General features: G+C 44.4%; 1 protein-coding gene and 2 long non-coding RNA genes across 5 annotated transcripts; 1 reads left to right on the top strand and 2 right to left on the bottom strand.

Moving 5' to 3' along the window:
* Window positions 1–14428: 14428 nt before the first annotated feature.
* On the bottom strand, window positions 14429–24490 carry LOC125413973 (uncharacterized). Of its 2 annotated transcripts, none has more exons than XR_015736180.1 (3): window positions 24212–24490; window positions 22697–23333; window positions 14429–17635 (listed from the first exon to the last, which is right to left on the bottom strand). It is a non-coding gene; the product is annotated as an uncharacterized LOC125413973 (long non-coding RNA). The 2 variants fall into 2 exon arrangements; XR_015736181.1 differs by lacking the exon at window positions 14429–17635 and adding an exon at window positions 22205–22406.
* Window positions 24491–136587: 112097 nt separating this feature from the next.
* Window positions 136588–139824, bottom strand: LOC148118321 (uncharacterized). The gene is made up of 2 exons (XR_015736192.1): window positions 138818–139824; window positions 136588–137612 (listed from the first exon to the last, which is right to left on the bottom strand). It is a non-coding gene; the product is annotated as an uncharacterized LOC148118321 (long non-coding RNA).
* Window positions 139825–141664: 1840 nt separating this feature from the next.
* Enpp6 (ectonucleotide pyrophosphatase/phosphodiesterase 6) lies at window positions 141665–244532 on the top strand. 2 transcript variants are annotated; one of them, XM_048455807.3, is made up of 8 exons: window positions 141666–141995; window positions 182895–183074; window positions 209815–209926; window positions 220831–220972; window positions 221563–221742; window positions 224672–224809; window positions 238991–239114; window positions 244133–244532. In XM_048455807.3, the coding sequence occupies exons 1-8, from the start codon at window positions 141755–141757 to the stop codon at window positions 244336–244338; spliced, it is 1323 nt and encodes a 440-aa protein (XP_048311764.2). In that variant the 5' UTR covers window positions 141666–141754; the 3' UTR covers window positions 244339–244532. The 2 variants fall into 2 exon arrangements, with proteins under 2 accessions (XP_048311765.2, XP_048311764.2); XM_048455808.3 differs by lacking the exon at window positions 238991–239114 and having other exon boundaries at window positions 141665–141995.
* The last annotated feature ends 27948 nt before the right edge of the window (window positions 244533–272480 follow it).

Here is a 272480-nt window from a genome sequence, read left to right as displayed (position 1 = left end):
CCTCTGTGGACTTGGACACACAACTCAGGTTTGTGCTGTGTTACTTATCTGGGCACAGATCAAACACTTTCAGTAATAAGAAACAGTTGTGGTGTTCGAACTTTCTGCTCCTCTGTCTTCTAAGGCCTGGGGGATTTTGCATGAAGGTCCCGTCCTTAAAACGTTTCATTTCGAGAGCCCCAGTCTATCACCTAGTTGGAATTTGTTCCCTTTCCTGCTGAATTATCCTTATGGCCCTCACATACACACCTTGGTATTTCAAGGTACAGCCCCGACCTTGAGAAGGTCGCCTCCCTTACCTCCCAAGCTTCCTCAGAATACTTAAACGTAGTTGCCTTCCTGCCACCTTTGGGGGTTATGAAAAGATCACTGAGTTAATGTTTGAACAGTCCTTTGAATTTATGAAAGGACAAAGGGCTCTTTTTAAGTCTATCTCCATGTGCGGCTGCAGATACAACCAGTGACCATAAAATTATCGTCCCTGAACACAAGTCAACGGAAACCCGTTACTGTTTGGTGTATGTGAAATATCTCACACAGGTAGCCAGTTGTTTCTCTTCAGAGCTCCTTTGTAGGGCGTATTTATGTGGATTCCTCAGGACAAGTCATAAGGTTCTTGGTACATGAGCCCTCCCCTTTGGTAATTCAGATTTTAAAATCTCATTGATCACCCTGTTTTGTTTGTTTGCAAAACAGCAAAAACCCTCGCATAGAAGTTGGCCCTGACTCACGGTGATCAATGGGTCTAGGATAGTTCTGACCTTCCTTCTGCTCTCCCCTCTGCACCCAGAATGAGCCCTGCAGGTCCTCAAATGTCATGCCACCGTGTTACTCCGTTCCTGTGGTGGGAACCAGACTAACAACCAAATTCAGGATCCAGAGACAGACCATTCAGGTGCTCAAGGTAATACTCTGTTGCCAGTAAGACCACAAAAACAGAAGAGTGCTTAAAATATCCCCACAGGAGGGCTGAGTTATTTCTAAGTCCCACTTGCTAGGAGTAAAGGAAAACAAGGGGATTACACAAGACCTGGGTAGACGTGAGGGAGCTGAACAAACCAGATGGACGGCTCAGGAACAGGAGCCCAGACCTTGTTGTCACTTGGAGGAAGTGCTGGGGACACGTGATTTATTTAGTTGGCCTCTGTGTGTGCTGATATGGTTTTTATGATGGGTTTTGCTGTGGGTGTGTTTAAGTAGCAATGTAACTGCTTTTCGGACAATAGTTTCCATTCTCTGCCAGTCACACCCATAACAAAGTTCCTCATCCATCTTTGATCTGGGAATTTAGTAACAGCCGTAAGGCAGGGCTAACCAAGCACCTTGATGTGATTGGCTTCCATCATGTTGTTTGGGTGCCTTAAGTAAGTTCATCTTCAACCGTAGCCTTTCTTTCCCTATTTGGATGTCAAAGGCAGTGTGCCATTTATTTGAATGTATTGGATGTACGCGGCTAAGAAATACAAGTCCTGTGGACATCAAAGCCCTAAAACGATACCCTTTTTGGGTCGTTGTTGTTGCCTCAGATGCAAAAGGGCACTATCATGTAACCTGTTCCCGAGGTAAAAATTGTAGGAATGAGGAAAATCAATGGTTTGGTTTCAGGATTCTGAGTTTTCAAGTTGATGCTTTTAAAAGTATTTTCTATGTGAGTGAAAAAAAAAAAGTGTTAAGCCCCACATGGCCTCTTGCCCCTGGTTCTAAGAGGTGAAACATTAGACCTCCATTTGCTAAAGGCTGTCCTTTGAGTGTTGGATTAGGCTTTAAGAGCCCCTTGTCATTTTAGCTTTGGACAAACAGACCCAGATAAAAGGAGGAAATCAAAACCCAAATCGTTCCTGATGACAGACCAAAAAAAAAAAAAAAAAAAAAAAAAAATCCTAGGAAAAGGCTGGCAAACGTAGCTGGGTCTGTGGCATGCAGGGCTAGACTATCGGATACCTTTACTAGTTAGGGGTTTGCAAAGCGTCTGGAGGCAGAAGCTGGTTTTAACTAGTTATAGCCGGCCATTTCATCCTGAAACTCCATCTCTTGGTATATAACCTAGGGCCTGGATGAATGATCAGAGGCACAGGGACCGGAACCTGACCAGCCAGGGAGCCTGGGCACATCACCCCCACCGTGTCCCGGCTGCAGCGAACCGCTCCTCAGCGTTAGCACACGTTCTTTTCTGTCTAGCAAAGCCTCCGCATGCCCATTCTCATGAATGGCACAAGGCAGGTATCTGTAGATAACCACACCAGCTTCTCCTACTCCAACCCCCGCCATTCCTAGTGTTAAGGAGACAGTGTCAGTCCCCAGCTGTGTCCTTCAGCAAGGACTGGGATACCAGCTGCAGACCTGGAGAAGGGGGTCTTGCCATGGGCGGGGGGTGGAGTTTTGGGTGAGGAGATACCAAGAAGTATGTGCGGTGGGAGGGAGGGATTGTTCCGGAAGCTAGCGCCCCTACCAGCCCTAGTGGACGCAGAAGTAAGTCTCTGCAGTAGCTTGGGCATTGCTGGCTCTGCTGTGGTCATAAATGAGGGTTCTAAAGAGATTTGCTTCTGGGGCCATTCTAACAACAGGTGCCGAGGTCCTGCCGCCTGAAAATAGAGCCTGGGAGGAAGGAAGTGGTCAGGCCTGAGGGCCGATTTTAGCAAAAAATGTTAAGTCTGTCCAAGAACTTTGGTCAGGCTGTGAAAGGATTGGGAGGAGGGACATTTTTGAGTTTACATAGCCTAGGGGTGTCACTCAGGGGTAGACCTATGCAGAACCCTGGGCAATCCCCAGCACCTTGAAAATAACTAAGTAAACAAATAGGTAAAAAATAAAAATAAAGTTAAGAGCTTCTATGGTCTGGCAAGCCCATGTTCTAGGATCCTTTGGCGTGTGCCTTCGGAAAGAAAGCAGAGCATGCGTCCTAGCCTCTAAATAAGCTTTGGTCCCGTTCTTCAGGTCTCCTCTATGACCATCTTCAAAGAGGACTGGCTCTGTGGGAACACTGTGCCAGGTTCCACGCGTGTTGTTGGTTATACTTCTACTAACGCTCAAGAGTCACTGCTGTCACACTCACCCATCTGAGTCACACACCCACTGGGTCTGAGTCACACAACCTTTTGTGCAGGTCTGAGAACAAAGTCCAGGCCACGAATATCTCTCAATTCCAGGGTTTTTTTTTTTTTTCTGAGAAGACGATATTAAAATTGGAACCCCTACCGCGCAACCACACAAACTGTCAAAGGGAAAGACTCCAGATATGTTCCGTCTGATTAAAGCTTAGATCTTCCATCTGGGATTGTGCCTGTGGCCCCCAAGCTCCCCAATATACTATTTCCAAGACAATTTAAATCCACATATTGAACTGGGGATGTGTCAGGACAATGTAAACAGCTAGTTGGGAGTGATTCCTATGGTTAGTGGGGAGCCAGGCTTTATCCCTTCCAAGCGAGCACGGACACTGACAAATATTCTCTGTAGAGAATTGTCTGCCAACGATTCCCCTCCAGGGCTGTAAATCCAGCCCTTATCTTCATCGGCAGCAGCATCTTTGCTCTGGGAAGTCCATACATCATGTTTTTAATGTGACTGAGATGCAGAAGAGGGTTCACAGCCGCGGCTCCATGACATGCCTATAGGGAAATTAGAATTTTAGGGAAAATGCGAAATACAGACAAAAACTATCGCTCAGATTCTAACTAGTGACTTTAGGGGATCACTTGGTAACCAGGCTGTGACAGGGAAGGAAGCCACTGGATGGTCCAGCCTGTTTTTAAGTTTCTATTTGCAGGGTCGATTTTAAGTGGTATATTTTTTAGCAGCTCATTGACTTTAATTTGGTAACTAATGATCTCAGTCTGCCCAGAATAGAGAGGTTCTATAGGATGGAGAATTTTTGCTGTTGCAACTGGGAATGTTTCAGGTAAACCACAGGTTGCCCTGAATATTATGTTAAAATTGGCATATATATGTGCTATGCTCTTTTGAGGATGTTAAAAACATATTTAAGCTTCACAAGAAGGTATTAATATATGTTTATTGTTGATGAGTCTATTGCCAATCCATTCGTTTAGGCGTGGCATGTTTTATGAAGAGACATAGATTTCATTCATTCAACACTCTCAAGTAGTTCCCAGTGTGTGCTGGTCTTAGGTGTTAAAGCCACTAGGAGGTGAATGGAGCATCTAAGAGAACTTTTATTCCAGGGGTGAGTGGGTGGGAGCCATTCAACCAATGAGTAGCAACCTTTGGGTGACAGTAAAGGTTACAGAGGACCGTAAAGCAGGGCAAGGGAGACAGGGAGCAGTGGGGATACCCAGAGCCATCATCTTAGAGTTCACAGGATCCGTTGCAGGGCTGGCAGTTGCAAAGCCCAGCAGTTAGAGGAAAAGAAGGAAAAGGGTTGGTATCAGCAGTGTTCTCTTGCAGGAAGCAAAAACCACAGCAGCTATTTTAAGCCCAAAGGCATTGACGAGAGAGAAGCAGGTGCTCATGTGGGCAGGCTGGACAAGCCTCTGAAGGGCTGGTCCCACCTCCATCACCACTGTGGAGGTGGGACACGAGGAGACATCAACTGTGTGAACACATTGCATTGGCTTCAATCTCATCAGAGAGTCCCTGTCACAGTCAGCTCCACTATCTCTTGATACTCATGACTTTAGTAGCAGAACCCTGAGTCACTGCTTTAGAAAGTCCCAAGGCTCCATGTCATGTATGGGACTGGTTACAGCTGAATCAGGAAAATGGCTTTGACCTCACTACTGACTTCCCGTTCTTGTGCAGACAAATCGAGCCTAATTTTGCAGTTAGGATCTCAGCTGTAAGACTGGGAAATGGGGTTCTAGATTTCCAGCCATGGCAGCAGAAACGGGCACACCACGGACAAGGAAAAGTGGATGTTACAGACCTCTAGTCCCCCTCAAAAAACCATTGCAAGAATGCTAAAGGCGGTGAGACTAGCCAGAGAGAGGCAGCTTCACCCTGCACACTTCAGCAAAGGTGGAGAGGCAACTCAACACAGTGGCCGGAACAAGGCTTTCGGTTTGACTAGTTTTTTTTTTCTTTAATTTTAAAATATTTTCATTATTTTATGTATATAGGTACTTTGTCTGCATGTATACATCTGTATTGTTATCATCAGAAACAAAGAGAGGGCCTGGGATCCCCTGGAACTGGAGTTACACACAGGCGTAAGCTATCCCGTGGGTGCTGGGAATTGAACCCATGTCCCCTGGAAGAGCAGCCAGTGCTCTAACTTCTGAGTCTTCTCTCCATCCTTGATGATGCTTGCTTTTTCTTAAGATTAGATCCCACTCTATAACGCAGGCCGGCTCCATCCTTCTGCTATGCTGCTGAGGCCGCCCTGGCACCTGCAGTCCTGCCTCTGCCTCCAAGTACTGCCACATGCCACGACATCAAGTGCAGGCTTCACGTGTGAAGTCCGATCAGCCCGTGTTCAATTCTTACTTCCTTGTTCACGACTCTAGGCAACTGTCTTTGACATTTTGAAAGAACTTTCTAAAAATGGGGCTGCTAACACCTTCCTTGTAAGGCTGTTATCTAATTAGACACGATAATGCTGGTTAGAGAGAGAACATAATGTAGACACTCACTGGCAGCCTCTCTCGCTGTGAACTGTGGTTTGGAGAACTGGTACCAAATTATCCATAGTTTCCTGGACGCGTATGAATTCAAGAGCTTATCAGCGAGGAACGCAGATCTCTCAAACTTGTGACTGCAACACACACACACACACACACACACACACACACACACACACACACAGTGGTGGTTTGAATGAAAATGACCCCCGGCCTGCGAATGGCACTATTATGAAGAGCGGTCTTATGGTAGGAAGCATATCACTAGGGGTGAGCTTTGAGGTTTTGGAAGCTCAAGCCAGGGCTAGTGGCTCACTGTCTCTTCCTGCTGTTTGCTGATGTGAATGTAGAACTCTCAGCTGCTTCTCCAGCACCATGTCTGCCTGCACACTGCCATGCTTCCCACGATAACAATAATGGACTAAATCTGAAATGGAAGCTACCCCCAGTTAATTGTTTTCTTTTATAAGGATTGTCATAGTCATGGTGTCTCTTCACAACAATAAAACCCTAAGGCGTGTGTGTGTGTGTGTGTGTGTGTACACATACATATATAAAACCTCCCCCTCCAGCCTCATGTCTTGGACTTTATTGAAAGAGCCTAATTCCACTGATATAAAAGGATCAGAGAGAAAGTTCCTCTCTGATAAACACCGAAGAGACAAAACTTTCTGGTGGTTTAAATTTTAAACTAATAGATGTTTTTCTTCTTTTTATGAAGGTTTGTTTTATTTTAATTATGTGTGTGTGTGCATGGGTGCTTGGGGGTATGTACATGTGGGTGCAGGTGCCCGTAGTGGCCAGAAGAGGGTATGAGGTCCCCAGGAGCTAGAATTAGAGCCCATCGTGACTCTTCTTATAGGAGAGCTTGGAACCAAACTGTGATTCTTTATGAGGTCAGTGTGTTCTATTAGCTGCTGAGCCATTTCTCCAGCCTGGGGCAGCTGCTTTTTGAGAATGTGAACATGTGCCAGAGGTGAGGCTAGGACACACCTTTCTACCGTCTCTGCTTAGATGAACTGATTGACATAAATGCCGTGGAGCTTCATGGGAAAGGAGCTGTCCCCGTATGTCAGGGACTGGATTCCAGCGAAAGAATGTAGGGATGGGACCAGCTGGAGGCAGCTATGCCCTGAAGGTAGAAGAAGATGCTGCTGGTACCAAGTTAAAACTACTACTGAACCCCATAATGGCATCTGTTGTGAAAGGCTTACATACCTTGAAGAGAAAATGGGTCAAAGTGATGGCTAATGTTCTGGCCATTCCTCTTCAGGTGTCTGTGGTCCCAGCCTGGGTGACAGTGAAGTAGAGAGAGAAGACCATCCTTGAGGGTAGTAGTGGGGCATACTCTATAGAAATCCCCAGCCATTATGTGATAGCATTGTTTTCATTGTCAGCTTGATGCAGCCTGGAGTCACCTGGAACCAGGACCTCAGTGAAGACGTCAAACTGCCTAAATCCGTTTGACCTGAGGGCACGCCTGTGAGGAGCCCCCCACCCCCAATCATGTTATTTGAGGTGGGGAGACCACCCCAGGAAGTGCCCTTCAGTGGGTTTGAATCTTGCCCTATGGAAGAGTAGAGGAAGCTAGTTTAGTAAGTACGAGGTACGCATGCGTTTATCCTTGCTCTGTTCTTGGATGCAATGCAGCTGTTGCTTCAGGTGCCTGTCCTGACTTTCTTGCTATGGTATCGTAACTGGGAACTCTAAGCCAGATAATCCCATTCTCTTGGAAGCTGCTTTTGTTTTTGCCATAGTAATTTTTTAATCACAGCATCATAAACGACAGTAGAGGAGACTACATAACCAGGTGACATGGCGTGGATGCTGTATTCCCTCCACAGTCCATGTGATTGATGAACGCTAATTCCTAGAGCGGTGGTCGTCAGCCTTTCTAATGCTGCATCCCTTTAGCACAGTTCCTCGCGTCGTAGTACAATTATTTTTGTTGCTTCTTCATAACTGTAATTTTACTACTGCTATGAATTGTAATGTAAATATCTGTGTTTTCTGATGGTCCTTGGCAACCCCTGTGAAAGGGTCCTTTGACCCCAGGTTGGGAACTATTGTCCTAGTACAACAGGATTAAAATGAAGGTAACTAGGTTCTGAAGACAGATAGATGGCTAAGGGTTATCATTAGCATCCTTCTAAAAGAGGCACAAAAGTTGTGTTTGCCGCTCCACCAGGCGGGGACACGTAGAAGGTACAAATTTCTGGTGCCTGAGTCTTAGGACTTGTATACTCCCAAAACGTCCACAACAAATTTCCCTTTGTAAGTTACAGAGGATGCAATACGTCGTTATATTTTCCTCAACTGACTCCAACAGAAGGGTAAGCAGAAGCCTTAGGTAAGGGATAAAAAGTTGATTAAAAGCAAGACAAGGAGCTGGGTCGGCGCAGTAGCAGCTCTGAGGCTGGCGCAGGAGAAACGGATCCATACACCACAGGAGGGAACAGAAGATGTGGAAGAAGACGCATCCGGCAAGTGGGGGTTACTGGGGGCACAGGGGCACTGCTGCCATAGCAGACGCTGGGCTCAAGCTTAAGACAGCTGCCGTAATGTATGGATCGTGTGCACATACACTCGAGGAACCCTTGAACATTCCAGTTATAACTGGATAATTGATGTGGGAGAATTGTCTGTATTCTGTCAATCATATTTTAATAAAACGCTGATTGGCCAGGCAGGCAGTATAGGCCGGAAAGCCAGACAGGAAGTAGGGGTGGAGCAAAGAGACTGGGAGTATTCTGGAAGCAGAAACTTCCTCAGCCACTCCCGCACAGATCACCGAAGAGGCAACACGTAACTTGCCCCGCTGGAAAAGGTACCAAGTCATATGGCTAACGTAGATAAGGATAGTGGCGTAATATGTGTCATAAGAACTAATAAGTAGCCTGACCTAATGGGCCAATCAGCTTTATAATCTTATGGAGTCCTGTGTGTGATTTTCATTGAGGTTTGCTGGTTGTGGGGTACCGGGCGGGACAGAAACCCCAACAAGCCGGCCCATCATGCTACAGATAATAAAGATGAAGGCTTTCGTTGTGAGGCGGCTACAGTGCTGTGGAAAATTATCTCTCGTTTCTCCCCCTGCCATCTTTTTCTTTGCCGGTTCTTCAAGGAATACCACTCACTTCCATACATTGGTCAAGTAAGACCTAAGGTAGGCATAATGACAGTCCTAGAGAGAAGAGAGGCCGTCAGTGGAACAGAACTGAAATCCATAAACCTTCTATAAATAACAGAAAATGTAAATTTATACATTGAAAGGACCCACTGTATATTTAGGAGAGCTGACCTAGAAAGAGCAGTTTTGAGGCATTTTCTAGAAAAAATTGGAATTCCTGAAATTCCAATTCTCCCCCCCCCCCCCCGCTCCTTCTCTGTGTATCTTTCTACCCACTCCCCTCTTCCCTCCCTCCTGTGATTCCCCCAGGGGTCTGTATGAATTTCTTAATGTTGCTCTACACGTGAGCATACATCTGATATTTAAAATAACATACATGTACATACATGTATGCTCTCACAGCTATGTCATCAGAGCCATGATCCCTTGAGGGCTCAGGAGAGGCCCTTCCTGATCTCTCCCAAGCTCTGGTGACTTCTGGTGTTCTCCGGCTTGTGACTGTCTCCATCCCAGTCTCTGCCTGTCTCCACTCAGCATTCTTCCCATTCAGCTCCATGCCCTCGCTCTATTTCTCTCTCTCTCTGAGATCTACACTACGTGCCTCCCTTTTATGGGAAGATTTTTCATTGAATGTTAGGGCCACCTGGATAATCTAGGACAATCTCATCTCGATCTTTTAATGACATCTACAAAGATTGTTTTCCAATTAAGAGAACAGTCACGTGTGCCAGGGATTTGGGACTGGATATATCCTTCTGGGGCCATTTTTTTTTTCAGCTCATTTCAGACCCTCTAGGTGAAAGATCAAATCGTTTACGACCTTCAGGCTTCTCATGAAGGACATGAAAAGGAAGCCAGGGGTAGGAACAACTTTTAAGTGACGTAAGGGCAAAGAGTGCAAGCTGGCACTTTTGTATCCAGCTAAACTGCCCTTCAGGATTCCAAGAGAAACGGCTGGGAAATCGCCCGAGGAAATACTGTGTGGGTGTCAGCTGACTTTTAGAAGATGAGTTTCACACAAACAAGAGACAACTGGGAAAAAAACATCAGCAAAAGCACTGGCAGCACACGCGTGCTTTCTCGTGTAATTTTATCGCATGGTAAAAAACCACTGTTTAGTTGGCTAGCTCAGACCGTGGATTGAAGAGTAATATGTAAATGCTGTATATTCTATAAAAGTATCAGGCATGGCCCAAAGGGATGGGAGGAAAAGGAAGGGAGCATGGTATGATGGACAGTTCCACAGACAGTGGGCACAAGGAGCCTATCCTAAAATATTCAGCAGGAAGGGGAGGGGTTGACCTGTACTGCAGTAAAATACAAAAATAACCACATCCAAAATATGCAAATATCCTGAAACGCTGAAAGAAACGAAAGACAAGTAGCAAACAAAACAAGCCAGTTAAAGTCTAATATAAAGGGTAACACATGCAGTAATTATAAATTAGTATGACATGGCTAAATATAGCAGTCATGCTAATTAATAGAATGGGCTTTTGCCCTCTTGTTTAAGTGACAAATAGGTCAGTTTTCAATTTGGTACTTCACACAAAAGATAAACCCATAGTATATATAATGAACACACGTCAGATATGGTTACTCAGGGGCCCCTAACCAAAACCCAGAATTAGCAGAGGAATACTATCAAAAGAGAAACCTGAAGGGTGGGATGCTGAATCTAAGCCGACAAGTGAACGCAGCCCCGAATTCTCCGTGAGGTGGGCCTTGAGACATACGTGGATTACATGTGAAAGATACAATGAGTTGTAGAAGAGTGTGGTTCACACAATGAAGACAGAGCAGATAGAAATAGCTATGGGGCCATGTACCACAGCAATCACCATATGAAAGCATAAATTTCATGAACTAGAAACACATTAATAATAGGTGATTTTAGCACCCCATATCCAGTACAGAGAGTGCATTCATTAAAGAAAAAAGATCTAAGCATAAATAATTCCGTTAATAATAGATCAGTTGTGTTTACACACACACACACACCACACTCACACACATATACAACATATACACTAAAGATGCTAATGATGAAGACTGTCTTCCCATACGGATCACATCTGTGGATGCATAAAATGACCCTAGATGGATGTGATACCGTTGCTTATATTTTATATTTTATCCTGTCTTTTGCCAAGATCTTAGTAATGTGAGACACACATGCAGGCAAACCCGTTCTCACTGTCACACGTGACTGGACCTGAAACTCGGCCAGCGGTACCGCTTCTTTCGCGACCTTTTCCCAGACACTGCACACTATTATCTCCCTCCAAAGCGCAGCGTGTGCGGTGACTATAACTGAAATGTACGTTTAGACAGGCGCTTGGGGGATACACAGCTCCCTCAGCCCCCCGGGGCCTGGTTCTAGGAGTATTTGATGCTTCTACGGTGCACTAATGCTCCGTGTTGTGGTCTGTGGCACGCACAGAGTTGTCATGTTCCATTTGCAGGGTCGGCGGGAAGCATGAACAATGTGGGTCAGAGGCATATAAAATATTTATGAAAGATAAAAGCGCGGATGCCCTTCCTTAGCACACCTACCAAGTACAGAATACTTGAACACTAGTGGTTTGAGTTCTAGTTAAGATACATCTCTTAACTATTTATATGGCTATTTAGTAATTCCTTTTCTTTTTTCTTTTGCAGTAAGTAATTTTAGCGGTGTGATTTTTTTTTTTTCAGTGCATAGTTGGAGCTGGAGAGGGCTCCGCAGTTAAAATCATGCTGCCCATGCAGAGGCCCAGAGTTTGGTTTCTACCAAACAGGGTGGGTGGCTCACAACCCCCTGCAATTCTAGACCCAGGGACTCTGACGCCCTCTTCTGGCCTCTGTTGATACTTGAAAACATGAGGCATATATTTACACAGACCAGACACATAAAAATTATTAAAAATAAAACATATCTTTAGAAATTAAAAAAAAATTAAAAGTACACACTAAGTGAAAAAAAGCTTCATGGTCTTGATTTCTCAAAAAATTTGATAAATAAGTGTATATTTAATGGAAAAATTATTATTGTCTTTTGATTTCTCAAAGAGACTGGGGACAAATCCGTAATTTGCAGAAATTACCTGTATACTCTGCCATCCCCTGGGAGCCTATGATGATATCATTGACCATAAGAAAACTTGAGGCCAAAATCTTCTGAAGAGATATGAGCATCTATCTCAAGAGCTGGTAATTCTTTTAAGAAGCCTGTGCTGAACATGGTTAGCATAAGCAGATGCAGAAGGTGAATTTCCATATCCCTGTGAGGCAGTCATGCTTTTTTATTTAGATCAAACATCTGCTCTTCTCAGGGCTCCACCCCGCCCCCTTTTCCAGCACTGCCTCCCCAGCGAAAAGCCATTGATGTTGATAGGACTGACTGACAACTGGTAGAGAAACCCAAGCCCTCGCTGGGCCACACAGACACAACCAACAATGTGAAAACCACACTTCTGGAGGTCTGGGAAGACAGTTCAGTCAGTGTGTGGAGATAATTCAGTCTTGCTGGGTAAGTGTGAGGCCCTGAGCTTGTAACTCTTGCTCCCATGTCTCAGAAAATAATCCAGGGACTTGGTAGCACATGCCTGCAATCCCATGAGTGAGGATTCCGAGACAGAAGGATCCCCGGAACTTGTTGGTCAGTCCCCCTAACCCAATTGGTGAGCTCCAGGATCCATGAGACCTTTTGTGTTAAGAAATCATGGCGGAAGGAGGCCGAAGAGAGGGTTTCGCCGTTACTGGTTTCTCATCAAGAGGACCTGAGTTCACTTTCTCCCCGACATAGCTTCACACAACTATGACTCCAACTCCAGGTGACCCGTCATCCTCTTGTGGCTTCCAAGGGCTCTGCATGCGTGTGGCAGACAGACATAATACTCACATACTTAAAATCAGAAAATAAAAAAAAAACCTAAAAGAAATAAGAGGGTAGGGGAAGAGATTGAGAAAAATTTTAAATGTTGACCTGGCCACCTTATATATGTGCTTGTATACATATACACAGAGAGAGACAGAGAGACAGAGAGACAGAGACAGGGGTGCACATGTGAAGACACACAGACAGACACACACAGGAGTGCACATATGTAAGTGCACATACACACATATACACAGAGGTGTGCATATGTAAACATATACACACACAGAGGCATACATATATAGACACATATAGACACACTCACAGAGTGAGGCTTTGTGTTCGTAAAAAACCGACTTGAATATACAAATATATGAGCTATATCTGAATGTCTGTTGTGATGAGCGAGGGGCGTAAATGTGGAGCCTGTGGCCAGGAGGAAAAAAAATCAAGGTTTCTAGCTTCCCCAGATGTGCTGCTGTGCAGGGCAGTGTGGCCCAGGTGAGAAACAGCAACCTCTGAGGCGCTGCTTGCTTGTCAAGTGGTCCACATTTGTTGACAGAGCTACCAAGGCCAAGACAAATCATGTTCATTCCTCCCCCAGGCTGACCGGAGAAGAGAGTGCTGAGCTTCCCAGTGCAGTTCTTCCAGGGCTTTGTAAATTCCTTCCAGAGACTGCTGAACCCCGGCCTGCCTTGGTCTGGCCTTCTTCCTCTGTAGATTCTTATCACGGGCTTCCAGCCTGCAGAATTTACCCTTCCCCCTTTTCCAGAACTGGCTGGGAATTGTTTCAGAATCTGCGAAGCAAAGTGGTTGCTGGTGAATCAGGAAGGGAGGGGTTTTACGTGTGAACTTTCCACCGCTGTAAGAAGAGTTGTTCGGAGAAGGTGGAAGAAAAGAAATCATACTCGCACTAAGCAAAAATAGCCACCCGCAGGAACACACAAACTGCAGAATTCTTTCCCGGGATTAATTCCTAATTCCTCTATGAGATTCAGGTGGGTGTTTCACACCACCATATGTCAATATCAATTCAGAGGTTTAAAAACCGAGACCAGGAGCCTTCTTTTCTTAGCAAGCCACAAAAATATATATTTACCCATGAGCCTTCAGGCAATGAAGTCTGATCTACGAGAAATTACTCTGCTGGTCGTTTAGGCAGGAGAGTCAAACAAGCTTAATTACTGTTTTTTTCCAGAAAGCTCTCCCTCCAGGCTGAGATTTGATCTCTTGTCGCTAGTGTTGGAGCTGGAGGGGAGCTGTGAAAACAGAAAATGAAGACGAGGCAAGTCTCCAGCTCAGGGATCACACTCCAGCTCTGCAGGCCAAAGGGGATGCTCAGAGCTTCAACATCTTTGAAAACTGCCCTCTTTTGGCTAGTGGATATCATTTCATTGGTTCACATGTTAACTTTTTAATTTTGAATGGGGATATGCAAAGAAAAAATTGCCAGTCGCTGAGCCTCGGAGGGACGGTTGGCACTGCCTTAGGGCACAGGTCTTCGCTGGCATCGTAGAACTAGCTGTTCGTGTAACTTCCATCTTGCTGTGCGCATCTGCGGCAGCCCGGCATTTGCTTAGATTCATGATCCTAAGTGTCGTGGAAAATGCCTTCACGAAGTTGTCATGACTTTCCTCTACTGAAGGGAAGTCACCATGTGTGCATTGGCTTGCCTGGCGCGTGTCAGTTGGGGCACAGCGGCGTGGCACCGTGCCTCATTGCGACTGAATAAATGATACTCCTTGTTAAAGCTGTAGGAAGTTGGCCTGACAACTGCAGGCCTCTGCCCCGCGCTTCCTCTCGCCTGCAAGAACCATGCGGGACACAGGATCCTACTGCAGAAATAGCTTTAATGCCCCTTGGGAGAGCGAGCATCAGCCAACATGGCGGAGACCCAGATATGATGGAACCCATCCCTTATATAGGAAACAGACCCTGCTTTGGACGTGTCACTCTTGAATTGGTCCGCTGCTCCCGGTCCCAGGTGATACCTTGGGAGTAGTGGAAAAATACCAACACGTGTGAGCTTTCTAGCTCACCTGGCGGTGCAGCGCCATCTATGGTGGAGAGTGTGGTTGCGGCCTTCTACAGGCATCATCGAAACAATTATCCAGGCTCCAAAGCCTACCAAAGGCTTCTAGTGATTTCCAAAGAAGCCACTTGGTGTTTAGTTTTAAGAAAAGGCAAGCACAATGAGAAATACATTAACTGTCTTGATTAACTTTGTGTTGCTGGGATGAAATACTGACCTAACGCAATCTGAGGGAGAAAGGAGTTTATCTGGCTGATAGGTGACAGTTCATCATCAAGGGAAGCCAAGGCAGGAAATCAAAGCCAAAGTGTGACACAGAAAACATGGAGGAACACTGTTTATTATTGCGTATTATTGTTCATCTTGTCTAGGACCGATAGCTTACACAGCCCGAGCTCTCTTGACCAGTGACAGTACCACCTACTGGGCAACCCTACATCAATTATCAATCAAGACAATGTATCCAAAGACATGCCCAAAGGCCAATTTGATGGGATCAGTTCCACAGTTGAGAGCCTCTCTTCCCTGATATGTCTTGGTTTGTGTCAAATGGACAAAAATGGAGCAAGACACCACCATGCTGCCAGGACTCCCCACGATGCTATCAATCTTTAGGGTGTGAAAGAAGAACAAGCTCACCAACACAGCAGGCCTGAGAGAGATTCTGGGTGTTCTAAATGATTTAGAAGAAGACCGAAGTGTCTGACTACAAAATGGAGTGCAGCGTACATCTGCAGCGTTATGGTTTGAACTCCTACAGGTTCTTGGTTTAAAAACTTGTTCCCCCCATCTGGTGGTGTTACTTTGGGAACTGTGGAAGTTTTAGGATACGTGGCTTTGTTGGAAGAAGCAGCTCACTAGTGGTGGGCTTTTAATGTTACCTGTCAGCCTTCCTGGGTGCCCATCTCCCTCTCTGCTTCTAGGTTTTCCAAGTGACCACGAATAGGAGCTACTGCTCCTGTTGCTTTGACTAAAGCTGTTTCACCAGCCTTTTCTTCCATGATGGACTGAAATCATGAGCCAGAGTAGGGAGTTTATGTCAGGTAACATGGTTGCTGTGGTACGGGAGTAGCTCGTGTGTACAGATGAATGAATCAAGGCTGTTCAAGACTCTTCACAGTGTGCGTAGTCTTCTTGCCTCCTACTTTGCTCTCTCTGCTCCCTCTTCTATGTCTTCTCTTTTCGGTTTTCTCTCTTTCTTCCTCCTCCCGCACCCCTCAAAGGTCACACTGTTAAATTGAGAGAGCCTTAAACAAGTGATGGAATCTTAGGCTGGGGACGTAGAGCATTTTCCAGGTTACTTGAGTTAGCCATTGGTGGTTGTAATGGTGGCGGAGAGATGGAAGATGAAGATGATTTCAAATAAACACATGTCTTAGTTAGGGTTTGCCATACGGTGCAAAAACACCATGGAACTTGGGGAGGAAAGGGTTTAATTCAGCTCACAACTCTCTGGTCACACTCTACCACTGAGGAAAGCTGGAGCAGGAACTCAAGTTAGGACCTGAAGCAGAGGCTGTGGAAGAACACTCCCCCCTGTTTGATCTCGTGGCTTGCACCTCAAGCCTGGCTGAGCCTGATTTCTTATGTAACTAAGGATCGCCTGCTAATGGGTAGAGCCACCTACCGCAGTGAGCTGGGCCCTCCCACATCCATCATTTTGCTGGTATTTTTATGTCAACTGGACACAAGCTAAAGCCACCTGAAAGGAGACTTAAGAAAATGTCTCCATCAGATCTGGCTATAGACAAGTCTGTAAGACCTTTTCTTAGTGATTGATGTGGAAGGGACTAGTTCATTGTGAGGAGTGCCACCCTGGGCAGTTGGTCCTGGGTTCTATAAGACAACAGATTGAGCATGGTGGTGGCACATGCCTTTAATCCCAGCATTCGGGAGGCAGATCGAGGCAGATAGCTGTGAGTTCAAGGCCAGCCTAGTCTACACAGCAAGTTCCAGGACAGGCTTCAAAGCTACAGAGAAACCCTGTCTCAAAAAACCAAAATAAATAAATAAAAAGAAAGAAAACATGTTGAGCAAGTCACAAGGAGCAAGTCAGTAAGCAGCACCCCTCCATGACCTCTGCATGAGTTCCTGCCTCCAGGTTCCTGCTCTGACTTCCTTCATTGATGGGTCATGATGTGGAAGACTAAGCCAAACAAACCCTTTCCTCCCCAGCTTGCTTTTGGCCATTGTGTTTCATCACAGCCGTAGTTAACATGAACCAGAACAATCATTAAACAGCAGAATGGCTCACAGGTTTGTTGGCAAATCATTCAGTGGCAACATTTTCTCAGATGAGGTTCCCACTCCTCAAGTGACTCTGGTTTGTGCCAAGTTGACAAAAACCACAGCAGGACAAGAAGGTTGCTAAGCCTCATTAGAGAAGACACTGGTGAAATAAATCACCCGAGCACAGAGAAAGGCAGATGAAGAACATCAGCAAAGGACAGGTCCCTCCAACCCATTTGGGAAGAACAGAGGAAAAAAATTGAGTCTTGAGCGTTGGAAAATGGCAAGTGGATTCTGTTGAGGCAAAAAAGAAAAAAAAAAAAAAGCAAAGGGCAGTCTCAGAAGGAAACGAGGAGTAGAGTTTGAACACTTGGAGTCTAGATTCTAGATGGAGGAAATCATGGCCACCCGTTGCTGAATGCCTTCATTCCATAGGTGGAGAAAATGCTGCACCCGGGCTACAGGTCCTTAGAACCGAAGGGAAATCCCAGGGGTCCAGTAACATCTTCTGAAGCGCCCTTAGCCCCCAGAGCTTCAGTCCTGCTGCACCAGAATTCCCGTTCTTGCCACTCCCGCACCTTCTTCCCTTTGCTCCCTCACGTTTTTGCCAAACTTTCCATTTCTCACTGGGATTTTTCTCCGAGGAAGTCAGAAATGGCCTGCTAGAAATGCGGCTGCGGGGCTTTAGGATATACCAGTCTGAAGAAGTCTCCTTGACCGTAGGGTTGATTTAAGTCGATTATTTGCGCCACTGTTGAAGGACAGACTTCGCTGCGCTCTGCCGCTGTCAATCATCAACTTGATTGGATCTGGAATCAGGGGAGAGAAGTGGCTCTGGGCGGGTCTGTGACAATACTTTCTGGAAGGACTACCAGAGAGGGGGAAACCCTTCCGTACAGTCGGTAGCTTCCCGCGGCCCAGATGTAAAGAGCCCCGGGAGACAACCCATGATGCACTTTGTCTGCTTGCTCCACCCCTCCCTGTTGAGTATATCCACCCTGCCTTCAGCACCACTCCCCGCTCTCTGCTTTGCTGACTTCAAACCCAACTTTTTCAGCCCTCCAGCCCAGACTGAAGGCCATATCTAGGAATCCCTAGGCCTTCGGAGCTGTTTATGTGATGTAGAAAAGGGGACTAATCTCTTGAGTTCAAAAAGCCTTTATTTCTGCTTTGGGTGGTCTTTTAACTCTGATGCCAGATGCTCACGGTCGCACTAAACATCCAGCGAGTCAAATGGACTCGGGATTCTTGTCTTGTGAAACCCAAGAATAAAATCCATAGTATAGACAGTGGTTTCTAGAAAGAAGGCTCTTACAGTTTGGTAGGCAGAAACTTGTGCAAAAGAGAAGGCTAGACTCTTCATAGTATCAGTGGGCCCCAGAAAATGGGGGTACCGCTGTACTCCTGGTCTGGGACCTTTTCGAGGGCAAATGGCAGAACTAGAGGTACGCATTGGGGCGGTGGACAGGCCAGTTGTCCCCACCCCGAGGTACCCAGATGTCTCATCTCAGTTTCGTTCACATTCTCAGGCAGAGCTTCCCCGCAAGGGCAGAGAGACGCAAAACTTTGTTTTGGCATCCCTAATGCCTCCAGCCAGAACTTCACTGAACAGTTTTGAGGTCTCTGCCCTACCTATTTTGAGCCTCTACATCCCTGAAACAACTTTAGAGGTAGACGCTGACTGGGTTCGCGCTTTCATTACCAGGGCAGTTCTTGGATATGGAGCCAGTGGCCGCTGAAATTGGGCCTATTTCACCCAGTAAGCAAGTGGAGCAGGGACTTTACTATCTTTGAGGGTTGTGCTTGAGGGTGTTGACTCGGCCAAGAGAAAAGATCTTGGGTTGTCGACCTGGCCTGAAGTTTATGCAGTGTCTAAAAATATTTAAATGTATTTGAAAATGACGCAGAAACAAAATTCTGAACAAAAAATAAAAGAAAGAAGGCAGAGAGTCTCTTCTGACTACTTTTCAATTTGAATCTGCTCTTTTGTGTTCCCAGCAGCTAGAACAAGGTGTTTGTGGACACTCACTGTTGGTAGGATGAATGAATGAATGGTGGACCTGGTGTGTGATTATGTATACAAGAGTTTGATCTGACTTCAAGCCCTGTTTGCAAACTGGTCCATGTAAAAATTATTGCACAAGACATGAGCAGGTGTTTTGCTTCCATTTTGCTCGTTGACCATCTATTCTCTCTGTGGTTCTCTTTTGCTTAGCCTTTTTTTTCCTTTAAAGATTGCTTTTTAATTAATATGGAATAAAATTGATCTTCTCAAAAAATATCATGTTCAATGAGTTTTGGCAAAGCGTGTCTATGTAATGTGGCTTGTTCTGATGTGAAAACTTTCTCCTCGTGGCAGAGAAGAGGGACCAGGGAAAGTTACATATGAAAGAAGTCAGCGTGTAGGGTAAGACTGAAAACCCTTTCCCACCCGGCCACATAAATCAAATAGAGCATGCTCGGGAAGAACTCAGCGACACAGAGTTGTGGGAACGGATGCTGTGTAACTGACCGGATTAAGGTAGCCCAGTTCTTTTGAGTGATTCCCCTCTGATCACTAGGCCTCTCCTGTTCTCAAGACAGCCTTTGCTGTCTTAATAAATGACCTTTACTTCTTCCTCTGACTGTGTGTTCAGCCAGTTCTTTGCCACGGAACACAAAAGCCTGGAAGCTTCGGTGGGTCCCTTGGAACGCAGATTCATGCTATAACACCCCCTGCAGAGGAGTCCCTCAGGGTCTTTGGTCTCTTTCCTCGCCCACTCCCAGATCTGTTAACCCTGTGCCAGTTTTCTCTGCTTGGAAGTTCGGTCTGTTCTAAGACACAACGTGAACGAGGTGATACTGCATGTCGTCACTTAGCCCGCCTTCTTTTGCTTCTCAAAATATATGTAGCATCCGTGCAGTTTGTTGTATGTATTAGCAGTTCAGTTTTATTGCTAAGTAGTACTACATTGGATAGACATATCACTACTTGTTGATCCAGTTATTCATTGAAGGACGTCTGAACTGGAGCGATAATGAATAAAGTATTTCTGACATTTGTATTCTAGCTTTGTGTAAGTGTAAGTTTTTGTTTCATTTGGCAAAAACATCTGTGGATGAGCTTCTATATATCAGGTATGTGCGTGTTATAGATCGGTGATTCCCAATATGTGGGGTGTGGTCCCTTTGGGCAAGTCGAATGACCCTTTCACAGGGATTACGTAAGATCATAGGAAAACAGATATTTTAATGTTTAATGTTATGAAGCATTACACTTCATAACAGTAGCACAATTGCAGTGATAAAGTAGCAATGAAAATAATTTCATGATTGAGAATCACCACAACATGAGGAACTGTATTAAAGGACCACAGAGTAGCATCAGGAAGGTAAAGAAACATTATTGTAGATTGAAAATAATGGAATAGGAAGAAGGGGGCCATCTTGAAAGCCAGTAATGAAGCCCTCACCAGAAAGCAACTGTGCTGGTAACTGAATTCTAGCTTCTAAAATTGTAAGGGATGCCTGTTCTTTAAGCTATTAATTCTATGGTATTCTACTATAGCAGCTCCAAGTGGCTAAGGTAATACACACTTAATTTTATCTGAAGAAGCTTCCAGGCTGTTTCCCAAAGTTAGGGTACCATTTTACACCCTAACCAGCAGTGTACAGATGTTCCAAGTGCAGAGCTGGAGAGATGGCTCAGCAGCAAAGAGTACCTACTGCTCTGGAAGAGGCCCGAAGTTCTGTTCCCCACACCCCAAGGCTTGCCACCATCCGGAACTCCAGTTCTCATGAGTGTGATGTCCTCACCGCTTCCATGGGTATCTGCCTGCACATGTTCATACATACATGAGCCCATGCACCCCTGGGGACATTAAATATTGTGAAAATATCTCTTATAGTCTAAGAGCCTAGAGTGGTGCTTTTGCTGGACCTCAGAGCCAGAGTTACTAATACAACTTGGGCTCACTGAAGATGCAGGACTGCTAGCTTATTGTGTCTGCAGCCTGTGTGCTTAACCTGCTTCTAAAGGACAGCCTTGCTTGTAACAGCCTTGCTTGCCTGATATTTCTCATGTAATCAACTTTGCAACCTAAGCTGATATATAGCTGTAATCTTAAGTTATAGATTCCTCATGCAGAACTATGCATGTGTATCATTTGACAAAAGCAGCAAATACAGATGCTGAAAGCAACCTTCTAAAATTTATACCCACTGTAAATGTTGAATGTAATATTTGGATATTGGTTAATAAACAGTGACATTTACAGTACTGTTGGTTGTCTGGGTCAGTTGGGATTGGTTGGGGCCCAGTGACTTAATTCCTAGTTAAAGATGTCTGTAAAGTCTCCCACCCCTTCCCCATGTGATGATTCCCATACTGATCAATAGCCCAGTACTACAGTATAGTATAGTATAGTACTGTACTACTGAGTGACAGAGCAAAGCCTTTATTAAAGGCAAACAGAGGCAGACAAAGGCAGACACAGGGATACACATGGGTAGGCATGGACAGACACACAGAGAGCACACAGTCACAGACACAGGGACAGATTCAAAGACAGCCTCTCGGCAGGCACAGACTCACCCAACATATAAACAGAGGACAGAAGACACAGGGGTAGAAAGTAGAGAATTCAGACCTGGACTCGCTCTTGGTTAGATGACTCCAGGGGAAAGTGCTTTTCTTTCTTTCCTTAATGTGAGACTGATGCGGTTTTGGTGACTCAGAGTTAATCACTAGTGTGTTTAAACCATGCATACCCCTAAGTAAATTATTTCTTCCAATCTTAAAAAACCTCCTTAAAGGAAAAAAAAAGCCAGTTGCTTAAAATTCTCATTAACACCTGGTATTACCTTTCTCATTTTCCTCTGAATGCAAAGCATTCTAATGGGTCTGTTGTTCTTTTAATCTGGATATCTCTAGTTACTAATGATGCTGATCTTTTCATGCTTAATAGAGCTTGACACTCTCCTAAGCAGGCCCACTCGGTCTTTACTATATATAATGTGCGATGTGCAGCTCAGAGGCACAGAAAGCTGGGAAATGTTTATCCCAGTCAAGGATACAAGACTAGGGTACCAGTGAAGATAACCAGAAAATACTGGCCTCTATTATTGAAGGGATCCAGAATATGCTGGTCTAAAATATGCCTCTTTGTCACGAGCAGTGTTGAAAGCAACTGAAGATCAGGAGAGGCAGGAAAACTTAGACTCTCTTTATCCTGCCTGAAAACCACAGTAAAACTCCCCGTGGTGGGGTTTCTCCCAGAGTTCTCTGCTGACATAAACCCCACCCACCATTACTTCCTCTCCTGTTTCCTAATCACTTTATCAACCCCACTCTCTTTTGTTACAAAGACATAATGGGACCCCAAGTGTCACAGCACTGGTTATTGAGATGCTGTCTTTATTGTCTTGCAATGGATAAATAAAATACGCAAAGCTTTTTGAGTTCTCCCCCCACTCCAAGTACCACGCTCTGTGTCCTTGTCTTTCCAGATGGAAGAATAAACACATTGAGCTGCTTTGGCACTCTTCCTGCATTTCAGCTGCCGTCAGGACAAATTTCACAGATGAATTAGCCTTCTAGAGCTGTTGCAAGAGATTACCATAAACGTGGTAGCTTAAAACAAAGATTATTCAACTCCGGATTGTCATCGGGGAAACCTGCATAGGCCCAAACTAGACCCTCTGAATGTGGGTAACTTGGGCAGTCTGTGGGGTCACTGGCACCAGGATTTATCCCTACTGCTTATTCTGGCTTTTTGGAGATCATTCCCTTTGGAGGGATACCTTGCTCAGCCTAGATATAGTGGGGAGGGCCTTGTTCCTGCCTCAGAGCGATATGCTAGACTTTGTTGACACCCCATGGGAAGCCTTACCTTCTCTGAGAAGCGGATGGTAAATTTTCTTAGTGTGTTGTATCTTCAGAGCAAGAAGTTGGGACATGTGGAGTAACAAGACACCGAGTCTTAGGGACTTTGGTCCTGGGTTTCTTATCTTCTTTGTTTAAGGGCTTTCTGACAGCATATTGACAGACATCATCTTCTGTAGAGATCAGAAAGTTTTGGGATTCTGCTAGTCCTTTTGGGCCCCCACCTCCGAAGCATCCTAGTATCTGCCAGTCCAGGAAGAGCCACCCCAAACTCTTTTCTTCTTTACAATAACCAAGTTGAGAATACACAGATTGGACTCCACAAGGCATCCCTAAAAAGACCCGCACTTCTCAACAGTCCTCCTTGGTGTAGATAGCAAGAATGCTCCTTACTTAACAGCAGGTACACTCTGCTGTGGGTCAACTCCCCTTCCTTACTTCCTGGGAGAACCTTGTCTGGCATTCCTACAATTGATTCGTATCACATAAGCCTTCCACAGTCACCCAGAGTATCGGCAGCTGCTCCTGTGGTCATAGCTTCTCACAGAAGGTGTGGAGCTTGCACTCAGCATCCACTTCAACTAGTTTCTGACAGAGGGTGGCTGCAAAGGAGCTATTCAGCTTCCTCATAATACAGCTGTTGCCTAGGAGGGAAAAAAACCATAAATTTTCTTGTTGTTGTATTATGATTGTACCTGAAAGTGTCCGATTTCCAAATAGGTTCCAATTCTCATGATGCTTTAGTCAGATTTCCACTGGAGAGACAAAATGCCAGAGACAGATCAAATCAAAGGGAGAATGGGTCCAGAAGTTTCAGGCCGTGGCTATCTGGCCACCAGTGAGGTCTGTGAGAAGTAGAAAATCATTGTGGGGAGCAGGCTCGTGCAGTAAGGCAATGCTGTTCAAAGAGAGGAGAGAGGAGAAAGTATAGGATAGAAGAGAGACAGAGAGAGACAGAGAGAGAGAGAGAGAGAGGGAGGGAGGGAGGGAGGGAGGGAGGGAGAGAGAGAGAGAGAGAGAGAGAGAGAGAGAGAGAGAGAGAGAGAATTGGTCTTTCCCCAGGAGGCGGCCTCTAATTGATTATCCAATATCCAATATCTAGTAGTCAGTCCTAGAAACATATACATACAAGAACAATAAACAGACCCAATGGGTATTTTTTTTAATTAAATAAAAAGAAGACATGAATTTGAGAGGAAATGGGATGTGAGAGCATGAGAGAGCTGGAGGAAGGAGGAAATGATAAAACATTTTGATTAGAAATAAAATAAATCAAAGTTGCATACTCCCAATACACAATGGCTCAAATACTGTCTTTTAGAAGGGGGAGGCAGAGTCATCAAGAGAAAGGATCAGATCAAAAGCAAGATGGTGACTCAGTTAAGCAAATATTAAAAGCTGTGCTTCCGTGACTAACAGCTGTACTCATGATACTGAGATGTAGGCTCAGAAGACTTGCAGCAGCCCCTCCCCCTTTTCTGAAGGAGCCCACAGATTTCTTTCTTCAGCTGGCTCCACTTACTGCCTGCAGAATTCTTGGGTAGACAGTCCAGGTTCCCGATCTTTCCTGGGGTTTCCAATGCAGGCTCAGCTTCGATCTCGTACATCGCCGACTCCTAGAGGCTTCTGGGAGACTCTGGTTCTGCCACGGGCCGCCGAAGCGCCCAGAGTCTCTTTCAAAACTTCATTGGAAACCTCTGTGAACCCATGACTCATGCGTTCTGCATCCAGGCGAAACCAGAATCAAATGGGGCAATGCAATTTCTGGGGCGGATTTCAGCAGTAGCCGGCTCTACTTGGAGCTGACTACAGCACCCTCCAAGTGCCCAGACAGCTAAACATGGGGAAAAAAAAAACAGGGAAATAATTTGCTGGGTGGCTCAGAGTGAGAACGGTATACCACAGGGCTCTCTTTTCAGCAAAACCTTAAACCTGAGAACCTGGGTGGGTCTTGCTGATTCCCGAAATGCCCTGGGGCATCTTTTCTAACATTATGCTGCAAAGAAAAAAATCTCCTTTGTGTTTGGCACTCATGTACAAAATGTATATTGGTTATATTCATCCCCGTTAGCCCCTCCTAACCCCCTCCTACCCTCCCAGACCCCCCCCCATTCCTCATGTCTTTCCATTTTCATGTCCTGTTTTGATCAGTGCCACTAGCCTGAGCATGCTGGCTTTTATAACTGTTGTCAAATGCCGCTAATTTCTTAAGCAGGCAAACATTCCTGGGCTACAACTTTAAAACTAGTATGATCTAATTATCAGCTATTTCCCACGGGCCCATGCGTTACCAGTTTGGTCTCCAGCGAGTTACTGAAAACTTCATGAGGTAGACTCTCCTGGAGAAGGCTAAACGCTTCTGCAGATCCTGGGAATCTTGTCTCTGGCCCTTCCTGTCCCTTGCTTTGCTTCCTGTCCCCTATGAAGTGAAGAATTCCTCTACCACACCCTTTTACCACCTCTGTGTTCTGTGCAGTTGCAGGGAGCCAAGCACCCATGGAAACTCTAAGACCATGCATGAGCTGTCAGTCTCCCTATAAGTCAGCTGATCTCAACCTGTGGTCACAATCTGATCCTTTCACGGGGTGGGTGGGGGGAGTCTCATATTATATATTTAGGGTATGATTCATAACCGTAGAAAAACTGTGATTTTGAGGTAGCAACAAAAATAATTTTATGGTTGAAGGTCACCACATGAGGAACTATGTTAAAGGGTCACAGCATTAGGAAGGTTAGAACCACTGCTTGAAACTATTGGCTCGGCCCCCAACGACCTTGTTTCTAGTTGAAACCGTGTCAGCCAGTCTCTGCCTGCGTTCCTGTCTGCGTTCTGGGCTTGAGATCCCACCTCACCTGCCTGTTAAATAGCCCTCCCAGCAGTCGGGGCTTCCTCTAGTTCCTCCAAAACTTCCCTAGTTCATCCCATTGATTCCGGCTGACCTCACTTATTGGTACCAGGTTTTCTCTGTCAGTCAGGTTTCTGCCAGTGCCTCAAAGCAATGGCGCTAGGTCCATGTAAAGAGATCAAGCCCATTTTGGTCCTTGGTTCCCGGGGTTTCAGCCCACAGTTTCTTGGACATGTTACTATGATAAGGTAGAATCATGTTGGGGAGAATGTGGTAGATGAAAGGCGCTAACTTCTTGGTGGGAAGGCGTCCCAGAGAGTGAGGAAGGGGCTTGAGTACTGATAGTCTGCCCCTTTAAAGGCACACCCCCAGAGATGCACCTTACTTCCTCGCTCAGCTCTGCCTCCCAAGGTTTTCACTGCTTTCCAAGGGGAGGATCAACTTGGGAATCAAGTTTCCAATAAATGAGCTTTCCAAGGTATTTAAGACCCAAATTGTAATGCATGAAGTTCAGGGGATGTTTCAACTTCTCCCAGAAAGATACAATCCTCAAGACAAAAGTAGCTAGCTCCTTTTTCTCTGTAACAGTTCCTGGGTTCTCCATTCACCGAACTATGCATTAGAGGTTTAAGCTTAATCTCTTAGGGGTTTTCTCACACTATTTATTTATTTATTTATTTATTTATTTATTTATTTTCTTTCAAAGTTTATTAAATTATAAAAGTTTCCATTTCCGCCCCTCCTCCCAACACCCTCCCACTCCCCCCACTCCCTCTCCTCCTCCCTCTCCATCCCTAAGAGCAGTCAGGGTTTCCTGCCCTGTGGGAAGTTCAAGTTCCTCCCCCCTCCCTCCAGGTCCAGGAAGGTGAGTATCCAGACAGACTGGATCCCCAAAATCCAGTATATGCAGAGGAAACAAGTCCCAGTGTCATTGTCAATGACTTTTCAGAAAGATTCCGGGCCAGCCACATTCAGAGAATCTGGTTGGATCACGTGCTCGTTTAGTCCCAGTCCAACTGACCTTGGTGAACTCTCATTAGATCAGTCCCCTTATATCAGTGGGTGATCGCACCCCTCGCGGTCCTGATTTCCTTTTTCATGTTCTTCCTCCTTCTGCTCCTCATTTGGACCTTGGGGGGCTCAGTCCGGTGCTCCAATGTGGGTCTCCGTCTGTATCGCCATCCATCGTCAGATGAAGGTTCCCTCTGATCTTGCCTTCTTTGCTTACGTTCTCTTTCCTTCTGCTTCTCGTTTGGACCTAGGGAGTTAAGTCCAGTGTTCCAATGTGGGTCTCTGTCTCTATCTCCATCCATCGCCTATTTATTTATTTTTATTTTGTGTTTATAAGTCTTTCCTTCCTTCCTTCCTGTCTCCCTCCCTCCCTCCTTTCTTTTCTTCCTTTCTTTTTTTCCCCCTACATCCATGGAGGCCAGAAGAGGGAACTGGAGCTACAGGTGTCACATGACTGCTGGGAATCCAACCAGGGTCCTCTGGAAAAGCAACCAGTTCTCTTAAGAGCTGAGTCCTTTCAAGCACGTTTTCTGTGCTCTGTAAAATGGTGATGAGCCAGGGAAATGGCATGAGGCTAATGGCAGTTACTCTACAGGATCTGAGACTTGGGCTGCTTCTTATCCATGGTCTCTCTCTCTCTCTCTCTCTCTCTCTCTCTCTCTCTCTCTCTCTCTCTCTGTGTGTGTGTGTGTGTGTGTGTGTGTGAATGTCTTCAAATGGTCATGCGTTCATGAAATTCGCAATAGCACGATATTTGACAAGTTAAAAGGAGTGACTCTTTTCATCTTGGCCTCCTTTCTGTTTCTGTTTCCCTTGTGTTCGCATTGGGAGTGGCCCTGAGTAGCTTTGTACTTGGCTTAATGACATTTGTGTAGGGAATGCATTTAGTTTGGGTTAAATGGGGTATATTTATGTGGTTTCTGTCAGGCAATTTCACATATGGTTGAGTTATGAATAGCCACCATGCTGAGGGATGACTTCCAGGAATTTTCCCGAGCCCACAGGGTTGATGTGCCTGATGTCAAGACAAAAATGTGTAGAGCCAGAGAAAGCATGGGCAATTTGTACCAGCATTGGGACTATGTGGGGAGCAGAGGAAACACAGGGCTGGAAACACATAAAGCCAGAGGCTAGTCTGTGGGAAATTCTTCCACTCATCAAAGTAAAGGACTGGGTTTCAATGATGCCTGTTCCAAAGTGCATTTCTTCCTAGTTAGGGCCAACTCTGGCAATGCAGTATATATGATGAGTTCACCCTATTTATGCTCTGGGTTTTCATAGTATTTGCATTAATTAAGATCTGTAGGGTGGTGATGTAACTCGGTTATCCTTAGGGTTTCTATGGTGAAGAGACACCATGACCAAGGCAACTCTTACAAAGGAAAGCGTTTAATTGCTGTGGCTCGCTTACAGTTTCAGAATCAGTCCATTATCACCATGACAGGGAGCATGGCTCTGTGTAGGCACATGCGGTGCTTGAGTTGAAAGTGCTACATCTTACAGGCAACAGGAAGTGAACTGACACACTGGGTGGTATCGTGAGCCTCAAAGCCTGCCCCCCACAGTGACACACTTCCTCCAACAAGGCCATACCCACTCCAACAAAGCCACACCTCCTAATGGTGTCACTCCCTATGAGATTATGGGGGACAATTACATTCAAACTGCCACAATGATGCTAAACTATAGGAAGTATTTTGAAAGTCCTAGGAAATTGGACTGGATTGATGTTGGCTTACTTTAGCCCAGGCTACAGTAAGGCTGGGTGAGCAAGGAAGAGGTCAAGAAGCTTCGACATCTAATCTGGCAGAGATTTTCCTGTGATTCTTGTTGTATAGGCATGTTATTTACTAGAAGAGTGAAGGCCTATGGGTGTCACTGAGAAGCAAAGAAAACTAAAAGTTTAGTGTCAGCCATTATGTATGGCAGGTACCCTTAGAGGAACTCCATTTTAACGCACCGTCACAGGGGCCTTTGTGTCAGCTAAAAGTTTACGATGAAAGCCAAGCATACCCTCCCAGCTCACCATGCTTATTGGTGCAAGTTGATCAGGCCCATAACTGTTACTGTCTGTCGTTTTAAGCTTTTGAACATATGTTCCATGACCTTGATGTCCACGCTATCTTTCTTAATTACAAATGAGCATGGTCAAGAATATACTTACTTACTGAGCATGCTCAAAAATGCTCTTTCCCTTTAATGTGATTTTTTGAATGAATATGTGTTGACGTTCCCAACAAAACCCTCATGCGCTCACTGTTAGAAATGTTTATAACTCTGGACATAACTCCTGTACTTTTCTTGTCCATCTTTTATTTCCTGGGCATGCTTGATTTGACTTTGTAGTCACAAAGAGGGGAAGCCATTACATGATGTGGGATTCCCCTCTGTATGCCATGAAAACCATTGGCTAATATAGAAACTGCTTTGAGCTTATAGCAGAGCAAGGCAGAACAGAGATAGGTGGGGAAAACTAAATTGAATGTTGGGAGAAAGAGGGTAGAGTTGAGAGAGAAGCCATGGAACTTCCGCCAGAGCCAGACATATTAGAACCTTGCTGTTAGGCCATGCTGTCATGGTAAAATATAAAATACTAGAAACGAGTTAATACTAGATGTAAGAGCTAGCTAACAATACACTTAAGTGCTTTGCCAAGCAGTGATTTAAATAATATAGTTTCCGTGTGATTATTTTAGAAGTCTGGGCAGCCAGGAAATGCACAAACAGCCTCTTACAACAAATTGGCACTCCTACATGGTTGATTTTTTTCCACATAAAACCCAAGAAAACTTGGAAAGGAATTCTAGACACTAAAAAACAAAATTTAGCTGTATTTGGTGGGGGGTAGGCTCTTTTACTGGCAGCATGCTGCAGCTCCCTCAAGAGAGGTTTCCCTTAATCATCGGTAGCAGAAAAAAAAGTCATGTGGTTTTGAAGTGGTGGTGGCATCCTGGGCAGCACTGCCAACATGAATTCTGGCTCTTTCAGGAGGCCAAGCATTTAAATAGGATTTGTGAGCAACGTGCTATAACCTGCTTAATGGCAACACAGACCGGCTGTGTGTCTAAAATTGGGGAAATGCACATGGCTTTCAGAGCCAGTGAATGGCTCTGCCATGCTGGACTGGGTGAGGCAAGCAGCTAGTGCTATATTTCCCCTAGCAATGCTACAGCTTAGGTTCTTAAGAAGCATTTAGCATTTAAGAAGCTGTCCTGGTCAGAAAAGGATTACAGAAATGCAATACGGACAGATTCAGACATGAAAGACCTCTAAATGAGACACAGTGTGTTTAAAAGATGTACATAGGCTTGAGAGAGAGAAGAAAAAAGGTATAGAGAGTTAGAAAAAGAAATAAATCATTAAAAATAAAGCAAAGACTTTAAAGAGACAGAGTACAGACAGTAATAGATTAAAGGAGTAAAGATAATAAAATAAATATTAAAAGTAATAGAGTAAAAAAGTAATAAGCCATGCCAAGATGGAAAATACATAGAGAGTCTGGAATATGTATATTATCATGTTTTCTTTGAATTTTTTGACTGCAGAGAGACTTTTGATTCTGGGGATTGCTAAACTAAACCAACATAAATATTTTAAAGGTATCTTGTTTCAAAATTTGGGTTTAAGGAAAAGAGGTTCTTCTTTTGTTTCCACAGAAGATGAGAACCTATAGAATCCTTCTAGATTAATGTGGTTTGATGGACCAAGACTCCCTGAAAAGTCAACATGAATACCCCCCAAAATACTTTGGTCAATAAAAACCAGGAAGCAGCTTGGAGAGAACTATGTCTATATTCCCAAATATTAGTTATAAATGAATTTTTACATTTAAAGGAAGATATGCTATAGAGATTTGTATTGGTATGGATTTTGGCCTATTGATACAAACTTAAAATCAATTTTTTCATATGTATATATCTGCTCTTGATTAAGGTATTGTGTTTGTGCAGTTCATTTAAAAATGTAATGTGTAATTAAGAAATATAGGTTAATAGATAATCATCTATAAATGATCAAGCTTATAGTCATGTTAGTTAGGTTTTCTAGATATATAGAGATATATTTCAGATAGGTATTCTTTAGATCTTTCAAAGACTACAGAATATGAAATTTACAATGTTTGAATAACTTAGACTTTTCATGACAATGAAATACATCTGCTCCTGGCAGCACCAATCTACTTCAAGAGGAAGATGGGCATAGAAGAGGCTCCTTATAGAGTTTTCTAGCCATTTGGGCAAGAAACTGCTCTTGCCTGGGCTGCTTGATGAACTGGACATGCAGGACCCACAGAGAAATGACTGCTGAACTTGCCTAAAGGTGAGACTGTCCCTCAGGATTCCTGCTTCATGAAAGAGTCTGCCAGATATTCTGCAGGACACAGAAGAAAATTATTGACAAACTGCCAATATAGGTGGAACTGTCTTTGAAATTTCCTGCTTTGTGGAAAAGTCTGCTGGATACTATGGCCCTGTAGGCTAAAGATGGGTGCCTACAACATTACAGAAAAACTTTGGGTGACTGTCCAGGCAGCAAGATGTCTCTGTCAATTCTAGAGTTTTGGAAATTGCTTATAATGCACTTCCTGCTTACTTAGGAAATATTTTATCCTTCTGGAGTCTTTGATGGAGTTGAAGAATATAGAGTTATAGCTTTCCTTAGTTATGACAAAAGATAATATATATATATAAGTATTGTAACTGTAATTCCTTCTGTCATATGCAATTTTACTATGTTAAAGTTAAAACTTTCCTTTTTATTTAAACAGAAAAGGGGAGGTGATGTGGGATTCCTCTCTATATGCTGTGAATACCATTGGCTAATAAATAAACTGCTTTGAGCCTATAATAGAGCATGGCAGAACAGAGCTAGGCGGGGAAAACTGAACTAAATACTTGGAGAAAGAGGAGAGAGTCAAGAGAGAAGTCGTGGAGCTGCCACTGGAGACAGACATGCCAGAACTTTGCTGGTAGGCCATGACCTCATGGTGATGCATAGATTAATAGAAATGGGTTAAATTAAGATGTAAGAAAATAAGAAGCTAGAGCTAATGGGCCAAGCAGTGATTTAATTAAAGTAGTTTCTGTGTGATTATTTCAGGACTGAACAGCCGGGAACTAACTAGTGGCCTCCATACAGCAGTTACATTCAGCTGCACCAACATTGCTCCACACAACATCAACAACATACAGCATCTCGATTTTAGAGACACTCTTGGCTCGCCGCCCCCCCCAATTCTTTTAGAGGAGCAGAGGAAGAGTTGATGTGATTCAGGGGATGGAGGAGCCTCAAATGAGGCACAGGTGTTTTCACAGTTTTATGAAAGTGCTTTATGCCTGAGCATTCTCTTTGATCAAAAAGGGAATGAAGGGATTCAAGAATAAAAGCTATTGAGGGGCACCTAGGCTGTTTCCAGGTTCTGGCTATTACAAATAGTACTGCTATGAACATAGTTGAACAAACACTTTTGTAGTATGTTAGGGAATCTCTAGGGTATATTCCCAAGAGAGGAATTGCTGGGTCCTGAGGGAGGTTGACTCCCAGTTTCCTGAGAAACCGCCACACTGATTTCCAAAGTGGCTGCACAAGTTTGCATTCCCACCAACAATGGATGAGTGTTCCCCTCATTCCACATCCTCTCCAGCATAGGCTATCATTGGTGTTTTTAACTTTAGCTATTCTGACAGGTGTAAGATGGTATCTCAAAGTGGTTTTGATTTGCATTTCCCTGATCACTAAGGAGGTTGAGCATGACCTTAAGTGTCTTCTGGCCATTCGAAGTTCATCTGTTGTGAATTCTCTGTTCAGATCAGTACCCCATTTTTTAATTGGGTTAATTAGAGTTTTAGTGTCTAGTTTCTTGAGTTCTTTGTATATTCTGGAGATCAGACCTAGGTGCCCCTCAATAGAAGAATGGTTAAAAAAGGTGTGGAACATATACACATTAGAGTTTTACTCAGCGGTAAAAAATAATGACATCTTGAATTTTGCATGCAAATGGATGGACATAGAAAACGCTTTACTGAGTGAGGTAAGCCAGACCCAAAAAGAGGAACACGGTATGTATTCACTCATAAGTGGATTCTAACCATAATTTAAGGTCTTTGAGCCTATTATTCGTGATCCTAGAGAAGCTAAATAAGAAGATGAACCTGATGAAGATTATTTAGCTATCCGCCAGGAGGTAGGAAATAGTCAAGAGTCCCAGGTAACCTTGGGTGCATGGCGGGGGGGTGAGAGGGTTGTTGGAAGGGGAGAGGGTTAGAGAGAAGGGAGTAGGGGAGGAATGGAGAAAGCTCGGTTGACCGAGATGGGGGGAAGGGAGGAAGGATGAATGTGGGATCAGGGAAGAATATATTTCAACTAAGGGAGTCATTTTAGAGTTTACAGGAAACTTGATTATATATGGGATCCCAGGTCCAAGGAGAGATCCCCAGATTGTTCTCTGGACAGAGGAGGGGGTGCCTGAACCGGCCTTGGCCCGTGACCATACTGATAAATATTTTGCTTATCACCATAGATCCTTCATCTGGCGTTGGATGGCGATACAGATGGAGGCCCGCGTTGGAGCATCGAACTGAGCCCCCCAAGATCCAAATGAGGAGCAGAAGGAGGAAGAAAATGACGAAGGACTGCGAGGGATACTATCACCCACTGATACAAGGGGTCGGATCTAATGAGAGTTTACCAAGGCCAGATGGACCGTGACTGAACGAGCATGTGATCCAACCAGATTCTCTGAATGTGGCCGGATTTTCTGAATGTGGCTGGCCTGCAGTCTTTCTGAGAAGCCATTGACAATGACACTGGGACTGGTTTCCTCTGCATATACTGGATTTTTGGGATCCAGTCTGTTTGGATGCTCACCTTCCTGGACCTGGAGGGAGGGTGGAGGAACTTGGACTTCCCACAGGGCAGGAGATCCTGACTGCCCCTTGGGACAAAGAGGGAGGAGGAGAGGGAGGGGGGGAGTGTGAGGGCGTTGGGAGGAGGGGCGTAAATGGAAACTTTTTATAATTTAATAAAATTACTTTCAAAAAAAAAAAAAGAATAAAAGCTAAGAATCCAATGATGTGAGGCTCTGAAAGAAGGTGGCTTTAGAATCTCCGATGTTATGTGACACTTCCCAAAGCATAGAGCAGGCTCTGGTGGTTTTGGCATGTGTGTAATATGGGCTATATGTGTAAATTAGCAACCTGTACATGGACAGGAGCCCTTTCGCCCCATTCCCAAGGCTTTTCTAGATGCTTCAGAGGAATAGAAACTTCAGCGATGCTGGAGTCTGCTGCTTCTCAGGTAGGCAGGTGAACAACTGGGGATCCAAAAGGTCAGGTTTGCTACTAGGAAACATAAAAGTGAGCCTTCTTTGGAAGCAGAGTGACCTTAATGCAGGCGAGATGGCTCAGTGGGTAAAGGCGCTTGCTGCTAAGCCCAGGGACCTAAGTTCAAGCTGAAGGACCCGTGTGGTAGAAGGAGAGAACCATTCCCACACTCTGTCCTCTGACTTCCATGTGTACAGTGTGGCAGCAGTGTCTATGTGAGAACACACACACTCGCACACATTCACATACACTCACAAGCTCACACACACACTCACACACTCACACTCAATCATACTCACACTCACACACATTCGCACACTCACACACATGCTCACACTCACACAATCACATGCACTTGTACTCACACTCACATGCTCACACTCACACTCACACACATTCACATACATTCACATACACACACTCACACACTCACACACTCATACTCACACTCACATGCTCAACTCACTCATACTCACTCACACTCATACACATTCAATCACACTCACTCACATACACATTCAATCACACTGACATACACACACACACACTCCCATGCACTCACTCCCATGCACTCACACACACGCTCACACACACACACGCTCACACAGTCACACAATAAACAAACAAACAAACAACAAATGAATGTATTGAAGTAGGCTGACCTGGGCTTAAGTCTGAGTTCAGCTACACACTATTCCTGTAGACTTACCCTCTCTGAACTTCAGTTTCTAAAAAAACTTTTTTGTTTTAGTTATGTATATGTATGTCTCTGAGTGAGTACATGTACTTGTGTGTACAAGCCCATGGAGGATGGAAGAGGGTGTGTGGCCCCTTGGAGCTCAAGTTTCAAGCAGTTTTAAGCCACCCAAAGTGGGTGCTGGGAATTGAACTCAGGTGCTCTGCTAAATTTCAGTTTATCTGTGTTGTAATAACAGAATATATTTTTGTTACAAACTCAGAAGTTGTCAAGATTATATGCAGGATTAGACAAGCTGGAAACTCTCAGTGACACATCACGTGGATTCATTCGTACCTGTAAGTTCTTAAAACCATGTCTACTGGGCTACCCAGGCTGCCCAACTTCTGAGGTTTTTTAATATATATTTTATATATATTTATATATTTTTCATATATTTTTGTTTCCATATATATTTTACATTTTTTGTTTTCATATATTTTTCACTTAAAGCTTATGAATCACTTCTAATGGGTTTCTGACCATTACTTACTTGTTTGTTTGTTTGTTTGAAGAGACAGTTTGGTGGGGGTCCTTTATTTACATCTCCCTACTGTCCCCCATAAATGGCTGTGAATCTCAAATGGACAGCATTAGGTCCATGTGTGAGGGCAAAGGCAGTTTTGACAAACTTTAAAAATTCCTTCTATCAACAAATACTGGTTGTGGAATCTGCCTTATAAGAGCTCATCCCCAGCGTCTTTGGGATTCTTAAATTTTAAATTCTTAAAAGTCTTTAGGACCTGCTAGAAGTAATGACACCACTGGTTAAGAAAGAAGCAAACTGTCTAAAATGTGCCCACTCACAGCACAGGCATGGCAGCCACCGTTCTCAGTTCTCTGAGGGCTGTGTCACTCAGTCAAGCAGTACATAAAAGCAGCCTTCTGGGGTTACAGTTCAGCAAGGGATCAGTTAGCACCATGTCCGATGGATTCCATTTGTTTTGTTTACAGTTCTTGTGAAATTTCAGGACTCTGTGTTCCCTTTCTGATAACTGTGCAACAGCAGCCCTGCTGGGTAGAACCAGAAGTGACTTCCCGCTCTGCGCCAGCCTTTTATCTTGGCTGACATCTTTTGCTAGCGGCAGTGAGATCTGTAGGTAGACTGCAGAGGAAGAAAGAAGTGGTCACGCAGATCCGGGTTAGAGAGTCTCCTGTTGCCATTTACTTTGTGCTTGTTTAATCTGACTCTTAATTCACTTTGTTTTCTTCTGGAAAGTCAAAATGATTTAGTCTTTGTAGGATCGTTGCAAAGGTTGAACAAGACCATGTGTGTTAACACTCATCACAATGCGTAGTGATATTAATCCTCTAACAAGTGGAGTTATTATTCTAGGAGCCAGAAGAGAATAAGCAGCATGCTTCCTTGGTATCTCTAATCCCCAAATGTCCTGCTTCCCTTTACAGTCTCCAAACACATCACACAAATATTTCCACTAGGGAGTAGAACAAAGGATGTTATGGATTCTTTGCTACAGTGACCACTTTAGTGACTGGTTGGACACTCTCTGAGTCAGCGATGCTGTTATGACATGTCTGGATACAGACAAGAGAGTTTATTGACTGTGGAGAAGCAGCAATGTGGAATGAGGAGGAGTGGGCCTCGCGGCATTGGAGGCGACATGAACACTTGGCATTGGCCAGTCTTTTCATTGCTGTACCAAATACCTAAGAATCAAGTTAAAGGAGAAACATCTTATTTTGTCTGGCAGTTTCACAAATTTTAGCCTGTGACCCTATTGGCTCTGTTGTTGTCTTAATCATAATGCAGAAAACCATAGCAGGGAACATGCATTAGGGCAAAGTAGCCAACTTAAGGAGACTAGGAGGCAGATGATAGCTTAGCTTTCCAGAACATGCTTCTAGTGACTTACTTAAAGTTTCTAGCACCTCCCAAAATTATACTGTGAGCTGGCGACCAAGACTTCCACAAGCGATAGAGGGTAATTCATATTCAAACCATAAAACACCCATAAGCATCCAAAACATCTGTTATGCTTTCATCCTAAGTGAGACTGAAGAGGGGCGGGGGTGGCCACAGACTACACATTTTATATACATAATTGTATATGATGAATACAAACTTTTGAGCAAGTGAAAGGTTTTTGCACGTGGGGGCTGTTCTACAAGGTACATTTTGGTCCTGAGCATTCTGAAGAAAACTCACGAGGTAGAGTCCTGCCAGGAAGGGATGTATGGGCTGGTGATTGCCTTATGTGTTTTGCCAACTGTGTTTTCCTTCATAGGACAAGAAAGAAGAACACTTTAGAGACACTGAGGTCTGAACTCAAGATCTCAGCTCACCCTCCCACCATTAACGTTGCTCTTCTTACCCTTCCTTAACACATCATTTTTAAAATAAAAATGGTGGATACCTTATAGAATTATTGTTATGATTATAATTTTGGAAAGTACCGTCCTTATACAGACAATACAGTAAGATAACAATAAATGGAGATTTCTTTTGTCATCTCTTAACTGAAGGGAAATGAGGGGACCCCAAAGCTCATCAACTCATTACATAGACAAACAGGTCTCTAAGCAAACTTGTCTTTTCTTCACATAGAGTGCAGCCTTTACAGCATTAGTGGCTTGTCACTGGGGGAAAAAGACCTCTAAAATTTATTACTAAATGAAACCATGGCTGAGATCTAGTCTCAGCAAATCTTCTGGATGCTCTGAGCTGACCTCCCAAAGTTGCCCTGCGAGCAATGAACACAGTAATGTGTCCGTTTATCACTGAGAACAGAACACACTTTCCATCATCAAACCATCTCCCATTGGTTAGATTTCCTTAGGTGAATAGCAATGGAAGCAGGAAGGAGCAAACACTGCTGTGCTGTAAGTGTGAGCTAGGCGGGCATAGCCTCATCCATCTTCAGCACATTCCCGTGGGAAAGGCTATCTCACCTCCATAGTTCTAATCCTCTAAACTGAATCTAATACAAACCAAGACTGTGAAGCGCAGCCTTCTGGATCTGTTGGGACTGAGCCTGACTTGATAACTTCCGGCACTACCCCAGCCAAGGCTTGAAGGATGGGTGGTATTCACAGTGTAAATGATATGTGGCCAAGCTGCTGGTTACTCATCAGAGATCTCTGCTGGCGCCCAGCTGGAGATGTCGCTATCCAGAAATATTTGTATTAAGTTTGGATGTTATGATTGTAATTGGAAGGTGACAGAAGTGGTGTGCAATGCTTCTAGGCTTTTCCCGTTTAAAAAAAAAATCCAGTACACTCTTTTGCTTTCAGTATCCTGTCTGCTGACTGGCTATCAATGCCTTGGCATCCATGAGAGTCTGTTAAATATGATTTAAAAAGTGAACATCAATAGTTGGCACAGAGAGGAATCTGACACGTAACTCCTTTAATGAGGTTTATTAGAATGGCTTGAGGCCATGATAGAGCCTTGAGGTGAAAGGGAGGATATTAGACAGAAATAATATAAGGTGTGGAGATCTAAAAATGGCAGGGTCTCAATGGGTAGTAAATTCCCTTTAAATCTTGGGGAGGGGTATCACCAAGAATGATGATGGTGGCGGCAATGACAATGACGATGGCGTTGATGATGATGGTGAAGACAATGACGATAGTGATGATGGTGATGATGATGATGATGACTATGATGATGGTGATGATGATGATAATGTAGATAATGACTGTGATGATGGTGATGATGATGGTGATGATGATGATAATGATGTAGATAATGACTATGATGATGGTGATGACAATGACGATAGTGATGATGGTGATGATGATGATAATGATGTAGATAATGACTGTGATGATGGTGATGGTGATGATGATGATGTAGATAATGACTGTGATGATGGTGATGGTGATGATGATGATAATGATTATGATGATGGTGATGGTGATGATGATGATAATGACTATGATGATGGTGATGATGATGATGATGATGTAGATAATGACTGTGATGATGGTGATGGTGATGATAATGACTGTGATGATGGTGATGATGATGATAATGATGTAGATAATGACTATGATGATGGTGATGATGATGATGATGACTATGATGATGGTGATGATGGTGATGATGATGTAGATAATGACTGTGATGATGGTGATAGTGATGATGATGATAATGACTATGATGATGGTGATGATGATGATGATGATGATGACTATGATGATGGTGATGATGGTGATGATGATGTAGATAATGACTGTGATGATGGTGATAGTGATGATGATGATAATGACTATGATGATGGTGATGATGATGATGACTATGATGATGGTGATGATGGTGATGATGATGTAGATAATGACTGTGATGATGGTGATAGTGATGATGATGATAATGACTATGATGATGGTGATGGTGATGATGATGATGATGAGAAGGAGAATAGCGATGATGGTGATGACGATGATGGTGGTTAATGATGATAATGATGGTGATGACAGTGATGACAATGACAATGATGATGGGGAGGATGATGATGATGGAGATGACAATGACGATGGTGATGATGATGATGACAGTAGAGAGAGAAGACAGAGAGAGAAGAGAGACCTGCTATGAGAGGGATGGTTTGGGGTACCATTCTGAGCAATATTCTCCAGAGGATTCTTCAGACAAATTTGCAGAATGAAGAGAACAAAGGAGCTGTCTGGCTTTTTCTGACCTTTTAGAGGTGGTGGGAGATTTCACATAGTGTGATTTACTTCAGCATAGCATACAAGACAAGGAACATGGAAGAACTAGACACCATAAATTGAGTAATGTCAAGCCACAGCTCAGATGGCTTTTGAACTCTGTCCTAGAGAAAGCTGCATAAAGGCATGGCCTGATTCAGGCCATGGATGTAAAGATGCAGGCCCATGTACTAAGAGTCATATCTCTAACAAGGCTTTGTGTCTCTCAGATGGAGCCTCCACGGGAGTGTGTGAAGTAGAGATGTCATTGTCTTCATCTCATTGGACACAACCTGAATGGGAAATAAGTCTTAATAATGTTTTACACTAGAATTTTGGGAGTTTACATGCACTAATAACTGAAGCCATCTTAACACTGGATGATTTTCAGCCCCTTCACAGTGTCAGGTCATACGCTAAGATCCTGGATCCGTTTGGAAGTGAATTTTGTGCAGGTTGAGAAACAACGGTCTTGCTTCATTTTTCTGCATGTTGAGATCCAGGATTGCAGGTGCCATTTGTAAAAGATGTTGTCATTTCTCCAATGTGTACTTCTGTGCATATTTTTCAAAAGTTGGGTAGCTGTAGTTGTGAAGGCTTATATATGGGTCCTTTGTTTTAATCCATTGTCAGTGAGTCTGTTTATGAACCAGTACCATACTGTTTTTATTACTACAGCTCAGTAGTACAATTTGAGATCAGATAAGGACTATTTCATGCAGTAGTCTGTTCATTAAAGAATCTTTAGTTATCTTTGTTGTGTGTGTGTGTGTTGCTATATACATTTTGAGATAATTATTTTTTCTATGTCTGAGGATAATGGCCCATCAATTGTGACAAATCTACAGATTTGCTTTTGGTAGGATGCCCATTGCCACAAAATAAATTCTTCTAACTCATGAGCATAAAAATTCTTCTTATCTTCTGATGTCTTTATCAATTTCCTTCTTCAGTGTCCCGAAGCTTTCAGTGTAGAGGCCTCTCATCTTAAGTTTATTTCTGAGTGTTGTATTTATTTATTTGCAGCTATTTTTGAATGTGGTTATTTCCCTGATTTCAACTTGCTACAGTGAAGCCACTATGTAATAGTTCATGAAGAGGCTCAAAATGGGTCAAATACAAGTATACATATCCATGGGTGCTCAGCTTTGGAAGAATCATCTCTATTAACCCTCCCCCATCCAAGGTTCACAGAAGAGTGATTTCCATGCTTTCTTTTAGAAGAGTTGCCATGGTCATGGTGTCTCCTCACAGCAATAGCAACCCTAACTAGGACAAGAGCAAAAACCAAACCAAAAACAATAGTAATAACAAAACAACAACAACAAAACTCAGAGGACATAAAACTGGGAAGGAGGTGGGGTGGGAGCCACTAGAGGGACGTTATGATGGGTGGTCATAAATATACATTACATAACACAGTAAGTAAAACCTATTACTAAATGTGAGAGGGGAGAAATGCTGCAATCAAAGTATAACCTAAAAAATATACTCATACCTCCATATCCCAAAAGTGAATTATGTAGCAGTACCTACAACCAAGATGATTTCAATTAACTTTTGCTAGCATAAAGGCTCTTTTCATACCAGTTTGAGCATGCCAGAACTATGCCTATATAGTGACCAAGTAATCAAGAGTATGTGTTAAGTAAATACACTGAGAAGATCAAGACGCCTTTCAGGGCACACTCACGTGTTTTGGGATAAGAAAATGGAAGCCCGATATTTGTATTTTAAATATACATTATTTAAATATAAGTAGATAAGTAGATTCTGAATGCAGAATGAAAGAGATACATTCATTGCAGATTTAAAATGTCATTTATTGAAATTTCTATGTCTAAATAAACATCTGGAGTTAACTGCTCAGTAACTATTGATGGATGAATTAAAATGTAAGTGGTTAGATATCTTCAACAAAGGGAAAAATCAAAATGAGTATCACTTGGGTACCCAAATATCTTAAACAATATCTATGTACGACTTTACTGTCCAGGTACTATGGAAGTGTCAGTGCCTTTCTTTCTCATGCTAACCTTTTTCTAGGTAAGGAAGGGTCCCTGAGTGAGGACTGCTCACTTTCACTTCACGGGTCTGGCGGGGATTTACTCTTCCCTATAATTACAGCATGTACTCTAGACTTCTTGAGAAGTTTGCCAAGTTCCTCACATTTTTGCCACAGAAGGCAAAAATTCACCAGAAGCATGTACTTCCCTTTTCTTAGGAGCAATTACTTTCCTCAGTCACCAGGAAGTCCCGCCCACTGCCAGCTGCTCGGAGCCTGTATGCACGTATACGTGTGCGGCTGTGTGTGCCCCACGGTGACATCAAAGGGCAAGTGTGTGAAGCAACGGAGAAGGCTTTTTGCACCATTGCCTGGAACTCTCGCTAAACGTTTCCCCTAAGCTCCTTGGTGACGTTCCTCCTGCCGAGCTCAAGCTAGTCCCTGTGGCACAGTGATAATCCCGCATCCGTGGGCAGTACACTGTGGGGAACGCAGCTGGGAAGGAAGGCAAGCCTATTCGCACTGATCTCTGGGAATTCAAATGTTGCTCTTGGGGAACAGTCTCTTTTTCTTGGTTATACTGTGCCGTTGCTCTCAGAAATGGCCCTTTTCTTATTTCCTCGTTGCCTGTCACTTCCTCGGAGATTACAGAGAGGCCGTTCATGCTCCTCTAGCCGTCCTGGTGTTGGTTTGTCTATCACTATAGCGGCTGTGATCATAGCTCTGACTCGGGAAACCTTACTAAACAATAAACTCAGTGAAAATATGTGTACTGCTGTTCAGTATAAACTACAGAAGCCCCTTGTTTGCCCTGAGCCCTTGTAGGGGAGCCCAGCAGACCAGGTTAAAAATCAAAATGGAGGTACCCACTAAACTTCCTCCTCACCAACTTAAGCAAAGCTGTTTATTCGACCTTCCCAGCACTAGAGATACAGAGATAGCAGGCTAGCTTTCCCAATAGGCTAGTTTTGTTTGGCAGGATCATAAAGTTCCCTCTCCCTTAGTCCTTACCAGAAATTAACCTTAAGTAACCTGATGTTAGCCAATCAATTATTTATTGTTTTATCTCCCGGTTCTCACTTTAAGGAGAAAGTAACTTTGAAATTACTAATCTTAGCCCATAAAATGGGCAATTATAATGAGTCTTTTAAAAAACAAATTGCAATTAAAAAATGCCCCCCCCATGAAACCAACATCCTTTGCTTTGCTGGTTGGAACACTTTTTCTTCCATGTAGGTTTTGAGATGGGGGAGCTTTTCACAGTGCAAGTGAGCATGACCCAGGGACCTAAGATGTCAGATCTTTACCATCATCAAAGACAAACCTGGGGACACAGCTCCAGAGTTCGTTGTCTCATGCTCTCCATGGGAGTAAGCAGAGCGGAAATACGTTTTATTAAGGGTTACTGTAGAAAAACAAGAAATCGAATAGCCGTGAGAAACGAAGGAAAAGCGAGGGAAATTCCCAAGACCTGGGAGGGGTTTCCTAGAGAGGGAAAGGCTATTGGATGCCTTTGATAGTTTTTACCGGGTGATGACAGAAACTGCGCAAAGCTGAAGTAATCTCTACTGAGACGATTGGTGGATTCTCTGGGTTGTTATGGGCTGAGCCATGTCTGTCTCCCTGGTCCACACAGGCGGCTGAACATGTGCTGCTCCGTCTCTACCCACCCAGCTGAGGGCAGCTGAAGCCTCTGTCTCCCTCTGTCTGACGGGTGCTTTGGTAGCCCTTGACCTCAACTGTTAGCAAGCTGTTTGTCACTTCTTCCCTGCTAATGCTCTGACCCTGCAGGTGTTCCAAGTGCTGTTAATTATGCTGAGATAAGTCTGTTCTCTAGGTAACCAGGAAGTAGATGCAATGCTGGGTTACGTTTTGTCTACAACAGGATGGCTCGGGGTCTCTGTCCTGAAAGGGAGCAGGCTTCCTAGACATTTCTCACACAACGGAGTCTGTTATATCTAGCTGCATTAGAAGCTGTAAATTGGGAATATATACTAAACAATGGACCTAGCTTGTGTTTTCCAAAGGGGAAAGGTCACACGGAAGCTATCCAGTCATCCTTCTATAAGTGGCCTTGCTTCTTAGAGCCTGTTTGTCTCTTAGCAGGTTCACTTGCCTATCTCATATTAGCTGTGAGCATCTCCATCTCTACCCCCTTCAGTGCTCCTGGTACACTGTTTTAACCCTTCCCTTTACATCTCAACTCCATTCCTACGTTAGTATAAGTAGGCAGCTTGTAGTTTTCACCACAGCCCCTTTCTCTTACTGCCTACGATGAACTAACTCCCACCTCGCCATTTTATGGAATGGAGTGTTACTAGAGTATAGAGTAAAAGATAAAAATGTTATTATGTCCTTTGACCCTGTTCATATCTAGGGTACCAGTTGCTTGTTTCACGTATGAAATAACCGCCACATTTAGTAGTTTAAAACGCTCGTCTTGTCTGATATGAGGGGTGCATGCCCATAATTCTAGCTCTCAGGGGGCAGAGAAAGGAGGACTCACTCAAAATCCATGCCAGTCTGGGACACGTAGCATACCTGGAGGAGCTGGAGGGCATCAGATGGCCTGGGACTAGAGTTAATGATGGTTGTGAGTCACCATGTGGGTGCTGGGAAGGGAACCTGGTCCCTTAGAAGAGAAGCCAGAGGTCTTACCATGAAGCCATCTTTCCAGCCCTCTTTGCTGTCTTTGAATTTCTCATTATTATTCTACTATTACATCTTCACATGCTTCATTTTAACCTCTCTCTACTGCTCTGACTTTTCCCCATGGCATTATTAAAAGTTTAAGGAAAATACATCCTTTGGTCCCCTTTCTACCTTGTTCTCTTTTCTCTTTTCTCATTCTTCCCTTTTCGGCCTCCAGAACTGCACAGTCTCTAACAGATATTTTTATATTGAGTTGTGTGTACTAAGCATGCATCAAAAGTCTACATTCAGAATACTGGTCAATCATTTGGAACATCTTCCAAGACAAATTTATTGGAAACTGAGGGCAATAATGAATCATCTGTGCATCCCTATGGCTAACAAAAAAAGTAAAAAAAACATCATGGTTGGCATAGCATAGCGCACACTTTAAAATCGATTTTGTGTGATTCAAATCAACTCAGGAGGAAAAGTTAATTGAAAATACCCTGACTCTTCACTGTCAGGCATAGCAAGAAAAATAGAGATCTGATTTGCTTGGGATTCCAAAGTACAATACACAGAAGAGTAAAAAACAACAACCTGGCAAGGAGAATAGTGGGCCCCCCAATACCCACATCTTAATCCTGGAATCTGTGGACTTCATTGAAAATCCAAGAAGAGGAGATGCGCTTAGGTTATGGAGGTGCCCTTAGTGTATCCCGAGGGTCTCAATACACGGAAAGGGTGGGGGGAGGGAGTCAGAGTTATGCACTGTGAATAAGGCTAGACCGGCCTTTGCTGGAGCCTAAAGCAGGAAGCAGATTGTTCGTCTGAATACGACGTGTTCCCCTATGTTCACGTATTGAATGTTTAGTTCCAGACTGTAAGACGTTATGAGATGGCTGTGGTTGGAGGAAGGTTAGCAGGATGGGCCTTTGAAGGGTACACCTGGTCCAAAATTCCTTCCTCTGGCCACCATGAGGTGAACACTCACTTCCACACGCTCCTCCCACCGCGTGGAGGAGCACTTGACCCAGGCAAGTGGGGATCAAGAGACCATGGGCTGAACCTTCTATAACCACGAACTGGAACAATCCTTCCTCCCTTCCATAGATGTTAGCTCACAGCAAGAATAAGCTAGTCCATGGATGAAGGGATGAACGTATTCTCTAGAACTGGAAGAGGAGGAGGAAAGAGGTCTTGCTTCCAAATCCCTAGTCCAATATGACCCTCGGTAGATGTCTGCCTTCAGACAGTAAGCCGGCCAGTATCTGTTGCCTCAAGCCTCTAAGTCCCTGGTACGTTGTTATGGCAGCATTAGGAAAACAACTCAAATGGCCAAGTTAAAAGAAACAAGAAGTGAGGGAGGAAGCATCAGAGGTCAGTAAGGCACAAATTGCCAAATATCACATTTTCTACGATCACAGCATATATTCACACACCCCACCTCTTCTTGCGGTTTCACTTCTGCAAAACCAAGTATGAAAAAGAAATTGGACTTTTGGGAAAATTAGGGTTGGTGCGGTCTTCTCAAAACATGTAGCATTTATAATTGGAGCACTAACAAGAGCGAGGCGGATGGAGATAGCAACATTAGTTTAGTGGCCTCAGTGCTGGCTTTTCATCTCCAGACAACAGTCTTTGATTCACTCTTTCCACTCTTGCAACCGAGGTGTATCATTTCTCCAGGAGAATAAAGTGCTTTCAAAAGCAGTTGTTTCTAGAGAAAGGCTCTATTCAAACTAAGAACCCAACCCTAGGGGCTGGAGAGATGGCCGTTAGTAACTGCTTGGTGTGTAAGCATGAAGATCTATGCTTGGATCTCCAGCACCCACATAAAACCCAGTCACACAGAACATGTTGGAAACCCCAGCGTTGAAGAGGTGCCTCCTGCCACAACCAACGTGCCCTCCCCACAGTGAACTAATAGAAGGCCTCATCCACATAGCAGCCATGGTACACGTGGGTTTCAAGTCTACAGCCTGGTCCTGGAGAGATTAAGGCTTCCCATATATTAATACATGTCCTTATATTAATAAGAACTAATACTAATTTCTTTCATGTGTGCATGTGGGTTTTTTTTGGGGGGGCAGGATTTTATTATGCAATAGCCCAGATTAGCCTTGAACTCTGGCTCTTACTGGCTTAGTTCCCAAAGAGCTAGAGTTACAAGTTTGAACCACCATGCCACGCCTCTTAGGGCAGTTTATATATTTTACGATTTTACTTTTATTCATGTGCATGTGTCTCTGTGAGTAGATGCCACATGTGTTTGGGTGCCTGAAGAGGTCAGGAGAGGGTGTCAGATCCCCTGGAGCCAGAGTGACAGGCCATTGTGATCTGCCTAGTGTGGATGCTGGGATCTGAACGCATGTCCTTTTAAGACCAGCAAGTGTCCATAACTGCTAAGCCATCTTTCCGAACCCTTAACTTACTTTTGATCAGGGCATGTTAATTGTACAAAATAATGGGTTCCCTTGTGCCGTTACCCATAAGCATACAAACTGCCTTGATCATATTCTCCTACGGACATAGTTCTTTCTTCTCTTTGTCCCCTCTCCTTTTCTCTCCCCCTCCCCCTCCCTGTTTCGGAGTCTCTTTTTACACATCTTACTTTCGGTCTACTGTCTGTCTTGAGGATGACACTCCTGACTGAGTGGACCAATTTATGTGCTCCTGCCAAGCCCTGTGCTGCCACTGGGCTCCCCCTCACTGTGATACACAGAAGTACCACACCCCAGCACTGTGGTCCCAGACTTTATTCTACTGCCTGTTCAATGATCACTGGTGTTCAGGCTAGCCAACATCTCGCACAGCCAGCCACGATGGTTGGAGGAACAAATTCTCCAGAGCACAAAGGAGTGCCGTGGATGGGTGATCGGTGGACCCGAGGTCATGCAACCTAGGAAGAGAAGCTGCAGCTCTGGGGGACTTCTTTTCCAACACAGAATGGGAAGGCCCTTTCACATTTGCACAACAAGCAAGAAATTCGTTGAAATTTCCCTCCAAGAAAAGGACTGCGGGAGTGCAGGAGTATAAAGGAAATAAAATCTGGCGCCCACTCTAGTATCATGGCCAAAGTTTTGGAAGGAGATCAGGGAGTCAGGGATGCACATGTGATTTCTTCACTCACTATGTAAGAAATAATCTTGAAAAACAAGCTCCGTGTTAGGGATTGGTACGTGCTGGTCAGATTTGAAGATGTAAGCAAACTGGATTTAAATGGCCCATGAAGGACCTTGTCCAAGGGTAATTATGAGTTCTTTGGGAGGTTTGAAAAGGAGAACCAATTAAACTTGGTTTAAATGGGGGGCATTTGTTAATTGCAAGAGGAATGAAGAACTAGGAAGGGATTGTTTTTCTTTGTGCTTTCAGCTCCTGCTCTGTGAGCAGTGCTTGCTGGTGCAAACACTTGCTTACTCGATGGTTTAGCAGATCATTGTAGACTACACCCACCTTGCTTCCCAGGTGTCAAACAGGAAACCGGTGTGTGAAAATGATATCCTCCTGCCTTTGTGTTCTAAAGGAGGGGCATGAAGTACAGTTGACCTTAGTTGACACCACAATCTCCATGACCCCACGAACCCCAATCATGCCACCAGATTAGCAAGCCTACCACATTGTATTTTCCCGTGAGCCTTACGGTGCCCTGCAGAGTAGCCTGGGAAGTTGGCACAAGGCAGCACGGTATAGTGAGCCAGCACTGAAGAGAAAGGGAAGGGGTTTAGGCGTTTGCTTTTTGAAAATTGCAGCCAAAAGATAAGGTTGTTTATACAGCTTCTAATACCAGGAGAGGGAGGAATATGAAATCAGAAGTGAAAGAATTACAGCCAGCAAATAAATATACAGTTCACTGTAGCCAGGGGTGGGGGAACCAGCAGGGAAGGACCGGGTGCACAGATGCACATGAAGGAGCGATGTGGGAACCTTGCTTCTTGGGGGGCTAATGTCAGAACTCATTTTTCTTGTGTGGAGGGATTGTTTGTTGTCTGCTTTCAGAAAAGGTGTTGATCCAGTGACTGGCAGAACAGCAAACAGAGAATGCTTACAGATCCCTCTTGTGTTAGCTACCAAATAGCTCTACCACTGAGCTGGGTCACAGAGCCTTGTCTTTAGGGAGAAGGCTTTGGAAAGTATTGAGGGGCAGTAGGAAATGATAAAGGATGTACGTTAGAGATTCCTGATATTTTCAGAAAATGTCCTAAAGCGGTAAAGAAATATCCATATCAGAAGTTGGAAACAAAGCCTTCGCTCAAGTGAAACTCGGAGAATTTATCACAAATTGTAGTAGGAGGCCACTTATTTGTTCCTGCCTTCCCAGACTCAAAATAACTCAAAATACACACAGAAACTGTATTAATTAAATCACTGCTTGGTCATTCACTTAAGTGTATTGCTAGCTAGATCTTACATCTAGAATTAACCCATTTCCATTATTTTATATTTTACCATGAGGCCTGTGGACTACCACCAAAGTTCCAGCTGGCAGCTTGTGTCTTTTCCTTCTGGCAGCTGCACGATGTCTATTGACTCCGCCTTCTTTCTCCCAGCATTCAGTTTATTCCCCCTCCCAGTCCTCCCCGCCCCCCGCCTAGCTCTACTCTGCCCTAGCACAGGCCAAACCAACTTCTTTATTCATTAACCAGTAAAAGCAACACATATACAGAAGACTTCCCACACCATTTCCCTTTTTCTATTTAAATAAAAAGGAAGGTTTTTAACTTTAACATAGTAAAATTACATATAACAAAACAGTTACCAAGCAAGAATTATAGTTATAATATTTATATCTACTTTATCTCTTATCATAACTAAGGAAAATTGTAATTATAACTATTCTTCAACTCCATCAAAGTCTCCATAAGGATATGATATTATCTAAGTAAACAGGAAGTACATTGTAGGTATCCATCTTCAGCCTATAGGCCCATTGCCTTCGGCAGACTTTTTCATGAAGCAGGAAATTTCAAAGACAATTCCACCTATATTGGCAGTTTGTCAGTCACTTTCTTCCATGTCCTGAATAATGTCTGGCAGACTCTTTCATGAAGCAGGAACCCTGAAAGATAGTCTCACCTTTAGGCAAGTCAGCAGTCATTTCTCTGTGGGTCTTGCACGTCCAATTCACACAGTATAATGTCAAACAGTCCAGGCAAGAGCAGCTTCTTGCCCAAATGGCTAACCAACACCATAAGGAGCCTCATCAATGCCCATAGTCCTCTTGAAGTAGATTGGTGCTGCCAGGAGCAGATGTGTTTCATTGTCATGAAAAGTCTAAGTTATTAAAGTATTTTAAATGCCATATTTCATAGGTCTCTGAAAGATTTGAAGAATACTGAACTGAAATATATCTCTATATATCTAGAAAACCTAACTAATATGACTACAAGGTTGACTATTATAGATGATTATCTATTAATCTATATTTCTTAATTACACATTACATTTTTGAATGAGCTGCACAAACACAAGAACAGAAATATATATATATATATAACAAAATTGATCTTAAATTTGTGTCAATAAACCAAGATCCATACCAATGCAAATCTTTACAGCATATCTCCTTTAAATGTAAACAAACATTTATAAAAAATATTTGGGAATTTGGGTGTAGTTTTTTCCAAACTGCTTCCTACTTTTTGTTGGGTGAAGTAATTTTTGGGGGTGTTCATGGCAACCTTTGTTGTTTCAGGGGGTCTTAGTCCTTCAAACCACATTAGTTTGGGGGAATCCACAGGTTCTCATCTTCTGTGGAAACAAAAGAAGAACCTCTTTTCCAAAATAACATCTCCTTAGACCCAAATTCTGAAGTCATTTTACCTTTAAAATATCTATGCTGGCTTAACTTAGCAGCCCATACAATGAACTGTTTCTCTATACTTAGCTCCTTCACAGTCAAAAAAGTCAAAAAAACCACAATGATATACATAATTCAGACTCTCTGTGTACATTCTGTCTTTACATGGCTTATTTTTCTTACTCTATTACTTTTCCTACAAGTTTAATATTTATTTTATTATCTTTACTCCTTTAATCTACGATTATCTACACTCTTTTATATTATGTTTACTGTCTCTTTAGTCTTTTTCTTCTCTCTCCCAAGTCTACGTGCATTTTTTTAAACACACTGTGTCTCATTTAGAGTTTTTCTAAAGTCTGAATCTTATTGTGTATCTGAAATACTTTTCTGTCCAGGAGTGCTTCTTAGAAGGCTAAGTAGTGGCATGACTAGGGCCGAGACTGCCTTGCGTTTTGGTTCTGCCCAGTTCAACATGCTAGAGGCTTGTTTGCTGCCTCCACAAGCTACACCCACCACCTCAATTCCAAGTATGCAACATGTCTATGTCATGCCATTAAGCAGTTTGAAACACGTTGCTCATGAAACCCATTTAAATATTTGGTCTCCTGAAAGAGTCAGAGTTTGTGTTGGCAGCAAGGCCCAGGAAGCTTCTGTTTCAAAACCGAATGTTTTTTTTTGTTGTTATTATTGTTGTTGTTGTTGTTATTGTTTTTGTTTTTTCTGCTACCACTGAATCAGAAAGTCCTCTCTTAAGGGAGTTGAGGCATGCTGCCAGCCCTCCCCGCAAAATGTGGTTAAACTTTGTTTTTGTGTGTGCTTCTAGAATTCCTTCCCAAGCTTTCTCAAACCCATGTCGGTATGCCAATCTGTTGTTGGAGGCTGCTTGTTTATTTCCCATCAAGACTCCTGAAATCATCACAAGAAACAATATTATCTGCTATACTGTTTGGCCAATAGCTTAAGCATATTTTTAGCTAGCTCGTATCTTAAATTAATCCATTTCTATTACTTTATACTTTGCCATGAGGCTCGTGGACTACCAGCAAGGTTCCAGCTGACAGCTCACGTCTTTCCCCTCTAGTGGCTCCATGGCGTCTCTTCACTCTCTCTGCCTTCTTTCTCCCAGCATTCAGTTTAGTTTCTACCCCCAACCCTGCCTAGCTCTATTCTACCCTATTACAGGCCGAGCCAGCTTCTTCATTCATTAACCAATAAAAGCAACACATATACAGAAGGACTTCCTACATCAACTGATAGTGTTAAAATACTTCCCTCCATGAAGGGATTGCAGTGTCTTCTGACTGCTCCAAGATGTTACTAGATCATGCCCTGCATGGTCTTTTATCAGGTATGGCAGGGACCAGGGACCTTTGCTTCGTTGATGGGTGGAAACAGAGGTTGTGTGATGGAGGAGGGTCATCTGTCTATCTGTTACTTTCATTGGTTAATAAAGAGACTGCCTTGGCCTTTTTGGTAGGCCAGCCCTTAGGTGGGTGGAGTAGACAGAACAGAATTGTGGGAGAAAGAAAGCAGATGCAAGCAGACACCATGGCTCTCCTCTCCAAGATGGACGTGGTTAGAATCTTCCCGGTAAGCCACGACCTCGTGGTGCTACACACATTATTATAAATGGGTTGAGGCAGTGTTTAAAAGAATACAGTTTTTGTGTAATTATTTGGGGTAAAACTAGCCGACCCTTTTGCAACAGTTGTGTGTTTGTGGGTGTTTGTGTGTGCATATGTGCATGTGTGTGTGCATGGGTGTGTGCGTGTATGCATGTATGTGTGTGTGAGTGTGTGCGCGTGCATGTGTGGTCGGGCAGAGGACAACCTTGGGCATCATTCTTTAGGCACCATCCATCTCTCTTCTTTTCTCCTAATTCCACCTCTAACCCCTGCTCTTAGGCAAGGTCTCTAATGTTGCCAGGTAGGCCGGGCCAGGTAGCAAGCCCTAGGGATACACTTGTCTTCACTTCGTCAGTGCTGGGATTACAAATGCACAACTTTTCAAATTTAGGTTCTGTGGTTAGAACTCAGGTCCCTGTGCTTGCCAGTAAAGTGGTCCCATGGAGGAGAAAATGTAGGCATGGCTTGCTAGTCAGCCTACCTGGAACACTTTGCTTCTAAATAAGAAGCCATAGCCCACTGTGCTCCTAAATCAGAACACTGAATTCTGAGGTAGCATGAGTAGCCAGTAGCCAGCCTCTCCATGCTTCCTCACGTGCTCCTTCCTCACAGAGACTCTGGTGGTATGAGCACCATCCAGGCCAATGTGCTAACCAGTCACAGTCGATCAGCTCCACTATAGAAGTGGTTGTTCATGTGCCACACAGCAGGTGTTGCTCCCTAAAGCTGTCTCCATGCCCCTTTCCAACCCATGGGCATTGCTGTCTTGGCCAGGGATGCCCCTGTCATGATGGCAGTCCCCAGGCCCAAATCAGAGGCTTCGATGGAAATTTTTATTTTTTTATTTATTCATTTTTAGCTGGTGATCATCGGTGATCAAAGTCCAGGAGGAAGTGAAACTTGAGATCAGCACGGTGGCCATTCCATTGGGCTGCCTTTCCTCCGAGGAGTCTAGCATTGGCCACATGAACACAGTGACAACATGTGAGTGTAGGACTCAAATCCAGAGGAAGTTTTTTTTTGACTTTGCTGAGTCAACAATCCTAGCTATGTGAAGATTCCAGCTCACGTGGCCTCCGGAGTCTTAATGGTGGTGTCGTCATGTGCGGTTTCTTATTACAAAATTTTCCATGCTGGTCTGCTGCCTATGTGTGAGTTTTATTTTTAAATTACGACTTCCCCCCATCCTATATATCACATAAAAAGCGTTAGCTTTCCAGGTTTCTTGGTACAGTCTTCCACCACAGATAACACAGACTCCAGGGCTCAGAGGGAGGGGTCAAACACGGTCAGCCCATGCAGGCCACTTGGATCTGAAGACTCTGCGAGAGTAAGAAAGGTTACTCGTGTGGCAGCCCTTCCTGTTGCACATGTGAAAGCGGAACTCGGACACAAGGCAGGCAAGCAACATTTTAGAGCATCTGCAGACTCCGCTGGGAGTTATGAGGCAGTCTGTCGCCGGACTCTCCTACAAATCACAAGGGGGCGCGTCTTTCAAATGTCTCCAACCATCTGCGTGCATGTTCCAAAATTGAGGAACGGCAAGAGCACCGCTATTGCTTCTTTGGAGCCCGGTTTGGAAAGACAGTGGATGCAAAATCTGAAGACAGCGTGACAGGGGAGGTCCTGCTCTTTTGGTCCCCGGAAGGTGCTGCTTCCCATGGACGCTTTTCACGAAGTCATGTGAACCAACAAAAGCACTTTCTGTAGGTGATGCTCTCTGATGGTGGCTTGGTTTAGTTATGACCTTAAACTAAAGCCAGCATCCTCCCCTCTCTCCCTCTCCTCCCTGCCCTTCTCCCCTCTTTCCGTTTCTGAGCTGTTAGGCATAAACGTGTCTCATGTGGACCAGTGAGTGGATCTAGGTTAAGAGGGCAAAACACTGAGCTAGAAGAAATTTCTAGTTGGCAGTTTCCCAATAGTACAAGTTATTTTTTGTCTTTGCCAAAGGACAGCAGGGTATAGAAGGGTAAGGACATGACTTCAAGCCCCGGGGAGAAAACGTCTCTGGATGCCAAAATTTTTAAAATGCTGATGTATCTGTTTTCTCATCCTTTATTTCATTTAATGACAATGACTCTCGGTGCTCTGAGACCGCTCACAGGGTGGCTTGCAAAGCACAGCGTGTTCCTGTGACATTAGCTGCGGGGCTACACTTTTCCTAAGATGCTGGGGATTTAAAAAAAAAAAGGTGCTTTTGCAGATACCCAAGAGATGTTTATTAACCATCTTCTGGGTGCAAAGCAATGCGGTGAATCTCTGGGGATTTCACTGGGTCCTGCCTGGCTACACCCGAGAGGATGGACGTCCTCGTATCTGCCATGAAAGGAACTTGTTCTGGGGAGCCAGTCCCTCAAATCAGGGTGTAGGTGGTGAGGAGAACAGCTGTGAAAGCTGTTGTGGGGGAAAGCATTGTGGGGGATCAGTAGAATCACATGGCTGGGCTCAAATATTCAGGTTTCTTCTCGGTGCTGGGAGAAATGAACAAGAAGTCTCTGGACGCCTTGGAGACCCAGAGGCCACAAAATGTCAAATAACTTTGCAAGTGTATCATCATCCCAGTCCCCAACTTTCTCCTCTCTGTTACTACACGCTGTCACTGGTTAGTTGTGTGGCTCTTGTCCTATCCGCAATCTTCCTGGATTTTAGATGCTTACACCCTAAACTCCAAGATCGATTAACAGCTGTTATGGAAGGATGATCTAAGAGAAAGGCAAGCTGGTATTTAAGTCCTCTGTTTCTACACATTTGTGACATTAGACTTTATATTTCTACTTTATAAAGCAGAAGACCACTCAGGGTACTTAGGAAGAATAGAGTAGGCGATATATCCTAACGGGTTGCATAGTGCCTGGTGCATGGAAGTTAACCAGGGGCATGAGTAGTCGCTATTTCTTGCTGCAGGAGAAACAGGTCGCATGTGGCAGCCAGTACTAGCATGTGGATATAGTAGACGGACCTTGAATTCCACTCTGCTACTTACCAGATGTGGGCTCTCCTGTTCCCTGTTTCCAAAAAGGTGATTTATCCATCAGAATCAAAATGAGAAAGATGACAACGTACGACTATAGCATATCTCTGTGATGAAGTCAATCAATGGGATGCCCTCACATGTGGCTACACCTACTGACCACACACCTACCCCTGTCTCTGATTCCTACGTTGCTTGTGACCTTAGGAGGAGCGAGGTATGAGGGCTGAGGCTCCACAGCAAGTGAGTGGGACTGCCACTTTCAAAAGAAGCCTCACTTCCCTCTCCATCTCTGCAGCTACTTGTGCTGTGCAACCTAATTTGCTTTTCCCTGGGAAATGAACTGTGGGTAAGGATAGCTTTCTCCAAGCTCCGACTAACGCGTTAGGGTGGCTGAGCCATCACATTCACCCGTGTTCCACCTCTTTGAAACTCTCCTTCCAGACATCAGCATGGCTCGGACCCATAAAGAAAATCCTGTTTTAATAAACCTACGAGAAAGTCCAAGAAGACTCTGCCGATCTTAGAGCCCACATCTCCAGATCCAAGTCGGCTGTTTCAAAAGACACAGTCATTGCTAGACTTCTTTTTGCTACATATCTCCCTACCTTCTGGCTCTTCTCCCTACCTTTCTGCCCACTCTTCCGCGATGCTCCCTGAACCTTGGAGAGGTGACACGGCTGTGTGATTCAGGGCTGAGCGCTTCCCCCATCACTTATTCTCAGCACAGAGGCCAGTTTTGGGTTTCTTCATTAACTGGTATCCACTGTTACAGAAAGGGATGGAAGTGTATGGGTATACAAAGGCACTTTGACAATATGACCATCTAGCAAAAGAATAGGTTCTCTGCTGTCTTGGCTACTTTTCTATTGCTGTGAAGAGATGTGACAACCAAGGCACCTTATAAAAGAAAGCATTAGACTGAAGATATGTTTACAGTTTCAGAGGGTAAGTCCATGGCCATCATGGGGAGCATGGCAGCAGGCAGGTAGGTATGGCACTGGAACAGTAGCTGAGAGCTTAGAGCTGCTGTGGGACAATGATCTTCTACCCTGGAAGGATTTGTCACTTGTATTGCTTTAATAAAACGCTGATTAGCCAGTAGCCAGGCAGGGAGTATAGGTGTGGTGACCAGAACAGGAGAATTCTGGGAAGAGGAAAGGCTGAGTTTGCAGTCATTATCCAGACTCAGAGGAAGCAAAAGGAGAATGCCTTGCTGATAAAAGGTACCAAGCCACACGGCTAACACAGATAAGAATTATAGGTTAATGTAAGTTATAAGAGTTATAAGAAGCCTGAGCTACTAGGCCAACCAGTTGATAATTAATATAGACCTCTGTGTGTTTCTTTGGGACTGAACAGCTGTGGGACTGGGTGGGACAGAAATCTCTGTCAACATACATCTTATCCAAAAGTTGGACACTGAGAGAAAGAGACTAAGCCTATAGTGGGTTTTTGAAACCTCAGAGCCCACCTCCAGTGGCACACCTTCTTCAACAAGGCCACACCTCCTTGCTGTGTGATGTTTTACTCTTTTGGTTTTTTGAGGGGTCCACTACCCAGCTCCCAAATATATCACACACAATGGCTTGTTCTTAGTTATGAATGTCAGTCTTAGCTTGACTTGTTTCTTGCCAGCTTTTCTTAAATTATCCTGATTACCTTTTGTCTCTAGACTTTTTCCTTTTCTTACTTCTGTATACCTTACTTCCACTCTTACTCCATGGCTGGCAGGGTAGCTGGGTGGCTGGGTGACGGGGTGACTGACCCCTAATGTCCTCCTCTGCTTGTTCTCCTATTGCTTCTCTTTTTTCCTCATTTTTCCTAGTTATCCTCTCTACCTGCCTGCCTCGCCAGTCCTTGCTCCTACCTCACTACTGGCTGGTCAGCTCTTTATTAGGGCCGTCAGGTGTTTTAGACTGGCAAAATATCCCAGCTTCACAGAGTTAAGCAAATGCAGTGTAAACACAAACAACATATCTTAAAATAATACACCGCTTCCTCATCTTGCCCAAAACATCTCCACCAACTAGGGACCAAGCATTCAAATACATAACCCTATTAGGACCATTTTCTCTCCAACCACCACACTCCCATAGGTTCGTGAGCAAGTTTAGAGTAGAAATGATGGATAATTTTGTGGAAAAAATGAGGAGCCTCTTTTGGGGTCATTTAATGAAAGAAAGCCAAAGTTGTTCCACACAGCACATATATTGCTCCTGGCATTTCATAAAGCACGGTCAACTGGACAAGGGTCAGGAGAGAAGAATGACTTCCTTAGGATTCTGGAACACAGAGTATGATGCGCAAGTGGCATTTGGTTTGTTTTGCCAGAACTTACCTGACCTGTCTCCCCACCCCAAACCCAGTGTGGACACGAGCCGGTGGCCAGAAGGAAGAGAAGTTTGATCGGTAGATGGTTAAATGTGATGCGATAGTGCTCTATTAGAAGTTTTGAAACATTCAGCAGATGTTCAGTTTACTTCAAAAGAACCAAATAGAAAACATCTGGAGCCACAGAGCAGCGCTATGGGAAACATCTGTGTTTAAGTCACACATTGTACTGGCTATTTGTGTGTCAGCTCTCAGCTCCACCCTCCCTCTCCTCGTCTTCTCTATGGGGGTCTGGGAGGCTGCAAATTACCTTGCCCACTCTTGCCAGCTGGCTGCCTTCCAAAGAGCTTCTACCAACAGGAGAAACTGCTGGAAGCCTGGGAGGGAGGTAGAAGGCAGAAGCCTGTTTTGTGTCTTCACTGGTCCATGTCCTTGGCAGTGGCAGCGGTAGTGGCAGCGTAGGTAGATGAGCCTGAGCTTCTGCCCCGATAGCAGAATTCCATTGCTCAGGATGCAAGGATGCTCCTACCGCCTCCGAGGGTGCTCCTACCGCCTCCGAGGGTGCTCCTACCGCCTCCGAGGATGCTCCTACCGCCTCCGAGAATGCTCCTACCGCCTCCGAGGATGCTCCTACCGCCTCCGAGGATGCTCCTACCGCCTCCGAGGATGCTCCTACCGCCTCCGAGAATGCTCCTACCGCCTCCGAGGATGCTCCTACCAAATCCGAGAATGCTCCTACGGACTCCGAGGATGCTCCTACCGCCTCGGAGGATGCTCCTACCGACTCCGAGGATGCTCCTACTGCCTCCGAGGGTGCTCCTACCGCCTCCGAGGGTGCTCCTACCGCCTCCGAGGATGCTCCTACCAAATCCGAGAATGCTCCTACCGCCTCCGAGGGTGCTCCTACCGCCTCGGAGGATGCTCCTACCGACTCCGAGGATGCTCCTATTGCCTCCGAGACACTGTGTTCCCTAGCCCGGAGCAGCACTTATGTTGAATCTATGACAGTTCCCCCCCCGTAGGAATTTAGTTTCTCAGCTTCCTGAGAGTCTCTGCCCCAGCAGTGTGACAGTGGGTTGCTGTGTAATGTTTTACTCTTTGGCTCTTACTCTTTTTGGCACTTTGGTCTTTTGGGGCCCTGCCACCCAGCTCCCAAATAAATCACTTGTGTGGAAGCTTACTCTTAGTTATGGATGCCAGGCCTTTGCTTGACTTGTTTCTTGCCAACTTTTCTTAATTTAAAATTTCCTGTTACCTTTTGCCTCTGGGCTTTTTCCTTTTCTTACTTCTGTGTGTCTTCCCTTCACTCTTCCTCCATGGCTGGCTGGGTAGCTGGGTGGCTGACCCCTGCCAGTCTCCTCTCCTTGTTCTCTCTTGTTCCCTCCTTCTCTTCCTGATTTCTCCTTCTTTTGAAACTCTCTGCCTGCCAGCCCCACCTGTCTTTGCTCCTGTCTCTCTATTGTCCATTTAGCTCTGTATTAGACCATCAGGTGTTTTAGACAGGCAAAGAAACACTGCTTCACAGAGTTAAACAAATGCAGCATAAACAAAACCACACACCTTAAAGTAGTATCCCCAACAGTGGGTAGCCACAGTAACAGAGACTCATGGATCCAGGAGAGCATCTCTTTCCTTTCATTGTGCAGCCTAAGGATGGCTGCAGCTTGCAGCACTTACAAATCTGTGGCCTCAGCCTTGCCCCTTGGCTTCTCCAGCCCTCCAACACAATTTTAATCAGTCTCCTATGTGAATTTTCCGATGCTAATTTTCATCCACAGAAACTCCTAGAGTTTCTGCATGGTTGACGGTGACACTGGCCAGTGCACACACACATAAACTGATACAAAAAGTGAAGGAAAATCAAATTAAAATTTCGAGTGTTCAATCTCTTACTCTATTTTTATTTAGGGGCTTAAAAATGGAGTGGGGATAAGGAACTTTTACCCCAAACATTTGCTCACAAAATCCAGTTGTCATGAACCTTGTAGTCTCCCTTAAGAAAAAAGGCCTATATAGTGTTCTAGTCGATAGACTTTCCTTTTGAGGGACAGAGGTCCATGACCTTGTTCATAATGATACCAATAAAAAGCAACTTCTACCAAGTATCCTTTTATATATTATAAATTTAAATTATATTTTTCATTTAATTATCTCAATAACCCTAGAATTAAGGTTTTTATCTTTTCCATTTTCATCTACTGGGAAAATAAAATGCTTTTTACTAACACTGTACATTGTTCAGTGGTATCAAAGAGCAAAATTTCCAGAAAAATGAGTCTTGGTGGTCTAGCTGGAGTGTGTAAGTGATTCATCAACCTGGTGATCTAGACCACTAAAGGGCACGAAGTCAGGGGTGGACATCAGTAGCTTGAGCAGGAACAAATAAGCAGGATTGTACACTGATAAGTGATCAGAAGTTTACTTTGCGTCATTTCCCCATCTTGCTTGGGTGGTGTGGGATTCCCCTCTGTATGCTGTGAATACCATTGGTTAATAAAGAAACTGCTTTGGGCTTATAGCAGAGCTATAGAGGAACAGAGCTAGGCAGAGAAAACTAAACTGAATGCTGGGAGAAAGAGGGAGGAGTTTTGAGAAGCCATGGAGCCGCTACCTAAGACAGAAATGCTGAAACTTTGCTGGTAGACCACAACCTCGTGGTGATGTACAGATTAATGGAGATGGGCTAAATTAAGATGTAAGAGTTAGCAAATAAGAAAGCTAGAGCTAATGGGCCAAGCAGTGATTTAAATAATATAGTTCTGTGTGATTATTTCAGGACTGAGTGAATGGGAACCAACAAGCGGCCTCTTTACACACTTAGGCTAATGTAGAAGGAACTTTCTCACCACGCCAGTTCAAATGGACCCCTTTTGGACTGGCTACTGTTAATCTCTGGTCACGTTGGACAACTGGCTTGTGTGAAGGGTTGTCTTACTTTTCTGTTGCTGTTGTATTGTTTTTAGTTTCAGTTTGATTACATGGTGCTGAATGCAAGTAACTACAGTTTGATTTGCTCTATTATAGGCTCATTCAGGAACATAGTCCAAAATAGTCCTCTCTCACCCTCAAATTTTATTTAGCAGTGGTCATAATAAAAGGGAAGAATCTCTTTTTTCATATGTGTACGATTTTTTTAACGATACATCTCACTATGTAGCCCTGGCTGGCCTGGAACTCTCTATATAAGTCAGGCTGGCCTTTAACATAAAGAGATCCCCCCCCTCTGCTGCCTCTGCCTTCCAGAGTACTGATACTAAAGGCCTACATACCTAGGCCTGGCCTTAGCATAAATATTTTTTGACTTAGCCATTTATTATATCCATTGGTTCAATCTATTTCTTCAACCCCTAAAATTTAAAGTAATTTTATAGCTACTCTAGCCTATAGAATATTCTAGGATGTGATTGCTACAGGTGCAAGAGGTTTGGTAGGTCCTGCCTTGCTTAACCCATGTGCGACATTGTCCTGTAATGTCCATGGATGTCCCGTCTATAGAAGAATGAAAGGACCATGTGGAAAAGACACACACGGCCCAGTCAGCAGGCAATTACCAACCTCTCGAGATGTGAGTGTGGCCATCTTCAAATGTTTAGCCCAGTCTTACAGTAAAGACAACCATGTTAGCTGATGGGGAAACCTTGGAAAAGAATAAAGTTGATGAGATGACCCGACTTACAGAGTTATGAAACGATGCTGAGCTCAGCTACCAAGCATAGACTGGTACAACCAACGAGGTGATAGTTTGTTGGGGTTTATTTTGGCATTAATATCCATTCTGCCTTTGTTTATTTCTAACCTTTAAAATCCCTTTTGTTATACTTGCTACTAAGATGTTCATCTCCTGGAGTTGAAGGCAAGCATGGGAATCAAGATGATCCAATCGGATGCTCTATGACCTATGTAGAGGAAGGACATTGGCTTAAGAATAGATAAATGCAAATTTGGGGGTGAGTTTAAAAGTTGACTACTTCTTTAACCAAAATGCTTGGGACCAGGAGTGTTTTAGATGTTGGATTATTTAAGATTTTGGAATGTTTTCATATATATTTAAAATCACTTGAAATCAAAGACTTTGAGTGTGAAGTTTATTTATGTATCATATATACTCTGTGTGTGTGTGTGTGCGCGCGCACATTTCCTGCAAGGAATTTCACAGACTATTTGTAATAAATTGCGCACAAAACAAAATTTTATGACTGTCTTAACTCGGGTTTCTATTGCTGTGAAGAGACACCATGACCGTGGTAACTCTTATAAATGAGGAAACTCATTTAATTGGGTTTGGTTTACAGTCTGGAGGATTAGTCAATTATCATCATGGTGGGACACAGCAGCATGTAGGCAGACATGGAGCTGGAGAGGTACCTGAGAGTTCTATATGTACTCAGGCCACAGGAAGTGGTCTGTCTCACTGGGCGTGGCTTGAGCATATAGGAGACTTCAAAGCCCGCGTCCAAGGTGGCACACTTCCTCCAACAAGGCCACACCTACTCCAACAAGGCCACACCTACTCCAACAAGGCCACACCTACTCCAACAAGGCCACACCTACTCCAATAAGGCCACACCTCCTAATAGTGACACTCCCTTTGGGGGCCATTTTCTTTCAAGCCACCATAATGACTGACTTTTTTACTTAGGACACCATGTCAACGTACCTTCAGGTTTTGCAGCATTTTGGACTTTTATTTTTCAAAATAGAAGCTCAGACCTGGTTTCTACTATCAAGATGCCCCGGAGAGTCTCACTCCCATGTCTTCCTTATAGTGTATCTCGTGGCACTCTTTTTGCTCTCATGAGTTTTTGTATTTCTGCAAGTTGCCTTTGGCTCAAAGCAAGGTCAAGTTAGTTTCTGATTCTGGTATCCGAACACCCCTGTATAACAGACGCTGAGAGACGATGCCTGCTCCACACACAGCCTCTGACAGCAGCATGGCAGCTTGACCAGTTTGTCCCTATCACTTTTCATCTGCCCAGGTTGTGTCCTGGTTCCGTGCAATTTGGTTTCTGCATCAATTTTATGATCTTGAAGATGTCTTACTTTTGTTAATAGTTATTCAGAAGAGCTAGAATCAAGGTATGAACTCTAATGTGGTATCAGGCAGGACTGGATGGATCTCTTATTCACAGTCACAAGAGAAGGATGTAGTGTGTGTGTGTGTGTTGTATGCATGTGAGTGTACAGGTTCATGTGTACACATGGAGACCAGAGGAAGATGTCAGTGTCTTCCTCTATTGCTCTTGGTCCCATTGCTTCAGGACAGGGCTTATCCCTGAGCAAGAAGTTTCCTGTTTCAGCTAGATTGAACACGAGTTCCCAGGATCCACCTCTCTCTGCCCCTAGTGCTGTGGTTACAGCATGCACGGCCATCTCTGACTTTCTCTTCTTTGTGTGGGTAGCAGAAGATAAACTCAAGTTCTTCTTCATGCTCATACAACAAGCACTCTTGCCGGATGAGCCATCACACCAGATCGAGATGAAATTTTCAAACTACAGAAACACTACATTGAATACCAAATAATGATTCTGAAGGTGAGTCAATGTAAGTGGTATATCATATAATGTAATCAAGGGAACTACTTCAGAGACATAATTTAACCACTCTTGCTGAAGTCATCCCAGCCAGGGCAGTCAGTCCATCTACTGTCCTAGGGTTTACTTTCTAGAATGCACTTTATTGTGTGCTCTCTGAGCTCACTGAGAAGCTCCCTCTGGGAGTGGGGTTCCTTGACTCCCCATTTCAGACCCAACAAAGTTCATCTAAAAGTGTCTTCCAAGGTCTGGGGGTGAGCTGGCCTCCCTGACTCTAACCAGGAGGGAAGAGAGCAACCCCAGAGTAAAATCTCTGTGTCTTCATTTATCCCCCCCCAACAAACCTCAAGCTCAATATCCTGAAGACAAGGATGAATCTGGCCACTGGATCTCTATCTGTACCTTTTCCCCCTGTGCACTGATTAAATTCTCCCTTCTGTGTTTTTCATACTTCCTTTTCACTTTGGTTGGTGTACTGGGATGGGTAGTCAAGCCTAGTCATCAGGATCTCTAAAGCAAGAGGGTTCCCCCGCCAAAAACACTCTGGTTATAGTCAATCTATGTAGCCCAGACTAGCCTTGAACTCACAATCCTCCCGCCTCGGTGCCCCAAGTGCTGGGACTGTAGGTGAGTATCAGCATACTCAGTGCTTTCCTTAAATCTGTGAGACACGTAGAGGGTAGCATTACTTCAGGAGATCTCTTCAGAGGTTCAGGGTCTCTGAAGGTCTGGTGCCGTCCGTTCCTATTAAATGTCCCTTGAGATTCAGGGGTTAATGGAGTACTTTTAAAAACAGCAAGATCTATCTATCGCTCATGATTGATGATGATTTTTCAGACACTATCCCACTTCCTTATCCAATGACTCTGCCACTGCACCACCATGTCTATCCATAACCCTTATGGACCCAAGCTGGCTCCTTGGGTCTGACAGGCTCCAGGAGTACCGAGGCTATTATTTCATCCTTGGTCACACTTGGCGGCTGATAGAACTTGAGGTCAGGTGGAAGCCCCTCCCTCCAGCAATACTTACCTGCAGGAGAGAAATATACATAATATACTCCAGGGGTGGGGGGCGGGGCATTTCTCAGCCCAGGGACGGGCTTTATCTTTTCCATCTGTACTGCTTTATTGCCATGTGCATACCTTGCTGCTCTTTGTCCGTGGGGCTTCTGGGAATTACCATGGATGAAGGGCCCACTCAGTCCCAACTATCCACTTAAGCTTAGCTATTCTTCTCCTTGAGAAAGGAACCAACCCTTCTTCAATTTAGTGCAATTCAGGTTGTCTCATTTGACCCTCACTTGCTCGGCAACCTTGACACCATCAGAGGCATAGCCAGGATGCTGCGTAACCAAGGAGACGCCCTTCCTCTGTAACTGGAGCTGCAAGGAGGATCATCTGTACATCTTTCTTCTTACTTGTGTTCATCCCTTTAGTGAACAAGTTTAATACTTTCCAAAGGTTCACAAGTACAGCATTTGGCTTGCCTCAGTTTCTTCCCTAGGAACTCCAGCTCGCCACACATCTTGCCAGATCTGCCGACAAGTGGCTTTTTGTTTGTTTTCTCCTTTCCCCATAACTTCACAGTTGCTTTAACACTTCACAAACATGAGTCACACGCCAGCCTCCATCATTCAGACTAGTCAACGTCCCTGTCTCGTAAAGATTGTGCCCACCGTGGAGTAGAGCAAAGCCACTAAAGCCTTCTCTAAATCCCAAGGGCTCTGCTGGTTTAATTCTTTTCTTATGTCTTCAGTGGGTACCACCTTATCTATTCCAATGAACTGAGCACTAACTTCTATGTGTCTTAGACCCAGATTCTTCATTCACACCAGCCTCTCCTCTGTTGTCCTGAGCCCCGATGTCCATGGAGACCTTGGCTGGCAACAGTAAAGTATCCCAAATGGATCCTATGAACCCATAGAGCAGGGATTGGTTCCCCTCGTGCCTTCTCACATTATGAAGCACTGGTGAAAAAGAAATGCCCCAAACATGTGGATTCATTGCCCTTTTAAGAACTGGGTTTCTCATCTAGAAAGTGAAGCGTGATTAACAAAAGCTCAGAGACTGATATTGGGGTTCAACCTGAAGACCAGAAAAGCAAAGCAGCCAGTCACTGGCTCTTATTTCAACCTTGGTCCAAAATGGCGATCCTGCCTCCAGGTATCTCTGAATGAGACTGTGTCTGAGAGCTGTCTCCTCCTGTTTTATAATCCTCTCTGGGGATGGGATTAAAGGCCTGCATCACCCGGTTTCTATGGCAAACTAGTGTGGCTACTGGGATTAAAGGTGTGAGTTACCATTGCCTGGTCTGTAAGGCTGGCCAGTGGGGCTGTTTTACTTTCTGATCGTCAGGCAAGCTCTATTTATTAAAATACAAATGAAATATCACTACAAGGAAGCCTGAATGGTAATTCCGGAGGCTGCCCCTTGTTTAGAATTTAAAGTAGAACCTGCCATGGGAGATTTTTGCACTCAACTGTGACTAATGGTTAGCAAACTAGTGCTGACAGAATATCGGCTTTAACTGAATCCTTTGTGCAAAGCATTTGTAAAAGTGCCAATAGTAGGAAGAGCAGTCCTTTGCGGAGTTGACAGAACTGGTCAGACTGCTTTTTGGTCTGTGCTCACTAGCTTCTAAATGTTGGTCTGAGGGCCCAGTTCAGTCTAAGAATTGCTTTCACTGTAACACACCACCCAGCCTGAAAGTCAAGGAGAGGAGGCCTTGTGGCCTTCACCATCTCTAATGCAGGCAGGCAGGCTGTGTGGGAGTGTTTGTGTCTCTCAATTTAGGGAGTGCGGTGGCTTGGATTGTAACGTCCCCCACAGGTCATACTTTAAATGCTTGTTCTGCAGCTGGTGGAGCTATTCTGTGAGGCCGTGGAACCTTCTGGAAGTGTATTGCTGGATGTGGGCCTTTGAAAGGGTCCTAGTTCAGGCCCTGGTTTTGGTCTTTCTCTTTCTGCTTGCTGGTCTGCTGTGCTTTGAGAAGCATCCACGGCAAGACCTCGCTGGCTTTCTCAGCACCGGAAAGCTCTCTGAAGCTCTCTGAAGTTGTGAGCCCAAATGACTCTTTTCCCAGGACTTGTCATTTTGCCACAGTGGTGCAGAAGTCATTAACACAGAGAGAGATTCAAGAGCTTCAAGATCTTAATGACCCACAAATCTACTGCCAGGAGTCCTGGCTGAAGCAGAACTGTTCAACACTGAGTTTCTCTAACCTCTTGAATTTTTTTTTTCATGGTAATATGCTACTTCCATTCTTTTTTTTAGAAGGTAATTGAGAAAATTTAATGAGACGATAATTAACTCTCTACCAATTGAAGTAGAGGGTTAGAAAAAATACTCTGTCAAAGTAAGCGCTGCCTTTAAGATCTGCTTGCATCTCTAAGTTAATAGATGTGTGTTGGAGTACGTCTTAGCATTTGAATGGCACTTAAAACAGGACTGAATGAAGGAAGAGGAGAGAGGCTTCAGAGGTAGGGCAAACCCAGACTGCAGGGATAAGTGTGCTTTAGGGCAGCATCAGAAAGAAAAAGAAATGGAAAAGAGGAAAAGGAAAAGTCTGTTTTTTTTTTTTATTAGAACTCAGAAAAGGGGGCAGGCTTATCAGAACTACACAACAGATCTATAAGCAACTCTGTAGGAATATTCTTTTGATCGGCGACAGTAGCTTTCCATTAGTGGGCACCAAAAAAAGCCCTGAAACCTCCCTTTTCTCATAAATGCTAAGAAGGAGGAGTTGCTTTATTATTTTCATCCAGGTCTTCCTTCTCTTTACTTATTTTTCTAATCCCATGCCCCTACCCTGGTAAGTGATATCCTTGCCAAAGTTGGTCTCCAACATGTCTGGATATAGTTATGGTATTTCTTATCCAAAGACCCTATGGCCTTTGAAGAAAAGGTTTAAGCTTCTTCCTGGGCTTCGTGACACACTTCAATTTCATGGCTCATGCTCTCTCAAATACCTTCACTGTGAAATATTAGGTAGGCCGAGGGGGTCTCTCTTGGCACAGTGTGTCTCAACCTCCTTAACTACTTAGCTAGTGCTAAGCTTGTCCCTGGAACATGTTCAACAAGTGCTGCTTCTCCCAATCATTTTTGTTTTGTTCTGAGACGGGGTCTTTCTATGTAGCCCTGGCCGTCCTAGGACTTGTCCTGCAGACCGGGCTGGCCACAGAGTCACAGAGATCTGCCTGCCTCTGCCTCCCATGTGCCGGGACTTAAAGGTGTGCACCACCATTCCCAGCTACTTCTCTCAATTGCATTTTAAAATAAAAAATATATATATACGTGTACTACATATTTATCTCTTATTCAACTTTCATCCTTGATTCTTCGAGCAGGCTGTGAAATTCTTGAGAGACGTTGTTACCAGAGTTATTTAGAGCCTGAGCCCAGGCCCTGACATTCCAATAAACCAGATTTGACCATTCATCCTTAATAATCCAATTAAATAGAAAAGCAATAATAAAACGAAGAAAAAGGTGATTTCCTCTATGTGGCCCCTGAGAAGAGAAACAAAAACTGTGCACACACATCCCCACCCCCGCACCCAGCACCCAGCCCATCCTCTCTGTCCTACCAGGAGGGTAAGGCTGAAAAAGCAGACCTTAAAAACTTAAGTGGGCTCGGTGCGGCTCCAATCCTGTTGACCAACCATTATCTTCTCTCTCATCTCTCCTGCAAGGCGGGTCCGACAAGTTTCCGCAAACAGGTTCCTCTCTGGCTCCTGCCGGCCTTCATCCTTCTCCTGAGGGAGAGGGGAGAAGGGAGAAGAGTCCTGAGGGAAATTCCAGTCTCCTCCCAAGGCGCCTTGGTTCGGTGGCCCAGATAGGTGGAATGTGGGGCACACGTCACGTTAGGACAGCATCAGTCCTCCTAGTCGTGCCTACAGAAGGACTTTATAAGGACTTTATACTATCTTTTGCTTTTGAAGAGTCAACAGCAAATATAAAGAGTCCGTGCTGAAGACTTTTTGCGGGGGGAGTGTCAATTTCTGCTGCTTCCTAAAAGTACTTTAGAAAAAAAAAGAGAGAGAATTTTAATATTACATTTTTTTTCTTTAAACCTCTGGAGACAGCAAGCAGATTGCCCTTCTGGTCCAGTTAAGGTCTCCCTGGGTACTGAGGACAGGAAAGGTGAGCTGAGCGAGGCGGTCAGAGAGGGCTGGAGAAAACGCCCTTGACAACGGGGTTTGTAGCGCTCTCTGGATCTGAGACTCAGTGTTCCAGCTGACCACACCGCAGGCTACACCTTTGCTTCTATTCCTAACACCCGTGCAGGGAAAGAGGCACGCATTAGTCGGGCTCTCATTCTTCATGGGATCCTTAGAGCAAAGTGGGGGCTCAAGCCTGGAAACGCCCTGTGGCTCTACGCGCATGCGCATGAATAACTTCCTTGGGTACTAGTTGGGACAGCAAACAACAGGCCATGTATTATCTGAGGACGATGCTGAAGGCCAGTGTCAGCAAGGCCTTGACATAAGGAGTGTCCATTCGACTTTTCCTTGATTATATTAATTCCAGTTGATGGACACGTGTTTTTCTTTTTTTTAAATAGCTTTTATTTAACCTCCTTTCCTTGCAAAACAAGAGATAGGGAAAACGTAGAGGCTTAAACACTCCCAAAACACCAAGCCCTCAAAATGACGAAGGCCTCAATGTATCTGAAGTCCTTTCCTCATTCGTTGAATACACTATGCTGCGGAGTCAATCCCCTGTCTGCACTCACGTGCGGCCCAGCTAAACCACAACGTTCTGTCTACTCTACTGGGTTTGTTTTGAATCCAGTGAGCCTGGGTTTGGTCAACAATGCTTAATCCTAGGACTGCCAGCCTTTCATTTGTCCCCTTGTTTAGAGCCTCCAGTGTCTGCTGGGCTGCTGTTATGTGCCAATAACAGAACGCTATAGATGAGCACACTGAAGTCCAAAGAATAAATAACTTCTCGAAAGCCATTATCTGCTTGCAGGAGTTCTCAACCTGTGGGTCACGACCCCTGGGGAGGGGGTTGAAGGACCCTTTCACGGGGGTCACTTAAGACCGTCGGAAAACCCAGATGTTTACGTTACGATTCTTAACAGTAGCAAAAAGACAGTTATGAAGTAGCAATAAATAGACTTCTGTGCATGGGGTCACTCTGTGAGGAACTGTCTTAAAGGGTCACAGCCTTAGCAAGGCTGAGAACCACTGAGAAGGAGGAAAACTGAGCTTTGCTAAGGCACCTTCCAGCTTACACCCCCACACCCCCTTCTACTAACACAAAGCATTCACTTTCAGCCCCTAGCAACATCAGTAGAGCAGTTATGTTTCATATCCCTCTGCAAGGGACTTTTCCAGTTATTCTACTAACTGGGTGCCACTGTCACCTTCCCAAACGTGTTTGTCTTTACCTTTTTAAGGTGAGTCCACTGCAAACTGAAGTTCTCTGAGGAGGCCACGGCTGTTATTAGGGCTTTCGCGCTTCAGTCAACGGGAGCCTTGTGGACGCGGAGAGAAAGAACATTGTAGGTCTAAGTTTTCTTGGGCTGTCTCATTCATTACCATTTGCCGTTCAGTTGTGTACCCAGGCTCACGGACTAAAACTCCTCAAATGGATTCCTACTCTGGACCAAACTCTAACCTCCACCAACCCTAAAGCTGAGAACACAACAAGGTCACACTGGCTTGCTCTAGAGTCCCCTGCCTGGTGCTAGCCTGCGTTCCTGATGACCCTACTGACATACTTTGTAAATTTAGGAAATTTGTGTGGTTTGGACTTTTTCTGTGACTATAAAATTTATATAACCTCTTCTGGAAAGAATTGAACCTAGACGCCTGGGCCATGGTCATCCATAGTTTTGTTTGGAAGGCTTTATTTCTCCTGACTTTTAAGATAATTGTGCTGGAGTTGTCTTGATTGGCAATGACTCTCTGGATTTGAGGTATATTGTTCCACACTTTCCCAGCACTTAGGGCTTCTGCCGCGGGGATTTGATGCTATTTTGACAACTTTGTCTTTGGGAGTTGGAATTTTTTTCTCTTGCAGGTGTTAATGTTCGTGTTTTATTTTTCTCCATAGCCTTAACATTTTAACTATAGTGATACTTAGATAAGTTCCTTTCTGGTCATGTCTATTGTGGGTTTTAAATGTTACTGGTCCTTGGAAGGCTATATATGTCCCCAGGTTTGGAGAATTACCTAGTGTAATGTTGTTAAATGAGTTTTCTATTGATTTAGTTTAATTTGTACCTTAGGTATGGTCTCTTGTTCTTCCCCCCGAATACTTGAACACTGTGGTAGTATTTATTTCTTGTCATTGTTTATTGATGTCTCAGTGTAATGGTTCCTTGGTTTTGTCTTCAAACCTTGATAGTCTTTCTTCTGCTTCATCTCTTTTTAAATTTGATTTATTGAATTTTTATTTCCACAACTTCTAATCAAGTCATCAATTTCTTTAATTTTATTTATTCATTTGTGTGTAGTTATGTATGTGTTTGTGTGCATTCATGCACATGCATGTGCATGTGTGTGCATCTCTCTGTGTGTAAATGTGTACATGTGTGTGTGTGTTTGTGTGTGTGAAAGCTAGAGGTTAACTTAATGTACCTTACTTGATTATGCTCGACCATATTTTTTGAGACCAACTGTCTGACTGCACCAGGAACTCAATGATTTGCCTGGTTGGCCAGCCAGTGAGTTCCAGAACCTACTTCCCAGAGCTGGGATTAAACATGTGTGCCTCCACTCCTAGCTCTTCATGTAGGGACTGGGGATTTGAACTCAGGTCCTTACACTTGGATGGCCAATACTTTTCCAGCTCAGCTACTCCCCACCCCAGATTGCAGCCTTATTATCTGGGAACTGAAGTGACTCCTTTACTTCACCTATGTGCTTGTTTTAACGTTCTCAGATCATTATCTTTTAAAAGTGGATTTTGGAATTTTTTCTGGGGCTTTTCAGTGTCTCTGGCATTAGTTATTAAGTGTCAAGCCAGCGGTTCTCAACAGCAGGTCAAAACCCCTATAGGAGCCAAATGACCTTTTCACAGGGTTCGCCTAAGACCATTGGAAAACACAGATATTTATGTTATGATCCATAACAGTAGCAAAATTTCAGTTATAAAGTAACAACAAAACTAATGTCACGGTTGGAGGTCACCACAACATGAGGAACCGTGTTCAAGGATCACAACATTAGGAGGGTTGAGGAACACTGGGTTAAGCTCTTTGGAGGAATCCTTCTGCCATGCTTCTCATGCATCTGTTAGGATGGAGATGTCTCCATTTTTATGGGCGGGGGAGTCTTCTTAAGGAGCAACTTTATCCTGAGGATTTGATACAGAGTTACAACTGAAGTATTGGGAACTGACTCCTCTATCTTTAGTGACCTCAGAAAAGAAAATGGCAAATCCTAGTGGATGCAGAAGCCAAAGGTGAAGGGTCCTCCTGAAGCAGGTGGTACAGATGATTGTGAATCACCTCGGTGGGCACTGGGAAGCAAACCTGCGCTCTCTACAAGAGCAGCACAGGCTTTTAACCCTTCAGCCATTTCTCCAGCCCCTGGTCAGCTGCAGAATACGGTTTAAATCATGAGAGGAAGTAGGACAGAAGGCGACGCTAAGCTTTTATATTTTAGCAAAGCCACTGTAGTCTTCCCTTTCCGCAGTGACAGAAAAGCAAGGTAAATTAGACTGACCACATAAGAAATAATAAAAGTTGTGTGCCAATAAAGTTCACCTAAAGTTGGTATCTGAGGCTGCTTTGAACCGTAGTTTTACCTGTAAGGTGTGAGAGTGTTTTAAGGTGTGTTCTCATGTTTAATCATGTATAGTTGGAGGGGGGTAGTAAGCACATGGGAGAGCAGGTGGCCGTGGAGTAGAAATGAGGGATCGGGATTCTCTGGAGCTGGAGTTCCAGGCAGTCATCAGGTGCGATGTGGGTGCTGGGAACTGAACTCAGGTCCTCTGCAAGAACAAGGGCTCTTAACTGCTGAGCCCTTTCCCCAGCCCCAAGATATCTAAACATGCCAGTTAAAGAAAATCTTAAGGTTTTAAGAAAACTTATTTCTCAGAATGTGCTTTTGAGTGATGGGTTGATTTTTGATTTTTGATTTATTTATTTATTTATTGGTGAGCTTAAAGAAGAAGCAGAGGGAAAGAGCGGGCTGGGAGGACAGTCCACTACAGATGACTCTTCCAGCTCTCCGGACTGCAAAGCACTGGAAACATGGCGTTGCCTAGTCATTCATGGGTGGGACACTGTGGCCCAGTGCTCGCCTGTTGTAATTTGTGCATGTTTTTAATTACAGTAAAATAGACATCAAATTTACCACTGGCATCATTTTGGGGGTATCCAAAATTATGTTTGCAATGACATGCAGCCACCATCACCAGGTATTTCCGTGTATTTCAGCATCCCAGAGAGAACTCTGTCCATTAAGCACTAACTCCCATCCCCGTAGCCCCAGCCTCTGGTTACCTCCCTACCAGTTTTCATCGCTCTCAGTTTTCAGTTCCTAGGTATCTTCAAGTAGAAACAGACAGCATTTGGCCTTATTCGTGCCGGAGTGTTCTCTCACCCAGAGAGGTTTATCGGTCACAGTCTGATTCCTTTTTATCGATCGACAATGTTCCATTATATGGAAATAACATATTCTGGTTTTGCATTCATTTCTTGACCTTAATTTGAGAAAATTGCTCCTGAGATTTAAAAAAAAACCCAAAAACAACAACAATAAAAAACAAACAAACAACCACTTTCAGTCAGTGATTAGTTGGCATCTGTGCTGAACCAGACGTGATTGGCAGGTATCAGACAGCATCCCCTTGACTAGCACAAAGCCCAACCCATCATTCTCTACCCTGAATTTACAGAAGGAGCGAATGTCCCTGAGGGCCAGGGGTTGAACTGTTCCCCCTTTGTCCTAAATTTTGTGTGGGAAGAAAAGTGGCGAAATGTTTGCAACTGTGCTTTTGAGGAATGCCAGACTATTTTATCTTTAAATCAAAAATCTTGGTGAAATTTATTGTTTGGAAATTGGGAGGAAGAATTTAAAGTTTTACCACACTTGAGTGATAGCAAAAGCAAAAGGAAATGTGTTTTCTTTTCCAGTTCCTGATTACACGTTACAGATCTCTGTAAGCTCAGTATTTTTCCTACATAATCTTATTCTTTTCCTATTTCTTCTCTCTATTCATTTTGTCATTCATGCATTCATCAATTCAGTAATGTCAAATAGTTACTAATTACATCTAGTAAATTAATAATTATATTTCAAATAATTATCTAAGAACAAAATCACTATTATCGACAATAATTCATTCCTTTATCATATGTAGTTAATACTCAATAATAAAATAAGACGGACTAAATTTAGTCATATTTGCAATTCTCTGAAAGGCCTCCCATCAGCTTTTAGTGACTCATCATATTCACGGTTCTCTAAAAGGCTTCTCTCAGCTCGTAGTGACTCATATACTGGCTTGATTCCCCTGAGGCATCCTGAAAAGCCAGCCATTTAGTCCTGGCAACGTCAGAGCCCCGAGTGTGCCACAGAGGGAGAGACTGAACGTTGTGGGAGAACATATGTATAAATTTGCACATACAAAATTTATGTTAAATTACCACACAGAAGTTTCGTGCATCCTGGGTGCGAGTGAACAGCTAGCTTCACGTGAGGATTTGTAGCGCATTGCTTCCCCCCACTGTTAGGCGCACTAACTCCTTCCACAGATTAGGCAGCTTGAACAAACAGTTGTAGCGAATTCAAGTTACACAGAACGAGCCTGACCCCAAATCTTCCCCATAGATCTCGCCTCTGTCCTTCTCCTGGGAGTAACCCAAGCTGGGAGTAACCAAAGCAGGAAGAGGCACACGGATGTTTGCGAAGTTTAGCTGAACTGGCCGAAGTTGGGTAGTTTAGAACCTAGTATCCAGTTTAGGGCTCCATTCACAGGGAAGTCCACTGGTGTGGGCCGAAATTGTACTGCTAGTTGAACATGGCAGATCCGACATTACACCCATGCACCCCTGGGACACACAGGGGAGCAATGTGATTAGAGGTAGTGATCTTGCAGACTGAATTAAGGCCAGGACACGGGCACATAAAGGAGTGGCTCTGTAGGAGGAACAAAGGGAAGCTTGGTCACTGGGAGTGGAGAAAATCTGCTTGATGGTTTTGGCAGAAAGCTTCGAGGCCCCTGTGGTCTTAATGGAGGCTCCCTCGCACTCTGAAGGGCAAGTTAAACCGTGAGAGTCCAAACACGCCGTTTAGTTGCCCAGGTTTACAACGCAGTGTGTCCAGTAAGTGCTCTTGTAGGAGTAGTTACCCTCTGAGCGGCTCAGCCCTCTAGCTGTGATGGTGCATATCAGGGGGAGTCCGTGCGTGAGAACCCTCCTTTCATATGGCTTCCTGGGCTCCATTTGGTCCAATCTGACAGCGGCGAGTCCATTTGGGTTCTGGTAACCGCCACATCTGAGAGTGAACATCCAGGATTCTGGGCTTGTTTTGATTTCCTGTAAAGTTAGGAACAGCTTAACGAAGAGGTCTGTCTGAGGAACGTCTGCTGTGTAGATAGAGCGAGAAGGTGGGCTGATGAGGAGGCAGGCGAGCAGGGTAATAGAGAGAGTCACGTGCTCACCTTTGACCTAGGATGTTAAATGAGAGAGGAGTGTCTTATCCTGTAAGCCAAGCAAGGGGAAAAGACCTCGGGGCTCAGGCCCTGAGATGAAGCCACCTTCCTTCCCAGCATTGGAAGAAATATGGCCTCCACCAGCGGTGCCCATCTTTCTTCTCTTTCCCCGAAGCCAGTGTGTCAGAAGTCCTAGTCTTAGGGAAATCCCCATAACATCTAACTTTCTAGAACTTCTAGAAAATTGACTCCTCAAATATTGTAAGATGTCTGCTAGGCATAATCCCAGCACTTGGGAGGCAAGGCAGGTAGATCTCTGAGTTCAAGGCCAGCCTGGTCCACAGAGTTAGTTCCAGGACAGCCAGAGTTACAGAGAGAAACCCTGTCTCAAAATCCAAACAAAGAGGTCACCACCACAACAAATTGCAAGTTGCCATTTCCTGAAATTTTTTAAATTTAATTTTGTAATGGTTTAGATAAAAGCTACGCGGTTCCCCGAGGGGCAGCAGTGGGCCACGAAGGACTGTGGGTCCCAGGCTGGAGAAGGCTGGTCCCATGTGGAGCCATGGCGGGTGACCCGAGGCTGAGATGCAACGGCCCTCTGTGGGTGGGAGACCCATAGACACTCCATGCAGAGAGAAAGTTTGGCTATAGTTTATTCAGTGGGTTATGGAAGGGAAGGAAAGGGGGAGAGGAAGAGGGAGAGAGAGAGAAACAGAGAGAGAGACAGAGAGAGAGAGCGAGATAGAGAGAGAGAGTAATTGTTTGAGTAACTTGGTTATCTCATTCTCACCTTGAGAGGGGGGACATGTGACCTCTTCTCCACTCTGCCCTACTGCATCCCCTCCACCCACTACTAAAATTTGGCTAAAACAGCGAAAAAGATCTTGAGAAAATTTGAGAAAGGGAACTGCAGGGTACTTTATAGACTTCGTCCTTGGGCTTCACGGACTGCAGATTCCGGCTTCCAACTTGGTTCCCTGGAATCAGCAGCCAGGCTTAACCCATGAGGGTCTGAGCAAGGTAAAGCAGGCTTCTGACAGAACATGCCCCATGCTTCCTTCAGGCCGGTTCTCTAGAGGCCCTGCCTATTTCTTCCTAAGTTCCTGTCCCCAGAACTGGCCCTTTCCTAGAAGTGTTGACAACAGAAACATCCAGCACATTCAGAGAAATCCCTGCTATTTACCCGCTAGTTTCTGGCCTTGCTTCCTAACCCCATGCCATCTACTTCTCCTCACACATAGTAGTTCCCAGTCTAAAACTCAGCCACACAGGCATGGTTCATCTGGGCCATGCCGTTTTCAAAACCGTGAATTACTGAGCTGCGGAGATGGCTCCACTGGTAGGGTTCTTGCAAGCCCCAGGGGGCATCTGAGCTGGACCCCCTTTAAAAAGAATAAATAAATAGAAAATAAAAAACCAAAAGCAAAAAATAGTGATACGTGTTGTAATCTAAGCTCTGGAGGAATGGGGACAGGTGGGTTTCCTGAGGGCCACTGGCCAACCAGCTTAATCTAGTCAGCAAGCTCCAGGCCAGTGTGAGATACTGCATCCGCGTTGGTGGGAATGAGTGTCCTGTAATTGTCCATTATAGCCAGGGTCCACAACCCAGGAGCTGCAACAACAGACAGGTTCTCTGTCCCAGGCCCAGGGAACTAAAACAGGTGCTCAAAAGGTATACAGCACCTGAGGAACACAAACACACACACACACACACACACACACACACACACACACACACACACACACGAGTTCTGTCTTTTCTTGAAAATTAGAAAAACAAACCAACAGGACATTCAGCCCCATATCTGCTCACGACCATCAGTTCATCGAAAGTAGCTCCCCCTAAATGGAGCCATGTTCCATTGCCTTATTTATGTTATTTGCCAGATCCCTAAAGCCATCTGAGTTTGTGGGCTCACACAGTGAGTAACAATGGACCCCCATAAGTTCAACGGACACAGAGCCAGACCAAAGCTCATTCTGTAGCTATTAGAAACCAGAGTTAGGAAATGTCGTTCTCTGGAGGACCTGGGGAGACAACAGCACTGCCTTCACTCCAATTTCAGATCGACACAGCCCGAGACTGGACGAGAATACCTGTTTGCTGTCGTGGACTCCTCGTGTGTGACTCTTGGTTATAGCAGCCATAGGAGATTATGTCCCATCAATACAGACGCAGCCTCAAGGGGACAGGTTTTCAGAAGGCTGTGTGAAGTGGGGTCTAGCTTTAGCCTTCAACTTTTCTTTTTCTTCTGCTGCCTTTCTTTGCAGTGACTGACAAACGAAGGTGTGTGTGTGTGTGTGTGTGTGTGTGTGTGTGTGTGTGAGAGAGAGAGAGAGAGAGAGAGAGAGAGAGAGAAGGCAGCCCAGTTCTCTATCTTTCTCTCCCTTCTAAATCTCCTGGGGCTCTGAATGTATGAATCCTCCCTAATGTCCTGGGGTCAGTCAGAGGAAGGAATGGCTGACACTGCCCACACACTACCTGCCTTTGCTCCTAATGGGCACCCTTCTAGGAAGAGGCAAACTCCACTTCCCGCTGTCAGCATCTCCTGGAGTGGGCCCAGGATGGTTGATTTTTATTGGGTCGGTAGCAGTACCACCCAAAGGTTTGGGAGAGGAAGCAGAAAATAAGCCCATCAAAGCCCACCCAGAACAGCGGGGAAATTCCACGCACTCAGTTTCTAGTTCTTTCCACACCGGTGGTAGGTGGTGGCTCGCTCTGTGGTGAGCCACCAGCTCAGTAGCTGTCCTGCGGGGCCTTTGAAGGATGACCCAGGGAGGCATGTGCCAGAGCTGTTGCAAATGTCACCACCAGCCCCTGCCATCAGCTAAAGGTCAGCAAGCGAGTCCCGTGACATTTGGGGTCCACGGGTGCAAATGAGTTCTGTAAGCACCTGTAGAGCTAACTCATACCCATCTAATTGGGCCAGGTGTTTCCAGATGCTGACGCTCCACTGATGAATTTGGGGGTAGCCTGGGGTTTCACTGCCTGATGAGTGTACCCTTGTACTCAGTGGACAGAGCCGGTAATAGTTGCTTGCCCTTCCTGATAAGTTATATCACCTGGCTTTTCTTTTTTGAGGAGAGCGTTCAAGACAGTTATCCATTCTTGGAGCTGCGATGAAGAATAATGTCGCTAAGAGGTCCCAAGCCAAACAGATGATGCTGTTTATAGGCAGGACCCTGCATTTCATTTAGCTATGGAACAGAGCTTCTGGGGTGGGGGAGCCCTGATTCCATCTCCTGTCCCTCATGGAAGGGCTGTGCTGCAGTGGATCATGTCCTCTGGGGTCCCACCTGTCCTCAGAGTCTCCATGGTGACTTCAGGGCTTCGCACTGCTTCGCTTTAACAAAGCAGAGATGTGTAAATGGGAACAGAAACATCATGCAGATGTGCTTGGCTTTACCCCCAGTGCTGCAGAACTGTGTGCTTTCAGCTTGTGGCTTTGAGGAATGAAAATAGACACATGGTTTGCGCCAGCTTCCAAGAATTAAGGGTCGGTTCTAGGAGGGAATGAGATAGCCAGGATTTAAAATAAAGTGGCGCTTCACGTCTGCTGGAGGGACAAAAGGGGGAACGGAAAGGGCAATGCAGGAGTTGGGCTGTGGGCATTTCTCTATGCTGTACCACTAGGTTTTGTCCTGCAAAGTCGGTTTCTGGGACTTCTGCCACCTCTTGATAAAGATTGTGGCTTGATAAAGATTCCCTCCAGCAGGGCAGTGGTGGCTCATGCCTTTAATCCCTGCACACGGTAGGCAGAGGCAGGTGAGTTCAAGGCCAGCCTGGTCTACAGAGCGAGTTACAGGACAGACAGGCTACACATAAAAAAGTCTTGTCTCAAAAAAAAAAAAAACCAAAACCAAAACAACAACAAGAGATTTCTTCCAACTTCTAATGTCCTCAAACAGGGAACATGGTCACATGTTCACGTTGCCTGGGAGAACGTTCTAACGCTGAGTGCTGACCATCCACCTCTCTCGACTATAAATCCATCATTGGCGTCCCGACCCAGCGTGCTCACGTACGTCCTCTCCTGATTGGTTCCCACTCATCTCTTCAGCCAATCACTCAGCTCCACCATCAGTTCCCTCTGCTCCAGTTCTCTTTTCTGCTTGACCTAACGTGTGTTGCAAGATTCAGGCCTCGGAGTTCTGGGAGGTGAAGAAGAAGAGGTTGGAACGCATGACCCCCACTGCCTCCCACGAGGCTGTGTGCAAAGGTCAGAAGGAGCCAGCAAACTACAGGTATCAAACCACAATGCTTTTAAAGAGCTGGTACAAACAAAAGAGCACAGTTGAACACATCCCAACAGTACCTTCTTACATGTAATATGGTTATAGTCGTTGCTAATGTTCTCATCTATTGTTTTTATCATTTATATTTTGCAATTGATGTCCCCCCTCATTATTGCAAGGCATATTTTTCTGCTTGTTTAACAACTGGTAATTTAAAAGTTTTAAATATTTGTTTGGTAGCTTTTCATAAGAATAGAATGTATTTCTATCGCATCCACCCTCACAACTGCTCTGGGATATCCCTCCATCCCCTCCACGACCTCATGTTTTCTTCTTTTGTAATTAAGAAAATATTTATGACCTGATAAGTCCAATTAGCGCGGCCCGTATGTGTGTGTGGGAGTGGTCGGTACCAACCTACCCAGGGCCACAGCACTGAGGAAAAAGGCCCTCCTTTATCCAGCAGTCATCAACCGCCCTGACTCCTCAGCTAGGGGTGGGGTCTTGTGAATCCTTCTCCAAACAAAGCTGTGCTGTCTTCTGCAGGATGTTGTGCAGGTCTGTGCGGGCAGCAGGGGCGGTAAGCTCATGGAGGCAGAGGAGCTACCATAAGGCTTTGCTTTACATCAATATCCTCCAAACTCTGGCTCTTCCAACCTTTTTGCTCCCTTTTTTATGAGATTCTCTGAGCCAACCAGGATATGGTGGCACGTGCCTTTAATCCCAGCACTCGGGAGGCAGAGGCAGGCGGATCTCTGTGAGCTCAAGACCAGCCTGATCTACAAGTGCTAGTGGCAGGACAGCTAGGACTGCTACACAGAGAAACCCTGTCTTCGATAGATAGATAGATAGATAGATAGATAGATAGATAGATAGATAGATAGATAGAGAGATAGAGAGATAGAGAGATGATAGATAGATAGATAGATAGAGAGATAGAGAGATAGAGAGATAGAGAGATGATAGATAGATAGATAGATAGATAGATAGATAGATAGATAGATAGATAGATATTCCCTGAGTCATAGAGGGAAAGACCGCGAGATCGCTTAGGGCTGAGCACTCCCAATTATGCCTTCTCTGTTCTTTGACCAGCAACTGTTAGCTTTTCATCTGATGTCAGACATCCTGAATTTTACTCAAGTGCTGGAAACATTCATATTTGCCTCATTATTCTTGAGCTTGGTTCTAGCAACGAAGTTGTTTGGAGCAGATTGATTGATTGGTGGGTGGATTTTTCTGAAGCTTGATTTTATGCTTTCTCCGGTAGAGGGGAGTGTTAGTCCAGGGCTAATTCTTCCCAATACTAAGGCCAAACTCTCCTGATATTTTTATGAATCATAGTGTTTTCCAGGACTGGGTTGGTGGAATCCTCGTTCCAGCGGGATGTGGATGTGATCCTCAGAACTCATTATTTACCCCGCAGGCACACCTTCCTCCTCCTGTGATGGTTTCCCTGGAGATGTGCCCTGGTCAGTATTCAGCTGTAATCTCAAGGGTGGCATTCTCTAGACCTTTGTCACTCTTTCTGTGTGTGGCACTCTTCCTCTCCTGTCCTCTGTCCTTCAAGGTCTCGCTACCACCAATTCCCATCATTGACCACTCCGAGGAGTCTGCTGGGCGCAGGTAGACACTCCCCTGTTACTCTAGGGACAGTCAGCTGGCTCAACCACGTGACTCACCTTCTCAGAAAGCTGTAGCTTGATAGCATCAGAAAAGCCTTGCATATATTTTGTGCTGCTTCTTAGGTGTATCGGACAGAAGGCTGGGTCTGGTTCCTGTTAGTTCATCGTGTTCATAAGGGGACATCAACTCGCTTTCCCGTTATAGCCCCATCTTTCTGTGCTCAAACCTCTGAGTCCTTGCATATCTGCAAGTACCTTTCGCTGTCACAAAGGAGGTCTTGGCTGTACGTACAACTCTTTGGTTACAATCTGTACTGGCTGTGGTTTGACAGAAAATGGTCCCCAGAGGGAGTTGGCACTACTAGAAGGAGTGGGTGTGGCCTTATTTGAGGAAGTGGGTCACTGTAGGGGGCAGGCTTTGAGGTCTCCTATGCTCAGGATACCACCCAGTGTCTCAGTTGACTTTCTGGCGCCTGCAAGATGTAGGACCATCAGTTACTTCTCCAGCACCGTGTCTGCCTACACACCGCCATGCGCCTTGCCATGGTGATAGTGGGCTGAATCTCTTGATCTATTAGTAGCCACCTCAAGCCAATGTTTTCCTTTATGAGAGTTGCCGTGGTCATGGTGTCTCTTTGTAGCAATAGAAGCCCTAATTAAGACAAAGCCACCTATGGGTCTTCCCAGGTGCCTGCGCATTCATGCTAACATACCTGCAAGCACACATCTGTACGTACATTCGCTTTGAGTGCACGGGCACACACACACACTCAAAATCACTCTAGGATGGCACCTTCCACATCTGCTGCTGTGATGAAGCATCCTCACAACAGCAACTTAGGAAGGAAGGGTATGTTTGGGCTCATAAGATGATGTGGTCCATCAGGTGGAGAGGTCAAGGCAGCGGGTGACGAAGCAGATGGCCGAAGGGTATCAACAGGAAGAAGAGAGTAATGAAAGCTTTTGCTCAGTCAGCTTCTAGCATTTTGTGTTTTCTAGATCCTAAACCCAGGGGCTGGGAATCCCTTGGGGTAGATTTTCCCCACCTCCACCAAACCAGTCCCCTACAGGCATGCTCAGAAGCTAAACCAATCTAAATAACCCTCATCGTGTACCCGGAGGCTCGTCTCCTGGTTAAAATACACACAGGGTGGAGAAACTCAGTGGAACTTCTCTGAAGCCTTTTGTCATAAAAATGTGGTGAATGGTCACATTCTTGAAAAACTGATGTGTTTGAATTTAGAGTGTTTGCTGAATCTGCACGGTAGTGCCGTTTACCAGACACCACGTGCAATGCACAGCAGATCCAGAACCATTTCTGTAAGCTGAAGGAAAAATCTCAGCGGTGAAACTCCCACGGCTTGCTCGGTCTCATGGGACTAGGGGTCTGTATGTGTTGATTTCCCAAATGTACGCTCAAGGCTGATGTTTCCCTTGGTGTAACTCTGTCTGGAAATGATTGTGCCTTCGAATTTCCACGTGCTTTCACACTTACCTTTCCAGCTACCAAATGCAGGCTGAGTTACTATCATCATGGACTTTTCAGAAACATTCCCTCCTTCAGAATGTCACTGTAGTGGGTGCTTAAAATAACCATGATTTGGGGCTGGAGTGATGGCTCAGCAGTTAAGGGAACTTGTTCTTGTACAGCACCTGAGTTCCCTTCCCAGCACTGACATTGGGGCGCACAACCATCTCTAACTCCAGTTTTAAGGAATCCAATATCTTCTTCTGACCTCCACAGGCACCAAAGACATGCATGAGGTGCACACACACACACACACACACACACACACACACACACATACACAAACACACACACACACAGGCAAAATACTCACAATATAAAACAAGTAAATCTAAAGCTTCTTTTTAAAAAAAGAAAATAACTGTGATTTGTAGATAGCCGCCATATTTTTCTACCACTTCTATAAAAAAGTACCATAAACAGAGTGACTCTAAACAACCTAGATTTATTATATCATATTTGTGGAGGTCAGAGGGTAAGAAATGCATCTCACAGTGCTAAAGGTACTGGCGGTGTTGGTTGCTTCTGGAAGTTCCAGAGGACAATGCATTCTTTCCTGCTTCTTCAAGAATCTAGGGACTGTCAGCATTCCTTGACTTTTGACCGGTCCCCCCCAGTCCCCTCTTGCATGCCATGCTTTTCTGATTCTCAAACAGCTCTGCCTCCTTCTGACAAAGACCCTTGGAACCCTTTCAAGACAATACAAGCTTGTCTCATTTCGAGATTTGTGACGTCCTCATATCTGAAAGCTACTGATGGAGCTCAGAGATCTCGGAGATTATAATATATATTGAAATGTCGACACCGTGGATTGTTTCCTTCTCTAGCTCCGCGTTGCTCTCCATGTATGATGTAATTAGGAAGGAGATCTTTTGCAAGCTAATTCAGGCGTGAGGTTGGAGCTCTGGTTAGTGGGATTAATGCCCTTATAAAATGAGGGAACTGTCCAGAAGCGTTCAGTCATGTAAGGACGCTATAAAAGGAAGTGCCAGTGAACCAAGAAATAGAGGTAATTCCTGCAGCTAATTCAGAAAACAGAGCCGGTGTGAGTGTAAGGACGGACTCCAGTGAAACCTATGACAAGATCGCCTGTGTGCTGTTGTATCTGTCTGTGTTGGGTTGACACTGGAGGACTTACAGTGTGATGAGGTACACTGTGATTTCCTTGGGAAGGACATGGCTGTGATTTTGGACCCACTTTTCTGGCATTCCTGTCTATTAGTTGACAGGCAGTTAATAACAACCACTGTTGACCTCAGTCACTGTTAACCTAGAGACTAATGGCACTTCCTTCAGTGATAAATACTGCTAGGGGCCTTGTTTTTTACTTGTTCTTAGCAGCCATAGTGACTGTTGTTGGCTAGTCTCTGCTAGGAAGGCTTCTAAATGGGAGTGAGATTTAAACACACACACACAGCACAAAACCAGTCAAAGAACAGATTGTCATGTCCAGGGAAGAGAAAACAAGTCTTCTGAGCTTTACTGGACTCTTTTGGAGGTAAAATGTTTCAGAAAAAATTATCTGATCTAATGTGCCCTATCTGACTGCTTTGAAAAGTGTAAAGCACACACAGAGATCTGTTACGGTCCTGAAAATACAAAGAGAAATGCTGCTTAGAGTATTTAGACAAACACTGGCTGAGCCGGAATCTGTAGGTGGATTGACTCAGTTCATTCTCTTAACTGTCTTACATGTCGTTGATAACATAATTCTTGCTGTCAATGGATTTGAATCACCTAGGAGGAGACCGACCTCAGGGTGTGCCTGTAAGAGAATTCTTCAAGAGGTGTAATTGAAGTGGGAAGACCTCACTCCGAATGGGCAGGATCATTCCATGGCCTGGGATCCCAGACTGAAGAATAGGAGGAAGTGAGTGGAGCCCTAGGGTTCATCTCGCTCTGCCTTCTGTTTGTGCCAGTGATGGGTCCAGCCGCCTCCCTCTCCTGACCCAAAATCAACCTGTCTGTGGCCGTTTGAAAGAAAAAGGCCCCCAAAGGGAATGGCACTATTAGGAGGTGTGGCCTTGTTAGGCTAGGTATGGTCTTGTTAGAGGGAGTGTGTCACTGTGGGGGTGGGGGTTGAGTTCTCCTATGCTTAAGCTGTTTCCATTGTCACAGGTTACTTCCTGCTGCCTGCAAATCCACATGTAGCAGCTCCTTCTCCAGCACCTTGTCTGCCTCCATGCCGCCATGCTCCCTACCATGATGATAACGGACTAAACCTCTGAACTGTAAGCCAGACCCAATTAAATCTTTTCCTTTATAAGAGTTGTCATGGTCGTGGTGTCTCCTCACAGCAATACAGCACTGAGATACCTTCCTTCCCTAAGCTGCCTTCGTCACAACAAGAAAAATAACATGCCATTTTTTCAGATGAAAAAGTTAAAGTTTACCAGGTTGAGCCTATTTCAAAGCTGGCTCGCAATAAGGACGAAATGAAGCCTGCACCTACCATGACTGACTGTCGGCTAGATGCATATAAGACCAGTTCACCTGGAATTTCCCTAGTGTGTATACTCAGTCCACTCCAAACTAGCTTTTTTTTTTTTTTTTTTTTTTTTTTTTTTTTTTTTTTTTTTTTTTTTTTTTTTTTTGTCCTAGAGCTGAACCATGAATAAGTTATTTTCTTTCTCAAGGGCCGTGCATATTCCTGGAAAATTCAGACTCCCAAGAAATTGGCAAAACCAAGACCACTTTTCTCTAATGAGAAAAAGAAGGGAGGCTCCATGGCTGCAGATTTAAAAGGCTGTGGCCACCTTTCCAGGGAAATACTCTACTCACCACTTCCATTCCAGCTAGCGGGACAACGGAGCTGTGCAACATTGTGACAACATTGTGCAACAGTGTGACAGAGGCTGGGGAAAGTCTTTGGGATTGGAATTTCTCCCCGTTCCTCAGCCTGGCGACAGCCTGAAGCCCTGGCCGGGAGAGCTGCATCCCCCTCAGTCTCAGGAAGACACCAGTTCTGAAGATGACCCAGCTCGAAGCTGAAGGTCCATATTTCCTGGCTTTTGCTTTGGCCGTGTGTACTTTTTGCGCTTCGCCACAAGTCTCCCTATTTTTAAACCTAAAGCTCATGTGTCCGCATGAAGAAGGGCCTGAGAGGTGGGCTGTGGGAGCCCCCTGTTGGTCTTCTCAGTGTGATACATTCATTCCACCTTCTTTCTGCGCTTCAGGGCTCCTCTTCAGTCATTATATTGGGATAGGCTGGGATGGGGTAGGGTGGGTGGATGGTGTGGGATGGAGTGGAATAGAATGTAATGGGATATGACAGGTAGCTGCACCTAGTTGTGTTGGGTTCCCCATGCTGGAGCAAGAGCTTTGCCCTAAAACTTCCTCAACTGTCCAGGCCTTTGCTGGACCTCTAAGTTCTGTTGTTTCTCACAAGCTCACCAACACAGAGTCTAAAGAGTCTTTGTATAAAGTTGTGTTTGTTTGAGGGACTCTAATATCCTGAGTGGATCACACTATGAGGGATTGTTCAGTGATCTCTCCAGCTCTAATGAAATCCTTAGATGTGGGAAATGCAAACAAAGATACTATTTCTTATCAGGATGGGGGGGGAAAAAGCCTGATCATCCAAAGTGTGAGTGAGGTTTTACACACACACACACACACACACACACTCACTCACTCACATATCCACTGATTTCTGGTGGATGTGTTTTTTTGGTGAGCAACTGCCAAGTATAAATTAAAACAAAATATATGTCTCCCCTGTGACCTGAGTCCACTTCTCTGATTCTTCCCAGAGAAATGTTTACACAAGTGCTGGAGGAAGTGAACCAACCCAGCCTCGTCTATGTTCGCAGAACAAAACATCAGCCCAATGACTCAGAAAAGGAAAATATGTCAACAATTTGTGCTTATGGGGTCCCATTCAGCAATTGCAGAGAATCATGCAGCTCTCCACTGCATCCTTGGCGAGTTCTCCTGCAGGTCCTGACTCACCAACACCTCTCACGTTAGCATGTGTGCACCTCTCCCTGCTTCACAAATAAAACTATCAGCGTATGCATTTTGCTCAACCACCAGAGGATACATCTCTTTAAATGGAGGCACAGCAATTAACAGCAATATTTACATTTATGACAGTGTCAGAACCTAGACTGAAGAGGGCTGTGCTGGATAGTTTTCTGTTAACTTGACACAAACTAGAATAATTTTGGCAGAGGCAACTTCAACTGAGAAAATGCCTGTGGTGCATTTTCTTGATTGTTTATTGATGCCGAATAGTCCAGATTACTGTGAATGGTGCCACCGCCAGGCTGAGATCCTGGGTTCTACAAGAAAGCAGGCTGAGCAAGCCATGGAGAGTAAGCCAGTGAGTAGCACTCTTCCACGGTATCTGCATCAGTTCCTGCCTCCAGGTTCCTGCCGTTGAATTCCTGCCCTGACTTCTGTCCATGACAAACTCTGATGTCTTTCTGTATGCTAAAATAAACCCCATCTTCCTTAAGTTGCTTTTAGTTATGGTGTTTTATCTTATTAATAAAAATCTTAACTAATACAAGGACTATTGGAGACATTAGTGCTATCTATTTTAAATGTGTTTTCAGTGAAAACTATAGGATAAATTATAACACATAATTTGAAAGAATGTAAAAGAATGATTACAAAGAATGTGCTATACTAATGTGTTGACAGAGGCTTCTGTCCCTCCTGGTCCCGCAGTCATTCAGTTCCAAAGAAACACACAGAGGTCTACATTAATTATAAACTGGTTGACCTATTAGCTCAGGCTTCTTATTAACTCTTACATATTGAATTGACCCATAATTCTTTTCTGTGTTAGCCACATGGCTTGGTACCTTTTATCAGTGGGACATTCTCACCTTGTGTCCTCTGTATCTGGGTGACAACTGCAGACTGAGCCTTTCCTCTTCCCAGAATTCTCGTGTTCTGGTCACCCCACCTATACTTCCTGCCTGGCTACAAGCCAAGCAGCATTTTATTAAAGCAATACAAGAGACACATCTTTTCAGGGTATAAGACCATTGTTCCACAGCATTAATGCTTATGAATATATTGATTGGCACCATGAAAGTTTAGAAATAACTACAATTGTCCAATATCAAGAAATTAGCTAAATTTATTAAAGAAGTTTCACGATAAATGGCAACATAGTATGCTATGTTTATCCATATAGTAAATAACATAGAAAAAATGTTCACAGAAGCCAAATGGGAAATGAACGGATTACCAACCAATGGGTACATTGTTTACACATTCAACCCACAGGCAGGTGTCAGGGGCCAAAGTCCAGGCACATGAGTCAAACATCCTTTGAAAGGTTGAGTACCGCTGTCTGTCATATCAGTGACGGAAATAATGATCTGGTGAGATATTAGAATATCTGAGACCCAGAAGAACTGCAGAAAAGGACTCTTGTCAAGGACAGAGATGTTGAGGTTCAGGAAAACAATGCCATAATTGGAGGTGACTTTGTGAACCCCTGGGGAAACAGAAAAGGTTAGGGGTATTGAGGGACGGTTTCTATGAGGTTCCATTATCTGCCTAAAAATAAATTCACCAAAGAGGAGCAAAGTCGCCTTCAACCTTCCTCAGATTTCATTAGCCAAAGGAGAGTCAGCTTTTCCTGAGGCAGAGGCAGACCTATGCACCACCACTGCAATACCAAGGAATGTTTGCCATTTATTTTTCCCCAGGCTCAGTTTGTTCCCTAAAATCTCAAGAGAACCTCTGAAACTGTCCCCAGGCTCTTCTCGTTTTCACCTATGAGGAAGCTATTTCAGCCTTACCTGGTGGGGGAGCTCTCTTTTTGGGTTTTCAATTTTGTAGGACTCTCAGCTGTATCATAAGCAGCATCAACGTCTTGATTCTATTTGTATTAAGTCTCAAGTCTGGGACAAATGGCTGAGGTGCCTACTCAATATAGCAAAGCAGACACTGGCCCCCAGGTTCTCCCAGAATCCCTCAGTCCCTACTTATTACAGGACCCTCCTGGCTGACATCCCCCACCCCTCCCTATACTTCTCCAGTCCAGAGGCTGGGCTGTTCTTCCCCCAGCTGCCCTTCCCTGTATATGTCAGCCATGTTGGTTAACCCTCTCTCTTTTGTGCCTCTTGGCTGCTGCACCTGGCTTCCCTGCCTCCCCTTCTTCTCTTCCCTTCCACTCACATGGATCAATCACATCCACTCTGGACTCTCCTGGATGTCTCTGCCTCTGGCTATGTCTTCCTTTTATCTACAATAAACTTCCTATTCCACCATACCTAGGAGCGGTCATGGCTTTTCCTTTTTTTATTTCTTTGTTTTTTCATTCTGTTTTTATGATTTGCAAATTTAATATCCCCAAATGTCTGTGAGCTAAAGCCTTGGCCATCAGCCCCTGATACTGTAGAGAGGCAGCAGAATCTTTAGTGGATAGAGCCTAGTGAAAGGAGATTAGGCTGCTGTGTCCTTGAAGGGGACCCCGGAGACCCCAATATCTTCTTCTGTCTCTTTGCTTCTTAGCTCCCATGAGAGGAGCTCTCACCCCAACTTCTGCCATTGGCTTCTGCCTCCATGTTCTCCCTCATCATAGACCCGAAGTGAGTCATCAAATTGTAAGCCAAGATGATGTGAAACCACCAAAATTAGACCACACTGTGAGTAAAAGGAAAAAGGTTTACTCAAACTGTCAGGGCCTTTCCTCGGGGTTCAGAGAAAATAGCAAGGACAGTGGGAGAGTCCTGCCAGTTATAACAGGTTATCCTGCAATGGGAGGGGTGGGTTAGCTGGAACAGCTCGGGGACTCTCTTGGGCTTTGATCTGTGGGAGGCTTATTTGAGTCAGAACAGAACTTGATGCCCTTCCTGGAGGTTGGGGGACCGTAGGAGTATATAAGAAAGTAATGGATTTTCATGGCAAACAGAAACTCTCTTTGCAAGCTTTCTAGTAAATGTTAAGTATTTATTGGGTCCAAGTTCAGCCTTGAGTCCTGATTGTTATTTTGAGGGATTGGGACCTGACACAAGTGACCGTAGACTGAAACCCCTGAGAACGTGAGTCAGGTCAGCCTTTTGTCCTTTAAGCTATCCTGGATATTTTGTATCAGTAACAGAACACTAACGCATCTTCCCACTGAGACAGAGTGCCAGAGACAACAGTAGGAGAAAAAAAATAGCATCTTTACTTCTTTTTGCCATGGATTCTTTGGAAAAATTATAAATCCAGGTCCAAATTAGGGTTGGCTCAAGCATCCACAGGGTACAGTGGGTTCCCATTAGTGGAGGAGTGATCTGGTCCCTGCCACCTTTGAGCGGAGACTTGGTGAGTCAGAGGACAGTGGCTTCTCACCTCTTTCCTGACTGACTGAAGAGCATAGTTCACATCTGCACCAGGGTCTCCCGGATGGACAGCCACATCTGCACCGGGGTCTCCCCGATGGGCAGCCACATCTGCACCGGAGTCTCCCGGATGAACAGTCACATCTGTACCGGAGTCTCCCGATTGGACAGTCACATGCAATTCTTCCTTTCCTCCATGGAAGACAAAGTCCCACTCCACTTTTGAAAGCAAGGTAAGGTTTGGTAGTACCTTTCTCTTGGACTTACCCTGAAATTGGCCACATATGTTGAATTCTATGAAATACTATACAAAATAGCAAACATTTCCTTGAAAGCCAAGAAAGGATGCTAGGAAATGAAGCAGTTACTGCAATTTGTGAAAAGGAAACCTGTTAGCAGAATAGATTTAACGTGGTGGGTAAGGGGCAGGGAAGGGAGAGAGAGAGAGCGGACGAGAGGGGTGGGAGGGGAGAAAGGACACTCCCGTTCTGCATTTATGAACGACGGTGCAGTTCATCGCTGAGTGCAGTACCGGTTACTTTCTACCTTCACCAGCTTGGGTAACATGGACCCTTTCCACACTAGGAGGACCAGGCTTGGTGCAAATCCCAAGGAAAAGTGGTTGACATTCTAAGCACTAAGCAGTTGTGGCTTAGAAAAAGCAATAAAGCAACAGACAAATATTTCTTGATTTTCACGATGGTTTGGAGAAAGAAGGAAGAGGGGAAGGAAAAAGGAAGAGAAAGAGTTGGAGGAGCAGGAGGAAGAGGAGGAAGAGGAAAAAGAAGGGGAAAAAAGGAGAGGAGAGACAAAGAAGAAACATCTCAGTCACTGGTACTGAGTGTCATGTCTAGATGATTCTAGAACTCATAGCCTGTCAACTAGCCTACTTTCCTTTGGCCTTCTTTCTTCATCTACTGTGTTTATACGCTGTTGCTTCTCCTTTACAGGGGCATAAAGCCCTCATTTGTTGTGACAAGGATAGACTACAGTAAGTTCCTTGTTTGTTTTACAACAAGCAGGCCCACTGCACGGGTGAGTAGGAAGCTCATGGACAGACAGGTGGGCTGGGAGGTAGAAGCCTTGCCCAGAACACTAACCCCTCTCCCAGGCAGTTCCCAGGACACCTTGCTGCCCTCCCCTTCCCAGCAGTGCTGACTCAGGTAGAAAAACCTGTACAACCTGACACACCAGCATCGCTTTCTGCAGTGGAGTCTGAAAACACACTTCAGAGCTTTTCTGGGTGATTTGTCCACGGATTTGCTTAATTTCCAGCCTGATCCTGACAAGATGCTGTGGCTTTGGGGCAATACTGACACCAAGTGTTGGAATCTATAGAGCGAAAAGAAAGGGAGAGTAGAACCTGTCTGTTGGTCTGCAGAATGGTATGCCCATCCTCAAGGGGCAGAAGAGCTGGGGTAGGGAGTGCGGGCCGTGAGGTTTGTTGCTGTTTGTCTTTTCTACTCTGGGGGTTGAACCTAAGGCTCCCTGCATACCAGGCTAGCTCTCTACCACCGACCTATAGTCCTGGCCCTCTTTTGACCGTTTTTAAGAATATTTTTCTATTTTTGTCTTATTTTACATACATGGATGTTTTGCTTGCATGTGTATCTGTGTATCACATGTCTGGTGCCCGACAAGGACACAGGAAGGTGCCAGATCCACCAGAAGCGGAGTTACAGATGTTTGTGAACTGCCATGTGGGTGCTGAGAATTGAACCTGGGTCCCTTGGAGGAACAGCCAGTGCTCTCAATAAATGAGTCATTGCTCTGGCCCCTCTTTCGACTTTCTAAGATGGGTCTTACTAAATTTCCCCGGCTGGACTTGAACTTTCCATTCTCCTACCTGAGCTTCCTAAATAACTGGGATATTGGTCTGAGCGAGCAGGCCTTGATCCTTTAGGTTTCTAAGTTTAGTTTTTAAACACGATTATTTAGGAAAGAACGTTCTTGATCATTTTTATTATTTGGAAACTCTGTTAACCAAAACTTGAATATTTGAAAAAGAAATTAAAAATGTGAGGGAGTAACTTAGATATTTAAAGAGACTTACTAAGATAATTATAAGATGCTCTCAGATATTGACATTAAATTTGGAAATTTGTTATAAACAGATTCCTTTTAAGCATATCAGAATAAAACACCTTCCCAAATTCTTAATAACTTTATATAAAGATAGGTAAGATAAATACATTAGGTAGTTTAAGTTAATAAAATGACTCAATACTACTTCCAAGCTGAAAAACAATCCCATGCCTTCCAACTTAACATTATTTAAATAATTAAAAAATACTTGACACTAAAATTCTAAGTTTCTTGGATTTGACCTTCAATGGGGTAGGTGATCTCTAACAGCATACTCAACATTTATCCATCACTGTGAAACATTACACAACAGTTGTAGTGCTACTGGTTTGATTTGCATATTAAGTCGAATCTTTCTGGTACTAGAATGATGCTCATTTTATAAAGTAACTGTTACTCACTCCAACTGAAGTCTGCTAAATTTCTAGACCCTTGAAGGTGACTTGTCAGCTCGTTAGGATTGCTCTACTGAGCCTTGCCTTAGTTCCTGCCAGCATCTCACACAAGACTGTCATGAAACCACCGCCTATGCCCTCCAAACGGACTGGCCTAGCGGGCCAGACCTCTGATCTTGAGGTGTTGATATTTTATCTTGAGATTTCTCCTCCCAGCTTTTTCTTCCTTCTTGGTCCCTATAAAGATTTTTTTTTTTCCTGTTTCTCTGCTTTGGTTGAATTTGCATTTCTTTAGCTTGAGTACGAGGCAACTAAATTATAATATAATGCTTGTGAGTGACTTAGAATTTTTCTTTTAAATTTATTGTTTTCTTTTTGGACTTCTATTTTTTAAATTATATAATTGTCCTGGAAAGTAAATACATGTAAAATAAAGTGGCAAAGGGAACATTTCATTTAAAAAAAAATCCTCGCATTCCAGCCAAGCTCTTTTTGCTTAGCTCTTGATGCATCTATGTGCCTCTCCGTGTGTTAATGATGGACCGAACACCTGTATGGTTAATGGGCCTCCAGCAGGATGGTAAGGTTCATTCAGAGGAGAATGGAAGGAGTAGGGAATATATGGGTACTGAAAACTACCCTGGAATAAGGTCCCTAGCTTAGAGATGAAACTGGCTGGTGTCCTACAAGGCAATACATTACATCTGTGGAGTTACCTTTTCTGCTGAACAAAAAATCATTGCAATAGGTGGACAAAAATCTCTAAGGTGGGATTCCACCTCCACAAGATGAAAACCTTCACCAAGAGATGCAAATCAAATGACCTTCAGTTCCGTTCGACAGCTAAGTGGCTTGCGGGCCACTGGACGGACACTGGCCCTCCTTTCATGTAACCCCAAATTCAGGATTCCTTAACTTTGCTGTCAAAAACATCGGTGATAAGAGACATTTGTAAAGTAGCCCACCGGAGAACAAAACCCACTGGTTGTAAGTCTTGAAGTTGGCTTTACAAATATACAAAAGCAGTCACCTTTGCTTCCTCCTTCAGAAAGTTGCAGAACACATCTGGTCCCACCCCACCTCCTCCTCACAACACCAAGTTTCCCATGGTTCTAAAGAGTACTCTGGTAATGGATCTCGGAACTCTCAGAACCCTCTTCCAAGTTACCTGCTGTGCTGCTGAGATATTTATAGTTTAGCATTTGGCAGCAACGACAACTGTGTCATGGTTATTCCTTAGGAATTATGTGCATAGGATTAAATAATAGGAGGTCACTTATTTTAAGGTGTCCTCAACTTGGAGATGTCCAACAATGTATGACATGGACTTGATGAAGGACAGTGTACCATAAAGTAGGTGCAAGATTAGATTCTAGGCCGGATCTAGTGTGGCACCCGAATGCAATACATATAAACTTGGTTCTCTAAAAAGGTTAATTGCCCTTCCCTTAATGCAATACTAAAATACAAACAACTTCCTTCCCTGCAAAGAGAGATGCAGAGCAATGGAAAAGAATCAGCTCTTTTCAGCGTTTCTCTGTGGTCAACGTCCATAAATCTTGATACTCCTCGTTCTTAGCTTTATGGCACACTCTCAGATCTCTGTGATGCTGTGATGTCATGAACACAGGAATCCAAATACTCTTGGATGTGGATGCAGTAACATATCGACTAAAACCCAAAGGTGCGGCTCTCGGTTCGTTTGAGGAAGTAGTACCCGCATGCATGTGTTCTTCTCTGGTCAGTGTGCCCAGACACATAACGACAAACAGTCAGTCAGTGGAGAGGCTTGTCCGGCTTGGCTGCCAAGATTCTCTTTCCTAGGAAGTAGTGAGAATGTTCTGGAAGCCATATTCCACCCTGCCCTCTCAGGGCAGACAAGGGACTGCGGTGGTTTGGAAAGCATCAAGAACTATCGGATCAGCAGAAGGCCATGTGTCTGTCATTAGAAGCTAATACGGAGTAATTTGTGGTTTGGGGTGATCTGGCCAAGCACTTGGGCCTTGCCTAATGTAATTGACAGGGGTTCTGGTGAACAGTGAAAATCTGGCAAGAGAAGACTGGCCTCCAGCCACTTCTGTAGCCAAGGGGAAATGTCTCAGTCACCTGTGAGTGGCAGTGACCGAGTACCTGGCACTCTTAAAGGAGGGAGGACCGTGACCTAGAATTTCAGAGGGGTTCCACTATCACAGCGAAGAGGGCGTGGCAGAGTGGGTAGTTTTCTGGTGGTACTAATCATAGTGTGGACCAAGAAGGAAAGATGGGAGCCTGAACTAAGGGCAGGCTATCCCTTTAAGAACCCCAACTCTCATGGCCATTTTGTACTAGCTAGTTTCAACCTCCTAGATGATGTCACCATAGTACCCCCAAATAGCAGGATAGGTGGGGCAACAAGTGCTCAAGAAATAAGTCCATGGGGGCCATTTCGGATTCAAGTAAGACAGAAAGACTGTCTCCAGAACAATGGTGTCCCCTGGGCAATGTGCGGATACTTGGTTTGGGAAACCTCTTGTCATATTCCCCTGTCCACAAGAAACTCATCCTGCTGAGCATGTCTGTAGACAGCGTTGCTATGAATGGCATTACCAGGACAGAGCCATGGTCTTTAGTGCGCCTGGGATGTCAGAGGAATGGGTCAATTCTAACTCTGGCTGAGTACCTGGACTGTGGAGGGGTGTGGTGTTTTGAAGGAGAATGGCCCCCATAGGCTTAGTCACCAGGGAGTAGAACTGTCTGAAAGGATTAGAGGGATTAGGAGGTGTGACTTTGTTAGAGTAGCTATGGACCTATTAGAAAAGGTGTGTCACTGCAGGATGCAGCTCTTGGCTACTGCTCCAATGTCATATGTGTTACCACTCCCCACCGTGACAATAGACTAGCCCTCAGAAACTGCAATCAAGAACTCCATTAAATGCTCTCTTTCGGAAGAGTTGCCTTGGCCATGGTCTCTGCACAGCCATAGATCAGTGACTAAGACAAGGGGCTGCTGCCCTTCTCCGGAAGGCAGGGGCAAGGCGGTGCTCAATGTCAAGGCAACTCCGGAAGGCCAAGACCGAGACAATGCACACTCTCTTGTATGGCTTGAAATCAGAAGGCTGCTTGGAGTTGACTTTGAGAGTCAGTTTAAGTCTGGGGCGTCGCAAGTGGTAGGAGCAAAACACATGGGACTTTCCTTGGCTGGGACATCTGCTTATTTGCCTTCTTGGGAGATGGAACGTGCAGAGTCTCAGTGACCGCCCCTGACGCGAATAAATAAACAAAGACTACTTTTCTTACGTTAAAATTAAACTATCGGCTGCTACCGGGACTGCAGCCACTTAGTCCTGTCTAAACTCCCAAACAGGAAGGGTCTTTTACCCATAATCCTCTACAGCACAGTGATTGGCTGGGAAGCTTTGGCATTGGCTCTAGGCCTGAACACAGAGCAAAAGCGAAACCTTCAAAGGACAGATACAACAGGTCACACTCTGGCCGTAGAACAGTCTCGTTTCTGTCAGCTGGAAGAAATGAGTCACCGCACTTTAAAGCTAGTGGTCAGAATCCGGCGGTAGCATGGGCACAAACTCCTCCCACCGCAGCCAGAGGGTCGCCGAGAATGTTTACTTGTCTTGAACTGTCTGACTTCCCGTGAGCCTCCACCCTCTGGGCTACAGGAAAAGCAACTCAAACTATGTTTAGCAAGACGTGGTAAACTTTGAAGTCATAGCCACTGCTCCCGCGGCAGCTGGGTGAGAGCTCTCAGATTCCATCGCCTTTGTGGCTTTTTGTGAAGACAATGCCACTCTTCGGGATGGAGTGACCATCCAAATTCGTCTGCAAAATGAGCATCTTGCATCTTGCTTTTTCAGTTCTTGTTTTGTTTTGGGTTTTTTTTTATCTTTTGTTTTTTAAATAGCAGGACTAGAGATTTAGTTCAATCCGCATAGGTGCTTGCGGCCAAACCTGCTGGATGACCTGAGGTCAGTCCCTTGGACCTATACTGGAAGGAGAGACAGACTCTTACAAGCTGCCCTCTGACCTCCACAACTTGCCATTGCATAGCACCCTGCTCCTGCCCTACAGGCGTACACATGAGCACGCACAAACAAAATAACGCAACAACAACAACAACAAAATACAAGTATTAATAAGCACAGTCTTCCCAGATACCACTCCTCTTCCCAGGCAACCTTTGTCAGCAACATCCTTCTAACACATTCTTTGCAGATATACAGAAATGAAGGGACCTTAAACATAAGTACATTTTCCTAATTATTTCATAGAATCAGTGTGTATCTTCTGCCATAATATCTTAGTCCATGTTTATCTATTTTTGAGACAGGGCCTTCCTAGGTAAGTCAGGATATTCTCCCTGGGTTGCAGGGACTCCCCTCCCCAACCTTCTCAAGTCACTGGCTGGCACAAGCCCTGCACACAGTCTCTGAAGTTTCTATTTTATAATCGTTCCTGTTAGACAAATCCAGGGCATGTTGGAGGGAGAAAGGGAGTACTGTTAATAACTGTGCCAGGAAAACAGCCAAGGTGGTGTTCACCCTGCTTTTGATGGGGACGTATGCCTCAGGCAACCTTATGACGGAAGAGACAGTCAGGTCTATTTGGTGGCCCCTGTTTATCCATCTTGGTCTGTGCAACAAAATGGCGGCGGTGTGAGCCTTCCTGTACTGTTGTCCTCAGGCAAGCTGCTGGCTTCTTCCGGCCCTGTGGGTGAGTGTGCTGGACCTCCAGCAGGGACATGGGAGCTATGTTTGTTTCTTCTAATTTTCATGTCTGGATTCACTCAGGTTTTTCTAAAGTAACGGTAGGTCTCTATTGGTTGCTGGCATGCTCAACTGGCTTGCTTTCTTCGTGAGACCCGCAGGAATGAATGGTTGGCGTTTGGACATCTCACATTCTAGCCCCGAGTAGCCTGCGGTCTGTCTTCAGTAGTTCATCTGTTGCCCACTTGTCTCAGCACCTCTGAGCCATCTGGGGTGTGATGATGAGCAGGTAGCTGGAGCTCTTTGGTGACCTGCTCCTTCTTTGGAGTGACAGCCCTCAGGCTCCCTAGCCCATTTCTTCCTGCTCTTGAACAGGTCCTGAGAGGGCAGCAACTTAAGACCCAGAATTCACCTTTCTCTCCTCCTGTGGTTCCACATTTCCAGAAAGAATAGGCAACATGTCTTTCTTTTTGGCACACATCCTTCTGTCTGAAGACTATAGTTTGGTGCTTCAGCTGTCATTAAGACTGGGGAATTTTTTTTTCTATGTGGAAAAGTCATCTGGGCCTATGATCTGGGTCACCTAATTAGATTTTTTCTTTTTTGAGACAGGGTTTTCATTATGTAAACCAGGCTGGTCTCAGACTCACAGAGACCCACCTGCCTCTGTCTCATGAGTGCTGGGGTTAAAGGCATATGCTGTAGCTCAAAATAAATTTTAATACAATTTTTTTTTAATGAATGCTTCAGGTTAGCATGCAAAGTATTGAGCTTTCATCAGGGCATCTTAACATAATAAAAACAAGGAGGTACTGAGAGGGTGAGAAGAAATGAGGACTGAGGAAAATCTCCCAATGTAAATCTCCTGTCAAGCCAATCAATCGCCTTGAATAGATGTGCTAAGATCCACCTCAGTGGTCCACACTGAGCAGATATGTCCTGTGACCTTGCTGATCTGTACAATGGGGACGATGTGCTTCATGGGCATCACATGGAGGGAGAGCAGATGGAACAGGTCTGCCTTGCTTTCAAAGCATTCAACCCCACTTTGTCATGAAGCGGGGGCCTCTTGTGGTTACCACCTACAGCTTTAGCACAAGCCCAGGTATTTCCCAGGCCCGACACACTCTGTGACTGGGGTATAGGTTTTCTTTATTCTCGCTTCAAAGCGAGGGGAAAGAAAAGTGAGAAAGGGGGCTCCCGCCGCCCCCGGTAACTACTACTGTTCCAGCTCATCAACACAAGAATATAAACAGTTTCTGGAAAGTACCTTTGTGAAGAGGCAGCTGCATGAATGTCAACAGCTCATGGGTTCCCTCCACTTCATGGCCGTATCCTTCTCAGGCCTGTTTTCTTGTTTTTCCTACTATGGGCCCCAGGTCTCACTTCCCAGAATTCTCCTCTCACTGTCTTAGAGACTGAAGTTCTTTTCCTCATTTCCAAGAATAGCGCATTCATAGGGAGAAAAAGGCAGGGAACTTAGTAGGTCAAGCAGTAGGTGGAAAGAAAACAGGGTTTGGGGAAAGACAGGCCTGGATCTGAACCCAGTTCAGCCAGTGTGCACCTGTGGAGGTTTACTTTTCCTACTCTCAGTTTCCTTGATTGCGAAACGGAGAATTCATATTCTATGAACAGGGTACTGGGGAGGAATTGAAGCACAGTCCTGCCATCTGGAGCTGGCTGTATGTTTCCTTTGGATGCAATGACACATGTAGACAGGTCATAGAGTGGGAGGAAAGAGGTCCCAACATTCCCCAGGACCCATTTGCCATCCACACATAACTCACTTCCAGTGTAATTCCTGTTTACCTGGTAGAGCACTAGGAAATATCAAAATGTGGTATGGTGAAATAATAGTTTAGAGTAAAAATATATTTTATGTCATAACACCAATAACTGCACAGTACAGATAACCATCTTCTAGTTAGAAACCAACTAGACTTTCCAGTGTGTATTTGTCCACAAGGGAAAAAGGTGGTATAGGTGGTTGTCTATGACCGTAGCACAGTCCCCACAACTGCAATGATGCCATGACAAAAATCTAAGATATATTATAGGTGGTAGCCTATGCCTTCAGTAGTCCCTACCGACTGCAGTGATAGCCTAATGAAACCTAAGATACTTGATGTGCTCGCTAGCTTTATGTCAAGTTGACATATGCTAGAGTCATCAGGGAGGAGGGAGCCTCAACTGAGAAAATGACTCCATAAGATTGGGCTGCAAGGCATTTGCTGAATTAGGGAGCCTCCACCCATTATGAGTGATACTATCCCTGGACTGGTGGTCCTGGAGAGTATAAGAGAGCAGAATAAGTAAGCCATAAAGGATAAGCCAGGAAGAAGCACCCCTCCGTGGCTCCTGCATCAGCTCCTGCCTCCAGGTTCCTGCCCTGTATAAGTTCCTGCCCTCACTGCTTTTGATGATGAACTATCATAAACTATTGTATGGAACTGTGGACAAAATAAACCCTTTCCTCCCCACAGTGCTTTGGTCATGTAACACTAAACAGTAGTAACACTAAGACACTTGACTTTTGTTCTGAAAACATTTAAGTATCTGGTGCATCACATCTTGTGTGCAGCTGAAGAAGAAGAAGAAGAAGAAGAAGAAGAAGAAGGAGAAGGAGAAGGAGAAGGAGAAGGAGGGGGAGGGGGAGGGGGAGGGGGAGGGGGAGGAGGAGGGGGAGGAGGAGGAGGAGGAAGAGGAAGAAGATGAAGAAGAAGAAGAAGAAGAAGAAGAAGAAGAAGAAGAAGAAGAAGAAGAAGAAGAAGAAGAAGAAGAAGAAGAAGAAGAAGACGCCCTCGGCTATCTGGAAGTTTCCCAACTCCTAGTTGACTGTGTATACTACAGATGTGTGAAGTGTTTCCAAAGAGCAGGCAGCAAAGATTGAAGTGAGGAATCCAGGTCTGAGGAAATCTGCCCTGTGAGACTGAACAGGAGCCCAGCAGCTCCAAGTCTCTACTAACAAACACTGACCTCCAGTGAGATTTCTCTCAACCAGTTTCTATGGCTACAGCTGTCTGGTACCTTCTTTCTCTATAGCCTTCAGAGCAAGTGGCTTTGAAAAGTGTATTGCTTTCCCCAACCCCTTAGCACTGTGCTTTGAATCTGAAATGGCCCCACAAGTGTTGTGAGGCGGTCACTTGCTTGTCCCGGTCACCCAGAACCAAAATAATCACACAGAAACTCTATTAATTAAACCACAGCTTGGCCCATTAACTCTTGCTTCTTATTTGCTAACTCTTACATTTTAATTTAACCTATCCCCATTAATCAGTGCATCACGACGAGGTTGTGGCCTACCAGCAAAGTTTCAGTATGTCTGTCTCTGGCGGCGGCTCCATGGCTTCTCTCTATTCCACCCTTCTTTTCCCCAGCATTCAGTTCCATCTTCCCCGCCTACCTCTGCTCCATCCTGCCATAGGCTCAAGCCAGCTTTCTTTATTAACCAATTGGATTCACAGCATACAGAGGGAAATCCCACATCACTCCCATTTTTCTTTTTTAAATGAAAAGGAAGGTTTTAATTTTAACATAGTAAAATTATATATAACAAAACAGATATCAAGCAATAATTACAGTTACAATATTTATATCTACTTAATCTTTTATCCTAACTAAAGAAAACTATAACTATCAATTCTTCAACTCCATCAAAGATTACAAAAGGATATAATATTACCTAAGTAAACAGGAAGTGCATTGTAAGCAACTTCCAAAACTCTAGAATTGACAGAGACATCTCACTACCTGGACAGTCATCCAAAGTTCTTCTGTACCACTGGGCCATCCATCTTCAGCCTACAGGCCCATAGTATCCAGCAGACTTTTCCATGAAGCAGGAAATTTGAAAGACACTTCCACCTATATTGAAAGTTTGTCAGTTACTTTCTTCTGTGTCCTACAAATGTCTGGCAGACTCTTTCATGAAGCAGGAACCCCTAAAGGACAGTCTCACCTTTAGGCAAGCTCAGCAGTCATTTTTCTGAGGGTCCTGCACGTCCAGTTCACATAACATACCGTCAAGCAGTCCAGGCAAGTGCAGATTTTTGCCTAAGTGGCTAGCATACTCCATAAGGAGACTCTTCAATGCCCATCTTCCTCTTGGTGCTGCCAGCAATGTCTCACTGTCTTAAAAGTCCTAAGTTCTTAAACATTTTAAATGCCATAGTCTGTAGTCTTTGAAAGATTTGAAGAATATCTAACTAACTAAAGTATATCTCTATGTATCTAGAAAACCTAACTAACATGACTACAAGCTTGACTTTTATAGATGATTATCTATTTGTATTTCTTAATTATACATTACATTTTTAAATGAGCTGCACAAACACAATACCTTAATCAAGAGCAAAAACGTACATATAACAAAACTGACCTTAAATTTGTATCAATAAACCAAGATACATACCAATGCAAATCTCTATAGCACATCCCCCTTTAAGTGTTAAAAAACATTTACAAACAATATTTGGGAATTTGGGCATAGTTCTCTCTCTCCAAACTGTTTCCTGCTGTTTATTGAGGGGTGTTCAAGGTGACCTTTCAGGGGGTCTTGGTCCAATAAACCACATTGGCCTGGAATGAATCCACAGGTTCTCACCTTCTGTGGAAACAAAAGAAGAACCTTTTTTCCAAAGCAACATATCCTTAGACCCATATTTTGAATTCAAGATACCATTAAAATGTGTATATATATATTGGTTACTTAGCTTCTTCACAATCAAAAAATTCAAAGAAAACATAATAATATACATAATCCAGATGCTCTGTGACTTTTCCATCTTTACATGGCTTATTATTTTTTTAACTCTACTACTTTTTAATATTTATTTTATTATCTTTACTCCTTTAATCCATGACTGTACTCTGTCTCTTACTCTGTCTCTTGTTTTATAACTGTCTATATTCTTTTTCTTCTCTCTCCTAAGCCTATGTACATTTATCCAACACTATGACCCATTTAGAAGTCTTTTCCATCTGGATTTGTCTTAATTGTATCTCTGTAATTATTTTCTGACCAGAACTGCTTCTTAAAATGCTAAGCACTTCTTATGAACTTAAGCGGCACTATTACTAGCGGAAATATGGCACTGCCTGCTTGTCCCACCCAATCCAACATGGCGGAGCTATCTGCTGCCTCTGAAAACCATGCTTCATAGATCCATTTTTAGGCACACAGCTAGTCTATGTTGCCATTAAGCAAATTGTAGGGCTCAGTTCACAAACCCCATTTAAATGCTCCACAGTCAAACCTTGTCAGAGTTAGCGCTGGCAGCAAGGCCCAGAAAGCAGGCATTTCAAATGACATGGTTCTTTTCCTGATACTGCTGAATCAGGAAAACCTCTCTTAAAGGAGCCATGCCTCTGCTTACTTCAGCAAACAGAGCCCATGCAAGAAAATACTGCTATAAAGCCATATTTAACTCTGTTCTTTTGAGTCTAGGATTCCTTTTTAAGCTTTTTCAGGTTTTACGTGGATTTCAGTTGGCCACGTGGGTGCCAATTTGTTGTGAGGAGGTTGCTTGTTTCTTCAGGGCACCCACAACCAAAATAATCACACAGAAACTCTATTAATTAAATCACTGCTTGGCCCATTAGCTCTTGCTTCTTATTTGTTAGCTCTTACATCTTAATTTAACCCATCTCCATTAATCAGTGCATCACCACGAGGTTGTGGCCTACCAGCAAAGTTTCAGTATGTCTGTCTCTGGCGGCGGCTCCATGGCTTCTCTCTATTCCACCCTTCTTTCTCCCAGCATTCAGTTCCATCTTTCCCGCCTACCTCTGCTCCATCCTGCCATAGGCTCAAGCCAGCTTTCTTTATTAACCAATTGGATTCACAGCATACAGAGGGGAATCCCACATCACACAAGTTTATGTGCTGGAATGCATGACCCTAACTGGGGGTACTATTTTGAGAAGTTGTAGAACATTTGGAATACAGGGTTGGCTAGGTTACTGAGGCTGGACCTTGAATGTGATATCATGGGAGGTTCCTATAAAGACCAGAGTTGGTGTTGGGACTCTTGGAACTGGAGTTTCAGGAAGTTTTGAATCTCATGATGTAGAAATGAACTTGGGCCCTCTAGAAGAGTATCAAGTACTCCTAACTTTGGGGCATCTCTCCAGCCCCATATAAGTGGTTTCTGACCAAGCAAGAGGGTAACACACTTAGTAAGGTTATTCCCCAGATATAATGAACAGGAAAGATGACCTATTTCATCTGAATATTCATCTGAACTCAAAACTGTAATAACTCATTACTCAGACCAATTTGAGTCATTTCCACTCTCCCTCTTCAAAACCAACAAAATACCAACAAAGCGATTTGGAAAACCAAAAGGAGGCATAGAAGAAGTTGAACCAGGAAGGTTGGAACAGCGAAAAGCTACATACATCTGCTAGAATAGAAGTGGGGTTGGGTCAGTGGAGGGGAGGGGATCACCAAAATGTTAATGGTGTCTTAGTTCGGGTTTCTATTGTTGTGGAGAGACACCATGACCACAGCAACTCTTTTATAAGGAAACATTTAACTGGGGCTGGCTTACAGTTTCAGAGGTTTAGTCCTTTATCATCAGGGCAGCTCATGGTGGTATGCTGGCAGACATGGTGCTTGAGAAGGAGCTGAAAGTCCTACATCTTGATCTGCAGGCAACAGGAAGTGTACCTGTTGTTTCACTGTGTACCACACTGAAATTAGCTTGAGCATAGAAGACCTGAAAGCCTCAGGAGGAGGAAGTGACCAAATGAGTGAGTAGACCTTGGTGGCTAGCTTTAGGAATGTAATCTAATGCTTTTTTTAATCTTTTAAAATTCATTTTACATACCAATCACAATTCCCCCACCCTCCCCCTCCTCCCCCATATACACCCACCTTCCAGATCCACTCCTCAGAGAGGGTAAGGCCTCCCATGGGGAGTCAACAAAGCCTAATGGTTTTTAGCAAGGCAGAAGGAATGGAAGAGAAGGGCAAGGTCTGCCCGAGCTGTGCCTGGCTAAAGTTCCCCCCATTCCCCACCTGATGGAGGAGGGCTAACTGTCTATGTGTTGCTTTCATTGGTTAATAAAGAAACTACCTTGGCTTTTGATAGGACAGCAGCTTAGATAGGTGGAGTAGACAGAACAGAATGCTGGGAGGAAGAAGGCAGTGAGGCAGACGCCATGCAGCTAGCCCCTAGGTCAGACATGCTGAATATTTCCCGGTAAGCCACCACCTCGTGGTGCTACACAGATTACTAAATATAGGTTAAAACAAGATATGAGAGTTAGCCAATATGATGCTATAGATAATGGGCCAGGCAGTGTTTAAATGAATACAGTTTCCATGTAATTATTTCAGGTAAAGCTAGCCGGGAGCCAGGACACAGCCCTCCGTTCCTTTTACACCCACCCACACTGTTCTTTTTTTTCCAGTCAGAGCATCTTAAAAGGTGATCCTAGCTGGGTGGTTGTGGCCTTTAATCTCAGCTCTTGAGAGGCAGAGGCAAGTGGATCTTAGTGATCTTCAAGGCCAGCCTGGTCTACAAAGCGAGTTTCCAGGACAACCAGGACTGTTACACAGAGAAACCCTGTCAGAGAGAGAGAGAGAGAGAGAGAGAGAGAGAGAGAGAGAGAGAGAGGTGATCCTTTCTATGGGACTCTGATTCTGAGCTAAGTTCACTGAACAGGTACATATTTATGGTTGTGTTGTGCTGGGCATCCTGCCCAATGACTGCTGGGCTGTCTTTGCTGAGAGCAAGCCGTGGACCACTTTCAGCTCTCTTTGGGATGGTCAGGGAGAGGCGAGTACCTGGAACTAGAAAGTAACTCAGAGGTTCTGTGGAGACAGCTATGCTCTGGGCTTGGAACTTAGTCCACATCCTGGTCTGGTGTAGTGAGGGGCTGCGGGCAGGCCTGCTTTTCATCCTGCCCAGCTCCTGCACGGCTAGCTTAGCCCCAGAAATAATAACACATAAGTTGTATTCATTTAAATACTGCCTGGCCCATTATCTCAAGAGAGTTAGTTACTGACTAACTCTCATATCTTGATATTAACCCATTTCTAATAATCTGTATAGCACCACGAGGTGGTGGCTTACCGGAAAAGATTCAGCGTGTCTGACCTGGTGGCTGGCTCCATGGCGTCTACCTCATAGCCCTCTTTCCAGCATTCTGTTCTGTTTTCTCCGCCTACCTAATTTTCTGTCCTATCAAGGGGCCAAGGCAGTCTCTTTATTGACCAATGAAAATAACACAATAGACAGATAACCCTCCTCCATCAGTCTGGTTCTTCTTGTGGGCCTGCCATTTCCCTCCTGAGAGCCTCCATTTATTTGGGCATCGAAGGAAAGGCCTTTCTCTTTGGACTCCTGGAACAGAAAATCAGGCCAAGTGAGCAGCAAACAAGCAGCAGGTGATGAATATTCATTTCTCTGTTGTTGGAGCAAAGTTTGGGAAGTGCCTGACTCAATAAACCAAAGACCAAAATCCCCCTTGCATTTTAGCTGCTCAGGACTTAGAAAACCATTTTATTTAGGTTCCTAAGACCACTCCCAAGCACTCACTCCTGCTCCCCACAGACATTGCTCCACCTTCCGAATAAGCACAGATGCCACTACTCCTTCCATAGATCTTTTCAACCTGCAGGGTTTCTACAAGTGAGAGGTGTGGTTCCGTGAACTGGGCGACAGCAAAGACGCACCCGAGAGCCCCACGCGCAACCATTCAGCGTTCTCTTCTTTCCCTGGGGTCCTCGTGGACTCTTAGACACCCTCCTGCCAAGCCCACTTAGGCTCAGGTCTGTCACCTCCTCTTGCTAATTTTGTGAAGCAGGGCAAATCACTTCTGTCTGCTTTGGTTTCTCGGTCGGTGAAATGGGTTAAAAAGCAGAGTGTTGTCCAGAAGGTTCTCATCTGAGGCTTAGATGTGAGGAGTATGGCCCTGTGTGGCAGAGATCAGGGGAGGCTCCAAACCAAACACCCCCACGGGGTCCTCTTTGTGTAGCAGGGCTTTATGTACTAAGCTGAGTGCAGAAAATGCCTGGGGGGCTGCGTTGCCTCTGCCTACTTGGTCCTTAGTTGTCTGGGGAGGTGCCAAGCTCAGGAGAGAAGGCAGATGGGGGGCAGACTCACCTGGTCTACACACAGACACACTCAACACTCCTTCATAACAGACAGAGCCTGTGCCAGGGAAGGAAGAAATTCCTGCTGAGCTGTGTTCCCAGAGAGCAGGTGTGGAGCCAGGGTAAACGAAACACCTTTGAAATTTCTCTCTGGCAAACTTTGCAGGACATTTTCTCAGTCTCCGGACTTCTAAGTGGGTAGACTAAAGTCCACCGGCACTCACTTGATACTGAAAAAACAACACAGGAATTCTTGACTCGCCGGTCTAGACTAGCGGCGACTAAGAATTGTACCCTTAAATAGATCTCTGCAAGGGCTAGTTTTATTTCCTTTCAGTGACTATTTATGGTTGGAGGAAGGGGTGAGATCCTAGAAGACAATTGCTCGTTGTTGATAGACCTCTGTGAGGTCTGGCGGTTTTCATGGGCGAAAGAAATGTGCTGATATACCTGGGAAGCCAGGTTCGGAACTCCCCCCTCCATCCATACAGTCAATCATTCACAAACACGGCCCCTCTGCACGCTTGGAAGTGTCCTAAGTACCGTAGACAGAGCAGGGAGCAACGCAGAAAGACCCCCGTCTGCACCAGGAGACTGATGGTGTGGGTGACGCAGTTGTAACATCTGTCTTTCAGAATGGGGTGCAGGAAGGAATCAGTGGAGACAGGACGGATCAAGGAAGCCAAAAGCCAGAGAAGGGAAGAAGGGGAGGCGGAGGTCAGAGCCTGGAGGAATCTGCCACAAGTTTCCAGGGTGCCTGAGATGTTACCATGGTTGTGGGTCCCTGATAGCCAGTCACCCCAGAAACTGAAAGCCTGTTTGTGTTAATTACTTGTTTATTTTGTATCATTCATACGTGACAGTCTCTGGCATCTGGGTGGGTTAGCTAAAATTCACCAGTGCACATCAAAGACTGGGGAAACAACCTGGAAATTCTCAGCATTTGGTTTTCATTTGAAAACTGGGCATATTAAAAAAAAATCCAGTATTTTGCAAGAAGGCTAATGAGGACACCATTTGGCCCTGTGGCGAATTTATCGGAATATCGGTAGCCCGAGGAAACAAACCCCATACACAAGCGCCAGTCGGAACTTTTTGGAAACTACCTATTGAAGCCAATTTATGCAGCATTAATCAGAATCAGTATATTGCAGAACCTGCCATTAGTGTTGAGGGGTGAAGGCTGGGGCATTTTCAAACTATCCTTGCTGCTTCGAACTACGTCGCAATCTTGATTCCCTTTAAGTCAATGGTTCTCAACTTGTGGGTCATGACTCCTTTGGGGGGGTCCCATACCAGATATCCTGCATATCAGACATTTATAGTACAATTCATAACAGTTATGAAGTAGCAAAGACAATAATCTTAGGGTTGGGAGTCATTCCAACATGAGGAACTGTAAAGAAGGGTTTTAGGAAGGTTGGGAACCACTGCTTTAGATGAAGACAGGACCACTCTTCCCGACCCATTTGTTTATGCTGTATTCCCAGCCCCACAGAGCAGAGCACACAGACAGGTGGGTGGTGTCCAGGTAGATGAACAACCTGGTCGTTCAACCAAGGGGCAAATTGTAAAGGCATAAGTGGGCAGACCACTAAAGGAAATAGCTCTTCAGATACAATAACTCTATAGACTCCACAGCAGTGGTTCTCAGCCTTCCGAGTGCTGTGACCCTTTCATACAGTTCCCCATGTGGTGGTGACCCCCCAACAGGAAAATTATTTTCACTGTTGCTTCATAGCTGCAGTTTTGTTACTATGATGAGCCATAATGCAAATACCTGATGTGCAGGCCATCTGATAGGTGACCCACGCGAAAGGGTCCTTCCACCCGGTAGCAACCCACAGGTTGAGAACACTGGAATTCTATGAGGGCTTTTTGGAGCATGTGTTCAAGTGGATGAGAGGCCATGGGATTTAGGACGTTAGTAAAGCAATAGCTTAAGCAAAAGGCAAGAGTGGGTATATGGAGAGAGAAAATGTGAGGTTGGTCAGCACGAGTTTGTCGACATTTTCTTCAATTGCTTCTACTTTTTTATTTTATCTAGTGTGTGTGTGTGTGTGTGTGTGTGTGTGTGTGTATGTGTGTGTGTGTGTGTAAATGTGGGGGGAGGCAGGTGCCCATGTGCCTGCTTGCAGAGGCCAGAAGAAGATATTTGCTATCTTTTTCTGCTGTTCTCCATCTTATTCCCTTGAGCCAGGGTCTCTCACCGAAGAATACCATGCTGCTTTGTTACCATGGCTCAGTAATAAATCTGGAAACCAGGGATAGGGACGCCTCCAGCATTATTCCTTTGGTTCAAGATTAATTTGGCTATCCAGGGTCTTTTATGCTTCTGTATTGATTTTAAGATAATTTCTTTTCTTTAGATTGACTCCGAAGCTTGCTACTTGGGCTGTCTGGCCAGTGAACTCTCGGGGTCTCTGCTCCCCGATGTTGAGGTTGCAGACGGTGAAGACATGCTTGGCTTTTACACGGGTGCTGGAGGTGTGAGCTCAGAGCCTTCTGCTTTCACAGTGAGTCCTCTTCCTTACTGAGCCACGCCCCAACTTTTGCTGCTGAATTTATAGTGAAGTAATACACCCTATAACGGGGGGAAGCTGTATGGCTGCTTTCAGGAGACAAGGGCAGTGAAGCTAGGATGAGAAGCTGGCTGGATTAAGGAACTGGCACAAAAATTTCCCGTTTGAGACTTATGGTCATGAACTACAGTGAGGCCAGCCAGTTTTTAAAACAGTTCCCTCTGGGCGTATTCACTCAACCTCCGCTGTGCTAAGTAGTAAGTGCATTTCCATACAGGCATGCACCAAACACTGAGCAAATCCCCCCATGCTCCCTCACTTCCCACCTTCTCACTTCTCTACCCTTGGTCCTCTTTGTTCCCCTTGATGGTTTCATTTCCACTTTCATACCACACACACACACACACACACATACACACACACATACACACACACACACACATACACACACACACATACACACACACATACACACACCTACACACACACACATACACACACATACACACACATACACACACATACACACACATACACACATACACACACATACACACACACATACACACACACATACACACATACACACACACATACACACACACATACACACACATACACACACACATACACACACACATACACACACATACACACACATACACACACACATACACACACATACACACACATACACACACATACACACACACATACACACACACATACACACACACGTACACACACATACATACACACATACACACACATACACACACATACACACACATACACACACACACACACACACACACACACACACACACGGGATTTTATACTAGGAGAACATAGTTATTTTCCTGACCCTACCTTATTTCCCTCAATATGATTATTTCCAGACATTTTCCTACATATGAGACAATTTTATTCTTCCTTATGTACAAGCAAATCCATTCCCTCCATCCTTCTTCCTTCAACGGACACCTAAGCTGGTCCCATAACTTTGCTATGGTGAGCAGGCCTTCAGTAAAGTATTGATGAGCGAATGCCTCTGTGATGTGTCGACTTGTCGTCCTCGTGAATGGAGGTCCTATAGCTGGATCACAAGGTAGGTGAAAACTCCATGCTGATTTCCATAGAGGCTGGACTAGTTTACATTCCCATCAGCAGTGTGTAAATATTCTTTTTGTCCCACATCCTTACCAGCATTTATTGGTTGGAGGCAGGAACTGTTGCTACTTACTGCCTTGCTCCTTGTGGCTTGTTCAGCCTGAGTTCTTAGAGAACTCAGGACCACTAGCCCAGGGTGGTAACTCCCCGAGATGATCTGGGCCCTCCCAGATCAATCACTAATTAGAAAAATGCTCTACAGGCTTGCCTATAGCCCAGTCTTATGGAGGCTTTTTTTTTTTCAGTTGAGTTTCTCTCCTCCCAGATGACGATGGTGTGTGTCGAGCTGACGCAGAACTAGCCAGCAGAAGCCTGAACATTTTCTCATGTGTCTATTGACTATTTGTATCTTATTGTTTGAGAACTATCTTCCTTCATCCATTTGATGGTTGTGCTGTTTGATTTCTTAGTTTACTCTTTTTTTACATGCCTTTTTATTCCCTGATTTTACACATGAAATTAGTGGGTGGTGCTTCTTCCGTGCTGCCCATGTGAAAATCAGAGGACAGCTTGTAAGAGTTGGTAGTTGCTTCTCTCTGGGATCCAACAGAAGCCACTGAGGTTGTCAGCCAACAACCTTATCTGCTGAGCTATCTTGCCAGCTCTCTCTATTTTTTCCTTTGAGTTTGTTGTATGATCTAAATTAATCTCCTGTCAAGTGTATAGCGAGCAGAGACGTTCTCCCATCCTATAGACTTTTCTTTACTCAATTTTCACCTTTCTGTGTGGTCACTGGTCTATTTGGAGTTGATTTCCGTACAGGTGAGGAGTTAGGGGTCTGCTGTTTTGTTCTTCTGCCCATCGATAACCAGTTTCCCAATCGCCATATGTTGTCTTTCCTCCAATGTGTTTGTTTGTCTTCTTTACCAAAAGTCAGGAGGCTGTAGTTGTGTGGGTTTATATTTGGGTCCCCTGTTCCGTTCCCTTTGTCTACATGCCAATTTCTGTGCCATTACCACACTGTTTTTATTACTGTGGCTCTGTAGTATAACTTGAAACTGGGTATAGCGATACCTCCAGCATCTTTTGCTTAAGACCGCTTTGGCTATCCAGGGTATTTTGGTGCTTCTTTGTGAATTTAATTTTTTTTCTATTTCTGTAAAGAATGGTATTGGAATTTCAGTGGGAATTGCAATCCATCTGTAGATGGTTTTCGTAGCACAGACAATTTCACAATATTCGTTCTTCCAGCCCATGAGAATGGAAGAAGCCAGTTTTCGCAGCTCCATTCAGCTGCAGAGTATGTGGGATGAGTGTAGCGTTTGGACTAAGCAAGGCTCCCAGTCTTACCCAGGCCGTGGCAAAAGAAGGTAGAACAGATAATTGAATGTTTAGGCAAGGGAAATGTCGTCATGATCTGGAAGACTGGGGACTGGGGAGGAAGTACAGAAAGGGAGAAGAGATGGGTGTGGCGGTAAATGCCCAACACCTTAGGCATTTACCTAAGGTGATATGAAGGCAGTGACCAGTCAGGAGGTCAAGATCATCCTTACATAATGAGTTGGAGGCCAGCCTGGGCTCCGTGGGAATATGTCCTGAGGAAAATTTAAAAAGGACAGAAGGTCATTAGGTGAAAGGGAAGACAGCCTAGAGATGACAGGACTTAATGGGGTCCAAGGGTTACAGGAGTCATGGTTTGGAGGGACGTTGGCGGGATGAGGGAAGGTGGTCCAGTCTGGGGCAGAAGCAGCAGAGGACACGGAAAACGCTAGTTATGGGTTACTGTGTGGGTGTGGCTCAGGGCAAATCCTGTGGCAGCCTGGTCAGAGTGTCTTGGAAGCATTAATGAAATCAGTCGCTGGTGAACTAGATCAACTCAGCCCCCTACCTGTTTCTAAAATAAACTCACACTGGGGGCTGGAGAAACGGCTCAGCCATTAAGATCATTGTGACTCTAACAGAGGACAAAGTTCACTTCCTAGCTCCCACATCAGGACTCTCAAAACAGCCTGTAACTCCAGCTCCAGGGGGTCCAATGGCCACTTCTGCCCTCTGCGGGCACCTTCACACACACACACACACACACTTCCACCCTCTGCGGGCACCTGCACACACACACACACACACACACACACACCACACACACACACTTCCACCCTCTGCAGGCACCTGCACACACACACACACACACACACACACACACACACACACACACACCACTTCCACCCTCTGCGGGCACCTGCACACACACACACACACACACACACAACACACACACACACTTCCACCCTCTGCAGGCACCTGCACACACACACACACACACACACACACACACACACACACACACCACTTCCACCCTCTGCGGGCACCTGCACACACACACACACACACACACCACTTCCACCCTCTGCGGGCACCTGCACACACACACACACACACACACACACCACACACACACACTTCCACCCTCTGCAGGCACCTGCACACACACACACACACACACACACACACACACCACTTCCACCCTCTGCGGGCACCTGCACACACACACACACACAACACACACACACACTTCCACCCTCTGCAGGCACCTGCACACACACACACACACACACACACACACACACCACTTCCACCCTCTGCGGGCACCTGCACACACACACACACACACACACACCACTTCCACCCTCTGCGGGCACCTGCACACACACACACACACACACTCCTTCCACTTCCACCCTCTGCAGGCACCTGCACACACACACACGTGCACACACACACACACACACACCACTTCCACACTTCCACTTTTACCCTCTACAGGCACCTACACACACACACACACACACTTCCACCCTCTGCGGGCACCTGCATACACACACACACACACACACACACACACACACTACTTCTACTTCCACCCTCTGCAGGCACCTGCACACACACACACGCACACACACACACACACATACACACACCACTTCCGCACTTCCACTTCCACCCTCTACAGGCACCTGCACACACACACACACACACACTTCCACCCTCTGCGGGCACCTGCATACACACACACACACACACACACACACACACTACTTCTACTTCCACCCTCTGCAGGCACCTGCACACACACACGCACACACACACACACACACACACACACACACACACACACACCCTCTGCGGGTACCTGCATACACACACACACACACACACACATACACACTACTTCTACTTCCACCCTCTGCAGGCACCTGCACACACACACACACACACACCCCACTCACTGTATCCGTTACATTTTTATTGCTGTGATAATAGAACACTATGACCAACACTACTTGTAAGAGAAAATTTCATTGAGCATGTGGTCCCTGATGCGGAGGCCTAGCTGCAGGAACAGCTGAGAACTCACATCTTAAGCCACAAGCAGGGGGCGGTGAGCGTAGCAGGAAGGGGCTGAGTCTTGAAATCTCAATGCCTGCCACCCCCACCAAATGACAAGGCCACATCTTCTAATTCTCCCCAAATAGCCCCCAACTGGGGAATCAAGTAGTCAAAGGGAGAGTTACGAGGGGCATCTTAAGCCACCACATTTAGAGAGACACAAACACACACACGAGTAAAAAATTTAAAAACTCTGTAAAAATAAAGTAGGACTGGATGCTCCTTTGCATAACCCTGCCCTTGTTTGAACTCTTCAGGGCAGCATCAAATGCGGAATGTTATGTGTTATCTATTTGACCTCTTAAAGAAAAGTTTTGGGGCTGGAGAGATGGCTCAGAGGTTAAGAGCATTGCCTGCTCTTCCTAAAGGTCCTGAGTTCAATTCCCAGCAACCACATGGTGGCTCACAACCATCTGTAATGAGGTCTGGTGCCCTCTTCTGGCCTGTAGACATACACACAGACAGAATATTGTATACATAATAAATAAATAAATATTTTTTTAAAAAAAACTAAAGCACCCTCCTCCCTGTTTTTAAAAAAAAAAAAGAAAAGAAAAGCTTTGTTCACCCTGGCCTAAGTGGATATTGCGTATTGTTTATAGTTTTTAAGGGACCAGTCATGTATACGATGGCGACAATAAAGTGAGCCAGTCATTGCCTGCAATAAAGTTCCCTGGTACAGGGGTCATAAGCCCTTAAAACCACAAAATAAACATTTCCATGTCACAGAGACGCCCTTTGTGTTAAGCTTTCCAATGACAAGACAGAAAAAGTATCTTCGTAAATACCCACTAAATGACTCTATTTTGTTGTAGAGTGGGAGGCAGAGGGTACACTGCCCTGTAGGTCAGCTAAGGCCAACGTATGTGGTGGAGCTCTGAGTTCTGTGCTGGCCGTGAGTTCAGCTGTGCCACGTCCCCCCAATGAAAGGGAATAAAGATGCATAGAGAAGCGTTTCGACTCATGCACAGATGCTCTATGTCTTAGGAAACTCGTCCCCGAGGAAAAGGTGTTTGGAAGAGCCCCTCCACTCCTGCAGCTGGGCCGTTTCCTTGTGGCTCCCGTCTCCATGACCTGCCCAACCTCTCGTGGCAGTTACGTTATCACAGAATCTGAGTGTGAGTGTTTTTAGTTACTCTCAAAGGTTTCATTCATTCCTGGATCTTACAAATTTTCAGGATCATAATTAAAATATATTATATGACAAAAATTCTATTTTCAACAAAAATATTTGGAAAAAAGACCTGAGCTACAGTTTTCACCACTGTGAAATTTTCTTATACACACACACACACACACACACACATACATACACACATACATACATACACACACACACACACACACACACACACACACACACACACTACATTGTCTTTCTATTTTGAGTCTATTTAAAGCACCTTTTTGGCCTTTATTTCTATAGTCAAAATGGTTGTTACTGACATCTCCTGATCGTAACTGCTCCTGTCTCGTTAGGTAGGAACTGAGTCCTGCGTTTACGGGAGGAGGCTTGGACAGTGTATTTTCTTAGCTCTTGGAGTCCTGATAACATCTTGTTTTCTCATGCAAGCAATAGTATCGACTTCCTGTGAAAATTTCAAGTCATACTTGTTTTGTTTCAAAGTTCTAATTATACCTCCCAACATCTCCTGGTGGTTACTGATATGGAGCAAAAGTCCGAAGCCCACGAATTTTGCATTTGTCTCGAACTTCAAAAGCCTTAGATCATTTGCTTTAGAAAATAAAACATTTCTGAAGGAAATAACTTTCATTTGGAAAGTAATTAATCTGCCCTGAGCATTTTAACTTTTGGACAGAGATTGTTCATAACAGAAAACTGTTCTTATTTTTATGAACGTTGTTTTAACTCGGTTGTTCTAGACGGTTTTGTGTTCTTGGACATCATTCTGGTCATCTTTCCTCTTTCTCCTTTGCAGCACTTCCTGGGGTGGGGGTGGGGCTCAAGGGAGGAAGGCTGATTTGGGATGTGGTTGGTGGAAAGAGAGTTCACGGTGGCAGGAATGGCCTGGTGCTGTCGCTCACATCGTGACCAATCAGTTTGCAGATGCAGGAGTCGGAGCAGGATTCGCCTGGGATCCTCAAGGCTAGATCTAAACGGCCTATCTTTGCCCCTACGGCCTAGCCCCAAAGGTTCCTGGACTTCTCCAAACAGCGTCACCAGCTGGACGCTAAGTGTTCAAACAGCCTCTGGGTTCACATTGCTTCTAAATGGTGACAGGATTTCTTTCCCTCAGCCACCCCAGACTCCAGACTCTTAGTTTGCACTGTCTTCTGCAACCTAGTAAGAAAAATTTAGGAACCAGTTTTGCCTAAGGCTTTAAAACTCCTGACAGTTTTTCTTTAAATTTCTGTTTCTATTTTTCAACCATGTGTAAACAGGTATGGGTTAAAGAAGTACAAAATTGAATACTTTGGATGCATCAAAAAAAATGATTCTGTTTTGTACAAAATTTTGAGTGTTTTTAAGGGTAAAACTTGTTTTGTTGAATCCTAAAACAAGTTACTATTACTCAGTAATAGAAAGAATTTAAAATATGAATTTTAAAACAATTTCATATATAAATTATATTTTGATATTTTACATATGAACAAAATATATAATACATTTAGTATGTATTTTATATTTAAGTGGAATTAAAAGACTAAAGTCAATAAAATTTAAAATATACAATATATGCAATGATATGAGTCTATAATATACACAATTAAAATGAGTTTGTTATATAAGAAAAATATAAGAATTATATATTTAAGCATATGCAATTATGTGCAAACAAACCTATTTTCTGCTCTCTATAATCAAATATTACATACATGTATATGTTTAACATCTAAATTTTTAACATATTTAATAATATTTTAAAGTGTATTTTAAATACATATTTAAACTCTCTGTTGCTGAGATAAATACACATCTTTCAACTCCTTGTTGAAAATTTAATACACCCCCTAACCTCCAAGCGAATTTCCCCTGAATTTGCCTTTAAGTGGGCATTCTGACCAAGCTTTAGCTCAAGGTGGCAGCACAGGCTGTAGGCAGTAGGCTGACTCAAAATTTGAGTGGCCAGAAAATCATTGCAATAAACCTTTTGATGTTTCACAGCTGAAGTCTTTTCTGATAAAACGCGGTTGAGCCAGAATTAAGATTGTATTTTGGAACTAGACCGCCACCTAGTGGCCATTCTCTTGTTGCCGTCTAAAGTTGCGATCCAAGACTTCTTTTGCAGCTTTTACCTGAGCTAAGGCACCCAGGAACCAATTGTGTGCATGTGGACGGGGAGGACTTCTGCTTGTTTGGTTGTTATCACGGGTAGCTGGGAATTCTGCAGTTCTAGAGAGAAAAGGGTAACAAGAGAGACTGTGGGCTCTATTTCAGCTCTGTTTTTCCCAGAAGCCAACCCCTGTGGTTGGCCCGAGGCTTAATGAGAATACAAAGCAAGTAGGAGCTACTTGGACAGCTAAGGGGACAAAAGGTCCTCTCCAAAGAGGAAGAGTCTTGGGAGAGAGCCCCAAGGGGAGGAACACATCCTTACAATGTGCCACTAATGATGAAGGCAGCTTTTAAAATCCACTGACTTAGCAAAGATTTAAAAATAATAATCCTGCTCAATGCATGCGAAAGTGTTAAGGTAAGCTGATGGAACCAAGCAGGTTGATTTTGGGGTTAATATTTTGGCAACATAAAAAGTTTTGAAAACAGTTATGACCCTTCTGTTGGATTTCAATCATAAAGGTGCCTGTTGGCGGACAGCTGGAAATGATTTGCATGTTTAGCTTTAGCAAAGACTTTAAATATTATAGAACGTACGCTATACTGTTGCAAAAGGTGGCATGTGCTAGAAAGGGTTGGTCACTGTCTTAGTTGGGGTTTCTATGGTTGTGATTAAACACATCACAAAAAGCCGAAAGTCACTTGGGGGAGGAAAGGGCTTATTTGGTTTAGAGATTTTGAATCATTAAGGGAAGTTCTTTAAGGGAAGTCAGGGCAGGAATTTAAATCAGGCAGAAACCTGGAAGCAGGAGCTGATACAGAGGCCATGGAGGAGTGTCACTTACTGGCTTGCTTCTCATAGCATGCTCAGCCGCTTTCTTACAGAACCTAGGCCCACCAGACCAAGGATGGCTGGGCCTTCCCCTATAATCACTATTTTAAAAAAAATGCCCAACAGGCTTGCCTATGGCAAGATCTTATCAATGCATTTTCTCAGTTGAGATCTTTGTTCCCTTAGATGAGTATAGTTTGTCAAGTTGACCGAAAACTAGCCAGCACAGTCACAAGCCAGTGACTTCCCAGAAAATACTGGAATCTTTACTGGAAGGCAGCAGGATATTGAGCAAAGCAGGCCATCGAAGGGGATACTGGAGCCACCACGGCTGTTTTCCTTGGTGCTTTCTCGTGCTATAGTGAACAGCTGTGCTCCACCGAGCCCCTCTTACTGTCATGCACTGCCTGGCTTTGGCTCCAGAAAATGATCCTACTGAGCATGGAATGAAACCTCTGAACCTGTGAGCCAAGATAAACCCTCTCACGTGATAAGCCACCTGAGGCATTTCATCCCAGGAATGGAAAAATCTAGTCTATACCCAGGATCAATGTTAATTTGCTGCTTGCTGTTTTGCCATGGAGCCCATCTTAAATAGAATAAGGTGTGAAAGTCAAATCTACAAATGAACAGACTAAGTGGAAAGGATGCTGCTCTGACACCCAACCTTCACTACATTATCTGCACAGCCCCCGGTTTCCATAGAGACATCACTGAGGCACTTCCATAGCTACCCATATTCTACAGTACACGCCCATATTCTATACGCTTGCTCCCATCAGTCCTGGATGCTGACCATAGTCCTTCCCTGGGAGCTGTGCAATCAGGGGTGAGTCTCTCCAAGGGCCATTTCGCTTTTCAGGGTGTGTACCAAGTTTTTCATTATGAACTCGATTTTGTTCCCACTAAAATTTTTGTCTTAAGATATTAGAAATGATGGCAGCCATTATTTCAGAATTGGCTACGTCACTATCCTAGAAACCACAAAGCTTATGTCCACCCAGCCAGCACATTCCAACCTCTTGAGAGATCTTCAGCCTTAGGAATTCAACCTAAAACAAACAGATAAACAAACAAGCAGAAAGACAGTATAAATAAAAGGAAACTCCAATAACTCCACTCCCTATATAAACTAGTGTTTCTGGTGTGTTTCCTACCAACCTTTTTCCATCTGATGAGTACATATAACATATGTGTCTTAGATACATATGGTAATTTATTATTAGTATTATACCAATTTAGTTTCTGTTGCTATAAGTCAATACCACTGACTGAGTAATCTATAGCAAGTAGAGACGTATTTGACTCACAGTTACAGAGTCTGGGAAGCTCAACAACAAGCTGGTGACACCTGATGTCAGCCTTCTTCCGCAATCATAACACGGGAGTGGGTACCACATGGCAAGATAAAATACATGTCTGTATACCTCTCTTTCTCTTCCTATAAGGCCACTAATACCATCATGGAGGTCCACCCTCATGACCATATCTAATCCTAAAGACCTCACCAAAGAATCCCTTCTAAATTTGTTGGAGAAGACTGTTTTTTCATTTCCTGGCTGCCCAGACCCAAAATAGTCACACAGAAACTGTATTAATTAAAACACTGCTTGGCCATTCACTTAGACATTTTGTTAACTAGCTCTTACATCGTCAATAAACCCATCCCTATTAATCTGTGCATCACCACAAGGTCATAGCCTACTGGCAAGATTCTGACGGGCTCCCATGGGTGTCTTTCTCCTCCAGCGGATACCCTACTCTGTGTTGCAATAGACCCAAAGCAGCTTCTTTATTAACCAATGGTATTCACAGCATACAGAGGGGAATCCCACATCACAAATTGTCTTAGCAGAGGAATTGGGAATTCAACTATCAACACATGAACTTTCGAGGCAGCAGTAGCCTTACCTGATGAGCTCTCAGGAGTCCATGCAGAAGAGACTGAATGTGTGCCTTTGTTCTGAAGTAGACGTTAGCACAGTAGACATTAGTGTCTGACTGGGGAACAGCCTGTGTGCCTGCAGCCACCTCCGAGTCTGTGGCAGCCACCAGCAATCAAACACAGCCTTACTGTGGAGCTTGAGTGCAACCTCAGGGCTGTGTCTCCTCACTGGGCTGCAGGGCCTTTTTTGGGCACCCTTGGCCTTCCTTAGATAATTCAAGTTTGTCATTAAGGCACATAGATCTCTGTATGTAGGGATCACCTCATACTGAAAGACTGTCCTGGATTTGGTCCTTTGTGAATTCCTTGCACATGGCTACCCCGCTGTCCACAAAAGTCTGCCAGCCAAAGGGTAATACACAGAGATGTCGAAAATCTCCTTTCAAATCGCTAATGAAAGGTGGGTGGGGAAGGAGAAATATAGACTCCCATCTCTATAGCAGCCCGGGTTTCCATAGAAACAGATGCAGTTGAATCAAACTCTTGAGTAAGCTTTTCCACATTAGTTTTAAGCCTGGAACGTGGTAAGCAACAACAACTTATTGACGAGGCAAAGAGCAAACTTCAACCAGACCTTCTGCAAAAGGCTCAAAAGAAAACGGAGGTGACTTCACACACACACACACACACACACACACACACACACACACACACACACACGAGAACCCAGCTTCAGTCTCCTGTGTTTACCTGGGTGGTAACTAGCAAAGCAGGCCCACTTGAGAAGTAAAATGAGTATAACTCACTCTGGAAACAGCACTGTTAAGAAACCCTTAATGATCCCAGCGCTTATAATGTGGCGTGTTGGGGCTTTAATGAAGTACAGAAATTGTTATTTGCAGACCTACAGTCCCTCACTTACCAGACACCTTTATGAAGCCAGGGGTGTGATGTGGCTCAGAGGGAAAGATTTGCTTTGCACTTTGTGTGAGCTCTGGACCCTGAATCAGACTTTTGTTCCTCTGAGCTACCAGCAGCATAGCAAGCTCTTCTGGGAGCACTTGCCCTGAGTCCAAGGAAGTTTAGGAACCTGGGGTGGTTTCCCTTCCGGTGAAGGGGGAGAAGCTGAAAGAAAGTTGAGCCCGAAGGACGCTGGGATTGACTTGGAATCCCCACGTTTCCTTCTCCTGCTGCTCACAGCAGTGAGGATTGGGGTTCCACCCAGCTAAATGTTTGCAAAAGCCTTCTGCCAGCAACAGCAGGCCTCACCTTGTTTTGTTTTAAATGCATCTGCTATTTAAGTAGGTTCTTTGTAAAATCTTTGTAAACTTGGTTTACAACAGAGACCATGGAACACAGGGAACCAGAGGGCTGAGGGACAACTTTAAATTTGTCCTAACTTTAAGTCTATGGCTTTCTCATGACTATGCTTGTGTGTGTGTGTGTGTGTGTGCAAATTGCGTCTCACATCGCTCAGATTAGCTTCCAAATCCATATGTAGTTGAGCTTGGTCTTGCACTCCTGTGAACTGATTCTCTGCTTTCACCTTCTCAGTGCTGGGATTATAGGCACACACCTCCCCACCTCCCGCCCCACCATCCCCCCACTCCCATTGTTCCCACCTCCGCCTCCAGTGGTGACTACTTTGAATGCTTGCCCAAACTCAGGTTAAGTTTCCTGCCATTTGTTATGGCTTGAATGTGACTATCCACACAGGCTCAGGTGTATCACTTGCCTCTGGCTGGTGGTGCTGTGTGGGAGGCTTAGAGTCTAGCAGGCAGATAGATGCAGAGATGCGGGATTTAAATGATGAAAATGGGCTATTAGGGGTGAGCCTTTATGGTTCTCTCTTCTCTCTCTCTCTCCTTCCTGACCCATCAAGATGTGAACAAGCCATGTTACAAGCTTCCGCCGCCACAGACCAAGCCCCTCCAGCCTCCATGTCTTCTGTACCACACTATCACGCCATGATGGACCTCCCCTCTGAGCTTGAGCCAAGTATGTCCTTACTTCCTTAGGCTGCTTCTGTTAGAGAGGTGAGAAAATTTAAAAGGAATCATTGTAATTGGACCATGCAGGTGACCATTAAGAAGAGGTCGAGGGTGACATCACATACATGGGTCCGGGTGATACCCTGAGAAAAAAGAGAATTTACTTGCTCCCGCCCTGCCCTTTCTTGTTCTCTTGTTTCTACCATGTGATGGCACCATCAAGCCTTTGCCAGATTATAATGTATGTTTATTATTATGTGTTATTATTACTATGTATGTTTATTGTGTCTTGAATATCTGGAGCTGTCATCTCATAAGTGTCTCTCCTTTGTCAATTCCCTAGTTTCCGGCATTCTGTTAGAGTCACGGAAAGCAGACCAAACACAGCTTCCACAAGCTGATATTCCTTCCTCCATGTTGAAGACTTCATTGATCAGGAATCTAGTGCTGCACTCATGAAGCCTCAGAGTCCTAGGGGAGGGAGCTTACTGTCACCCACTGAGGGTAATGGTGACAAATGTCTAGAATGTTTTATGCACAGTCAAAGACAGAGGTCCAGTTCTGTTGAACAGTTTCAGGGGAAGCCACCCTCTCTCTTCAGGCCCTGGCTACCGTACTGGGTCTTAGTTCTCTCTAGCGCTGAATGAAGTTTGTGAAGAGCCTCTCTTTCTCCTTAACAATACTGGATTAAACATGCTGAGTGCTTCCCCATCATTCTAGGCCTTTCTGGAATACAGGAAGATGGTGGTGGTGGTGGGGGAAGGGGTATCTACCAGTGCCTGGGTGATGGTAGGACCTCATCCATTTCTGGAGGGTCTAGGCAGGACTCCACTTCCCCGGTCTGTCTGCTTGTAGAGCCTGTATGGTTCTCGGCCCATGGGACGTTTCCTTCCGGCTCAAGGCATCAGTGGCGATTCCGTTTCTCTCAGCTCTCTACATGGCGTTACTCTGTCTCGTCTACTGCGCCCCTCTCTGCCCATAATGCCTGGCAGCTTCATCTTGGTAATTACTCCTCCACAGTCCAGAAGAAACCCCACAGCTTTATCTCCATGGTCTACTTTATTTCTATCTGTCATGTGATCTGCTTGGAACCGAGAGTCTAGAAATTAGCACATGGGTAATGTGGTCGGGGGCCCCTACAGTCTCGACTTTGGAAGACTTAAAGGTTTTTTCTTATTTTACTATTATTATTATTCCCTTTTATTTTTCATGTGCATTGTCGTTTTGCCTGCATGTACGTCTGTTGAGGGTGTCAGATGCCCTGGTACTGGAGTTAGAGACAGCTGTTACAGACATACGGGTGCTGGGAGTTGAACCTGGGTCCCCTGGAGGAGCAGCTGGTGCTCATAACCTCTGAGCCATAGCTCCAACCCCGACTTAAAAGTTCTTAATTACAACTCTGGTGTGGTAATCAGCATCCATGATATAGCAATTGGCATTTAAAGTCTGTGTGACGGTCAATGTCAGTGACGTAGAGTGTGTGAGGCGACACGCCAACACTCTTTTGCCGCTCTCATTTGATTAATCACATCCGTCCTCACGTGACTCCTTTGAAGCCGACGTTTCCCTTCCGGGATTTATGGCGAGGAAACATAAAGTTACGTGCTATGCTCCCATTCCTATATTCGAGAGATAAGAGTCCCCACAAAAACTGCCATGCTTTTCTCTCCTTAGGGGCCATTGCATGTCTAAACAAATAATGTAAAAACTTTTTGGTCACTAGAGGGAGACAGCTCTGAAGAGTTGAGGGAGAGAGAGAGAGAGAGAGAGAGAGAGAGAGAGAGAGAGAGAGAGAGAGAGAGTCAGTCAGGGGGTATGGGTAGCCCCAAATACTATTCATGTTTAAGAACAGTATCCAGGCCGGCTCCACAGGCAGACAACAGAGGAACTAGTTGCACTCCCCGCCCCATACAAAGCTCAGAAAACAGCCCTTGTTAACTTCGCCAAAGAGCATCCTCCCATAGTGGCACCTCTGCTGTTTAGAGGCAGTTTCTGATTAGTCACTTATTTTTTTTTTAAAGAATTACACATTATTTTGTGTGCATGTAGGAGATACACATGTGTTACAGCACACATGTGGAGGTCAGAGGACAATTCTGGGAGTCAGTTCTCTCCTTCCACAGTACGGATCCAGGATTAACTGAGGTTGTTAGGCTTGGTGGAAGTTGCCTTTACCCGTGGAGCCATCTCTCCAGCTCCTTTGCTTTTCATTTCTAAAATAACATTTAAAATGTATTTATTTTGTGAATGAGTGCTATGTGTATGTTGTGTGTGCTTTTATAATATCTTAGCCATTGCCTTAGTATTAAAAAAACATCTTTTATGATTTTTTTTTATTTTTTCCTCTGTATAGGAGCATTTTGTGAAAAGAAATCCCACTATGTTGTCAGGAATTACACTATAAGGAAACAAAATCCTGAAGATTCTACATGGCCACAGGTACTATGCCCATGGGCTGAAACAAAGGCAACTGCTTGCTAAACGCTGACACAATTGTGTGTCGTTGGAAGAGGAATGAGGGTGTGTTTTCTTCTATTCGAGATTTGCTCCAGACACAGTATCTTTTAAAACATAAAACCTCTGCAGTGAGAGCTTGCCTCCCACAAGCTAAACTATCTAATATGAAATTCATGTGAACTCTATTATAATAGTTTCCAGAGAGAGAGCTGGGTGTGGTTATCTCATTATTGTAATCCTAGAGCTTGGGAGGTGGAGGAAGGAGAATGGGGAGCGTGAAGTCAACCTTAGCTACAACAGCCTGGTACATAAGATCCTGTATCATAAAAAAAGGAGGATGAGAAAGAAAGAGAGAGAAAGAATGACAAAGGAAGGTTCTGTGAAGGATAATTAGCCCTGGAAGTCCAACAGCTAATTAAGGAATACGTGAGTCCGGAAGACGGGTTCAGTGGGAAGCAGAGTGACCCTAGCTAAACGCTGCCTGAGATGCAGCCACAGGACGGTTTATTAGGTGCACAGTCCCTCCATCTTCCTCACTCTGTTATACAGCCTGATTCATTCCCAGAATCATTGTCACAGAAGCCAGTTGCCAGTGGGCATTGCATTATATTTATCCATAGACGTTTGTCTTAAAGACTTGAAAGATTTGTTTTAACTTATTTCGAACTGTGCACGTGAGCTGAGCAGTGGGTGCCTGTAGGTGCCCGTGGAAGCCAGAGGTGGCAGATCCTCTGGAACTAGAATTACAGGTGATTGTGAGCCACATGGTTTGAGTGCAGGGAACCAATCTCTGCTTCTCTGCCAGAGCGGGCAGTGCTCTCTGACCACTGAGCAATCTCTCCAGTTCTATCCGAGAGACTCTAGGAACAAACAGGGTCTGTCTAACCTGAAGGTTGTCACAATGAGCTCTCTGGCAATTGCTCACTCTCACTCTTAGGAGAAGTTCACTTTTCTCTGGAATAACCGCTACCTGTCTTCCACTCTGCTCCTCCATGTGTCCCCCCCCCCCCGAATTCTTTCCACAGAGGTCCCAAGGACCTGGGAGCAGAAAGAACACCAGAACAGGGTCCCAGAGACACCAAGGCAGCGGCTTGTCAAAGACACACCTAGAAGGAATCCTTCAGTGCTTTAGCTCTCTTGGGTTTAGCTCATGACCTTCCTGGAATCAGCAGCCCCATTGGACCTACTGATGGTTTTCTGTGTTGCATTAGATTTTCCTACAGTCCAGTTTAATATTAAAGTCATGTCATAGGTGGTGTACTTTTAAATGAATAACATATTTACTCTGTGATCTGTTATCCGCACTGGTCTTTCATAACCAAAGGTCTGCGGGTGCCGCACTGGGTTTGGCTCATGTCAGTATTTGCGTCTAGAAATAGTCACTATTTTTAATAGGATAAACAATCGTTGTTATAAAATTATATTTGCAAAGGTTTTCAAGCCATGGATCTCTTGAGAGAGCAGACTACCAATACATAATACTGTGCTATGGTCCAGTTTCTTGCAAGGAGATGACAGCTTGGAGTAAACAGGGGCCAAACTGTCCCAACTAGAGAAATGTAGTCCCAGAGAGCATAACTCAGGCCATTCTAGTCCTTCCTGAGCCAGTGCAAGTAGATGTGGGGTCAGGACTAGCATTTGTCAAGTAAGAAGATTGGCATCCTGTTGGGAGGCAACTTGTTGGTTCCCATCTACCAAGTCCCAAAATAATCACACAGAAACTATATTATTTAAATCACTGCTTGGCCCATTAGCTCTAGCTTCTTATTGGTTAACTCTAATATCTTAATTTAACCCAGCTCCATTAATCTGTGCATCACCACGAAGTCGTGGCCTACCAGCAAAGCTTCAACACATCTGTCTCTGGTGGTGGCTCCATGGCTTCTCTCTGACTCTGCCTTCTTCCTCACAGCATTCAGTTTAGCTTTCCCTGCCTACCTCTATTCTTTTGCCCTATCAGGCCAACCCAGTTTTCTTTTTTATTAATTAACCAATCATGTTCACAGCATACAAAGGGAAATCCTACAGCATCCCCTTCTGGATCTGATGGTGAGTCTCTGCAGAAGAGACAGGCTCTTGCTGTGGTTTGGCAGTAAACAGCTGAAATCATCGTTGGAAGCAAAGGGCCTTGTCCAGACTCCTGTATGGAAAAGGAGTTTGTCACAGGCAGTGTGTGAGAACTGCAGCTAGAAATGTGCAGAGACAGATGGCCATGCCCTTTCCTCCTTCTCATGATGACAAAGAAAAAGGTGTGGAGATGTTCCTACTTTATTGACAAAGGGTAGAGGGAGGCAGGAAGGCAAGAAGACTGTTCATATTGAAAAGTTGACTTAAATCCCACTGTATCTCCAGGGCTGCCTGCTCTATAACTTATAAACACTTGTGAGAGAGTCCGAAAGCAATAATGGAGGCTCCTGAAGAGTGTCTTATCCCTTGGCTTTCTCCAATTCACTTCCTGGTACCCACATTCCTCCTAACCTAACCCTCCTAACCTCCTGCCCTTACCCTGATCTCTAACCCTACCTTGGCCCTGACCCCTACCCCTATGTTGGTTACAGTAGGGTCTTCACTATATTTCTGAACTATTTCCTTAGTTGTAGGACAAGGGACATTTTCTGACTGCTTCTTAGCCCTGCTGATGGTGATTGTGGAAACATCCCAGGACCTGCTCTTTGTTTCTCCTAGCTTGTATGTGCCTGCTTCTAGCACCCTGTGTTTCAGAGATCCCTCAGATCTCAGAGTTTTGATTTAGCAATGGGCATACAGTCTCCCCTGTAAACATTTGCTTCTCTTGACTATCTTGAATCATCTTTCCTTATTAATGGTTGTTTTGTTTTTTATTCTTCTTCACAGCTTTAGCTTATATATGTCTCTACTATTCAGATTTCCCTCATCACAAAAAATACATAAGATGACCAGTTTATTGGAGCATATTTACTCATGTGTGCATGAATGTGGGGGCACTTTGGGCGTATAGTGGAGATCAGAGGATAATTGGCTGGAGTCAGTTTTCCTTCTACCCTGCAGGTTCTGGAAGCAAACTCAGATCCTTGGGCTTGGCAGCAAATTTCCTTAACCACTGAGCCATCTTTCAGGCCCTGAGATAATCAATAAACTTATAAAGAGAAAAGTCTTGTCACTGTTCACAGTTTTCTTTCAACATCACAAACCTTGGCCTTGATCAGCATCATACGACACTAAGAGGGAGGTATTTTAGTGTCTGCTCTTCAATCCTGCTCCCTTGAAATTCTCCATCTGATACAGACCCTTCTCCATCGTTGCCAGGCTGCTTTTCACTGAAGCAGATCCATTAGGAATGCCTATTACTTTTTGCTAATCAAGACTGTAACAATAATAAATGGAACTTAGTTGACCAGCAAATAATGCTCAGGACTTATTTCCCAACTTTGGAGTCTTTGATCACTTTTCATTCATTTCATTAGAGGCCAGTCATTTGATATGTTCTCTAACTGCCATGGTAATGGATTTGTACACTCAGGTGTCCCAGTGGAGAAAGCAGTAGAGGTTAAATAAAGTACAAGAAATATCATGGTAAGAGATGAACATAAGATATACAAGCCCCCTGCCAATAGAACATAGCACACTGCTGTTTACTGTAACTTTTCATTTGTTTGTTTTTAAGGCAACCTCGGTATGTAGCCTAGGCTAGCCTGAAACTCTCAAACATCCTACATCAGGCTCCTGAGTGCTGAGAGATGGCATATGGCTTTTCAGTAAACCATAAACTTTTCTTTGAAGGCAGCCATAGCAATGATTTAGCAAATATCATAATAAATATACAAAACACCAGTTTACTAAGCAATTTATCACCTGATGTACACAAATGCATTGCTATGCCTTCACAGACTGCTAACACAGTAGCGTTATTCATACCAGTACTACAAACATGTGAGGTATGCCGGGGCACTGACAAAGATATCCGTAAGTGATAGGAGTTTTTCCATTTCATTATAATCATGTGGGGTCACCATCATATCTGTAGTTCATTGTTGATATTGATCAAAACATTATTTTGTGATCTACAGATCTATTAGCAAGACAAATCCAGATATGTACAAAAAGAATTCAGCATCATAACTCAGGGCAGTTTATCCTAGGTTGGATAGATTGGCTCAATATGTGAAAAATCAATTAATGAAATCCATTACATAAAATAGAAAACTCACAGGAGTGTATCAGTAGGTTCAGTAGCTAACAAAATCCAGTACTTATTTGGAGTGTATCAGTAGATACAGTAGTCAACAAAATCCAGTAGCTACTCATAATAAAAGCTCAAACTTAAGCTAGGAATAGAGCGGAAGCCCCTAATGTTGACAGTAATATCTATAAAAACCCTATAGATAGCATAATATTTAGTGATATTAAAACCTTCCTAGTATGTTGAGGAACAGGCTAACACAGTGGCCTCTAATGGGTCATCTTCTGTAGTATGCAGAAAGCCCTCACTATCAATCTGATAAGAAAGGGAAGGTGGTTCACACACAGAAAAGGAACCATTGAGACTATGCTTATTCAAAGATGACATTAATACCTATGTATAAAAGTTTTTTTTAAAAAAAAGAGCAACAGAAACTGGAATAAATACAGCCAGGTTGCTGGAAACAAGGATAATATCGGAAATCCCATTACTTTTCTACAAACCAACAATGAGTAAATAGAATTTGAGATTAAAAACACAACAGCATTTACCATAGCACCCACAAATGAAATATATACAAACAACACTAAGAAAATGTGTATAAGACCTATTGGATGAGAAATATGAAGCTCCAATAAACACTATTTCTTAAATTGCTAAATAAATGTAGAAATAGTCCATGTCCATGTCTGGAAAAGTTGTCACTTGATGTGCGATTTCCCTCTGTGTACTGTGATTACTAATGAATAAAGAAACTGCTTTGGACCTATAGTAGGGCAGAACTTAGGTAGGCAGGGAAGACAAAATGGAATGCTGGGAGGAAGAAGGACAGAGTTAAGGAGACGCCATGGGTCTGCTGCCAGAGATAGACGTGCTAAAACTTTTCTGGTAGGCCATGACCGCATGGTGATACACAGATTAATGGAGATGGGTTAAATTCATATGTAAGAGTTAACCAATAAGAAGCTAGAGCTAATGGGTCAAGCAGTGATTTAATTAATACAGTTTCTGTGTGATTATTTCTGTCCTGAGCGGCTAGGATGAACAAGCGACCCTTCTCCCAACACACAGTCATTTCTCAAATGAGTGATAGATTCAATACTGTCCTAGTGAAGCCTAGAGAGTTATTTTGTGGACAGCCGATTCTAGTGCTGAGAGACTAAAGACAAAGGATCGCCAACCACTATTTTAAAAGAACAAAATTAGAGCATTGCCTCTCTCTCATGTTAGAGCTCCAATAATCCAAATAGTGTGGTGCTGTGAAAGGGAGTAGGGATGCCATTCAGACCTACATGGATAGAGCCAAGTGATCCTTGGAAACAGAGTAATGCCAATAGGGGGAGATGAAAAATTCTTTACAGCAAATACTTTTGAGGTAGATGCACATATTACATGCCAACAGTAAAGACAAAACAAAACAAAAACACACCACCACCAACACCAACAAACCATACAGGTGTGGGCCTTACTTACCTCTGTCCCCACAACTGTCTCATTCTGCTACAACCAAGACATGCAGTTCTGCCATGAAAGTGCTTAAGTCAGCACACTGCTCTCTGTCATCCTTCCTATTTCACAGTTTAAATGTAAACGCAAACATATTCATTTGTCAAATGGTCCCCTGACTTCTCCTAAGAAATAAGACTTAGCATGTTGGTTGATTTTTAAATGATTTTTTTTTACATTTCAACTCTTTTATAATTCATAACGATCCATCAATTAACCTTTTCCCTGCATCTGTGATGGTATCTATGTATCCAGTGAAGACATAAGGGAAGAATATGGAGTCATTTGTATCAGAGAGCTTGGGGCAGAATTCAGGATGGCTCGCTCTTCTCTCTCGTGCTCAGATCACCTCCCTCCAACTGTGTAGAAGATAGAGTTCCTTTGTTACCTTGGATCATGGTTTAAATTAGCTTAACATCCCTCCTTTTCCTGATTTATGTGATGGGGTGAACGCTTAAAGATGGCAATTCCCCTACAGTCCAGATCTTGACAAATGGCACTATTCTGTCATCTCAGGCAGAACCTTGGGAGTCATCCAACGGCCTTCCCTCTCCCTCACCACCCACATGTTCAATGAATCACCAAAACTTGCTGATTTTTTAAAAAAATGTTATAATAGTGTCTGGCCTACAAAAGGCACAATACAAATGGCATCCATAAGCCAACCTTTGGGTGTGTGGAATTGTAATAGATTGTCAACTTTTTAGACAAGTAGAACATGATGTTCAAAGATGCAGTGCCTTGTTGGCTTTCCCTTGCACGTTTGCTGTCTTTGTAGAGTGTTATTGTACACTTGTATATTAACATGTGTGCTACATGCATTCAGCTGTAACTGTTTTATACCACTGGATGGTGTCCTTGAGCTCAACCAAAATCTAAATATTTGTCTAATTTACTTTTTGAAGAGTTATACAATATTCTACTATATGAACATGCATGATACCAACCAGTGATGCATATTCTTGTTAATTAATATTCAGAATTCTTTCTAATATTTCATCTTAGCAAGCAATGCTGAAATAAATACCTAGGGACCTGTCTCCATGTGCAAGGAAAGCCAACCTGAATGTCCCTAGGGCATAGTGGAATGTGTCTGCTGGAGTCTTGCAAATGCATTCAGGTGTGCAGGATATAGATCTCCTCCTCAAGTGGGGCAGGGGGATGGGGCCTGAAACATCAGGAAAATCTAGGCACTGGGAGGTTGCTTCCACTTGCCCCATGAGTAATGCCAATCATCTGAATGATGTACTAGTTAGCTTTAACTGACAGCAAGATATAGCCTAGAGTGACTTGAGAAAGGAGTTTCAAGGGAGTGACTGACTAGGTCACATTAGTGGATGTTCACATCTGTAGGTGTTTGTCTTGGTTGTTGATTGATATAGGAGGCCCCCCACCCCAGCCTGTGGGAGGTTGCATTGCCTGTGCAGCTGCTCTGAGTTTTACAAGGAAGCCAAGCAACATATTCTCTATGGTTTCTGCTTCAAGCTCCTGCCTGGGTTCCTGTCCTGTGACCTGGAAGTGTAAGCCCCACACATCCTTTTCTCCCCTGAACTTCTTTTGTCCTACAATGAAACTCGAACAGACACCTCATATTGAGGGTTTTCTTTACATAAAAATTATCTACACTGGGCCAGGCAGTGGTGGTGCACACCTTTAATCCCACCACTTGGGATTAAAGAGGCAGGCAGATCTCTGTGAGTTTGAGGCCAGCCTGGACTACACGAGTGAGTTCCAAGACCAGCAAGACCCTTGTTTTACTCATTTTACAAACAGGGAAACGGAAGCACATAAGGAAGTCAAGGAGCATGCCCAAGGTGTGTGCTGACCGGCAGAAGAGGGCTAACTGGTCCTCAATGCTGCTGAGTAGGGTCTACGCTGCTCCTTGGAGCGTTCCCAGGAGCAGACGTACTAGGAGGGGACCGAGCGCTGGAAACTTACCAGCTGATACTACTTATTTTTCAAATGCCCCATAATCCTGCCAGAATCATCTAAGAGCCTCTTGTCCCAACCTGACAGACAACAGAATGGTAAGTCTGTACTTGATGCTTCATTTTCCTCATTACTGCGAGACTGAACATTTGGTAACTTTCCTAGCCATTTGCTGTTCTTGCTCTGTTCCTTGGCTGTTCACATCTCCTGCCCTTTCCTCCATAATTTTTTATTTACTGATATTTCAGTATTCACCATATATTCCATCTGAGGTGCTAATCCTCTCTGTCTAAGTTTTGTAATATCACCTTCTATTTTTCAGGTATAACTGATGTGATGAGCTGTGATTGCTCCAGTATACGGACATTGCATTTTAATTTGAAATAGACCTTTATTTCACAGGAAGGAATATCAATGAGCCATATTCTAGCTCTGAGAATCAACACGATCTGTTTATACTGGCTGAGCATTCGCCAGTGTCAGTGTGAGACATCAGGCAAGGGTAGTGACTGTCTTCCTTGGGCAAGCGAGTGGAACGAAACGCCTATGAAAAATGGTGCTCATATTTTCCAGGGACTAACTATGCTTTCCATGGGTTCCTTTAACAAACGAGTGGGTTGCTTTGCTTGCTTTGGGTTAAGAATTATAAGCTGTCTGGATACTACAGACAGTCTCCTCCTGCTTTAGCGAGGACACTTAAGAGACTTCGCTATGACAAGAAGCAAGTAATTGCAGATTTGGTTCATAAGGTAGCTGGCTAGATAGATTTTTGAGTAAGCCTTCCCTCCTAGCTGCTAAACAATGGGCAGTTGTTACTCTATTGTTTTGTAGTTTCAAAGACACTTTTATCCTCCCTGTGACCTCCTGCTGATGACCAGGATTCTAATCACAATTAAAAACAAAACAAAACAAAAAACTGTGAATTCTGAAAAAATGTTAGATTTCCTGAAGGATTTTCAGCACAATGTAGATGGTTCCCATAAACTCCATTTTTATCACTATAATGAAACCTAGTACTGTTTCCAAAACTAAGAAGTTGGCTTGTTGTAATACCATTAAATCACCTTTGGCAGTCACTAGGATTTACGGAGAAATTTTTCCCTAACGCTTTTTTTTCTTTTTCAAGTTTTTTGAGAGCATGCTCTCTCTCTATCTATCTATCTTTTTCTCTCTCTTTGTGAGGGTGTGTATGCATGTGTACACATTCATGTTTGTGAGAATGTGTGCATTGGGTTGTGTGCATATATATTTATTATGTGTGTATGTATACATGTGTGTGTATATATATGCATGTGTTTGTCTGTTTGTCTCATTCTCCCCTGCTCCATTGACTCCAGTCTCAGTAAGGTGAATCTACGATTTTTTTTTTTCCTTATAGAACTTTGCTGTCTTTTCATTGTTCAGTGTTCGCATACGATTATCTGAGTGATGTGAACCTCCTGGAACCTGAACTCTGCGTCTGATCTTCTCCCACGTCAGCAGTACGCTGTGTGATGCTCGAAGCTGGGAATCAGCAATGCGCTCTTGGTGCTACATAGCTGGCTAGGGATTAGCAGACTCCACGCCACTAGGGATGGTCTCCTCCCTCATAACCAGCTGCCTGTAAAACCAGGAACTGATGTTGTAGGACTCTGGTTGCTGATCCAAAGAATAGGATCTGAGTCAGATCTGTGACCCAGAGAGGAAACTGTAACATGAGGGAGCTGGCTTGTTGGGGTTTATGTCCTGCCCAGTTCCCCACAGCCAACAAGCCCCAAAGAAAATCACACAGAGATCTCTATAAGTTATAAAGCTGATTGGCCCATTAGGTCAGGCTACTTATTAGCTCTTGTAGCTCATATTAACCTATTATTCTGATCTATGTTAGCCATGTGGCTCAGTACCTTTTTCAGTGGGGCAGATCACATCCTGCTGCTTCAGTGATCTGGGCGGGAGTAGGAGGAATCAGCTTCCTCCTTCCCGGAATTCTCCTATTCTTATTGCATCACCTCTACTTCCTGTCTGGTTTTCCCACCTATACTTCCTGTCTGGCCAATCAGCATTTATTTAAAACATGATTGACAGAATACAAACAATTTTTCTGCACCAGGAAACATATATATGGGCTGCTGAAAGGTCATTAATAACTAAATATTGTTTCCTTATAAGATTTCTATTTATGCAGAGTTAATTCAAAAAGAGTTTGTTAACCACTTGCACAGGAAAATGCCACTGTAGAAACTGACACAGAGACTGGAAATAGTGGGAGGCCTACCTAAAATGTAGGCCAACACAATAACCTTATCAGTTATTGTCCTCGCTCATCCTTTTGAAAGAGTGCTTATCTTAGGGTTTCTGTTGCTGTGAAGAGACACCACGACCATGGCAACTAATGAAGGCTCACTTATAGTTCAGAGGTACAGCTCATTATTGTCATGGCCGAAGCATGGTGGCCTGTAGGCTGACAAGATGCTGAGGAGGTAGGTGAGGGTTCTACAGCTTGATCTGCAGGCAACAGGAAGGAGTCTGAGTGTCACCCTGAGTGTAGCTTGAGCAAAGGAGACCTCAAAGCCCACACCTGGCAGCCATACACTTCCTTCAAAGTCACGCCCACTCCAACAAAACCACACCTCCTAATGGTGCCACTCCTTATAAACTTATGGGGGCCAAATACATTCCAACTACCACAGTGCTCTACCAGAATGGTCTGTGGTCACACACCCCTCTCAGCCCTGAGAGTGTGCCCTGTATAAGGGTTCATTTTACCATTGCTCACTCACAGCGCTTGTGAGTACTTCACTTTATAACAAACCCAACATATCTTCTATACTGTGTTTTATATGTCTCATCTAAATTCTTTCCACAGAGATCATAAAGACTAAAGAGCTGATGGGAAGCCATAGCAGCATGGCAGACACTCTGTGATCACTGATGTGATATAATGATACTCTGTGGGGCACTGTGGTGCTAAGCTGTGTTTAGTAGGTCTAAAGTACTGATCGAATTTTTCACCTTTGATACTTCTCCCTCATAGGTTTGGAGTTTTGGAATATAATACTGTCATAAATCGAAGTATATCTGCACATGATTTTCTCTAAAGGAAATACTTCCTCGTTTTTGTATATTGGAAACAACACACAAAGTAAGACACTTTCTAAAAGATGTTTTTATTAGTTTATATATACGAGTGTTTCACCTATATGTATATCCATGCACCACAGTTGTGTGATGCCCATGGAGGTCAGAGCAAGGAATCAGATGCTTGGGACTAGAGTTACAGATGGCTGTGGATAGCTATGTGAGGGCTGTCAATCAAACCAGAAGTGGTTGAGAGTGGGTATGGCCAAAGAACATTCTGGTGGAGCACTCAAGGATAAGAGTGGACAATGTCTGGAGGGTTCATTGTGCTAGCCTACATTTGAGGTGAGCTTTATACTATTTTTGCTGTCTCTATGCTGGTTTCCTACACTGGTTAAAAGTCAGTGCACTTAACCACTAAGTCATTTCTTCAGCTTCAAGTTCCCCACCCACCTCCCCCACTTTTAAAGAAAGTTTATGTTCAGAGTTAGAATCAGTCTATGTCCCAAATATTTGAGGTTGCATTTCCAAATTGAATTCCAATGAGAGATCATGAGAGAAAGGTCTCTGCTTTCATATCTGGAAGCCTTCCCCTTTCAGGGGGCGAGGGGAGGGCGGATTTAATGTACTCTAAATAGCCCAACACCTTATCCAGGAATTGTAGCAAAGTGGTCCACACTGCTCTCTCTACACAGAGACATGTCTGCAGTGACAGGGCCTGAAATGGGTAGTCCTCCACAATTTGTATAGATAAAAAGGCAGACTTATGTCTCTAAAATTTGATCCTATCTTGGGTAATTTCTGGATGGGAAGGACAGGGGAAAAAGTGGTTCTCTCAGTTTGGATCCCAGTTTGCCTGCTGGGTCAAAGGTAAGATATTAGTGTTACCAGCTAACTCCCCAGTGGAACGATTCCAAAAGCCAGAATCAGAAGCCATGTGGACCATGGGTTTAGATTTACTTACCTGAGACTTTCTCTTGGGTTCTCTTCTGAAAAGAAAATGTAAGGTCTTAATGTATTCTCTTCTATTTTACTGCAAACATTTTCTGGAATGTTAGGTTTTTATTTTGAACAGATGAACCCAGTTAGTAATTGGTCTGGTTGATCTTTGTCCATTTGACATAAACTGGAATCACTTGGAAAGAGGGAAGCCCAACTGTGGAAGTGCTTCCATCAGATTGGCCTGCAGGCAAGCCTGGGGGACATTTTCTTGATTAATGATCAGTGTGGGAGGGTCAAGCCCAGTGTGTGTGGTGTCCGTTCTAGACTGGTGGTCGTAGGATGTATAGGAGAGCGAGCTGAGATACTGTGAGGAAGAAGGCAGTAAGCAGCATTCCTGTAGGGCAGAGGTCCTCATGTGGTGGAGACCCCCAACCATAAGATTGTCTTTGTTGTTACTTCCTAACTATAATTTGGCAGCTATTATGAATTGCAATGTAAATGTCTGCTATGCAGAATATCTGATCTGTGACTCCCCCCCCCCCCACCAAGGGGGTCACAGAAGGTTGAGAACCGCTCCTCTATGGTCTATGCTTCGGTTCCTGCCTCCAGGTTCCTGCTTTGACCTTTCTTGATGAGATGGTGGCCTGTAATCTGAAAGTCAAGTAAACCCTTTCCTCCATGAGTTGCTTTGGGTTAGTGTTTTATCACAGCAACAGAAAGCAAATGATGACATTAATTCCCTAGGGTCTGATAGATAGTGGGGTACATGGATTACCTTTGTAGGTCTCTAGGGGAACCAGAACCCCTAATTGAACAGGTTTGGGATGAAAATCCTAGTAAGGGGTTGGTAGAAAATTGTTTTGTTACACAAGTAAGTAATTTACTTTTTGGTTATATATTCCTCCTTAGTTTTTAAGGTCATGTAGGTAGCCAAAAATTAACATCATCATCATCATCTTATTATTATTATTATTATTATCATTACCATCCTCATCCTCGTTGCCAGTCAAGACTGCACAGGGATGACTCTTAAAGACCTACTTCTGAGGATACCCAGGGTTCCTTTAATCTTTTTATGTCTAGTTGTGTTATCTGGGCTGGGCCAGGGTCTTGCTGACTATGGCTTCCCTGGGAAGCCTTGAGGATACTTTTCTCTGTAATTAAATTACTCAGATCTTTACAGAATGCCCACTGGCTATGGTCTGATGGCTGGGTCTCCATGGCCTCTCTGATAAAAACAATAGGTAACTTACCAGTCCTTCTGAGGTCATGGCAGCTGCCCTGGAGGCAAAGGTGGAAAGGGGGCTCTTTGACTGTTGAAAACCTGGAAGGTCAGACACACTAGTCCTAGACAGTGAGTAGAGATTCAAAGTTAACTGTTGTGTCATTAGAGCAGTGGTTCTCAACCCTCCTAATGCTGTGACCTTTAATGTAATTCCTTACATTGTTGTGTTGACCTCCAACCATAAAACTGTTCTTGTTGCTTCTTCACAACTGCAATCCTGCTGCTGTTATGAATCATAAATATTTGTGTTTTCTGATTGTCTTACGCAACCCCTCTGAAAGGGTGTTTAGATCCTACATGGGTTGTGACTCCCAGCTTGAGAACCACTAATTTAGCTAAAAAGCTTATGAAAACAAGCAGATTTTAAAATAAGTCTTGACTCTGTTAAGACTCCATTTCTCATGCACAATGCAGTACCTTTTGGCTACGTGAAGACTTTATAGTTGCATCAGCGTCTGTTGCAGAGCTTTGGGGTTTAGCGAGTCTCCGAGCCCCAGGACCCTGGAGGCTTTGGATAGAACATCAGCTTCCCAGTGCTCCTGCCCATGCACATCTGCACCTCATAGCTGCCAGCTACCCTGACGCAGGTCACGGCTAGAGATTTATCCCACACGCTGGAACTTCTAAAACCGAGCAACTAAATGAGTGTCAACCTCCGTGCCTGGGAAACAGAGCGTGTATATCTTCTTTACCCAAATCCCTGGAGCAGCCCCAGGACTTGGACAGTTATAAAGTAAAGCACAAAGAGCGTAGGTTTAATGCAGAGTCTATCATCTGAGCACAAGGCATTAGAGAGTCACAGGCAAACTCTACCTGGATAGTCAGAAAACACTCGGTTAAAGATCGATAATTATCCACTTACAGAATGAGTTAATGTCAGATGTTTTTACTCTAGTGAAAATTGAACATTTATATAGCAATCCTATTGGATCTGAAAAAGGTATGTTCATACAAGGAAAAGCATAATAATAAGCATTATCACTTAAAAAGTATAACAAAAATTATTACTTAAACCAGAAATAATGCAAATAATTAATTCTGCTCTTAAGAAGTGTAAGCAAAAGCAACAAAATGAAACTAAAGAAGGAGAAAGATTTTAATAAAGCTATAGGTTATGTTAATTAAGTAGAAAAGAGCAGAATTTATAAATATATTGGTATCTTAATAATATAATTTAAATACTTGTAAGACAAAACCCAAAGCAGAGATAAAACCAACATATTGAAAGACAAAAACTGAGGAAATTAGGAGGACTACAAAGGAGTCAGTGTGAAAACTGAAAATTGAATAAATAATCCTGGGAACTATATCACCAAGACTGACAAAAGAGAGACTATTGTTCTTTAATGATATAATGTTGGGATGCCCCGAGCAGCCTGCGAGCCTTGCCGCCAGAGCAGTGCAAGTTCCCCGGGCAAGCAGCAGAGTCAGGCGGCTGGATGTGGTGGACAGCAGAGTAAATGGACATAAGGCTATACATAAAGCTAAACATTTATTACTTAAAGAAGAGGGAGACATTTATTACTTAAAAAGAGGGAGACAGAGTGACATGGAGACAGACATAGAGAGAGAGACAGAGACACGTGTACACACGCCAAGAGACGGACAGAAGAGAGAGGGTTAAGATGGTGATGAGGAAGGTCAGAAGTGGCTGGGGAGTGGGCATGGTTAGTCCTTAAAGGCACCGCAAAGGAATAACATTCCCGGATCCTTTTTATAATAAAAAGTAGAAGGTTAGACGTTACAGTTTGAAGGAATCGGGGGTGGCGAATTCTCAAGACTGCTTCCGGCTGATTTGTGGGCGTCGTCTTTGGAGGGGGTGGGGAAAGATCCAAGAGAAGACTGGGTGGTGGTCACATCCTGGCATAGTTGTAGTTGGTCTCTGCTCCCGACAGGTGTCTGTGGCATGGAAATGTCCCTTGTACCTGGTTAGGGTGTTGGCAGAACAGAGGACAAAGTTAAATTAAGAAAAAAATTTTTTAGGACCAGGGAATTGAGGGGTTATGTATCTGACCTGTTTATGGTGGGTTCTTTAATTCGGCTCCCAGGAACTCATAAGAAAAATAGAAGTTTTACATTGTACAATGAAAGGTATTTTTATTTGGTGAGGCAGCCTGGCAAAACCTCTTAGCTATCAGACTGTCAGAGATCTTTGAGAAGGATAAGATTTTACTTGAGTTACTGATTAAAAAATGACAGAGAACTTACTTGGTTGGCATCTAGAGCTACTCTTTGGTCCTACCTGGTTGCTGAAGGTTGCATTTGACCTTGGCTGTTTAGCGCAGAGCCTGTCAGGCTTTAGAAGACCCTGTGGGCTAAGAAATCTTTAGGAAGACAGGCCTACCTTGACCTGGGCAGCTAGGCTGTCGATTCCAGTGATTTTGTCCACGTTTGGAGGTCTCCAGTTTAGGTGAAAGGCAGTTTTTGCCCAATGGTCAGCGCTTGGCAGTTGAAGCGAACTGCAGATGGACGCTGGTCTGTGACTGTTTGTCTTCTGTCTTTTTGGAGGAAACAGAGTGCTTGCTAGGAGCCAACCTGTCTCTTTTTGTTATGAAAAGTTTTTTAAATAATTAAATATTTAAACATCACATTCCCCAGATCTCTGAGCAGTTGAGGGCTGATTATTAGGTATAGCTGCAATATAGAATCTGTCTGGAAGGTTGGGTCTGGGTTTGACTGTACTGACTCTTAATAGGTAAGATCCATATTTGTAAAAAGACAGAAAGAAAGAAAAAAAACTGTTTGTAACATTAAGATTAGTGGCAGAATTGACAATGGTAGAGAATAGCTTAATATTAAATATAAGAGAGGTAAAAATACATACCAGTTTAAAATATGAGACTTATGATTTTGTAGTCTGAAATGAGATGAAATGAACAATTATTATGCATAGAAAGATTGAACAAGAATTAGGCAAAGTGCATGTTTCTGATGGGCCCTATCAAAAAGCATGTCACTATGCAAAACACCTGTAATCAGAGTTAACGAAAGGATTTCAGTGAACACCGAGGAGGGGGAAGGGAAGGCAGGACATACATAAGAGTGGGAGAGCTTGGTCACGTGACCTTGCTCTCGTCCGAGATAGCAATAAAGTTACCTGACCCCAGTGAACATGGCGGCAACCACGTGTTGTGGGAAAAGTTACAATTTTAGAGCTGTAAGGATTTTAAGCTTAAAGAGAGGGACTTGAAGGCGTTATCTGCCCTGTTGTTGAGCCGCCATGCCGAACCATAAGCCATGGGGGGAGGGGGGAGGCTGGAACCGAAAAAAACTGCACCATGTCATGGCTGAAATGGAAAAGCCGCAGGTATTTTAAAAGCCTTGGGCTGCCTGCCATGGCAGTTGCTATCCAGAGTTTGAATCGTGAAAACCCGTGCAACGAACACCCAGGACCACATGAGCAAGTGTCCTCGATCCACGTGTGGGGTGTTATGGGCCTAGCTGGATTTGGGCAGGTTACTCAGAAACCAGAGGCCGGGGCCGCTCCATAGTGGCAGTTACGACGAGAGGAGAGAAGAGGGAAAGAAAAGAAGTGAAAATGAAAAAAGATAAAGAAACTGAGGACCCGGTCCCCAGACGAATGTCGAATGTACAGCACGGGAAGTATGCAGTGCTAACGCAGGCGGACCAACCCCCGGGGTCGTCCAAGCACAGTTCCAGTAAAGGAAAGCAACCGTCTGTAGCAGAATGAGGAACGACTCACGGATTGAAGCATTGAAGCCGTCCGGGAAGCCAGTGGTGGGAGTGGAAAAAGAACCCGGTTCAGGATATCCAAGTCACGTGGCACCAATTTTGTTCTTTAAAAAGATATGATGGTTGGGATGCCCCGAGCAGCCTGCGAGCCAGGCAGAGGCTGCTGCCAGAGAAGTGCAAGTTCCCTGGGCAAGCGGCAGAGTCAGGCGGCTGGATGCGGTGGACAGCAGAGTAAATGGACATAAGGCTATACATAAAGCTAAACATTTATTACTTAGAGAAGAGGGAGACATTTATTACTTAAAAAGAGGGAGACAGAGAGACATGGAGACAGACATAAAGAGAGAGACAGAGACACGTGTGCACACGCCAAGAGACGGACAGAAGAGAGAGAGTTAAGATGGTGACCAGGAGGTCAGAAGTGGCTGGGGAGTGGGCGTGGTTAGTCCTTAAAGGGACCAGACCCAAAGGAATAACAGAGACAAGCGAGGTAGATTAATAACCACATAATTTTTTTTAAAAAAAGACTCAATTTCCTAAGTGTAAATTTGACAAGCTTGGTGGGAAACACAATTATCTTGATAAAATATAAAAATTCTCTTTATAAAAAGCCAGGTTTTGTAAATGTTGCCAAGAGCAGAAGAATTATTTGATATTTTAGTGGGAACTGAGGGAGCTGAAACAGAAAACATGGCTACGTTAAATGTTACATTCTGAACAATAATAACATAGCAATGTTGCGGAGATAAAAAGGCCAAAGTGAAAAGTCAAAGTAGGCAGCGAGCTCACCCCTCTCTAACAGGGCAGAGAAATGCCGCAGTCATTTTGTGCTCATTTTCAGAGTCTGACCACTGATTCTCTCCTGAGCTAACCTGGGGTAACCCCAAGGCAAATATGTAGATTTGCCCAGCTAGCAAAACTCAGGCTTCAGGGTCCAGCTGAGTCTGCAGCTTCTTTGGGCTTCTTCGTGGGGAGTTCTTTTTATATGTGTAATGCCCAGGGCTGGGCACCCTCCAGTTATTAGTACATTTCCCCTCTCTCCCTCCCTCCCTCCCTCCCTCCCTCCCTCCCTCCCTCCCTCCCTCCCTCCCTCCCTTCCTCCCTCCTCTCCCTTCTCTTCCCCTCCCCTCCCCTCTTCTCCTTTCAATTCTTCATTCTTTTCCTCCCCACCCCCTTCCTTCATGTCTCTCATCTTTTCTATTTAATGAAGCAACAATATATTACTATTCAAACAGATAAGACTAAAATTGTAGAGCCAGGTGGTGGTAGTGTACACCTTTAATCCCAGCACTCAGGAGGCAGAGGAAGGGAGATCTCCGTTAGCTCAAGGCCAGCCTAGTCTACAGAGTTCTAGGATGGCCAAGACTACACAGAGAAACCCTGTCTTGAAAAACAAAGCAAGAATAAAATTGTGTTTTCAAACTAATACACATTAAGGATAAACTACTCTTTTTCTATTTTTAAAAAGAAAAAAATGAACTTAATTATAAAAGCATTTTCTTTCATTGGAGAAAAAAATGTTTCATTCTTGTCTGAGTCAACTGAAATGTCAGTTGGCTAATTTCTTTTTGTTTGTTTGTTTGTTTTTAAGACAGGGTTTCTCTGTGTAACTTTGGAGCCTGTCCTGGCACTCTCTCTGTAGACCAGGTTGGCCTCGAACTCACAGAGATCCGACCGCCTCTGCCTACCAACTGCTGGGATTAAAAGTGTGCGCCACCTCCGCCTGGTTGACTAATTTCATTTTATCCGTGATGCCATGTGAAGGTTTGACTTTCAACACAAGGGAACGGTGAAGCAGGAGCAGGTGAGCAGCTGGTCAGAGCCAAGGAGATGAGAGAGACCATAGGTTGACCATGCCTGCATGGCTCCTCAGGATCCAAGCCACCCTACAACGCCAACACAACCCAATATTTTCTAAGTTGCTTCTGTGGCCACACATATTTTATGAGCGTATGCCTAAACATTTCGTTTAGCTTTGCCCTAGAAGGAAGAACCACTGTAGAGAGTCCTGAGACCTGGGGGACTTTGTCTTCGCCATCTCCTTGAGGGCCTGGACCTTCTCCCCTTCCTAGCCCCCCTCCTGTGAGGAGCTCCTCTGACTACTTATTCCTGTGTTGGAACTTGCTTGGTTGCTTCAAGTTCTTCTTCCACATCAAAGTCGTATCCTCCATCTCTGTTTCAGCCTCCTGGGCAATGCTGCCTCAGCCGAACCTGTTAGGCCTGACCTCTTCAAATTCAGCTGTAGAATCTTCTCTCTCTGACTTCTCTCCTAGCATCTCTGTTTTGCAGTGCCTCCTCCAGGTGGGTGCCAGACACCAACAGTTTATTTGCATCTGAAAAATAAAACAATAGCATTACCTTTCGGGGCATATGAAGACAAAAATCAATAGTGGGGACCTAGATAAGTTATTTGTTTTCAAAGGCTACGGCAGTGACAAGACTTCATAGCTCATCAGAGCCCGCCTAAATGTTTACACCCTCTAGCTTATACCCTAAGTTAAGAGTTTGGGGTTACTGAACGATTAAGTGAAGAGGTCAGAAGATTTAAATCAGGCAACACAAGTTTAAAGACATCCCTTCTCCCCAGCTCCTCCCTTTGGTCAGCACAATTGCAAATTTAAGTGTTGACTTTGTCATCTTCCAAGAAGACTTCGCCTCTTCGCGGATGTTTATATTTATATAACTTTCACCAAAACAACAAGGTTTTGCTTCCTCCCTTTGGGTTAATTCTAGGGTGTCAGAGAGCACAGCCTATGCAGAGGGGGTCCGTCTCTGGACTTGGGTGAACAGGAACGTTTTTAAAAAATGGAGTGCTGTTCCTTTAAATCCTGCAAGTGAAGTTGGCTTAGGAAGAGCAGCAACTCGAGGTCCAGCCCCTAGAAGAGAGAACAGCTCAGGCTTCACAGGGGACAGTGGTGCCAGCTGGCTCTGACAAGCCCCTGGCAGCATGGCAGTAAAGCTCGGGGCCGTCCTGCTGGTGTTTGGGCTCAGCCTGGTTTGGCCAGCTGCTGCCCACCGGAAGCTCCTGGTGTTTCTCCTGGACGGCTTTCGCTCAGACTACATCAGTGAGGAGGTCCTGGCATCCTTGCCTGGTTTCAGAGAGATTGTGAGCAGGGGAGTCAAAGTGGATTACCTGACTCCAGACTTCCCCAGCCTCTCTTATCCCAATTACTACACCCTAATGACTGGTGAGTACCTACCACGTCCACTTCTGAGGGGGGAGGGCACAGCTGTTCTCCGACATCAAAGACAGGCGAGAATCTATGGTCACAGCTAAGGCTTTTGCTTTGCCACAGTTGTGTTTTCCCACAAGTACCCTCCCAAGGAACTGTTTCGAGTTGTCTATGAACAGAAGACATGACCGTAACAATAGATGGAAGTTGGAGATTTTTAAAAAGTGGTTATTGTTGCTTGTTTCACAGATTTAAAAAAATAACATGGCATGTTCTAAGTTAAGGTGAAAAAGACAGACAGGGCTCCGTGAACCCACACCAAGTCCCTCTGTGCCTTCGCTGATGCCTGGATTCTTGCAGACTGACTTATCAATGGAAAAGCTGCGACAGTTACGCCCAGGCAGGGAACCCTGTTTCTAGACAGCTTGGAAGGGACATTTTGGCTCACACTCCAGTCTTCTTCAGTGATCCCACTCTCTTCTTAGGCCTTTTGGGGCCAGGTAACATGATACAGAGACGAATCATTTGTAACATAATAGAGAGACGAATCATTTGTAACATAATAGAGAGACAAATCATTTTTGTTGTGGAACTGAGATTGCCTGGCATCTATGTAGCAAGGGCTGGGGGAATGGCAAAAAGCAAGCACAACCCCCTAATGAACAGATAGAATTCCACCTGCTCGTCTGGGAAACGTGGATTGGGCTAAAGATGACCTCTTTCTGTCTGGGATTGCCAGCATGCCAAAAGGTGATTCCAGAAAGCTGAGCCTCTGCGTGATAAATCCCACAGCCTCTTCCTGCTCATGCAGCTGGATTCCCAGCCTCTGTTTTGCTCATCTAACCTTGCAAAACCAGCAAGAGGTGTCCAGAAAATCCTGGGTTTTCTTTTGCCAACCAGCTATCCAGGGAGGCTACGACTGCAGTCATGGCGGGATTTCACTACCTGCTCTGAACTCAGGGAGAACTTTGAAATGACATCACCAAACAAGACCTGAGAACTGTGATATCTCATTAAATAGCTTTACACAACTCCAAAGCCAAAGGAGCCCGAAAACATAATATTGGTATCTTTAGCTCTGTGTTCCGGCCATTGAAATTACTCAATAAAGGAGGGTAACACAAAGGGGCCGAGATCCCTGGGATTTCTGTCTTGCCCCGGGTGTACACAAAGTCACCTCGAACTGACTCCACAAATTAAACGGAATATATACTTTGGAGAATTAGAAATGGAGATACGGGAGAGAAAAAAATTAGGCTGCTGCACACAAACAAGGTCTTTGTTTGTTCCCCCCCACAGCAGACAAACCAGCCTCTAAGATAAACAGTTAACAAAAGCTTCTCTGCCCTTCCCTTGGCCTGCTTGCCCATGCTCGCTTGCTGGCTGGGAAGCAGTTTGCAGGCTTCTGGGCTACACACAGATGTTATTGTATGTCCCAAGCCGATTCTGCAAGGGGGGCTTCATGCACACTGGCCACCCCCTCTCCACTTGTCTTTCAGCGCCTGCTGGGAGACACAATTCATAAGCTGCCACGTGCAGCTTCTTTTCCATTGCAGTGCGGAACGAACAAAATCCAGTTTATCAAGTCTGACTCCAGACAGTCAAAAGGGCCTGTTGCAAGCCCACACGGACACGCAGCCAGTGATGTGGACGGACTTTGTTTTTCAGAGCCACGTGCCTGGCATGGCACAAGGATGGATTTTCATGGAACCTCTGTCGAGCAAACACACACCTTCTTTCCAGGCTCTGGGTCTCTAGGGGATATGGGCTAAGCGATTCCATAAGTGTGTTACAACCTCAGGCTCTGTGTCCCAGCATTCTCAAGAGAGAAAGCTAACCTGCGGGGAGAGACTATCGCTCCAAGCACACAAAGATCTCACCCTAATTTTGACACTAAGGCTAGCCAGAGGAAGAGGCCATGCACATCTCCTGTCTATAGATTTTCAGGCAAATACATGCTCTGATTGGAAAGTCTGCTCTTCTGTTTGCTTTTAGGAATGATGCTAGATGTAGACTGTGGCCAGCCAGACCTGTGTTTATGCACAGACGTCTCTGGGCATGATTCATCTTGCACCTGAGGAGTAAACCCGTGGTTTCGGGGAAGAATTTTCAGACCATGAAATCCACTTATGTCATTTCACTGCCCTGTAGCTGACTGAAGGACACATTTAGACAGCTTTTCCATTTGATGTGGAGAAATTCCATTTGCGCTTAAATAGAAGGAAGAATATACCCATTGAGAATTCTATCTAAACATATGACTTGAGTGTTTGAGCGTTTTATAAGCCAACAGAATGGTGGGGGTAGGCCCCTTCGTACCAAAAGATAGGCTGTTTGGATTTCTCAGACTTCACAAGAGAAACTGTGCTTGCTCCGTTGCCTGGGTTAGTGTGCATAAGACCGAAAGCCCTTGATATTTTAAATTTCACATAATGAGGGATAATGGGTTATTGGAAGGAAAGCATTGTTGGCCGTGGAGTCAGAAGAACTTACTTGGAGCACTTCCAGGAAGGACTTTGACCATTGTCTTATTGCCCTCCGCCTCTGTGTCCTCAGCCGTAGCATAGATGAACTGCCAGGTCTAGACCCCTCCTGGGTAGGTGCTACTGGGTGCAGATATGGAGTCCGAGATGTTAGAACTGTCCTGTTCCCCCCCCCCCGTCTATGGTTTAAATGGAGTGTGTTCCACTGTGCTGGAGGCTTGGTCCTCAGTGTAGTTATGCTGAGGAATGCTGTGGAAGCTTTCAAGGGTGAAGACTGCCAGGAAGCCCTTAGGTCCCTGCAGGGATGTGCTCTCAGGAGAGAAATTACCGTAGGTCTCATGGAATCCATGGGTTCTCACAAGATTGACTTAGCATAGACACTTGAGCCTGACCCTTGAATGGTCTCTGGATTTCTAATGTGAGATATGATTTATTTCTTCCACGTGTTCTCTTGCCATGGTGCCAAGTGCCATCAAGACATCAACAAAGATCAAATTAGGGGAACTACCCAATCCAGAACTTACAGACTCCAGAACTGTAAACCAAACAAGCTAATTTTCTTTATAAAGCCCCCAGCCTTAGACACTTCCTGATAGTAGCAAAAGTCAGATCAATATAGCCTTCTAGGGAGGCTTTCATATAGACATTAACAAATGGCTGAGACTCCGTAGGGACAGGATTTTCTAGGACAGCCAATGGAATATAAATAAACGAACTTATTTTTAAGCAACTTTAGGGATTCTCCTGTCCCATCTAACAAAAAGACGCCGGCTGTGCTGGTCCTCACCCCCACCAAGGTGTTTCCAACAGGACATCTGTGAACAAAATTCTGATAGTGATTAAGAAGATCCATCAATTGATTGCTATAATCACAGAGTCTTAAAACAAGGTTTTTCACCGAGGAGGTTTACACTGCGCTTGAGGAAAAGAGCCACTCAGAGGCTAGATACCTACTAATATTGTAAAATATACACCAGGATATGTTGTGAGCTCAAAGACTTTCATGCCAGTGCTAAGGAGGCAGAGGCAGGTGGATCTCTATGAGTTCGAAGCAGAGTGGGTTCCAAGACAGCCAGGGCTACACGGAGAAATCATGTCTCAAAAAAAGGAGAGAAGGAGAAAGAGGAGAAGGAGAGGGGAAAGGAAGAAAGAGGAAGGGGAGATTAGGGGAAAGAGGAGGAGAATGAGGAAGAAGAAGAAGAGACACCTGGTGTATGGTGTGTGTAGAGAAAAGGTAAGGTTATGAAAAAGTTCAGAGAGAAACCAAGTCTGGCATCTCTTTATGTGTGAACCTCTAGCTCCCAAACTGTGAATGAGTTTCTACTGTTTAAGACACTCGGCCTGAGGTATTTTGCCATGGTATTCTACTCAGGTGTGAGTTTGTCGGGGTGGGGGTGGGGAAACCTGGACTGATTCAGACAGAAGGATCTAGAAGTAGTTTCCTGACCTGCTGTAGGGAACAGAGTGGAGAATTTCCTTCTAGTCATAGAGCACGAAGACGTGTCTTTGTTGGGACTGAGCCTTGTAGCCCAGGTTAGCTCTGAGTTACTGATCTTCTTGCCTCAACCTCCTTCCTTGCTATTGGAATCACAGATATGTACCTCTCTGCCTGTCTATGAGAAGGCAGCGAAGCTTAGGTCTGACCGAGAGAACAGGCAGAATCAGGGCTTCCATCGCTGTATCTGCCTTTCTGTTCAAGCTTTCTGAAGTTCAGTGTGCGTGGATCAAGTTAATGTTAGTTAAAATGCAGCCACAGTTTAAATGTGGTTAGAGCACATTCTGTTTAAGTTTGTTTTACTGGGGAGCTTTCTGGAAAAATGAGAGTTTATTTGGCAGGCAATTTCACATTTGACTTGGTAATTTCCCATAGAATTAATGTTGGAAAGTAGAGGAGTGATCTGTTCAGTCCAGGTCATGGGTCAGAGAAAATGCTATCCAGAGTGACATAGCATTGCTTCACTAGGGCCAATGGGGCATTTGTTTGTAAGTTTCTGAAACCCCTGGCTAAGAAGTTGAACTGTCCCAGACACCCCCCTCAGTAGCTGGAAAGCCAGTCTAGAATTTTAGCTTCATTTAAAAACGTCTGCCAAGCTGTGAAAATGTGCTGACACGATCTTCTCTGCCCTGAAAAGCAACAACTAAGAAGCAAGGAAGGGGTGGAGATGAGTGTGTTGCTCTGAGGACCTCAGAATCTTAGCAGGAGAGCCCGAGTAATAGAGCTTTCTAAGTCCTTTGTGGGAACAAAAGCAAAAACCAGGATGTGAACTGCCCTAATTAGTACCTGTGCCAGTGTGCTTCCGACCACACTCCCAGAAATTGCATGAGATATAAATTATTGCCAGATATCAAGGACACGGAATTCTAGGAGTAGTGGACGGCATGGCGAGACATGCTTCCCTACAATTTAAAGAAAATGCCTGATGTAGGTTAAAACCAAACTTGGACCAAGGGGAATCAATGTAGGAAGTCCTTAAGCAATCCCATTTTGAGAAAAGCACACATTCACAGGCTTTTGCAGAATTCAGGCCATCGTGGAGGTAGGGCATGAGGTCCATGAACCTCTACTCACCCACAGCACCAGGGAGAATGAGACAACATCCTTGGCTCTCCATCCTAGACCTCAGCATTGACACAAGACCGTGAACCCCAGATGTTAAGCATCTCAGATTTAAATACCTCCACTATTAAGTGTTCTGTACTTGGGCACCCTTTTCCTCTTGTCCCTTTCTCTCACACCAACCCCTTAAACTTCTGTTTTCACAAGCACCATTCTAGAGATCCAGGCTCCATTCTTTACTTCAAGGCTCTTGCCCAGGACCAGCATTTAGCACACCTACCGCTCCCCATCTTTGACAGTTCGTCTGGTGCCAGCGCATCCCCCTCTGCTCTCTCTACTTCCTCTTTGTTCCTCCTTTCTCCTGGCTCTTCCTCATCTTCCTGATTTTTTTTCTCTCACAGCCCAAGTCTGCTGCACTTTCAGGGTACATTCCCAGTCTGTGTTTCTTCCACCTCCGTTGCCAGTGCCCAGTGGAAACCACCTCTGTGGGTGCCTAGAACCGCTTCCCTGTTCTGGCTCTTCTGCCTCCTGTGACCTATGGTCACATAACAGAACCAGAGAGTGCCCCGCGCTCGGCCTCGCCCGCAAGAACGACGCGGGACACTTAGGATTCTTCTGCAGTAAAGCTTTATGCGTCTTGAGAGGGAGAGCATAAGCTTACATGGCGGAGACCCAGAATGAGGGGAACCCAGCCCTAATAAAGGAAACAGTCCTCGCTTCTGACGTGTCACTCTTGGATTGGTCTACTGCCCATTATCCCAGATGATGCCTCGGGAGTAGGCAGGGATGCAGCGGTAGAGAGTTAACAAGCACATGCGCTGGGATTAAAGGCGTGTGCTACATCACCTTGAATTTACAGAGATCTGCCTGTCTCTGCTTCCCAGGCATTGGGACCAAAGGCATGTACTACCATGCCTTGAGGTCACAGAGGTCAATCTGCCTCTGCCGCCCAGGCATCAGGACTAAAGGCGTGTACCGCCACACCTTGGGGTCACAGAGGTCAATCTCTACCTTTGTTCCTAGAAGCAATGGAGAATGTGGTCCGGCCCTCCACAAGAGAGTCTTTGGGAAACATCGCTCTATCTGCGCCACTTTTCAGTCAAGACTTTCAGGAGTTTCCAGTGTCATTCCAAGTAAAAGCCCTTACAGAAGTGGTCCCAGCCTGCTCCTGTTTTACCTTTCCCAGGCTGGCTCATATTTGTCATTTTGGTGCCCTGCTAAACCAGTGTATTCCCATCTCAGGACACATTGAACTGCCTGCTTCTTCCTGCACCCACAAAGTCCCAAGATTGTCCCTCTGCCTTTTCTGACTTCTTCTTCAAAGCCCTGGTAGCAGATGCACCTTTCCCAGCCATCTGAAGTAGAGTAACTGACCCCTCCTCCATCACTCTCAATCCTTTATCTTCCATTCCACCAGAGCACCAATGTATTTAGTTCTATCTTCCCAAATAAAATTTACTACAGTGAAGAAGCACTATCCCAGTGACTCAGACCTTCAGAACCCCAGAGTCAATGTTCCTAATAAGGAGAAAAAGCTAAACTCATGATCATATGAAAACAACCGAGAGCCATGTAGGCGCACATTTATATCTAGCTATAGATCTCAAAATGTATCTTTCAGTTTTGATTGTAAGGTTGGGGGTACCAGAAGGCTAGAGGGAGAATTTTCTGGTAGAAGGGGTTGGGCCAAAGGAAGGGATCAAAGAGAATATGATATGGGTAGAAAATTTAACCATATTGTCAGTAGTTATCACAGCCCAAAGGAGAATCTAGTTATAGTTAAGACTCCTAAAGCCAAGGAGGGAGACGAAACAGCAAGACACAGAACAAGGCAAAGAATCTGGAACCAGTGCAGAGAACTATAAAAGAAGAAGGAAGGGCTTATTTTGGTATAGTCCTGGCTGTCAGGTTTAGGGATGCAACTGGCTACTTCAAAAGTCTTTGGGGCTATTCTTGTATTCTTGGGATCCCATCCTTACTACCGTTGTGGCCAATCTGCATATTCTAGCATTGTGAGAAAGTCCTTAGATACTCATAAACTTGAGACAGTGTCTCAAGATGACTTGTATCCACTGTGGCATTCATCAGTTAAAATCAGGGTACCCTAATACCCCAGATTGTGACCTGTGGGAGAGAAGGTCCCTGGATAGGTAATTCAGATAAATAAATAAATAAATAAAGTAGAACAAGCCCTAAGCTAATATCATTTATACCTATGCATCAAGAGAAGATTGGAACCCAGGCAGGTCTAAGAGGAAGACCCGTGAGACCACAGAGGAGAAGGCCATCTCAAGACTAACAGGGAAGCCTCAGAGGAATGAACCCTGTTGAACTTGGGCCTCCAGAACTTGAGAAAAAAGTTCTTCTATGTAAGCTACCCCATTATGACCTTGTCAATGAACCAAACAAGATTGGCACTTGGTTGTCTCTGGAAGAATTACGGGGTTTCAGACAGGCTGTATCCTTTCCCCATCCTACTTTGCGAGAGTTTCTGGAAATTTCTGCCCAGGAATCAAGACACTGGTAGTGTTTAAGTTTCCCAGGACTTCCATAAAATGACTCTGAATAAGGCAGCTTACATCAGCTGGGGTTTATCCTCTTGCAGCCTTTGTGGCCAGGAGTCTACAATTAAAGTGGCGGCAAGGCTATGTTCTCTTGGAAGGTCTAGGGTAAATTTGGCACAGGCCTTTCTCTTAGCTTCCAGTGCTGGAATCATTCGCGGTGTTGTTGTGTTTTAAGAACTCTGCCTCGGCTGCGGCATGACATTCTCCCTGTTTGTGTCTGCCTCTCTTTTCTTCTTATATGCGCTCCATCCTTGTGGAACTGGATGCTCCTCTGGTGACATCACAACAACTTTGCTATGTTCAAAAGGCTGTGATGCTCTGGTTGTCCTCTCGGGATAATTTAGATTCATCTGGGAAGAGAATCTCAGTGAGGTATCGTCTACATTGAGTTGACCTGTGGGCATGTCTATGGCAGGCTGAAGTTGTCTTGATTCCTGACACCAGCCGAGGTGGGAAGACCCAGCCTACTGTGGGCGACACCACTCCCTAGGCAGTAGATCTTGGGCTGTACATGAGAAGAAAAATTGACCTGAGTATAAGCAAGCCAGCAAGCATGTACCCATGAATCTTTCTCTGCTCTTAAGTGAGATGTGACTTGAGCAGCTAGGTGGGTCCCTGCCTTGACTTCCTCACAATGATACACGGTGACCTGGATCTGCAAGCTGAAATTAACCCTTTCTCCCCCAAGTTGCTTTTGTCGGGGTGTTTTATCCCAGCAACAGAAATGAAGCTAGGACAAAGAGCACATTTGCAGGGACTGGGGACTAGAATATGTGCTTTTGAAGGATACCTGTAATATTCGGTAGAGTGGGAAGAGTGAGAGACCATGAAACCATGAAACCATGAAAGAGAAACCATGAAAAAGGTAACTCTTATTTTTTTTTTTTAAAAAATAACATATTTAATTGGGGACTCACTTCCAGTTTTAGAGGGTTCTCCTGCTGTTGTCATGGCCGGGAGCATGACATCATGGAAGCCAGCATAGTGCTGCAACAGTAACATTCTGAGCATGACATCATGGAAGCCAGCATAGTGCTGCAACAGTAACATTCTGAGCATGACATCATGGAAGCCAGCATAGTGCTGCAACAGTAACATTCTGGCTATAGGCAGCGGGGGTGGGGGGGAAAGAGAGGGAGAGAAAAGCCCATTCCCAGTGATGCACCTCCTCCAACAAGTCCACACAGTTTAATCCTTTCCAAGCAGTTCATCAACCGGGGAATAAGCAAAAAAATATATGAGCCTAGGGGCCATTCTTGTTCAAATCGCCACACAATTTAATCTGATTCGCCATATTGTGACTTTTAGAATTTGCTCAGCCTTGGGTTTTAATGTCTCTTGTTCATTTGCTTGCTTCATTAGCGGTAGGATGGACAAAGTAAAAATTAGCCAATAAGTTTACTGTGGAGACAGAATGAGAATGTGTGTGTGTGTGTTAAGTTACCATGGTGATAGCTGTGCGCATTCACAAGCAATCAGTAAGGTCAATCTAAGTTATGCTTCAGTAACAAGCAAATCCAAGCAGTATCAGAAACATGACTCATTATTCTTCAGTCATGAACGTAGCTTATGGAATTAACTCTGCTTCAGCTTTTCTACGCATTAGAGGGGGACACAACCTAGACTGAATAAAATTATCTTCTGGAAGAGACAAGATGCTTGCATGAAAGAGAAAATAGTGGAACAATGCAGTGTGTTCGAAATTTCTGCTCAGAGGTGGCACAGATTATAAATGCTCACATTTCAATGACTGACATAAACCACAGTGCCAAGCTTGATGCCAATAGTGAGCGAAACAATACCCCCATAAGGAGGGCCAGGGATTATTTGTAACTTTAATGCAGTGTGCCACAAATACATTGAAAATGATATAGCTACAGTGAGAAACTTGTAGATCTTATTGCAGTTAACAAGTTTAGATGAGAAGGGGATTTCAAAGATACCTAGCATGTCAAAGCTTGATTTAGAAGTGAAATAATGAAAGAACAGGCTCTCTCAGTTACTGTCGTATTGTTGAGAAGGGACCACAACCAAGACAACTCTTATAAGAGAAAAGCATTTCATTGGTGACTTCCTTACAGTTTTAGAGGGTTAAATCATCATGGTGGGGACCAGTCAGTCATGTACTGGAGAGCTTTACATCCCAATCTACAGGCAGTGGGAAGGGAGGAGGAAGGGAAGTAGGGAAGAAGAAGGAAGAGGGAGAGGGAGGGACTGACTGACTGATTGGCAATTGCTAATCCTATCCTAGTTCTACTGACTGGGAACCTAGCATTTAAACACTCGAGTCTACGGGGATTATTCTCATTGAAACCACCACAGACCAAAACAAGAGAGATCCTAAAGCTGAAAACAGAATAACTCAGTTGAACAATGTGCAGACAGGCGCTTGGACCTGGAAGACCTGGGAAGAAGTGGGTGCCATTGGGAGCTACAAGGATCTTGACCATTTTCATGGAGAAGCCAGGTGTAGAATTAAATATTACAAGATAAGCCAAAAGGCTTTTAAGTAGGAAATTAAATTTGAGCCAGGTAATTAAAGAAAAACACCAATAAAGAGTTTGGCAATATGAGGGCCATGACTTAGACTAAGAGAAGCAAATCTGAAGAAGGCAAGAAGAGAGGTTAAACACACCTGGCGTTTAGGTGTGGCCTAGCAGGATGCAGAGAGAAGAATTTGTAAATTTATTTTAAATTTGCAAACAGCACGTGTGACTAGTGGAAGACTTAGAAAACCCAAGAAAGGATAATGGAATGAGTCCACCCCTTCTCTCCCCCACAAGCTTTTAAACTTCCATTCTTTGCGAAGGGGTAGACTTGAGTTGGAAGACTACCTTTGACAGCTGAAGGACGGGTGTGAAAGAATTAAAGGGAAGGGAGCTTGAGCAGTTTCCAAGGCCGAGGCGTGTCCTCCCTACTTTCCACACATCTGAGAGAGAAGAATTCTCACAAACGTACGCCCAACACCTAAGAACCTCGTTCCCTGGTCCAAAGTAAAACCGCAGTCTCTGTAACGAGCCCCGGGGAAGCCTCTGGATGCACACTGGGTAGCTGAAGTGTGGGGCAACAGAAGCCTTAAAGAGCTCTCACCAACTCATGCCTTGAAGAGGAAAGAAACATGGTCTAAGTGTTTACAAGAAATAATGTCTCCTGGCACATCGTTATTTAAGCTCCCATCAATGACCTCTCCACACTGAAGTGCCACTTTGCGAAAAGCATGTTTCTCTTGGCCTCCACGGTGCCGAGAGGGAGCTCTGGCGGAGCAGCACTGGTCTGCTGGAAACCCGCTCCCTGCAGGAGGGAGTGGCGGGGTGGCGGGTGAAGCCTTAAAACGTGGTGAAAGCTTTTGATTACAGTAACAGCAGGCCTATTTAACCCCCCAGAAGATTCCCCCAAATGGAGCCCTTGTGGTCCACAAACCACGGCAGATCTAGGCCTGGTCTTGCTTACCCTAGCCCATTTTTGATTGATTGGACCGCATGCCTTTTCCTAGGGCTTCTGGGAGTTTAGTTAGACTGTTCCGTTCTCAGGACCCACTTCATCCTGAAATTCTGTGACCCAGAAATGGGTTAAGCAGACTTGAAATTAATTTTTTTTTTGGCAGGGGGACCTGACTTAGCAAGTTAACATTTCTTTCACCTATCCGTGTTTCTTTTGGAGTCTTCTTGGGTAAATAGGGCCATTGTCGTCACAGTCTCAAGAGGTAGGAACCTGGGGCAGGGCTGAGGCTCAGGTCCTGTGGGTAACGTTTGACTCTTGCTGGACACTTTTCTTAATTGTAATCAACACATATCTTCAGCCTTTTTGAAAACAGGAGAGAAGTTACAACAGTCAGGTCTTGGAGTGATTTGTCCCCAGACGTTGAGACAAAGAGCTGTGTGTGCTGGAATTACAAATGGACTTGTGGTTTGGATTACTTTGGATATCTTGGTCTGGGAGGAAGAAACTCCCCATTGGGTGTCTTTGAGAGGAAGTGCCTCTGTAGTCTTTAGAGGATCAGTAGTCATGAGAATGTATGCAAGACACACAACCTATGTGCTGTGGGTTGTAAACAGGCCGGACCAGGTGTCTTCGCCAATCACCTTCACCCACGAGTAGCCTTGTACACTCAACACAGCATGCCTGGTTAGAGTAACCCATATGGGGACAAGTTGGTAGACCAAAGAGGGCTCAGGAATGGGAGTGTGAAGCCAAGTCTCTTTTCCCGATCTTGCCACAGTTAGCTGGGATTTGGATAAGCCGCTCTCTCTTGCTAGTCCTGCATCTGAAGGAATTGTCAGCTATGCGTTAGTGACTGCCAGCTGTGTGCTAAAGGTGTCATGGATGTTAGAAGTCTAGTGGTGAAGCTCGCAGAAGAGTCTTAAGAGTTACAGAGTGTGCCAGGGGTGTGGGTGTTCTGGCTAGTCTTATGCCAACTCTGCACTGCCTAGAGTCATTTGGGAAGAGGAAATCTCAACCAAGAAAATACCCATACCAAATTAGCTTGTGTACAAACCTGTAGGGCATTTTCCTGATTAATGACTGAAGTGGGTAGTCCTGAGTTCTATAGGAAAACAGTCTGAGCAAACCATGTAGAGCGAAGTCAATACACATCATTCTTCATGGCTTCTATATCAGTTCCTGCTTCCAGGTTCCTGCCCTGACTTTCCGCAATGACGTGGAGCCATAAGCTGTAATAAACTCTCCTGCCCAAGTTGCTCTTGGCCACAGTGTAGTTTTCACTGCAGTAGAAATCCTAACTAAGACAGTGGGATGGCAAGCCAAGACATTTTGCAGTCTTCGTTATGACTGCAACAATTTCACTTTGACATACTTCGTGCATTCAGAGAAAGTTGTTTGCAGTAACTCTGCAGTGCTGATGGTCCATGCCAAGGATTCTGGGCTGAGGAAATGAGGCAGTGGCTGAAGTCCCCATGTCTTTGGGTGCAGTGATTGAGACACCCCTCCAGAGTTTACAAAAGGGGCTTCTGGGGCTTGTTCTCTTCTTCCAGATACTGCACACAAACCAAACAAATACACTCTCTGCCTCCATGGTATGTCTGGCTTTTTGTGAGAAAACATCTGTGTGTTTAAACTTGGCTTTTCACAGGGAGACCTAAGAAGCATTCCGCTTTAATGCCTGAAGGCAAAAATCTTAAACAAATGTCGATGTCTTGGAGAAAACCTCAAATACTGTATTCTTCAATCACTCACTAGTGTAGTGAGGAACCCGGACACCCCCCCCCCCCAGATCCCTGTCACCCCTACCTGGCTATCCCAGACTGCTCCAGATTTCTCCTAGAGGTAAATTTAGCATTTAGCATCCCCGCAGGTAAAATGCAGAAAGTTCTCTAAAGGGTCTGGTGTATTTGTCTTAAGGAACAGAACAGATGCAGAGGCCCAAGAGCAGGTGTCTGAACTGGGGACAGGTCTGGGACTCTTCTGAGATGACAGCTAGAAGCACAGGGATTCCTTCTCTGTGCTTCTGGTTTTTCCAGACTGGTCTTTCTCCCTAGCTCGCCTCCTCTGCGCCCCCCCCCCCCCATCATAACTGAGCGCTCTTGCATGGCTCACCATTCCCAAGTTGCAGTTGCTTCTTTTCTTATTCCCAGAGTGTACAAATTGAAACAGAGATGAGAGAGGAAGGGGAACCATCTAGAAGGCCTTCCAGTGCTTGGTGTTCAAGTCAGGGTAAAGGCATTTCTCCCTGAAGCATTCTGGGTTGAGCTCCAGAATCCTTTCTTCCTGTTGAAATTTCTTATTCTGCCAAGGACTCTCACACTATCATTTCATAGCAGGTCCTGCAAGCCATGATGCCTGCTTTACCTTTCTCCTAGAGCAATGCTTCCCTCCCTGCTATAATACCTTCTTCCCATCCTCCTATAGCAGTACCTTCCTTCCCTTCTTCTCTTTATCCTTCCTCTGTTCCTCCTCCCTTTCTTTCCTTCTTTCCTTCCTCCATTCCTCCCTTCCTTCATTCCTCCTAGAGCAATACTTTCCCCTTTTCTCCCATCCTTCCTTCCCTCCTTCCTTCCTTCCCTCCCTCCCATTCTCCCTTCCTTCCTTCCCTTCCTCCCTTCCTTCCCATCTTCCCTTCTTCCCTCCCTCTCTCCCCCCTTCTTTCCTTCCTTCCTTCCTTCCTTCCTTCCTTCCTTCCTTCCTTCCTTCCTTCCTTCATTTCTCTTTGAGCCATTTCAATGGAAGATGAATCAGTATTTTGCCATGGTTTTAATTTATAGTTCCCTAAGAACTGATGGTGTTGGATATCTTTTCATGTGCTCTTTGGGATGTTTGATAACTTCAGAAAAATGTCTATTTGAATCCTTTTAGCCTTTTAAAAAGTTGGATTGTCTTTTAAATTTTTAGCTGTAGGAGTTCATTATATACTCTGAATATAAATTCCTTATGAGATATATGGTTTATAACCTGGTTTGTGAGCTGTTTTTAGCTTTTTGATGTAATGTCTTGAAGTACAAGCTAAATGTAAATGAAGTCTTACAATTTTTTTTAAAAAAATCACCATTCATACTTTTTCTGTCATATTTGAGAAGTCATTGTCTAATCCAAAACCATGAAGCTATCTGCTGTATTTTCTTCTAAGGGCTCCATTTAGGTTTGTGAACCCTTTAAACAAACAAACAAAAAAAAAAAGGAAGAAAGAAAACATACAGTCTGTGGTAGTTCTTTTTCTACTGATTTTACAAAATAGTCTTTGCCAAAGGTGAACATAGCTGTTGGAGTTTGCTCCTAGGTCTCAATTTTATTCCACTTGTGTACATGTACGTGCATTCCTATGTAACCATGATGTCATTATGATGACTGCCACGTGGTTTTGCAGTTGGTTTTAATATGTGTAAGTCTTCTAATTTTGTTATTTTTTTCAAGTTTTTTGACTGTGCCAAGTTTTCATGAGTTTAGAATGAGCCTGTCAGCTTATTGTCCCCCCACAAAAAAAAAAAGAAAAAGAAAAACCATGCCAATCAGAATTCTAATAAGGGTTATATTGAGTTGGTATCAGTTGGGAGGGTATCTTAAATCTACTGATCCATGAACATGGAACGTCCTTCCATTTCTTTCAAGTTTCCAGCAACAATACTCTGGGGTTTTCATTGTACTAGTCTTGCATTTTCTGCATTAAAAATGCCCATATATTTTACTCTTTGGATGTTGTGTGTGGAATTAGTTTCCTAATTCCATTTCTCAGTATACAGAACACAAGTGATCTAGCGCAGCTGCTGTGTCCTGCTACCTTCATGGATTTTTCAATTAATTCAAATATTCATATAGATTCCTTAGCATTTTTTCACACGAGAACATGTTTTCTATCAATAAAAACAGGTAGTTCTTCCTCTCTAGTCTTGGCCCTTGTAGGCATCTGGGAAGTAACATGGAATCCGGATGGAGGATAAAGCAGCTCTAGAGAAGACACGTGGCTTGTCTGATATCATGTAGGCAGGGAGGGAGTGCATCAGAGTCGACACAGGACACCACCACCCCTCTGTCGCTTTGCATTTTTACCACGCCACTTCCCGTGGGTCAGTCATTCTTAGAAGACAATGGACAGCCTGTATCCTCCGATTGTCTTCCTGTGCTGCACGTAGACAGCTTTAGTCAAGCAGGGTACAGGATTTCCAGACCGTGGGCCACACTCTGTGCTGGTGAGGCCAAGTGTCTTGAAGGCACTGCTTCCCAAAGCTCACAGTGCCAGGACGACTTGACTGACCCTCCATTGCCCTTGGTGGAATTTACTGCCCAGCACTTGCTTATGCCTTTGACGTGTTTAATGTTTGAATTCCTTGCTGCTAAGGGTCTCTCACCAAAGGCTAGAACTGGGATAAGGCAACCATTCTTATAAAAGTTGATGTTACTAAGAATAAGATTTTTGGTGGTTCCCTAGAATTCGCTGTGCAAGAAATTGGGTCTTCTATAGAACCTATTGCTTTTTTTCCCACTTATTTTTTATTAAAATTTTTTGTTTATTTTACATACCAACCACAGTTTTCCCTCCCTCCTTTCTTCTTGTTCCCTCCCCCACCTCCTTTCTACAGCGCCCCCATCTGTCCCTCAGAAAGGAGAACTCAACTAGACATGGCACATCAAGGTGAAGCAGGACCAATCTCCTCCCCACTGTAATAAGGCTGAGCAAGTTATCCCACTATAGGGACTGGGTTTCAAAAAGCCAGTTCATGTGCCAGGGACAGATCCCGATCCCACTGCTAAGGGCCCCACAAACAGACTGTCACCCGCAATGCTAGGTCAGTCCCTTGCAGGTTCCCCAGCTGTCGGTCTATTGTTTGTGAACTCCTGCAAGTTCTGGTCAGCTCTGGATTTCCCCATCATGACCTTGATCCCCCCCCTCCATTGCTCACATGATTCCTCCTCCCTCTTTTTGACTGAATTCACAAGGGTTGGCCCAGTGCTTGACTGTGGATCTCTGCATGAGCGTCCATCAGTTCCTCAGTGGAAGTTCTATAGTGACAGCTAGAGAAGTCACCAATCTGATTACGGGAGAAGGCCAGTTCAGGCCCCCTCACCACTATCGCTGGGGTCTTCCTTGTGAATTCCTGGGTGTTTTCCCCCAGAGTGAGAGAACCTATTAAGTAAGCATGAGACATGGAATTTGAAAAAAAAAAACCATTAAAGAAGAAAAAGTTAGGGAAATTTTAGAAGCTTACAAACTATAGCTGAATCATTAGGCTTTCATGGTTTGCCTCGGAAACATGGAACTAATCTGGACAAGAACAGATTTTGTTTAATGCCAAACCTTCCTTCCTGCTTTCCAGGACAGGATTTGCAGGGCACTTCTGTCCTCGGCATCTTTTTCTCAGACAGAGATCTTGTAGCTGTCTTGTGCACATGGCATCTGCCTGGCCGCACAGTACGGGCATCTCTGCCTGTCCAAGCTTCCTCCAGACGGAGCAACCTCCCGGCTCCCAATATTTTAAACCCCGCTTTGTGGGTCTCAATGGACAATGTGAACAATAAGTGTGCCTGGTGTTGAGAGTAAAAGGGAGGATTCAACCGCACACACTCAGCTACTCATTCCAAATGGCCAAGGCAGCACAATTGTGAAAAATGGTTGAAACAGGCCTCTTTTGATAGCCTGCATCTGGGACACTGACCCAGACCACCAATGGGCAGCTTTAGGCTAGTTGCTTCTTATGCTTGATCTTGGGGACATGAAGGGCACAGGATCTCAGTCAGGGCAGCGTGGAACTCATTCCACTTCCGACTCGGCCTGCCTCATGCTCTCTGATACTTTGTAGAAACTCAATAAAATAAATAAAGTTTCTTTGCTTAAAAACCGCATCTATTTATTTAGTGTGTGTGTGTGTGTGTGTGTGTGTGAGAGAGAGAGAGAGACAGAGAGAGAGAGAGAGAGATTAGGACTCCCTTCTCCCCTTTCATTGTGTGGGTCCTGGGGATTGAACCCAGGCCACCAGGCTTGTTGCAAATCCCTTTTCCAGTTGCAGTTTGTCGGTCCCTTCTTTGCTTTCATTTTAAAGTCATTTGGAACTGCTTTACCCCAAACAGTTTCTTTTTTAGCTGTTCTTTTCCTCACACACTAGGGGAAAGAAAGGTCTTGGTACTTATCCACTAAGGTGATCATGTCAGCTGAAGGAAAGTCCAAAGGAATGTGGCAAAAGGCCACCTCACCCAGTGTGTCATTCTCTTTGCCTTCTCCCCAGCGTCAGCCCACACTCAACCCCGGATGCATTCTGGGATCTCAAAGCAGGAATGGATGTAATTCACTGTTTTGCTAACTCTTTCAAATGTCATAAACAGCAAGGCTTGGAATCCCCACAGTTTACCTTTATAGAAAATTCCAGATTGGTGAGTGGCCCAGAGCTCCAAAGCCTTCAACCAACTTTTCTATTTCACCCAAGAGGTTTTTTACTTCAGGGAGTTTAAGCCATCTGAAACCCAGAGTCTGGGAAAGCCTGCAGAATTAGCAGTTCCCCGAGGGGGCGCCGTGTGAGGTAGACCTGTACTCCGTTAGCTCAGCTCCTACTTCCAGGTGGTTCGTGGTCAGCAGGCGAATATGAAATTTTTAGTAATGTAAAATGAAAAGCCAGTATTTCTGCCAAAACAAGATTACCTTGTGTTTTCCTTAGCCATATTTTATAATCTCTCAGTTGACTGCCAAATACAGAGACTTAGCCCCTCTTACCCCCCTCTACCCACCTTCACATGAAATCTAGGGCATCAAATGGGTTGTTTCTTTGCCCCCTGAGGAAGTTTTGTGATAGGCTAGAAGCAAGAGACATGGGCTCTTGTCTGGGCTAGGGAGCTACGCAAATTTTGTTTTCTAAAACACGGTCACTTTGGATGCACGTTGTTTCCTAAGCCAGTGGGTGGAGTCCAGGGAGAACGTTCAAAGGCTACTGCCCAGTCTTTTTTGTTTTGGTCCTTTCAGGTCCATTTCCTTCTAGAAACTTGTGACTTTTGCTCACATCAATAAAAAGGTTACTCTTCAACCCTGCGAACATACCCTCTTCACATCTGTCACTACGCTGAGCAGGAACATCAGCAAATAAACCCCCATGGCTGGACATTTACTTTCCAGGACATAAATTTAGTTTGCGTGCCCCTTCTTCCACTTAAAACTCAAGTTATAATTTAAGAAAAGAGGGGAAAGTTCTGGATTTGTGGGGTTAGAAATGTAGGCCCAAACTTTCTGTTTAAAATCATATCCTTCATTATCAGTTTCCCTGGGGAACAAAGTTGAATCCTGTTTTGGGAACTATCAAATGATCACCGCTATTAACCACCCCAGTTCACTGTGGAATTACCCCCGACTTAGAGTCGTGCTTGTGAGGCAAGGGCCGATGGAAGGGTCCCTTGATGCAAACACAAGGAATAATTTGGCGTATCCACCCCAATCTGCTTTTCTAGCACAGCTGTGCAGTTCCTAGTTCCAGCTCAACCCGAGACCAAGTGGACAGCCTGGGGGAGCACAGATGGAAAGTTCAGGAAATTAAGTTTTGAAAGAGTGACACATACATTTGCTTCCTTACAGTACTCACTTAACTGTCTCGCATTTTGTCCCCTAGAATCTTCCGTTTCTATTCAGTTTGAAGTGGCCGTGTCTATAAGGTCAGGTCTCAAGGAGAGCGCCTTCCTCACAGAAAGACATAAGTAAAAGGCAAAATTTTGCTTTGTTCCTGGGACTAGGAGATGAACGTTTAACTTCACAGTTGTGGACTTCTGGGATCTTTGTTTTAAAACACCCTTTCACCTATAAACGTACAGATGTAGTTTCCTAAATCTTTTCTCATGAGAGCCAATTTTTCTTCAAACTAAATTGTTCTTAGATTTTCAAACATCTGGGGCAAGTAGAGTCAGTTTTCCTCCTGTATTTTTGGTTTGTTTTCATTAAAATTATTTACTGTTTGTGTGCATGTGCCTGTGTGCGTATGTGCTCATGAGCGAGTGCATGTGTGTATACACCACATCCAGCCGAATACTCTGTGAAATCAGCTTTCCTCTTTACATAGGTTCCAGGGACTGACGTCAGTTCCCCAGGCTTGTATAGCAAGCAACTTTACCCACTGAGCCATCTTGCTGGCGCTTAGTTGGGTTTTTGGAGACAAGGTCTTATTCTGTGGCCTTGAGTAGACTCGAACTCATGACAATCCCTTTGCTTGAACCTCCCTAGCGCTGGGGTTACAGACATGCACCACCACACCCCATGTGGCAACCCTTTTCCCATGCGGTTTCTTCTAAACTCACTTTACCTCTTCCGTGAGATGAGCCTCTGTGGGCCCACAAGTTATTCCCAATAACGTCAGTCTACAGACTGGCAGGAGAGATACAAGTTCAGGGTGACAGCTTCCAGCCCGGGCTATCCCAGGCACACTGCTGCTGGCCTGGTTCCTAGAAGCTGAAATAAATCTGAGGGTGAAGAGAGTATGTGGAAATAGTAGAGAAATCACCTTCCTGGCCTAAAACGCAAGCCTGGGATAATATTTGATTTAACTAAGTAGAATTAGGCTGATATTTTAAGAAAATGTTTGCTTTCTAAGTCTTGAAATTTACCCCACAAAAGCCAACCTGAGATAATATTTTCTTAAGGAAACACCATTAGGAAAAGCTTAAGACACAATGTCAACCCAGACCTAGTTTCCAGAATTGAAACATAAATGCACGAAGACAAATAAAAGACCACTGGGTTTGTTCCTTTTTACATTCTTTCCTGAGACGATGTTCTGTGAGTGTGGGCTCCTTTGAAGGCAGAATAAGTGATCTGTAATGAGATACTTCTGCTCCTATAAATGGCTGATTCTAGCAACCAATAACTGAGTTTCATTTAAGAGTGCAATGCTCCATGGGAGCAGAAGATGTTGCAAAAGAAGCAGCGGGCTGCATTCCTGTTGTCCTGCTCCTGGCTGCCTGGCTAGCTTATGCACAAAATAATTACACAGAAACTGTATTCATTTAAACACTGCCTGGCCCATTAGTTCCAGCCTCTTATTGGTTAATTCTCACATCCTGCTTTAACCCATATTTAGTATCTGTGTAGCACCATTAGGTGGTGGCTTACTGGGAAAGATCCTAACCTACAGCCATCTCGGGTAGGGGAATCATGGTGTCTGCCTGACTCTGCTTCTTTCTCCCAGCATCCTGTTCTGTCTACTCCGCCTATCTAAGCTGCTGTCTTATCAAAAGCCAAGGCAGTTTCTTTATTAACCAATGAAAGTAACACATAGACAGATGACCCTCCTACATCAAGGGGATACAAAATCTTGCTCAGCTTTGAATTCCAGCTTCTGGACATGTCCTAGCCAGTTCATTCAATAATTCATTCATTCATTCATTCACCAATATCTTCAGAGTGGTTTCTATACCTATGTAATGGGTGGTCATCATTCCTTTATTCAAAAAATATTAATTGTTTTTTACAGATCAAGAGATATATTCTTCTAGGCCCTGTGTATGTGTATCTACCAAGCAGGACTAAGTGTCTAGTTTCAAGGAACTTCTAATCTTATCAAATGCTAAGGACAGGAATTGTAATATGAAGTGGTAATCAAATCTATGGGAAAAGTTAGGAATGGGCCTAGACAGCAGGAATGAGCAGAGATAGCCTTTTCCACGGGTGCTGTGGAGATGCCTTGATGACATAAATTTGTGAGCTCAGATTGGAGGGAAGGAAAAGGGCCGACCACGCAGCTATCTGGAGTCAGAGCGTCACAAAGAAGGAACAGGAGAAACAAAAGATGTGAGACAGGCACACCTTTGGGACAGTGAAGGACAGCCAAGAGCCTAGCAGCTACAGCAAAGAGGAATGCTGGGAAGACTGGGAGGTGAGATCTGAGGGGCAGCAAGTACAGTGGCTAGGACAACATGCCACCCAGAACTCCTGCTGCGGGAGGAAGACTTGCTCGCCTGTCATTGCTGATGTCCCCAGATCCGTCACATGAATCCTGAAGACTCACGTCCACCATACTGAACGTGACCAGCCACTGAGCAAAGCAGGTATCTAGTTCTGACCAGTGCCTCTGAAAGGTGACCACCTTAAAGATACCCTGGCTGACATTCCCTTAGAGTTGCAAGGGTCCTTTTACCCACCATCCTCCCTCCCTTGTCTCTTCTTCACAGATTTGAGGCTGTTCCTGTCCACTCTTGCTTCTCCCTTTATCTGTGCACTTTGATTCCTGGAGGGCTCTGTGTCTTGGTGTCTGTTTCTCAAAGGACTTGACCTGAGAAGAGGTCACAGCAGGTCACAACAGACTTTGAGTCTTATTGAGTAAGAGGAATACCATGAGGAGATTCTAAGTAGAGCAGGAGGATGGTAAAAAAATTCATATTAGGAAGGTATCACGGGAGACTAACCATGAAAAACTCTACCTGCGACCCAGCGATTCTGTCCTTCCCCACCCCCACCCACTGAGTCCCCTTAGTGCTGCCTGGGTGTCTACAGGTGTGAGACCGTCTACTGGAGCATCCATAGCCTCTCATGGACCAAATCTCTGAAGAAAATCGATTGCCCCCCCCAGCACCCATCAATCACCAATATTTCCTCAGATACAGGCAGGACTTCATGAGCCCTGCCTCCATGCGTGCTGGGACTGCATCCGGCACTTTCTCCATCAACATTCCTACCACGTCTGCCAATGGTGGGAAGTATCTATCTATACTCATGGTATTCTAGTTTAATCTGCTCCATTAATTCTGCAATGGCTGGCAACTAAGGGTGGCGGTGATGAGACAGGGTCTCTCTGTGGAGCCCGAGTGGCCTCAAAGTCACAGTCTTCCTGCCCCTGACTCCTAAGTCCTGGGGTTTCTAGGCATGTCCCACCACACCCTCAATGGCTGGCAATGTAAAATACACAAACTTCTATGTAGTCAGTGTCTCCTAACACAAGCATGTACTGTCTACCTGAACATGTGGTTTCCTACTAATAGGAGGCATAAATGCAAGGACCATATATGTCATGTTTTTGTTTCCAATGCCATTCATTATAAAATACCCTAACAAAAAGTGACTTAGGGAAACTCCAAGCTGTATTTATCACACCAAAAATGGTCTGGGACCTGAAAACAGCCAATCACAATACACCCAAAGGCACGAACAGAAACAGATGCATGCATGTGTGTGACCAACTCATGTTCTCTACTTTTTGTAGAGGTCAGGACCTAAATCCAGGAGATGGTACCGCCCACAACGGGTCAGCCCCCACTGCACACTGAGACCTCTCTCACCACCATGCCCTAAGGCCAACCTGATCTAGAGAACTCCTCAGAGGGTCAGTCTTTTCCAGGGTGATTCTGCGTCAGTTTGACAGGTAGAATTAACCATTGCACAGAACACATACGCATGTGTGCAGGAACATATGTGTAACTGGAAACATCATATTAGGGAAGTAAACCAGACTCAGAAAGATGAATGCTGTGTGCTTTCTCTCATATGTGGATCCCACATTAATTTTTATGTGTGTGTGTTGTGGGGTGTACAGGACATGACACTAGAAAGGGGACCATGGGAGGAAGAAAGAGAGAATTAGGAGGGGGGAAAGACTGGTGGAATGTGGGTGATGGGAAAAGCAGGAGGTTTTGTGGGGCAAAAGAAGCCCACCAAGGTGGGATATTTACAGTTTTCTCTTATTTTGCTGTTTCATAGGCCTGTGATAACATCCCTTATGACTCCTTCAGTCACCTTGAAAGTGTTTCAGTCAACTCTATTGATTATCTATTACCCATCTTAAGTACCAGATCTTGAGTACTCAAGATATCTACACCATTCCTCACAGCTCAGCGGCCCCGCCCTGTTGGTTCCCGGAAGTGCTCTGATCCTTGGCAAAGCCCTTCCACCTTCCAGATCAGTGTGGAGTAAGTTCTGCTCATGTGGCCCCATGGAGAGGCTGGATATCATACCACTCAAAAGCCCCACTTCCATGTCAGAATGGCCTCTGTCCTGCTAAAGACTTGAGCAGACCACTCTACTTCTCTGAGCTTCTTTCTGCTCAGCGATTCTAAAAGAACGTAAGAGTCATGTTTACTGCAAGAGCGTTAGTGGGAAAATTGCACAAATAATTCCGAGTGTGTTACTCACATGTATGTGTACGAACCATGTACGTGACTAGCATCCGTGGAAGGCAGAGGAGGGTGTGAGATCCCCTGGAACTGAAGTTACGGGTGGTTGTGAGTCACCACACAGATGCTAGGAACTGAGCCCAGGTCCTCCGGAAGAGCAGCCAGCGTTCTTCAGCATTGACCCTCCTCTCCAGTGCCTGCCCTGCTCTTCCAATCCCAGGCCCTTTTCTTGTGTGGCACAGCTTCCTTCTGTGTTTAGTGGTGAGGGTGCAGAACACCTCTGTTGTGAGAGAGACTCCTATCCCTCCAAGTCCCCAGCCGAGAGCACATCCCAAGCTTCCTCATCATGGTTAGACTTCTCATTTAGAGATTGCCTAGTTTCTAGACCACCTGTTGACAACTTGTAGGCTTGCAGACTAATAGGATTTTGTTCCTTCCTGTAAGACAAAATGCTTCCCTCTGGAACCGTAGGCGCAAATGAAACTTTTCTACTACTTAACATGTGCTCCCTGGAGGACTAGGGGAAGAGAGAAGGAAAGTCTGAGTTCTCCCCTTATGGAAACAATAGCTGCCATTAAGTCAGTGACCATTACATGGCCATTTGTATGAACTGTCCCCCGGATCCTAAAAGAAACAATAGCGTGCCTTATATGGTTGGTAGTCAGGTTTCTCTCAATGTGACACAAGCTGGAGTTATTTGATAAGAGGAACTTCCCTGGAGAAAATGCCACCATCGGATTGCCTGTGGTCAACTCTATAGGGCATTTTCTTTATTGATGGATGTGAGTGGGCCTAGCCTACAGTAGGACAGTATCTTCCCTGGGCAGGTGGCCCTGTTGTATAATAAATCAGGCTGAGCAAGCTGGCAAACAGTTAAGCGGCACCCTCCATGGCTTCTGCTTCAGTTCCTGCCCTGCCTCTCTCAGTGATGGAGTGTGACCTAGAGATGTGGGGTGAAGCAAACCCTTCCCTCCCCAGGTTGTTTTTGGTTGTTATGTTCGATCACCGCAGTAGAACCTCTAAGACACTGACCATGCCCTGACTTTGAAAAGAGGAGCGGCTCTTAGTTTGCTCAAGCATGGAGATGGGTGTAGGCGTGAGGGTTTGCACACCTAGGACTGGGGATTTGCTGACCGCCTCTGACAAAGCAAAGAGAGAGTTGAGATGTTTTAAGGCTGGGGCAGATTGGGGTGTGGTCAGGACCCCAACCTGAGCACCATTGGGTGAGGAATGGGAGGGGTTCTGGGAAGCATAAAGCAAGGCTAGGGGACTCGGAAAGGTTTTGGAGGAAGTGCTGGGTCCAGCAGATTGTTCACGAGGCTTGCACGATGACCCATGTGTTGCTCAGCAAGGCTCTGGGAAGATCATTTATTTCCTGTCAGTGCAGAGAAGCAATGGTTATAACATGAGGGCCAGCTTGCTGGGGTTTCTGTCCCGCCTGGTACCTCACAGCCGGCAAGTCCCAGAGAAAATTACACAGAGATCTCCATAAGTTATAAAACTGATTGGCCCATTAGCTCAGCCTATTTATTAGCTCTTGTAACTTATATTAACCCATTATTCTTATCTATGTTAGCCACATGACTTGGTACCTTTCACAGTGGGGCAGGTCACATGCTACTTTGGTGGTCTGGGCTGGACTGCGGAGGGAGCTTCCTGCTTCCCAGAATACTCCTGTTCTCATCGCCCCACCTCTACTTCTTGTCTAGTTGACCACCTATACTTTCTGCCTGGCCAATCAGCATTTATTTAAAATGTGATTGATAGAATACAGACAATTCTCCCGCACCAAATGGTCTCAGCTTCAAAGTCACTGTGAAGACAAGGAGGCAGCAGAGTTGGCTGTCCTTCCTTTTACGATGACGAAACTATAGGAGTCATCCAAGGTGACCAGCAGGTAATTGGTGAAACTGTGGTGCCCCGTGGATCTCCTCTAATGCAAGTTTCGTGCAGTTACCCACTCCATGATGTGGTTCAAAGACCACGATGAACAACATCATTCTCCTCGTTTGTTCAGGTCTCCAAAGTACATATATACACAGAGCAGTAAGGTCAAGTGAAGAAACTTCTGGGCGGTGAGAGCTCACACCTTTAATCCCAGCACTCGGGAGGCAGAGGCAGGGGATCTCTGTGAGTTTGAGGCCAACCTGGTCTACAAGAGCTAGCTTCCAGGACTGGCTCCAAAGAAACCTTTGTCTCGAAAAACAAAACAAAACAAAACAAAACAAAACAAAAATCAGCATTTGAATACTTAAAGGCAGAGCTCAGTACTAAGCAGGTAAGGCACTTACACAGCATGAATGAAGTTTGGAGTTCAGCCTCCAAGTCTGCAAAGAGCCAGTGTGAAATACTTCAAGAAACCATAGGCTTGAGATTCAGGGTACCTTGTTTCTAATCCTGGCATCACCACTTATTGATGGGGAAAGTGAAGTTTATTTCTCCCAAGTCTTAGTTCTTAGTTAAATATTTGCCACAGCAGGCTGCTATCAGGCAATAATTCCGGAAATCTCTCAGCCCAGAGCGTGGCCTGCAGTAAGAGTTGCCACTGTCGTCCATTATTATTAGCCGTGCCCCCAGCACATCGCACCATGCGTACTTCATTAGCCTAGAGAGGGTTGACGCACGAGTGGGCCATATGATGCTTCAGAGACGATCAACGATTTGGCTGATTCCCTATACCATTTCCAAAAAGAGCATCTAGGACACCTTCTGGGAGCTTCTGGTCTAGGTAGAGCAGTCTCTTTAAAGCATTCCGTTTCGTCATTTATCCGAATTGCTGACTCTGCTTTTCCCTAGAGTATGGCTCCTTCGCATCAGTTTTCTTCAGAGCTATAAGAACTCCAAGCTAAGCAGAGACCTCTAATACGGGCAGACAGCACAGGCCTTCATGCATCCTACATATTGTTCTGGCATTTTCCACATGATCCCTGGATGGCATTTTTTCCAGCATTGTCCTGTCAGATACCCCTGAAACTGGGACCCTGTCACCTCCCCATTCTTAGGCTTTTCACAGCACCTGATCCCACGCTGTGAAATAGTGAATGCCACAGGAGCTGGTAAATGTTTAAAGACGATCCCTAATGGTCTTTTTAAAGCTGACTCTGCCTTTTGGGAGTGAGTCCCAGGGGACTTGCCTACTCCCTTAGCAGAAAACTCCAGGAACACGTTCAAATCCTCAGATTTCACCAACTGAATCCTTTGGGAGAATAGTAAAGTCCTCCAGGAAAACGCCAAGTGCCAGCTGCGTGTGGACCAAAGGTTTGTGTTTTTAGCCCAGCGGCGGTGGTGCACGCCTTTAATCCCTGCAGAGGCAGAAGCAGGCATATCTCTATGAGATCAAGGGCAGCCTGGTTTACAGAGTGAGTTCTAGGACAGGCAGGGCTACACAGAGAAACCCTCTCTTGAAAATTTGTCACTAACACCACAACAAAAAGATCTGTGTCATTAAGGTAAGTCCTTGGTGCCCTTGTGAAGATCAAATTCGGCCTCCTACCACTAGCACTCGTGCCTAATCTGTTTTAGAAAGAGAGGAAGTATATATAACCCCACCTTGACTGCAATATGCCCAGAGTGACTGGCACATACTAACTCAGGCTACGTCTAACACTGCTGAGTATCTGTGTTTACAAAATCTTACCTTTGATTCTTTTCTATTTTGCTGGGCATTCAAAAGTCAAATTATGTGACACTAGAGTGCAATGGACACTTTTAAAAATCCTGATAAACACTTCTTTGTAGCTCCTCCAGAAAGGGAGCTTCCCTGTACACACTTCCAAATAAACACTTCCCTATACACCCTTCCCTATACACACTTCCCCATACACCCTTCCCTATACACACTTCCCTATACCACTTCCGCATGCACACTTCACCATACACGCTTCCAAATAAATACTTCCCTATACACACTTCCCCATACACACTTTCCCATACACCCTTCCCTATACACACTTCCCCATGCACCCTTCCCTATACCACTTCCGCATACACACTTCCCCATACACGCTTCCAAATAAATACTTCCCTATACACCCTTCCCCATACACACTTTCCCATACACCCTTCCCTATACACACTTCCCCATGCACATTGCCCCATGCACACTTCCCCATACACACTTTCCCATACACCCTTCTCTATACACACTTCCCCACGCACATTGCCCCATGCACACTTCCCCATACACACTTCCTCATGCACACTTCCCTGTACATACTTTCCCATATATACTTCCCCATACACATATCCCCATACACACTTCCCCATACATACTTTCCCATACCCACTTTCCTATACACACTTCCCCATATACACATCCCTATTGAACTTCCCCATACCACGTTACCTTACACACTTTCCCATGCACACTTCCCCATACACACTTCCCCATACACACTTCTCTATACACACTTCCATATCACACTTCCCTATACACACTTACCTATGCACACTTCCCCATACACATTTTCCTATACACCCTTCCCTATACAACCTTCCTGATATACACTTTCCCCTGCACCATCCACATACATACTTCCCATACACACTTTTCCACACATCCCAATCACACTTCCCTATACACACTTCCCTATACATCCTTCCCTATACACACTTCCCCATAACACTTCCCTATACACCCCTCCCTATACACACTTCCTCAACCAATTTCACTGCCTTCACTGCCTTCTTGAATCCTATTATTTTCAAACTATATCTTGAAAGGTCAAAGAATTAAAGTGATATTACATATTTTGAGTTATTGAGATATATTTCTCTGTGTAGCTTTGAAGCCTCTCCCAGAACTTGCTCTGTAGACCAGGCTGGCCTTGGACTCACCGGGATCCATCTGCCTCTGCCTCCTGAGTGCTGGGATAAGAGAGGCAGGCCACCACTGCCTGGTGCAAGATTACATTACTTTTTACTTAAGTATTTTAGCTGCATCAGTACCCCATAGCCATTCATTTTGTATATGTCTGTGGTGGGAATAGTGACTAGAAGGTAGAAGCCTGCTGGGGCCTCAAATTCAAGTCAAGAAGATGGGGTGGACAGAATCCACACAGAAGTCAACCTCTTCTCAATCTCTCAGTGTTCACCCTTGGTCCAAGTCATATGCCTGACCTAGTCTCCCTGTTTCTACCCTAGCCCCTTCTCCATCCACCTCCTACACAGTTTAGGTTACCTTTCAGGCTCCTGGACAGTCAGGCGGCTGCTTCTGCCTTTACTGCTGTGAGGAATGAACCATCCTGGGATCCCCAGGGAAGGAAGATAACTCAGTATGGACAAATACGGAGTGTCATCCTAAAGATGGCAAGTTTTAAGATAGAGCCGAGAGCTAAATTTTTCTCGTGTCTAAGAGAATAGGGCCCAGGAACAAGACGATGTCCTGTCCAAGCATCTACCTTCCCAGGAACTCCCAGGCAGCATCTTTCATGAAGGAGAATCCTCAGATGCATCCCATTATATACAGAATAAAGCTGCATTGTAAACAGAGGCGGCTCATTCGTTTCTCAGCTGCCCAGACCTGAATAATCACACAGAAACTATATTAATTACAACACTGTTTGGCCTATTAACTCAGGCTTCTTATTAACTAACTCTTATATCCTAAATTAACCCGTTTCTCTTCATCTGTGCACCACCATGGGGCTGTTTCCGGGCACTTGTCTTCTTGGGCAGCTAAATGGCACCTCCCTGACTCCGCCTACCTCTCTCTCTATCTCTTCCAGCCTGGCTATATTCTGCCCTGCCATAGGTTAAAACAGCTTTATTCATTAACCAATGAAAGCAACACATATACAGAAGGCCATCCTACATCACCACATCCATGATGGCTCTGCGCGCAGTCAGCCCTGCTTTGGACCTTCTCACACACTTCCCTGGCTTCCTTCCCCTGCCTGACTCCCCTTCCTGTCCTTCAAGGCACCCAGCCTTCTTTTCTCCAAGGACGTTTCCCCCCTTACTTGATTTCCTGCGCAGCATCCCCACGAGTGAGCGTTTCTACACTGCCACTCAAGTGCGATCCCCTGTCTTTTAAGACAACTTCTCAGACATCTGAAGCAGTGGACCGCAGCAGGAACACTTAATTTCTCTGCTCTGCTATCTTCACGACACTTTCTGAATTTGTCTTTCAGAATTTGGCTAGTTTACATCTTGTTAACTGTTTTCTCGGCAGCTTGCTGGTCTCTCTTGCTTCCTCCTTCACCTCTGAACCTCAAGATGTACCTAATACCTGGGTAGGGTAGCAAAAAACATGAGGACCTATGGTGATGGCTGTCTGTAAAGAGAACTTGACATTTTCAAAGGAATAAGAAAAGCCGTACAGGGATGGGTCAGATGTTAAGGAGTGTGGGCCGTCTTGTTGAGTATAGCCACGTTTGACTCCTTCAGTATGAAGACAGGCACAGACATGCTCACGACAATATCCAGAATTTGCTTTCAAAAATATTCCGCCATGTGGAGAAAGACGTGTGAAGCCAGAGCAGAATGGTACTACAGTGACTGCACCCATGGGGCTGAAGAGAAACCACTGACCCAAGAGGATGAAGAACACGGGGAAGGAGAGAAGAAACGCATTTTAGAGAAGATAAAACACAACGAAGAATGAAAAGTCCTGGGAAAGGAACGTGAGGCCCAGTGATGCCTGGGGTGGTGGTGGAGTGAGGGAATGGGGACACAGAAAGATGACAGAGTCAGAACCAGTAAAATCCCAACACCATCCTACATGGCCTCCAGGAGCTGTCTGGGTCAGCATTCTTGACGTGTGTAGTATAGCCCTGAGCAGACCTAACAATGCCATGGCTCTTGAAGACTGTTCAAGACAGGCAATGAAAAGACTGTCTGTCAGGCTGGCTATGCTCAGCAAGCTAGTGTCTGGTTACCAAAGAGAGGAGTGGAGATTTTTTTTACAACCAGTAGAGGGCAGTGTCAGGTCAGGCATTTCTCAAGTCTTTAGGCAGTCGCTTTCTTAGCTATGCTAAGTCTTTGGTTAGTAGCTGAGTCTGGTCCGCATTTCCTCTCAATCCTTCAACCTTCCCTGGTCCGTCCACAGTCAAGCATGGATGGCAATGCCTCTTTATCATCAGGGAAACTGGGAGGTAAAGACCATGTTAAAAGCACACTGCCCATCACCGCCTCTCCTAGATACCATTTAAAAGTACACCAAGGTCCATAAGGCAGTCTTTTAACGGAGACATAGATGTCAGCATACACTTACCAATTCAAGGTTCTGTTCTCCCAGGTATCTGCTAACCATCATTTAACCTTGCTAAGAAGGCATAATGATATCCCTGTCTCAAATAAGTAATCGGTGCTGAGGGCGTAGGTCAGTGGTACAATCATTGCTTGTGCAAGGTCCTGGGTTCCTCAGAACTTAAACAGAAAAGAAAAATTCTCTCAGACGGGAAAACCGAAGACTAGTGAAGCTCAGTGAGTTGGGTGAGGTCCCAGGGTTAGTGAGTAACAGGGATAGGATTCTACTTCATCTATTGGCTTCTAAAAGTATCGTGAGGTCACGGTCTAGTCACAGGTCCTGAGTTCCTGTTTTCAGACTTCCTAGCGCTGCTGCTGCCACCGCCACCACACACACACACACACACACACACACACACACACACACACACACTGTCCCCTTTCAGTGGTATGGATCCCTCAAACTGAAATTATCAGTGCAACCAAAAGACACTTCTCACACCTGCCAAAGTGCTGAATTGCTCACTGAGTTCTGACTTTCAGCCCTCGGGCAAATTATCTCTCAGCACAGCACCCAGGAAACACAACACACCCATATTATTAAGCAGGCCCTCTGTCTACTCCAAGCACATCTGTTTCTAATCTGATTCCTGCTGATCACTGACTGGGACATCTCAGCCGTGGCTGTAATGGGCTATGAAGCTGACAGTAGCCACAGGGATGCTGTTAACTCCTGACTACACAGAAAGACACTAGTCTGGTATGATGGGAGACTCTGACCTGAGGCTGTGAGCCCAGCTAGGCCAGCATTTTATCGACTTCACAAAATCTAGCATCAACAAAGAAATTAATGGCACTGACAAAAATGGGCTTTCTATTGGCCAATGAGATGGTTCAGTGGCTAAGAGTGTCTGCTGCCAAGCCCGTGACTTGAGTTCAGTCCCTGGAACTCACACAGTGGGAGAGAACTAAGTGCAGCAAGTTGGCCTCTGACTGCCAAATGTGCACCATGACACTCATACACACACACGCACACGCGCACACACACATACGCATGTAAGTATTCATGCACGTACGCAAGTATGAACACATGCACACACACATAAAATAATTCTTCAGTGAACTTTCTTTAAAAATATGTAGGGTACAATAATCTGGGTCATAATTTAAATTCTGTATGCTTTTATTTATAAGAATATCAGAGGCCAAGTCATCCAGAGACTTGCTTTGAAGCTGCCAAGGCCAGGTTCCCTGCTGCAGCCTCCCGGATGAAAGAACAATGAAATCAGACCAAATCGGGGGCGGGAGGCAGAGGGGGGTGGAGATAGGCTGCATTTCCCTTTAGAGTGCTCCAAACCCTCAGAGTTCACAAGAAACGGGTCAGTGTCTTTCCCAAATCATGAGAAATAGCTAGCCAAGACTGAGCACTGTTTTGGCTGTACCTACGTGCAAGTTAGCACAAGAAACAATAATCAGTCTCACGGGGTTATGGTAAAATGCTCCAACAACTATGGAGACAAACAACAATTTTTATGTCTGCTCAAGTCCTCACCTCTGAGGGGATGATATTAGTATGTAGAGACTTAGGGGGTGAAGAGGTGAGGAAGGCAAAGCAAAGCCCTCAGATATGATCAGGGCTCTGATGAAGAAGAGAGACCCTCCCCATCCTTTCCTCTCTGTGAGGAAACCCAGAGTCAGCTGCCTTCCACCTTGGATTTCCCAGCCTCCATAGCTGTGAGAAATGGTATTTCTGTTGTTTAATAGACAACAAACAAGACTTTTCTTTCATTTGCTTCTCTCTATAAAGGGGGAGAGGGTTTGACTGATTGGTTGGCTCACAATACTTGATTGAAGTCATTGTTAGTTCACACCCCTAAAAGAGCTGTCTTTAGTCTATCCATAGCTAGCACTGAGGGTTACTCGGGTGATGATTTGGAATCTGATCATCCTCTTTAGAGATCACCCGTGGACCAATTAAAAGCTTGACTGGCGAACGTGGCTTGGATCCAAGACCTAACTACTGCCTTGTTCTTCCTTAATTAAATCCCCCATCCTTACTACTGACTCCTGCCCTAGGCTAGACAGCTGGAGAACTCCCCAGGACTCGGGGTCTCTTGTCCTGGGGAAGAAAGAGAATGGAAGGGGGGGGGAGTTCCCACCTCCTGCAGTCAGGCAGTATCAGAGGGATTGGAGTCTGGTGTCTGTGAGCCTCAAATCACCATCTCCACAAGTCTGAGGAAACTGACGGCCCTAGGGAAAAGAGAGTTGTGGAGCCCATCAGAGAGGAAACTGGAACCTTTGCCACAGGGGAGGGCCGGTGGTGGGGCTTCAGGGTACAGTACTGGCCGAGTTCTGTCTATGGATGGAGAGGTGATCAAAATGAGCAAATGAGCTATTTCTCCTTTCAAATCCCTTACTTTTTTTTTGTTTGGTTGGTTTTGTTGTTGTTGTTTTGAGACAGGGTTTCTCTGTGTAGCTTTGGAGTGTGTCCTGGAACTCACTCTGTAGCCCAGGCTGGCCTTGAACTCTCTGACAGAGCTGCCTGCCTCTGTCTCCTGAGTGCTGGGATTAAAGGTCTGCGCCACCACCACCTGGCAAAAAAACCCTTTTTCTCTTGTAATGCACTCAGCCACTTTCTGAGTTTGCACAGAGATCGCAGTGGATTTTATTGGCTGGAAACTTGTTTATTTATTCATGGTTATTTTTCTCTCACCCAAAACATCTCTACTGCAGTTTCTCTTTCCTCTACTCCTCCCAGATACCCCTACATCCCTCCCCCCACCAGGTATTCTGTTTCTCTTTAGGAAAGAGAAAAGAGGCCACCAGGGCTGTCAACCTAACACGGCATAACAAGATACAAGATTAGGCAGAAACCCTCATATCAAAGCTGGGTGAGGCAACCCAGTAGGAAGAAAGGGGTCCCAAGGACAGGCAAAAGAGTCAGAGACATCCTCACTCCCACTGTCCGGAGTCCCACAAGTAACGCTAACAACCATAACATATATGCAGATGACCTAGTGCTTACGTATAGAGGCTCCATGTTTGCCGCTTAGTCTCTGTGAACCCTGCTTAGTGCTTCTGTGGGCTGTATTCTCCTGGTGTCCCTGACCTCTATGCTTCCTACAATACCCCCAGACTTCTTTTAGGCTCCCTGCCCCGGTGCTGAGGGTTAAACCCAGAACTTTATCGCTGAGCTACATCTCCAGGACTCTTTTGAGCTTCGATAAAAACAAGCCTTCCAAAAGTAGAAGCGTTCAAAGCAAAAGTCCAACACTTCGAGTTTTCTTCCTGTGCAAGAAAACAATTAATTTTATCTGATATTTTCACTGTCAGGGAATTGCTCGATGCAGCTAGACCTACAGAATCATAAAACAGTGTTTCCCCCACCGCCTTTTGTCTGGTGACCTCAAAACTATGGGCGTGAATGTCTCCAGGGAAAAATCTCCTTTAACATTTTGGGTAGTTTTTTTTTTTTATTTTATTTTTATTGCAATCCTTACACTTCACACTGTAATCAAAGCCTGCTATCTCCTGCTATCTTGGACTTGCAAAATGTGTGACTTTCTCTAATCATGACCCCGTCTGGCACACACATCAGTAGTCACTTTTAAAGAAGTGCCAACCGTGAGCTTCCTATTTCAACTTAATCTTGCATGTTCGATGTGACACTGCCCCTTTACCTTTACCACACTGCATCCTAAGTTAAGAAAATAGGATATATTTCCCAGCAGGGTGATGTGCAAAGCAAATTTCAATTTGTAAGTTGAGTGCTTGGAGCCATGCGTGGCTAATTCTTTTACATGTCTTGGCTGGGAGGAAGTTATTTAAAAAGTTCACTAACCTAAACAGAGCCTCACTTAATCCTTAGCCTCCCAAAGGCTCAAGGATATGTGCGATGAGGGCTCTACTGTGTAGAAATCTGACTTACGTAACATCTCCTTAAGCTGCTTGGCTTGGAATGGGATATATAAAGATATTTCTTGGCGCCATGTCAGTTTAAGGGAATATGTATATGACCAGTGTCTAAAACGCATTAACCTGAGACCCCGGATTTCAGAACTTTGGGAGCCTTTCTCTGCACAGCTGGAGTCTCTCCAGAGGGAGAGGAAATCTGAGATCATGGTCTCCTTTGTCCGCCAGCATCCCACACTTAAGAGGTACTTACAAAGCTGCTGTGGGGGGGCGGGATACTTGGTTGAGGGAGATGACAGTCCATCTGGTATTCTGGAGTTCTACCTGTCTCCATGTGGACAGCTTGGTGTCTGAGACAACTGCTATGCATAGGGCCAAAGCCCCCTCACTAGCTGTGTTGCCCCAACCCCAACACTCAGCCACCACGATCCTTCAGTGTTCCCACCTGCCAATCAAATGTTAGAACTGCCTCTGTGTCTGAGAGCTATGCTGAATGCCACAAGGAAAAAGCATCTAACATTCAAGGTGGCCAAGGACTGGTAATTGTGGCTCTTTTTAAACTACCCAGCAAACACCTGTCAAGCCCCATTTCCCACCCCCACACCTCTCCCTCACCCCACCTTCGCTCTTTTATAAACTTCACACCAACAGGGTCTCACTCCAGCCTCTGATCCCGAGATGCCCCCAGGGAAACGGCTTGTCTTGTGGACTCCAAAGCCGGTCCTTGCTCTCTAGCCTGGTTTGTTCCCTTAAATTCATCCATTGCTTGAGGGTGGCAGTTTCACAGAATACCTAAAAGTAGCCACGAAAACCATCCCACGCCCGATTTTTTTGTGGGCTCATCATGTGTGGCTTGTGCTCCAAGACCTTCAGTGGGGGCCTGCCATAATCCCGAACAGGATTAAACCTTATGCATAATAGGCTACTTCCTGCATACAGACTATAAGAAAATATGGTTTATAAACCAGGCACAGGAAGAGGTTAACAAATATAACTAGTAAGAAAGAGCAACTGTCACAATCTAGTCAAAGTTCTGTTGGTGAGCTTGCTCGTGCTGGCTCCTGCGCTCGGTCTTTTGCCCTTTCTCACGGCTGTACTCATGGTTCCACGGATCCATAGGAAGCCGTTCTGAGTTTGCGCTGGGGTGTACGATGAACTCTCACAGCTGTACGCTCCCTCCCACTGGTGACCTGAGACATCCCTTCCTTCAGTGTTTCCTTGCTGTGTACACTACCTTCTTGTTAGTTACTTTGTAGCCATGTTATCCATCTACTTCCTCAGTGTCAGGGTGCTTATGTTAGAGTAACCCCTAGAATGATGTGTGGCTAAAAACTTACGGATTTCTTATTTCTAGAATATTCCCTGTGTCTAGGCTGCAGCTGACGTTGAGTAACTGAAACTGAGAAAAGCAAACGCTAGCACAAAGGAGGGCAACTCTCGAGTACTAACTCACACCCCGTGGATCAAATGTTAGAGGACCCTAAAGTGGGAGCGCACCTGAGGCCCCTTCCATTTTTGCCTGAGATATGCCCAGTGGTATTCTAAAAATCTCACATGTCTGCATTCAGGGGACACACAGTCCATGTGGCCTCTGGTATTTACTTAATGACTTCTGTTAAAGCTATCAATGGAAATTTCTTTTTAAAAAGCCTTTGGATTCTGCTTGTCCATGTGTGTGGTGCTTCATCCTCTGTAGCAGGCCTATAGCCTAAGGAAGTGGGGGGGGGGGTTGATAGATAAATAGAAGAGGGGCCTTGATGAAGACGCCCTTCCTCTCGCTCTTTAGCCCTCGGAGACAGAGGTGATGATCCCTGCAGTTGTTTCACCACTGACTACACTAGTCCTTCCCACTGAAAAGCCCCCACATTAAACGGCACTATTTGTTTACTGCCAGGATCTTGAAGGAGCCCATCTTTAGATCTGTTCAGTGGGCTGGGCCAGCAGAGCCTTGAGAGTGCTGCTCTTTCCAAAGCAAGTGAGCCCCATTCTTATTTCATCAGAAAATGTGATTAAAAACAAATAAAGCAAGCATCTTCACTTTGTCCTAAGAAATAACCAGTGTCTCACCTCTTCATCTGCCATCTTTGTGTGGAGTGCGGGAGAAACCTCACATACCTCAAGTCCCAGTTCCTCGGAGAAGCCCTCCGTGATTCTTCTAGACGACTAGGCTATATGTTCACTGGTCTCGTGTGTGCTTCCTTGGGCTACTCCTTAGTCTTGCTGTGACTACAGACAGGACAAAGTAAAAAGATGTTTTCCATAGCAACGAGTGAGGTGATCAGAGAAAAAAATGGGGCAGGGAACTATGCAGACTTTTTGATAAGCAATAAGAAATACTTAGTAAATCCCACATAGTGTTTGGAAGATATTTGGACACTTTTGTTATGGATGATTGAGGTGAGAAGGGCCCAGTGCTGGTTGTATAAGAAAGCAGGCTGAGCAAGCCATGGGGAGCAAGCCAGTAAGCAGCACCCCTCCATAGTCTCTGCTTCAGTTCCTGCCTCCGGGTTCCTGCCTTTAGTTCCCATCATGACTCTCTTCAGCGGCAGATTGTGATCTAGAAGTCATATGATGAGACACACATTTTCCTCCCCTAGTTTGCTTTTGACCAGGGTTTTAACCACAAGGAAGAGAGAACCGGGCAGTGGGTTATCCCCAAAACCACAGAGCAGTATTCTTGCTCAAATTGGACTTCACAAGAGAGATGCCTAAAGCCACCTGTGGTTTAAAGAAGGCTCAGAAAAAGAGGAGCCCGGTTAAAATTCAGTCAAGAGAAAGTTCTTGCGACCACCAGTGACAGACACCGTGCCTGGAGCCTCTCTTTTCCTGTGCCACGTGAAGGCTGTCGAGTTCTGCACTGGTAGTAAGATGGAATTTGGGCTAGAAAATCTCTGGCGATGCCATGGAACCAGAGCTCATTAAGTAAGACTTTACATAATTGCTGGAAAATTGGGAGCTGCGCTGTAGAAAGTTTCTCCTAACGCTTTGAATAAATGTTCCAGATAGCCAAGCCATAGCACGGCTCCGTGGAAAACACAGAGCAGAGAGAACTCAAGCTCCGCGGATGTGTAAAAATAGATATGGGTCAGGCAGGAATATGGAGATGAGCTCTCCGTAGGCTGTGAAGCTGGTACACTGTGTTTTGTTTTGTTCTGTTTTCTCAGCTACCTCTTTCACCCCCCGGCAATAAAATCGCAAGAATGAGTTGCAAGAGAGAGAGAGGCTAGGTTAAAAAAAAAATTCTGCTGGAGTCAGGACTCAGGCTGCTCCAAGCGCCCACTGCCAGCCAGGCTGTGCTCATGGGAGCACAGACGACTAGACTGAGCCCAGGGAGAAGGAAGAGAGGGCAGATGGGTTAGGGGTGGTCAGCCACCTGCTGTTCAGTCTTTGAACAACAAGGGCAGTCCACCAAAAACAACAACAACAACACAACAGCAACAACCAAATCAAAACAAAACAAACCAAAGAAACAACATCTGAACGTGAGTCTGAGGTAATTCTTTGTGAAATGGCTGGATGGTCACCCAGAAAGGCTTTCAGAGTCTCTCTCTCTCTCTCTCCCTCTCTCTCTCTCTCTCTCTCTCTCTCTCTCTCTCTCTCTCTCTTTCTCTCTCTCCTTCCTTCTCTGCTTCCCCCTTTTCAATCCGGACCCAACAGCTCTACCACGTACAGAAGCCTCTCCTAATTTTTCAGCTAGACCGTAGGAGCGAAGACAGGTCGGAAGGTCTGGACTCCGGATTCTGCGCACTGGGGACGGAGGTTAAGGAAGCAGGCACTGCCCTGTGACCTGGGGTTCCGCGGTTGTTTAAAGTATTTTAGGAATTACTTTTGATTGTTTCGTGCTTCTTGGCACTGAACATCTTCTGTAAACTGCCTTCACAGTGACTGTTATCATGACTGCCTTACGGAACCGTGACCAAACAGCCTTAAGAAGATGAAGGTGTCCGACTTCGTTGTTTTGAAGGAAGAAGACATAAGCACTTTTGCCGGTGGGGGCGGGGTGTGGTGGTGGTGGGGCGGCTCCTTAATGTACTTCAACTTTCCTGAACGGAAAGTTTTGAATCAAGAAGAAAGATGTCTCTTCTCAGCAACAGGGTCATTGCTGATGGTCACGGTTCTGAAGAGAAGTTGCAGTCTGGTCTCCTTTGTGGCTTCATGGGTCCCTGGAAGCTGGCTTCATTTTCTCAAAGACCTTCTGCTGGGTACTAAATTAAAAGCCACTGAAGGCGGAGACCAGGCTTCACATTTGACCCTCTATGCTTATATAAAGATATAGATAGATAGATGGATAGATAGATAGATAGATAGGAATGTGTGTGTGTGTGTGTGTGTGTGTGTGTGTGTGTGTATTCAATTAGTGTGAGTTTAGACCTCCACGGGGAGTCAACTAAACCTGGCATAATTGAAGAAGGACCAAGTCCCTCACCCCTGCATCAAGGCTGAGCAAGGTATTCCACCATAGAGAATGGTTTCCAAAAAGCCAGTTCATGCACCAGGGATAAATTCTGGTCCCACTGCCAGGGGATTCACAAGCAGACCAGGCCACACAATTGTCACCCACATTAAGAGGGCCTAGTTCAGGCCCATGCAAGCTCCCCAGCTGTCAGTCCAGAGTCTGGGAGCTCCCAGCAGTTCAGGTCAGCTGGCTCTGTGGGTTTCCCCATCAGCATCATGATACCACCCTCTTGCTCATAAGATCCCTCCTCCCTCTCTTCACCTGGACTCCAGGAGCTTGACCTAGGGCTTGGCTGTGGATCTCTGCATTTGCTCCCATCAGTTACTGGATGAAGGTTCTATGATGACAATTACCATAGTCATCAATCTGATTATAGGAGAAGGCTGATTCAGGAACCCTCTCCACTATTGCTAGGAGTCTCAGCTGGATGCTCAATCATGCCACAAGGACATTTGCTCAACTGGGTTCATAGTGGCATTATTCATAATAGCCAGAACCTGGAAACAACCTAGATGCCCCTCAACCAAAGAATGGATAAAGAAAATGTGGTATATTTGCACAATAGAGTACTACTCAGCAGTTAAAATACAATGACATCACGAAATTTGCAGGCAAATGGAAGGAACTAGAAAAAAAACATATTGAATGAGGTAAACCAGATCCAAAAAGACAAACATGGTATGTATTCACTCATAAGGGGATATTAGATGTAAAACAAAGAATAACCAGGCTGCAATCCACAGCCTCAGAGAAGCTAGGTAACAAGGAGGACCCTAAGGGGGACAGGCATGGATCTCCCTGGGAAGGGGAAATAGATGAAATCTTCGGGGTTAACTGGGGACGGAGGAGTGGAGGAAATGGGGGACGGTTGAGTTGGGGGAGGGGCGGAGAGGAAGAGACATGAAAGCAATATCTTGATAGAGCAGATCATTATGGGGTTAGGGAGAAACCTGGTGCTAGGGCCTTACATTTAAAGTATGGTTTGTGGAATGTCTGTCTTTCTATGATGAGAGACAAGGCTTCCCCTTTTTATGAATTTTGGCATTCAGTTTTCAAAATTGTACTTGGTAGTTCCTCTTTGTTTTTGTTTTAAAATAGAGTTGGGCAAGGGGCGGGGAGGCTAGAAGAAACAACAGCAGCAAGCAAGCAGAGAGCACTACTCTGATTACGCTTCCTTATGGAGCTCGTTCAAGTGTGTTTCGTCCCGGTGCCAAACAACACTCGCTCAGATTGCAGCAATTTCTGGTGCCCTTGCCAATGTTTGGGTTATTTTTAACTTTAAAGATGGAACAGATTGCTCTAAATTAAATAATTTAATCTAATGTTTCAAAGAGTCCCAGTACTTGCGACTTTCACTTCTGGCTTCTCTGGGATGGAGCTCTGTCCATCACAGCCAGCCCTTGCTTTGGTACCTCACTCCACGTGGAGGGTGTTTTCTCGCTTTGTTTTTCTTTTCCTTTTTTCAGCTGGGAGTCTGTTTTGCACTACCTGGTCCCAAATGTTATTGGGCGGGTCATAGTCTATCAGTGAAGCAATAGCTCATCTTTTCCTAGAAAGGAGGGAATCGTGTTCTTAACAGCTCAATTCCTGATCTTGGGGGAGGAGAATTGAAGGGATGCTGAACTGTCTCTGGGGTGAGAAGCTAAGCCACCTGTTGCAAGAATCCACTCTTCCCAGGCGGATACAAGAAGAAATGTATGTTCGCGTGCGTGTGTGCGTGCGTGCGTGCGTGTGTGTGTGTGTGCTGCTCACACAAAAGCCAGAGATCAGCGGTCAGAGGATAACTTGAGAGAATCAGTTCTTTCCTTCCACTGTGTAGGTCTGGGAATCGAACTCAGGTTGTCAAGTTTGGTGGCAAGCTCTTTTACCCTCTCACCAGCCCCCTCAATGTAACTTAAAACAGAGTGATTGGAAAGGCCTAGCTTCCTGCAGAGCGATCCCACCCTCAATCAGCTAGTGGATGTCTGCTTTATTTTTTTGAGACAGGGTCTCATTACACCTCTTTGGCTGGTCTGGAACCTGGTATGTAGAACTGACTGGCCTCTAACCCATTGGTGGCTCTTTTGTTTGTCCTTGTGGCTTCATCTATGAAAAAGAAGTCTCCGTAGTGGCAACGGAAAAGAACAAGTTGTGGTACTTTCTCTCTTTCCTAAGTGAGGGTGAAAAGTTCCTGCAGTCGGATTGAGCAAAGATTTAAAACAAAGAATGAAGTGACCACATGCCTCCTCCTGCCTGCAGGCCGCCATTGTGAGGTCCACCAGATGATCGGGAACTACATGTGGGACCCCAGGACCAACAAGTCGTTCGACATCGGGGTCAACCGAGACAGTCTGATGCCGCTCTGGTGGAACGGGTCAGAACCGTTGTGGATCACGCTGATGAAGGCCAGGAGGAAGGTCTACATGTATTATTGGCCAGGTGAGTGTGCTGGCCTCCAGGCCCCTCTCCTCTCCCAAACCTCAAGCACCTGTGGAGTCTGCCCAGGAGAACAAGGCAGAGTCCTTCAAAGACAGACCACGCCCTGGTTGAAAGGAGGGAGTTTTACTTAAGAACTATGTTCTAGGGGCACATTAAAATTTTTAAAATTAGCTTACATTTTTCTGAAAGGTATACATTTCATATTGAATGAATTCCTTCCCCTACATCCCTCCCTGCTTCATTACCCCCTCCCGACCCATTTACCCCTCCTCTCTCACACTAATCCCCTTTGTTCACCTAGTTTCACTCCTACTTTTATTTACTGTATACACACGTGATTTTATGTGACTATAGAAGCCAGGGACCACAAAGGAGAGAAAGCACATGGTCTTTGTCTCTCTGAGGCTGGCTTACTGTGCTTAGTATGTTGACTCCAGTTGCATCCATTTGACCGGAGAGGACAGAAAAGCCAGCCTGAGTATAATTTCTGCCATTGCTGCATGCCGAGGCTGTGCAACCTAGCTAGACTGGTTCTCTAAGTCAGCTGCTGTGAATCATGCTGCAGGGAACCGGCGTGCAAGAGTTTCTGCAGTAAGACTTAGAAGCCTTTGAGTGACCACTCAGCGAAGCAGCGAAGTCATGCGGCAGCTCTGGTCCGAGCTTGTGGAGAGGCCTCCATACTTATTTCCATGGGGGGGGGGGCTGGACTAGCTTACATCCCACCAAGAGGGCACAAGGGTTCCCTTCTATCTCCATCCGCGCTAGCTTTGCTGTTGTTCGTTCCTTAGCGACCGCTATTCTGACTAGAATATGATGGAATCTGTGGATTTTTTTATTTATATTTCTAAGATAGCCAATGAGGCTGATTTTTTTCATGTATTTGTGCTTCTTCTTTGATGATCTGCCCATTTCACAACCCCGTTTATTAGCTGGCTTGCTTACTTTCTTGTTGCTTTATTTGTTTGAATGCTTTATATATTCTGGGTAATAATCCTCTACCAGCTGCGTACCTGGCAAAGCTTTCCTCCAGGCAGGCCTTAAAGACCCCGTTCCTGAGCTCTGAGACACGCGCAGCTACAGAGCTGTTTCCTGTTCCCCTGGCTCCGGGGCTGCGTACTCGAATTCCATGTGCTGCATTTTCAGTAGAGAAGAGAAATCATGTTTGGTTTGCTCATTGACTTTTACAAAGGAGTGGAGTACCTTTCTATACACTTTTCAGAAGGAATGTTTTTATTTATTCTTTGAGAATTTCATCCGATAGATTTTGAATTTCTAGGCCCTTTCAACTTCCCTCACAGCACTGGGAATGATAAACACGGCCCACACAACTGCTTGGTAATGAGTTACAGGACACCTCTCACTGTGGACTCCTTTGTACACCTAGATAACTGGGAAGCAAAACTCTTTTATTGTAATAAAGTTCAGTAATGCTACAACCTGTCTTGGCTCCTGTGAAAGCCAGTGGATACTGTCATCTTGTCCATTGGATATCTTTCATTAAGAATGAGGAGATTTGGCTGGGCAGTTGTAGCGCATGCCTTTAATTCCAACATTCAGGAGCCAGAGGCAGGCGGATCTCTGTGAGTTCAAGGCCAGCCTGGTCTACAAGAGCTAGATCTACAACAGGTTCCAAAGCTACAGAGAAACCCTGTCTCAAAAAACCAAAAAAACAAAAAACAAAAACAAAAAAGAATGAGGAGATTTAGGAGGAGCCAAAGGCATTTGCCACCAAACTGGAAGACCTGAATTTAGTCTTCAGAATCCCCATTTTGAAAAGAGAGAACAGACTCCAGTAAGTTTTCTATACACACACACACACACACACACACACACACACACACACACACTAAATACAGGTAGAACTGTGAGAGAATTCAATACTGACAAATGATCACTTTGCCACTGTGGGTTCCTTCTTTCATCAGGTGATGTGCAATTTGTCTTTTCTGAGCACATGGCTGTGGCTCTTTCCTCCAATGTGATAATACTGATACTTACCCTTGTGGAGCCAGCTATTGGTAAAAGCCTAAAAGAAACAGAGGAATAAATGAACAGTAGCCTGGTGGGAGGCAGAGAAAAACAACAGAGATCTCACAGGCTTGGGCTGCGGGAAGGGAGGGCAGGAACAGCTGAGGGAATTGTGAAAGCCCAGGGGCTTATGGGAGAGGGTGGCTAACAGGTGTGGGAGAGAGCGGAGGGAAGGATGAGCCACCCAAAGCTGAGCCGCAGATGGCCTGCACTGAGGGTGTGGGTTTCTACAGGAGTTGGGAGGATGCTGTCTGGAGGCGGCCATGTGGAGAGATGCTCAGGGTTCTCTGCAGATCTCAAAGGATTGCAGGACATAGACAGATGGAGCCTGTGGAAGGCAGCCCCACTGCCAAGCTGTGCAGGAACCTTGTCACAAAGCAGGGACAAGCATCCACAGGTAGGCTCGCAAAGGCCAGCACGTACAGTGCTAAGTCCAACTTAGCCAGAAGAGCTAACCGGCTTATTTCACCAACAGGAATAATTTCAGAGTGGTACAAGGGATTTTGGGTATCAACCATCAGTCACCTAGACTGGTGAGAGGGGGAGGAGAATCAGTTGTTTGACACCACAGTGATCAAATATATCTGACAGAAATTCCTTAAGAGAACAAGGGTTTATTTATTTTTCACTTCTGATTTTAAAGATTGATGCCTACAGTCACATGGCATCGTGCACTTGAATAGAATACTGTGGTTCATGGAACCTGTGACAGAGAACAACCATTCACATCACAGTGGATCAGGGACAGACAGCAAGACTGGACCCCGAGACCAGACTGTAACTGTCAAAGGCCTACTCCTAGTGACCTACTACTGTCGGCTAGGTCCTGTCTCCTAAGGGTTCCTCAGCATCCCCAAATAGTGCCTTGGGAACAAGCATTAAAAGCATGGATCTACGGGAACCATTTATGGCTCAACCCATAACACACAAGTTTAGGGGTTATGCCTTTATCTGAATTAGAGACCCAACTGGGGTCATGAAGTTGGATGCTAGACTAAGGACGTACAGGCCAATCTAGACTCGTGTCAGAGTCCAGTTCAGATTTAAGCCTGCAATGGCAAGGTCTGTAACAAAAAGAAGACTTAGCTGCACATTGAGATTACTTTTAGAAACATTACCATCAATGAATGCAAAAGATTGCCTGCGCAGGCACAGGAGGGTATGACAGCTGACTGGTCACTGGACTAAGGACCACCAAGATGAATACTGACACAGTACAGCGTAGCCACCTTTCATGGTATTTTAAGCTTTTGGAAAGCACCATCTGTATAGTTGGCATCCCCCCCACACACCAACATCCACGTGCCTTGTTTGCACCCAGATCTGTCAAGGGTGTTAGGGATCGCCATAGAAGCCAGTGTTAGGGCAAGGCGGGAGGAAATCCGAAGAGGAGCAGTGTTTATATTTCAAAGCTCCTACTGTGGTCTTACACGCAACTGTTTTTGCTTCATCCAGGAGAATCTTAATTTATGTAGAATCACTGAATATGTGATGAATCTCAAAGACAATATCCCTGCACAATATCTTATCGCTCCTCCAGAGCAGCTCTCTATGGCTAAGAAGGAGCCATCACCCCTTCCTTACAAGCCATAGTTCAGCAGTTAATAGACATAGTAAAACTGCCTGGTTAGCAGTTACAGAGCTAACAATGAGAAGAGAAGAGGCTAAAACGAGGCTTCCTCGGTGACCTACATGGACGTTAGCCAAAGATCTGGATTGACGTCTTCACAATAATTAGATGGAAAGTATGTTGTTTCTTACTCTGTCTAGTCTTTGTTGAGGTTTTTCTGAGTGTAGGCTGCCCAGCCCAGGCTGCAATGCCCCAGTTCCTTTTATTTCTGCCAAAAAGCGCCGAGGGAGTCACGGTCACTGTTGTCCATTCTCTCGTCCCTGGTGCCTTCCAGCATCAGAGAATGACCTAACAAGTGCTCATTTGTCTCTGCAAGATGAAGTGAAGTGCCATGTGTGTCTCCTAAACACGCCTGGATTTTATTTGTCTTCTTGTGTCTTCTGTTTCCTTTTCCACTCCTGATGGGACATTGCACAGACTTCTCGGTGAGGCCTGGACAATCTTCGTTGCTTCAGCGAGCTGTGTTATGACACTTTGAGTCTTGCCTGTAAGTCAATATTTAGAAGCATAACTTAAAAATGGCAGTAGTTCAAGTCTTTCTGTCAGGTAGATAAAGCAACAGGGTGAAAAACTTGAGCAAAGGGAACGAGTCCTCCCTCCGTCAGCCCAAGTCTTAAGATATTTAAGATTTGTCTACAGAGCCTTCAAAGTCCTGCCCACTGGTCCCATTGAGCTCCACAGAGGAAAGATGCTCAGGAAATAGCTCCAGGCTGAAATAAGCCAGGCACCGGGATCCCCTGGTGCTTTCAAAGGGGTTATAATGAATTACATGTTGATCACAAACTTTACTTTTTGATTTCAAGGAAATTTTGTTTTCCTTGGGTGGCTGTTTCGAGGAAGAAGTCAGGGAATTGGGTCAGGTGATTAGATTGTATACGGGAAGAATATTCGAGCTCCACGTATCATCAGCCGGTCTCACACGGTGGCAGCAGATTGTAAGTTTATTCTTTAGTTAACCAGTACGTGTTGGCATTCCAGTTCTGTGTCCTTTTGCTATGGATTTTGCTGCTAATTTTCAACAGCCTGCTGTCAGGAAGACTTGAACAAAACCACCCATTTACCTTAGGATGATGTTGGGTGTACCTTGGCTCAATGCCACTGCCTCTTCCTATTCCGTGCAGGTATTTAGACCAATAAGCTAAATACACACATGGCTACCAGCCTTCTCTCCCTCCTTTTCTAGATAAGGGCTGTAGGTGGCTATCTACTCAGCTCATATCCAGTTTAGACAGTTATAACCATAGTGATTTCATTTGAATAAGTAAAAAGAACATACCAGAAATTGGCCAAGAGTTATGGATCATTTACAGGACCTTCCTGTATCTGGCCATGGTGTGACCTTGACATCCTTCTGTCAAGTTGACCTTCGATGCCTATCACTTGGGTGCAGGTAAAATTAGAAGCATCCATCACAAAAAAAAAAAATGTGAGCCAACATTATAACTCCATCACTTCCTGTGTGCGCATGATGCCAAACATCTAGATAAAGATTACAATTATTTTTTCAGCCAGATATTTGTTGTGCAAATAAAACAATCTGCATCGTCATTAAACTTCCCAATACTGTCACCAGCTTGGCATTAGCTTATACATATGTTATATTTTATGTGTATAAGGACATATGTTATATTGTAGAATCTGTATATTCTCTATGTTATATCTATTCTACATGATATTTATATTAGATATTAACTCTCCATGTAGAACAGAGGAACACTTGGGGCTCTTTCAGGGCTCATGTGGTAAGGTTAACGGCAAGACAGATATGGCCGCACTATATTTGTACAGCATAAAAAAATAAATAAGGTCAAGCTGGATGATTGTGGCATACGCCTTTAATCCCAGCACTCGAGAGGCATGAGGATCTCTCTGAGTTCAAGGCCAGCTTGGTCTACAAGAACTAGTTCCAGGACAGCCTCCAAAGCTACAGAGAAACCCTGTTTCGAAAAAACAAACAAAAAGAAAAAACAAAACAAGAGTAAGTAAGGTCACAACTGCTCGTCTAATCAAGGCATAAGTTGGTATGAAACTAGAAATGCTCAGGCTTTCAAGAATCTTATATGTCATATAAAGAGATTTTGGACTCACGGAACAGTAACAACACTATCAATAGCAGAAACAAGGCCCCGAGTCTTGGCAGTTCAATCAATAATCAATTAGAAATTTCCTTTTCTTTCTTCCTTCCTTCCTTCCTTCCTTCCTTCCTTTCTTTCTTTCTTTCTCTCTTTCTTTCTTCCTTTCTTTTTCTTTTATCCACAAATGGGATGTCTGCTCCCAGTCTGTTCTCTTCAGCATGGAGGCACTGATGCAGGCCTCACCCAGGCTCCTCCCTTCTGGTCCCTTCACCGTCACCCACACAGGACTTTCAAGCTCACACTTAGGAATGAGCACAAGCATCCCATGTGGAAGTTTCTGTGACTGGGACTCGATTTGTTTCATTTCTGCTCTTGTCCAGTTGGCTAGAACTCTATCACGTGGCCACATCAACTTCCAGGAAGCTGAGAAATCTGTTTGTCCAGGTCAAAGAGGACACATGTATGGCAAGGGGCTCACAGTCTTGGAAATCATAGGGAGTTTACTGGAATGTGTTACCATGTACATATGTATAATATGTAAATCAATTATCAAATGTTACAAAGAGAATTGTTCTATTTATGGATAGAAAATAGTAATATACTTTTATATAAAAAAGATATAGAAATATATGTAGAAACTATATGTATATGAAAACCACACATATATTAAAATGATATGGATATATGTATATACATGAAATGCATACCTATATATGTATATACATACACACACGTATATATACATGTGTACATGTATGTATATGTGTATGTATACATATATGAAAAGCAACAGTTGCCATCAGGTGAAACTACGAAGGTTCATATGTTTTTTTTTTACTTGTCAATATTTTCTTTTAGAAATAATGTTTTGAGTTTATATTTAAAAAGCAATTACAGTTGTTCCAACTAATTTCTAAATATCCTAAACATTTTTCAACATCCTTAGTCACCACCCAGGAACATGTCCATTTACACTGTGCTGGGCACTATATAGATGATGGCAGGCATGCGGGAAGGTGAATTAGATTAAAGGTGAGGAACTCACCATTTTTTGGTAGGGACCTAAGCTATCTATCCTGTGCCAGGCCTTTTCTTGTGGCCCGCCAACCAGTTCCCAAATCACGACACAGAGACTTCTTATTCGTTTCCAGTGCTGGTCTAGCTTAGGCCACATTTCTGGCAAGCTCTTATAACTTAACCTGTTGTTTCTCTTCACCTCTGCTTTGCCTCGGGACTCACTGCCTTTCTTACTTCTGTACATCTTATTTCATTGCTTTTCTATGTCTGCCTGGCTTCTTGCGCTGAGTGTGCCCCTTGTTCTCTCCTCTCATTGTTCTCTCTTGAGTCCAGAGTTCTCCTTCTATTTATTTACTCTGCATGCCACCCCTGCCTATCCTTCCTCTGCCTAGCTATTGGCCATTCAGCTTTTTATTAGACCAATCAGGTACCTTAGGCAGGCAAGGTGAAACTAACACAACACACCTTTACATAATTAAACACACATCCTTACGTCATTAAACAAATGCAGCATAACACACCATTGCACAGTTAAAGTAATATTCTACAGCAAAAACAAATGTAGCACATCTTTGCCTGGTTAAAATAATATTCTACAGCACTATCCTAAAGGGAACTGGAACTTATCTCCTATGGAAACTGGATAATTGTACATGAAGCTGATTTGATCTAATTTGCATATTGATCAAATTAGTTTCAGTCGAATTGTTTTTCTCTCAATTGATTTCAATTAAACTATACATCACTTTGTATATTCTCAAGTGATTCACTTGGCCTCTAGGGACCTAAAGCGAGGAATGCCTCCATGCCCTGGAGGGCATCGACCAAAGGTCTTGTGTCTGTGTTCACTGCCCTCAGTGGTCACAGTTATGCCCTAAGGACTTGCATGTTGGAAATCCAGGGGGAGCTTGGAGTGACTTGGTGAACACATACCTCTAAAAGGAAATCTGGAATCTCTTGGGTATAGCATTCATTAATGTACTCATCTCATGGCTGCTTTCTTGTGTGACCTGCGTTCCCGATGCATGGAAACAGACTGACTGCTAAAGCCCTGCCACCAAGCAGCTTAGAGTCTGATGATGTCACCAGGTGTGCAAAAAGTAACCACTCCACAGCATGGCCCACCCGGGGCAGACCAACCACAGAGCTGCTACACATCTCTGAAGCCTTGTTGACCACCTTTGTCTGAAATGAACTGAACGCCTCAACAGGAGTGGGAAACAACATGAGAGCGTTGTTTTCATGTTGAAGAAAACAAGAAGGGAAAATGGAAGAAGCTGGGGAGGAAGGAAAGGAATAAAGAACGAGAACAGCAAGGCGAAGGAAGAGAAGATGGAAATGAGGATGAAGAAGCGAAGAAATGGAGTATGGGTTAGAAGTCAAGTAAGTCAAAACAAGGCTTTGGGTGACTGCAAATCCAAAGAGGGAGCTGTTTTCCCAGGACCCTGTTGCTGTCATTATTTTGTGACAGCCTCTGAGATGCTCGAGGCTCACCGTTAGGCTTAACTGCCTTTTGCCAATGCCCTCTTGAACCCAGATTCCAAGTTCAGAGCATCCCGGCACTCACAGAACCTCCTCTCGGCTACTCCAGCACCTTTGCTCACACCTAACCTGACCAGGAGATTTCCAGTCAGGCTGCTGCTGCAGTATCCCAGGCCATACAGTATTCAATCACCATGCCCTTGTGCTGGTCTAAGCTGAAGGAGGAGCTAGGAAGGGAATCACCAGCTTTGAGTTTGATCAAGGAAGGAGGCTGCGCTGCAAGACCAGGGTGTCATCCATAGAGCTCAATAGTTTCTTCCCAGCTTGTGCCTGGCTTCCAGGCATTCTGCCAGCTTGTGAATTTGTGAGTTCGAGGTTCATTCGCACCTTGATTTCTTCTGACTCAGAGCGGATGCTGATGTTACGAGGCGGCTCATCTCCATTGGTACCTGAGAAAAGGCACTGGACTGCTGTGAGCATCAGGCTCCTTGGTGTGCTCCCGTAATGATTCCTCTTCCTGGGGGGGGGGGTCTCTGTAAAGGATGCAAGGGAAATGTCTCCTGGTCCATCTTGCTCCCTAGCTCAGGGAATACCTGAGAGCATCGGCACTCCGAGAACATACAACCAGAAAGCAAGCCAATTGAGCCACCATCCCTCCCATTGGACTCCAAATCCTTTGCAAATTGTCCTGGGCTGGTACCTGAGCTCCAAGCCTGGTAAGAGCCTCACACCAGTCTGTCTTCCAGTTTTACTTGCTCAGCTACCAAATGTTCGACAGAGAATGGCCAATTCAGTAGGGCTTCTAGAAAAATAGAGAAAGGGGATCAAAGCTGGTACTTCTTATATCACATTAGTCCTCAGACAAGGGGGACAGAGTCTTGGGGACCTGAATCCATTCTGCATGGTCTGGCTCCTGCCTGGACCTGTAACATATTTTTTATTGGTGTTACACAAATAATGGCAGACTTTTGGGGAGTCCAGGGAGCCCTGTGCTGTTTCTGTCCTAATTCCTGGCCCACCATGGGCTACCAGGATCATTTTTCCTCCAGCCAGACTGTTCTTCTCATCTAAAGCTAACTCTGGGATCTTAACAGAGCCTTGGTCCTGTGGCGCATGCTCTCCCTCTCTCCTTGGCTTCCTGTTTTGATCCCCAGTTGGTCGCTTTCTGCCAAACTTCTGGACTCAAGTGTCACAGAGGAGCTCCTCCTCAGCTGCTCCTAACTTGTTCTCTCTGTACACAAGGCCAGTCTTCCATGGCACAGCCAGCTTCTTCCCTCCCCCTCCCCGCCCCTCCCCCGCCATCAGAAGAAACCTACAATAGTTCTTCTGGTCTTCTGGGGCCAGGCCAACGCTAGGGAAAGGGTCTCTGAGATCAAAGGCCACGCTTCCCTTCAAAGACCTGTTCCCACAAGCTCCTGTACCTCAGGTGTATTTTCCTGGAAAAGGTTGCGTGTTTCTCTGAGTTAATTGGCTTAGCCGCTTTAATAAGCTCTCCGGAGACATGGATTCAACAGTTGCACACCTGTCTCACATCACATAAAAAGCAGCTCACAGGAGTTATTGTTACAAGATGTGTCAAAGTTGGCACGCGGGAACTCCACTTGGAAGGCGAGACCTGTGCTCTAGGAGGCCAGGAGAAATGTGATGTTTACGGGCTCGGGTTGGTGGTCCTCCGAGAGCGTTGCTAGGAAGCGAGGCACGACGGGAAAACACCGGAAGTAGGAGATGGTTAGCCTGTAAAGAGGTGTTGGAACACTCACTTCTGTCTGAGGGTTTGGTTTCACAGCTATGAAAGAACAGGGTCTGCTGGAAGCCTGTTAGGTATTGCTTTGAAATGGTTCCTCCGACAAGGACGCTGTATCTACGTGATGCTTCGCCCACAATGGATTTGCGTATTTGTTTTGATAGCTTATTTAGGGCAATGAGGTCTTGCTGTTAAAAAAAAAAAAAAAAAAGGTATATTAAAATAATCGGATAGAGGGAAGATGAGAAAAACTGCCTTAAAATATTAACACAAGAGTTCACAAACATAGTGGTGGCCTTTGGTAATTGTTCCTTCTAACTCGTTTCTTATCAGGACAATTAGTAGGTCCACTAATTCAGAAACAGCACAAGGAACCACTACTAAGCAAGAAGCCAGGCTCTAATAAGAACAAGAGTAGGTCTAGATGAGTGTACCTTAATTAAGGGCAATTCCCTTCCAAGCTCAGCAGTAATAACGAGGAAAGAAGGTGGCATAAAGGAGAAACCATGCCTTCACGATTGACCGTGACTTGGCCATGACCTTCCCTGCAGATCCCTGAGGCGACAGTCTAAAGCATCACACTTCCCTCAGACACACTTGAGTGACCTCAGTGGACCCCATTTGTTGTTCTCTCTGAGAAACCACGAAGCAGGCTCGGAGTCAGCAGCCCGGAAGTTGAGAAATGCTCGCCCACACTCACAGATCAGAATGAGCCTGTGGCCGATCCAGGAGGGCACAGACTCCTGATTAGAGAGCTATCCACACAACACCCCCTTCCAGTCTGCTGATTCCTATCAGACAAAGACCAAAGAAAGCAAAACAAAGCACCCACACAAATCCACCTAGGAGTAATTAACTCTGCTCTCTCCGAAGCTACTGATTGCATTTCCACCATGTTCCATTACACTGCCATTGTCTTTCTCACCGGCTTTCATTGGTGGATTTTAGCATTCCCAATCAGGTGCAATGCTTTTTGCCTTTGAGAGTTCACACAGGAAAGACCCCATGGTGGACTGACAGAGAAGAAGAAGAATTTACTTGCCCCAGACTTACCTCATTGGCTACTTATCCAGTCCATTCTATGAGGCATGTGGAGGGATATAACTTTCATCCAAATTGATGGCACCTTTAGGAATTGCATTCAGAACATCTCTCAATTGGGATAGAACTTCTTGCTCTATTGTCTGGATCGCTGACCCTGAACAGACGGGAATGATATGCTCCATTGGCCCTGTGGTGGCGATGGTTCGTTCTCTCTCTCTCTCTCTCTCTCTCTCTCTCTCTCTCTCTCTTCACTTACAGAACTTGGGTTGTAAATGACCTCAAGGTGAACTGTCAGTCATAAGCCATAAGCCATTTCTCATCAGCAGCTCCCAACTCCACTTCGTGTCCTGTTGTTTTTCTGGACACTGCACTTTGGTACTGTGACTTTCTTTCCTAGTTCAGAGGTCTTCAAACTGGGTTCCAAGGCATCTCCAAGACCAAGATTAATTTTGATGATAATATTTTATAGACTCCCCCAAGTTTAATATTTGGTATTAAAATTACTCTGACTGGTATATGCCTTTTTCTTACTTTACATAAGAAAGACTACCCCTCACCCAGAATCTTGCTAAGGTACATTGTGTTATCCTGACCATACATAGAAACTTCCAGCACCAAACACGGCTCATATGTTTGTGTATTTGGAAAGTAAATGAAAAAAACAAGTTGTTGCTACTCTTGTTTTTAAAGTTATTTAAGAAAAACTTAATTGAATTGTCAACTGAAATATTGCTTTAAAATTTGTGCTGAATCACACTTTGAAGTTCAAAGAATTAAATTACATTGGTTCAAATGATTCCTATTCCCATCCATGTATTTATATGAACAACTTTCTTAGAACTCACACGACACAAAGAGAAGCAGAACTGATTCTGAATTCTCTCATTCTAGACATTAGTCATTTTCATCCATGGACGTGTAAGTTAGCCTTTAAAGCTTCTTTGCTCCTTAAACAAAGAAATGCCTTTATAATAAAACGTTATGTTCTTAACATTTAAAAATTGTTAGAGTTTGGATCTACTTGATACAAAGACATGCTAAGAAGTTTGGGAACATTTTTTTTTAATCTCTAGGCCTAACTAGAATTACCAGGCAGTTGATGTTTCTGTGCTTGTATAATAGATTGGACACACACCAGACCTGGAACAGGAGTGTCTGTGTTAGGGTTTCTATTGCTGTGAAGAGACATCATGACCATGGCAACTCTTATAAAGGAAAACAATTAATTAGGGCTAACTTACAGTTTCAGAGGTTTAGTTCATTATCAACATGGTGGTATACAGGCACACATGGAATTGAAGGAACTGAGGATTCTGTATCTTGATCCACCGGCAGCAGGAAGTGAACTCTGTTCTACACTGGGCATAGCTTGAGCATAGGAGACCTCAAAATCCAACCCCACAGTGGCATACTTTCTCCAATGTGACCACACCCACTCCAACAAAGTCACACCCACTATGTGGCCCATTTTCTTCCAAATGACCACATTCCACTCCCTGGTTCCCACTGGCTTATATTAATTTTATAATGCAGAAATGCATTTCAGTCCAACTTCAAAAGTCTATAATAGTCTCAAACTCATTTAAAAACCTAAAGTTCAAAGTCTTTTCTGAGACTCATGTAACCTCTTAACTATAATTCCATGTAAAATCAAAATAAAAAAGAATCACATACTTCAAACATATAATGGCACAGGATATATATTACCATTCCAAAATGTAAGAAAGAGAAGATAGTGAGGAAATGCCAGCCAAAGTAAAACCAAAAACCAGCTGAGCAAACTCCAAACTCTGCATCTCCATGTCTGATCTCAAAGTGTTCTTCAAATCTCCAACTCCTTTTATCTTTGTTGCCTGCAATACACTCTTTCTCTTGGGCCAATTCAACTCCTTGTTAGCAGCTCTTCTCAGCAGGTATCTTGTGACTCTGTCATCTCTAACATTTGGGGTCTCCAAGGTATTCCAGGCTTCAACTTCACACAATGACATCCCTGAGCCTCCATTCAGGGACACCCCTGATACACATCTGGCCTCAGTGGCTTTCCTTAGTCACAGGGGAAGATTCCATAACCCCTTTCTTCTCCCCTTGACTCTAAAGCCAGAATCATGTGGCCAAAGCTGCCAAGTTCTGCTTCTTGCTGAAGCTAGAACATGGTCTCCTTGTTCAATTACATCTTCACCAACTTTCTGTTTTCAATGGTTTCATCCACAGCCTAAGTTTGACTGTGCTGAAATTGAATCTGTAGACCAGGCTGACCTCAAATTCAAAGATCTGCCAGCCTTTGCCTCTGGAGTGCTGGGATTAAACGTATGCACCACCACATCCAGCTCTAAGCTTTTCTTTAATTTCTTTTTACAAGTTGGAAATGCAGCTGAGTCAGATCTTGCCCCTGAGGTCACCACTCTGTTTTATCCATTTCTTAATCTGTTTATATTCTTGAACACAGGACTTAGCTCCAATACACTTCCTAGTATTCCTTTTCTCCTCAAATTGTACATTTTATATTTTTCTTTCTCAGCTTACTTCTTTTCATTATGAATCTTCATTAGACTTAACACTAATAACCACAAAATAGAGTCAATACTAGGCTGTTTTGAGATTCCTCTGCCAGTGGAATTAATCCAAACCTCTTCACTTTAGTACCAGGCAGAGTCTTCAGACAAGGGCAAAAAGTAACTATGTTCTTCACCAAAATATCATCAAGCCTGGTCTCTAGGCCACATACTAACATTCTTCTCCTCTGATATCTCTTGAGCCAAACCCTCACAGTTCAAATCACCTTCAACACTGTTGTCTTCCAACTTCTACTAAGATGGCCCATTAAACTCCACTTAAACCATTCAGTTGCTTTGCTGATCCATAGTCCAAAAGTCCATATTCCTCCAAACAAAAATGTGGCCCAAGATATCACAGCAATACTCTAGTCCCTGGTACCAACTTGTGTTACTTAGGGTTTCTATTGTTGTGAAGAGACACCATGACTATGGTAGCTCTTATAAAGGAAAACATTTAATTGTGGCTAACTTACAGTATTAGAGGCTTAGTCCATTACTATTATGGCAGGACATAGTGGCATGCAGGCAGACATGATGCTGGAGAAGGAGCTGAAAGTTCTACATCTTGATCCATAGGCAACAGGAAGTGAACTGTGTTTCACACAGGGTGTAGCTTGAGCATAGGAGACCTCAAAGCCCATCTTCATAGTTACATACTTCTTCCAGCAAGATCACACTTACCCCAGCTTCTAATAGTGCTACTCCCTCTGGGTGCCATTTTCTTTCAAACCCCCCACAATGTATTTGGCAATAATGCCCATCTCTATTACAGTCAAGTGTTGATCTCAAAAGCAGCAACTGAGAGGCAATGGAACTTCACTTTTGGAAAGATCACAGGATAGAAAAATATAGAGTTTGGAGTTCAGCATCTGTGGTAGTTTGAATGTAATTGGCCACCATAAGCACATACAGAGTGGCACTATTAGGAGTTGTGACTTTGTTGGAGTAGGTGTGGCCCAAGCTGATATAAACACAAATTAACAGTATTATTATAATCTTTTAATTAAAAGCCTGTGTAGGGTTAAGATACTTGGAAACAGAAGGTAGAGGTTTTAATTTTTAAAATTAGCCTATCTTTACATCGTTTGGTAAGTTAAAGAAATGAAAGCTTATAGCAAATGTTAATAGGCAAATATTTTATTTTCCATCTTCCTCTGGACTCTTTGCAAGGAAGATATACATAGCGAGCTAATAGAAGAAGGAGAATGACATCGCGATAATAGGTACTGATTCAACAGAAACCAAGGAAAGAGAGGCAACCATTGTGTGATGTGTACAGGACAGGCAAATGCCAAATGCTTAATACAAAGATACCAGAGACTATATTAACTATAACTCTACTAAGAATATATTAATTATCTAATTAATTTGAGACCTTACTTATAATAAGTTTGGAGGTAGGTAAGGCTAGTGTTCACTGACAGGACAGAATTCAAACTTTAGAGAAGAGGGGCTGGAAAGGTGTGTGAGAAGGTGCCCTTGGAAATAGGACAGCAGCATTCTGCTTCCTAATGTAAGTTGTGGTTACTCGGCTAACCCACTTTGTAAAAGTTCATTGATCTGTACATTTAAAATTCATCTCATTTTTTTTACTTTATACTAATCTTTTTTGTTTTACTTTGGGAATAGTTTTGATTTTTAAAAATGAATTTCCCCATATATATATATATATATATATATATATATATATATATATATATATATATTGCATTAAGCAACTTTCCCCCTCATATATCTTACCTCCATTTTCTCACCCCTCATCCTCTATTAGTCCCTTCTGTCTACAAGCAGTTGGATTTCCACTTTAAGTCTCTCTCTCTCTCTCTCTCTCTCTCTCTCTCTCTCTCTCTCTCACACACACACACACACACACACACACACACACACACAGTTTGACAAGGAGTTTGTCCAAATCTTATCTTTTCAAAGAACCAACTCTTCCCTCCATTCATTCTGTTGTTTATTTTTGTTTCTAATTCTGTTCTTTTCTGCCCTGCTCTTATTTCTGACCTTCTGCTCTTGCTCTGGCTGGCTTTTGTGTTTCTAAGGCCCTAACGTGTGTCATTTTGTTATTACCAGAAGTTTCTATGAGTTTTTAAGTGTAGGTACGTGTAGCTGTTGACCGCCCTCCTAGGACTGCTTTCACAGTGTCCACAGTGTCCCACAGGTCCTGGTATGTTGCTTCCATTTTCATTCCATTTTCATTCATCTAGGATTTAAAATTTTTCCTTCTTGATTTTCTTCACCAAACAAATCATCATTTAATGGTATGTTGATCTCCATTAATTTGTGTCTCTTCTGTAAGTTCTCTTACTGGTGGTTTATAGACTTATTCCATTGTGGTCAGATAGAAGAAAAATGTTCCACTTCTTCTGAATCTTTAAGACTTGTTTTGTATTCTACTATAGCATTTATTTTAAAGAAATACCACCAGCTGCTGAGATGAGCGTGTAAGCGTGTATTCTGCAGGGTTTGCATGGAAAGTTCTGTAGATGTCTTCTAGGTTCTCCCAATCTATGATACCATTTAACTCCAATGTTTCTCTATTTTAATTTGGAGAGTGTTATTAAAACTGCCCTTTGCTATTGTGTTCGCTTTAGGAAATTAAATGCATCCATGTTTGGTGAGTCTATGTTAGAATTTTAATATCTTCTTGCTGGTTTAGTCTCTTAATAAGTATGCAATGAATGACCTTCTTTAGTTCTTCTGACTAATTTTGGATTGAAGTTTATTTTGTCAGACATTAGAACAGTAAACACCTTTCGGGGTGGCCTCAAGGGAGTTTCTCCATTTGTTTGAAAACATATTTCCATCTTCTCATAGTAAGGTAGCATCCATCTTTCATATCAGAGGCCACATACTGATGAGTCTTGTTTCTTCTATCCAGTCTGTGCCCTTGACTGGGGAGTTGATACTAACATCAAGAATACTATTGACATATGTACATTAATTTTTGGTTTTGTTTTTTTTGTGGGTTTTTTTTATGTTTTCCTATTCCTCATTTGCTTCACTACTGCCCCAACATGGTTTATCTTTTTCTATAGCTTCATGGGTATATGTACCTTTCTCTTCAGTCTGAAGGATTCTTTCTAATGTCTTCTCTGGAGCCATCTGAGTAGTCATGAATTCTTTAGCCTGTTTCTAATCATGGAAAGTTTTTCTTTCTCCTTCAGTTATGTCAAAGAACTTTAGTGGATATAATAGTATGAGTTGGCATGGGTTGTCTTTCAGAGCTTGAAACATGTTCTAAGTTTTTCCAGAAACTTTTGAAAGTTTCTGATGCAGAACCAGCTGTTATTCTGGTGAGTCTGATTTCATATGAGACCTGGATATTTCTCTCCCACAGTGCTCAATGTATTTCCTTTATTTTGTTCATTTTATGTTCTAACTATACGGCATGGAGTTTCCTTTTTTGATAGTATGTACTTGTTGTGCTTAAAGCCTCTAGTACTAGAGCATCTCTTCCCTTAGTTGGAAAATTTTATGCTGTGGTTTTATTGAGATGTTTTATGTCACTTTAGCCTGAAAGCGTTCCCTCCTTCTAGCCTCATGATTCATAGATCTTTTCTTCTCATGGTATCCCATATATTTTGTGTTTTTTAAGCATGTTTTTTGATGTTGGTGGCAGTTTTTTTGTTTGTTTGTGTTATTCCTTATGGTCTGGTCCCTTTAAGGACTAACCACGCCCACTCCCAGCCACTTCTGACCTCCTGGTTGCCACCTTAACTCTTTCTTTTCTGTCCCTCTCTCCTGGCATGTGCACATGTGTTTTTCTCTCTCTGTCCTCTTTTCTATTTCTGTCTTTCTTTCTCTCCTTTTTCTTTAAGTAATAAATGTTTACCCTCATGTTTAGCCTTATGTCTATTTACTACATCCTATGAGCCTTTTATCCACCGTACCCACTTGCCTGACTCGCCCAGCCACATGGCCCTGCCACCCTGGAGATCTTGCAGGGACCCACAACCATCCTCGTCGGACTAGCTAGCGACTGCTCTGCAAGCCTGCCAGGGAACACGCCCGCCTTTTAAAGAACAATAGTTTGTTTTTGTTGTTGTGTTTTGTTTATTTGTTTCTTGTTTGTTTGATTGTTTGTTTTGAGACAGGGTTTCTCCGTGTAACAGTCCTGGCTGTTCTGGAATTTGCTTCGTAGACCAGTCTGGCCTTGAACTCACAGAGATCCACCTGCCTGCCTCTTCCTCCTGAGTGCTGGGCTAAAAAAGGAGTGTACCACCACCTCCTGCTTAAAGCACGTTTTTATTAATTTATTTTTGTTACTGATAAAAGATAATCCCTTTCCCTTGTCTTCAAGCCCTGGTATTCTGTCTTCTCGATGATTTGTTCTATTATTAATCTTTCTACTAAACTTTTTATTTACTTATGGAAACTATTCAATGGAATTCATTTGCACCATTTCAATTTGGTTTTTCTTCAGTATTTCTCTCTTAATTGAATTCCATTTTCATGTCCTGTGTTGACTTATTGTTTTTTTAGATGTTTGTATATGCTCTTAGAATTCAATCAGGAGTTCATGTGTGTCCTCTTTCACGTCTCTGACATATTTATAAGCATCCTTTGGAATTCTTGCCTAGAATTGTGCAATCACTCTTCTTGGACGGCCATTACTGTAGAGTTGGCAATTTTGGAGGAGACATGTTGCTCAGTTATTCATGTTCCCTGTGTTTTTGCATTTGGACTTTCACATCTGGAGTCATTAGTGCTGGAATTAAAGGCATGCGCCACACTGGGCTTGTCAGAAGCTTGATTTCCAGTGCTGGGTACTTCCTATTGTTGGAAAAGCAGCTTGGAGCCTGTGTTAGAGTCCTAGGCAGATTCTGTCTTGGCTCAGATTCCAGCTCACTGCATCCAGCACTGGGATTCGGTTTCCTCCTGCAGTCTAGCAGTACGCTGTTGGGCAGGTTGCAATGCATAGTTCAAGCAGCACTTGCTCTGGGTTTTCCAAGAATGAGATTCAGAATGGATCTCGGGCTGCAGAGTCACAGATAAGCCAGAGACCTGTGGACAATATCACCTCGCTGATGCTCCCTTGAACGCCAGGACAGATGCTGCTGAGTGCGGAGTGCTGAGCACCAAGTGCCAAGTGCCCAACGCTTGAACAGGGTGTTCAACCCGGCACCTGCTAGTGCCACTGATGTGCTATATCCACCCTGATTTCCAGCCCTTTAGCAAGTAAGTTACTGAACGTCCAAAGCGGGTTTTCAGCACCCCTGGTCCCTCTGGTCCCTGCTGGTGGTGTGGGCTCTGGCTGGGAGAGGCGAACTTCTCAGACAAAGCCAACACCTCCAGGATAGATTCTAAACCCTGCTTCTTCGCAAAATTCCTCGTTTTACTTTGTTCTTTCAGCCAGGAATATTTGCGTGTCGTCACCGCTTTGGATAGCGGATAGCGGATAGCGACTATGGGCCTGTTTGCTAGGCCCCAGCCTCACGTGCCGCAAGGCAAACTTGACTTCAGCAGGGCTTGTGAAGGGAAGAAGGGGAGAGTCCACTCAAAACTTTGACAGAATTTACTCCTGGCTAACTATACACACTAAAATGGAAAAATTGCTAATTTTAAAAAGAAATAGCAAATCCAAATGTTAATAAGAGTAGAACAATGAGCTGGGCGGTGTTGGGCATGCCTTTAATCCCAGCACTCGGGAGGTAGAGAGAGGCAGGTGGATCTCCGTGAGTTTGAGGTCAACCTGATCTCTAGAGCTAGTACCAGGACAAGCTTCAAAGCTACACAGAGAAACCCTGTCTAAAAAAAAAAAAAAAAAAAAAAAAAAAAAGGAACAATGACATCCCAGGAAGTGCCGATGGGAGCACAGCTTTTAACTGTATGTAATGTCCCGTCCTAACAGTTCTATTCATGACACATCCCAACAGGAACGTGCCCCTAAATGAACCAAAAGGCATATGTGAAAATATTTATGTCTGCATAATCCATACCATTTAAAAGCTGACAATAAGCTAGGGTCCAGCAGCTGTAGCTGGGTAAATAAAGCCGTCGCATAATGGAGCTTTTGCTCCATTCTGATTGGTATATTAGGAAAAGGTTGGAAAGTTATCGCTAAAACATCAGCTTTTGGCTCCTTCCGACAAACACAACAGACTCTTGTTTTATAAAAGCGAGGCCGATTTGAATGAGCCATATGAAAATATTTAGGATATCTAGATCCCCTTTATATTGCAAATTAGGAGATGTCTGTTATGACTAATGGAAAACAGGCTAAAAGTCGGCAACAAAAGGACTTGTTTGGACCACATGAGAAGAATCGCACATGGTTCTGATGCTTATCAGTGCGGTTTTTAGAGTGCGTACTCTGGAACTTTTGGTTTTGCTTTAAGATATTGACTTTGGAATCTTCCCGCTTCTTGTCTCATTCTTTTGAAGATGGCTGCCTTGAGTCCAGCATTCTAGCTTCGCAACCTACAGTCTGTGCCAAAAGAGGGAGAGAGCCCCGCAATACCTCTTTATCTTTCATATGGAAGCGAAGCTTCCCACCTCGTGCTCCTCAGTAGACCCCCGGGTCAGGGCTGGGTCACATGATCATGCCCTCCTGAAGAAGCAGCTGCTGAAAGCTTTCCTCCTAGAGTCAAAGATGGGCCGGGGAAGGGACGGTCCAGGTGATTTCAGTTTGGATCACTACAAAAATAGTTTATCCAAGCAGCCACGAGCACGCGTTCCTGCGGCCATTGTATTACGTTTATTTCTCCTCTTTTGTTAGGTGTAAATACGCTTTCGGACTTTCTGACTTTGTATGCTTACGATGTGTGCCTAGAAGTGGCCTGTTAGGATGGGCAGGGCTGTCCTAGACATGGTCAGAGTATGCTGCTTTGTAACCTTTCCCCGCAGTGGATGGAAGTGGCCGAAGTCCCTTCTGAGATGCGTGCTCCACGGAGCGCTCCTTCCCACGTTTTGAGTTACTTCTCAACTACGACGTGAAAATAGTAATTGCAAAAGAAATGATGAGTAAGTTTCAACATATACAGCACGTGTGAGCTAAAAAAATCTCCCCACCCTCAGGACGAACATCGCCCCTTTGCCTAGCTGTATTAACACTGTTACCCACCACATAATCACTTGGAAGCCAACTTGGCTCCCAGGTGGGCTGTTGCTTGTAATCAAGTAACTCCTACTTCACTTAGTAAAGAAGCCAAGGCACAAGAGTAACAATGTGAGATACAGGCGAAAGAGAAGCTAGGAAGAACTTCCTTTAAATGATGATCTAGGTGGAATAAAAGCTAGGAAGGACTTCCTTTAAATGTAGAGGAAGGATACTTAAAGAGACCATAGTCACATGAATTTTACTATAGGATATTGTTATAATTCTTCTATTTTACCATTGCTTTTATCTCTTACCATGACTAATTTAGAGATTAAATGTCATAGGCCTATCTATTTATCTGCCTGTCTGTCTGTCATCCACCTATCAATCTATCTATTTGCCATCTATCTATTATCTATCTAGTCTATCTACAGTACATCTGAAGACAGAATGCATCTTGCGGAATGTGGTATTAGGCAATCTCATTGTGTGGCCATCATACAGTGTATTAACACAAACCAAGGTGACTGCAACATCACTAGGCAACATCTGATATATGTTGTTGATCAGTTTTGTGTATGAGTTTCTATGCTCTCTGTGGTTTCTGGTATCCACAGAGGTCTGTAATAATGTAAAAAAGAGGTCGGATAATGTAAACTTGTGGCTTGCTAATCGACTTTTAAAAAGTACTCAGAGAGGTTAACATAGAATAAGTATTAGTGCCCAGTGCTCACAGTTGCTTCCACTGTGCATGTTCACACTACTGTACTATGTCATAGAATAAAATCTCCTACAAGTGTGCATGTGTGTGATGGGCATGTGTGTATGCCCGTTTGCACACGTGTGCATGTGTGTATCTGGAAGTTAGAGGCTGACATTAGGTGTTGGAGACTGCCAACATTTCTTGTAAACTTCTTTTCCTCTGCTCTGAGCAGGAGACCCTGATGGCAGGAGAGTGGGTGCTGATGGGTCTGCAGCTGAAAGATCCCGAGAGCTGGGGCGTGGCCAGAGCCCTACATAAGCTGCCCCTGAGAACAATAAAGTGGGCAATCTTGGCATTCTTGCTTCAAGGATGTCCCCGTGGCTCCATCTGTCTGTCTGTCTGTCTGTCTCTGTCTGTGTTTGTGTGTTTTTAAAATTTCAGCCTAATTTACCCATAGTGCATATTGAGTAGAGCGTGGAACGGAACAGGTGTAATTAGAAGCCCCTCAATTGCTCTCTATTTTATTCTTTGAGGCGGGGTCTCTCAGTTGGACCTAAAGCTCATCCATATAGTTAGCTAATCTAGCCAGCCTACCCCGGGGCTCCCTTATCTCTACTTCTGATGACCTGGCTTAAAAGCAGGCTGTTATGACCATCAGGCAGTTACATAGGTGCTAGGGTTCTGAACTCAGGAGTCTGCATTTGCATGGCCAGCATTTTAATCTCTGATCCATCTCTCGGCCCTGCAGAAAGTTAGGAAAGACTCTTGGGCACATCTCCTGATTTCTAGATTTATTTACTTTTAGTTTTCATTTGATGAAAAGAGCAGTAAATTATAGCAATGAGGGAAACATTCCTGATTTTCTTCTGGCCTAAGTGAAAATGTGTCCCTTGGAGTTGTGCGGTATGGAATTTTCACTGTCGTTAATAACCAGCCTGTCAAAGAAGTCTTCATTTCCTCTGTACATCCATTTACATAACAGTTTTCTTTCAAATTTGTAAGTGGTTAGGTTTATTTTTAGTTAACTATTATGATTAAATTCGTAATGCTGTTACCTGTGGTCAGATTGTATGCATTGTGCTTGGAACATTTCTGCTTTGGGGAAACTATTGAGATTTTATTTATGGATCAGAATATTCCAAGTTTGCCTTAACGTTGTCTTTAAAAAATTCACATCCTATGTGCATAGGATAAAAACATTCAAATATATTTAGTTCATCCCATTGATATCAACACCCAAATTCTCCATATATCTCTATTTATTCATTATATCTGTATGTTTGCTTTTTAAGTATTTGAAACAGGGCCTCTTGTAACTCAGTCTAGCTACAAACATTGTATAGCCAATCACCAAGGCTGAATTTAACCCCTGACCCTCCTGCTTCAGTCTTCCAAGTATAGGCTTGCAGATATGAGTCATCATGGCAGATTATTCATTGTGTCTCTCAAAGCCTTATACTTACATTACCAAGATTCCTTTGTGTGTGCATGTCCATGACACATAAGCAATAATCTAAACACATGTCTGTGTGGAGTCGTGGCTCCTTCCAGCTTTTCATACCTTTCATGTTTGCCTGAAAACTTGTCCTTATTTGTCATTATGACTTCTAAAATCCTCACTCTTTTCTTCTTTCTTCTTTTTTTTTTTACTTTTATGAACTTTGATATTTGGTTAAAATTTGACGCTTTATTTTCTTTTTTTTAGTGATTTATTAGTTATTCATGCAACACTTTTTTGCATGTCCATATATTTTAAAGGAATGTCTACATGAGATGTATCTTAATTAACCTTTCCCTTCCTCTATAAGCAAAACACTTTCCTTCCTTCCCTGGCAGGCACCCCAGTTTTTGTTGAAATTTAGAGCTTTAGATTTAGATTGTCCTATTTAAAAATTTTAAATATGCAACTCATTTTAAATAAAATACTTTCACATATGTAATTTTTCTTGGACTTAATTATACTTTACTATTTCATGGCTTAGTGCTATTTATCAGCTTATGGCTCTGAAACCATGGCTCATGGTTTCTGAGGGTTCAGTCCATGGCCTCTTGGTCCCACGCTCTTGGGAACTGTATGGTGATGGTGGGAAGATGTGGCAGGAAAGCATCGCAAACTCCTGGCAACTGAAAGAGAAGGGATAGGAAGGGGCAAGGACAAGAGACCCCTCAGAACCTGTTCTCAGTGATCCACTTCCTTCTTCTAGACCTCACCGTCTAGAAGTTCTAGGACCTCCTCAAACCTTAGTAACTCCCCAAATAATTCATAAGCCTTCATGGAGATACCTCACATCGAACCCATATCACCAAGGAACAATTTTACAGACTGTCTCTATCACTGTCCTCCCACTTAGTTGTAAGAATTGCCCATCCCTCTAAAGAATCTTTCTCTGTCTTTCAGCCAGCTCCCAAATAATAACATGGAGATTTACTCTTAACTATGAACGCTTGGCCTTAGCTTAGGCTTGTTTTTAACTAGCTCTTATAACTTCAAATAACATATTTATATTAATCTATGTTCTGTTGTGTACGGCCCACGCTTCTTCATGTCTCCTGGTGTCTCTTGTGCTCCTTGATTCATCTCTCACTTCCTCTCTCTCTGTTTGGAAGTCCCGCCTACACCTCCTGTCTAGCTATTGGCCATTCAGCTCTTTATTAAACCAGTCACAGCAATATCTCTTCACACAATGTACAAACATCCCACAACATATCCCTTTATCATTTGTTGTTCCATAGTATTCTGTTTTATTTGATATACATCACATGACACTCAGTGTAGAGTCTGTGCTCTTGGGTAGAATTTATCTGTATTCTCCTATCATTCCCAAAGACTTTTGTAAGATACTACTATGGTCCTACTATTTGTGTGTGTGTGTGTGCGCGTGCGCGCGCACGTGTGTGCACACACTTCATCATATTCTGGTTCACAACTACTTCATTTTTGTGGTATTTAACCCATTGCACCATTTTCTAAAACTTCATGTGATTGTGATCATTTTCAGAAACATAGTTTTAAGCTGAAAGTCCTGCTTTTATAAGCAATGCTACACTGCATTTAACTATAGTATGATGCAATGCAACTTTTATAGGCAAATAAGATCCAAAAATGCATGTGTTTTGCCTTATTGTGATATTTTACTTACTATGATGTACTGGAACTAAACCTACACATAAGTATCTCTGAGATAATATTTGCATACTTTTTAATATAAAATTTCTGTAACAGTGTAATAATATCTCTACTTTCCTACATATTGCCTGTACTTATTACAGAAGACTAGATATAATTAACCAGGAAAAAACCAACAACCCAGCTTGTATCATATTTTAACCTAGACTAACAGTTAATTTCTCAGGTGAAGGATATCAGTGTTAAGCTCAGTTTAATTTTTTAAAAAAGATTTTATTTATTATGTATAGTTATCTGCCTGCATGTATGTCTACAGGCCAGAAGTGGGCACCAGATTTCCTTGTAGATGGTTGTGAGTCACCATGTGGTTGGTGGGAACTGAACTTAGAACCCCTGTAAGAGCAGTCAGTGCTCTTAACCACTGAGCTACCTCTCCAGTCCAGGCCCAGCTTAATTTTAATGAAATGAAAGTGTCAAGAGAACACATGCTTGATAATTTTAGCAAATATACCCATTGTTGATTATACGGCAACAACAAAACCAAACTGTGGTTTGCACTAACCTGACAAGAACAAAAACCAGGCCATTCGTTCATTCGTAAGAGAATGCTCAGGATCTCCTTACTTCAAAATCCCCATTCCCACATACTGGAAATATGACAAGAGACATCTGACCACACTGCAGATAGTGGCTGACCACTGAAAGGGTGCATGATGTCGGCTGCGTTTCTAGCCCTAAGAAAAGGCTGCATCCAAGACAAATGGCTTTGAGACTACAGTCAAAATTTACAAATAACTGTTGACAGACAAAACACAGGTATCCAAGGCAATCGGCGGTCAACATTCCCCTTGCATTTCCTATTATTCTGGAAACCATGAGCAGATTCATTCCTGGGCCTCACCACTTGTTTATCTTCTTAGTACGCATGTCCAGGGAAGGAGTACTGCCTACTTCTTAGTCCTCTCTCTTTTGTCTCAGGTAAGCCTTGCCCTCCAGGATCCCAAGATCTCAGGCAGACATAGACAGGGTCTCCCGCAGACTATTCCAATCAAATGCCGATATGCTAATGAGGGAGTCTTCCCAGCAGTGGATCTGCTATCTTTTGCATCACTTGACAGATGTGCTCCAAAGTGCTTGCCAACCAGTTTCCTGGCCGACATCTTCCTCCCCCACACTTTCCACCTCCCACTTTTACTCACTTTCCCTTGGAAGTCATGTTCCTCGGGCTGTAATCAAGAGCCACATCTGTGGTCCTGGTTTACCTGGTCCAGCATTTCATGGTTCTTAACTGTTTAGAAGTTCCCTGAACTCTGGTTCACACTACTTTCTTTGCCTTGGTACCCAATCTCCTCCCGTCTCCGACTCCTTCCTCGATCCCCCATAGCCTTGGTTGTGTCTCTGACACCAAGTCAGGGGTAGGGAGGCAAGCAAGGAAAATGCAGTTCCTTGCTGTGTTCCGACACCACCCGGGAAGTGGGCACCTCACTTCAGATCTCACACAGCGCAGATTTTCCCTCTCCCGGGAGACTAGACTCTGGACTGCTTTGAGAAGGAAACCCTGGCTGATTCATGTTTGTTTCCTCTGCCTGAACAGAGCCACTCGTTCATAGTTAGTGCCAATAAATATTTGCTCAACCAATGTAAACTGAGATTGACTCAGCCCTCTGCCTCTGTGCTCTGATATCCTGATTAAGTGTTCCCCTCCTGAGGACAGCTATGTCTCCGTGTCTAAGAGTCTGGGGTAGAAAACTTGAACAGATTCACACTCTGCTTCTGACTTTTGTTGCCGTTTGGAAGAAGCCAGCTCAAAACCGTTGCTTTAGCTCGGTGAAACTGGCTTGTTGTTGCAACTCTATCGTCCAGTTAGTCTTTATATCAGGCCAGTGAAGTATTATTTTTTAATTCCCTGGCTACAAGATGCTATCCTTCACATGTCTCTTGAGTAGGGAAGGGTACATTAGACTAGAAGATGTTAGTTATGGAAAAATCTAGAGAAGAAAATTAATTGAGACACTGCAGTACACTAATTAATTTATATTTTGTTTCTGTGGTCCAATTTGTGGCAGTTTCTGTCACGGCAGTTTCTATATTACATTGGAATGGCTTTTAAGAAACTACTCCAGGAAAGCAAAAATACAATTAACTATGTGACCTATCAGGAATCAATTGTTTGAGTTTATGAAAAGGTACAAAAATATTTTGACTGATATTTGTTTTATGGAATAGGCTCATAGCCCTACTTTAAATATTCGAGACAATAACTGTTTTTCCTCTTTTTTCTTGATAGGCTGTGAAGTTGAGATTCTTGGTGTCAGACCAACTTACTGCCTAGAATATAAAAATGTCCCGACGGATATTAATTTTGCCAATGCAGTCAGTGACGCGCTTGATTCATTAAAGTAAGTGTCCCAAATTTTTTAGCCTTAACATTGTTCTTTGTTTTTAAGAAGAGATGTGTGTGTGTGTGTATGTATGTGTGTGTGTGTGTGTGTGTATACACATGTGCACGCACATGCTCATGCAAAGATAGGATGGATGTAGGTGTTTGCAGAGAGGTCCCATGTAACTAAAGTTGTAGGCAGTTGTGAGTCACCTGACATAGGTGCCAAGCACCAAACTCTGGTGCTCTGAAAAGGCAGCGAGCACTCTTGACCACTGGGCCATCTCTCCATTCCCTCTTCCTTGTTTCTTGGATGAATAGTAAGTCTTAAAGTGGTTTAAGAGAGCTGGACCTAGGTGGCATAATGTCTCAGAGAGTTTTATGTAGTGAATTGCTCTGCAGTGTACTAACGGATTGTAGCTCTGAATAGTTGTACTGTTTGCACATGGCTAATGAAATATTAGAGAATCCCAGGGCATGAGGACCTTTTTTTTTATGTTATTGGACTATAGAAAAACCATACAGTTATCAAAATTGTCATAATGATGATTTTCTGAGCAGGTACATTTCAAAGGCATCAATGTGTATTTGCATAAAGGAAGGCTCTGTGAGCAGATGTGTTTGGGGGAAATCACCGTTCCCATAGTCTTGTTTGAAATGCACAAAGCACATTAGCGTATTAGAACAAAGTAAGGTTTTTGATTTTGTTTAGTTTTGTTTCTCTCTTGCTCCTGGAACAGTGACATAGCGTGTGAAACAAGCAATGCTGAGTTCCTCGCCCCTGAAAAACACTTAGCTCTGTCAGGGAACTGATTACCAAGTCAAAAATAAAGCCTCAAATCAACTGGAAGCAGTCAGGTCACCAAGACGGAGGTCCAGCTGGGAGAGTGCTCCAGAAATCAGCAAGAAGGAGCCTGAGGGTGTTGGGATCGCCTATTTCTGGAGCTGGACTTGAGGTCCTTTGAGGTCGTCTTGTTGGCTGAATGGGTTTCCTGAGTAGAGCCAAAAGAGAAGACATCGAGAGAATCACAGTATATAGACTGGGGCAGGAGCTTGATCATTTTGAAAGAGCACGGTTTCCAGAGAGACACTGAGTGATCACCCTTACTAAACCCAGGGCACGAATCGCTGGCACCAAACAGCGACGGCCGGCTATGGTGAAGTTTATCTTTCACCCAGGAGACCAACTATGTATTGAATTCTAAGTTGCCTCAGGTACAGAGGCGAGCAGCTGGGTGAGATTACCTCCAAGTAATCCAAGAATCTGCTTGGCAGCGGGGTCTTCCTCATGGTTTACGATAGCCCCCTGGTACAGAAGTGACAGGCAACGGATGCCAAGCTTTCACTTCTTTCCCTGCCCCAACCTTCAGAGTGAGTGGTCGCCACTCCCACAGGGTTATCAGAGGAGAAGACAGGCCCCCTCCCGTGCTGATTTTCAGATCAATCTACCTGTGTGAAACCTATAAAGGGGGGGTCTTTAGGTCACAAAATGGTTTAGCATGACTGACATGCCAAAGAGAAAATGGTTTCAAAATTTTAAACATCAAGAAGAAACAAACTTGTTCATGTCATTTGATTCTGGTTGTATTCAAAGGGGGCAGAATTAACGTAACCAGATGGTCTTCATACAGTTTATATATTATGTGTGTTGTGTGTGTTATATGATGCTGCCTCCTGCTACCTCATCTGCCTTTCTTTTTCTTGTCCATGAGGGCTGGAAAGCCATGTGCAGGCAGAGCTGTTATACTGGGCTGCTGTCTGGCTAATGCAAAGAAGCCTGCCATAGTGTGTATGGCGGATGATCAGCGCTGGAACCTCAGAACCCTCCATGTCTACTCAGGGCTGCTTCCCGTGTATCCCAGACCCAAACACAGTCCGTCCCTATACCCCACTGCTATGAGAGATAAGAGAGTTTGGGTTGTAATTGTCACGGAAAAACCTCCAAGTAGTCCGCTAGTCTGCTTATGAGTATGTTTGTGTATCTCCCAGGTTTATCTTGTGTTTGGAACTGAATGGACTCTCTCGGGACCCAATCTAGTGGTCACAGCAAAATAGCAAGGAGCACCACGAGACCTCCAGGCTAGCTGTCGTCAATTTGGGCAGACATTCTTATCATCATAGGACCAGAGTGCTAGAGGAATAAAGACTGGGCTCTATTTCCTTTGGAGAAGTATTGTCTTCGTGGGTTTTTTCCCCTTTACTTTTATTTTTCAAGCCTGACAAGGTAACAGAATTCTTGGAGCTGCATCTCTTCTTGGAAACAGGGAAGATTTTCTAATTGTTACTCCAGTTCTTGGTGGTAGTGGTGGGGTGCATGTTTATATTTGGTAAAGGAGTTGGGCTTCTCTAGAGAGAAGGTCACAAAGAAGGGCAAGCCCATAGCGTTGGCCTCAGGTTAGGCTTCCAGACGGTATCTGGGGCTGTGCATTGCCCAACTCAATGCCATTCGTGTGCAGGTAGTCTGGGTGCATGACCTTGAACTCATAGACAAGTGTTTCTCAACCTTCCTAATGCTGCAACCCTTTAATATAGCATATTATATTTAATATAGCATAATATAGCATAAAATTATTTCATTGCTACTTCATAACTGTAGTTTTGCCACTGTTATGAATCATAATGTAAGTATCTGATATGCAGGATATCTGATATGCAGGATATCTGATATGCAGGATATCTGATATGCACCCCAGAGGGTTATGACGAAAGGCCGAGAACAGCTGCCATGGACTGTCATTCACAAATCTGCAACCTAGATGACACGTCTGGCTTTTGACAGCATAGACCTGGAGCAAGACTAATGCAATTGTCTTGGGGTGGAGGTGGAGGGTCTTCATAGTGCCAAAGTTAACGGGGCAGCTAGAAGTAGCTTCTTTACATAGCAGGTAGAAAGATCATTTCTAACGTGATCCTGGTCCGTTCTGCTTATGGGCTGACAAAGAAGGGGGGAAATAGAGCCCCCTGCTCATCATCTCTAAGCTAAGTAGCATTAGGAATGAGAGAGAAAGGAAAGACCAGGGGTTACTGCCTGGGGAAGGTAGTGGGGGTGACCTTGGTCCTCCCTCCCTCAGGAGAAACAAGGAAGGACTTCCTTCACCTCTCACTTCCCTTCTTACAAAGCAAACTAAAAACTGATGCTTGTAAGTCAATACTTTTCCTCAAGCAAAAGTTGAACTGTCCTCTTCAGGAATGAAGTAGTCCACAGTCTTACCCAGACTGAAACACTCTAGAATGCTCGGGATTGCTTTGCACGTAAGAACTTGCCCATGAACTTGTGCATATGGCAGAAGGGATCTGATTCTTGGGGTAGGTGTGTTTAGGCAGAGCTGTGGAGTGATTTAGTTCCCCATCGGGTAGCCCTGCCTGACACCGCAAGTCCAGACACTCGGCTCTTTTGGTTTTCTCTATCTCAAGTTCCTAATTCTAATTTGAAGAGCATTTGGAAATTTCCACACACAAGTGTTCAAACACACTCACACATATTCCTCTGAATCTGTGCTGCTCAGAGGTGGACGACCTTTCAGAGAGAATGCACATGGGGCAGATATGACAGAACTTAGAGCCATCATTAGGACCGTGACCAAGCATTCTTCCCCAGGAACATTTCAGCAGGAGTCCAGGCAGACCAAGAGGCTTTATGTGTCTAGACAGGATGGGATAAGCCAGCACCTGTATTTATCTGGGCATTGCCTTCCGCTGCCATAGCCTTGTACGATATTACCTTTGAATTGAGATGACTTTTTTTGCATAGAAAAAGAAGGAGCTAAAAGGAAAGGTGTCATTTTTAATATCAATAGCACTGGGACAAAGGACTTTATTTACACAAACCGATTTTGCTCTTTAATCTCCATAGGTTTTCTCCCCATCTGTCCTTGTTTGATTTTTCTGTTGCTGTAATAAACCCTATAACCTAAAGCAACTCGAGGAAGAAAGGGTTTATTTTAGTCTACAGTTATAGTCCACCATCATGAGAAGTCTAGGCAGGAACTCAAATAACATCCTGGATGTAGGAGCTGAAGCAGAGACCGTAGAGGATCGTCGCTTACTGGCTTGTTTTCTGGCTTGCTCAGCTACCTTTCCTGTATAGCCTGGGTCCACATGCCAGGGATGGTACCACCCATAGTGAGCTGGGCTTTCCTACATCCATCAGCAACGAAGAAAAAGGCCCACAGACATGTCCATAGGCCAATCTGATCTCTTCCACTCAGGTTCCTTTCTTACAGACAAGCCTAGGTCTGTGTCAATTTAGTGAATTTTAATTATGACACCATCACACAAAATCATCACTGACCCTCAAAGGTCAGTGCCTCTCTTGACCTTACAAACTCTTAGGATCGAGAGTCAGCACCTACCGCTTTCGGTAGCGGCTTAGGTAGACTAGGCTTCCAGGACCTCCCCCATGTGTGGAGTCACTGATAAATGGCTCCTTAATCCGATAACCTGGTCCATACTCACAACTCTAATGTGGCTTGCCAGAAGAACCAGAGAGACAGAAGGGATTGAAAAGCATCATCTGAGGCCATTCTGGGGCTGGGCTCTTGCAGGTTGGAGGAGTTTGGTACTTTGAATGAGAACATCCCCATAGGCTCATATATTTTAATGGCTGGTCCCCAGTTGGCTGAACTGTTTGGGGGAGGGATTAGGAGGTGTGGTGTGCTAAGTAGAGGTGTGTCACTGGGGGTGGGCGTTGAGGTTTCAAAAGTCTGAGACCCCTGCCCCCTCCTCTCTCTCTCTTTCCCTCCCTTTCCTCCTTTCCCCTTCTCCCTCTCTCCAGCCCACTCCCTGTTGCTTGCGGATAAGACATAAGCGCTCAGCTATTGCTCAAGTGACAGTCTACCTGACTGTTGCCGTGTTTCCTGCCATGATGGTCATAGCCTCACCCTCTGAAACTGTAAGCAAGACCCCAGAGTAAATACTCTGTTATGCTGCCTTGGCCACGGTGTCTCTTCATAGCAACACAGCAGTAACTAAGACAAAGAGGAATGCAGCTTTGTGTCTTCAGCAGCATCCAGCCCCACACACTGATGCTTTCTGAGCCCTGTTATCACACACAAAGACTGTTATCTGCTGGCCTGGCCTGTCACCTGGGTACCCTGTCCCTTTAAGAGACAAGCCCCCCCCACCCCGCCTTCTGCCAAGGCCAGCAGATCTCACACCTCCTCCAGCCTGCACACTCACTCTGTTGGTCGCTCTTCTCTCTTCCCCCACCTCTCGTTGCCTCTCTTCCTCCTTCTTCTCCTCTTTTGCCTTCCCTTTCCCCTCCATAACCCACTAAATAAACTCTGTACCCAAACTCTCTCTGAATGGCATATCTGTCTGACTCTTATCCATTGTATCCTGCCTACCAAGGGGACCCACCGATGCCTCAGGTGACCCACTGCTGCTCTATGAGGCCTTGGGTGACCTGCCGTGACCACTCGTGGGACCACTGCCCCTCGTGGGACCGGCCTTCCCACCCACTGTATCTTTGTAAAAGAATAACAGACTCATCAGGCAGTGCCCCTGCACACAATGCCACCCGCCACTTTCAAAACATAAGCAATTCATGTCCCGTATCACTTGATTTGTCTTTTGGGAAATTCTGTTTGCAGGAGGTTCATGGTTCAGTGAGAAAAAAAAATGTATCTGGTGCTAAAGACTTGATAGACTTAAAGAATAGTGGGGGGGGGGTAAGAGAAGAAAGATCCGGAGGTAGTCAGTATGCCCCAGCTGCAAGGAAGGGGCAGTAACTGCTTTCAACATGGTGCCAAGCAGATTGTCCAAGCAACCTGTTCAAGGAGGCTCTAGAATCCAGGTCTGATAGTACAAGCCCATAATCCAAGCTGAGACAGAAGGTTCACAGGTTCAAGTCCTGTCTGGGCCACAAAGTGATCCCAAGGCCACTCTGGAAAACCTAGTGAGACTCTGTCCCGAAATGAAAATATCTGGGAGGTAGCTTGGTGATAAAGTACCTGCCAGTCATTCCAAATGGAGTCCAAGGTTAATGCTGAGAGCTGAAAAGAATAACTGATGGAGGAGGGTTATCTGTCTATTGTGTTATTTTCATTGGTCAATAAAGAGACTGTCTTGGCCCCTTGATAGGACAGAAAATTAGGTAGGTGGAGTAAACAGAACAGAATGCTGGGAAGAGGGCTATGAGGCAGACGCCATGGAGCCAGCCACCAGGTCAGACATGCTAAATCTTTCCCAGTAAGCCACACCTCGTGGTGCTATACAGATTATTAGAAATGGGTTAATATCAAGATATGAGAGTTAGTCAGTAACTAACTCTCTAGAGATAATGGGCCAGGCAGTGCTTAAATGAATACAATTTGTGTGTTGTTATTTCCGGGGCTAAGCTAGCTATGTGGGAGCCGGGCAGGATGAAAAGCAGGTCTGCCTGCAGCCCCTCACTACAGATGGCGCCCACGTGGAGTGGAGAAGCTTGCTGCAGCTCAGTGGGGCATAAATGTTCCTCCCTGCTAAAACCTGCACACTCAGGCAAAGTGATGAAAGCACAACCAGAAGGAGGCATTTCTTTTCCCTCCCTCCCTCCCTCCTTCCCTCCCTCCCTCCCTCCCTCCCTCTCTTCCTCTTTGCTATGTATCCATTACTATACCAGAAGCTCATTCAGCGTTTGAATGGCGGTGTTTTAGTTACTTTTCTGTTGTGTAATAAAACACCATGACCAAGGCAACTTTCAGAAAAAAAAAAAAAAGAGTTTATTTGGGCTTATGGTTCTATACAATTAGAGTCCATGATGGCAGATCCAGCAGGCGGCGGGAATGGTGGCTAGGGTAGAGAGCTGAGCATGCGTATTTCAGTCACTGCCATGAAGGGGGGGAGGGGAGAGGGAGGGGAAAGGGGAGAGGGGGAGGGAGGGAGAAAGAGAGAGGGGGGGAGGGAGGAAGAGAGAGAGGGGGGGAGGGAGGAAGGGAGGGGAGAGAGAGAGAGAGAGAGAGTGTCACCTGAAAACAGGTGACATGCTTCCTCCACACACCACCTAAATCTCCCTGAACAGCACCATCAGCTGGGGGCCATGGGTTCAAATTCGTGAGACTATAGGGGACATTTCCCATTCAAATCACTGCAGGTAGGTTTCCCAGACAGGGAAACTGCGGTGTAGAGATATTTTGCCATTCATCTGAGACATGTTATTTATTGAGAAGAGACATCAGGATCTGAAACTGTATTTGCGCTCCTGTCCAAAGGTGATTCTCACAATTAAATCTGCGCTGTCCATACCCCATCATTGGGGGAATTCTGCCAAGATTCAGATCAGTTTAGTAGTGAAGGAGTGGGGATAGCAAGATGGTTAGAAGGGGAAGATGAGAAACACAAAATAAAAACAGAGGGAGCTGGGGAATGCTGAGTGTGGGTATTGATGCATGTAAAAATATCAATAATATTGAGAATAATCAAAGTGTAATTTCAGGGTTTTCTCCAAATTCAAATTTTATATTATCATTTTCCTGCTCACTAGCTGCTAAGTTTAAAGAATCTATATGATAACCATGAATGAAATCTGGTGACCTTGAAGCAAGGGTATTGGACAGTGCTCCAAGATGATACTGACCCTTTGGGTATTCTGACCCTTTCAGTCCTTTTCCTAAATATTAAGTTATCTTTCTTAACAGTCAATAACTAGCTACGCCTTTAAATTGTTTCCCTTCCCCCTGCCCAATTCTCCTCTCTTCCCAACCTACTTCAGTCAGAAAAATGCACGCGACATTATGAACTCTTTATACTGCATAGCAATCTAGACAGAATTATAAGGTGATAGGAGACTTGGGTGTCCCTGAAACCCTAGGGTTGAAGGCCCCCTGCAGCTTTCGGGGAACTGGGTTTGATGGCCACATGTCCTTCTGGCAAGGTTCCTCCAAGCTATAAACGGCCAATAGCAGATATGCGGCATTTCCCTCCAACTTGCCTTACCCAACCTCATAACAAATGAGCTGACCTGTGATAGAGACCAGACCCACATCGGAAACAGCTGGCTACCAAGAATTTATTTGCTAAACTCCAAGCAGGCCAGAACTGTCAGCCCTGGGAGACTTGGGTCCCTAATGAATCAATGAAGTCTTAACACAGCAACCTCTCACATGTGTACTCCCTGTAACACAAGCATCCCAAATCAAGTGTTCCTGGCATCGGAGGTTGACAGCTTTGTGAAACAATGCCATCGGGTAAATTGTGACACACTCCAGCTTTCTGACCGCATGGAGATTTTCAGATGTGATAAACAGCCTTGGAGAAATCAACCGACACTAGAGTGCACTACGGATACATTGCCATGCAGTGGGTATTAAAATGAGGAGGCCTGGGTGGATTTCATTAAACTCCAATGCCGCAGTAAGCCTCACTTTATTAAGTCACCAATGCATTAAGTGGGATTTCCCACCGTATCTAGGGCCTGCGCTGGAAATGTGGACACCTAAACAGTTGATATAGTGCATGAACCAGCACATCTGGAATGCTGAAGAGGCCGGTCCATGAAGCAGATAAATGTGGAGGCTTATCTCCAGGACAGGTTTTATGGAAGCGTCTGTTCTGTTCAGATGTAGAGACAGAGCGAGAGCCCAGAGCTCTCCCAGTCATGGACCAGGAACGAGTTTCAGCATATGGATAGAAATCATATTGCCTAGTACGGACTTCTCCCCACCACCCACACACTCGGGGGACCCTAGAGGGATCTTTTGTACCTGACCATGTATAGGTACACAGGAGGCTTGAGTTAGTCATTCTCACACCAGGGAGAGTGAATAATAATCACCCTATTTGTGAGAAAAAAATCTAAATACTAACACAGCCCCCAATCCACACTGTGGAGGAGGCTGGTGATGGAGTTTTTAAACGAAGAGTCCATTTGTTTTGTTCTAAAAGCACAAACGATGCCACTTCACCTGAAACCAATGTTTCCTCAGAGCTGTTGATGATGTGTACCCCGGGGTGCTCAGGAGACCCTAATGACGTCACTAAAGGGTATGCGACCGTAAAAGGGGGTGCTAGGCAGAGAACACTCTGGAATCTCTTCCCTGGTTTAGAAGATGGAGTAGATGTGGATGGACTTTCAAAGGCCCTGTTTACATTTCCACGTTCCAGTGGTGTCTCCGAGACCTGCCAGGGAGCGGGAAACTTCTAGAACCCTCTGAAGCCTGCATTTCCATGTGCACATCTGTAAATGCCCTTTTGTGAGAACTCTTGTCCCTATAGCTCCAGGCCTGCAAACAAAGTCAACCCATAGACACAGCGCACCTAGGTGACAAGGATGGATCTCCTAGTGTTACCTTTGACCTTTCTCAAGCCAGCTTCTAGGAGTTGATAGTTGTCACACAACAGGGCAAGGATTTCCAAAGTCCCCCCCCTCCCCCGCTGGGAGGAATGGTTCCCCTTCATCACGGGCTCTTCGCAAACTCTGCAGCAAAGAATCTGGCCACAGGCAAAAACCCATTTTGTGGGCACTTGCTATTATACACTTAGTTGATAGCTGTAGCATGTTTACTGTGTGCCAAATTCTAGGCTTGAGTTGAGATACTGTGGAGAATGAATTACCATTTCCGAGGTGAAAGAATCTCATAGTTTCGAGAAAGAAAAGTACAGATAAAAGTGCCCGGAAGTGAGCGTAGTCGTGGGAGCACACTGCCATGTCCCAAGGCCACCTGATCTAGCCTCAGAAGCTTCCCAGAAGAGGCAACGATTGCCACAAATCTTAAGGAAGAATGGCTACTGTGTGACTCTGACCAGGCAAATCAAGCTCTCCAAGCCTTATGAGGATCTCTCTGCTGGAGGGGAGCAAGACCCAAGGCCCTGGCAGCCCTGAAATCACATTCTTCCATTGCTCATGCTGGGAAGATTGGATTGAAGAAAAAAATGAGGTTTGAATATGGGTGCCTATGGGTCTGTGTCTATGTGCTTTATACAGATGTGCCTAAAGTAGAGAGTTTTTTTTTCTTAAAAAAAAAAAGAGAAATAAGGAAATATGACAGGGATATTAATACTATCTCTTGTACAGATCCAAGTCGAAAGAAATACCTTCCATTTCTTTTCCATTGGCCCATCTGTCAGTTCTCGATGCCGGCATACCATCTTTACTGCTATTAACATCACTCCCATCTGTGTTGGGTGCTTGATGGGAAGAAAGGCAAAGCCATGGCTTGGGGAGGGGAAGTCACAGTGGAAAGTGTTATGTGGAGGAAGGAGAGAACATTTCCTGGACTCCCTTCTTCCCATAAGCTGGCCACTTCTATAGATATTGCTAGCTTCTTAGACCAGCACTGGGGGCGAAATGGTTTGGATTTTCACCATCAGTGCTGACCCTGGGGGAGTTTGGAAGTTTCTAAAAGTACAGTTAGGATTTACTCTGTGTCTATCCAAGAGCTAGCCTGTCACAGGTCCCCATAGAGCACATGGCTGGGGTGGGTGTGTCTGCGATGACAGATCCTAAGGATTACTTTATCCACAGCTACAGAAGTGGCTGTGGCTACACTGTTTATATTCTTGTCGGACAGATCCACAATCTAACATATTATTGGGACTCTCTTAAAGTCTGCTGATAATTTTACTGTTATTATTGAAAGCAATGCCTCCAATTTCTTGACTTTCCAGTTCCAACAGGTTATGAGAAGGGAGTTATACAGACCATGGTCCCCCTCACACTACATCTTCCAATTTTCAATTTGTGGACAGGAAAAGCAAGACAATATGGCCAGAAGAAGAGGTGACCAATAGACACACTCTTCAAATCTTGTCAACAAGCAACTCAGGACTGGAAACCTTGAGTTCAATATCAACTCACCTTGTTTATGTGGATATGTGGGTTTTGACTGGCCTACTGGACAGGTCCACTTGGGAACTCTCACACCTTCACAGGGGGTCAGTAGGTCCCAAGGGAGCAGCCCCCAGAGGTCTCCTTCAACTATGGTTATCTCACTCTGTTCCCTCCAGGAGTGGCCGGGCTGATCTGGCGGCCATATACCATGAGCGCATTGATGTGGAAGGCCACCACTATGGACCCTCATCGCCTCAGCGAAAAGATGCCCTCAAAGCCGTGGACACGGTACTGAAGTATATGATCCAGTGGATCCAGGTGACCCAAAGCAAGGGCAACTAATCTGGCATGTTTCCCTGTCATGTCTTGTCATCTCCGTGACTGCCACCCCTGCATACGTCCTTCAACAATTTCTTTACTAGGCCAGTGTGAGGCTCTCTTTTCTCCACATCGTACTTTTTTGGGTACCAAGAGACTCTTTATGGCATGGATGGCCAATGGGGTTTAACTCATCTAATGTGTGTTTTTGCCAGGCTTGCCTAGAGCGTTGGCCAGGTTCTTAGTACTATATTGACTATTAGTAAGTCTATTGGCTATTAGTAAGTCTATTGACTATTAGTAAGACTATTGACTATTAGTAAGTCTATTGACTATTAGTAAGTCTGTTGACTATTAGTAAGTCTATTGACTATTAGTCTATTGACTGTTAGTAAGTCTATTGACTATTAGTAAGTCTACTGACTATTAGTAAGTCTATTAACCTGTACGTAGGGGTTAAATGTGGGTTCCGACTTTAACAACCTCCATTCTCCTTTAACCGATAGCTTAAAAATGACTCTTTACAAGGATTTTTGCATGAAAGGACCTTTCTTCAGTCACTGTGATGACATCTTGTGTCCACCCCACAGGAACGAGGCCTGCAGAATGACCTAAATGTCATCATTTTCTCAGACCATGGGATGACAGACATCTTCTGGATGGATAAAGTGATTGAGCTGAGCAAGTACGTCAGCCTCAGTGACTTGCAGCAAGTGAAGGACCGAGGGCCCGTTGTGAGCCTGTGGCCAGCCCCTGGGAAACACTCTGAGGCAAGACACACCGTGGTGGAGGGGAGGTGACGTGGACCCATCGGCCCCTCGTTTGCGCTTTGTCCTTCCTCCTAGAGTTTTCTTAACGAACTGTTTAGCAGGGGTAGGAGCACAGACTTTTGAATCAGGTGGCTGAGACTGTCATTCACTTACCAAGTGACCTTTCTAAAGGTCATTCATTCTCTGTGTTTGTTTTACTCTACAGTAGCATCTCCCTCTACTGAATTTCATAAAAATTTAGTAAAACAGATGATGCTCCATATATTGCAAACACCTGGCAAGTGTCAGCACGCCCTTATGAGGGCTATTTTACTATCAGACAGACTCTTCAGACTGAAGCTGCCACTCTGGTCTGCAACCGTCTCCCTTTCACCAGGGGGCTGGAGATAAAAAGCTGACCAAAGAAGACAGCATAGACCCCGTATGTGCAGTGGGTCAGCCCCTGACTTCACAGCCCCACCCCTTAGGTTCCGATCCCAACTCTGTTATTGACTGCGTACTAGGCATGGACAAGTCTGGCCCCTCTGCCTTCCGCATGTAAACATGACAGTGAGTGCCATCCTGGAGTCCGTGGGCCTAGGACAGAAGCGGGCTGAGATCACAGCGAAGACAACGTGTGAGCCACTCACACTCTTGAAGCTCACCATCAAATGAGAAGATTCCTCATTGGATGAGGGTGTGGTCAAGTTCCCACAGTGTGCAGATGAGGACCCAAACTCCCTTTTAGGAACTCTGTACCCCATGCTCACCCTTACAACAGAAAAAAAAAACAGTAGTTAGGGATGGCGGTGGGTGGTAAGAATAAGGAGGAATGGGTGACACTCTTGGCTGACAACTTTGTGTTCGTTTTGGTTCGTCACCTCCTGGTGACGGGATGGACAGATACGGTGTCTGTCCATCCCCAGGGAGCAGACATGGGCCAGGAAGTATCTTATCTTTCTGAGGGGGTGGGCAGTGCCAGCAACAGGGGAGTCAGGAGGAGTCTGGGAGCTGCTGCCTTCCTTCATCCTGACGGCGACAGAACAGTTGTCTGTGAACAGTTGTCATTAGTCAAAGGGTCCTGAGGGGAGCCAGACTCTGGTCCTTTGGCTCCTAGGCAAACCCACCACTGCCTGGCTGCCCTCATTTGAGGTATCCCATCAACAGTACCACACTGATCTCAGCCTTTCCCCATTCATGAGGGAAATGCCTCCCCCTTTCAGTTTTCTTAAGCTCCATAGCCAGGAAACAAAGTTGACACAGCGTCCCAGCAAACCCCTAAATATGAAAACAGAAAGAAGATGTCGCATGTTGGCAGGTTCCTGGGAAGCAACTCTGTCTTCCTGGCAGGGAAGATCATCTTTGTCTCCATTTGGCACGTAGGCATGAGACTCCTCCAGAAGGCTTGGGCATTAAGGCTCACGAGCTGGGAAGAGCATCCTCCAGCAGGATGTGCATCCCAAGCCCTGCCAGCAGCCAATAGCAGTTGGTAGGGGTTCCAAAGTGGGGGCTGTGTTTGGTGACAGTTGTGTCATGTGATGGACACAGCAATCTGCAAGACCTGTTGTATGTCAGCAGATTTTCCGCTTATTCAAAATAATTCCGCATTCTGCATACGTTGTTTTTAGTCAAATAGAGGAGATTAATTCACGGAACTATGAACAAGCTTCCACTCAGCAGCCCAAAGACTATTTTTAAGTCATGAGTGAATAAACACAATTTTATTATTAAGGAATGCATATCTGATTTGGCTAGTGGCCAGCAAGCCGGCACCAGCAGGTTGCTTTCAATTTTAGTCACAAATATTTGAACTTCTGCTAAATATTGAGAGTGTGTATAGACTTTACGTCTTCATTATGGGATTGGCAATGTGATTAATAAATAATTCCTGGTGATTTTAAAATTCTTATGTGGGTAGGACGTAATCTCGACATCAAGCTAAAGAACACATATCTTTTCGCCATTTTGGGGGGTATTTAACATCAGCCAGGCCACTTTCACAGTCGCCCCTTTTTAGCACATAGACTTTTGATAAGTCAGTTTTGTAATGTGTTCACAAGTCAATGATTATTTACAAAAGAATATATCTAGTGTGTGTACATGTCTACACACACACACACACACACACACACACTGAAATACATTATCCTTCTAAGCAGTATAAGATAACATTGCAGTAGTCACCTCATATCTGATAGAAGTAGAATGTTGGCATGACCTATGACACTTTCTGAAAGTCTTTCCCAGATCCCATGAGCTTTCTACTCTCTCAGGAAAACCGCTAAGAAGAAACCATTGCTTACCGTATGGTTGTGAGGTTACTTGAGTTTTATATGATAAGAATCTCTGCGGTGTTTTCTAAAGTGCACATTGTTTTTGCTCCGGCTGAGGTCCCTGAGTCTTCCAAGCATCTTTGCGGATTGATGTCTGTCTTTGCTATACTTTGTAGTGTCTTGTCCCAGAACTGCACCAGGATGTCTTTATCTCTCCCCATTCTCTTCGCTCTTCTGCTTCTGCTGTGCGCCTGGGCTATTCTGTGCATACGTCTACAGGTGCACACACGTGAGAGCTATTCATTACAGTCCCTAGGGGGTCCATCTCTTATGCCAGAGAGCATATGGATCTTTAGACTTCTTGGATAAAGCCAGCTTGGTTTGCAAGCTATACAAAAGTCTCTCATAGCACACACCTTTAATCTCAGCACTGGGGTGGCAGAGACACACTGAGTTCTGTGAGTTCAAGGCCAGCCTGGTCTATATAGTGAGTTCCAGACCAGCTAAGGCTACATAGAAATCCTATCACAAGAAAAAAAAGGTATTTATTTTATGTAGCTGAACTCTGTGTGTGTGTGTGTGTGTGTGTGCGTGCGTGCACATGCGTGTGTGTTTATAATCTATCTCACAGATCTAGCATGAGTGTTCAGACAGCTCATTTTTGGTTTTCTTTGCAGATATACCACAAACTCAGCACAGTGGAACACATGACTGTGTATGAGAAAGAAGCGATACCCAGCAGGTTCTATTACAAGAAAGGGAAATTCGTCTCACCTTTGACTTTGGTGGCTGATGAAGGGTGGTTCATAACAGAGGTAATTATAAAATCTATGGCATTCCTCTCACTGTTCAAACTCTATCCACAACCCATGGGTAAGTAGCAATTGTTGAGATCCGTTCTCTCGGAGTCCTTTGCTGCCCCGCTTCCTTGTTTAGAAAATCAAAAGGCTGGACTGGCCATCTAGGTGAACACAAGCTTCAGGCACAAACTGACAGTCGAGATGGAGACTTCATGGCTCCAGAGCCTCTGTATTGTAATAAATTGGCCTTCACTAAATTACTCAAGCTTCCATACAACCTGTGTTGCTTAAAACAGAACAATTACTGTGATCCGAAGCCATTGCTCCAGGGCAGCGGAAAGCTAGGACAGCCCTCTGTTGCTTCCACCAGGAGAGAAAGGTCTAGAGAACAGAGCTGCGTGGACCCAGGCCCCCAAATTACCAGCTGGTTTTTACAGCGGATTTTGTCTTTCACTTTCGCCCCTGGGCCCGAATTTGCCTCAGGCCGGCCAGACTTCCTCCTCCTTGTCCTCCTGGGCTCTAGGCTGAGGAGAATTCATGATCTTTGTGAATACCCTACCTTCCAGAGGAACCTGTGATCATACTGAGAGTATAGTCCTGTCTAGAAGAGACGTGAGTTTGAAGGTGGGCTGTGCTTAGAACAGGCTGCAGGGTAAAAGGAGTAGAAAGCTGAAGCCAGTGTTGATTAGGACTCAAGAACAGAAAATAATTCACTAGAGGCCACAGGTTCCTCACCCGTGGAAACAGGCATTGGGCCAAGAGGGTGGATGACCAGCCAGCAGGGCAAGGAATCACAGGACTCTGTGACATGAACGTCAGTTATTGAGCAAGACTGGGTCATCCCTGTGCGTTCACAGACAGAATTGTTTGGTCACCAGGAACTGAAAGCCAAGCAGATCCGGTTGAAAGCACTGGCAACAGAAGGCAGAGGCCAGTCAGGCTCCTCTGAGACTGAATCTGGCTTCTGGTGTCATGCTGTTTACGGGGTCTCTAGGATGGAAGCAGAGAGAGGAGGATTGTAACTTCCAGGCCAACCTGAGCTCCAACCTTTAAAAGATATCTAGAGACAAAAATGGTTCAAGAGACTCCTTCTAACACTGCCACTTCCAGGAACGGAAATGTGACTTTTTAGGTCACCATCCTGTCCGGGGGTTCACATGTGCTGAGAGAGAATATTTTAAGCTGGGCGTGTGTCATTATCATTTTCTCCTCTCTCTCCCACCCCCTCTCTGTCACACATGAAAGCAACATGAAATGATAATAATAACGCAATCAGCTAGATTCATGCCACATGTGGGGTCTGTAATATACCAACACAGTTGTTTCTCAGGCTATTAGGGGAGCGCACGGGTCACCAGGTTAGAGGCCCACGGACATCAAGACAGACCTCCCAAGTCACAGCAAAGAACCTATTTTTTAGTTTGTTTACTCTTGTTTCAAAACATCTTCATTTTATAAGATTCTGGTGAAGTCGTTCTGAAGTTCTGGAGGTCAGCCCATTGTGAGGATTAATCTGTAGTGGGCCACCATCAGTGTGTGAGCATGACCGTGTACACCTGTGACCTGCTTTCTGTGTTTAATTCACATGCTGACGGGCTGAGAGGTTACAGCAAGGAAGGTGGGGAGACCCGTGGGCTATGGGGTGTTTTAGCGATTCGGTAGAAACAAGTAGGGGAATGGCAGAGCCAGAGATTACCAAGGAGGAGGTGGACACCTAGTGAGAGGCCATCACAATTCCAGCGGGGAAATGACTTGAGTCCCCACAGGGGTGGATGGGCTCTATGGAGTCATTCCAGCTAGGAATGGAAATCCTCTGATGGGGGGCGGATTTCTTCCATTTTGGCAGAGGGTTCGTCCCATAAAGGAAATATGGTATCCGGTTGTTGTACATTCAGGAAAAGGATGTCTATCTTCTTGAGGAATGAAAACAATACCGGGAGACCTGAGGGTGCTGGTTAAAAAGTGTTGGATTATAAGCCATGAGCTATTTGCCTTTCTATTTTTATTTTTGGCTTCTTGAAATAGAGTGTTGCTATGTTCCCCATATAGTTTTACTATGGGAGTTTACTATATAGCTAAGACTGGACTCAAACTCACTATCCTCTTGCCTCAGCCTCCTGAGTGCATAGATTAAAGCATGTGCCACCAAGTCTGGATCACAGACCCCTTGAGCAATGGCTTCGATAATGATTGGCCATCTCATTTAAGTGAACATCTGGAGACAATGGGCTCCATGGCTGCTTAATCCAGAAACTTGGTGAAATCAAGTTCCTGATTTAGCTCTACAGAGCTCTGCTTTTCTTCTCAAGATCCCAAAAAAGTTGCTGCAGCTCCAAGCTGGGTATCCACTCGAAACGCCCCGAAGCAGGAAAGAAATGGTGTGAGTTTTCATTACACATCACCTACTGTTATGGGATAGGTGTCTATATTTCACAACCACTGGTAGAAGCAGATATGGACCCTGAAGATTGTGGAATGCAGGTGGGGAGATCTCTGTAAGGAAAGGTGTGTAACTACGAAGACAAGGTCTTGAAAGAAACCCATATACCCAAGAAGTTCTTGTAGTGAAGTTTCTGCCCCTGTCTAGAAACCATTAGCTACTTCCTCTTAGATCCCATCAACCAGCTAACTGGTTGGTGTGACTAGAAAAATCCCTGTCTGGGGTGAGATTTGCCACTGAGATGTACTGCGCTGTAGGGTAAAGAACCACAGTCACAGGGCTGAAGAGATGCAGAAACTGGGGTTAAGAGACAGGGGCCTCAAGACAAAACAGCATGGCAGACCATTTCCCAGGAGACAAGCAATCCACCCTAGGAAGCCTAGGACTACCTGCAAAAGCTTCCTCCTGTCCCTGGCTTTGGGCCCACCCGTCTCCACCACACCCTAAGGGTACCTGAGTCATGCTTCCCTGAATGAAACTGAAAATTAGTACCTTCTGTTATATGGTTATATAGGTTATCTTGTGTATCACTTTTGTGTGTATCGCACACATTAATTTAAGTTATTAAAAACTAAGAGTCACCAGTTAGCAAAGATGCCCAAGTATTTCAGGACGCGGGCTTAAGAACAAAGAAAACCCCATAAAAAAGAAACCACACCATGGACAACTACACGAACAGTTTACAAAAGATATAATTAGGGGCGGGGATGTAGCTCAGCTTGTAGGCTGCTTGCTCTATCATGTAAGCCCTGGGTTCCATCCCAGGGACCACATAAACTGGCTGTTTTGGCACACACTAGTAATCCTAGCACACAGAGGTGGAAGCAAGGGAGATCAGAAGTTTAAGGTCATCTTTGGCCATAGAGGAAGCTCCAGGTCTGCCTCAGATGCATGAGACCCTGTCTGGAAAAAAAGAAAGGCAGGGGAGGAAGAAAGGAAAGGAGGAAGGGAGGGAAGATGGGAAAAAGAAAGAACTACTTCAAGAGGGAGACTTGAGGTATTACAGATATGTAAAACAAGAGCCGAGAGTGGTGGTACATGCCTTTAATTTCAGGACTTGGGAGGCAGCGGCAGGCAGATCTCTATGAGTTCGAGGCCAGCCTGGTTTACAGAGTAATTTCCAGGATAGCCAGAGCTGTTACCCAGAGAAACCATGTCTTGCATAGCCAAAAGTAAATAAATAAGTAAAAGAAAAAGTTATTTTAGAAAAGAAGAAGAAAGAGATGAAAAGAAATCAGGATGAGTAGGAGATAAGAGATGGTGGGGGCAAGAGTAACCAGAATGCATGGTGTACATAACACAATTGTCAAAGAAGAAAATAAATAAAGCCTCTAGAATAAGAAAAGACAGAAATAAGAGTAAGATAAATCGGACATGAAAATATAAGATTAGCATCTGAAAGATGTGTGTTGATCTGCCATGTTGACTTAATTAACTATTATGGAATGTACACCAGTCCTCTCTCTCTCTCCATTGTTTCTGACAACATTTATATAAGTCTGTAATGACAAAAGGCAAAGGGCAGAAAGAAATACAAAATGTGCAGTTTGGAGGAAAAGGAGACCACTGGGAAGTTTCGTGCTACAACCAAGAGAGGCTGTAATTGTTAAGGAGATCCATGGCATTAGAGAGAGGCCACTTCGCACGGAACAGGGTAATGAGTGCACCAGTTTTTGTGGGTCATGCCTGCACCATGCATTTTGAACGACTCCTTTCCCGATGTTTGTATGTTGTGTATTTAAAACTATTTAAGAATCTTTTTTATCAAATAATAAATATATCCGGGGGAAAATGAGCATTGGTCAGTAATAACAACTAAAAAAAGTCTTGAAGTAATAGCTATCCTCAGTTTGTATCGTGGGTACTGTTGGTACTGAAGTGACACATGGAGACAGACAGTAGAACATGGGTTTATCTCAGGGCTGCTCAACACAATCCATTTTACTCAGATTGCTTACGGTGTCTGTCATACATGAGCGCGGGTTTCTCTAGGAAGTCGTCACTGTCTATCCTGAGAGGAACAGGGGTATCTCTGTCACTCACATCTGAACCTCAGGTTCCAGCATGAGCACTGTGATCACTTTACTCCTATTCTGGAGTGTACACCTTTTTATTTTCTGGATGTCATATGGCAAAAATCTCAAGTGTGGTGTGGGAGAATTGTCTGTATTCTGTCAATCATATTCTAATAAAACGCTGATTGGCCAGGCAGGCAGTATAGGTGGGAAAGCCAGACAGGAAATAGAGGTAGAGCAAAGAGACTGGGAGTATTCTGGGAAGCAGGAAGCTCCCTCCACCAGTCCAGCCCAGATCACCGAAGAAGCAACATGTGAGCTGCCCAGCTAGAAAAGGTACTGAGCCGTGTGGCTAACGTAGATAAGGATAATGGGGTAATATATGTTATAAGAGCTAATAAGTAGCCAGAGCTAAGGGCCAATCAGTGTGAATTTCTTTGGGGCTTGCCGGCTGTGGGGTACCAGGTGGGACAGAAACCCCAACAAGCCGGCCTTCATGTTACACAAGTGCAGATTCTACTCTAACACCAAGGAGTTGTTCTCTGCAAAGTCCTGAAAACAGGCGTCTTTTGTGCCTCTGCTGCCTTTCCTCTGCTGCCCCGGTAATAGGGTACTGCCTATTACCCTCTCCTGCCTACAGTCCCCTGAAAACTGCATCCTAAATCCTCATTTCCCCTCAGGACCAGAACTACTCATGGCTCACATTTCCCTTCGCAAATTTCTCTCCAAGTCAGAAGAAAAAGATGTCGTGTTTGGCCCTGTGACCTGCACACCTGTCCAAGATACGTGCTGTGGCCTTACAGAACGGGGTCACACTCCAGATTGGCAGACAACAAAGTCTCAGCCCTGAAAAAGCAGTCTCACGGGGTCTCACTCTGACCACTAGGGAATCTGTGTTCTTGTTTTGACCTGATTAGAAGACCATCTGAGTGAGGACAAGTTAATGCTTACTAGCAGCTGATAAAAGAGAACCCCAGTCCTTCCTTGTGCCACGGTTCCCACAGCCACCACCCCACAACCACAAAGGATCTGGCTTCGTTGCTGGACATGCTGCTGCCCTGGAAGCCCCGCCTCTCACTAAAGCTCTCACAGGAAGAAGAGAACAGCTGAGAGTTAGTTCATGGCTTCTCACGGTTGCCTAGGGAGCCGTCACTGAAAAGACAGAGATACAGATTCAATTTGTCACAGGAATTGAACCAATATCCAGAGCGACCCAGGTGCTCGATGACTTCTTAGGTCACTTCTGCTCCACATGGTTTAAAATACAAACTCGTTCCCAACATCTGTCCTTCGTCTGGCCTCCCTTCCTCAGCCAGCGGAAATCTGAAGGTGTTCATGTTTCCAAAGGACTAAAGAGACAGAGGAAAATGCGTCAAGACCCACGGTCCTCCCAGCCAGTCTCGGTTCCTCAGGACAGGAAGCAGAGACTCAAGTCTTATCCCCTCTCTCTCTCCCTAAGAGCTGTCCAGTTTCTCCAGAAAAAAATTTCGTGGGTGTTGTTTCTTTCTCTTAGGGGATGAGGTCACACTCTCCCGCAGAGCATCAGAGCCCTGAGCCATTCCGTCTTCACTCATGGTCTTCTGGGATTCTCAGGCAGCCATATTACCACCTCCTCCTTCAACAGGTGCGTGGCCACAGAGCAGACAGAGTGGGGTGTCACGAAGTCCAATGCCATCCAAGGGCCCTCAGTAGATACATCTAGCACTACCAAATATCCCTGGCATGGGACAGTTAGAACGACATAGGAAATAATCCAGAGTCGTTTCCACCAAACTCACGTCTGCTTTTACACTCTCAACCATTAAGCCCCTGGATCTGAATAATCCCGGCCTATCAAACTCTGCAAATATTTACTTAGTGCCTTCTTGTGCAATGAACTGTATATTATGCTAATTCCACTGAGGAGCCCCTGGGTGTCCCCAGCTGCCTGATGCAGCCTAGAGAGGAAACCAAAGATCAGATCAGCATGCTTGCCGTCAGGGTCAACCAGCGTGTCATTACAGATGTGTTCTAAGGAATCTAGGCTCTGCCCGTGAGAGGAAGCACTAACTGCTTGCCTTTCTGCTTCTGGCTTATTTTACTAAACATGATTTCCAGTTCGATTCATTTTCTTACAGATGCAAAAATGATGAACTCATCTCATTATCCTTGAATTAGCAATACCAAGTGTGGGACGAAACTGTGGCCATAATCTTCCTTTGTCGCACCAGGGTCTTGAAGGAGCTAAGTGAGCCTCCAGCTATGCCCAGAAAAGGGTGCAGTAACATCCCAGGACATTAAGTCATTTAATATTTTTCACATTGTAAATATAGCAAGGACTTTCTATTTTAAAATTTTTGGTCAACAGCAATGATAACCTCAGTGACTATTTTGAATTAAGTCATTCCTAGGACCTTCAGTCAGCCCCCATAAGTAGTCAACAGGATCTCTGGGTTGTCCTCACTCTTCCAACGCCCTTCCTGTCCTTCAAAGGCCAGTGATGACCCCCTGTCCCTTGATACACTTACTTGGTCCTAATAATCCTCATTTGGGACTTTCCTAAGACCTCAAATTGTTCTGCTGGGCACTAATTTGTCTGCTTCTGGACTCTCTGGTCTAGAGTAGAGGTGCCTATAGAACGGGTCTTTAATAAGGTCTTTTGAGCTTAGCTCCTGCTCAGGAAGGGTTTGTACTACAGTGTAGTAGATTCACAGTATATGCGGGTGGATTGGACAGATTCATAAATGCCTAGACTGTTGCATTGTTTATCCTACGACTATTCACTTCTTGGTTGGCAAACAATCACCAAGGAAAGGAGGGCTAAGTCGAGAATGCAGCTAATTCCTCACAACCCTAGAAAAGAGTTTAGCTGGGAAAGGTGATTAAAACTCTGAGCGGCGATTCTAGCTCTAGTGAGCCCCAGCTTCAGCAGGACACGTCAGAGCACACAGTCCCCAGCCAGCTTTCAAGGGCCAATGTCTGTGGCCTGTCCAAGAAAGTGTCAACTGAGCTGAAGAAAAACAAGATGGAGCAAGAGGTTGGAAAAGGACTGTGAAGCAAGGTGCTTTGTGCTGATATCCGGATTCCTGTGTCTGTTAAAACCAGCAGGGCAGGCACAGGCCCAGACATCTACAGGAGGCCAATATCTACCTACAGAGGAAAGAACTGCTTTGAAGACCAGTAAAGGATAGGACATGTCAGGCTCAGTTCTAAAGCCTGTGGCCGCCTGGCAGGGAGGCCTAGCTCCAGAATATTTGAGGAAATCAAGACAATCTGGGAAGCGTGATTTCTGAGAGGTTCTGGCAGCTAGAGTGGATTGTCCAGGCCCAACTAACAGGGCTTCAGGAAGTCAGCTGTGAAATGCTAGAAACAGCTTGCTCTCCACAGTGACTGGGGTCACATGTGGAAGCTGTCTGGGAGTACAGATCTCCCCCTTTCCTCCTCTTGAAATGATCCAACAAATGTGATCCCAGAAAAGAGCGAGATCCCTGGTCCACTTAGCAGTGCTTTCCAACACTTCACTCTGCCCCGGCTTCTCTTCATTCCTGTCCCTATGCAGTCTGGCATTTTCTATGTCAAGGATCAAGCTGCATGCAGCCGGAGACTCTCCAAGGTCAGTCCAGGGGACCAAGGCTGAATAGTTAAGTCCTGTCAAGACAGAAGCCGAACAACTGTTAGGACATCTCTTGGGAGGGGCACTTGGTGAACTCATACCCGAGTTTAAGACCACTGCTCCCCAGGGGCTCCTAGGATCCTGAAACGGGAAGGCATCCTGCCTAATACTTTTAAAAAGCAGTGATACACAAGCTAAGCAAATGGGGCTGGGTGTCCTTCCGTCAGATGCAAACAAATGCCTCTTCATCTTAGGCAGGGCACTGATAACAGACCAGAGCAATAATTCCACGAACCAGCCAGGTTCCTGGTGGTTCTGACCGCAGCATCGGTCACCTGTTACATAGCCCTGGTGACTTAAGGCAGCTGCATGCCTGAAAAGCCTACCCCAGTTTGAGTAATGACTCACAGACACTGGGTCCCTGGAGCTCCGTGGATGACCCGCAGACAGCTGCACCCCCTCACCCTCGTCCCGCCAGAATCTCCTCTGGCTCAGTAGCCATCACCTGCTTCTGTAAGCAATCCTTAGTGAATCCTACAACTCTCTGAGCTTCTTAGGCGTGGAAGCATCGGTAGAATCTCGAGTCTTACGAGCCACCCTCTTCCCTCCAGGAAGAAATGCTTTCAGTTGGAGGCCGAAAGAACACGGGGGACAGAACACAAGGCGAACAGGAGACAGTGCAACTCCTTCTCAACCCCCAAACAGATCTGATTCTCACAATGTGCTCTCAGCTCGCAGGCCTTCCCAGCAGTGCCTCCCACGATGGGGACACTGTTGCTCCTCCTTCTCACCCTGAGATGACACAATGTAACTCTATAGTTGCCTTCTTTTTTTTTTTTTTCTGAAAAGGGAGGTACCTGTGAAAAGCACGACCGGAGAATGATAGCACACTGATTTTTTAATTAGAGTTCTAAGGCATCTTAAGTAGTTCCACATTTTATTTATTTTGCTTAAATTTCTACAACATCCTCCCACCCCGACCCCCACCAAGATATTTTTTTTGGAATAACTTGAGGAGGAAAAAGATTTATACTCTTTGTGGTGTTGTTATTCTGCTGTCTGTTACTGTAGCAGAATTACTGAGCTAATCAACTAGAAAAGACAAGAATATTTACTTTGGCTCCCGGTTCCATGATCAGTTGATCCTGTTTGGGGCCAGCGCATCATACCACGGTGGGAGCACATGGCAGAGGAGAATCATGCGCCTTACCGTCCTTGTGAAGCAAAGAGAGAAGGAAGGGGCCAAGGTTCAAACATTACCTTCAAAGGCAATCTTCCAAAGATCCAACTTCCTCCTCCTAGAGCCCACCTCTTAAAGGTTCTATTGCTTGCCTACGGTACCACTGGCTGGAGAGGAAGCCTGCAACACATGGGCCTTCGGGGATTTTCCAGATCTGAATCCAAATCGCAGCAACAGTGGGAGAGGGAAGATGGTTAACACAGAGCAACCAGGGCTCCTCAGGTATCAGTCAGCGAGAACGGGGTCCAGTTGAAGAAAGCCGGCTGCCCAGCTATTCTATTGGTCAAAGCTGGTTTTATGCTTGATTATGCCATCCCTGAAGCCTTGTGGCCTTTCTGGGGAGGGTTTCTCAAGCTGTGCCCAGAGCCACATGGAAAGCACATGATCTGACCTTGGGATGGTAGCAGAAACAAAGCCTGTATTCAGTAAATGACGAATTACTAATTACGGACGCTGGATGGTTTCCAGGGGGTCCCATGCTCCAAAAACGGGAAGATCAAGCCCTGATAAACCCGAACCTACAGAACGCAAGCATCCAAGAGTGGGACGTAGGACATGCTCAGGGTAGTCTATGCCCAGCCTGGCTTCCGAGCCACCAGGAGGAACAGTGAGTGATCCCTTCTAAAGTTGGCCACCACAGCCGTGGCTTCCAAAGGAGCATCCACCAGGAGAAGGACACAGTGAGGCCGCGCTCCAGGCCCTCTGGCCAGAGAGAGCATTCGTCCCAGTCATCAGAAATCAGTCTGTGATTCGGGGCGGGACACAGAGGCCAGATGTTACCCTCTCAGCTGCTCACCCTCCGCCTCCCTGCCTGCTCTGGGGTGCCTTTCCCTGGGACTCAGCAATCAGTCAGGAGAAATGGGAGTGCATGGGTGAGAACCAGACATGCTAATGTACACCAAACACACAATGGCAGATGAGTAAAACAAGCCCGGCGGAGCGGAGCAAGAGCTCTGTCTGTGTGCACACAGGAAATGACGAATCCATGAATCCATGCTGCTCAGGCCGCTTCCTCCTTTCCCCAGCCTTGCATCTCTTCTCCCACCTCCACTCCCACACCCAGCCTGATGTCTCTGGCCACTCTTTCACTGCAGATCAAAACCAAGGAGTCCTGCGTGGTGGAATTTAAAGCAACAGTCCCCAGTACAGCCTGAGCAAACCTCACCTACAGGTTCTGACTTGAACGCCACTTTTCCTTATTAGTGCCAAGGATGGTTGAAACAAAGCCCTGATCTGCAACTCTTGTCATTGTCCCTCCGGCATCCCAAATAAAAGTCTGGTGCATCACAGGTGTCGTGGCGGTAGGCTGGAAGCAGAACCCAGACACCAACAGAAGAAGCCAAAACCCTCACCGATTTTTCCCAGGGTTCCCTCATATGGTGCCGTCAGTTTCTAGTTCTTTCCCACTGGGAATGATCAGAATGTTGGGTGGTGAGTGACGGAAGGCCTGGGAGCCTTCCTACTCATTGCATCAACCCACATGCAAGGCAGAAGCTTGGGAGGTACCAGAAGTGCTGGGGAGATCACACGGTGTGAAGATCATTGAATTCCACACAGTGTTAAATGCAGAGCCAGCAACTCTCCCTGGTTTGCCTGGGGCTGGTCCAGTTTTAAAACTGAAGTCTTGACTCTCCAGGGTCCCCATGGCAGCAAACTGGGACAGTTGGTGACCTTGCTGAGTTGGCACTTCCCTAGGCGAGGGTAGAAAGCCCTGTGACTGTGCACTCTGGCTGTCGCTTTCATCTGGTCTTGTCCCACATGAGGGGAGCAGTGTTAAAGATCCTCACTTCTCACAGCCTCCTGAGGCTCAGGCCTTGCATCAGCAGTGTCCCCCAGGTCCTGACATGGAGGAGGAGCTATAGGATATCTGCGCCTCTTGATTGGCTCCTTGCTGCAGCCTTCTCATTGTGGTTACCTCTCCTGCAGCCATGTGTCACACACACACACACACATGCACGCGCACACCTTTCTCACCTTTGGCCAGATCTCTATGATCTGGTTACCTCCTCAGCATGTCACTAGGTGGCACTGTGTGGCAGGCCACCGTAGGGGTTCGGATAGGGTCGGCTTCTCCACTAGGAGCCAGAAGACTCCCAAAGCTGCCATTTCGGATTCTGAACTCAGAGAACTGTGGCATATACCCTTCGGAAGAGGATGCATGCATAACACAAGGATTCCCAAAAATCATTTTTAAATCAGAGGTGTATTTACATATCACCTGGTGCACCCACATTCTTTAAAAGAATTAGTTCTTCCTTACATGATTACATTATTATTATTTATATCGGTAAAAATAGCTTTTTGGTTTTTTTCTCCTCTCTGAGACAACTTGCCACTTTAATAAACAATAGTGATTCATCTGTGATTGGACAATTCCCCAATTACCTTCAGGATTAAGATTATCATTGTATTTATTTGTGCAATAAGAAATGGTATCCTTGTAGAGTCTAGTTTTTAAGTTAGGCTGTCTGTCTTTCCCTTGGCTGTGGGCAACAGACATACTACAGGACTCATCACAAGTGGGACTTGAAGAATCAAACTGTTCTGCGTAGGGCTTCCAGCCTTGCCGTCTTGGAGACAGATAGTGGGAAAAGCAACAGATTAAGTTAGCGGATGAAGCTGAATTGGAATATGTTGTGATCCTCACTACAGCCGGCTAGCAAACAAAAAAACGAAAGACAGTATGAAAAGTTAGCGATGCGGTAAAGCATGTCCACGGAAGAATACAAGCCACAGCTGGAGGAGGAGGGTCGAGGCATGATGGAAAGCCAGGAAGCAGAGAGTGAATTAAAAAGAAAGTGTCCTTTAAGAAACAGGAAAGCTCGGGAGCGATTTATGGGGTGAGAGTGGATGAGGATGCAATGTGCTGTGGCTACATCCGCAGAAGAACCTTCAGCCTCAGGACCAGAATGCCCTGCTCTGCAGCTAGTGGCATCTGGTGGCCAGACCAGCCATTTGCTGAGCACCTATTGTGTGCCAAGTACTTAACACATAGTCATTGTAGCCTCCCAAATTCCACAAGGTGAGCATTGAGCATCCCTACATCTAACAGGGAAAGTAGAGTTCAGAGAAGGGACAGAACTTCTGAGATCAGAGAGTAGAAAACTAACTTCACCTCCATAGTCAACGCAAGTGTGTGCAGACTCTCCTCTCTCTACCCCACATGGTGGGTAAAGACCTAGGACATGAGAAGACCCTTCGTGGTCCAGTTTCAGCAGGAACACTGTGGCTTTGGGATGGTGGAATGTGTACAGTGACTGAGAAGGCAGACTTGGGTCCCAGTCCTGGCACTACCTCTTAGGAGCTGTGTGATGCTGAGACTTTCGTTTAACCTCTGGATGCCTTGGTGCTTTTAATTACAAATGATGACAGATAGGATTTCCGTACATGATGACTGTAAGCAGCAGGATCGGCCCTGGGTGTGCACACATGATACCATTAGCTTTGGGACGCAACCTAGAAGTGGCTGGGGATTGTGCTGTTTGGGGTCTGTGCCTGCATTTGAACACTTGTGGCGATGAATTCTCACCAGGAAGATGATATGACTGTCCAAAGCACAAGGTCTGTCCACAACAAATGGCTAGAGTGTGCTCGACAGACTGTGGGCTCTTCGGGACCCACAAGAGTTTTAAGCTCCTTTTTCAATATAACTGAGCCTCGGGAGCCCCAGAAAATACAGTCTCTAAAATGACCCGGAAATGGTGGCCCTGACACCCTTTCCTGGGTGGAGACTTGTGGAGGGAGATGACAATGCAGTGGCCTAGGAAAGAGGACTTCGGGAGCCATCTTCAAACGGCTAAAAACAGGGAGCAGGGGACACTGAGTATAGTGTTGTCCCTAAGGGTAGGACTGGAAGAAGAATGTCATGGTGTGTGCTGTGGAAGGGGCACTTGGAGGGACTGAGTGGACCCCAAAAAGCTTTCGTTGCTTTGCCACAAAATGAAGTGATTCTGCACACATCATATTTTATAACACTCTTTTAATATCTTGGTACCTGAACATTCAATTTTATGCCCACACCAATGCCTGGAGTTAGGGCAGACATCACAGGGTAAAGGGTTCAGTCCTGCAAGACTCGACGCATTTACCAGGTGCAAGGACTGGGGCCCCAGGCGACCAACACCTATGCCTGGTTAGGCTAGGGTTCTCACCCTCTGGCTTCGGCTCATTGGAACAAATCCCAGGACTCAGAGAAGAGCTGTGCTTGTAATTACAGCCTGGGTGGGAGGTGAGGGGCCCAGCACTTCCATTCCTTGAAAGGTGTCTGAACCATGCTTGGCAGGGTCGAATCCGGGGCGTCATTTTGTGGGGATGAGATTTTGTATTGGCTCCATGATGGGACTCAAAAGCCAGCAACCTCGCTCTCTCTTCAGTAGTTGGGGAACAGGAACTAACGCGCAAACCTTCTAATCAGGAGGCTTGTTCCTTAGGTGACCACCATCTCCTGAGGTTATTTAGTCCCTCAGTCCAGTGGCCATCTTGGCATAGGCTCTAGTATGGGAGGAGGGCACTCATGAGGGACAAAAGTCCCTTCTGTCGTCCAGGAAATTCCGAGGCTCTTAGGAACTCTCTGACAGGAACCTGGGATAAAGAACAAATCGGCTTCTATACCACAGACACGTTCTAACATCCCTTCTGTCTCTAGCATGCTGTGTTTAGTGGTCCAAACCTCATTACACCATGCGATTCATCCCGGGGTAAGAAAATGCCTTCTTAACCAGAGATGTTCAGGAAGCTGGGAGGCTGCTGCTAAGGGTCAGAGCTACCTGAAGTAGGAAGCGGTCTAGCTGAAGCTGGATGATCCCAGTCTCAGCGATATTAGCGAGGAAATCTCCACACTGGCGTCAGTGTGCCCACTGGTTGTAATTGGCCAGGAGCACTATAATGCCGTTGCCTTTCTTGACTTCAGAACCGAGAGATGCTTCCATTCTGGGTGAACAGCAGCGGCAAGCGGGAAGGCTGGCAGCGTGGATGGCATGGTTACGACAACGAACTCATGGACATGAGAGGCATCTTCCTGGCCTTCGGACCTGGTAGGCAGCATCCCAAGGAAGCAGCTCTAATAGGGACTAACCGCACTCACACAGAGCTGGAGCCGTTTCTTTATGGACCCTCTTTATGAGCCAAGCTAAGCAGATCCAGCCGCTCTCCGTGCAACATCCTTGGCTGGCTTCCTTTCAGATGCTTCTTTGGTTTGGTAACTGCGGCCAAATACTTCTCCTTGTAAATTTTAAATCCTGAGTATAGTGCCGAAAATGTATTCCACATGTCTGTGATTCATTTTTTACTTAATTCATTGAGACATTTTTTTCACAGCGATCTGGTGTCTAGAAAGGCTTATCAAACACACCAATTTGCTGGCAACTGTCAGTCTCAAGTTTGATGCTATTGCTTCCTAGCAAAAGCCCTGCTTTGTCTAGAATATCCACACCTGTGGGGTCCATTTAGAGTCCAACTAAAAACTAGGATGTATTCAAGGGCAGGCTCAGAAATGACCTTGACATTGACTTTGAGAATGAGCCAGAATAAGGAGAGATATTTATAAAGCAGTAAATTTGCTGAACTTTCCTTGAACAGATGATATTCCAAAGGTCTGGAAGAAAAGTCAGATGGGGAGAGTCTCTTTGGCCACTTGACTTGACTGGTATGGCACTATGAATCTGTACATTGGAAAAACTTACCAAGTAGTCTAATGAGCGTATGGCCAGATTCATGCCTCAGAGAAAGGCATCCAGGGGCGAGGAAGAAGGGAGCAGTCGCTCCAACAGCTTTCAGGCATCTGGTGGCCAGTTCCCAGCCGTCCTTTTCACTACTGTCCCCTCCTCTATGGAACATTCTCCCTCTGACGTCTGTATTCCAAAGGCACATTTCTGGGTGTTGATCAAAGTGTATCTGCTCAAGAGAGTCTACCTTTCACTTCCAATTGTACACTAAGTCATGTGAGCTCTCTTCTTCTCATCCAAGTAGCGAGACCAGCCGTGTCAATTCACCCTTCTTACTGTGTCTGTGTCTGTTTATCCCACCTCTCTCTCTCTCTCTCTCTCTCTCTCTCTCTCTCACACACACACACACATACACACACACACACACACACACACACACACACACACACACACACACCGAGCTATTAAGAGCCTGCACTTGGGGCGGGGGAAGCCATTGGTGACCTCCATGTGACCCCACATTTGATTCTCAAATCCCAAAGTCAGCATCAGGATCAGTGACAGCAAACATTTATAGAGAGCTGGCTGAGTTCCTAACACAGGTCCAAGAGACCAGAGGATGTCTGAGTACATTGTCATTGGCCAATGAAAGTTAGGAGAGTTCCCTGTTGGCCAAGCCCAGGACTTGCAGAATTTCAGTGCAAGAGGAATTAAGAACGAAGCTTTCAGGACTATGTTGAGGTCTGTTGTAGATCAGAAAGAAGACATTCCAAGGTCATGGCCTTCACTTGGGAGAATGTCAATCATCAGGATTTTCAGTCAAAAATGTCAGCACTTTCTTTTCCAGAAGAGGGAAGTAAGGTCAAGAATGCCAAATAGTTGTCTGTTAGACTATATATGAGCAAGTCTCATGTGTGTTTTAAAGCATAAGTCGTTCTATCCCCACATCAAGAGTTCTAAATGAAATGCCCAGCCTGGCGCTAACTTAGAGTTAAATTCACCAGGGATGTTTTGTCCATTAGCAGATGCCTCTGTCATCAGCTCCTTTCAAATGGAAAGCCCTCAGTATTTTACAGACAGAAAGACAACCCCGGAAGAAAATGGGCTAAGCTAATTGCAAAATGTTTTCTTGAGAGCCTTGCAAACCATTTCATTCCAGGCTTCAATTCTCATGAAAGATTAAATAGCTTTACACACTGACTGTTTACTCAGAAGAATATTAAAGAGCGAGCCCTTTAATAGGTATCTAGCTGCACTTGCAGATAAAGGTGCATACCTCCTGATTCACTGTGCTTCTTGCTTAGGGAGGAAGCTGAGCATCATTGCGGCTGCCCAGCCTTCCAAGCCAATAAGTCTGGCCCAGCAGAGAGAAAGGAAACTAATTCTGAAGACAGCCTCTCTGTGGTTAATCCCAGTTTCTAATTTCAACCACCTGGTCTTGTCCAGTAGAACTCTGTATTCAGGGTGAGATTGCAGGAGCAGGAATCGGCAAGTGGGCACAACCCTGCACGCCCCTCTCAGGACTACAGATGAAGGTAGAAGGTGGCTGGGCACAACACAGGCCTACAGGGCCTTTTATACCCAAATGTAATGCCCATGTGTCAGCCTGCAAGAATAATTTAGATTCAAATCTAAGTTCAAAGCATCATCTTGAGCTAGAGGAACTTGGTGAAAGCCTTCCAGATCAGATGAGGTGTTGGTCATCTACCAGGGAATTTTCTAAAAGTTTGCGCATCTTTGACTTGAGCTCAAAAGTCCATGCCTTAAGAACAGAAGGTCATAAACTAGATCAAAGAGAAATTGGTGTTCTCCTGCTGAACAGGCAGAGGCATTGGACACAATGTTGCCTTCTCAGTCAGATTTCAAATATGATCCTCCTCCCTGGGACTTCTGTCAGAACTTCATCTCCACTGCTCCTTCTGTCTTTGAAACATGAATTTTGGAAAGGTCAGAGAAGGACCCCTTGCATCTGACCCTGACCGCCCCCCCCGCACCTGATTGTGACTTTTCCTCATGTGGCAAACAATGTGACCTTCACATCCAGGTCACACGGCCATCAGCAGGAAAGAGGAAAGCTGCTCCCATGACCTTTGGACAGTCTTTCCATTGATCCTGTAGGCTGCGGTGGGTTCATGAGCTGTCATGTGATCATGCGGTGTCACCACCACCCTCATCCGATTACATAATTTGCCTTGATAATGGGAGAGGCCTCCTTTGCATTTTCCTGTGCTTCTTTAACTTCTCATTCTTTTAAACTAGTTTTACTTTGAAGCAGTTCAGACCCTTAGTCTCCCTTCCTCACAAGAAAATGAATCTGCTAAGCCATTTATAAGGTTATCATTTTTCAACCCTATTTTTTCTTACTGACACTTACTATACTTATTTATTAATAATAATGGCTGTTATGTCTGACATTATGATTTAGGTGCTATTTCCCACACCCTGTAGGGTGCTGGTACCTCTTCACACTGAATTCAGCTTAATTCTCCAAAGTTAGCAAAATCCATTTCTTGAAAAGTTTCCCTAGATCTCACACACTGGATGACAGAGGCTTCTGTCTGTAACTTTCTTCCATAATTATAATTTCAGGGACAGAATTGGTGTCAGTGCTGTACTTCCAGAAGATTCTGATGTGTTGTTTGTGCCTTTTAAATTTAAGTGTATCTGATCATTTTAGCAGAGCATGTGAAATCATTGTTTTCTGAAATAGAAAGCCAGATTGGCACCTCGCAGGTTCTGTGTCTTCTTTAAAAATCTAAGTTGAACGTTAAAAGCACAGGCCTCTGTTCATGGATCAAAACTGAACCCTGAACTCAACTTTATCATAACTTGGGATATTTTGTTAGACATTTTATTTGGGGCCTAAACAGAAAGTTGCTTCTTTATGTTGTATTCAGATTACCACTGTCTAATGCAGCAGTTCTCAACCTATGGTTTATGACCCCTTTGGGGGTCAAATGACCCTTTTGCAGAGGTCACCGAAGATCATAGGAAATCAGAGATTTTACATTATAATTTATAACAGTAGTAAAATTGCATTTATGAAGTAGCAATGAAAATAATTTCATGGTCAGGAGGCACCACAACATGAGGAACTGTATTAACTGGTTGCAGCATTAGGAAGGTTGAAAACCATGGGTGTAAAGGAAAAGGACTACATATTTATTATCTGTCCCACGGAGAAGCAAGAGGTACACTGGTCCAACCACTTGAAACATCACCTTTTGTGCCCCTGGAGAACAGCGCTGTGCATGACCAGCCTCTGTTTTACACGCCCGTATTTAATGCCCTCTGCCAGCACAGCATCTGGGTAGAGGCACAATGCCCTGACCTCCAGAGGTCACTTGAAGTCTTCCCTGGAATCTCAACTTCAATATCAGTTAGCTCATTTCCCTAAGGCTAAATTACTTCATCAGTTTCCAAAAGGCTCCCATACATAGTTAATTCTCTAAATTTATTAAGAATATTACTGCCGTTACTGGTGAGCTGTCAGTTCCCAGAAGGCGATACATCTTCATAGGCCATAGAGAACTGTGATTTTGGTATGGCAGGAAGAGAGAGAGATTCTCAAGTTGCCGCAGGTGCTCTGGAAAGCACTGTAGGTATTATCCCCAGCTAGCCAGAAGTTCTAGAAGATAGCCATGATGTTTTCAAAGAACCCAGCAAAGTAGTCTAACTTCTTTGACCACACTGGCTTCCCAATGCTCTAAAGAAATGGAGCGCCTAAGCTGGCCTGTTTCCCTTTGCAGGAATGCTTCATTGTAACAGAAGTATAGGAAACTTGGTCACAAAGAAGCCTGTCTGTTAACTTCTCTTCTGAAGGGTCTCATCTTTATGTCCCATAGAAGGGTGTACACAGGTTTTTCTTTGGGCCCCCAGCTCCCAAATAATAACATGGAGGCTAACTATTAATTATGAAAGCTCGACCTTAGATTAGGCTTGTCTCATTAGTTCTTATAACTTAAATTAATTCATATTTTTATTAATCTACCTTCTACCACATGGCTTTTACATCTCTCCCATTCTGTGTGTCTGTCTTGTTCTGCGTCTCAGTGGTGTCTCCTGGAATTGCTCCTCCTCTTCCTCTCTCTCCCCTGAAGTCCCACCTATCTTCCCCATATAGCTATTGGTCACTTAGCTCTTCATTAAACCAATCAGAAGGCACCTTAGCAGAGACGCATCTTTGCAGTGTAAACAAATATTCCAAAACAGGTTTGTTCCTTTACAGCCCACAACTGTCCACATACACTTCCTCTTTTATAATCACTTAGGCACAGGGAGGGAGCTGACTTTCATGGCGCCTGGACAGAGTTTCTCCATCCTTGAGTTAACTTTCCTCTTCTGAGTGACCAATCGTGACCACCTGCTTGTCTGTTTTTGCATTTTAGATTTCAAGTCCAACTTCAGAGCTGCTCCGATCAGATCTGTGGACGTCTACAACATTATGTGCAATGTAGCAGGCATCACCCCACTGCCCAACAACGGGTCCTGGTCCAGGGTAGCGTGCATGCTGAAGGGTCAGACCAGCTCGGCTCCATCTGTCCCACTGAACCGCTGTGCCCTGGTCTTGGTTCTCCTCTTATACTTTGCATAGCTGGTCATATTGCTCATTCCAAAGCACTGCTGCAGTAAGGCCTGCCACCAGCACCTGACGGTTTTCATTTTCTTTATCAATAATAGCTTTATTAACACAATCAAGGCCATTAAAGTCATAAGTACATTATTCTTGGATGGTTATGTACACAAAAGTCCCTTCTTTAAAAAAAAATCTTAAGCTGTTTTACCTAAGTTTGACATTTTTACTTTTTTACTCTTATCACTACACAGTTTTCTCCTTTCTTTGCACATCCTACTGAAGCAACAGCCAAACTTTAAATGGATATCCTGTAGTCATCCTGGGTCCCTCATCATGCCTTGTCCTGTCAATAAGGCCCTCTGGGTTCGGTTAACATCCAAGGGCTCATATTTGGGGATCTGCACCCAAAATTCTGCACTGTCTTTTCTATTCCAGAAAGCAATACATGCTGTCTGTTTCGGGCATGGTGCATGGTGTTTTTATAACACCATCTCAGAAAGCACATAGGCCAGTAGAGATCACTCATCAAGCAACTGGGGGTATCAAAACACTAGACAACTCATAGAACTGGTGGAAGACATGATTTCCTCCCTCAAAAATCTGTGAACACAATAGCTTCTCAGTTTCACTGAGTGCGACCTTGCAGGGTTCCGTGAGACTTCACACACAATCTCTGACCTGAGGCTGACCACTTACTTCCCACAGACACTGCCACACTTTAGCTTTTGAGTTGGGGTGGAAAGCAGGTAAACACCTGAAATGTCAGCATGGGCTTAGGAAGGAAGCGATGGCTCCGCAGTAATAGTATGAACATTAGAAATCGTAACTCACTGCTAGGAATGGTGACGTATCAAATGCAAGTTTCATATTTCAGGAGGCCAGAAAACAAATGTGAAAAGAGTTGATTTTATTTTTAAACAATTAGAGGCACACATAGTCCTCTACATACGATAGTTAGACTACTTAGGAGTTTCACTTTTTACCTTTTCTTTCTTTCTTTTTTTTTGTTTTTTGTTTTGTTTTGTTTTTTAGAGTCAGGGTTTCTCTGTGTAGTTTTGGAGCCTGCCCTGGGGCTCACTCTATAGACCAGGCTGGCCTCCAACTGACAGAAATCTGCCTGCCTCTGCCTCCCAAGGGCTGGGATTAAAGATGCATGTCACCACCGACCAGCGTGTATTGTTTCCCTTTTTATCGTGAGGCAGCAAGACACCTTCAATAGAATGCAATCTGAATTTTGATCTTGAACATTTTCTCAGCCTAGTGTTATGCACTATGACACTGTCTCACAAGGCTGGCCAGAAGCAGCAGCGAGCCACAGATCCCACCCAGCCACGTGATCCTGGGTGTCAACACACAGTACCTGAGAGCACTATGTGTTGCCAAACTATGAGGTTCTGTAGGATAGGGTATTAAATTCATTTTGATTAAATAATATTTCCAGTACATGGTGGTTCTATTGGAGTGTGACCCCATTGTAAGTGAGGATGTAACAATGTAAGTTATGCATCTTGTTACTTAGGATCCGAAATGAACTGACAGCGGACGATTCACTAATAAATGACACTGCTTTGGGAAAAGACAAAACGTCGGAGCTCAGGAGGAGGAAGCCTTTGTTTGGTGCTCGCCTTGACAAAACAGCTCCCGGGTTCGGTAAAGATGAAGTAGCTATGGGGCAGAGCAAACGATCACCACTTAAAACTGTCGCGTTTAGCCTCACAACAGACTTCTAAGGATTTATGTAATGTGTTTTTAAAGCTCCAACAAGCCGTGGAATCAACTGGAAAGGAGGCGAGTCAGCCTTTGTTGTGTGGTTGAGAGCAAATTAGTACTTTCAGAACACTGATTCGAGCTGTGGAAACAGACATCTATTGTTCAAAGTTTTCTTTCCCCCTAAAGAATGGTGTTTTGTTGAATTCCAGGAAGCAGGCTTGACTTCCTCTACAGAAGAAGGGTTTCTGAGAGACAGTCAAGTGATTCAATTAAAAGTGAATCATTAAAATCAAGAGGGGATAATAAGGTTGTACACAATGTTACATTTTTCTTCCTTGGTCTATCCTGTTCTTTCCTTCACTCATCCTTAAAAACCCTTAAGTTATATAACCAGTTTTCAGCTCTCTGTCGGATAAAGCATAATTTCTCAATAAGTAATGTTGAATACACGGATGAGAATGAGATACCAAAGGAATCTTGAGTAGAGGTCAATAATAAAATTTAGGAGAAACATTCTTTGCCTGAAACTAATGCATATATTCTAATGACATAACTAGTTGGCTGAAATTTGTTTTGCTTTAAAGTCTGATTATTTTCCCCACCCACTACTAACCCTGCTTAGCCTCTGAGGTGTGATGAGACACGGTATGTTCACAGCACTATAGCTTGGACATTCTAAATGGAAAGTGTCTATAAAAGTAAGATGTCCTGGGAATATGCACACACATCCATCCTCCTGAAGTTTTCGGAGACTTGACTGCTGATCCCAGGAGGGAGATAACCGAGTGGACCTACCACAGCGAAATGAAAGGGATGGTCTTCAAATTATAGGCGAGACTAAGGGCTAGTGGCTCTGCCCATAGGCCTCATCTCCAGGATCCAATTTCACTAAGTTCTAAAGACCTAGCCTTAAACTACCATAGGTCCAGGGAAGTCTCACAAGCCTAAAGGAGTCTTAAATTATAAAGGCCCAATTCTCTTCACTTTTAAAATGACTTTGGAAACCCATATTGGATCTGCGTTCAGCCACAGATAGTATCCTGTAAACCCTTCCAGAGTCGCAAGGATAGGGCCTCAGACAACACTTGCAAGTCATAATAATGAAAGTTGGGGCTTGCCTAAAGAGATGTGGGTTTTAATTCATTCCTGGGACATCTGAATCTCCAGAGAACCATTTCATAATTAGTCAGTTTCTCCAGGGATCATCAGCTGACATTGGCCACTGACCAACCCCTTTTGGGTCAAGCTTCCATCCCTCCAAAACCAATGAGGGAGGCAGGGCCTGAAAGCTCTTGGGGAGGAAGAAACTTGTGGAGGATAGAGCAATAGCAAAGTCAGCTTCTGCCGTTCCTTGTGGTTCTAAGAATCCCAACGGTGCTATCAAACCAACTTGGACGTTGTTCAAGACACACAGCTCTTTTGTGGAATTTTCTAACTGTTTCGAGTTTGTGTAAATGTCAAGAGATTTCCAAGTGTGATTTGTGCTTTACCAAAGTCAGCGACTATAAATTATTCACTACAGAAAAGGAGGGCATAACCAATGTCCACTGGTTATTAAACATTTGAAACTTGGTCTCAAGTTTATGCTAAGAAGAATATGTCTTGCTTAGACATCATAAAATAGCCTTGAATGTTTATATTTTAAATGAAAAGAATAAATGTCAACAGGGAGACGTAAACTTCTGATACTCTCTCTTTCTTGTCTGGGGTTTCTCCAGTTAAGTGAATTTTCCACATTTGGCTTGCTTTCTCTTCTTATCTCCCAGTTGACAATATCATTACACCATAATTCATGGACTAAATGTATTCTATCACAGGTTTATAACTTAGATGGGAGGAAGGAAGGGAGGGAGGAAAAGAAGTAAGGAAGGAAGTGAAGAAGGGAAGGAGGGAGGAAAGGAGGGAGGGAGGGAGGGAGGGAGGGAGGAAGGGAAGAAATAAAGAAGGAAGGAGAGAAGGGAGTAGGGAGGAGAAAGCGGGGGAGGAGAAAAGGAGGGTGGGAACGTATCTTAGTTAGGGTTTTTATAGCTGTAAAGAGATACCATGACCACAGCAACTCTTATAGAAAAATGTTTAATTGAGAGAGCCACTCCCTTTTGCGGGTCATTTTCTTTCAAACTATCACAGAAGGGAAAGAGAGAACTGGGTAGGCGACTCAATTTCAAATGCACTCAGCATATTAAGTTTTCTTTTTAAAAATGTAATATTTTGTTAATTTTTGAGAATTTCATACATGCGTACAATGTACTTTAATCTTAACACTGCCTACGCTGGCTCAACTCCTCCCAAATCTCCCCTACCTCTCCAACCTTCGTGATCTCTTTCTTCTTTTCCATGTTTTTAACCCTGATTTCAGTTGGGCTGCCCATATACTCACAGGGGTGGGCCGTCTACTGGAGTGTGTCTGACGTGTCACAGAGCCATGCCTTTGGCGGACACTGACTCTCCCACCCCCAGAAGCCAACAGCTCCTCAGCTGAGGGCGGGGACTTGTGAGGCCTCTCCTTTCCACAAAATACTAACTTTTAAAAATATAATAAGTTATCGAGACTACATACACTATGGAGTGGTACACTACAGAGTGGACTGTACCACTCCTCTGTTTGAAGTGCACAGGACAGTAGCTTTTTGGGTATTCACAGTGCTGTGCAACCAGGTGTGTCAACGCAGCGCCACAGTCGTCAGTGCTTAGCAGCATCCATTCCTTACCCCTTCCTGTTTCCGTTAAGGTTGTGGTAAAACACCTGGAAGAAAAGCAATAAGGAGGAAAGGGTTTATTTAACTTTCTGCTTTCAGGAGTAGTCCATCCCTGGGGTAAGTGAGCAGGAACACAAGGCAGGAACCTGGAGACAGAAACTGAAGTAGAAGGGGAGGGGCTGCTGCTTACTGCCTTGCTCACCATACCTGCTTCCACATCTCAGGACCACCTGCCCAGGGGTGGCCACATCACAGTGGGCTGGGCCCTCCCACACCACCCATTAATGAAGAAAATGCCCAACAGATTTGTCTATAGGCCAGTCTTACTGAGGCATTTTCTTAATTGAAATCCCTCTTTCTTGTGTCAAGTTGACACAAAACCAACCGACATGCTGTCAAACATTAAGCTGCCTTCTGTGTCAACAGCTTTGTCAATTTGGGATATTTTATAAACATACTTTGGTGCATAGCTCCTTTCACTAAACATAATTTTTAAAGGTTGTGGATTGAATCCAAACTTCATTCATCTATAAATAAATAACATCCCATTGTATGGATAGATACTATTTTATTTATTTATGTATCCATTGGCCGGCATGTTATTTTTCCTCACTGTTTAGATACAAACAACACAGGTCTAAATATTCAATGCATGTTTTGTGTTCATGCATTTCTGTTACCTCAGGAATAAAACTAATATTATATGACAACTTTATGTTAAACTTCTGAGGGACTGCCCCACTGTTTTCTGAATGGCCTTCTCCACTTCACATTTCCACTGGTCATCGTTGAGTTTCTGTGCACCCCGACTGGCACTTGTAATTACTAGTCTTTTGGGATTGTAGACCTCTTAATGAGTGAGCCATCCCCCTATGCTTATATTTGTGCCTCCCAAATTATGAAGCATGGTATTTTTATGTACCCTTTAGAGAAATGTCAACTCAAATCTTGTGCTCATTTTTGCATTGAATTGTCTTTTTCATAGTGAACTGCAAGCATACCATATATTTGGCATACTAATTTCATACCAGATATTGTTTACGTGCCTTTGCTTTTCTATGCTGGGGCTCACATACTTCCCTGATGGCATCCCTTGCAGCTCACACCTTTTAAGTTTTTGATGAAATTCAGTGTTAGTCAGTTGTGCTATTTCATACCTAAGAAGGCTTTGCTCAATCTAAGACCATGACGATTTCTTTCTTAAATTCTTCTGTGAGTGCTTAGTTTTAACTCTAACATCTAAATCTAAAATCTATTTTTAGTTCATTGTTATGTATGGTGGTGAGAAAGGAGCACACCCTCCACGTCTTTGCTGCAAAACAGATCTACTTTTTTGAGAAATGTTACAATGATTCGTTCTATTAAACAAAAATATGTATTCCTTTTTAAAGACCTGACTAACTTCAGAAGTTTGATTTTTTTTCTATTCCTAGATGTCCAATCACCAGATACACAACCATTAAATAACTGCCCAATAAACTTGAGGAGAGACACCTTCTGCAGAAGGTGAACATCGGACGGTCCCGAAGGCAGATCACATCCACTGGATTGTTGGGACAAACAAGTCGGAAAGAGTTTACACCATCTTCTGCCTGTGTTAGCATGGGAGCCTCCGTTTCAATCATGATTTAGAAAGAGTAAAAACCCATCTCTATCCAACTGTACCATTCAAATGCACCCAGTGTTTCTCAAAGCACACTTATGGTTTCATAAAAACAAAGCAAGACTCGGTAAGCCCTCCATGTCTATTGTTTCCAACACTCCTGGAGGCTTTTCTTTACCATCATGCAATGGCCTCGTTTCACATTTCTCAAGCACCTTTAAGGTCCCAGCTCCCTCACCTTTCTTACAGTTAGGGTCTTTCTAAAAGGCCACGGAGACCAGGCTATTGTCCCACTCTTGCTCCTTGATGGCTTCCCACTGTCAGCACTGTTAATGTGGTTTATCTGTGTGGCCCAGATCTGTCTGCCTGCTGACTTAGGGAGTGTGCATGAAGTTAACTTGTTTATTGTACTTTCCGATGACTTTGGTCTGCCTCTCCATCTCCCCTTCCCCCTCCCCCTTTATATAAAGTCCTGCTCTTTATGCCTTCACTCTGTTCCCCTTGAGTAATACAAAGTGCCATGTGGACAGAGAGTGCTTGGCTGTTTCCTGGCCACTCGGACCTGAATAATCACACAGAAACTATATTAATTACAACACTGTTTTGGCCAATAGCTTACGTTTATTTCTAGCTAACTCTTACATCTTAAATTAACCCATTTCTATTAATCTGTGAATCACGGCAAGGCTGCGGCCTACCGGCAAGGTTCTGGCTGGCAGCTGGCGCCTTTCTCCTTCGGCAGCTACCTGGCATCTCCTTGACTCCACCTACTTTCTCTCTATATCTCTGTTCGGATTTCCCACCTGGCTTTACTCTACTAAGTGATTGGCTGGAATAGCTTCTTTAATAACCAATGATAATAAAGCATATTCATAGCACGCAGAGGAAAATCCCACATCACAGTTATACCTCACGACTATCTTTATTTCTAACTCCTCCTATTCATGAATATTTTGTTTTATATTAGTTTGTTTTATGCAGTAAATTTGTAAACAATCCGTTTTCCTTTTCTGTCACAACGGATTATAGCTTCTTTGGGAACAGAAATTGCTCTCCTTTTCTTTTTCAGTGTTCAGAATTTCAGGGCTTGAGGTGCCCTAATAAAATCATTGTCACCTCCATCCTGAAATAGACACAGAGTTCAGCAGATGCACAGAGAAAAACCACGTCTCTTTCAATAAGCCTGACCGATATTGGAGACCACAGCTTTTAAAGCATTTCGTTTAGCCATACACCACCAATAAAAGCTCACCGAGGAACACAGCTTGGTATACGTGGGTCTGGTGGAGATGCAGTGAGGGTCTCAAACTCATCAACAGCACAAGTTATTTCTAAGTGTGGGAGTGGTGTATGGGTGGCAAGAAAAGAGATTGGATGAATTGGAAATGTGTGCTACATTCCTGCAAATGGAAGGTGGGACGTCTTTAATCACAGGAACCTGGCCAAACTACAGATTCCCACATGAAAAGACTAGACAGACAAGGTCAAGAAGTAGCTTCCATCACCGTTTGAGTTACTTTCCTCATCGTTGTGACAAATTACCTCCCAGGAACAAATGCAGGCACTGTGGCCGGGAAGGCATGCCCGTGAGAGAGGCTCTGCCCAGCGTTGGCTGTGTGGGAAGGCAGCTGGGCATACGACAGTAGGCAGCAATCCGCTAAGGGCATCAGCTGCCAGGCTGGGCTGTATCCCCCGAAGGCCTGCCCCACAGTGACTCACTTCTGCCAACTAGGCCACATTCCCAAAGGTTCTGGGATGTCCCCAAGGAGCACCACCTGCTGTGAACCAAGTGTTTGAACCCATGAGTCTGTGGGTGTCTTTTCACATTCAAACCCTAATTGTCACAGTGATACATGTCATGGGAAGGTCAGTGATAGCAGAGTCTGGACTAGGCTACACTTCCAGAGAGCTGAGGGGGACAGGAAATGCTAACCATTTATAATGAATCACAGACTCACTCTGGAGGACAGCCACTGGGTAGTCATGCTTGCCCACCCTGGGCATCAGAGGCTCACGGAGGCAGGGTTTCAGTCAGGCCTACGGGGTAACTGGAGGTCTGGGTTTGAATGATGAAGCTGAATTTTTGACTGCAGCATTCACTGTGTGTTCCCACTTCTCACACTGCAATAACCCAGGGTAAACAGAATAGAGCATCTCCCAGGAGACTACCCACCTCTTCGCACGCATCTTCACTCTCTTGCATAGCATCTTGGTGAAGTGTGTGTCTGATGGCCACTTGCACTAATTACCATTCCATGAGTGCTGAACATAAACACCATGGTCTCCTGAATTCACTTTCAAATCTTGGAATTAAATTTTTTTAAATGGTATGCAAATGAATGTAAGTAGATTAATACAAAAATAACATGAACTCATTTTTTTGATGGCTTGGGAAACAAATAGAGCCATTTTTCATGAATGCCTTACCACCCCATGTCAATAATTGTTAAAGGGCATGGAATAGTCCATTCATAGCACGAGTAGAAACCATAAGCCTTCAATACACTGGGCAACAGCCAAAGATGGTGACTACTTAATGTGTGATATGTTCATAGCATTCTGATGCTCCCGAGGCTACCAATAAAGTTCGCTTTTAATTAGAAGGCGGAGCTAGCTACTAGCTTATCAAAATTAACCATAGAGGTTTTTAGAGGACTGAGAACAGAGAGAGAGACATAGGAAGTGCTGGGGCGGGGCTTAGTGAGGGACTCAACCGTTTGGATTGAGAAAACAGAGAGAGAAGAGGTCACTGGTCACTGTTCCACCACCTCTCTAACCATCCAGGCTCTTACCCCAATATCTGACTCCTGAGTTTTTATTGATAAAAAAATAATTAGATAAACACTTCATCTGGTGTTCAACTCAGGCTGCAAGATCACACGATTGCCACACATCACTGGGTTTGCAGCCCCTGACACGGCTGCCATTGCTGGCTGCTGGCAGCTCTGCTTTATCCTTCCCAGAGTTCTCTCTGTCCAGAAGTCCTGCCTATCCCTCCTGCCTAGCTATTGGCTGTTTAGGTTTTTATTAAACCAATCATGGCAAGACATTTTCACACCATGTAAAGGGATAGTCCACAATAGCTACTCATTTCATTTAATGAATACTGAACTTTACCTACAGGTTATAGTGTAATATGATGGGGTAACAGCTGAGAAATTGGACAGGATTTTTTATTGTAAATTCAACTAGTGCTTGTAATTTATCATTGGAAAGCATGATACCCAAGAATTCTCCCTTACCTGTGACATATTATGTGTCGTTGAGTTGGAAAGCTACAGAAGGATGTAGCATGGATCCAAGAATTCAGGATAGTGGGGGAGGAGTCACACTAGATGGCTCTGGAGAGAGAAGTGAACACAAAGACATGGTGGCTCCGGGGTCCTTCTCTGAATGCTTACTATCTTCTGGGAAGGTTCCAGACAAGTTCCAAAAGAGCATCCCTGCTGGGTCCAGCTGTCTCCATGGTGATACAGGAGGACTCTGGATAACCCTCCAGGATCCGGCTGCACCTGTAACCCGAGACTTGGAGGTTACACTCTGTTAGTCCTTCAGGCCCCCACCCCTGCTGGCCTCAGCCACCTCCCTAGTGTGCTCAAACTTGGAACTTCAAGTAGGGTGGGGTTCCACATTTTTGCCAGAAGCCTTTGTAAACAAAGTCTGATTTTATATAATTACATTTTCCCAGTTATATACAGTCATTTCACTTTTGAGCAAAAACAACAACAATAACAATAAAAAGATTGATTTTTCTTGACTCTTAAATTACATTACATTATCCAGAAAAGTTTACTTTGCTGTTCTCAAATTGGAAGGATAAATCACTGAACTGTTTGGAGAAGAGTCTGGGGTGGCTTTCTTATCTTTTTCACATCAGACCCTAGGACAAAGTCCTAGGTCATTAAACTGTGGGAGATTGAGTGCATACAGTTTCTAGGAAAGAGATCTGTAACTCTGGAATATACTTACTTAAGTTCTTCAGTGGGCACTGGTCCAGCCTGCTGTATATGGCCTGAAGAGATCTGAACTGGTAGAAACACAAAAGCAAAATCCCCACACCCTTTTTGGGGGGGATAGACTGTCTTTTCCCAATGATACCTTATCCTCAAAAAGATCTCTCTGGATGTGAGTTAATTTGAAAACAAGATTTTTGTAGATGTCATCAGTTTTGTTGGCCATCATGATTTAGGGCGGGCCCTAATCCAATGACAGGTATACTTATATAGCAAGGTAAATTGGGGCTCAGAGATACAGAGAAAGTGGTTGGGTGATGACAGAGACAGAAATGGGGCGCAGCTGCAAGCCACAGCTGGCCACGGATTGCCGGCAATCCCAGCTATTAGTTGGGAAGCAGGAAGGGAGGACTCTGCAATGGGCCTTTCAGGGGGTCATGGTTCTTCTACCGTCTTGACTTCAGACTTCTGGCCTCCAGACCTGCGAAAACACATTCCCATTGGCCTAAGCACTCCCGTTTGTGGTAATCCGTCATGGCAGCTGGAAGAAATTAGCGTGGCCTTCAAATTGCCTCTAGTCAACCCGGCTCATCATTTTCCTCTGTTCCCCTCCTTCCTCCGAGACACCGGGATGTGTGCAGGGGCTGGAGACAGGGAAGCATCTGGGGATTGTTACATGGGATGTACACTGCAGCCGCTGCATCCTTCCAAGCTTGGGCAGAGTGGATTCTTGACTTTGTGGTAGTAAATACTCTGGTTGCTAAGAGAAATGAAGAGACATTCAGAGCGAGCCCAAGGAACACAGTAGGACACCCTACCTCAAGGCCTGAGGGCTGGAAGCAGAAAGTCCAGCCTGTGGGTTTTTAGCAGTGTCCATCTGCTGCTTCCTTTGGCATCTAACTCTTGCCATTTTCTGTGCCCTCGGTTGGCTCTTTGCCTCGCCAAGATAATGCCCGCTGTTAAACAGAGGCGGCTGTGCTGTTTGCCTTCTTAAACAACACTCTTGTCTTTCTCGCTCCTACGAAATTAAAATACAAACTCCACCACCAATAAATGCCTGCGATTTATCTTTTCCTTACATCTCTCCATGTGCCAACCTAATTCTTCAGCTGATCCTTGGGTGGGCCATCCTCAACTCTCTTGCCTTCTCTTTGGACCCTGGGTGTTTCTTCTTGCTCTGTTTAACAAACTCCTTTCCTTTCTTGAAATCCTTGGTTCTCCAAGAGTGGGGAATATAGCTCAGTGGCAGAGTGCCTGCTTACTCTGCACAAGGCTTTGGGTTCAATTCCCACCACAGCCCTAACAGGAAAGAAAGTAAAATTCTAGATTCCTGTGAGTCTCTTATGCTTTTATATATTTTTTTAATTGTCGTGTTTATTACAAAGGAAGCCACATTGTCATGTAATCATTTTGTTTTCCCAGACTAGGCTGTACGCTAGAAAGAATGACGGCATAGAGTCTTTTCATGTTGGAGTTGATTTCCCCTCAACACTCAGCAAAGTCTGCCACAAAATAGTTGACAAGTCCTGTGGAACTTTTGAGTAGTGTGTTGGTTAGCAGAGGCTAAGGCAGACTGGATGGGTGAAGTCTAGTCAGTGGGTGCTGACGACAGACAGGAGTGCCATTCTGGTGTACTTGTGGGGGGGGGGAGCAACATACGCAGAGCAGCACTGTCCTGAGAGTTTCGCAAAGCGTTCTGAGTTTTCATCATAAAGAAATGATAAATGTTGGATCGAAAAAATAGGTTTATCCTGGTTGAAACGTTACACAGTGAATGCACACATTGAAATATTACCCAGTGCCCCATCTATCTGTGCAGTCTTCCTATTTGGTTAGCAACAAATGATAAGCGACAGTATTTGTCTTCTGAATGAGCGGACGATGGGTGCCCTGAGACGGTGAGGGGACTCTGGACGGAAGACGACTGGGTTTGGACAGAGCGTTCTAGGAGATGCGGTAGGGCGGAGACCCCGGATGTGAATGCGTTTGCGGAGAACGCTTTGCAGGAAGTAGAGGCTTTGAGAAATGACAAGTGCCGTGACACGGAGCACAGAGGGCAGGGGTTTCTTTTCCAGCATTTTAGCAGCTCCCCCGCATTAGTCATGTAAAGGAAGTGGAGCAGTGGGGAGAAAGGAAGGAGTGATAAATTAGCTCTGTCTTCACCATATTTAACTGAACTTTTCAACAAGCCTTTAGTACAAGGCTCTACTGCCGTTTTCCCCAGACCTTGGAAGAGACAATGAGAAGGAACCCACATTCCCGACCACGCAAGATTTTATACACAGAGAGGCTCCTAATTGCCATCTCCTTTCTTCCAAGTATCAGAGGCTGAGGTTTACCTTTGATTCCTTCAACAGCCAGTGGGCATCGAGGTGGGAGTCTGCACCTTCTTGGCTGCCCTGCCACACTGCTGCTTAGCTAGGTCTTTGGATGTCAGCCAAAAGAGCAGAAGCTAAACTTCCAGCCTGTGCTTTCTTCCAGTAGTTGAGGATGAACTTCAGAAAGAGAAAGGGCTAAGGGTCCAGGAAAAAGGATGGAAGCCACCCTGCTGCCTTTAAAATGAAGCCATTTCCCCAGTGTGAACTGAGGTGGTCGCGTCAATGAACAGCGAGCAAGGAGCATTTGTTAGTAGACTTTAGGAGCTGCGCAGTGGCAGAAGGCCACTGGGAGATCCCAGCCTTCTAGAATCCAGGCGGCTCCGTGCATCCAGAACACTAAAACTAGCAAAGACCCCTCATATCCCTTCACTTCACAGTGTCTCTTGATTATCACGGACAACTTGGCAGCTGAAGGGTTTGCTTGAGATCGCAAGAAAGGGACCAGGGCTAGTACTGAACTCTGAGAATGAGAGGACGCCTTGTAAGGTGGTTTTATACGGTCGCAGCCCTGCCAGTCCACTGGCCTTCCTACAAGTCACCTCGCAAATGATCATATCGGAACAGTACTAGATCTGCACGTGGGTGTCTGTCTCAAATTTGCTGTGATGGAGTAGCGTAACCGAGGCAACATATAGTGTGGCTCACAGTTCCAGAGGGGTAAGACTGCGCCAGGGCTGAGAGATGAGGAACACTGAGCAGCAGGCTGGGGGACAGGGATAGGAGGCTCATAGCTTCATCAGCAGACAGGAAGCAGAGAGGGCAAACTGGAAGCAGGGCAAAGGCTTCAAGTTCTCAAATCTGCACCCCAATGACACACTTTCTTCGGCAAGACGATACCTCCTAAGCCTCCCCAAGTAGCGCCACCAACTGGGGACCAAGTACTCAAATGCTGGACCCTCCTGGCATTTCTCATTTAACTCACCACAGAACCTAATACCAACACGGCAGTTATTAAGAAGTGGAGCCTTTAGGAAGTGATTATTTGGTCGTGGGTATTTTTCCTCATAAGTGAATTGGTACCTTTATAAAGCATTGCAATCCAGTATATTAAGATTTTAAAAAAGCTCTATCTATAGGAAATATACATACCAAATACTAAATCTGCCATTGCCTGGTGTTAGACTCCCCTGTTTCCAGAACTGGGAGTGATAAATACTATCCTTTATAAATGACCTAAAGTTTTGTAATAGTGACCCCAAAACACCAAGGGGGAAAGCAAATAGCTCTTGATACCAAACATACCCTTAGCTCAGCCCCCACCAAGCTGTCGCCCATACTCCTCTACATCACTTTTTGGTACCCAAAGTTCACATGGTCCCCATATAAGCTCCTGGATATGAGTACTTCTTATTTATGGCACTGAATAACTATGACAAATTCAATTTTTCCTTTAAAGTGTATTTCTCGATGACGGGAATTGAACCCAAGGTCTTGTGCGTGGCAGGGAAATAACCTATCAAATTAGAATTTTTTGATTTGAGTCATTGAATTTCAGAACTGGTTGTCCAAAACTGAGGCAATGACCTCAAAGTCCTGATGTCCAGGATCCAGTCTGTAAGAGACTGAAATCGTCTTGAGAGGGTTCAGGTGTTACTAGTGTTCCAGAATCTCTCAGGTGGTTCTAGTGTCAAGCAGGAACAAAAACACTACTACCTGGGCAGAAAAAAGAAAGAAAAACCAGTAGCAACTACATCCTCCTATGACTCATGACAGGACATTAAGAGATGATGTACTTTTAATATTAGAATTTGTGTCTAGCAGAGACAGTTAAGGGGCTGCCGGTTATAGAGAACTTGGTAATAACCAAGTTACCGTCCCCATTTTGAAACTCACCATAAGGAAGATGAACACTCTCCCCAGGGTAAAACAGAGGCTACCTGAGCCCTCTCTCAAGGACTGTTGAACACATCAACCTAGTCATAGGTGTCCACTGGCCAGGCAGGAAAATGCCTTATTGTATAACTCAAAACAAGAGCTTTGGGTGAAAGGCAGTTGGTTTTGTTCTGGGTCACAAGATGTGACTGAAATTTTTTGGGGGGAGAAATTCTATCGCATATTTTAACACACCAGTTGAATTAAGAAAGTTAAATCCATGGCCTAGTTGTACAGCTCAATAGTTGAACACTGACTGGTACATCACACTCAAGTCCTGGGTTCTGTTTCTCATGATGCATTTAAAAAAGTCTAGTAAATTGAATTAGCATTGTCTAGAATAGGCCCAGTAGAGACCAGACAAATATATAGGGGTATAAAATGTTTAAGTCCAATGTATGAAGAGTTAAGCAAAACTTAGCTAAATTGATTCCTAAATAGCACAAAAGACAAAATAAATAAATAAATAGTAAACATAAGAAATGCTGAATTCCCTAACCATTAAAAATCCTTAAGAAGCAAAGGAGAAACTCATCAATGTTCCCAATAAACAAGTGGATAAAGGACATAGGTTACTATATATAAATATTTAATAGACTTTTTATTGTACAACCTTCTGAGTGATTAAAACTGTAAGCAAGCAAGACATTAGCTATAAAATTGGCAAAAGTTTATTTCAATGGTTGTGGCAGAAATAGTCAGTGCTGTTGCCCAGCAGAAACTCTAAGGACACATCAGAAGGGAAAACATGACCCTGTCAGTCTTATATTATGTCCTCTGTTTAAGAACAACTTGGCCTTGAAAAGCCAGTGTTGCTGTAAAATGTTTTCTCAAGTACTCATGAAGTAATCCACGAACGTCTTTTCAAGGTCAAATAGAATGAAAGAGAAAATAATAATAATAATAATAATAATACAACCCCAAATTCTATTTTTTCAGTCCCTTGAACTTGAGATGCTAACAGGGTTTTTCTAGTATTTACCTCCAAATTCTGCCCATACACAATATGTTTTTGCCACCATAGCTTAGATTTTTCGACAGCAACTGCTGATTTCCCCAGCATACTGTATCCATCTATTCCTCTCACCACGGCTATTTGGCAGTTTTTAGCAACACTAAGCAGTGCTCTAGAGAGCACAGCAGGCAAGGCTCACCTTGCCCTGGGTATCTCCTCCACCACTACACAGGTTTTTCCTGATTTAACAGATCATCTGTTTTATTCATTCTTAGACTTGAAACACAATGATTTAATAATTTCCAAATGCTCTTTTCCGTGTGCCATATGTGAAAATGTGCGGCTACTTCTGTCATGAGATATGATTTACCAAAAAACATAAGCCCCATATTCTGTTAAGCTATGTATCAAACATTCATAGAGTTTATGGGGGGAGAAAATGAGGTTGAAGGAGACCTCTCAAAACTGGTACAATTATGTAATTGAAACAGTGGCATCTTTGGTCAATACCTGGATCACCCAAGTGGGTAGCTTAGTATGGTTGAAGTTTGCTTTAAGGTACAAGATGAACATTAAGACACGACTACAGGCGGGGATGGAGTTCTGAACCTAGGAGGAAGAGCAACTGGCCATAAAACAAGAGTTGGGCAAAGTTAATGCCGTGCCTGGTTAGATAGCAGCCTCAGGTTCAAAGCTACTTTTATGAATTTCTCAAAATACAGTTATCTAACTGGAGGACTCTGGGAATGTAAGAATAATCTCCCAAACCTTACATTAAAAGCATTGACCTAAGGCTGTCAAGGGTGGGTAAGAGCCCAAAGTCTGACCAAATCTGAGTTTGTTCCCTGGGACTCATACAGAAGGAGAGAACCTACTTGTACAGATTGTCTTCAGACTTCAACATGTATCGCCAGCCCCAATGAATAAATAAATGCAATAATTTTTAATTGATCTGCAAATTTAACAATGCACAGACAACTTCACAATAAAAGTAGGTGTCAAAGTATCTTCCGAGAACTGCAGGACACATGTGACAATTACATGACTTGAAAGAAATTACATGGACTCATGAGGCCAGTGTGACGTTAGTTCTGGGGGAGAAAATCAGGTGAAAGCAAGAGGCACGTGACAGGTTCATAAACAAAGGAATCTCAGCTAGTCAAGGCTTGGGCACTGAGAAGAAGAGAATGTACCCACTTGCTGGTAATCACGGACACTGCAGGGGCCTTTACTGGTCCCATGGAAAACAAGTACAGGGGACTCATAGAAAATTCTGAAGACTGGGATACTCCTAAAATGTGGCTTCTAGGGGAAAGCATGTGCTTAGGAGAAGGCTGCCCACTTGGAACTTCTGCAGCTAACCAGGCTGTGTTGGGTTCTAGGACAATGCCCCAAATTCAGGGAAATCTTCTAGGAGGTGACTCAAAATAAAGGAAGAAAGTAACAACAAAGATGAGGGAAAGAGAATGTCCTGGAGGCAGCCACAGAGAGAGATCTTGAAAGACTCATAAGGTGTGCCACCATATTGAAAACTCGGAACACCTAGAAGGCAAGCCACCACACTGAGAACTTGAAACTCTTAAAATGCAAGAAGTCACAGTTCTGAACACTCCAGGTATCTTTAAACAGAAAGGTAAACTACTCAAAATAGCTTCAGGAAGTCCCTGAAACTGATCAGATTCATTAGGTTCCTCCTTGCCAGAGTGGGCAATACATGTTGAGAGTTCCCCTAAGATGCCTTTTAAGAGGAAAATCCAGAGCAGAGAAACAATTTTACAAAAATGAAAACACGCCAGAAAGACCTGCTTAAAAAACAAATCAAAACTATTCATTACTATCTCAAGATAAAATACATGAAAACACCATACTGTACAAGATGGAAAATAACAATATAATTCAAAAAGTAAAAACACAAAGGGTTATAGTCAAGAAAGAGTTAAGAGATAAAGAAAAACAATTTCAGAAACAAAGTCTAGAGCAGATGGAAAGTAAGAATCAATAACCCCAGGGGTATTGTTTTAAGAAAAACAAAAAGTGAGATGGAGCACAATTTGGAAAACCAGAAACAAAATTAGAGATAAGATTTTTTTAAAAGCAGGTTAATGCTGAAAATAAGCATGTTGTCTAACTCCTGGATGTTAGGAATCTAAGACAAACCCAAACACAAAGAAAAGGAACAGATATTAAAGCTGTTTCCACTCACAGCTTGTTAGTTTCTTCTTTTCATTGTTAAGAAACTTTTCAAATGCTCCTCTAAATTTTTTTTTTTGCCATCGAAGAAAAACATGCTATAACTTGAACACTTGGTTTTTACAAATCTCTAGTATAATCAAAGATTCAGTTCGGAGGCACAGAGTTAGCTCATAAATTTATTGGCAATTTTATCTTCATAACAGATTTTTATCTCATTGCCATTTTTCTGCCTACTTAAAAATTTACAGTAATTACTCAGAAACATTTTTCTGTGAGTCATGATAGCTGACTCAAGCATGGGTTGATAATTCCGTGGCACTCAGAATGCTGAGCCAGGATGAATTCAAGGCCAGTCTGTACTACAGAAGGTTCATGACCTTGATGGGTTAGATAGTTTTTAAACTAGCCTGGACTGCACAACATGACCTGTTTCAACACATAAGAAAGAAAATAATGTTTATTATTCCATGAGATATGCACAGATGGCACATATACACAAACACATATGTGTGTGTAGACATATACAGTCATCTATATATTATATATAACAATAATATATGCCATCAAATATAAATATACATAGTTATCTTCCTCTGTGATGGAATATGGCTTCTAGGGAAGGCACATATTTGGCAAGAGTTGACAATGCTGTCCAAGAATTCAGAGGCTTTATATATAATTGCTAATTATATAAACTAAAGTAGAATATGAGCAAGAATATTCAAAAGTAGTATAAAATTTGTCAGCAATAACATAAGCCTGAAACACACAGAGATATTTTGAGTCTTTCCTGTTGGAGGAAAAGACTTCAGTTTCTCACATGGGCACCATGCCAATGTGAATTGTTATGTGTTTATCCATCAAAGACTGAGACTTGTCTCAGAGGTCAAGCTACATCATCACCTGAGCTTCTTATACTATTGGGTACATGTTTCTACCAAAAGCTACATCATGACCTGGGCTTCTTATACTATGGGGTGCATGCTTCTACCAGAAGCTACATCATGACCTGGGCTTCCGATACTATTGGGTGTATGTTTCTACCAGAAACATACATCATCACCTGGGCTTCTTATACTATGGGGTACGTGCTTCTGACAGAAGCTACATTATGACCTGGGCTTCCTATACTGTTGGGTCCATGTTTCTACCAAAAGATACATCATCACCTGAGCTTCCTATACTGTTGGGTGTATGTTTCTATCAGAGGCACCACATGTGCAACCCCGTGTGTAAACACATCTGCAAGAGGTCATCTCTGACATCCTGGGCATAGACTTGTGAAAGTACATGCTGTTATGTTTACATGTTGCCAGTTTGGCAACCTCAAATGAAAATCTATTGATGCCATTGTGAAGAGCAGCAGCAGAAAGAGAACCCAGGCAGCACGCATCTCTTCTGGAAGGACACTGACAAGTGACATCATTCTGATCACACTGAGCCTCTGGCTTTCTTGGCTGGCCATCTTCCTTTGGATTGTACCCTCTGAGATAGGAACAGGTATCTTTTAGAAAGTAATAACTGCCCTGTGGTTCTTGCAAGAGTATATATGACATATTCACATCTTTATTCCTCCATGACTTCTCCTCGCCATTTTTTTTTCTAAACAGGGTTTCTCTGTGTAACAGCTCTGGTTGTTCTGGTACTCACCTTGTAGACCAGGCTGGCCTCAAACTCACAGGGATCCACTTGCCTCTGCTTCCTGAGTGCTGGGATAAAAGGTGTGTGCCGCCACTGCCCATTCACACCAACTTTTTACTGAAAAACATACAAGCTCATGGCAGGCAACAACATCAAGAAGACTGTTAACTAGAGTGCCCACTCAAACCCAGGGAAGTTATTGATGCTATTAGTCTGCTTTCTTTTCCCTATCTAGCCAGTAGACAGTTTTTAAATATTGTAAATGCAAGAGGGTACAGCAAGGAAGGTTTTTATAAAACTAAAAAGAAAACTAAGCCTGATATTATATATTGAGTGAATACTCTGTGTACGTGAGGCCAGCAGCCAGAACAACTAATGCTAAAAGCAAAACATTCTGGTTTTTTCTTTTAAAGAATTCTTTGGAATCTTATTAAAAAGAAGAAATGAAGTATGATGATACAATTTTAAAACACAATACTTTAAGGCAGAAGAACCTGGACTAATGTATTTAACTCCCCGAAGGAAAGAAACTGTGAGCAAAAGATTTTATACCTAGCAAAACTGACTTTTGCAAATATGATTACTAAAACTTAGGTAATATAGTTTTTGTGAGTCATTCTAGATTAATTCAGTAGAGAACAAGATTCAAACACAAAAATTACCAGAGAAACATTACCACAGTAATGAACATAAAATATATACACTGTGTAAAAAAGATGGCACAGTATACAAAGGCTATGGACTTTGATGATGCAGATATAATGTCTATGTTTTCTCATAGAAAGGTAACAAAATAAAAATACACATTATATTAAAACTCTATTTTTAGACATTATGTTGGTGGTATAAATATTTGGCCTATTATTCTGAGACTATTATGTAATATGAAATAAGGCATACCCATTGATATATGTGTGTCTAAGAGCCACGATTTCTTATTATAGAAGAAAGGAGATACAAATATACACCATAAAAGATACCCAAACCCCGTGTGATAACTTTTATGTAGAAATGATCAAACTTAAAACATAGAGATTTTTATTTTTAAGCATATATATATCTTCTAATTCAGTTCATTAAAAAAAAGACCTAGAACAAATTGTATACTGTTAGCATTCCTGGTGCACAGCCTGTGGTTCTCCTTTAAAGGAGACCAGGACTTTAGGAAGAAAAAGCTGATTTCAAGTCTTCAGTAAATTGAAATATTATGAAAGGAAGGAAGGAAGGAAGGAAGGGAGGGAGGGAGGGAGGGAGGGAGAGAGAGAGAGAAAGAAGGGAGGGAGGAAGGGGGAGAGAGAGAGAGAGAGAGAGAGAGAGAGAGAGAGAGAGAGAGAGAGGAAGGAGGCAAGAAAGCAAGCAGGGGGAACATAGAGAAAATACACCCACAGAGTTGTGGTTTATAGCCAATTTAAAGTTTCCTTTTTACTGTTTCAATATTTTAACATTTTTCTACAGCGACCGTTTGAAGAAAACAAGACCTTTAGGCTAAAAAGGTGGGGAACAAAAGTAGATTAAGAAAACACACATGTAAAAATAAATGTATTAAAGTGTATCTTTGGAAGCCTCATCAGTCACTAGCAGACAGCGATTTGAAATCTTCTTTACAGAAATTCTTCTCTGGGGGGGCTATGTATACATGTGCCTCTCCTGGCAGATAGATGCTTCAAGTCTATGGGCAGAAATGGCCTTGGGACCAAGTTAAGAAATCACAGCCCGGCCCTCACTGTGTGAGACATGAAGCCCTCCCTGAGCCTGCTGCAGAAAAGGGAATGAATCATCCAGTCAGCTCCATGGGGGAGCAAGGGCACAGGGGAGGGGGGAGACCTCAGTTTTCATTTCAAATGTGCATCACTCGGCTCCAGGGATTTGGAAGCTGTAGAAGAGTGTGTTCCAGAAGACACAGTGTTCGGGCTAAGTATGAAATGGAAGAACACACCTCCCACCTGAAGTCTCCCATCACAACGGCAGAGTAATCCTACCTTCCCTCTTCATCTGAACAGGAAATGGGCAACCCACAGCGTCTGCTGCAGAGTGTTTTCACCAGAAGCGCACTTCCAAGTCAGCTTCAACAACCGCAAGCGACCGCAGTGGCCAGAGACATGGAAGCACAGGTGGACTATGGGAAGAAACGATTTAACTCTCTGCCTTACACTCAAATTCTCTTTGCAAATCAATGGTCGGGGACCTCAGTTTTCTTCTTATAAAACGAAGCCCTTCTCGTTTATTACCTCATTTGGAGGAGGGCAATTAAGATTAATGAGATGTTTATAAATAACTTTAAAACCCTGGTGTCAAAATTAGCTGTGTATGTGTGAAGTATTGTATATGGAGAGCTGTCTCAGAATTCTCAAAACTAGAAGGAACTGGATTCAAAAGGAGGTCTCACCTCTTTGAAATCCAGCACGGGTCTGTTTCTCGGTTGCTTCGGGTGCTATGTAGGTCTCTGACTGCAAGGGACAGAGAGGCTTGGAGATTGTGAAAGGTAGGACAGTGGCTGATCTGCCGCCTTCCAGGAAGGTCCTGTCTGCCGTGAGCGTACATTGGCTATCACTAGAAGAAGAGCCCGGACCGAAAGTAAAAATCCAGGAGTTCCTCCATGGAGAAACACTCTAAGCTCTTTGAGGGCCCAGAGAGGGTTCTCAAACTGAGTTTACAAGGGGGTGGGGGATGTGGATACAAGCTGTTTCTCTCAGCCTCGCCTTCTGAAACTGAACATCAGCTGGACTGGAGTTCTGCCCAGAAATCTGAATTTTAATAAGCTGATTTTTATTTGCCCCGAGCTCTGAGAACCAGTTTAAACTTTACAGTCTGCAGGTCTGTAGGGAATTGACAGATCACTTGCAGAAGACAAGGAAGGGATGGGGTTGCCTGGATTTGAACCCTAGTTTTCAGTTTTGCCAGAGAATGGATAGTGGGTAGAATATAATAACATATGGTAGGGGAAACTAGGCTTGCCGGAACAGACTGTGCCTGGTAACGACACACAGTCGTTCATGTACCCAGAACAGCAGATGTAGACTGTCTGAGGCTGTGCACTTAGAACAATTTTCCATAGTCAGGCTAGCAGTATATTCCATAGACACATGGCTAGTAAACATTTAAAACATCACTAATTAGAGATACAGTTACACTGCTGTATTATGTATCATTTTATATAATATTTGACCTTTTATCTTAATATAAGGTATATTACTTCATGGTTTTATGCTGGCTATATATTGAGATAAAAAACTTAAAATTGTCTTATATGAGCTATTAAAAATTAAATCCACCCATTTTTAGTAAATATATCAACCTGAAGATCTTTAACTCCTTATGTGATTTGCGTTATAGTTCTGTCAGATAGCCCTGTTCTAGATCAGTATCCTGTCTGAGTCTTAGTTTAGAAGATGCTCAACCTTGAAGTGTCCTCTGGTTAGTACTAGTGAGCCAAGATCTGTCGGCACTGCTATTTTAGAAGGTGATCTCACTGCCATGGGTCCCCAAGAGTAGGCAGGTCTGGCCTAACTCATCCCTCAGTGCAGAAAGCCTGCCAAATACAGACCCGCCTACAATCAATGTGTATCAAAGGGCAGGAGCTTCTCAGTAACTGGGAAGATAATAAAAACACAGCAGTATTCCGAGCTCATGATAAGTCTACACTGCATCACGGCCCCCAGAGTCCTGTTCCTTCCTAGTCACAATGCAGAAGACTAGATTGGGGAGGGTCCCCCAGGTGGAGCGAAGGGATTGGAGCAAGTTTGAACCACCTGGCTTTCTCCTGTGGACCCTGCGCTGACACAAACCTCCTCTCTCCCACCTACCTGCAGTCCCTTCAAAAATGCAGTTTTTGAAAAGTGTTTTTTTAGTTCAAGGTATCAAAGTCGTTTTGTGGGTTCTTTTAATGACTGGCCTAGATACCAAGAAAGGCGCAATTAAAGGATTAGCAAGGCTCCCTTTAAATGACAGAACAAGCAGGGAACCGCTTGTAGGTTATCGAGAGTACGGCGAATTTCACACCTAGAGAGAAAAGTGCGAAGAGTCGCACCTTGTTCACTAAGCTAGAACTGAAAATAAATTCACACAATGGTGCCCTAAAAATTCTAAAAAGACGAAAACACTCGCCAGTCTCCATCTTCCCAGTGGGCTCACGGGAACCCCACCTTCTCGTGGTTTCTGATCTAAAAGCCCCGAGATGTCCTCAAAGACAGCGACAAAGCCCTCTGTGAACCTCACAATGTTCAGCACAGACACAACGAAATCTTCAGTTAGTGACCACAGCAACTTTACTTCATAACCCAAACTGCAGTAGCATCTTTCTTTCCAGCAGAATATACAATGAGCAGCAAGGAAAACAAAAAGATAGACTCCTCAAAATTCAGACTTCATTTGGTTCAGGTGTGCCTCACCCTGCAAGAAGAGCTTGGCCCCCTGACGGCCTGTTTCCGAATTCCCAGCAGCTGCTTGCCAAATTACCACACAGAACCTTATATTAATTATAAATGGTTGGTCAATAACTCAGGCTTATTACTAATTAGCTCTTATATTTAAATTAGCCCATTTCTAGTAATCTATGTATTTCCACATGGCTGTGGCTTTATCGGTCTTCTGGCATCTTGCTTCCTGGGTGGTTGGCTCATGTTCCCCCACCTCTGCCCCTCTTCATCCCAGTCCTCAGTTTAATTGTTCAGCCTAACCTTATCCTGCCTGGCGATTGGTCAAACAGCTTTTATTATTAATCAATGACAGGAATACATACTCACAGCATACAGAAGGACCATCCTACAGCATCACCTAACAGATGGAGCTGGCCAAGATTCTGGATTAATATTAGATGATAAAAATGGAAACTGGATTTGCCTTGCCCAAGCGAGCTACCTCTCAGTATAGAACCCTGAGGAACCACAGGGTCCTAAGCTGAATGTGGCTAGCTGGGTTAAATAGAAGTAAATGAGAAAATTCACAGTCATGCCTCGAGCCACATATACTGTGTGGTGACAAGATATTCCTCAGCCACACAGGTCAGAGGTCAAAAACTCTCCCCATTCCACCATTTTTTTTTTTTTTTTTTTTTTTTGGTTTTACTTAGTGTGGATTTTTCTGACGGGAAATGGGAATTTGGTGGATAATTATCAGATATAGAGATAAAGTTTCCTCATTAAAGTCTCATAAAACCATGAAAATAAATCATCGCAAGTGGGGAGAGAAAGACAGTCCCCTGTTTGGACTTTTCCATGACCACTCAGACCAATTATTTTTTTTGTCTTGCAGCCAGCGACTTTATTCTCAGCTAGCGAAGGGGCTGATAATTGTAGGAAAGAATTTAGAGACCCCACAGAACTTTTCTGATTTCAAGTTAACGACTTGGTATGTCAAGGACATGCTGAGTCTGGCAGAATAAAGGATGGAGCCACAGCTGAGGAAACACAGAGAAGGAAGCCCACGTAACACACATCTGCAGACATGATAGAAGCATAAATAAATATGACAATTTCGAGAAAGTCGAAGGGGTCCATTTGGCCAGTCCTGGAACTCAAAGCTATTTGGAGCCACAGGATCACTGGTGCTACCCAAGGAGATGAGATGAAAAGTTGTCACAGCTCACTTTCATGCTCTTTCTCCAGGGCATGTGTGTGTGTGTGTGTGTGTGTGTGTGTGTGTGTGTGTGCGTGTGTGTGTGTATGGGCACTCATGGGTGACGGGGGGTGGGGTGGGAGGAGGCTCTTCCTTGGACAGTTCAATCTCAATACTCTCCAGACATATCCCCAACGAGACATAGGGCAGGAGGCTTTTGATTTCCCCACTGTTATTTTTATGGTCCTTAATCTTAGCTGTGCATTACCCCAAACGTTGTCATTGCATCAACAAATATTAGCCATGGCCATCAAGGTCCTACATATCATCTCTAGAGAAATCCATGAACCCTGGTATACCATGGGCATTCCTGGTAGAGCAGGTGCCTAGAGCCACTTCATCCAGCTGCCGGACTGGAAGAGGGACAGCAGCAGACTGTATGATCACGTCATCATTTCAGAATAAAAGGAGTCATGCTATTTGTAAGGAGGTTGTTTAAGTGGAAATAACCAAGGCATGCCAGTAGGAGGAATGCCAGTGACCAGGTCTGCTCAGGACTGCGACTTTGCAGATGTTCAAGCTTCCAGCACGATGTCTGAACAATGGTTGAAGGAAAGACAAGTAGACCAGAGACGTTGACTGAAACTTCAAACAATGCTTCTGTCACTCTCTGTCACTCTTTTCCTAAGAGAATGAATGACTTCTTAAGCAAGTGACTATAAAGTACCTACCTGAACATGGGAGAGTTGAATTTCATCTGTCTGCTTTGATGTTGCTGGAAAGTAGAAAATGAGTCAGAAAAGCTCAGAGTATTAAGTGACTTAGGGGAAGAACTCACTATATGTGAGGATATCTTGGTATTCCAATAGAAGCCCAGTTGTTGACGGTGGCTCCTTTGGACACGGCTGAAGGTGCAGGTGATTCCTGAGTACCCAGACTTCTGAAATCTTTGAGCTATGTTTAGACAGTGCTTTGCTAAACAGAGAACAAGGCCCACTAACTCTTCAAGGCTGGATAGACTGACACAAAGCATCAACCTAGTTCCAGAAGCAGCTCAACAGAGCCACAGGCCCTGGGTTTGTTTCTGAAATTTGAAAAAGCCAAAAAGGGAGAAAAACCAATGACTTAAGGTGTAGAAATCTGACAAGGCTCATTCAGGCGGGTGCCCAGAGTCAGCACTGACATCACAGATTATGCTGATTATGTGCTCTTGCGGCGGCGATACGATGAACATACAACTTTGTAACAGTATCAGTGTCTGTTCTGCTCCTGTGATGAGCACCATGGCCAGAGCATCTTGTAGAGGAAGGGTTGATTTATGGTTCTAGAAAAAGAAGGAGATAGCAGCAGGTGGTGGGAGCGGAAAGCTGAAAGATCACATCTTTATCCACACACGAGGAAGAGAAAGAAAGCGGAGGAGTAAGAAAGGGGAGGAGTTAAATGTCCTCACCTCCCCAGCCAGCACGAGCAACCAGGGACTAAGTGCTCAGATATACATGCCTGCGAGAGACGTTTCCCACTCAAGCTTCCACAAGATCTGTGGCCTTTCTTTCACATCAGCAGAACCGTAACTAAGACACTGGGGATTACACAGAGGGTTATACTTGATCCCTGGTCCTCTTATTTATCTTTTTTCTTCCTGTCCATCATGAGGTAAAGAACCTTGCATCCACACATGATACTCTCCCAAAGCACATAGACCAATCAGTCACAAACTGGACTTTCTGAAACTGATCATAATGAACCCTTCCTGCGACAATGTGTGTCTGCCAGGCATTTTGTTAGAGCACTGAGAAACACAGCTAACTCAGAAAACTGGCAACACAGCAGTGGGGTCTTTGCTGTGATCAACCCTAACCTTAGGATGCTTAGACTTTTAGAACTGATTTGTGGAAGAAGAGTTTGAAGATACAAGTGAGAGGAATCTTAGAAAACTATAAACAGTATTTAATGGATGATACTGTAGGAGTTCAGATGCCAACAGAAATGCAGGGAGTAAAGCTTCTATTCAGGAGGCTTCGTGTGAGAACAAGGTCTCTAATGGAGATTACACTGAGAGCCATTCATGGTCCATTTTGACAAATAACTTGTCTGTACTCTGTCCCTGTCCTGAGTACTTATGAGAGGCTGAGTTGAAAGACAGTGGGTGAATTCACCTGATAGAAAGAATGTCAAGGAAATTCTGTGTTCAGACGTTAGCATGGTGATTGCTACTTGCATTGGGTCACTATAAAGTGAGAATCAGGATCTAAACACAGAACAGAATAAACACTTTTAGTTTGGTTAGAAAGGTAGAGCCATGTTGAGACTAAGGAAATCATAACGTCTGATGAGGGTAGAACCAGTTTTTAAAGAGACCAGTAGTGTGCATCGAGACACTAGCAAAGATGCCCAGAAGTCATCTCAGGAACTTACAGCAGGCTCATGGGCATGAAGGGATGATGTCAGCTTCACACTGATCCCTTGAAAAGAGAGCATCTCTCAAGGGCCACGTGGGAATTTGTTTCCCAAGTATTCATCTCATTTCCTCTAGTCACCCGCCTGGGCGCATCATGGATCACCTCAGCCACAGGGATCTGCAAACACTCAAACTGTTGGCAGATCTCCGTGCTGTCCACATGCCAACTTACCAGCTGTGTAGAATGAAGTAGGTGGTAAGGACACGGGGCCTTCCACTCCAATTTCAAAAGAGAGCCTGGTGATCTCGTCCGTTTCCACTTTCCAGGTGGATCTATATATGTTTTTTTTAGGGTTCACTTTATTACTTAGCTTCTCTAGGATTATCAACTATAGGCTCAATATCCTTTCTTTATAGCTAGTATGGGGGAGAAGAGAGGGTAAAGGGGGAAGAGGGGTGAGGAGAACTTGAGGGAATGAGATGGTTGAGAAGGAGGAAGGACAGAGATGAGAGCAAGGAAAGATATCTTGATTGAGCGAGTCATTCTAGAGTTAACAAGAAACTTAACTCTAGAGAAATTCCCAGGAATCCACAAAGATGACCCCAGCTAAGACCCTAAGCAACAGAGGAGAGAGGGCCCGAACTGGACTTGCCCTGTAGTCAGGCTATGACTACCTTAAATATCACCATAGAACCTTCATCCAGCAACTGATGGAAACAGAGGCAGAGGCCCATCAGAGCACTGGACTGAGCTCCCAAAGTTCGGCTGAAGAGTGGGAGGAATGAGAATATGAGCAAAGAAGTCAAGGCCATGATGGGTTCACCCACTGAAACAGTTTACCTGAGTTAATGGGAGCTCACCAACACCAGCCAGACTGAAAAGGAACAAGCATAGGACCATAGTAGTCCCTCTGAATGTGGTTGACAGTTGCATGGCTGGGGCAGACTGAGGGGCCACTGGCAGTGGCACCAGAATTTATCCCGACTGCATGTACTGGCTTTTTGATAACCTATTCTCTTTGGATGATATGTTGTTCAGCCTAGATATAGTAGGGAGGGCCTTGGACTTTCCCCCATAGCAATGTGCCTTACCCTCTCTGAGGATTGGATGGGGGTGGTGTGGGAGGGTGTGTGGAGGGAATGGGAAGAGAGGAGGGAGTAGGAACTTGGATTGGTATGTATAATGAAAAAGATAGTTTGTTTTCTTT

The sequence above is a fragment of the Myodes glareolus genome, chromosome 23 (assembly GCF_982192425.1).
Source record: "Myodes glareolus chromosome 23, mMyoGla1.1, whole genome shotgun sequence".
NCBI classification, from domain to species: Eukaryota; Metazoa; Chordata; class Mammalia; order Rodentia; family Cricetidae; genus Myodes; species Myodes glareolus.
Note: the sequence above shows the minus strand (reverse complement) of the source record. Positions and strands in the feature narration are given on the sequence as shown.

What these genes read in the sequence shown, in the direction of transcription:
- Enpp6 (XM_048455807.3), top strand. Translation starts at nt 141,755, where the DNA reads ATGGCAGTAAAGCTCGGGGCCGTCCTGCTGGTGTTTGGGCTCAGCCTG. An exon ending in CTACATGTATTATTGGCCAG is followed by an intron (nt 183,075 to 209,814) that starts GTGAGTGTGCTG and finishes TTTTCTTGATAG; the next exon opens with GCTGTGAAGTTGAGATTCTT. An exon ending in ATATGATCCAGTGGATCCAG is followed by an intron (nt 220,973 to 221,562) that starts GTGACCCAAAGC and finishes TCCACCCCACAG; the next exon opens with GAACGAGGCCTGCAGAATGA.